The sequence below is a fragment of the Helicoverpa zea genome, chromosome 8 (genome assembly GCF_022581195.2).
Source record: "Helicoverpa zea isolate HzStark_Cry1AcR chromosome 8, ilHelZeax1.1, whole genome shotgun sequence".
In the NCBI taxonomy this organism is placed as follows: Eukaryota; Metazoa; Arthropoda; class Insecta; order Lepidoptera; family Noctuidae; genus Helicoverpa; species Helicoverpa zea.
In genome coordinates, this window is record NC_061459.1 from 11169590 (window position 1) to 11457176 (window position 287587).

At 35.8% G+C, this 287587-nt stretch overlaps 26 protein-coding genes, 2 long non-coding RNA genes and 1 pseudogene across 42 annotated transcripts; 17 read left to right on the forward strand and 12 right to left on the reverse strand.

The window, feature by feature from the left end:
* The first annotated feature begins 577 nt into the window (after window positions 1–577).
* LOC124632304 (calnexin) lies at window positions 578–15835 on the forward strand. 3 transcript variants are annotated; one of them, XR_006984608.1, is made up of 15 exons: window positions 578–715; window positions 2667–2743; window positions 3014–3127; window positions 3696–3863; window positions 4641–4790; window positions 6195–6403; window positions 7209–7416; window positions 8447–8567; window positions 8916–9058; window positions 9496–9612; window positions 10019–10159; window positions 11346–11468; window positions 11925–12092; window positions 12484–13747; window positions 14728–15835. XR_006984608.1 is itself a non-coding variant. In XM_047167087.1 (13 exons), exons 2-13 carry the CDS (start codon window positions 3014–3016, stop codon window positions 12550–12552), a joined length of 1731 nt encoding a protein of 576 aa, XP_047023043.1. In that variant the 5' UTR covers window positions 578–714; the 3' UTR covers window positions 12553–13085. The 3 variants fall into 3 exon arrangements, 2 of the variants coding, with proteins under 2 accessions (XP_047023043.1, XP_047023042.1); XM_047167087.1 differs by lacking the exons at window positions 2667–2743; window positions 14728–15835 and having other exon boundaries at window positions 578–714; window positions 12484–13085; XM_047167086.1 differs by lacking the exons at window positions 578–715; window positions 2667–2743; window positions 14728–15835 and adding an exon at window positions 2789–2915 and having other exon boundaries at window positions 12484–13085.
* Window positions 15836–16084: 249 nt separating this feature from the next.
* LOC124632723 (arylsulfatase I-like) lies at window positions 16085–21421 on the forward strand. The gene is made up of 12 exons (XM_047167676.1): window positions 16085–16769; window positions 17681–17840; window positions 18197–18356; window positions 18864–18958; window positions 19124–19191; window positions 19279–19432; window positions 19724–19878; window positions 20104–20252; window positions 20337–20479; window positions 20594–20744; window positions 20839–20958; window positions 21233–21421. The coding sequence occupies exons 1-12, from the start codon at window positions 16680–16682 to the stop codon at window positions 21402–21404; spliced, it is 1617 nt and encodes a 538-aa protein (XP_047023632.1). The 5' UTR covers window positions 16085–16679; the 3' UTR covers window positions 21405–21421.
* Window positions 21422–21456: 35 nt separating this feature from the next.
* LOC124632721 lies at window positions 21457–26876 on the reverse strand. Of its 2 annotated transcripts, XM_047167673.1 has the most exons (9): window positions 25345–25436; window positions 24766–25026; window positions 24175–24451; window positions 23766–23938; window positions 23473–23527; window positions 23101–23203; window positions 22649–22805; window positions 22163–22323; window positions 21457–22067 (listed from the first exon to the last, which is right to left on the reverse strand). In XM_047167673.1, exons 1-9 carry the CDS (start codon window positions 25372–25374, stop codon window positions 21653–21655), a joined length of 1632 nt encoding a protein of 543 aa, XP_047023629.1. In that variant the 5' UTR covers window positions 25375–25436; the 3' UTR covers window positions 21457–21652. The 2 variants fall into 2 exon arrangements, with proteins under 2 accessions (XP_047023629.1, XP_047023630.1); XM_047167674.1 differs by lacking the exons at window positions 24766–25026; window positions 25345–25436 and adding an exon at window positions 26740–26876.
* LOC124632722 lies at window positions 25638–26480 on the forward strand. The gene is made up of 2 exons (XM_047167675.1): window positions 25638–26026; window positions 26211–26480. The coding sequence occupies exons 1-2, from the start codon at window positions 25826–25828 to the stop codon at window positions 26439–26441; spliced, it is 432 nt and encodes a 143-aa protein (XP_047023631.1). The 5' UTR covers window positions 25638–25825; the 3' UTR covers window positions 26442–26480.
* Window positions 26877–27173: 297 nt separating the features above from the next.
* LOC124632279 (tyrosine-protein phosphatase non-receptor type 11) lies at window positions 27174–54048 on the forward strand. 2 transcript variants are annotated; one of them, XM_047167053.1, is made up of 4 exons: window positions 27174–27455; window positions 29672–31407; window positions 41862–41867; window positions 53924–54048. In XM_047167053.1, exons 2-4 carry the CDS (start codon window positions 29770–29772, stop codon window positions 53933–53935), a joined length of 1656 nt encoding a protein of 551 aa, XP_047023009.1. In that variant the 5' UTR covers window positions 27174–27455; window positions 29672–29769; the 3' UTR covers window positions 53936–54048. The 2 variants fall into 2 exon arrangements, with proteins under 2 accessions (XP_047023009.1, XP_047023008.1); XM_047167052.1 differs by lacking the exons at window positions 41862–41867; window positions 53924–54048 and having other exon boundaries at window positions 29672–36131.
* LOC124632294 (protein yippee-like 5) lies at window positions 37283–38353 on the reverse strand. Its single transcript, XM_047167079.1, has 3 exons — window positions 38161–38353; window positions 37695–37854; window positions 37283–37575 (listed from the first exon to the last, which is right to left on the reverse strand). Exons 1-3 carry the CDS (start codon window positions 38276–38278, stop codon window positions 37488–37490), a joined length of 366 nt encoding a protein of 121 aa, XP_047023035.1. The 5' UTR covers window positions 38279–38353; the 3' UTR covers window positions 37283–37487.
* Window positions 38842–43758, forward strand: LOC124632297 (TBC1 domain family member 19). Its single transcript, XM_047167081.1, has 11 exons — window positions 38842–38976; window positions 39335–39469; window positions 39834–40008; window positions 40133–40220; window positions 40294–40354; window positions 40550–40783; window positions 40966–41103; window positions 41895–42057; window positions 42379–42488; window positions 42567–42658; window positions 42733–43758. The coding sequence occupies exons 1-11, from the start codon at window positions 38875–38877 to the stop codon at window positions 42986–42988; spliced, it is 1554 nt and encodes a 517-aa protein (XP_047023037.1). The 5' UTR covers window positions 38842–38874; the 3' UTR covers window positions 42989–43758.
* LOC124632280 (alkylated DNA repair protein alkB homolog 8) lies at window positions 43737–47698 on the reverse strand. Its single transcript, XM_047167055.1, has 8 exons — window positions 47227–47698; window positions 46924–47158; window positions 46529–46843; window positions 46097–46256; window positions 45469–45727; window positions 45023–45178; window positions 44528–44692; window positions 43737–44167 (listed from the first exon to the last, which is right to left on the reverse strand). Exons 1-8 carry the CDS (start codon window positions 47332–47334, stop codon window positions 43760–43762), a joined length of 1806 nt encoding a protein of 601 aa, XP_047023011.1. The 5' UTR covers window positions 47335–47698; the 3' UTR covers window positions 43737–43759.
* On the forward strand, window positions 47775–50227 carry LOC124632281 (phosphatidylinositol N-acetylglucosaminyltransferase subunit A). Its single transcript, XM_047167056.1, has 2 exons — window positions 47775–47927; window positions 48023–50227. Exons 1-2 carry the CDS (start codon window positions 47910–47912, stop codon window positions 49319–49321), a joined length of 1317 nt encoding a protein of 438 aa, XP_047023012.1. The 5' UTR covers window positions 47775–47909; the 3' UTR covers window positions 49322–50227.
* Window positions 49771–52886, reverse strand: LOC124632292 (clathrin light chain). 2 transcript variants are annotated; one of them, XM_047167076.1, is made up of 6 exons: window positions 52629–52886; window positions 52212–52355; window positions 51688–51799; window positions 50905–50916; window positions 50306–50494; window positions 49771–50067 (listed from the first exon to the last, which is right to left on the reverse strand). In XM_047167076.1, exons 1-6 carry the CDS (start codon window positions 52789–52791, stop codon window positions 50061–50063), a joined length of 627 nt encoding a protein of 208 aa, XP_047023032.1. In that variant the 5' UTR covers window positions 52792–52886; the 3' UTR covers window positions 49771–50060. The 2 variants fall into 2 exon arrangements, with proteins under 2 accessions (XP_047023032.1, XP_047023033.1); XM_047167077.1 differs by lacking the exon at window positions 50905–50916 and having other exon boundaries at window positions 52629–52884.
* LOC124632300 lies at window positions 51160–51801 on the forward strand. Its single transcript, XR_006984607.1, has 2 exons — window positions 51160–51290; window positions 51656–51801. It is a non-coding gene; the product is annotated as an uncharacterized LOC124632300 (long non-coding RNA).
* On the forward strand, window positions 53908–55301 carry LOC124632291 (growth arrest and DNA damage-inducible proteins-interacting protein 1). Its single transcript, XM_047167075.1, has 3 exons — window positions 53908–54332; window positions 54517–54752; window positions 55034–55301. Exons 1-3 carry the CDS (start codon window positions 54029–54031, stop codon window positions 55238–55240), a joined length of 747 nt encoding a protein of 248 aa, XP_047023031.1. The 5' UTR covers window positions 53908–54028; the 3' UTR covers window positions 55241–55301.
* Window positions 55302–56238: 937 nt separating this feature from the next.
* Window positions 56239–89708, reverse strand: LOC124632295. Its single transcript, XM_047167080.1, has 20 exons — window positions 89289–89708; window positions 87524–87756; window positions 86644–86832; window positions 82929–83192; window positions 82331–82506; window positions 77575–77757; window positions 71436–71574; window positions 69195–69324; window positions 68172–68310; window positions 60459–60648; window positions 60085–60261; window positions 59586–59760; window positions 58883–59061; window positions 58671–58732; window positions 58505–58594; window positions 57975–58123; window positions 57485–57641; window positions 57001–57226; window positions 56695–56802; window positions 56239–56466 (listed from the first exon to the last, which is right to left on the reverse strand). Exons 1-20 carry the CDS (start codon window positions 89446–89448, stop codon window positions 56314–56316), a joined length of 3279 nt encoding a protein of 1092 aa, XP_047023036.1. The 5' UTR covers window positions 89449–89708; the 3' UTR covers window positions 56239–56313.
* LOC124632282 (protein ALP1-like) lies at window positions 62061–65976 on the reverse strand. Its single transcript, XM_047167057.1, has 2 exons — window positions 65406–65976; window positions 62061–64388 (listed from the first exon to the last, which is right to left on the reverse strand). The coding sequence occupies exons 1-2, from the start codon at window positions 65735–65737 to the stop codon at window positions 63473–63475; spliced, it is 1248 nt and encodes a 415-aa protein (XP_047023013.1). The 5' UTR covers window positions 65738–65976; the 3' UTR covers window positions 62061–63472.
* Window positions 62072–67366, forward strand: LOC124632299. Its single transcript, XR_006984606.1, has 2 exons — window positions 62072–62698; window positions 65892–67366. It is a non-coding gene; the product is annotated as an uncharacterized LOC124632299 (long non-coding RNA).
* Window positions 62997–65506, forward strand: LOC124632298 (transcription factor Adf-1-like). The gene is made up of 2 exons (XM_047167082.1): window positions 62997–63129; window positions 64427–65506. Exons 1-2 carry the CDS (start codon window positions 62997–62999, stop codon window positions 65356–65358), a joined length of 1065 nt encoding a protein of 354 aa, XP_047023038.1. The 3' UTR covers window positions 65359–65506.
* Window positions 89709–89821: 113 nt separating the features above from the next.
* On the forward strand, window positions 89822–91504 carry LOC124632290 (nitric oxide synthase-interacting protein homolog). The gene is made up of 2 exons (XM_047167074.1): window positions 89822–90756; window positions 90917–91504. Exons 1-2 carry the CDS (start codon window positions 90071–90073, stop codon window positions 91101–91103), a joined length of 873 nt encoding a protein of 290 aa, XP_047023030.1. The 5' UTR covers window positions 89822–90070; the 3' UTR covers window positions 91104–91504.
* Window positions 91258–96643, reverse strand: LOC124632278. The gene is made up of 8 exons (XM_047167051.1): window positions 96432–96643; window positions 95929–96353; window positions 95651–95719; window positions 95162–95287; window positions 94736–94913; window positions 93679–93798; window positions 93341–93594; window positions 91258–93267 (listed from the first exon to the last, which is right to left on the reverse strand). The coding sequence occupies exons 1-8, from the start codon at window positions 96513–96515 to the stop codon at window positions 91593–91595; spliced, it is 2931 nt and encodes a 976-aa protein (XP_047023007.1). The 5' UTR covers window positions 96516–96643; the 3' UTR covers window positions 91258–91592.
* A 946-nt stretch (window positions 96644–97589) lies between these two features.
* LOC124632296 lies at window positions 97590–100003 on the forward strand (annotated as a pseudogene).
* Window positions 100004–100652: 649 nt separating this feature from the next.
* Window positions 100653–101808, forward strand: LOC124632293 (60S ribosomal protein L21). Its single transcript, XM_047167078.1, has 3 exons — window positions 100653–100806; window positions 101001–101137; window positions 101433–101808. Exons 2-3 carry the CDS (start codon window positions 101009–101011, stop codon window positions 101781–101783), a joined length of 480 nt encoding a protein of 159 aa, XP_047023034.1. The 5' UTR covers window positions 100653–100806; window positions 101001–101008; the 3' UTR covers window positions 101784–101808.
* Window positions 101809–102709: 901 nt separating this feature from the next.
* LOC124632283 (ubiquitin carboxyl-terminal hydrolase 46) lies at window positions 102710–108654 on the reverse strand. 2 transcript variants are annotated; one of them, XM_047167058.1, is made up of 8 exons: window positions 108432–108654; window positions 108149–108229; window positions 107455–107671; window positions 107267–107347; window positions 106828–107021; window positions 105531–105788; window positions 103348–103506; window positions 102710–103039 (listed from the first exon to the last, which is right to left on the reverse strand). In XM_047167058.1, exons 1-8 carry the CDS (start codon window positions 108474–108476, stop codon window positions 102929–102931), a joined length of 1146 nt encoding a protein of 381 aa, XP_047023014.1. In that variant the 5' UTR covers window positions 108477–108654; the 3' UTR covers window positions 102710–102928. The 2 variants fall into 2 exon arrangements, with proteins under 2 accessions (XP_047023014.1, XP_047023015.1); XM_047167059.1 differs by having other exon boundaries at window positions 103348–103491; window positions 108432–108653.
* A 3208-nt stretch (window positions 108655–111862) lies between these two features.
* On the forward strand, window positions 111863–134822 carry LOC124632286 (calumenin-B). Its single transcript, XM_047167062.1, has 8 exons — window positions 111863–111881; window positions 127963–128053; window positions 128202–128425; window positions 130303–130462; window positions 131053–131179; window positions 131910–132031; window positions 133391–133506; window positions 134583–134822. The coding sequence occupies exons 3-8, from the start codon at window positions 128208–128210 to the stop codon at window positions 134806–134808; spliced, it is 969 nt and encodes a 322-aa protein (XP_047023018.1). The 5' UTR covers window positions 111863–111881; window positions 127963–128053; window positions 128202–128207; the 3' UTR covers window positions 134809–134822.
* Window positions 112175–114642, forward strand: LOC124632289. Of its 5 annotated transcripts, XM_047167069.1 has the most exons (6): window positions 112202–112275; window positions 112366–112573; window positions 112808–112987; window positions 113115–113478; window positions 113631–113699; window positions 114219–114642. In XM_047167069.1, the coding sequence occupies exons 2-6, from the start codon at window positions 112373–112375 to the stop codon at window positions 114368–114370; spliced, it is 966 nt and encodes a 321-aa protein (XP_047023025.1). In that variant the 5' UTR covers window positions 112202–112275; window positions 112366–112372; the 3' UTR covers window positions 114371–114642. The 5 variants fall into 5 exon arrangements, with proteins under 5 accessions (XP_047023029.1, XP_047023025.1, XP_047023026.1 ...); XM_047167073.1 differs by lacking the exon at window positions 112808–112987 and having other exon boundaries at window positions 112175–112275; XM_047167070.1 differs by lacking the exon at window positions 112202–112275 and having other exon boundaries at window positions 112305–112573.
* Window positions 112202–124266, forward strand: LOC124632288. 4 transcript variants are annotated; one of them, XM_047167064.1, is made up of 6 exons: window positions 112202–112311; window positions 121936–122197; window positions 122432–122611; window positions 122739–123102; window positions 123255–123323; window positions 123843–124266. In XM_047167064.1, exons 2-6 carry the CDS (start codon window positions 121997–121999, stop codon window positions 123992–123994), a joined length of 966 nt encoding a protein of 321 aa, XP_047023020.1. In that variant the 5' UTR covers window positions 112202–112311; window positions 121936–121996; the 3' UTR covers window positions 123995–124266. The 4 variants fall into 4 exon arrangements, with proteins under 4 accessions (XP_047023020.1, XP_047023021.1, XP_047023019.1 ...); XM_047167065.1 differs by having other exon boundaries at window positions 122432–122548; XM_047167063.1 differs by lacking the exon at window positions 112202–112311 and adding an exon at window positions 118320–118732 and having other exon boundaries at window positions 121990–122197.
* On the reverse strand, window positions 114772–117983 carry LOC124632284 (putative nuclease HARBI1). The gene is made up of 6 exons (XM_047167060.1): window positions 117647–117983; window positions 117177–117367; window positions 116959–117091; window positions 116036–116177; window positions 115516–115958; window positions 114772–115360 (listed from the first exon to the last, which is right to left on the reverse strand). Exons 1-5 carry the CDS (start codon window positions 117872–117874, stop codon window positions 115561–115563), a joined length of 1092 nt encoding a protein of 363 aa, XP_047023016.1. The 5' UTR covers window positions 117875–117983; the 3' UTR covers window positions 114772–115360; window positions 115516–115560.
* On the reverse strand, window positions 124395–127519 carry LOC124632285 (putative nuclease HARBI1). Its single transcript, XM_047167061.1, has 6 exons — window positions 127270–127519; window positions 126800–126990; window positions 126582–126714; window positions 125659–125800; window positions 125139–125581; window positions 124395–124983 (listed from the first exon to the last, which is right to left on the reverse strand). The coding sequence occupies exons 1-5, from the start codon at window positions 127375–127377 to the stop codon at window positions 125184–125186; spliced, it is 972 nt and encodes a 323-aa protein (XP_047023017.1). The 5' UTR covers window positions 127378–127519; the 3' UTR covers window positions 124395–124983; window positions 125139–125183.
* Window positions 134823–153062: 18240 nt separating the features above from the next.
* On the reverse strand, window positions 153063–154024 carry LOC124632634. The gene has a single exon (XM_047167532.1). It carries the CDS (start codon window positions 153821–153823, stop codon window positions 153137–153139), a length of 687 nt encoding a protein of 228 aa, XP_047023488.1. The 5' UTR covers window positions 153824–154024; the 3' UTR covers window positions 153063–153136.
* Window positions 154025–187676: 33652 nt separating this feature from the next.
* On the reverse strand, window positions 187677–201239 carry LOC124632757 (synaptic vesicle glycoprotein 2C-like). 2 transcript variants are annotated; one of them, XM_047167717.1, is made up of 12 exons: window positions 201191–201239; window positions 200807–200919; window positions 192139–192229; window positions 191648–191809; window positions 191074–191236; window positions 190804–190925; window positions 190277–190521; window positions 189823–189986; window positions 189389–189524; window positions 188772–189055; window positions 188335–188462; window positions 187677–188208 (listed from the first exon to the last, which is right to left on the reverse strand). In XM_047167717.1, the coding sequence occupies exons 3-12, from the start codon at window positions 192218–192220 to the stop codon at window positions 188132–188134; spliced, it is 1563 nt and encodes a 520-aa protein (XP_047023673.1). In that variant the 5' UTR covers window positions 192221–192229; window positions 200807–200919; window positions 201191–201239; the 3' UTR covers window positions 187677–188131. The 2 variants fall into 2 exon arrangements, with proteins under 2 accessions (XP_047023673.1, XP_047023672.1); XM_047167716.1 differs by having other exon boundaries at window positions 200807–201233.
* Window positions 201240–245437: 44198 nt separating this feature from the next.
* LOC124632839 (U-scoloptoxin(01)-Cw1a-like) lies at window positions 245438–259577 on the forward strand. Its single transcript, XM_047167825.1, has 4 exons — window positions 245438–245570; window positions 251051–251257; window positions 256607–256749; window positions 258707–259577. The coding sequence occupies exons 1-4, from the start codon at window positions 245484–245486 to the stop codon at window positions 258798–258800; spliced, it is 531 nt and encodes a 176-aa protein (XP_047023781.1). The 5' UTR covers window positions 245438–245483; the 3' UTR covers window positions 258801–259577.
* Window positions 259578–287587: the final 28010 nt, after the last annotated feature.

A 287587-nucleotide genomic window follows, 5' to 3' on the forward strand; every position in this document is an offset into this window, starting at 1 on the left:
TACAACGTATTTTCTACCACTGATTTTCTAGCATTTTTTTCAAAATAAATTAAGTCATTTGACTTTTCCTAATTTATTTTCAGATTATGGTAACTATACAAAAGTGCAATTTAGTAATATTATAATATCAAATAATATAAAATTATTAAATCGATTCTTTATTTTAACGATTCGGATCATTCGATGCAAAACTTCTATCACCGTCGCCATCTTGTCTATGCGTCTTCAAATTTAAAAAAACAACTAATGTAAACAAACATGGCGAGTTCGATCAGAATTCCCGGTAATTACGATTGGATTTTAAAAAGGTATATTTCTAACGGGATGCTAAATATGAAAGGTTTGAATGCGTAAAAATAATTTAAATTTATTTAGTTATTTTATTTAGTACTCACAAATGTGGTTTGATTGGAAAGAAAATAAATATGAGCGTAAATAATTAGGAAAGTGTATGACTGATTCGCAGACCCCAATTGGGGTCTAAACCGAGCTTACGGTGACATTGATGTTCAGACCCCGATTGGGGTCCGCTACGGATTTGACGGTTAAATGGCATAGTTACAGTTGTTGCTATTTTGAATAACATTTCGTGAAAACTTTCAAGCACATTATAATTAATTTTGAACGCTTCGGAAAATTCTCGATCGCTACCTTGACAACTGTTTGTTTTTGATTGGCTGAAAATTTTCAGGAAAATCAAATTCCTCTGTCTGAGTAATAGCCCGGTCAAAATAGACATAAAAGTAGTGGTCAAATAACAAAAACTCCCACAGAGCTGATTTTTGGTGGAGAGCTAGATTTGATCATTACAAATAAAATACTAAAAGTCCCCATCGATCCCATGTGTGCGTCAAAAGTTATTCGAGGTCAAATGTCAAAATTTTAGGTTTTTTGATTTTTTTTCGAAAACGGTAAGTTTTATCAAAAAAAGACATCAGACCAAATCGTAGATCTTTAAATTTTCTACAAAAAAAGCATTAACAGTTTTCTCCTAAATCTTACCATTCCTGAGATATAGCGATTCAAAGAGTCACACTATACATGATATGCACATATAAGCCACGTACATACGAGGGCTACCTTTAAGTTGTATCGTTTGAAATAAGTACAGACAATCTAATAAGTTAATACCATTTATTGTTTTTCAAAGAATTCTCTGCGATATTTAATGTACTTTTGCACGCATTAAACCCAGTTCTTGAAACATTTATTCCATTCTAAAGTGGGGTAGTCAAATTGGCCGATTTGTATGAGTCAATAGCTTTTTCAGGTGTGCTGAAACGTTTACCACGAAGACTTTACTTAATTTTGTGGAATGTAAAACAATCGTTATGCCCACGGATCTATGTCACGGTATGTTACATGTTGGTCTGCGACAATTAACTGCCGCATAGCCTCGATATTATCTTGGGTCATATCGGGTTTTGAACTACCTTCAAGTGGCTTGTCTCTAAGGCTAGATTGCCCACTTTTAAATCCTAAATATCAGCGTACTGCAGTCCTAAGGCATGGTTCTGCATCACTAAACACAGAACATTTTTTTTTTAAGCGCTGAAGTCGCGACAATCCGCTTTTAAAGTTGTAGAAAATTATCGCACGCTTATTTTCCTTCGACATTTCCATTTTTATCCAGAAGACTGGGGTTGGAAATTGATACATAATATCTGGAACCTATTAAAACTTTACTCCCACCTGCTCCAGGAAAACTCCTGACATAATTTTTTGCAATTGCAAAAAATATTGTAGTATCAAATCATCCTCCGAGCCCTTTTCCCAACTATGTTGGAGTCGGCTTCTAGTTTAACCGGATGTAGCTGATGTAGTACCAGTCCTTTACAAGGAGCGACTGCCCCATCTGCCCCCTCAACCCAGTTACCCGGGCAACCCAATACCGCTTGGTTAGACTGGTGTCAGACTTACTGGCTTCTAACTACCCATTACGACTGCCAAGGATGTTCAATGACATCCAGAACCTACAGTTTAACGTGCCATCAGAAACAGTCGTTGGTGTCCAAAATATGCTTAGAAAGTACATACAAACTTAGAAAAGTTGCATTGGTACTTGTCTGACGTGGAATCGAACCCACTCATACTTGAGAGGTTGGTTCTTTACCCACTAGGCCACCACGAGTTTTTGTATGAATCTGATAAATCTAAAACAATCACAATAATAGTTAACCCAATAGTTAATATCAATAATGACATCATATTAGAACTTGACGGCAATTATTCCCTTAAACTATCCTAAAATTGTCATGACAGTTAGTGGAGTAGGCCTACAGGAGAAACTACGGTAAAAAAAACGCACCGAGTACACTACCTCACAGGTGGCGTGGACATGTGTGCATGTCATGTATGGAATATACTTTGATGCGCAATATCTCAGGAATGGTAAGATTTAGGAGAAAACTGTTAATGCCATTTTTGTAGAAAATTTAAAGATCTACGATTTTGGTCTGATGTCTTTTTTTGATAAAACTTACCGTTTTCGAAAAAAAATCAAAAAACCTAAAATTTTGACATTTGACCTCGAATAACTTTTGACGCACACATGGGATCGATGGGGACTTTTAGTATTTTATTTATAATAATCAAATCTAGCTCTCCACCAAAAATCAGCTCTGTGGGAATTTTTGTTATTTCAAATGTCTATTTTGACCGGGCTATAAGGAATTATTCGATTTCTGTGCATTCGTTTAAATTCTAACATACAAAGCAATAAGTGTATAAAATATATTTAAAGGTAAACCGTGAACCGAAGTATTTTATTGTAATTTTGACAATAATGGTATTTGGTCGCCCTTTATTGAGGATTTCCGTTATCCGGCTGCTGCACCGACCACTTCTGTGTCCGAACGCTACACAAATTCATACTCATAGTTTTTAATTAAATTAAGTCGAGTTCTCGTGGCAGAGTATGTATATACTGGCCAAAGTTTTTCGTTCTCGTGTATTGCCGACGCTTTTTTAGTTAGCCGACGTGTTCCGTCATCGATATCTTGTAATTTTTCAGATGGCTTTATTTAGCCGTAGAGTATACCTTTTTGGTGCCTTACTGGTGTTAGTAAGTGCAACGGGTGTGGTGCATGCCGACAGTGAAGATGCTGACGACGAAGCTACCGTGGAGGTTAGTCTTGGAGGTTACATGACCTGAATAAATTACAATGCTTGTTCACAAGTCATTACAGCAGATAAACTCGCTGATAGAAGTGGTTTAAGGACCCACTTTTACTATCTTAAGACATTGTAAAAATTGTCTAGAGTCAATTTCAAGTCATCATTATTGTAACAAAAGATTTTTTCAACATGAATTTTATGGTGCACCTTACCTATGAATGGAGGTTACCATTTACCCTACTGTATACTTGTAGTGTATTTGAAACAAAATGTGCATTAAATAATATGATACTGTAAGGCAAGTTCATCTGTAGATAATGATTCAAATCTGCACTTTCATTGTCTATCACATCGGAGTTAACTCATGAAGATAGATTATGAAGGCTTGGTCCAATGGCACTATGAAACTAGTTTTTGAATAGTCACCAAAGGGCTTTGATAAGATCCTATAAGTTAAGTTTTCATATTTGAACTAAGCTATCAACCAATGTTTAGTTAGGAATATACTAAACCGATCCAATCAAATATAAATTCCTAAAACCATACCATAAGTTAACACAATTATACTTTTACCATAGACTGTGGAAGAAGAGAACCAGTATGTTAGTCCTAAAATAAGTCCAGAAAAAGTGTACCTAGCTGAACACTTTGATGATGAGGCCTCCTTTAAGAAGAAATGGGTGAAGTCTGAAGCCAAGAAACAGGGTGTCGATGAGAACATCGCCAAGTATGATGGAAAATGGGAGGTAAGTGTAACTAAGGAAAAAAAAAATGTTATGTTGGTCAGAAGTTAATTAGGAAATACCTTATGAATAATGTAGGAGAGCTTATAATAAATATATAGGTATTCTTTTGCTATCTTGATGACAAACATTAGTATATAACCAGATTCCCATAAAGTGTGATTGATTAAGAAATAGTAAAAAAATAAATATGACTACAACTAGCACCATGAATCATAATTGTATGAGAGGTAAATTAAAAAGTAGAAGAAATTGAACTTTTCTCATGTTATCTTTACAATTTACTTTTATAGAAGATAAAATAATATAACATTAAATTATTAACTGATAGCAATCTCAAATAGGTTGTAGATATGGAACAGTTGTCAGAATATTTGCACTAGGTGTCATGGTTTGATAATCTCAGTCCTTCTTATCTTGATTGCCGTGTCATATAACATCTGGCTTATTTTATTGAATCAGGCTGATAACAATTCTAATCGTACTTTTTTTCTATGGATGACAGATTTTTCTAAATGTTTTAGTTTATTTTATACTGAATGTTTCTCATGGTTTTACCCGTATCACAAAGATACATTCCATCTGTGGATAAAATATAGCTTACTAGCTGTTTCCAGTGGTTTCTCCTGCATCTTGACAGAACTCTTATCCATACCTTTAGACAATATAGCCCATGTTACTCTGGTATAGTCTAGCTTCTGAACAGTGAAAGAATTTTTTATCAGCAGTTTAGTTTTGAAGCTTTTAGGGTAACAAATGCTCATTATAGCACTATTTCAGATTCAACAACCCAGCAGGAAGATCTTTAAAGAGGACCTTGGTCTAGTGTTGACCACTGAAGCCAAACATGCCGCCATATCTACCCTGCTTGACAAACCATTTGAGTTTAAAGATAAACCATTCATTGTTCAATATGAAGTCACTATGCAGGTAAGATTTTAAAGCTTTATTTTTATTTTTTTATTGTGCTTAGCCAACATGCTTTGACTACTATCTCACCTGATAGTAAGTGAGTGGGACTGACAATAGAAATGACTATTGGAAGATTAGAAGAAAGAGAATTTGTTTTTTTTGGTCATCTTGCAATGAGTCAATGGACATAAAAGCTGCTTTGACTGAGTCAGTCATACATATCCAATGTATTTTGGCTTCATTCAAGAATAAAAAGGTGATTGTTGTTTATTTTTGTCGCACTGCACTTATTTTGTCTGTATGAAAATAAAGTTTGATATTTTTCTCAATAAATATGTAGCAGAATTCGGCTTAAAACATAATTAGATACCAATTGGTGCCCAAGCTTTATTCTTTAACATAACAATAAGAATATTTAAACCCAGAATAAGTAACATTGAAAACCCATGTACATATTACTCATAGTTATGCAGTAAAACTTATTGTACTGACTCACTAATTGGCTTATAGGCTAAGCATTGAGCCTTTCATATTTCCACGTCAGTGTAGACTTTAACTGAAACTCAGACGTATGTTGCATCATACGAATGTATGTCTAATATGAATCTAAATATAAGCTAATTAACGTGAAGTAGTGACCTGATTTAATTATTGTATTGATTTGATTTAGGTGTTAGCTTTTTTAAACATAGGTTTATTTTTGAAGAGGCAGTTTTCACATAGCTATAGTTACGTGATTTTCGTCATCTATGTTGAATTTAGGCATGAGGTGCTTCCGCATTAATGAGTCACCACCCTGAATTCCATCCTAATTAAAAACTTAATTGCAATTAGTTGTTAACATTAATTAATAAAGGCAATGATAAATGTTGATACGTTAAATGATGATGCGCTTTGATACAAGAACGTGGGAATTTCTCTGTTTTGTACACCATGTTATTACAAACGTATCCTGGACGCTCTCCAAAATTGTTTTCGGAAATGCGTTATCACATTACGTTATAAATAACTTGAATCGCGTCAATATTTTTTGTTTGTTTACGTTGGAGGCTATAAATCACATCCTACTTGGGTTATTTACGCGTAAACACGAATTATATCTGTGGGAATTGACTTAGAAAATGAGGATTGTACTTATTAGTTATCCAAAATTCGAATGCGTTTGTAATATAGCATTTAGATAGTTATTGCCTATGGCTAGGTCGGGAGTAGGTAAGCTACTTTTATTCTGGTCGAAATCTAGTAATAAAATATTCTAAGAAGATTCCAGTTGTATGGTTAGTTGCCTCTTTTTATCTCAAAATAAAGCCGTCCTAAATTTATGCGTCTTAAACATATATTTGTGTCATTAAGTCATTATATACATACTAATCTGCTATTTCTAGACATTTACGGTAATATAACATTTGCTATGAATTACAGGAAGGTCAAAACTGCGGCGGTGCCTACATTAAGCTTCTCTCCCGTGGTACAAACACTAAGGCTGATCTTCGCAAATTTTACGACCAGACGCCCTACACCATCATGTTTGGCCCCGACAAGTGTGGCAATGATAACAAACTGCACTTCATCTTCAGACATAAGAACCCAAAGAACGGAACCATTGAGGAGAAACATAGCAAGAAACCTTCGTGAGTATATTCATCTATAATATCTATATCTATAATAATGTTGTAAAGCTGAGTTTATTTCTTTGAACATGCTCATGTCAGGAACTACTGATCTAATGTTAGATAGCCATTTTATTGTGGCAAGGCTAATAATTAGTTATAATTTGTACGACATGTAATATTTCATGCTGTTGGTATATTGCTATAAATAATACATCATATTTTTGCATAAAAATATCACAGCTTATTATAGAAGTGCATTTACAAATAAGTTTATTCACACATATTTTTTGATTTAAAAACATTCATCATCGTCTCTTGTATTCTTCCCAAAAAGGAGAATGTCAATTCCTTTCTTTTATACCTTTTCAAGTAGAACAAACATTCCCACCTAAACATCATATCATTAATTTAAGAGCCCAGCTCTTGTCGGTGCAGCTCCTTCCATATACACCTATCTAGCGCCGACTCCTGAACCTCCTTGTACGTCACAACCTTCACCTTTAATTTGCTTGCAAAATATAGAGAATAGGAGAGGAAAAATGATGGGTTACCTTATACGTCACGACGATTCTATCAAAAACATCGTGGATGGGAAGGTCGAAGGAAATATTAATTACTAGCTTCTGCCCGCGGTTTCACCCGCGCCCCGGATGGTGACGAAAACTATCCTATGTCCTTCTCTTGGCTCTAAACTACCTCCCTGCCAATTTTCAGCTAAATCGGTTCAGCCGTTCTTGAGTTATAATTATAAGTGGAGTAACTAACACGACTTTCTTTTATATATATAGAATACTAATTATTTTATATTTTTTCCAAATTCCAGTACCCGTCTAGACGACATCTACAAAGACAAAGAACCTCATCTATACACACTGATTGTCCGTCCGGATAACACGTTCAGCATACAGATAGACAATAAGGAGGTGAACTCTGGCTCTCTACTGGATGACTTCACTCCCCCTGTAAACCCACCAGAAGAGATTGATGACCCCAATGATAAGAAGCCTGAGGATTGGGATGAGAGGGAAAAGGTTGGTACAAAGTCTTGTGTTTTTGGTTTTCTGGAGTTTGAATGACCAGCTGTGAGATTGTTGGGTAAACAAGCATTTTGTCAGGCAAGCAAGGATTTGGCAGTCAAGCAGCGATTCTGTCTGGCAAACAGGTACATTTTTTCAAACAAGGATTTTCGGTTTGATTGCATTCAAGACATGCTAGATTTCTTGTATTTGATGTTATTGTGTCTACAATAGTATATGACACTTTGGTGTATTATAGAGATATTGTTTATTGCCAACATAGGTAAAAAGAAGTTGATTTAGTTTATCTTTTGTATCATAAAACAAAGCGAACATCACAGTGTATTACATTCGAGTGCATATCTCTATTTGTGTACATTTTCAAGTGTAAACTGCTTGCGTTGAAAGTTTGAAACACACTTGGCACTGTGCCAGTAATGAGGTGATTGTTCTCACTAAATCCTGGAAATGTACGTCATTTTATTTTGTAGACGCATATTATTGTATTTAATTTAATTAACACATTTACTTTATTTGTACAAAAGTAAAAGTACTTATTTGTTTGTTATTCGTCATATGGACTTGGGCTAAAAAATCTGCTCAATTATTTACCTTTTGTAGTAACGAAATGCTCAAGCCACGCATTTTGCTTTGTTTGTCGAGTTTGTAAACTTTTCCGTGCGACTGGCATATTATATCAATGAGGACAGATTTAGGGGCATAAGCATTGTACACGAAAATGTTTTTTGTGGGATACATAATTTAAGACATTATTTATGATTACATATTATCTCCCGAGCCCTTTCCCAACTATGTTGGGCTCGGCTTCCAGTCTAACCAGATTCAGCTGAGTACCAGTGTTTTACAAGAAGCGACTGCCTATCTGACCTCAACCCAGTTTTTCCGGGCAACCCGATACCCTTTGGTTAGACTGGTGTCAGACTTACTAGCTTCTGACTACCCGTAACGACTGCCAAGGATGTTCAATGACAGCAGTATTTATAATTACACATACATAATCTAAATGGTTTTGTTGTTGGCATAGATTGTGGACCCATCAGCAACTAAGCCGGAGGACTGGGACGAGGATGCGCCCGCGCAGATCATCGACCCAAACGCTGTCAAACCTGACGGCTGGCTCGACGATGAACCTGAAATGATTCCTGGTAAGATATTACTTATTATTCATTTTATTTATTGTTTATGAGTATTTTGCAGAATAATTTAGCAATAATTCATTGTAAATTTTTATCTAATTATACTATGCAAGTATCTTACATTAGCTGTTCCCCGTGTTTTTGCCCATGTCTCGAGGGAATTCCTGCCCGTACCTGGGAAGTATAGCTGTGTAACTCAGGGCTACAACATTGAAATATTTTTTTTTTCAGTAGTTTCGGCTTTCTACGTTAAATATTCTTCACTACGCTCCTGCCTCTACCAAACCAATATTTGGGGTTGGCAGCATAAAATATAACTACTAAGTTTAAAATATTTTATAAAAAATCTCTTTTTAGATCCTGAAGCCAAGAAACCTGAAGACTGGGACGAGGAAATGGACGGAGAATGGGAAGCGCCTCTTATTGACAACCCCAAGTGTGCTGCAGCGGCCGGCTGCGGTGAATGGAAACCACCCACCATACCCAATCCTAACTATAAGGTAATATCTTATTTAAAGGCTGTTAAGTTATATACAATGTGAAACGTTAAATGCGTAATAACTCAGGCACCCCAAACGACTTTTATTTCAACTGAGCAAATTCTGAGAGAATTATTCATAAAAATATCAAAGCTTTTATGAGCTGCTCAGATCATAAAAACCATTTATTTTTTCTTATTCTTTCTTTGACAATTTCGATAATTTCTTGCGTCTGTGAAGACGCGGCGTCATGATGTGTTTCACCGAGTTTGCGCTACGTTATGGCTTAACCTATTAATAAATAGCCATTTTTAAGTGTAACATATATATATTAAAAAGTGGTTAACTTGATTTCGAACAAAGTAATTTCATGTTTTGCGCATACACGTTGTATATCTTCCCAATTAATATCCCTATGAATCCTTAAGTACCAAATACACAATATACGTGTGTTACAGGGCATCTGGCGGGCGCCGCTGGTCACGAACCCCAACTACCGCGGCAAGTGGACGCCGCGCCGCATCCCCAACCCGCACTACTTCAAGGACGATCACCCATTCCGGATGACGCCTATTGTAAGTATTATGATTTTATTTGACCATAGAATATTATAAAGTGTGTAAATGTAGAACACTGTTTGTAATGTAGGTACCTAACCTATGTGTGCAAATAAAAAACTGACAAATATTTAGATCAAATAAATAAACTGTTTCTGGTTTTGTGCTGTGACAAAATGTTAGTAACTGTTGAAGAAGAGATGAACAGAGAATGAAAATTAACATATTGAATCATCTCAACATCCTAACGCTGGATTATTTTCACAGATTCAGTAGTTTAATACCATGGAAAAAACATTAAACATATTTTGTGCCTCTGTTTTGTGCAAATACATGATTTATAAATCCTCTTTCAAAGAAAAACTTAGTTGTGGCTATAGAAAAATATAAAGTCATCTAATAACTGCTATTTTCATGTACCCAGCACGCGGTAGGCTTCGAGCTGTGGTCGATGTCGCCGATGCTGCTGTTCGACAACCTCATCATCACGGACGACGTCGCCGTCGCCGACCAGTGGGCACGGGACACATTCGTGCTCAAGAAGGCTAAGATCTCTAGGGATTCTGTAAGTATATTGTAGTTATTAGATATAGATAAATTATTTTAGGAATAATAATAATATTTATATAGTGGTATACAGGGATAATCGTCGGTTTTGTGTTACCATTTCATTAAAGTTGTCTCAAAAGGGCTTCAGCCCCACGTTCGCCTTCCAAAAATCTGGGACTTATGGGTCATGTGGTCTGATCGAGACATACAAAAGAATGAGTACTGAGTTTGTCTTATTCATTTTCAAATCTCCACCAGATTTAAAAGGTGTTGACGAGGGAAACAATGCGCAAGGGCATTATCTACCTTTTTTGAAGCGATTCGTCATTTTTTTTAACCTTCCTATGTTGGGTTATTCAAATTTAACTTCTTGTAACCTTAGCTTAGGAATTTTAAGTAATGTATATTTAATATTATGAATTTTAATTAATGTAGCTCAAAATTAATTTTAATAAACCTTCACTTACAAGTATACAAAGGCGGACATCTTCAAAATTACCAATAAGTCAAATGTTTTTATTTCAAAAAGGCCTTTGCAGGCTCTTAGGACGTCACACTTGTTGCAATAAATACCCTTTATATTGTAAAATCATCGGCATATAACATGTCGCGTGTTAGCAAACCCTATGGGGCCGCATGTTACGCGCGATGAACTACGCGCCGGGCTACTGGGCGCTGTACGCGCTGTACGTCGCCGTGCCCGTCGTCGCCTACGTCGCCTGCCTCATACGTCGCGCTAACGAGGTGCTACTGACAAATAAAAATAGCTAGCCATATCGCAAAGTTGCTTTTGAATTATTAGGCTAGACGATGTGTAAATTAGTCGAATCTATTGAACTAGACGAACTATAAATTGAGAATTTAATTTGCCCACCTATTAAGCTAGCCAAATTGTTAATTACACTGATTTGCCCTCCTGTTAAGCTAGATAAAACTGTAAAAAAAAATAGGTGAATCGTGTGTCTGGTTTTTCTAATAGTTTTATGTCTAGCCAGATAATTATACTACTGATTCCATGCTCTCTGCACAGGTGTGGTCCTAGGCACCGAGAAATAAATTAAAATATTCTGAATTCGTATGTGGCACATGTTTTCTTTTCAGCATACCGACTTATCAAAACTATTTCAATGATTTTATACTGTATATTATTTGCGTAGTTGCTATGTAGTTGGCTAGTGTGTACCAAAGCTAAATATCCCCAGGACTCTGTAGTGGACCGCGCTCTGAAGTACGCGGGCGACAACCCGTGGGTGTACGCAGTGGTTATCATCGGCTCCTTCCTATTGGTCGGACTTATTGCGTACGCGTGCTTTGGATCTAAATCGGTAAGTTTTTGTACTGAGTTTTATTTGGGTATGGTTGGTGTTGCCATGTGTGTAGGGTATTTACCATATTGGTAGAAAATTTTGTATATGTTAATGGTATAATTTTTATATGCACAATGGTTTTTCCTAATAAGTCAACAAAGAAACAAATATTTTTTAGGTCAATTAAATATTGTGCTTGCTGTATTAATTAGTTCGAAATAAAAAGCTTTTATGGAATATTTTATCATTAGATCTGAAAAATGACTCTAAAGAAAAAAGTCGCCAACCCACTCTGAGTGCACGTGGTGCCGCTCACTCCTTCTGCGTGTGCAAAGAGGCCTGAATCCAGCAGTAGATCCATAAAATGGCTGATTCAGAAATTATTTATTTTACCATCAAAAACTCTTGAAGCTTACAATATTTCACAACTCTTCAAATGACCCTTAGTAAATAAAGTGTAACAAATCACCACAGGACGTGGAAGCTGACATAAAGAAGACAGACGCAGTGGCTGAAGACGACCCTCACCAGTCTGATGCTGAGGAGGAGTCTCGCGAGGAGTTAGAGCGTCCCAGCAAGGCGGACCTCGAGGGACCCACCGCTGACGTGGAACCAGAAAACCTCGTTACCTCTACTGAAGACGTGAGTATACTAGCAGCCTTTCACAAACTGTATTTTCAAAGTCAAAAACGTTCATTGAAACTAGTTTTTAGCACTTTTTCATGTTAAAAGGACTCTCACGCTCAGGGTCTTACACCACTTTCTGGTGTTATGGCTGGGAAAAAGAATCTGTGAAGAACAAACTTCCCAGCAAAATTGTTGACATGAAGAAGACGTATTCAGTGGAAGACGTATTTCTGACTAGCTATTTTGATTGGCAAACATGTCCACCCACTAATTTATCGTACCTTCCGAAATACCAAAGAACTCGTCATGTCAAGAAGGCCACTCGTCCACCATAGCCGCAATCTCTTGGCATATGATGTAATGTTATAAATTAAAATTGATTAAAAATATTCGTTTTCTCTTACAGACTACTCCACTAGTGGACACAGACGGCGCCGGCGACGGTCAGAGGAAACGCAAGCCTCGTAAGGAGTAATACGTGAGCGTTGTATAGTTCAAATGTAACGTGTGTGTGTGTGTGTGTGTGTGTGTGTGTGTGTGTGTGTGTGTGGCTGTAGCGATGTGTGCGGGGACGTGACGTCATCACGCGTCTGCGGCGGTAGGTTACTTGTGTGTTGAGCTCGGAATTCAAATTTGGAATTATTTTATATTTTTATTAAGAAGTATTACACGAAAAGGTTGTTATGCTATTGCGGAACTCATTAGTAAAGGACCAAAGAGTGTGTGAAGGAAGACCAAAGTTAGTTTGATAAAATAACATGCTGCTATAATTCTAAACACATATTTTTTTCTTAACATCTGTAATTTATGGAGTACATTTATTTGTTTCTGTATGTATGTTAATATATTTAACTTAAAGTACCTATTTAGCCTGTGAAAAAGTCATAATAGAAAATTATACGGTGTTTTGAGCTGACTCAACATACAAGTGTGTATCTGCCTCCTCTGGACTCTTTCTTTTATGTAGTTAAGCTATATTATTAGACTAATATATTATAGAAAATTATATTCTCGTCTGTCTTTCTTGCCCGTAAAACTTATTATTTCGCGGTTTCCTTCTATTTAAGGACTTAATAATAACTTCTTGGTATTTATAGAAATATGGTATATCATAATAATATTCTACTATTTTTACATACAATAGGAATGTCGAAGGTATTATATTTAATAGTGTTTAGTAGATAGAGTAGAGCAATAATTTATTCGAGCAAATAAGGTATATTGTGGGACGAATTTACATCAAGTATGTCATATTTTCTCCATGTTGTTTAGTATTACGAACATAATATTCTGATTGAACTTACTGGCTTAATGTGCGCGTTGTAATGTATAGGATATTTTAAAACAAGCTGTTATTATTTCGTCTTCACAGTACAAAATAAATTCATGTGTATTTTTCCTATTGTGTACTGCCAAAGAACTTCAGCGTCTCTTTATTTTAACATGTGACCAATAATGTAGTGAACAAATGTTGAAAGAACTTACGTTGCATTTTTATATTATACACTGTATGATATTGATAAAGTATTTATTTCATATCGGTACAGTCGTCTACGGAAGCGGTTTGTCACTTAACTTCCACCTTTGTCACAATTTCACTTTTCACATGTTCTGTTTTCGACTGTACTCTGAAAACATGTCCGCATTGCGTGTTCATTCATTTTTGTTATGAATTTCGCATAGACATAATATAGTAAACAGGACTGCGCACTTTTACCCAAAAAACGAGCCGAGTGAAACAGTTAGTACGGAGGCCGTCTGTCCCTTTCTAATAGGGTGACTATGAGATTAAGCTATGTGAGACAAATCCGAATTTGCTAAGATTATTAAACACAGATTGGTATTGAAATTTAAACTTACGCAGTTTGTGACCTTAAAATACTAATGTAGGCTTTTAATAATTAGCGGGAATTAGCAGTATAAAAGCAGGAAGATTCGAAGTGAAGACTGTTTTATTTTGTATTTTTGCTTCACACATAGACTCCTGAGCCGTTTATGCCGCCTTTCTTCATTTTTTATATAGAAGCTATAACAATAGTACAACAGTTTTAAAATCCATCACCCTTATTTTGACTCATTACAAGAATTCATGGGCACCCTAGTTGTTTGATTTACGAAAATGTTATTATTAGCTAACCTGTGGAACGATATATTGCATTCACCATAGGATTCACTTTTACAAGTATAAACGCAACACTTTTTCACCATTTTAATAGTTTAAATTGATTTAATACAAAAAATATAAACAACATTTTAAATGCTGATTACGCGCCAAGAATGTTCAGGGTTACCGCTAGAAAATAAAAAAAAGCAAAATAAAATTGTATGTTGTTTATGTTTTAAGAATAAATACGAATAAATTAATGCGATTGCTATTAATTTGTAGACTTACAATTGTTAAAATAAGATAAAAATATAAGTCATTCAATTGTTTTTTTGGGAAGATAAAACTGTTGATCACAACATTTTTTTATGCTGGCAAGGTGTTAGAAAGGGACAAACGGCCTCCGTTCTAACTATCCCTCTCGGCTCGGATTTGCCTCTGTGTATTATGCAACCAATTTAGTACCTTATTGCGTTGAAATAGAGTTCATTTTCGTAAATATATATTTTGAGCGTGCGCAATCTTGTTTAGTATATTACATCTATGGAATTTCGTTCATAAATGTTATACATGATACTTTTATGTGGAATATAATATAATAAAATATGTGGAATAAGTAGTTTAATTTTTGTATTTTTTTCGTTGGCACGTTGTGGGTCCCGTATGAGAGGTTTATCTGTATATAATTTGTCGGCTTATTATATTATTAGTGAATTCTGAAGATTTTTGTGCGACAATTTCTTTTACATTTTACTTATGACTATGTACATTTAGATAGAAACACATTGCTTATTATCGAGTATTAACTTCGTCGTATTGTGTAATATACTTGAATTTTCACTCGTATATATTTGTCTTAGGATCGTGCTCATGCTGTGCTCGATTTATGAGTTAACAATAAAGTACAACACTTATTATATTTTTTGTAATTCTTATTTACCCGTAGCAGGATAACACTGCTAAATAGGTTCCTTCTAATAATAACATTAAATCGGCGATACAGTCAAATTCTCCATTTATGACGAGGTTTCTTATTTTGATATACCAAGACCTCGTAAATTTCGATACTTGAACAAAATATTATTGAACAATATTTTTTATTGCTTCACATATTATACACTAATTTAAAAGAAATGAGCACGATCCGAAAGTGCTTTGGACTCACAGCCATCCTAAATGTTTCAAGTAACTTTCGTTTAGCAGGTTTACCTAAATTTATATCAATAAGGCCCTTAACTCGTATTAAATAAAAAGATTCATAATTATTGTGGTCATACATAGTTAAAATATTAAAGGGCAATGTCTTAGCGTAATTTATTTACAAGGTCGATTGTCAAAACTATCACCAGTGTCGCGTGTTTACAAATTAAAAAAAAGTAGTTAAATAAAAATATGCAGGTATTTTTTAATATTTATTTTTCACATTCCAATCTTTATTTTTATGGCAGTAAGATGCATTTTTGAAAGGTTTTTTTGTATGAGTTTCTAAGCTGTGAGTCCAAATGTTTTTCAAACACGACGGTTATTTAGGGCAGCTGTATAATTATAAATAACGCTTTAGTCTCGATGCTTTTATTTTCCTAAGTACGACTCTGTGTGATACGTGAAGTTAATGGACTGTAATTTATATGGATAATAAACTGAATTATTTGTACGGGCTTTGTTTTATTTACTACCATAGTATCTGATAGTGTAGTGTACGTACCTACATGTACGTGTATTTGTCATTTTAACATTTATTGATTTACCTTTATGAGGCAACAATAATCGATACATATACTTTTGTAACTCGTTATAAATTAAGATATTTTATCCGGGTACTGCGAGAAGTTCCCAACGCAGAAAGCCTTCAAAGCTAGAAAGTCTTTACTTACGAAGCCAGAAAGAGTGCATGCTGCGGCTGTGAAGCCAAACAACAAGGGGATGACACCTCGGGCTGGCCCCAAGTTCAGAAGAGAGGTCAGGCGCAGGACCTACATCTACGTGCTCTCCAATGCACGGGTGTATCAATCACAAACATCCAGACTCCAGGCTGCTTTATGAAGAGCGATTTCAGCTCGACCCGGGACCCCGTGCACTCGCTCTATGTGACTACTAGACCAGGGCTTTAACTACTGTAAAGAAATAATGACCATACAAATAGGATAAAAAATATTTTGTTACAAATATAAAAAAATATTTTATGCCATGATATGAAACGTTATTCAAATGCTATTCAAACGAAAAAGTACATAGAAAAGTCTAATAAGGTTAAATACCACGTGTGGTATGGACAACCTAAAACCTAAGGAGTGCCTTCTTCATTTTTCCCAAGTATTTCATAAAACCGCAAGCATTTAATTGGGAAGGTATCCCCCACAAAAATGACCATAGGTACCTAAGACTAAAGTTTAATGAGATTGAAAATCTTTTCCTCATGATAAGTTCAGGTAGATTCCGTATATTTAAGGACCTTAGTTATCGAAGTTCGGCATTTGTAACCGGGAGAGCGAGGCAGCATGTTGTTATTTGTAAGCGTCTGTTTAGTGTTGTGCTGGGCTGCGGCCGAAGCGAGGCCGAATATTATCATCATCCTAGCTGATGACTTGGTAAGTACATATACATACAATAATTTGCTAGATCTGCTTTGTCCCTCTCTGTCAAACATCATATCAATTTATCAGACAGCGACAAAAGCCTTGTTGTCATACAATAAGTTTCACGAAAGACGGTAGTTATGGCAATCTTACGTTGACTGTAACTTGCACTATTTAACTGTAAGGATAATCAAACCACTTTCATTTGTCACATCGCCAATTTGACCAATAGGCGGCGAGTACACGTCTGATTATTTTTGGTTTGGTTATCGTTATAGTTAAATGGTTCAGCTTACCCTTGTTTGTAAATCATTAGGTAGGTACGTTCTAAATACATTTTTTTCTCACAATCCGGTCCCCATACAAAAGAATCTACTAATATTTTACGGATTTGTTATTTTTTTTTGTCTTTCCTTATGCTTTAAATCTGTTTTATCTCTGATTCATCTACTAAGATGTTTTGGAGTTGAAAATTACAGCTAGATCTATTTTTCGTAATTTCGGGGAATATACATTTTTAAGTTAATACATATTTCTAGACCTAGGCAATAGGTATACTGATGCTACTGAATACCTTCAAATTAGTAATCTCGCCCGCTATTAACTGGGGCTTATCCAGACGATAAAGCTTAGCTTATTAAGATGGATACCAAAACCCTGCACTAAACTTTTATCCTTGTTATATCTTCAAGGAAAAATGTCTGTTAAATGTTGTTTTTATTCTTGTTTGCACTTTGTGGCTAATCCGATACGTAAATACCTACACATAGTTTGATAAGACGTTAAGTATGCTTCCCCGTTAGTCAGAGTAGTCTAGGTAATTTAGCGGTAGATACGAGAGGTCAGAGGAGCAAATAGGTAAGTCGAAAAATATTTAGAGGGAACTATTTGCTAATTCCTATATAATTTATGTCCTATTCAAGGGTTGGAACGATGTAGGTTTCCACGGCATGAACCAGATCCCGACGCCGAACATAGATGCCCTGGCGTATTCTGGCATTATTCTACAGAACTATTATGTTAACTCAATGTGCACCCCATCAAGGGCTGCACTAATGACCGGGAAATACCCCATACATACTGGTAAGTATAGGTAAAATGTACGTTTACTACAGCCTGGCCAACCTGTTAGTGACACTATGAGTGTCCATGGTCAGTCTTGTCAGCTGGCAATGTCCCGCGCGTTCCTGTAATCACCCCCGTTGCCTACGTCCTGCTCCCCGCGTGGACCTGCTCAGTGTCACTAACGAGCTGACCAGGCTATAGTACAACAGCACTGCGTCAAAGGAAACCATTAGACGGTATTTTAATGAGCTTTAAATTTTTTGTAATACAAAATCATGGTAAGTTGTCTTCAGTCTGATGAAACACGTACCTATAGGTATCTTGTCGCCGATATTTTGTTCAATAAAAATAAAGTTTATATCTTAATGTATTAGGTATGCAGCACAGTGCAATACGCGCAAGCGAACCCTGGGGTCTACCTCTGTCAGAAAAGCTGCTTCCGCAGTTCCTGAAAGAATTAGGGTACAAAACTCATCTAGTCGGAAAATGGCATTTGGGGCATTACAAGAAGGCATATCTTCCTATGAACCGAGGGTGAGTGATTTTGTTGATATTAACGCTGAAGACTAACGTCCAAGTTACACCTTAGTGACAGATTGTCAAAGAAATCCTTCACTAAGGAATGGCTTAAGTAACCATTGAATGTCTCCGAGTGTGTCCATAAGACTTGAACTCTCTAATTTAATCTCCTATGTACTCCCCTTATATACTAATCTTATGTACTCCACTAATGTACTCCCCTTATGTACTCTCTTATATACTCCACTTATATACTCCCTTTATGTACTCCCCTCATGTAATACTCCTATGTACTCCACTTATGAACTCTCTTATGTACTCCCCCTATGTACTCCTCTTATGTTCTCCTCTTATGTACTCTCTGATGAACTCTCTTGTATACTCCACTTATATTCTCCCTTACGAACTCTCTTATGTTCTCCCCTTAAGTACTCTCTTATGAACTCTTTTATATAGAGTTCTTTTATATATTTTATCTTTTATATAGAGCTTAGTAATTCTTTCTCTTCTATATTATTTTAGATTCGACACACATCTCGGCACTTATGGACCAAAGATTGATTTGTATGACCACACTAACATGGATTTGGGAACATGGGGTTTCGACTTCTGGAGAGGTGAACCAATTATTTACTTGGCTTTGACCGTTATACATAGTTAATCAAACTATTAGAACAGATAAAGCAGATTTAATGCTTGACCCGTCTATATAAAAATAACATCAAATTATTTTATTTTTTTGAATGGAAACCTAATTAAAAAAAAACTGTTCTTTCGGTCAGGCTTCGAACATGCAGATGATTTGTTTGGACAGTACGCTACAGACATTTATACCGAAGAAGCGATTAAGGTGAGATTTATATTTTTATTTTTTCTAATTACTTAGTTCGTATGTTTTCATCTCAAAATGCTTTGTTTCATTGATCAAACTTTTCAGGTAGTAAAGGCTCACAACAAGAGTGAACCATTATTCTTGATGGTATCTCATTCTGCGATGCACAGCGGGAATCCGTCAGAATATCTCAGAGCGCCAGATGAGGTCATTGATAGATTCCAATACATTAATGACACGCAGAGGCGGAAATATGCAGGTACGTAGTTTTATTGTTTGGAGCTGTTTAATGCTAATTCGGAGTCTAAATTAGATGCCAAAACGCATTCCCGAAGTAAACCGCAAATAATAGGCACTTTTTATAATAATATACACCGACCAGCTTCCACGAAAGACGTCATGAGGCTAAATATACCTAATAACACGCTGATTTTTTATGGCATTACAGATACACCATGCCTTTAACCTTCAGGCTTAATCCTTAGTATCCGTATTTTAGATTAATATTTAAAATATGAAAAAAATCCTAAGAAATTCTGATCATCGTCAGGTATGCTTGCAAAATTGGACGAGTCGGTTGGTATGGTAGTAAAGTCGTTACAGGAGTACGGCTTACTCGAGAACTCCATCATTCTGTTCAGTACCGACAACGGCGGAGCTGCACGCTGCGATCACAATGTTGCATCAAACCATCCTTTGAAAGGGGTAAATTTGGGCAGCGCCCTATCCATATTTACACAATTTTATTCACTATCCCTGCATGCGTAGTGAAAACCTCTCACGATATCTTATTGATGGGTAAGTTTCGAACACCAGAATTGAAATCATTTCGCATTAAGTATTTGATAAGTGAGATGATATTTTCGACCATTGTTATGAAGAAAATTTTTAAAAATTGTGCTTTCGTAAAGTAATAGAATTTCGGTTCAGGTAAAAAATACACTTTGGGAGGGCGGGGTCAGAGGTGCTGCTTTATTATGGAGCCCTGTAATTAAGTACCCGTCGCGAGTCGCGAACCAAACTTTCCACTTAGTGGATTGGCTTCCTACCTTATACAGCGCTGCTGGAGGAAATATCAGGTACTTAAACAGTCTTTTGACCCATAATATACCTACATCCTTTAATTGGAGATTGAAAATCGTCTACATTGTGTTCATTTTCAGTGTATTTGAAAATATCGACGGCTTCAACTCGTGGGAGGCCCTAATAAATGATCTGCCGTCTCAGAGGACCAAAATTGTTCACAACATAGATGACGTTTATGGATCAGCTGCCATCACTGTCGACAATTGGAAACTTCTTAAAGGTAGGTACCTAACCTTAAATGCTCTAGCATTCATGAATATTCAAATAGGTAGCTTTGTAAAAGCATATATGTCTTGAGAAAATTTAGTTCAATATTGAACTGAATTCATTGCAGGAACTAATTTCCAAGGGCGTCGGGACGACTGGTTTGGGCCTACCGCACGAGATGGCGCATATAACATCGATACAATTTACAATAGCAGCTCCGCCGAGGCTATCGGCAAGATTGCTAAAATGCCTACCAAAGACAACATAACAAGGCTCAAGTAATACTCACAAAAGCTTAGAAGTAACTCGGCAATTACCTATTTAGATATATAGCAAATAAAGTATTGCTACGTCATACTATCATTGTTTCAGAGAAGAGTCGACAATAAAGTGCAATGACAGCATTCCAATAACACCGTGCGATCTTCTAAAAGCACCATGTCTGTATGACATAATGGTGGACCCTTGCGAGAAACAGAACTTAGCTTCAGGGTAAGTCATGATAAAATAACCAAAAATTGCCACCCATTAAAACGCGTAAGGCCTTACTCACTAGATTAAGAGCCCTTTGTGAAGTTGACGCATCAAGCTACAAGTTATATAATAGAGCGCAGTAATTTCAATATGCCTATGCACTTCCTGTAGGCAGAATGAAAATCCTCTTAACTCTGTCTGTCTTGCGAATTTTACAAAAATCCACTTAATTTACTTCATTTACTAATCTTATTTACTTCATCCACTTAATTTACTAATTTTATTTTCCCAGAAAACCAGAAGTTCTCCAGGCTCTGCTTTTGGAACTTGACAAGGTGAATAAGACAGCAGTACCACCGTTGAAAATAAAGCCGGTCCCTGAAGCCGACCCTAAGCATTGGGGACGACTGGTAACCACATTTGGAGAAGCAAACACATCATTATCTATAGTTAAATTGAAATGAAAAAATTATTACAAAAACTTACTTGTTTTTATTATAGGTACCTTCCTAATCACAACTGCTCATTTGACATTTACCTTCCTAATCTTGATCCATAGATCTCGTCAAGCAAGCTTAGTTTTACTGTTGTAATGAAGAATAACACTTTTTTTAAGAAAAAGATTTATTCAAAGCCACCACTTGATGAAAATTATAAATATAAAAATGAGATGAACAAATCGAAGTTTAAGTAGGTAACAAATGACAAATTATTAATCGTTGGAAGCTCTAGCCCTCTTTGTTTTAACTCCGGTCCTTTTAGCCGTGTTCGGTCTCTTCCTGGTCCTTTTGCCCAAATCTTCAACATTGACAGGGTTGTGACTGCCGCTTAAAGGTAAACCTTGTTCTGGCTCCACATCACACATAATGGCATCTCTATATTCTTTCAACGTTTCATCTTCAAAAACTTGCATTGGTTCCGGTTCTATAATCTTGCCAAGTGTTGACGCATTTTGCAAATTGACCTTTTCCATTGGGCTTAAGACTTCTCCTACAGGGTCAGGTTGGCTACCTTGAGAAAGCGTTTCGGCGATCAGTTGGTCAACTAAGCCTTCTTCTTCGTTTTGGAAGAATTTGCTGATCACTGATTTTAGCTGGTCGGGGATTATTTTGCATGGTGAAACGAGGCTGTGAACAAAGTAAACGGGTCGCATGAGCACCTAGAGTAGTTAGATGATCATATTCTTTCCAATTATAGCTGGAAAGGCAACAAATAGACTTACTCAGAATCCGATCCTTGATCAATGATGCCATGTGAATGCAAGAGTTTCATCAATTTGGAAGCGTTTACAGGTGATAAAGCGAATTTATCCACAAGGTCCTGTGCCCCGATCACGGACACATAAGAACACCACTCTATGGTTCGACGGAAAATGCAAAGGCACTGAAAGAAATGCACAATACACAAACATATATTAGAAACTTATGAGGGATCAATGTCTACTCTGGCTTCTTAATATTTCCATTATCGAGACAAGCCTATATTGGAATTGACTACAAATGATGTATTATAACCATATCACCTGCAGCCAATTCCAACAGTTGAACTTTCACTTTGTACCACAATCTCCCAAAAATATATTAGCGAAAAAGACTGATAGGGTACCTACCTACTGTAAGTTACATACTGAAGGTAGGTACTCTCCGTCTCTATTTCCTCTGCCTACTTTTAGCCTTCCCAAAAAAAAAGTTTATAATGAGGAACTTACTTCTCTCTTCTTAACGCTTAGGGAAGCCAGTCGCTGGTCAGTGGGGTCTCTGCTGGGATCCATATCGGAGCACTCGGTGCAACAATGGCGCTGCACTTTAGCTGCCTTCTCGCGCAGTATGCCGTAGCACGCGGCATGTTGTAAAGTGTTGCAGTACCTTTAAAATCAGGAATTTTACATTACTTAAATGGTAATCATTTTATCCTAAACAATTTCTTCTTTTAAGTATTGATTTTCATAAGGTCTCTAACAAAATGCTGGATGGATTTGGGAAGAGCAACATGTCAATTTTTTAAATCAGTTACTACTTAATTGCTAAGACAAACCTAGTGTTAGTGATCTGTTTTGAACAGTAAGGGATTTAGGCAGACTACTTCCCTACCGGAAAAATAAGTTAAAGCTGTTTTTTTTTTAAACTACTAAAATGCATAATATTAACAGTATGTACTAACTGGCAAGTCAGAATAGCATGTATGAGATCATCAGCATCATGCTTGTTGCACGGACATAGTACCCGCATCTCACTAGAGGCCGATGCACTTCTCATTGCTGAACCTAAAGAATTACATCGGAAAATTAGTATCTAAAAATTAACAACGTTTAATTGATGAAGCTTGGGTAATTTGCGTGTGGTGAGGTAAATATAGCTGAAGAATTTGTTTGATTTCTTGAACGCATTACTCTCAGGAACCGTTGGACCAGGAAAAATGAAAAAAAAGTTTGTTCATTCATAGGACACGAGTAATGGTTAATCTTCGACGGCGAAAGCTAGTTACATATTTACATACATAGACAAAAACGGAAAATACAAAAATCACACTTACTGCTCTGGAAATCGTCCCGATCATTTTGGGTCAGCTTTGGTGGGTTTTGAGATGGCTGAAAACGAAAGAAATTTGGAAGAAAGGTATGAAGATATATTAAAAGGTTTGACCAAAATCATCTATTTCATAGACGAATTTAGAGTTCAGCTATTTTCTGATTTAAATCATATTCATAGACTTTTGGTGCTGGCAGTACCATAGCCAATAAAGGATATTAAGCTCCCTTGGACCGTGGATGAAAACACGGGTATTTACCTGCTAATGACAAAATAATTACTTCTGTAGGTACTTACATTAGCATCATGGCTAGATCCCAAGGTTTCCCGAATATAAGTCCTTGTAGTCATCCTGTGAAAAGGCGTCTCCACATATCCCAACTTCACAGACTCCGGTAGCGTTGACTCTATGTGATCATGTTCCTCTATGGCGCTTAAAAACCCTGGCGCTTGATAGCCTTCTGGTGCATCTAAGATATTAAATATATAATATTAGAAGTTGCCTTCTTATATGCAGTCAAAAAATCTTAAAAGGAAGATATGTGACGATAGAGTATCGATCTTCATTTTAACTTGTTAAAGTAAGACGTATTTATTAAGTAAAGTCTGAGAGACAACTGCATTACTCATTTAGCCACATCGAGGTACCTACATATGTTTTAAGAACCTACTTAGGACCTAGGATACTTAGGACAAAAGTCCTTACCTTCATTATAATACAGACGCAAGCTGACATCATACGACTCAGGCATTTCCATCTGACAACCTTGCATGATGACCACACAAGCCCTGATCAAGTGGATAGTCCTTTCCCGAACATTTTCGAATGCATATCTAGTTGAAGTTTTGGCGTTATCCTTAGTTTTAGAGTGGACATTCATGGCCACCCCATCGGCATTGTACAAGTATTCAAATACGTGGTATTCTGCTAAATTCTCCATTTTGCAGTCGCCATCGTAAAAACATATTACTAGTTGGTGTAGCTGGAAATTAAAAAAAAAAAACCTTTACACTCTTATTTGCATATATTCAGGTAACTAACGGGACGTAGGATGAGCTCTATAAACTCTATAGTCGACGAGACTGCGGTCGCATCTGCTTTTTGTTTTTACCTATCGGCCTTGAAAACGCACGAATTAGCCATTGATCCGACTATCATTGCTGCTGTGCTAAGGCTACCAATCTTCGGAAGTAAGAAAGCAAATTGATTTCTTCTATAGAAAAGACCAACTTGATGCTAATTCTAACTTACAGACATCAAGTTACTAACGGAAATGAATTTGTATAGGTAACTTACGTATTTCTTATCCAAAGCCTCAAAAGCTTGGGTTAGTGCCGTGCTCACAAACTCGGCTAGCTCGTCCCTACATCTTTTCTTCAGAATCCGTAACTTAATACCTCCGAAAGTCTCCATAGTGTAACTTTCTTCAGGAAAAACGTTCTTCAAATATGTGATGGTACTGATCGCGACTACCGTCAACTGTTTCATAAAAGTTGCCGAACTTGTGAACGTTTCGGTGGCTTGAACTGGAAATAGCCTCGACCATTCTGCCACAGCCTAATTAGAAGTAATTGCTTACTTTGTTTATTTATTTTTATTTACCTCCATTGACTGGTGTATAAAGTAAATGAACTGATTTACATAACTGATTTACTGATGTAGGTAATGTATATCTAACTATTTTCCAATTAAACTGAACCTTTTGCATATGCCCGCTCTACATATTAAAGCAAGCGCCTCGCAACGTAACAATAGCAAATTAACTTTAGGCAAAAGTTGCGCTAAAGCTTGGTTATTATATATAGTACCTAATGATAATAAAATTATACGAATTTCAACTAAATCAATACTGTATGAATACATATATATAAATACCTGCGATGTAAAAGTAGATACTACAGACATTTTTAACAACAATATTGAAGTTCAAGTTTTGTTCAATATAAAACCAACTAAAAATAATCCACTGAAAAATCTATTATATAAAACATTTTTATTTCCCGCCGTTACACTGCGCATGCGTGTAACTATGTTATTTTGCCATAGATAAATAATACAGTGTACCCAAGTTTTATGGAAATTTTAATGATTTTCAACGGTTTTTAAATATAAAATATGGTTTTACGTTTTAAAAACAAAATCAAAAGCATCATACTTACCTCACTCAATGGGACTTAAGAATAGCTCCATTTATTAGAAAGCTATACAAACTATTTTTTGACTATTAAATATTTCTTTTTTCAAACTTTATTGTCATATTTGGAAACAAATGACGATGTGACATGACGCTAATAAATCAAAAATAATTTTGAATACTTTATAGTGAAAACTGCAAAGGATTTTTGATAATATAAATATGCTGTGCCCTGAAGCTTATCTAGTGCAAAATGAGACAGTTCCTAAAGAAGAAGAAGAAACATGCCGAAAGAAATGTAAAAAGATACCTGGTGAAGGTACTGGCAGCTTAGAATTAAACTCCTACAAAAATCCCAAAACTTGGAAGAAGTCTATATCTAATTTCTTTCGCAATCAGCTTCGTCCAACTAAATCGAACGATGTAAGTGACTTTTATAAAATAGAAACCTTACATAAGGGGCAATCTGAAAGATCAATTAAATTATGCAATATTACAAATTGATTCTAGTTTTGTTGCGCAAATTAATTGGTCTTCTACAAGATGGCCCCTTAGTCTACATTTCTTTGGCATTAAGAACACTTTCTTAAACATATTTGATTTTCAGGGAGATCGGCCATCAGGAAGCAAAGAACAATTCGAAGATAAAGAAATAAGTCCAGAGCAAAAATGGCAATCTTTAGGGAAAATATTCAGGCGCCAAAGTTTTGACCACTACAACAAGTCATCAAATCAGCAAGGAGAATGTTCATCTCCAAACAAACGTCTTGCTGTGAAAAAAGTGTTGTCAAGCTATTTCGGAAAAATCAAATCTTCGTCTGCTACAAATGATAAATAGATTAAATTTTGAGTAAAGATTAAAGTTTTTTAAACATTTTTTAAATTATTATTATTTCATAACAATATTCGGGTATATGGGGCAGTGGTCCGAAGTCAAATAGAAATTCGTTTTGTAATTAATAATTGTCCTGTCGCTGCCGGTGACGATTCTACGCTAAGCAAAGAGCTTTCAAAAAAACTGCAATGCTCGCTTGTTTAGTAGGTATGTCTTGTGCACATAGGTCTGTGCCACAAAACTGACCGTGGAAATGAAATCGTGTGGTGCTCAACTTTATAGACTAATTAAAAATACTCACGCCTTCTGCTGATCGCCAACGCATTTTAGTTTCTTTCTAGTTGGTTCTGCTAGTCAGCGGTCGGAGCTCAGAATTTTGTCAGAGGTAAGGTTGGACTAATGCTACCTCCGTTGTTCTAAATGTGGTGAATTAATGAGTCCTCTGCTCCTCTCCACTCGTATGTAGTATGAACTTTGTAGAGTTAAATCTCACCCTACACAGTCGATCAATGTAAACACATACAGAGATGAAAATGGGCATACATGATTGGCGGCTAAAATATTGCCATCAAATAATTTTGAAGCGTCATCCTGTTAACCCTAATCGGGTTTAAAGGCTTGAAATAGCGGGATTTGAATTTTCTATTATAAAATGGAGCGACTAGTTCTTATTTAAGTTGTGACATTTTGTAACAAACTCGTGAGGGCAACACTTCTTATTAAAAAGTTAACTGACGTTTCTGCAGGCAACTCGAGCACGGAGTTCATTTTCTGCTTCTTTTTGTGTGAAATATTTTTTTCGACTATTGGTTTCGTTTACCAATACAATATTTCGGTAATTTTTAAGTTTAGAATATATTTAGTTTGTAGTTTCAATGAATAAGTTAATGTGCCCATACGCCCTTGAAAACAGTGTATTAAAAAAAATTGTGTCAGCATAGCAACAGCACTTCGGTACATATAATTCCTATTTTGAGGGATATCGTTCAGTGTAAGAAGACAGGGTGCCTTTGTGAGGTGAGTGTTTTGCCTTAATGCTCAAATATTGTACATCGTTGGCATTAGACTTGTGATAATGTTCTTCAGGGTATACCTTTGTGCATTCGTTCCGTACGTATAACAATACATACTTTATTATAGTGAATGTCCACAATATAAGTAGCAATCGCACGCATTGTTTCCCGCAATATTAGTATGGCTCCCGGTAAAATTATTAATTTTAACACAACATTTCTGAACAATAGCCTCATGAACATGTAGTCTTTGGCATTAAGTGCATTATTTGCTTATTGAATTCACATCTCAATGATAGGATGATGTCATATTTTACATGTAAACTACACAATTTGTGTCATAATTTTACAAAGTTATGTATTGTTACGGACTGAGTTATATGAGGCATTGAAATTGCACCTTGAATGTAACAAATGCACTCACTGTTCATTACCCATGGACAAGCATACTTCCTGTAACAACTACTTAGAATATGAATGGCTCGGTATCAAAGAACATGTCAAAATATTTTCTTTTACTTTATATTGGTCCCAGGAATTTATTACTGATATATGAAGATCAGAATATACATTTACAGTCAACTTCAAAAAATATTTCTGTTATATTTGGAGAGAGTAAAAAATATAATATAATTCTTAAAACTTAGACTTCAAGTAAAATAAAACAAAAATATATGTTTTAATAATTAAAGTTTAGGTTAGTTTAGCTTAACTAACCTCTTTAAAAACAATAATATTGCCCATTTCAGTAATTATTAGCTTAATATCATGTACTGTATGATTTATAAACATTAATCATGAAAGTTTCTTTTTCACTCTAAAATTACAAATTAATATATAACTAGCTGCTTTCCCGAGATTTGAAACTATGCTTGTAGAAACTATTGCTCATACTATGATACTCGAGAAAAAGTGTAGCTTTCCAACAGGGAAATAATTTTTAATATCGGTTTTATAATTTTTGGGTTTATCCATTACAAACATCATCATCATGTCCCGAGCCTTTTCCCATACAAATGTTTTTTTTTCCACCTTTGTACTATTAATATAGGTAGACAGCATACAGATATATTTCTTATCACACGAGTAAAACTGTATGGAATAACTAGTGCACAATAACAGTAACTATCACTGTTAAATTTATCTTACAAGAGTACTATAAAATCTAAGTGTCTCCTGAAAATATGTTCTAGAACCATCAATATACCATGTTTATTGCTCTATTGTTATTCAATTGCGCAAACATTGTGTTTGCTAAACAGTGGATTTCTATAACTAATCTATCATTTTATAAATTATTTCAAATTTCAATCTTTAATTCCAAAATAATGGATAGTTTGGTAATGAGTAAAACAACACAATTAATCATATTCTCGTTTGTATTTGATGTTTTCCCACCATGTTTTCCTAGAATTGGTGGTTTCAAAGATTAATGGTATTAATTATATGTAATGATGTCCAAAGAGTTGTTTTGTCCTGCAACGCTTAGCTTTAGAAACTAGCCAGTTTCTAAAGCTAAGCTTAATCTACACGCCACGCTTTATACAGTTAATAAATACCTTTCTACCTAGTCTTTTTTTTTGCTTCTGATCAATTGAATAATAAGCAAACTTAGACCTAGGTAGATCTATTTTGGTCTATACCAAAAATGGTAATAAAAATGCTTGTAAACATTTCTAACAACAACATTATTAATGTATGGCAGAGCTCTATTAGCTATCTGCCAATTTTCTTACTAGAATTTGGTATTTGACATTAATATTAGGGGCATTAAGTCAAAATTCTATCTCTAGTAGGCAGTTTAGTAGATAGATATGTTATAGAAATCCGTAGGTAGAAGCACATGGTTTTATAATGTTTATTGACTTTATTTACATTTGTACAAAGCATGGCACTTCAAACCAATTATGAACATAACACAATGAGTATTATGGGACTTTTGCCCCTAATTTTCCTGTTACGTTTTCAAGAATTGTTATACAATGTGATGGGAAAAAGTACTTATTTTATTGTTTACATACAATTGAACAAAATAAATGAATTAATTGATTATTAAATTGGTATTTGTCTTTTTTTAACTTTATCAGTTCCGTTTTAATTAGGAAAGGGCTGAATATTTTAATGGGTGAACATTAGAAACATAATATGTTGAAACAAATAAATAATAATAAAAAGTAACCAGCACTTTAACTAAATAAATATTTATTTCTTTACTTTCAGATGAGAAATGAGGATGCATGGAGGAATACTAGGATTCAAATCAAGAACACACTAATTTAGTATTTTGTAAGTTTAAACTGGTGCTTTTATCTTATAAGATGATTACACGAAGATGGTTTCATCCCACACTAACAGGGGTGGAGGCAGAAAAGATACTCTTGGAATGTGGCCACGATGGCTACTTCTTAGCTAGACCCAGCATGAGCAACAAGGGCGACTTCACACTATCTGTACGGCGAGGTAACGAAGTGACACACATTAAGATACAAAATAATGGCGAGTTCCTTGACCTTTACGGAGGTGAGAAGTTTGCCACACTTTCAGAACTCGTTCAATACTACATGGACAACCAGTGTCAACTGCGTGAGAAAAATGGGAACGTCATTAGGTTAAAAACACCTCTTAATTGCGCTGATCCTACAACTGAGCGCTGGTACCATGGACAACTCACAGCTAAGGAAGCTGAACGGGTTATGCTGGAGAATGGTAAAAATGGTTCGTTTCTGGTTCGGGAGTCTCAACGACAACCTGGCGACTTTGTTCTATCAGTGAGGACGCGAGATCGAGTCACACACGTCATCATCCGCCGGCAAGATAACAAGTACGATGTCGGTGGTGGCCAACAATTTCCTGATCTTGTCAGTCTAATAGAACATTACAGAAACTTTCCGATGGTCGAAACGACAGGTGAAGTGTTGCGACTGATCCAGCCTTTTAACGCTACTCGTATCCAAGTGCGACATTTCCATACACGAGTGAAACAACTTCAAAAAGAAAACGAAGGTCCAATAGAGAGTATGGCATACAAACAAGGCTTCTGGGAGGAATTTGAGACTCTGCAAATGATGGAGAACCTTCAACTTTTCGACAGGATGGAGGGATCAAAGCCAGAAAATATACGAAAAAATCGGTATAAGAATATAATTCCTTTCGATCGTACCCGAGTGGTGCTAAAAGACATTCCTCCGGATGCACCTCCCGGCTCGGACTACATAAACGCCAATTATATTCGATGTGAAATGATAGACATGGGCTCCGACTTTCACGACTCTTGTAGTAACGGCTCTTATGAAAATAGCCCCTATATGAGTCGAGAATCAAACAATTCGCCTTCAAAGAGTAAAGACAAGTTGTCACCAGTTCACACAAGTGTTATTGTATGTGAAGAAAAGTTAGGTAACGTCAAAATTCAAGGTAACGGCACAAAATCAATCCCACCTTTTGAGCCGTCTGTCCTTCGAACAAATCCGAATTATGTTAATACCACAATACCGAAGTCAACAGAGGAAACTGAAAATGGTGTTGTCGATCACGTCTACAATAAGATATACATCGCCACTCAAGGTTGTTTATCGACCACCATAGCTCCATTCTGGTCGATGATATGGCAGGAGGACGTTCGCATAATTATAATGACAACAAAAGAGATCGAACGTGGTAAAGTAAAATGCGAACGATACTGGCCAGAATTGAACAAAACAGAAGTTTTCAAAAAGTTTACTGTACAAAATGAATTTGAATCGTCTACGCCAGATTACACGTTGCGGCGTTTTGTAGTTACGAAAAAAGAGGAAAGCAGCGTTAAAAGAACAATTTATCATTTTCACTTTACTGCGTGGCCGGACCACGGCGTTCCATCGGAGCCGGGCCGAGTTCTGAATATACTGTTAGATGTAAATTATAGGCTGCAACAGATTATGACCGGGCCGGATCCACCCGCACAAGCAGTCGTGTGCGTCCATTGCTCGGCGGGCATTGGCAGAACAGGGACCTTTATAGTCATCGATATGATTCTAGATCAAATAAGGAAAGAGGGATTCGACTGTGAAATCGATATCCATCGTACTGTTCAAATGGTGCGAGACCAGCGCTCTGGTATGGTGCAAAACGAGGCACAGTATAAGTTTATTTATATGGCCGTTTTAGAGTTTATTGAAACTGAGAAACAGAGAATTGGTCTTGGACCGGAATCGAGCCAAGACTCTCCTCGTGTGTGGTCGCATTCCGTACCTTTTTTATGAATCGAGCTAAAAGCGCGAAGAAGTTTCTAACGAAAGCTTTATCGCGTAAAAAAATGTAGAGGATCACATTCGTTGTGACCTTTCCAATTTTCTCTAACACATGCTTAAAATTTCGATTTGTTATATAACATATTAAATATTTTATTATTTTTTCCGTCGTATTCAAGATTCTACTTAGTAGCGCATGACAAGAATTAACGTGGTTTTAAGATTTAACACTGCCAACAAGCAAAATATAAGTCTTAAAAAGAGGAAGACTTTATAAAAATATGGTCATTAGCTGCTAGATGCGGGGCCCGTAACTCTTGATATATAGTTAAACGGGCACTATAAATTAATAACATTTTGAGTAAACAAGTCCTTCGTTCAGAGTTGTGATGATTATGGCCTACATACATTTCTTGTAACAAATGGCAAAGGCTCGTTTCTGGAGCACGTAGTAACTTGAACACAATAATGATGTTTTTTTATTTATCTCAAAACAAGGATCTGTCGTAGAGTTTTACTCATACAGATGTCTATTTTTAATTAGTAAACGTAGTGATTTAATTATCAACAATGCAGTGTACCTTTTTAAATTTTACCATATCAATGAATCAATTAATTTCAATGAATAAATAATTGTATTATGCATTTAGAACGTAAAGTAAAAATATATTATTATTATAGCAGAACAATCTTATATGGGTGGGATAACGTGATCGATGATAAAAAATATTATATTCGAGTATTGAACATTAAATGATTTTAAAACTAAGTCAAGCTGATCGCTTTTGTACAAAACACCCTAAGTGATTATATTACAGTAACAAAATGAAATTAAGGAATTTTAATATCAATGCAGATGAAATTTTTGGAATGAAGAAGTCACACAATAAAATATTTAATTAGCACTTTATATAATATTTTGTATATTTCGTTAAAGATTTTATTTTAATTAACGGCCTGATTTTATTATAACGTGTTCTAAACCTCTTCGCGCTTAGCCGTAGGTTGTTCCAGCGATGAAATAGTATTAAGTATTCGTAACAACAGAATATAGTACCTAAGTGCTTACTCTTCCAAATTAAATTAAAGATGCAAGGAAAATGCAGAGATATTTTGTTTTACTGGTAGGGAATACTTATTAGATGTTATATATTTTTTTCTATGCCACAATTCTTTGGTTTTAAAATACGTAGTTCATTTTGTAACTCAGTTTTCACTGATATCACCTTCCTACCCTTTGGGTAATTTATCCGAGCGATTTAGTTTTAAAAAATCGCCCAAGTACGAGCCGGTCCAGAAGTGTTCCGTACCATTATAAATCGGCCAAAAAAGTCACTTGAATGGCATTATGTTTTCAGTATTTGTTGTTATAGCGGAAACACATCATTTCTTTGGGTACGGAACCCTGAAAAGAAAATGTGTCTGAGTGGCGTAAAATTGGTGATAAGTGATAATATAAAATAAGCATTTTTCCTAATGTGAACTTACCTCATATGGAACACAAAAAAAACGTGCATAGTGTAACATAGGATAATCTCCAGTGGCATGTGATCATGATAAAGTATCTTAGCGTCCACGATAAGATGAAAGAAATTAATTATATGTAAGTCAATGTGTTTGTTCGAAGTTTAAATACGATGCGACATAGCACGGTAAACACCTATCATGTTTGAGATCCTAAAATACGTAGATGTATGCTTTTCCTTATTAAGTAATTAAAAGTAGATACATCTACTTACTATTCTGTGCTGTGTCGCACGTGCTCTGTGTGAAGCTTAAGAGGAAAATAATAATAAATGAATGTTGTTAATTAAAAACTATTACGTTAGTTTTATACGGCGACCTGAATAATTTATCACACTGTTGCTTTAATATGCACTATATGAAAGTCAGGAGGTTGACTTCAACGTGATCTCGAATTGGAGTTTGATTTGAAAATATTGATTTTATTCATATACTTATCTACTGAATATATATTTCTACAATCGATGGTTATTTACGAACTTTCTAGAATGAATACAATGAAATATGTCGTCAGTTCACACAGCGCTTACCAGTTTTCGAAATAAATTAACGCATCTTTTGATGCTCAGATTTCCACCCCTTAAAGAATCGGATATTATAATACTGCTATTAAAATTCGAACTCCACTGCTATTTATAAATTTGGCCTATATTTTCTAAAATTAATTTATGGTAAGCGTTGCGGTATAAAAATTTGCAGCTAAAATTAAAACCTTCATACCGATACAGACTGCAGACATACACTATTAAAAAAGCTTAAGGCGGCCAACTTTCCGAAAACTGAATGCGGGACTTAACCTTTCGTGAAAAGGGGGGGGGGGGGTGCATTGAAAAATGATCGGACGGAACTGATAAAATAAAAACCGTAAGCAAAAAGCTATAATTTAACCTATCAATATCATGTCACAGCGTGCACTAATGTCTTATTTTCAAAATCATTAGGCCTCACGAGTTCAGTAGAAATAAAGAGAACGAGATTATATTATAGGTAATCTGTGTTCCTGCACTGTTGAGCGTGCGCGCAGGTGGGTGTTGTGTAGAAGCGTGGTAGAAAAATAGGGTTGCGGGACATGCGGGACGCATACAACGTTTTGCGGGACTATTTTACTAATAATTTCAAAACGGGATTTCGTCAAGCATTGCGGGACGGTCCCGCAGAATGCGGGACGGTTGGCCGCCTTAAAAAAGCTCTAGTATGTATTTTGAATTTAATGAAATATTAAACATTGTACCTACCATTTCCATAAAATGTAATACAAAATAAAATACCTTCTATACAATAATTATTAAGTAAAGAAAAATCCGTAGTTACGCGTATTTCTAAAATACTTGTTTAACGAACTATGGCATACTGGAGCTATTAATTAGCGTTAGGTACTTGTAGCAGTTATACAGACGTTGTATTAAGTAACATAGATTATTCTAAAAATAATTAATTAGTTAGAAGTCCGAATCGACTTACAAATTGAAGATTTGTACCTAGGCGTGTCTCATATGCCCCCACTCGAAATCTTTGCATCTTTTTTATATGATTTAAAAATTATATTTTTTATTATTGTAAATTATTTCAGCAGTCGATATTTAGACAGTAGGTGTTTGTTTTTCCATAAGATGGTAACTGTAACAGAATATTGTGTTGGTAGTGTAAGTACTGTTTGTATAAATTGGTTGCTATTATGACTTTCATCTGTACTATTATGTTATGTCTTCTCCTTTTCATCCCTGCGTTGCTTCAATCTTGTGTAAGTTTTATGTATCCCTTTTAATGCTTGTATAATATTTTACCACATAGTCGAACAAAAAACTCAGTAATATGTAACACAATTTATACCAAACAGTCCTAAGATAGTAATTAAAAATTATTGTATTTTAATTTTAAACTTATATTCTTGTCAAAACTTGTAATCGGAGGTGCTTTTTTATGTGAAGTATTTGATGGTAATGACATGGTGCGTTATTTTTATGTTTTTTTTGTTTGTACGCGTAGATTACGCAGTACGTATGTATAGGTAGGCAAATTCAGGCAGTGATAATTTCATTTAATTTTACATAATTATAAATATTCGGTGTAATTTAATGTAGGGTTTAGTGTGTGTATCTAGTATAAAACCTAAGCTGTAAGCACTTTATTTATACAACGATTATAAAGCTAACGCACATTTTCAATAATGTACCTATTTGTATATAATTTTGCTAGTTTTTGGTGCCGTGTATGGCATAAATCAGTGCTATCTCGTTTTTTAAGTTTTCGCCGAAATATTTAATCGGAATCCGAAGTTATTCCGAGTGCTTTTATTGCAAAGCTATTGGACAATATTGTTCAAGGAATTGTACATTTTGAAAAGAGAAGTCAGTTGACGAACTGAAGAAGCTTAGTCCGGAATGTATACGGAACGTGCACTATGTAGGTATAAATGATAGATAAGCTAACTGTCGTACAGCCTAATCTAACTTTTTTTTAAGTACAAGCTCATAATTAATCAGAATTGGAGCAGGTGCCTAGGCCCTTAAGTTTTGCTTTATGAACTCAATGAATAAAGTACCTACCTAGGTACCAGACATTGTAAATTAACTGCAGCACAAAACTAAAAAAATATTATTATCTATTATAAAATTAAACGATGAAATGAAATGTTAAAAATTAAATAAGTCTTATATCGATGTTTTAGTGTACCTAGTACGCGAATTACAAATATTTTATTCACTCCCTAACAGGGCTTAATAACTATGTAATTAGCAAATTATCACTGCTTGTATTAATCAGAGCTATTATATGTTGTTGGCATTTTATTTAAACTATTATTCCAATTTGTAAAACAGAGCTAAAGTAATCGCATGAAGGTAGAGGAAAAGGTTTTATCGTCCGATAAAAAATATATGTTGTGTTTTATTGTATATTATCAATAAAATGTGATACCGACTGTGTAATCGTTTTTATCTTTGCCAATTCAAAATTCAAGTTTGCTGAGTTCAACGTTAGACCCGAAAAACCACTCTCTAAATGACTACATTTTTTTTAAAGGGCGTGTGTTATTAACAATGCAACTACTAGGAAGACTCAATTCCTGATAATTAAGTATTTGTAGCTTGCGATAAAGTTGGTAAACCAGTAGGAAAACTTGGACCGAGTTAAAATTAACGATCGCAGCTCAATAAAGGGCGGTTCATTTCCTGTTGTTCATTGTTCCAAATATGTACCACTAGCGTACCTATTATGTCTGGTATACATTTTAGGTACTTTTTTAGAGCTTACAGGCAGCTCTTAAAGTCTTGAGTTTTCTAAAATCCATCTGCTGAACTTGGCCTTTGAAAATTAATACATTAGTGAAGACGCGACAGTAAGATCGCCATGTAGTCGGGCTACTTTAGGGTGTAATAAAAAAAAACAACTTGAATTCGAGCCTGAGACCGGAAACAATCGTATCCTTATTGCAACCAGTGCATCAACCTCCTTCGTTGATACAGCGTTAGAATGAGATGAAACTATTCAAACTATACATAAGTATAGAAACGGTAGTGGAATACTATATAATTCTATGATATATAATGTATAGTACCATGCTCTTGTGGTAACGAAACATTGAATGATGGTAACTGTCTTGAACACATCTACATCTCTCAAGATACTCCACAATATTCATATATTCAGTAATATTTTATGCATGCGCGCATTGAGTGGAGACAATGACGTCTAAAGAACTGCGCCGTTCAGATGTAAACGTTTGACCCTTGAAACGGAAAAGTTTGGACACACAAATAAACCCTTTTATTCTATGTTTTTTTTTCTAATGACCAGTTTTACTCAAAAAGCTTAATAATTCTGACTTTTTCCCTATAGTTGCTATAATACTACTAGATACTATTACCATAATGTACCTATAGAATGGCATTCTCACTACGAGGATATATTTTTAAAAAATGTGTTGTGTTCCTCAAACAATATTTTCCTTCTTTTAGGATAATGTTGTGTGTGAAAAGTAATTTACTGCATTTTGTAATAATCTGTTTTACCAAACTTTCCTAAAAGGGTAGGTATTGTGATTTTTCTTAGATACTTAGGCCAGGTAATTAAAAATCAATTTATTTTGGTTAGCTTTTATTATATAGTCTTAATTAAAACAAGAGAAGAAAGCGTGAGAGATTAAAAAAATATGATTTAAGATTTACTTTCTTTCTCGAGTAATAATTTATAAATAAAAATACAGTTTCCTTGCAAACACTTCTACAATAAACTGTTAGATTTGGTATTTAAAGTCATAAATTAAATTAAGGAGTAAAGTTGAGCTAGTCATCATTGTTAACTTGGATTTCTTCAATGCCATCACTCTCCGTCACAAGAGCCCTTTCAAGAATTACACGCCCCTCCTTATATCTGGAAAATAAAACAGCCATGAAAAAAGTAAGAAAGAGTCAACTATAACAGTACAGTTCAACTGCCAAATAAATATCAACCTTATCAACATTCAAATAAGGTTTAAAATTGGTTCATACCTCTGGTTCTCCTCAGTAGCAAATTCATACACCCAGCCAAGTTTAGTGCCACAGTTCTTGCAAGATACGTCGCGCACCATGTGACGCCCTGTCAACATGACACGGTCCTGCACCTCGGAGTACACTAGGTTCACTACTTTATGGAATAAAAATGCTCGACCTGAAATAAGTGGGTATAATATTTCATTATTTACACTTTAAAATAGTAATTATACCTATGTATAACTGAAAATTGCGTATGTTGGGTATACAATGTTATTGAAGTACGTGGAATGTAACTGCTTTCACATAAATCTTACTCTTAGTAGGTCTTGTCTGTGCAGACCACAATTGCACATTCACCGATATAAAAAATAACAAACACAATCCGTATTTGTAAATATCATCGCACAAATAAGAATGATTGCGTAAATAAACAACACAAAGACGAACTTTTGAAAGTCACAGATTGAAGACCAGAACCTACCTGTGGCTCCAGTAAACCGTGTGCTAATCAACTCCGAACGATTCGTCAAATTCACGTCGCAAGATGCACATGAGAATAAACGAGTACCACCAATGTGGTCAAGAAATATTTTCCCCATTTTTCCAATAATACAATCACGCACGCAAGAAGTTCTTTGTTGTCAAAACAATCAATAAACGTCACGTCAGCCAGCGAGACAGCTGACTGTTGACATATGTTTTGATAGCTGAGAACTCGTTCGGAAACTATGCAAAACAGAATTTTCATTATTACCCAGAACGACATTACATCCAGGCATTTCACGTACTTTTCATATTATTCTGAATCTAAAATATATTATGGAGTATGTACAGATAAGTTGAATAATAAATTCAACTGTCTTTTTCAATAATTTTTCTACTTTTAAACGTATTTACTATCCTGTCGTATAAAGTCCAGTTGCCACCGACGCGGGAAAGTTTAATTTGGGAAAATCCATAAATGATTATTTGATATTAAAAAAATACAGAAATGCTGCTTTGGAATATTGACGAAAAATAGTTTTTCCTATTCCCCACAGCTTCTGACACATTACTATTATTTGCCAGTTGCCACGGTAACAGTGTCTTTACATTTTAATATGAACTATGAATTTTATAAAAAAAAGTAAACACAGTTACGTCTGTTATTTTATTTTTACAAATTTAAAATAGATATAATTCATGAATAGTAATTATGGAAGGTATAAAAGAAGAAGCCATACACCACACAGCATTAAAACTAGCCGAAGAAATAAAAAATCTCTCAATATACAAATCATTTTATAGTGATGTACAGGTATTTAATAGAACAGCCTTATCTAAGTATTTATCTCGAAATCGTACTTTATAATTTATTCAGCTTAATAGGCCTTCCGACCGCTGAAAATATTTTCGTCTCCATATAAATGTTACGTTAATCATGCCCCTGCTTAGGTTACCGATTCCTAATTAGCAATCAACAAACAATTCCTCGGATTGAATGTCCATTATCATACTTTTAAAGTACGTAGGTACTTAAGTACGAAGCCCCTAATGTGTAAGATTCACGAGCACTCGTTACGATTACTGACGCACGATATAAAAATAATTTCTGTCCATCACGCAACTTTCATAGGGTGTAACGATGCATAATTTTTTATTGTTATTTTTTTCAGAAATTAGTATCGTCACCAAATGTTAAAAAAGAAGATTTTAAACAAACATTGCAGCAAGCTATGAAAGAGAAGGGTTTGGACACTAAACTTAGGAATACAGTTTTTCATTGGGTCAGAACACAAAGTAAACAAAATGTAAGTTTAGAAAAAAAAAATATCACGATCAAATCACGATAACACTTCGCATCATATAGCAGGGGCAAATCCTTAGGCCTCAGAAAAGTTGTGGGCACATTAAATTTAGGTACATGAGGGCAGCACATAAAGAAGTAAAAAGGTACCTAAGGGGTTCGATAAGGGTGCTTACATAAAGAAACAGCTTGCCGGCTTTGATAAGGGAGTACATGGTGGTGGTTAATAAGGGAGTACTTACGGGTACCTATCACACTACACATGAGTACCTACATAAAAAGAAAAGATAAGTGTGACGTCACAGGTAATTTTTTGTTGTGGGCATGCAAGTCCAATGCCATTGATACCTATTAATTTTTTTTTTCAGAAATTGGACCCACTTACATCACTATTAAAAGCAAGTGCTCAATGGGAGAAGAGAATACACAAATCTTTAAATTCAATGTGCACAGATCTGGAGACGTCACTAGCTAAAATTAGACCTCAAAGTGAACAAGAGGAGTTATCTGAAAAGTGGAATGAACTTAGTACTTATACTTTAGGTAATTTATCCATTTACTTATCGATACATCATACTTTCCACTTTTGCATCACTTTCTTCTGTCTTAGCTTAAGTGGACTAATAAAAAGGGAAATGATGATATGACTTATGATAATACTTTACAGATCTTTCGAAATACCGACCAGTTTATGCGCCAAAAGACTTCTTGGAAGTACTAATAACTTTATCCGGTTATGTTCCTTACACGAGAGAGTGAGTGTTTTGAGATTCAATTAGAAAAATCTAGTGTCTTAATAGTAAAATTCATACTGATGTTTTCTTACAGAGATGAACCTAAATGGGAGTTTGCTCATTTACCCATTCAAGTGAAAACACTAGACCAATTAGTAAGTATAGTTAAATAATCACGATTTAATATATAACTCCGGGAATATTTTTACACGTCTCCTTAGCCAAAATTCTAATGCAAGTTGCAGAGTTCCACAGGGTCACATACTTGGGCCGCTGCCAAATTCGATTGAAGTGTAAACATTGAGATTGAATGAGTCTTAGTAGATTTTCAACATAACTTTTCTTTGCAGCGAAAAGTATTCCCCGAATGGTCAAACGGAGAGCCTCTTCTAGGCGTCAACCCTAGCATGCCAAGTACAGTACCAGGGTTTGCAACACTAGAAGCTGAACGCATAAGTTTGGGGGAAAGAGTAGCGGCCCTCGGTTACGCGCCTGTGGTACAAGAATATTTAAAAAAAGGCAGTCCTCAATGTCTGAGGGCGAAGTTGTGGTCCCAAGTTTTGGGCTCCGATGTTAAGATTCCGGTAATCGATATGTCTTAATTTGTGCTATTATTCTTTCGTAAAGTAGATTGATGTGTGTTGTTCTATCAAGCAAAAAGCTCTGGGTGAACTTTAGCCGACTTCTAAAATAGCAAGTCGCCTCTTTTTCCTAATTTATCTATTTTTCGAAGAAAGTACAATATAGGCTATATTATGATTTACAGCAAATGACATACTTCGCCCAGCTAAAGAAGAATGTCCTGGAAGTAGATTTGATGATAGACAAGCTTATTTTCAAAGATGTGCAGTTGACAGCATCTAATGATGATCAGTATTTTGTATTTGAAGATTTGCTCTATCAGGTGAGACTATTTCATAATATGAATATTATTTCGATAGATTAAATTATTTTAGCTAAAAGGAAATCTGTAATTCATAAGATTATACCGTTTTCCACCAGCTATAGGTATTTTTCATCTTTTCGGCCTCATACGCCGCTAGAACTTCCCTAAGCGTTTCGACGGATTCAGATACCTAATAAATAATTAAAAAAAAATAACTTCAAGAATTTGTGATTTACACAGTGTGTTTTAAGCTGCGTCTACGCTAGGAGAGCCGAGCACGAGCGGAGCACGAGCCGAACACAATTCGTCTAGTGTGGACCAACTTACAAGCCTCTAAGGCCTCGGCCTCGAATTTTGCGGGCAGCGGGGCGGCAGTGGCGGCGGCGCGGGAGCGGCAGGATCTTACGCGTATAATCAAATGGACCGGCCCTCGAATACAGCGGCGCGGGCGCGGGCAACGAGCGGTGCGCTCCGGTCAAGCGGTGACCGCCCGCGCCGCCGCCGCTGCCGCCCCGCTGCCCGCAAAATTCGAGGCCGAGGCCTAATGAGCGTGCTGCGAAGATTTCGTTCGTGCTCGGCTGCGTTCCGCCTGTTGTCGGTTTTTGACGAACACAAAGGGATTTGCTGACAGTGATCGTTGTAGGTTCCTTGTACGTCCACACTTGACGCCGCGAACGACAAGCTGAGGACGGCTCCGCTTGTGCTTCGCTCGTACTCGGTTCGTCTAGCGTAGACCCACCTTTAGAGTGATCTTTTCCCTACAAAAAAAAATGGAGTCTTCCGTAGGTACATATTTTCGTCCGTTTCAGGTCATGTTATGTTTCTCCCGTGATATCGAAGTGATGCAGCACTTGAAGGGCAGTATCGGCAACCCGCCCACCGTCACTATCAAAGGCAAACAGACTTCGCTCGAAAGCATCACTGTTTTTCCGCCGAGCGGGATTATTCCCTTCCATGGGTTCACTATGTATGGTAAGCTTACCTTCTTCTGTCAGTTTTTTCACCCGCATCTGATGTCTAGCACTGTAAAGAGTTTTCAAAACAATCCAGAATCTCTGAAATTAACGCGTCGAAACAAACAAACTCATTAGATGGCTTTGGTAACAAGACTTCATAATAAGTCAGGCAGGCAGCTACTCTTTTTATCAAAACCTGACAATCGGAGGTTTAAAAGTTGGAGGACCTATTTGTTTTTGTACGTTATTTTTTCAACCAAATAATCAAAATTATATGTACCATGTTTTTGGCATATGGTTATGATATCTAGATTAATTCAGACATTGTATTTTCCAGCAACACCATTCTGCTATCTGTACGACGATCCAGTTCAGTTGTACTACACGTTTCGTGCATTCTACATACGATATTGGCATCGGCTCCACTATATTTCGACTCATCCACAGGTTAATTATAATTTCAGTTTTGTCTTTAAGCATAAAAAAATAAGTGTTCTTTGTACAAAATTCTTTTTCACATTACAGGGTATAGTATCATTGTGCCTTTTATACGAGAGGCTTTTAGAAGCGAACGAACCATTATTATGGATACATTTTAGAAATATTAATATTAATCCGTAAGTATTAAGTTTCCTTTAATCTTAGGTAACAGTTAGATTTTCGTTACTTAATTTTTTTATTTCTTTTTTAGAATCAGAGTGGTGTTCAAATGGTTGATGCGAGCATTCAGCGGTCATCTACCACCGGATCAATTACTTCTACTCTGGGATGCCATACTCGGCTACGATTGTTTAGAAATCCTACCATTATTGGCGCTGGCAATACTTAGTTTTAGAAAAGAGAATATATTCCAAGTGAATACTTTGCAGAACGTTGATGCCGTGTTGGCGGATTTGTCTACCATATCTGTTATACCGTTGTTGCAATTAGCGTTAATGAAGGCCTGATGCGATGTTCTGCGCATATGTGATAGAGAAATCTCGGGCTAGGTTTAGAAAGCATCTATTTGCGAGGCAAAAGCTGAGTAAATTAGTACTTATGTATTTAATAATGAGGTATTTTTTTATTCGAGTCATTTACGTGATTCTATGGTTAAAACTTGATGTTAGTGATATCGTTGAAAGAATACTAAAAGTTCTTGAACTCTGATTGAGTAGGAACTTGTCACAACTGCAGAAGCTTGGGAGAATCATATTAAGCCATTATAATATCTATTCGAATTGTCTAGTTAAAAAAAATGATAATTTTGTAAAGATTTTGTGTATTTTAAAAAAGGGAATTCCAAATTATGTTGTGTATTATTAACAAAAACTACTGTTGTCATTTAGTTTTATATAAAACAAAAAAGAGACGGAAATAGATCAGAGTTGTCAAGTAAGGTTACTTATCTACAAACTGAAGTTTAGCTTCCATTAATTTTTCGGTCTATTTGCTGGAAAAAGACTGCAATATTAATAAAGAAGTTTGAATTGAGAACAAAATAATCTGGGTATGTGCAAATGAAAGTATATATTTTTTGTAATTATTTTCAGACCAGTAAATAAATGGCGTTTATAAATTTTGCGTTGACTTCAGTTTTTCATATGCGCAGGACACACATTGTTGTTAAACTTTGTTTTATATAGTGTTTTTATATTAGTCGTTTTTTTTTTGTAATTTTGTAGACGGATAATTTTTTAAATTAAAAAAAGAAAGTACAAAGTGTTACCTCAGTAAATTTATTTTTTCTTACATACAACACACCAGTTACCCTCTTCATAGAAACTTTTTTCGATTGTGAAATCTGCCTCTTTGCATAGTTCATCTAGTTCATTTTCTTCGAAGACATGGTAATATCTTAGTAAGGTGTTCGCTGGTGTATTTGCTAGTTTATTTTGTGTGACTTTTCTTAGCTTCCAAGGCACGAGTAAGTCTTGATGTTTGAATTGTGTTCTGTTTTCATGTACTGGGAGGTTGACTCCTCCTACCGTTACTTGCATTTCGGCCATATTGTTATCATGTTGTTCTTGTTTGCTTTTGCAGAGGTAGTTAGACTTAGTTTGGTCTTTAGCCCAAACAGTGATTAGGGCGCGGCCATCTTTGCGCAGAAGACGATGTATTGTTGATATGGCTTGAAGTCTTCTAGCCTGGGGAAATATTAGTATTTTTTTTTTACTCTGACAATTTTAAGCCAGTGTTGTGATATCGAAGGTTATAGTTCGGCCATTCAGAGAATGCGTTCCTGACACGTCGCGATTGAACTGACGACGTAACTACATTCATTGATTATTGATATAATAATGTTGTTTTAATGCTCCTCAATTGTTAAAACGGTAAACAACCAGCAAAAATATTTTTATCGTAACTGCAACGCCATTGCAAAGTTACGTCGTCAGTTCAATCGCGACGTGTCAGGAACGCATTCTCTGAATGGCCGAACTATAATAAGACAATTTTGATGTGCCAAAATAGCTGAAATTAATGAGTGGTCAATTGGGGTATCTCACCTTGCTGCTAAAATGATGAATAACAGCAATACAAATAACTATATCAGCAGTGCCATCCCTCAGCATAGGGTTCAATAGATCCAGTCGTACACAATCTGCTTTATGGATATCACGTAAATGCTCCTTGCATTCTGATAGCAAGCCTGAACTGCGTTCGCCAGCAATCTGCAACATAGAACATTTTATTAAGTAAAAAATATAATAATATAATAGATATTAAACAGGCATGACTTAGTTACATTCAGGTAATTTGATTGGACAGGTGGCAGTATGTAAACATACAATTTAATTCAGCTGCAATAAAAAAGCTTGCAAATTTCTTCAGTAATCGTCTTGCCACATAGACAGCCTGAATAAAGAGTATGGTTCTCGCCAAACTGTTGGCATCGTGGAACATTGCATGAGTTGTGATTGATGCGAGTGATTTTTTTTTTCCTCCTAGAGCCCATATCTTAAACTTGTAATCATTCTGGTTAATATGTAGTTCTAACAAACCTGCATAATATCATCTCGCCGCAGTATATTCTTGCCGTTACCACATCCTAGATCCATGACCACACTGCCCGTAGGAACGTCTTCCATGAACTGAACTACTTTCGGCCATGGCTTGTGCCGTGTCGTACTGAAGTGACCCGCTATTTGATCGTAGACCTGAAAATAAAATCTGCTTTATCAACACTTTTCCACTAACTAATCTATAAGAATATAATAAAGAGGAAACATTTTTTGTTTGTTTGTATCCAAGAGGCTGTTGGGTAGCTATAATATTCCCGAGTAACATAGGCTATATTTCATCCCAACGCAGGCCGTAGTTTCCACGGGACACGGGTGAAACCTCGAGAAAACAATTAGTCACAAATATGGGAGAAGATAACTAGAATTTAAATTATTTATAGAAGTCATTATTTAAAATGCAGCCATAAATAAGCCATTATACAAACCTGATGCACATGTAAGTCTTCCAAATTAGAAGCCAGGTCATCTTTCAAGTTATCTGGAGACACCTTCTCTGCACTGTCACAGAGAGTCTTGTACCTACACTCACATGGACCAATCCTAGTCCAACGGAAGGTAAGAGAAATTCTCGTATTCCTTTGTACAGTGTCACTAGTAATAACTTTGATGTTCTGTCCGTTTTCTAACCGATTTTCGATGATGGGATCCCATGTTCGAGGTTGGATACCATGCTGCCAGTCATATCTGATGATTAAGATACATATGATTGGGTGTTTTTGTTTTTCATCAAATTAGGGCAATAAATAATGGAAGATTGGAATGTCCATCAAAAAGGGAACCCACAAATAAAATGTTCATAAACCTGTTTAGTGTTCTTGTATGAGCATTAAATGTTTGAATCAATAAAATAAATTGAAACAAGATGGAAGACGGGTAACAGAGAAATTGTTCAAATAAATAGTTGTAGATGGAAATGATACTAGCTTTAAAAAAAAATTACATGGTGAATATGTTTGTTGGGAAATTGATATTAAAAATGAGAAAGCTGTTATAATTGCTATCCAAATAATATGAAACTGAAAAAGTGGCCATGGCTTTAAATCATCTATTCACCTGGCCTCATCTTGCATAACAAGTAGAGATCTTGCCTGAACTTGAGTTGGCACATATTTCCCACTGTGATGCTTCCAATCCATCACCACATCTGAACCAAGAGAGAGAGACAGGATTGTGTCTCCAAAAGGACTGTGTTTATCCACGTGTGATGGTATTCCTGGGAATGGGAAATTGGGAGAAGTTAATTTCAGTGGTACATCTACATATCCACAACCCTAATTTACTTGTGATGTTACAGTTATTTATTCTTTTAATGTCCTTCCGCTATTTCCGCCCTTTTTCACCACCCCATTGTACATTCCTATGCACTCTGCCACTACACCTATGTGTTCCCTTATTACTCCCCCCATGTGCTCTTCCTGTATATTTCCATAATTTTTAAAGCAATATATTGAGACAGCAATAGAATTAAAATAAATAATACTGTACCTTGTCCAGGACTGTATTTATTAACAGTCAGCTGATCCGGTACACCTAAGTCAAATCCTTGTTCCTTCAATCTCTCCCACAATACATCACATTCTTCAGGTATTTTCTCTATCAAAGGATTATTTAAATCCACATCATTACTTCCATATCTAAACTCATAGCCATAATGTCTTACTTGACGGTTTTTCAAATTGGACTCTGAGTTCCAATCAAATAATTTTATAAATAGGTTTTCTTCATCTTCACTGATAAAATTTTTCAGTAAATACAATCCTTTAGGATTTTCATGTGGACATATTATTTCTGTATTGGGAACTGGAAAAATAAATAATATTAAAGTTTAAAAAGATTGTCTTCCAGAAAAAATCTGGTCATCAAACACTGGTCATGTTTACCTTTTTCTACATAGTTTATATAGAGTGGGGTTCCATTTTCGTCAGCTTTAGCTTTACCATTATATTTGTCATAAAACAATTGAGCATCAACAGTTGTTGCAAAAATCAGGAAGGAATAAGTTTCCCCTTTTTCAGCGATAAACTTGTGTTTACTCAGACCACACTCTTTAACTAATAGATTTACAGCTTCTTTCTCCAAACCAGTTGCTTGACCAGCATTGCAAATAACTATATTCTGAAATGAGAAGGTTTGTATGATAAAGATGTTAACAATTCATCGTCATAATAGCAATCACGACTTACCGGTCCAGGCACATCGGTACAGGTTATTCCTTTAGAACTTTTCAACCGAGCGGCAAATCTTTTCGTTTTCCGATCAGTTTTTTTGTTCTCGTCCATTTTTTCATTCATACGTCTCTTTCTCTTATGAGATTTGCTTTTTTATTAAAAATGCGAAATAAACAAAACACACAACGATACACGCACATATAGGTTTGACTTTGACACATTGACAACTGATAAACCATAGATAGAATAAAATAGCAGCTGATGACACAACTTACTAAACTTTTTACTAATGAAAGAAATCTTCAGGAACAGTCTTCAGTACACACCATGGGCCTTTTTACAACGCGCTACGTCAATCACAGTGCACGGGAAAAAGCATTCCGCAATTTTCACGTGGGTCTTTGATTTCCTCCGAGATTTAAATTTTCTGTACTGCGAGAAGCCGAAAATAGATCTCAGTGGCGTGCACTTGGAGAGGCCTATGTCCAGACTGCGATAGGCTGATGATGATGATGATGATGATGTACTGTCGTCAAATGTCATAACTTCTTGTGTCATTTCCATGACAATGTTACTGTCAACTCTGATTATTAATTATTGTTGTGAAAGGATTTGCCTGATGAGGAGGAGCGATTTTTGAATTAAAAGTAATAAATTGAGTGTCACTATCTTATATTATACATCAGTATCTTTTTACGATGGCGCTGCAAAGAAAGGTACTTTAGTTTTATTGCACTTATGCCGTAAATGTGAATATACGTCTATTCATCATCATGAAATATCATATTTTTACGATAACCTATTTTTACAGGAAATCCGTAAAAGGAACAAGAAGCATATTATCTGCATGGCTTCAGACTTCTTCTATCCTAATACGGGCGGAGTGGAAGAGCATATTTATAATTTATCTCAATGTTTAATAAAGCGAGGGCACAAGGTAGTTATAATAACACATTCGTACGGTCAGCGAGTTGGAATTCGTTATTTAACGTGTGGACTCAAAGTATATTACTTGCCTGTCAGGGTATTTTACGCACAGTGTGTCCTACCAACTATGATAAGCAATATAGCACTAATAAGATACATATTGATAAGAGAGAGAATAGAAATTGTTCATGGGCATTCTGCATTCAGTGTCCTATGCCATGAAGTGTCAATTATAGGTAAATTAATGGGACTCAAGACAGTTTTTACTGATCACAGCCTATTTGGTTTTGCTGACACATCTGCTGTCCTCACTAACAAGTATCTGCAGATGTGTCTGTGTGAGTGTGATCATTGTATATGTGTATCACACACTGGAAAAGAAAATACAGTGCTCAGAGCAAAAGTGAAGGCATATAAAGTTTCTGTGATTCCGAATGCTGTTGATGCTTACAGTTTTACTCCAGACCCAAGCAAAAGAGAGCCAAATGTGATAACTATAGTGATTGTATCCCGGCTGGTCTACAGGAAAGGTGTTGATCTGATGGCTGCAGTAATAGCTGACATGTGCCCCAAATATCCAAACATAAGATTTATAGTTGGTGGAGATGGTCCCAAAATGTGGCTCTTGCAAGAAGTAAGGGAACAAAAGGGCTTCCAGCATTGTGTTACCCTCTTAGGAAGTCTCAAACATTCAGAAGTCAGGAATGTTTTAGTGAAAGGGGATATATTTTTAAATACTTCTTTAACAGAAGCTTATTGCATGGCAATCGTTGAAGCTGCTTCTTGTGGGTTAAAAGTGGTTTCCACTAGAGTTGGTGGCATCCCTGAAGTATTACCTGAAAGTATGATTTACCTAACAGAACCAAATGTTAGCAGTCTAGTTGAAGGAATTGAAAAGGCAATGGACGACATAGACAAAGGGAATATATTATGTCCATTTGAATGCAATAAGAGAATAAGGAAAATGTACAATTGGATGGACATAACAAAGAGGACAGAAATAGTTTACAATAAAATATCATTGAATAAAGAACAGCCTTTAGGATTACAATTACGAAACTACCTCACATGTGGTGTATGGCCATTTCTTTTAGTCATAAGTTTAATGTATTTGTTATTAAAATTGACTGAAAAAATATATAAAAAGAAACACATTGATATTGCAAAGGATTATAAGTTATAGCCATGGTTATTGTGTTCAAATTATTTATTTGGGATTGTGATTACATCTCTTTGTTTCCTCTTATTTTACTTGTTTAGTCACAAATATTGTTATACATTGTCCAGCCATTTACATTGCTTTTTGTATATTGTAAAAGCAATTATTTTTGATAATACTCTTAAATATGTTTACTGACTGTTTACTTATGTATAGGGGTAACAGTTTTAACTTAACTAGCAAGGTTTATTTTGTGTTCAAAATGCAGTTTATCTGTTTGTTAGAGAAAGTTAAGAGTCTGCTTCTCACTCGACTAACTTATTTCAATGATCAATCTGCTAAAAGTAAAATAATGGTTGGATGATATAGGTATTTATAACTTTAATATGCAAACTTTTATGTACAAAAATCGTGACTTATTTTAGATGAATTGGGATAGGATAATGATACCAAAGAAATTGAAACAATTATAATTTTATTTTGGAATGATATTTATTAACATTATGACAAAAACGTGGCTTAACTAGTCCTAATAATAGTTCGCCTTTATGATTTATACATCATTTAATACAATATAAAATGAAATAAATAACACTATTATGGTTGTTATTACATTCCAGTATTATTAAACAGCAGTGGAACAACTTTTATATTAGTAAATTTCTCCTAAATTATTATAATTATAAGTGTGATTTTTATATACCGAGACTGATGATTAGGTACAATTTTTGCAATAATGTATCTTTTACATTTTGCTGACACTTCAGGCTCTGTGAACAAAAACATTTTATTATAATTGTGTATTATTTTATGGTATTATAAATAGAATATATTTTTTAGACAGTTACCTTTAATTCTTAGATAGTTACAAATTATTCAGGTATTTTTCCCTATTTTCATTAAAAAAATATATACTCATAAACCAGTAAATCGTCTTATTATTCTGTAAAAAATTTTGTTTGGGATTGCATAAATGCAACAAATGTTGGTCATTGTAAAGAAACTTACACTTTAGTAGTGCGCGGTGGGTGCTTAGGTCTGACTCCAGACTGTTTCAACTGGAGCACGATGGACCTAAGCCGAGCAACGTCACGGCCACGCCTCGGCCCAAAGTCACACAGCTCAGCGACGCGTTCCCACTCATTACCATCCTCCACAGTACCTTCCGATCCACGTGCCAAGGCCTTTTCGGCATTCCTATTTCAAAAATACAAAATTCAATTTAAGAATACTTTTTTTTTAAGTAGTAAATTCCCACCTGTGAAGTTTATTTATGGCATGTAAAGTTGTATGTTAGACGTTTTTTTTATTATAATGAAATGTATTTAAATGGTATGTTTACAAAAATGTTTTATTGGTCATCTTTGTTGATGTGCACAAAGACAATGAAGTGCTCATTTTATTTTTACACAAATATACTAATGAAACTGAAATAACATTTTATTACAACATCATCCCTGTATTAGTACCAGCACCTATCACTGATCACACATTTATGACATGTCCAAAGTATTTGGACATTATAAACAAGAATTTTATCACCTGGAACCATCACCCAGGAATACCATATTAGTTCCTCTTTTAGTTTATATCTCAGTTATACTTACTTAGCCGACTCCCTGGTTGCATTGAAAAGAAAAGGGTCCCATTAGTTAATGCTTTATCTATCATGCAGAGGAACAAAATTGTTTAATCAATATGCAGTCAAATATTAAAACAGGTCCATACTAACAAAAGACATGTCTGTTATTAAGTAGGTAAGCCCCAATATTTAAATTGAGAATAACCCAATAAAATATGCAATAAATCAAAGCTGGCCAAATATACAGCCGTTTATAGATAGCCGATATAACAAGAATATAGCTGTAGTAAAGTACATAAAATTATGAAAAGCTCTTAAAGATACCAACTGTGATCCTAACTTGTTTTTTAATGTCTCCAAATTCACATTTATTTTATAAATCCATTGACTCTTGCAATGCTAAGTCATTAAGTATATATAAGTCCGTGTCGAACCGCAGCCCGCGCTACGGCTCCCATACCGCGCGTGTTGAATACGATCAACAAACTCGTTGAAGCCAACCCGGACTGCGATATATTCGAAGACGATTTTGTTCATATAATGGGCGTATGCCTAAAATTTTGTGAAAACAATTCCTAATTTTATTACTTGTTTATTTTTATATGTGTTTTTTTTATATTATTATTTTATACTTTTGTTGTATTTAACAGTATTTTTAAGCTTGTATTTTAAATTTAATTTTAAGTTTACGATTTATGTAATTGGCTGTTAAAGCCATGTAAGTCGAATAAATAAATAAATAAATAAATAAATAAATAAATAAATAAATAAATTAGTAAGATAACGATTAGTAATGGACAATATTTACCTGTTAGCTGCCTTAGTTTTAGCGATCTGCTCCTCATGAGTTTTGTACCAATCCTCCAACTCCTTTTTGGCTATTTTAAGCATCTCCTCTTTCTTGTTTTCTTCCTCAGCATCTGTATTTAAATTAAAGTTATCAATGTAGGTGTACACTTTAACACATAATATGAGACTAGGAAACGAGTACATAATATTACTTTGCTTTTGTACTCCACCCCCTATAAAACAAATATTTGTGTGCCAAGTGATCAATAACCACTAAGAGAGGGTAGTTATATAACGTATGAAGATTCACATTATTCATTTGAGGGGTGGTACAACAATTAATTAATGTTTTTCATACCACATAAAATATTGGTACATATTACTGTTTTTATAGTGTTTATAATTTGACAAGATGTTTCATATTAATATTAGTCAAACTTGGTCAGTGTAAGACAATTAATGGATAGCACAATAAATATAATGCTTGTGACTAGATTAGATTACAAGATAACAAATGAGTAATATACGAAGGAGTTTCCTTACCTTTCTCCTCCAATCTTTGTTTCTGTTCCTCGCGCCAGGCTTTGATCTTCTCAGGCTCTTCTCTCTCCTGTTTGAACACGGATGTCTGGATGGGCTCGTCATCTAGAAGCCCGTTCGAGTCGAATGCTGACGCACTTGGCACTTCTGTTGGAAAACAGAATCACTGGTGAATACAAGAACTTTTTAGCCATAGTTAATTTAAATTTTCTCCAGTCTTACTAGTTACAGTACAAAGGTTCTGGCTAGTCCAATGACTAGTCATGTACTGCATAAGGTTTCTGAAATTTGATTCTGATGTGATCAGAAACCAAACAGTTGTTTGGTAACATTATTGATTTTTATCATAACTTTTCCTTATGTAAGCATTTTCAGTGCTGAACTATCAGATATCTAACTGGGAAATAACATGTTTCTTACCCACGAAATCGTCCACCAGGCCGTTTGAGGAGGAAATAATGGGGGGCGGAGCACTGGTCTCCAACTCATCTTCTAGCCCTGCCAACTGGTTCTGTTCGCGAGCTAAGAACTCCGCCGCGGGGTCTACTTCGGGTTGAACAAAATTATCACCGAAATCATCCATTATTTTAAGATTTACAGGACACTAAATAAAATAACAAACCAAGAAATGAGAGCTTCAATTAAATTATCAGGCACAGATAGGGACACGAAAAAAGTATCGATGCTTTGTGGTATCGAGTACATTCCAGTTCGATACCGATACTTTTGTACTCGATACTTTGCATTCGATACTTTTACTCAATAAGTACTTTTTCCCAGGTATCGTATCGAATGAAGAATTTAATTTAACAGCGCTTTCTAGCTCACTACTACTTATAAGCTACTACTTATCGGCACAGGTTTCGCCACTTTCAGAAGATCCCTTAAAACAATGGGAAGATATGAAAGTAGTATTCCCAAAATTATATAAATTGGCACGAGAATATATATCAATCCCTGCGACGTCAGTACCTTCAGAACAATTATTTTCTAAAGCAGGAAGTACCATCACAAAAATTCGAAACCGCTTATCTCCAAAAAGGCTCAACAAACTTCTATTTTTAAGTGACTGTACGGAAGAGGAATGGGATCTTTAATCTACTACGCGGGTGAAACTGTGGGACACTGCTAGTTTTTAGTATACCTCAAATAACTTAATATTGTTTCCTTTTGCTACATTTTCGATTTGTTTCATTCATTCCATTTTCCATTTTTCTATTATTCTATTAAAGTGTACCAATACCATTTGTTTTTTATGTCCTGCTGAACTGAAGTATAACTGACATTATTTACTGACTGATATTGACCAAGCAAATTTTGATCTAAAAAAGTACTCGATACCTTGAAGTATCGATACTTTTGTTTCGATACTTTAATGAGTACGATACTTTGTTATCGATTCTACTCATGAGTACGATATCGATACTTTTGCTTCGATACCGTGTCCCTAGGCACAGACAAGACAAAGCAAAGAGAGCGAGATAGTCGAGATAGTAGGGAAATACTATTTCATTCTTCATTCATTGACACGATGACAATTCTGAAAATTTTAATGTAATTTAGATATTTACCACTCTGAGTTAAAGTCTAAAATGCAATGCTTACAAGATTCCAACTGGTGACTCATTCACATTATAATGGCAACCCTGTTTTAATTCTTTTGTCAATGATCAACCAGTGACAATATAGAGGTGAATCCAGGTAAATCCGTGAAGAATCTGTGGTGAAGAATGCAAATGTCAAAAATCAAAAACATAACCTAACTTTTGAGACAGTAAAGGAAATTAACCAAAACTTGAAAAACAAGAACATAATTTAAAATGAGTCTGTGTATACGATCTAAGTTGTTGCGGCCGAACTTTATCGGCTCTCTGTTTCGTTACTCCACTTCGCCAGTGGAAGCTCTAGAACAGAGTGAGGCAGTAGTAGACGTCGATGAAGATGCATTGGCGAGGGAAGCCGAAATAGAACGCAAGAGGAATATTTCTAGACTGAACCCACCTCATCAAAACCTCATAAATGGAACTAGGCCTTATGAGGAACCGAAATCTTTGGCACATCTGACTGTTAAATATAATAGGAAGATGTATGGAAAATACGGCAGTGCCAGTGGTGTTAATCCCAGTAAGTTCCTTAGTTATGCACTTATTTGGTTTCACTATATTTTGTCGCAGTTTAAGGACCAAAGCTTGCTGAAGCAATTTGTATTAAGCTCTAACAATCACATAAAAGATCGATTCTTAACTAATTAATTATATGTAATTTCAATTGATAACTTTGTAATTCATATCACCTTCACCATTTACAGGCATATGCTTTCCATCAAAACAAGACATAGCGGAGAAAATTGAATATGAATCGGTGGCATATCCATATACCATAAAGCAGATGATGGAGACAGCTGCGCGGAACAGGAAGGAGCAACAAGAGAAAATAGAGCAAAGAGACAGAGAGGTGGCAGCTAGGTTTGCTAAGTTAGGTCAATGGATGAAAGAACTTAATGATAAGATTGCTAAGAAAACTGCTGAGACTAATGCTGCCAAGGTAAACAATTATTAGTTTTGTTCTTTATCATTTGAAAGAAAGTCTGTGTACTCTAAGTTAGAGGGATGTTATTTTGAATAGTTTAACTCCTTGTATCCAGTGCGCAGATATACGCGAGACACAATGGATTTGCTATTATTCTCTAATTAGCGGCAAACAAGAGGTTAATCTCTGAGACCAGGCAAAGGAATAAATTATTTTGGGTAGATTTCACCATAATTTTCCAAGCAACTCTGTTATAAAAAATATTTACTAATACATAAATATTTATTATTTTACAGCAAAAGAAGGAGAGGCTAGTGGAAGAAGTAAGAAGACACTTCGGCTTCAAGTTAGATCCTCGTGATGAGAGGTTCCAAGAGATGCTGGCTAAACGAGAAAAGGAACAGAAGAAATTAGAGAAGCAAGCCAGAAAGGAAGCTAAGGAGAAAGTCATGATCGCTAAACTTCAGCAGCAGAATGCAAAAATAAGTGACGCTAAGAAGTGAATAGGTTAGATATTGTAGTTATTTTATAATTAGAGTAATAAATCGTTATTGTAAATTGAAACGTTGTTTCTATCAGACATTTTAAAAATGCATGAAGTATTTTAGTTTATGTAAAGTAGTAGTTAATGCATGCTTAAAGGATGTCTTTCTTGAAGGATATCAATTTATTTCTGTGTCAAGATGTCAAGTCCATCAGTGTTCCATTAGGATCTTAAGAAACTGCAGCTCTCATGATCCTCCTCTAAAAACTAACTTTGCTGTGCCCGACAGGGTCCATAATTGTTTCTTTTAATTTTACCCACCAGCATGTACACATTATGGAATGCAATAAAGTTATTGAGTATTGATATGATATAGCCCTTATCCAAATACGTATTTACAACTACTGGTTCAAAAGATAAAGGCCTATTCAGACCTAAGCGGTATTCGCTTCCGTCTGCGGCAGAGAAAACCCTGTGGGTATGCGGTAATATTACTGTTCAGACCTAAGCGGCATTCCCTACCATCTGCGGCAGAGAAAACCCAGTGGGTATGCGATAATATTACTGTTCACACCAAAACGGATTTCGCTATCCTTGTGGGTAGAATAACGCGCGGTAGTCAAGTTAGAGAGGTAAGAAATTTTCGCGGAGTGAGGGCCGGGATGCATGCTGCTGCTCCCGCGCGGTTTGTACTTCTACCCACAGCGGCAGTGAATATCGCTCAGGTCGCTCGAGCCGCGGTACTTGATACTAAATACCTGAGCGAAACCAGCGCGGTATGTACTTCTACCCACAGCGGCAGCGTACACAATATCGCTCAGGTTTGAATAGGCCTTAACACCCGAAACAGTTCGCGGTTTTTTTGCTACGCTGAAGACGTCGCAAAGCTGAGCGCATACGCGCGACAAACCAATCAATCATTTTCCAATCAAACCTTATGACACCTCGCCGGCTTGCCCGTGGTTATAGAAAAGGACGACAAGCAAAACTTATCATGGGTATAAATGAAATCAAACATAAACCAACCAATTTTTTAATCGTAGGTACATAAAACATGATATTCATAAATTGATAAATATATAAAAAACGTCGTCACGAGCTGTCCTCGTCCGAGGACGAATAGAGTGCCTCCCGTGGGTTGATGACGATCGCCGGTTGTATGGAACGTTGCGTCATCTGCGGCGAACAGATCAGCGTGTCCGAGTCGCTCACTACACTACTGCAGGGGCTACTCTGCCCGAAGTTCTGAACATACAAAAATATATTTAAATACATGCATATAGAGTTTAGTAAGATTTATGGACTGAATTTGAACATTAGACAGAGCTGCGTAGGTTTCTTTACCATAAAATCTACGGCGTATCCAAAAAACTAACTTCAGTCTCTCTCAAAAAATTGTACTTTATATTGATTTTGTGTGCTTTCACAGCCCGCCAATAGACAAACCAGCACAAAATAACTCAACAGACTTACTTTTTTGTTAGGCTTCGCTTGCACCGATATCATATCCTCCAATATATTTGTTTCCTCGCAGTGCGCATTTCTCGAGTCACCCATTTGTCTTTCAATCATCTCTGGCTTCTGTAAAGAAACGAACATAAAAAGACATTACTATCTCCCCTAACTCATTGCCTTTGATATGCTAAAAAGGGTTCCTTCAATAAAAAAGGAACTATAATATATTCTTCTCAATTCTGTCGCTGAATTGTCTCCGCAAGATTGCCATTTTTACAAGCTTGTATTTTTTTCATAAATACCACTAGTGAAACCACTTCTTACCATTTCGACGCCTTCTCTTCTCTGCGAGTCTCCCAAAAGATGCGCGGATTTAGTGGTCTTGTTGACCTTCATTTTATCTTTGATCTTTTGGTGTGAGCTCTGCGCCCTCTTCGGCACCATGTTGACGCGTAACTCTCCATTGTATTGAGATTCTTCTACTTCTGCCACTTCTTCAATCGGCTGTGGTTCTGGTGGAGTTTCTTTCGATACCTCGTGAACACATTGGCTGCGGATTCATTTGAAATGATTAATTAGTAAATGGATGCTTTCGAGGATCATGAAGGACGAACCAATACCGAATGGATAGTGATCGAATAACAAAATGAGAGTGGAAATATTCAAAATTCGTGGTCTTAACTGAATAAAAAAGCATTCAGAATTTTGAAGCAATAGAAATCACAAATTCACAATGAGTAAATTCTAGTCACTGAACTCTGAGAATCCCCCTTCCATACCAGAAAAAACTAACCAATTTGGCACTTACCCGTAACATTGGTTGTTTTTGATGAAAGCGTATATGTCCTTGAAGGCCTGCTGTATGTAGGAGAGCGTTGTCTGGTCGATGGGCACAGAACTCGACGACCCAGAACTACTGGACAAATCGCCCGATCTCGCACTAGCCTCGAACGAGTGTTCTGAACCTGGATAAAAGAGAATATGATAGATTCTTAGTCTTGAATTCTATGTTTTCTTAGCCCTAGTTGACTTGATCTCAATCATAAATAATCTAGACGAAAAAAAACACGTACAGAGTAAAGTGGAAGCTAATCTCAAGAATGTAAAAATTCTATCTATCTCTGGTTCAACTTCTTCTGTTGTCAAGGGAAAAGGAGAACCAAAAGGAGCCCAGAATGGTAATAGGTACCTATATTACCTACAGAAAGACGGTATTTGCTTGATCTCTGTTGGAAACCGTAGGAAAATTGCCTAATGTTTGACGGATTTACTCCAAACAAATTATCCAGGTAGTTTACCTGAAGAAGCAGTACAATTGGCCCACAGTCGTATCTGCTGCTGTTTCAACTGCTTCATCTGATCGACCAACTGTAGATTCAGCTCTTCAAGTTGCTGTCTGTGCGAGATCTCCTCTTGTAGCTGTTCCTCTAATAATTCTGCGTAGTCTCTGCAAAAATCGTGGTAGCCTAGTAAGTAAAGAACCAACCTCTCAAGTATGAGGGTGTGGGTTCGATTCCAGGACAGGCAAGTACCAATGCAACTTTTCTAAGTTTGTATGTACTTTCTAAGTCTATCTTGGACATCAATGGCTGATAAGAAAGTGAAGGAAAACATCTTAGGAAACCTGGATTATAAAGCCTGAAATCACCAACCCGCATTGAGCAAGCAATCGGGGATAAAAGTGTATCCTGGAATATGAACTCTGGTAAAAGCATATACATACGTCCAAGGCCGATTTCGGCCACGACGAGATCGACAGTCAACGAGGTCATAGAAATAACTTTTAGCAATATGTAGATGTTGCCTTCTGTAGAAACTACGGACTTACTTGTCTTTCTTCACTGCACTAGTTTTGCTAACATATTTCGTGGGCGTGCTTCTTACATTAGATACTGCGCGATCTCTTGTTATTCCATTTCTATGAACACATAAGTTCAATTATTTATATTACAGTTAGGATATCAACAAACTTAAAAATAATCATCCCGACTTACTTGGATGGAATTGATCTCAGTCTCTCACTCGAAGTCCCGCTAACGCTAGCCAGCCATGAAAACTGGAACAAAGAAATGTTAGAATCAGTCATAATTGAGAGATACGTAATCAAACACCCTCAGCAAGCCACGTGCAGTGCCACGTCAGCGACAATCCGCTTTATACGAATCTTCAGAATTGGAAGTATCAGAAATAACATGCAGTAAGCTACCTTTCCTTCCATTCCTCTTTCATTGTCTCTGAGCGCGGACCGCACTTTGGACAGCGACTCGCTGGTTATATCAATGTTGTTCCTTATGTCTAGTATTACGAGAGTCTTGTTCGATAGCATCATCTGATGGATCATCATCGATGTGTCCTCCGTTATACCACAATTCTGGATGTCCAGGGCTGAGAAATTTATGAAAGGAGTTATTAAATAAATATAAAATAATCTGAAGATAACAGATCATTATTGTATTGAACAATAGGTAGCTAATTAGCTATCAATCTGGTTAAACCTCAGATCACCTTTAAAGATAAGAGAGCGTATGTATCAATGATAGTACATATCAAACAGGATCTACACCGTTGAGGGGACTACGTTGTATTTTACCTACATACTTGATAAAGCTGAAGCATCGTCATACTCCTAATATAGGTATCTTTCTTCAGGATGTACAATCTGAATCAGGATATAGGCACGCTAAGCGTTGTCTATCCCTTTTGCTCAACACAGCTACAGTTTTCTTAAAATAACTTGGAGAACTTGAATTATTACTTAGCCTTTCGCTCAACTCAGCTATAGTTTCTATAGTCTTTTGCTGAGCCCCGCTTTCTCCGCTTTTTGCCCAACTCAGTTATAGCTTTTAGCCAGAAGCCAGCCAGCATGTGTTTCTGAGCTTTTCGCACAAACTAACATCCTTTGAACTGACCTTTGATCCACAAATCATCAGAGAGCACATCGAGAAGCTTGGCGACTCCAGCGTCCCCTAACTGTGGGTTGGCACATAGCGTGATGCGGCGCAGTCCGGCCATCGCGTCTAGCTCAGGCAGTCGGTACCGAAGTGTATGTGTCCAGTTCTCGCTGTATCTGTGTATCTTCTGGTACTAAAATACAGATTAATACTTTATGTCAGACTACAGCAAGAGAACTCTCTGCAAGTTGACAAAAGTTTGCCATTTAATGTACTTAATATGATACTGGATGAATGTTTATGTGTGCATCGCAGAGTAAAACTGAAAATACGCTGTTAACATGGAACACAAATATAATGCACTATGGATATACCTACCTTCTACAAAGTCTGTTCCGAAAAAATGCTGAAGATTCCAAAATTTGCAAAATAATGAGCATTCAGCGTTTTAGCACACAAGCAAACACTTTTGTTTAAAATAACGAGGCAAAGAAAAAGTACTTCGAAATACCATTACCTTGACCAATTCAGCGATGTACCCAGCTCCTACCGGCGTCAGCTCGCACCCTGACAGGTCCAGTGTCAGGATATTGGGCAGACATCTGATAGACTTGCAGATGGCCAAGCAACCCGCGTCCCCGATCAGACATCGTGGCAAGTGTAAGTGTTGTAGAGAACTGTTCGCTAATAAAGCCTACAATACAAGGAAATCTAGAAAGAGTTTTGGTAATGTGATTCAGAGGTCTTTAGAGAGCTTTGGAAATTGAGAGACTATAACAGCGCAAAAGGTGCAACTTGCGCATCGTCCAGAGTCCAGGAGCATATGAGTTTAAAAGATCTCGTCAAAAAGGGATGAAAAGAGAAGAGCAAAATGTTCGGACTTTCTCATACCTCGCACAAAGGATTTAAATACGGTATCCTCAAGGGGAGTCCTTCTAACAGTAAGCTCGTCAACAGTGTGGTGTTAGAGAGTAACTGCGCCGTCGCCTCCACTAAGTTGCTCAGCATGAAGTTCGTCAGTATCACACATCGCTTGTTCACCGTTTTGGCCAGCCTCTCGCAGTCTATATGTTCTAACACTGAAGTTAGAAAAATTCAACAATCGTTAGGCAGTTACAGGAACACTCCAAAAGTTGTGTGGATATTTTTTTAATTTCTAGTAGACCACAGGCTCTCGTACTCGTCTCTCGTCTCTCTCGTCAGAGACTTTGAAAAGTATGAAGAAAGCCACATCATCACAGAATAGGAGTTTTCCATTGTCGCTGATAAAAATGCAGTAAATAACATTGACCTTCAGTTCAAGTCATGCGATGCCACGTAATTATAAGGAACCATGTGTATGGTTCCAATATATATCTAAACGTGATTTGATGATCTAATGAACAAAGTCCGGTAGCAGTACAAAGATTATTCTAGACCCTATCAGTGATTAATGTCTATAAATAAGATTAGCTGGGTTATCGACACATTGACCTATGGATAGCTGATACTAAGTTGGTGATCCGAGCTGGTCACTTGAGGATCTGGTTTCGAGCATCAAAATGGTTATGCGGCTACTTTCAACAGTAAAGGGAAATTGAGTTTTTGGAATTTATGCACCTGACTAAACTACCAGTCTCATAATTTTAAAGACAATAATAATGTGTAAATTCACTCTTTCTGTCAATAAAGTCACAAAAGCCGGCTTGTAATCTGAGTTGTATCAACATTACCCGTTTTGACTTGCTGTCGACACTTTATAGAAACTGAATGCAGGCTCAAATCACAGCTGAGTGCATTTAAAATAGGTGGCCAGTCCGCATATTTGATCCTATCCACGCAGAAATCCAACACCTTGCCGTTGCCTGAAGGTATGACATTGGTCAGAGGCGTGAGGTTCTGCAACTTGCAACACTTCAAATAACATTGATGAAATATTCGGCTACTTTTCGACTCGCCCCCTTTGCCGACCATATTCAAAAAACAAGTAAAAAAAACATTCAAATCACAAATAATACCGTGCAAAACAGCGCGGTTGTTTGCTCGTAATATCGTTAAAATTTTTCTGCAAATAAATATGTTTTTTGGTGAATAATTGCTAAAAAATATAGTAAGAGGACAGTTTGAAATTAGAATATGAGTGACATTGACAAGAGTTTATTTTTTTCTATATCATAGTTTGGCTGCGACCGGTACGTTCAAACGTCACGTGTAAAATGTTTATTTACAAGAGCCTCATTCAAATGTTGGAGACTGGTGTGTTTCATATCATTTCCAAGTTGATGCGTGTATTGAGCGTATGCTCCCTGCATGGGGTGGCCAATTATAGGTATACAAATATTTCTAATGTTTAGATCAGGAATATGCTTTACTACAGTATACCTCCAACCCAAACACCCACTCGATTCCGCAGTTATGTCAAATCGCCCCGCCCTGCTTAAAATTTTATCAGATCTATTTATAAAAAAGGCAGTTTTATAAAGTACTAGAAGTCTAGAAATTAAACAAAGAAAATTTAATTTTATAGTTTTATTAAAAATATTTGTGACAGTCGTTTACAAACTTGACTCTGACAACACAATCACCAAGAACCAAATATCTGATTTTAACAATTTTCAAAAATTAATACTATTCAGACAAAATTTTAAGGACCTTCTCACAATTCACCTTAGATGCTCCCAATATTTAGGCGCGAAAGTTATACAAAAAGCCTAAGATCGCCTGTGAGAGTTGATATTCAACCAGATATTTGGTCATTGGTGAGGCCACCTAGAAACGTCTAACCAAACTATTTTCGTTTTTCTTAATGGTCATATAGAAAAAATATAGGTATGTATTGGCACATCACGACATTTAAATAAAAAAAGAACAGATATAGTTACAAAGTTATTTAGATAGTGACTTTTTAAATGTAGTATTAGTTGGAAAGTAAATGAATTTTCCTCGGAATATGTATATTCATTTACTAGGTAAGATTGAATGCTTTTTATATAATATAACGATTAAGAAAAACTGAGTACAAGTATGTATAAAATCTAATTAGGTACTAGGCGATAACATGTATGTATGTATATATAATAACAATCAATACTTATAAAACCTCTTTTCCACATCAGGGTTGAAGTACGGAATTTATTTCAGTTTGATTTAAGGTAGAAACACATTATTGAAACGCCACGCCACCCGACAAAACGTGATGCGTGTTGAGTGGAATCAATTCGTACTATTTTCTATGCCTAGAATCACATTATAAACACCCGACGCAACAACATGCGCGTACACGCCACCCGATCCCTGACTGCCAGATCAACGTGTCGCCGGTGGTGGGGGTAAACACGCCACCCGACGCACCGCTCGCAGTGTGTTTCTAGTGCAGACCCGACGCCACGCGTCATTTGTTCGAGAACTTTCTTTGATTTTGCACGCGGATTTTATTTGCATCTTTTGGAAATGAGGGACGAACAATTAATAGAATTAGTGAAACGATATCCTATTCTATATAATACTAATTTAGCTCAGTACAGGGACCATACTGTACGAAATAATGCTTGGGAAGAAATTGCAGGGGAAATGGATACACCAGGTAAGTTTTATTACGAATATTATTTATTACAAAATAGAATATACTTATTTTTTACTTGAATATATATACCTATTGGATAGGACTGTATATAAAATTGAATAAAAAATGCTTCGTGAAAATTATATAAGAGAGTTGTATTCCGCAAGACTTATTTTTGACAACGAAAAATTAAAAAAAGATAAAACAAAACACAGACACAAAGAGGTTCCTACTTTATAGGTTTTGGTGTTTTACATTAAAAAAGGTTTCACGTTCTGGGTATCCCGAACACCTATGTTAACTAAATATACATATATCTCGTATGAACTTAGTTTTGTGATTTTTTTGAAGAGTAGCCATGTTATTAATGTTGTCTACCTCTCCTCACAATATCAAGCTGCCACGGAACGGCGCCTTCACTGTTAAAATATTCTTTGAATTTGTTTCTCACTGTAAAAGCATATTGTGTGGAATTTCTACGAATTGGATTTAAATTGTCAAAGGCGGTAGATTCTGTCACATTTGTCTCTGGATGATCACAGTTCGAGGGTAAATTATCCGTGCCCAAATAATTGTGTAAGCAACATGTTGCTAAAATTATTTTGTCGACCATGTCAGGTTGTACTGACATAGGACCTGCAAATACACGCCATCTTGATCTTAAGATGCCAAAAGCATTCTCGACTATTCGTCGAGCACGACTGAGTCTGTAATTGAATATTTTATTGGGTTCATTGTTACGAACGTCATTCTTACTGTAGGGTCGCATCAAAAATGGTTTTAAGGGAAAAGCTTCATCTGCCACAATCACATGTGGCAATGGTTCTGAATTTGGAGTTAAAGGGTTAGCGGCTGGCAATTCTAATTTTCCTTTTTCTATTAATTCTCCTAAAATGGATTTTTCAAATATGCCACCATCGCTGTTTTTACCATAGGATCCGACGTCCACAACTAAAAATCTATACTTTGGATCTACTACAGCTAGTAACACGATTGAATTAGTTCCCTTATAATTCCAGTAATTTGAACCACCATTTATAGGACAAATAATATTCACATGTTTTCCATCTATTGCTCCACAGCAATTTGGGAAATTCCAGTAATTTCTAAAACCATTTTCTGATTCTTGCCAAATTGCAGTTGTAGGTTTGGGCATATAAATAGGACCCATTTTCTTCCAAATTGCATTGCAAACGTCTTGCACAATGTTTCGTACGGTACTGAATCCCATTCGATAGTTGAATCCCATCGATCTAAATGAATTGCCCGTGGCTAAAAACCTATAACAAAAAATTTCATTATTTTTCTTTTCTTTCAGTTGAAGATGTAAAAAATAAATGGGCAAAATTAAGAAACTGCTTCACAAATGCATTGAAAAGACGCCGCAAGAAGAGCGGTCAAGCAGCAACTAATTTAGTACCTTGGAAATTTGAGAAGCAGATGGAATTTCTGTTACCACATTTAGAAGGGAGACAGACTGTTACAAACTTAGCTGATATAAATGATGAAGATTCAACACAACACTCTGAATTGCAATTTTCTGAAGAATCTGCACTTTCACCTCCTCCTATAATTCGTTCACCTACTCCAGGGTCCTCTTCTTCCAGGGCATCTGCTGCAAGAGCTTGTACTACTCTAAATTTTACCCCGAGACGCACAAACAAAAATGATAGTGATACTCAAATTTTACGAGAAATGGTTGATGTAATGAAAACGACGCAGGATATGAGACAGAAAAGAGGAGTACCAGACATGGATGAAAATGACTATTTTTTTTTATCAATGAGTAAACAATTGAAGAAGTTACCTAAAACAGACCAAGCTGAAATAAAATTTCAATTACATAAGCTAATACATGATTCGGAAATGAAAATGCTTAATAACCGTGAAAGAATTCTGAACACACCGATAAATATTACTAGTGATAATATAATTCACAATTCTAATAAGCCATTTATTGTAAAACCAAATCAAAGTCCATATACACACACTAGGACAACAGAAAAAGAAAATGTACCGGTTAATATTATCCCTAACCAAACATCGCGTGATTTAGAGAAGACTACATTATACTATAACTTAAATACGAATCAAATAATGTCGAATCCAAATGTGACTCAATATAGATATTACGACCATTCTCTATCAGCACAAAATGATGTGTCAAAAGTAGAAGCTGGACAGTTGCCAAATGAAAATACTAATTTGAAAGAATATTATGATAGTTTTGACCATGAAGAAAAGTTTTAAAAGACAGTCTGATCTTATTTTTTTTTAAATATCTAGTAGTTACTTACCTGAGGCATACAGCAAGTCTTTCTTTTGTACTGATTGCTTCGCGAAATGTTGTCCTTTTCTTTTGTATATCATTTTTAATAAATTCATGTATTTCCTCAAATTGTGTTTTAGTAACCCGAAAATACATATGAAATCTTTCGCTGTCATTAAGTAAATCTTGATAAAGAGCATGATATTCACCACACGTACTTCTCTTTTCATTTATTTCATGCACCCAGTAACGTCTAGTTTGTTTCTTATTCTTGAGTCGTTTTAGTAACATATATGTACCCAAAATTTGCATCAATCCATCTTCAAAATCTTCATCTGACTCGTTATTTAGAAGATCCATAGTACACGACTATACATGTTCACCGCCGCACATAGACTGAATTAAAAAATTGCGAGCGTGTCGTGGCATCACGTGTTGGTAATGTGCACAGTGCTCATGGGGTGGCGACACGTTGTGTGGCGTGGCGTTTCAATAATGTGTTTCTACCTTTAAGCGTTTATCGTTTTTAAGTTTTTTTTTACATTTTCTATAAATGAAACATCGTAAGTACACTCCTGATATGAAAGTACAAAAGAGACAATATTTTAGGGTAACACGTGGTAACATTTTAAGGCACTCTTAGGGTCTTACCATATCTTATCGACGCTACTTCTTTGCATTCGCGTACTATTCTCGGTCAGATGTCAATGTACCAATCCGACCGGTCCAAAGTCGATCTCATATGGCAACGACCCTTATTCTAAACTACACTTATCAACAAAAAAAAGTCTTAACAAAGGTCAATTACCCAAGTACCTATCTTTTAGGATCATTATTTCAACTTTATTAAGTTTTAAGAGAGCGCGAACATTGTGTAGTGAGGACCCTATAACTTATTCCGCAGTTATCGACTAATAACAAGTTATATTTAACATATTAAACTAGTTCTTATAAGAAGATAATAACTTTCAATAATAATGATATCACATTAGAGTTACATACGATGTGATGAATTGAAAATTATAACGATAGTCACACTTGGTACCGAAGCTGATTGACACTGACTAAATATTAATTAAGAAGTTACAAAATCGTATTTACTCGGATTTTATCAAAGAAAAATACTACTGGAGTTTAACGCTTATATTGGTGATCGAAGGCGTTAGCTTAATTTAGGCTGGGCGTAAATATTTTCTCAGTTCACCACATCAAATATTGTATAATAAATTAAACTAAAATAATTGCACTGTCACCGATAATGCGATAATATCCTTTGTAGTCATACAAACTGAATTGTACATGTTACTTACATATTTACATAATGCGAAATAAATCAGAACGCGTTCTAATTGTACTGGGAGAAGAATAAATATGAGTAAACAACAAATGGTTTTATATAGTATACCAAACTTTTATATGGTATACCAACTCAAGTTTCAAAGAAAGAAAATTGAAATTTGTAACTAATTTCGAAAAAAAATTGACTCCTTACGTATAAATGCTACTCTATGAAGACTTGATTTCATATAAGCAAAATAAATATTTGTAAAATGCATTTAAATCGAGAAAAATGTATGACCATTTGAGATAATATCTCTGTAGTATTTCATAGCCTTTTTGACATAATACCTAGAGTATAGTAAATACCTTTTAAATATGTACATATTTTTTGTTTTTTTTTTTAAAAATTTTTTGCATTGTAACGAGATCAATACTGTTTTCAGCATATACGCTAGTATGATTTAAATTTTGATGTGATGCAGCCTCGGATTTAAATATTTTTGACACACGTGTCTGTAATGAATGATACACTAGTAGGGTAGGTTAGAAGATTTTAGAAATATTGTTAGTAGGTAAATCATGTGATCTAAATTATAAGGTTAGTATAAGGTAAGAGTTAGTAAGGATAAAACAGTTAAATTACAAATAATTTGAAGTGAAAAATATAGGCTTGGATTGGGAAAATGGATAGGAGAAGTAGAAAAGTAGTTTTTTTAGTAGATTAAGAAGTTTTAGTTACAGAATTAGTGTGAAGGTATAATGCACGAATGAAAGGAATAAGGATCCCTAAAATCCAAGACACGTGCAAAAATATTAAATCCTAGTTTTTTGGTAACTTATTTTTGATGGTGTTTTTAAATCATCACTGGCATTTGCTACGACAGTACCTATGTAGAAACGTGATCATACACAATTACCACGACGCATTCTAAAGAAAAAAGGACTTTATCTGTTAGAATTTGGACTTTGAATTTATATCCACTTTTGGGATATACCTGTCTGTTTGATTTAGTAAGTGTACGATATAAGTAATTTAAAATGATCAAAATAATAATAAATGAATGACCGAGAACACGAACAATAACCGTGGATCTAATAACTTTTTATCTAACACAGATAAACAGAAAGTTACATGTCCGATTATTTCATTATCGTGTCGTCAAGAGAAAGAAAGACCAAAATTATTTATTTGTTTGTTACAAATCAATACAATTTGCATATTATCTATTTTTAGTCGCGAAGCGGATTATGATCACGTTTCTTTTACAATTGCTTAGTTCTAATGATTTTAATGAATAAACTGTATATTACATCTAACAGTTAGCTAAATATAGAATTAATTGACTAACCTTTTGATCTCCAGACCTGTGTGTAAGTACTTCGCTTTTCAGTACCTATTCGAAACATGAACATATTAAAAAAAAACTACCAAATATTTTTTTTTGTTCTAGCAACACTGATCTGAAAGTCAAAAGGTTACGCAAGTAACTAAGCTAGCTCGATGTAAGGCCCTCTCCGGTCAGACTCGGGTTGGTCGCCGTCGCTGTCGGACGCGGATATCGACCGTCGCATGTTCCATTCGCTTTCCGGGTCAGAAAATATGTTCCTGTCGGCTAGAGCGTCGTCGTCCATTGCTTCCATGTCTAGGTCGTCTGTGGACAAAAAACGTTACTTTCAATTTTTGCTACCTAGGCCTACTTTTCTCGCAAGTTTGAGAATTCAGGAATTTGAAACGTATATCGGCTATCCGTACGCCATCAATTTTTATCGCGCTCTATTTCTTATAACTTTCATATTATATAGAAATAGATAAAATACTTCACTAGACCAGTTTTTTAATGTAATAACTAGATCAAAGGGTCAGCAAAAACAGGCAATAAATTAGTTTTTAAATGAATGGTTTATAAAATTAAAAATCAATTAGCAGTAAATCATACCATTCACACCGATAATGCTGATTATTTTACATATCGGCTAATGATTTTATGATGGCCTAAACAATTTTTTTGTAAAAAATCAGTTTGATTTTCAATAAGTTTTCAAGTTTCAACCAAACACACATGCATAAACTTACTTCTGAGAAGTGATGAAATGGCGAATGCTATGAGGATCTGAGGATGAAAGATGTATGGGTGATAATGAGGTGATCGTTAGACATAATGATGGCGAGCAAGTTGTTGCTCCCGACTGATGTTGGTATATCTTTAATGGTCTTTACTGGTAGCTAAAAGCTACAAAATTCGATATTCTGTCTTGAAAAGTGTTAGTATGTAGTTGCTGCTTTAAATGCAAAACACTGGTCCTCAACAGCAAGCAACCGACCCCACATAGAACAAAAGCTGGTAGCCGTCGCCGATCGGCGCTGGTCTATTCTGGTAACAATTGTTCAAGCAAGTGTCACTAGCTTTGCATTGCTTCAATCTGCTTGCTATGAGGCAGCATCTACCGTCTATCTACCATCGGCACTGATTACCAGCTTTCTTTCTACAGTCTATGTGTAAAAGATGAGTGTTTTTAGTAGGTATAATGTACTAACCGTTGTCAGCAATGAATTCAGCGCTCCAATCGTTGTCGAACTCGAGCTGTTTGTTGACGTCGCGCTCCATGGGCGACTGTACCGCGTCCGTGTCTGCGTCCGTCACGTCGTATATCTCCGTCATTTTCATCTGAAATGATGTTGTTTTTGTAGTAAAATGATTACAACCTCCATTAATGGTTCTAAATTGTATGAGTTCGGGTGAAGCCGTGGATAGACATGTCGAAAGTATCAGGGTTCTTTCTCCTGCGGGATTGTTCGGAAGAGCTACCACATTCTGGGTGGGGCACGAAGGGGCTCCAGAAGGAACATGAGTAGTTAATTTAGTTAGGCAGTAACAATCACCCTTCACTCGAGTAGGAGGACTAAGGTTCTTGAGGTTGAAAGTGAAAACTATAGGGTAAAATAGAGAAAGCAGTCAAAAATTATAAACTTGATTTGTATTTAAATAGTTTACCAAACAGTACATAAACTGAAATCAATCAACAATAGAATGTGAACTAATTGTACTACAATTGAGGCCAATCTAGGACGTACAAACAATTCTTACGTACATTGCGATAAAATGACAATTTATTAGGTACTTATATTATGTTATTATATGTTATGTACCAACTACACTTCGTCCGGCGCGATAATGACACATCTACATCAAATTGCTTGTTCGCATTTATATACTTACATTAAAAAATACCAAGATTGAGTATCTCGGCTAGGGTATCCAACAAAAAGCAAAAGATTTTTGGGAATATTTTATCTATGCTTTGATTGAGGAGGCGGTTAAAGACTTCATTTTTTTTTTTAATAAATAGGTTACGCTTAGGCAGGTATTAAAAAGGACTGGTCAAAATTCGTCGTTCGATAAGATCATCAAGAAAAAATTGGGGTATAATCTATCTATATAAATAAAAATGTTTTGTGGTTTGTTAGTCTGCTTAAAACTCGAGAACGGCTGGGCCGATTGAGCTGATTTTGGTTTTAAAATGTTTGTAGAGGTCCAGGGAAGGTTTGAACGATACGAAGTTCGCGGGATCAGCTAGTTTTATAATAAAAATTACGGACCAACGAAAGTCAAGTCAAATCATTTGTTTCATTTAGGCCTTAAGCACTTATGAACGTCAAAAAACTAAGTTTGATTCTAGTTGCCCATGTCTGAAAGGTCTATTCTGTAAGTAATGCCAAGCTGAGCAAAAAGGTAAATTAAAATTGTCCTAATAAAACCGTACATGTGGTCACTATCACAGCATCGCAAATAAACAAAGAAGCCGCTTGCTATCGTATTTACAGTCGAAGTAAATTATACCAACTTATTACTCATGGATGGGTCGAAGTTCGGAGTGTTTCTGTCAGTAAACATTAGGTACCTATGCTGTGCCTAGTCTAATAACTATTTGTATGTTTATCTAGAAAACTATATTTTCCTATTTTATTTTTTCCGCTTTCTGGGCCTATCCCAGGGGCTCCTGAAAAATTTTTTTTTTTTTTCGGATTATAGTATGATGAGCCTATATGGCTGTCTTATACGTAAGAGTAAAACCTTTTGGAACTTAATAGTGCAAGCAACAAGATTAGAAAATACTTGACCGGGAAGTTACTCGAGCGTACAATCCAATGCACCTAAGTCATAATAACCCAGTGCGAATACATTACTAATATTTTTTCTCGATCGTGATAACGCAAAACAGTGAGAGATAACCCTATGCGTGCGGTCTCCTTATGTCGTACGATGCTCGCGTCATTCAGTCAGGCCGCGCTCGCCATTGGCCGTTGATAGTGGGGGTCAAGTATGCTAATTAGAATCACTCGGGATATTTGCGAGAGGAAATATGGTAGCACGTTTTGCTAGGGGATGGAATACGTAATAAGTTATATGACGATGATGGTAAATAACGGAAGTTTTGGTTGGTTGAATATGCAGATTCGGGTATATTTTTTTGGTAGCCTTCACAGTAGTTTCCTATTCTTTCGTTCAAATAATTTCAGCAACTAAATACTTCTTAAAATCACAGTCCTTCCGTTACAGTCCTTAAACTTTTTGAGTTTATATCATGAAAATCTTCATGATATAAAGTCAAAAAGTTCTTTTATATCATGAAAATTAAGACGTCTCTTCTTGAATCTTGAGATCCGTTGCAATAAAACCTCAGCGGGTGTGTCACGCACATCTGAGGGCACGGCAATGCCCCAGCCATCTTATATTTTCTATTTAGGTATGTTTGACCAAAAAAATCTAATTATTACCTTATTTTCGCCATCGAGGTAGTAATAAGCGAGCAGTGCTTCATTATGTGACGTCACGTTCAGAATGTGCTCGAACGTGTCCACATCATCGTGTGTCGTTCGCATGTCTCCGTATGTGATGCGGAACTCGCTTGCACGCCTGGCAACAAAAAGAAAACACGCGTTTTAGTAATTTAGAAGACCTTTGTTTGCTGCTTAAGTGGATAAGTGATGAAAAAAAACCAAATGAATAAGAGAAATTGGATTATAAATACAGCGTAAGGGTCTTTGTTCTACTATCCTTAAATGAATATTCATCAGCATCATGCATGGCATTTTTCTTCAAGTTACCAAAGGTTACTAGGACTTCATACATTTACTTTCAGTACGTATATTACATTAATTAATACGAGTAGGTTAATAAAATGCATCAAAATTCTTGATAGGGATAAAACGATCAACTGATATTATATCTATGTATAAATCTTTCTGCGCAATATCGACAGCGACGAACAGTTTCAAAAGCCTAACTAAAGGAAATTGCACTGCGATTTTTTCAGGATGATTGCAATTATAACTTTCGAAACCCATCGAGGTCAGTTACCAACCGCGAAATCTTTCAGTGTGGCATGATATCAATATATTGTTTTTCATTTTATCGAAAGAGGTTGATATATTTTTTTAATTGTTGATCTACACCGACTCCAGAGTGGTTATCTTGGGAAATTTTACTGGGTAATTTGTTTTGTTTTTAATCCTAATAAGCGGACAACATAAATGTGTGAATAATATTATGATATTATAGTTTGGGATAAAACAAGCAATAACAAAGTAATGTATCTACAGGGAATTCTTTGCGGGTTTTGATAAGTTTTTCCAGAAGATTTCTATAAATAGAAAGCACAAGTGCAACTTATGTCATGGAACTATAAAATGGTTATCATTAGAATGTTTTCTTATTGTCAGCACGGTTCATCGATAACTAAAGATAACGTTGAAAGTTAATCCAGCAGATTAAACTGAAACACGTCATTAGATTGACCTTCGAGGCCCTAAATGACGTTTTGAAGACGTAAGTAATTACATAAAGAAATGGTTGAACGAATTTTATGTTATAGCCATCTGATAAAACATTTGTTTAAATAAATGTATTGACGAGAATTTAATTCCGCGTTTCATGAACAAAGATACCTACTTTAACTTACAATTGCAGAATAAATTATGAAATGATTGAATAAATGTTCTGCTATTCCGGACTTGTCCGAAATGTTGGTCATCCTATTAACGCTTTTTCTTGAGTTTTGGAAAATTTTAAACACAGCTCAAGATAAATTGTATGGCAAGAAGCGCATTTTTTGTGGACTTGCGTCGGTAGGTACATGTATGAACTGATTATATACAGTTACAAATCGTTTTTTAAAGAAAGATCAAAGTATAATTGACTGAAAAACAGTACAAAGTACAACAGTTATTGTACTTTTGTTCTCAGATATAGATAATAAGCGAAATTATCTGAATAAAATGCTCGTTTTTATAGCAATTACGGTATACTGGTTTAAAGAAATAATTAAGAAAATAAAAAATGAATATTTGCCAAAAGTACAGTTTTCTTAAAACCGTAACCTAAGTTGAAACATAGGAGTGTACATAAATGTACATATTAAAAAAAAACTTGATATTTGTAGACAATAAAAGAAAAGTTTTTTACTGAAAAGAAGAAGCTAACCTAAGTAGATTATTTTTATTTACCGTACATGCAAAAAACATGAAAATGGGAAAAACAACACGTCACGTTTTTTATCCATTTATTTGCTTAATGCAATAGGCTTATTTCCTTTAATCTACTCTAATCAGTTCGCAGATCGCCCCCCAAGGCTGCGTATTATGTTATCAGATCTAATTTGGATTAGTGACACACATTCCAAAAACATAGTCAAATTAATGCAAACTGCGCAAAAACTTATCTAACTTGATAAAAAAATATGCGCAAAACTAGATAGCAGATTATTGCATAATTTCTAAATTGGTCATTTAATTTTTAACCTACCATCACATCTCCCGAGCTTTTTCCCAACTATGTTGGGATCGGCTTCCAGTCTAACCGGATCCGGCTGAGTACCAGTGCTTTACAAGGAGCGACTGCCTATCTGACCACCTCAACCAAGATAACCGGGCAACACCATACCTGAAGGGCTACCTACATATTTTTTATTATTAATTAGTTAATTAATAAATAGTCTGATAAGTTTTAAGATATAACCCATTAACTAATAATGGCAAGACATATCGATATCCAAACATCACTAGACAAATTGAACCGTGGGAAATGAAACCCGCAACTCTACCCACAATCAATTATTTCACATTTTACACAAATATGCAAACAACAATTTTGTGTTACCAACTTATCAGTAGTAGGTACAGTAATGTCCTATGGTACAGTAGACTGCACATCAGTGGTAACTGTCATGCACCTTAACTCAATAATAATAAGTACGATTTTCCTATAAAACTGTTACCACTGACCTGAAGTTGACTGTACATCTGCAAAGTCGAGAAATGGGCCAGTCGGATAACAGTCTTTGTCATTTTATCGACATTGTCAATCAAACAGCTGTGTTCCCTTTGTTAGTAATAATGTTTGATGAATTATTGGCTCGTTAATAATGGTAACATTAGCGTGAACTCGGAGAATTCGCTTTGAACTTTATAGGGGAGGTATTATTATGATTTATCGTTTGGTTATAAATTAATTTTAGAATTTAGATAAAACAATAGTTTAGTATTTTAGAGTATCATAGCGTTGGTATATTGACAGACCATTGTAGTTATAGTAGACCTAAATAACTATTCTACTTAGCCAGTTTTTGAAAATAATTTAGCTGTTCCTCTTTTTCTGCTGGCTCTACATACAAACACTAAGATATAAGATATTCCAACTTAACATGTGCTTGAAAGCTTTCACCCCAGTTCTAAATATACGCCAAGATAGTGTCCGTAAATAACTAAAGGTTATATCAGTACAAGGCGTTAAACTACATAGACCTCATAAGAATTGCTGCGTAGATACCCCACTCAGAATATCAGATAGGCCCATTGCTCCAAAATAGGTGCAACAATCAGTACTTATTCTAATTAGTTTTATATTTAGAGGGCAGACAACAAAGACCCAACATTTAGGGTGACTAATTAATTTATCTTTAGGTAAAGTACCTTCTCAAGTTAGTAAGCGCCATTTCTGAGGGCACTGCAGTGCCCCAGCCAAGACTCGAGCAAAGCGGGCACGGCCGTACCATCTTTTCTCGAAGCGTTTCGCGGCTATTTCAGCCCCCTGTATCTTCCATGTGAACAAAGCTAGGAGTTTAGGTTTTCGATGACCAAGAGTAAGTATTAGAACAAGCTCAGTCTCAAAATTACAAGACATTTGAATAAATAGTTTACGAGTTATGAGCGATCAAAGTTACACCATTTTGTCACTGACTCACTCACTGACCGATCATCAAAAGTCTAAGGTACTTCTAGCAAACTTAGAACCTTCAAATTTGGCACCAAGATAGGTTATTAGCTACATATAAAGGGAAAATTATAAAAACCTTAAAACTTAATAAAAAAATAGGAAACAAATTTATATTTGCGGTTTTTCAAGAACGTTGTGTATGAATTTTGACTGCATTGATAACTTTGTTATTTATTTATGTACAAAATGTTACTATTTGTTTTATTGTTACGTAGTGTGGTATATTGTTATTATGTATTAAATATACAACATATGAATAAAAAAGCTAGGTTTAAATGAAATGAATAATGATAAAATCTTTCATATTAATGCAGTGCGATAAACACTGCATGCTCGCTCGATAGATGGCGTTGTCCTGGTCTAAATCGCGCTATGGTTTCGTTACATAGCTTAGTATAAGTAGTACTTAAAAAAAAATCAAATAATTTCATGTGATAGCGTCATCTACCTCTGAAATAAATCTCTTTTATTCTAAAAGATATTCGATTAAAAAATTCGACAATTTCGAAATTTTTTGGTTAAAAAAAATATTGTTTACGTGCTACTTTAGGTGTACATATTTAGTTTGTTATATATTTAGTTAGTTGCATTGCATGTAAGTTAATTTAATTTTTTATATACTTAGAGAAGAAAGAGACCTACAAAAAATAAGTTAGATCCCACCAAAAACATTAAATGTAAAAAAAAGCCAATCCTCTACGCAATTCCTCCACCGTAAAAAGTTTTGAGATCGCATAGAAGCCAAGTCCTGTTTTACTTTATTTGTAATAATAAATCAATATTTTGTGACTATATCAATAGTTTTGTTCACATTACAATAATACTGTCTTGGCCATGAGCACAAGTTAAAAGTCGCTCCTTGTAATAATGTGTAAATACCATTGAATTGATAAATTCTATATGGACATGATTTTACGATTGGACTGATTATGGACTGATTGGAATTTGAGATCACCATGGACTAAACATGCGCCATAGTACATGTGCAGTTCATTGATGTTGGATGATACTGACTGTCGGTCATTTAGTAACAATTGAATAAACTAAAAGTATTTAATTCTGTGATATTAAACTTCATGTTCGACTTTCACCTCTCCAAGATATGCTGTATTATATTTGTAGTTTATTGTGCTCATGGCCAAGTCAATATTATTGTAAAGTGAACGAAACTATTGATATAGTCACAAAATATTGATTTATTATTACAAATAAAGTAAAACAGGACTTGGCTTCTATGCGATCTCAAAACTTTTTACGGTGGAGGAATTGCGTAGAGGATTGGCTTTTTTTACATTTAATGTTTTTGGTGGGATTTAATTCTTAAGTTAGCCATCCTCATACCCTGATCCACAGATTAGATAACGTTCAAGTTCATTATCAAAAAAATCATGCCATTTTATCAAATGCACTCGATATATTAACTCCAAAAATGTAGACAGATTTGCATCATTAATTGCAATATGAAATCCGGCTTTATAGATACCAAAATGTTTACTATAATTAGAGTATTACACGTGTCCATTACGTATAATGGAGGATAAGACGCTGAACTTATCATCTCCGCAATTAAACATAATTAGCATTCGTCACCTGGACCATATACGACTGAATCATTGCTGAAAATTATAAACAAATATTATGGAACAAAAACATAGATAATGCAGCTGTTTGGCAAGAACAACAAACTCGGATGATATAAATATTTACGTGCAACCTTCTACGCAGTATGTACTAAATGGATCTATTATCTCATGTTACTTTAGTGAACTCATTGCGATATAAATACAGATGTGGTCTTATGTGTCAATACTTTATCTACTTAAAATCGTAATAGTTCGAGTATTTTTCGTTGCAATAGCATGATATTTTCAAAAAGTTGGCTGAAAAACAGCACTTTTCAAACGTCAAAATTACATGAGAAGGCCCCAAGCTTTTCAAGAATTCCTATGTGTTTTGCTGGGAAGAAGAAATGGCGCAGAAATATTACTTTAATTTCACAAGTTGTCCATTATTAATTGTAAGTTTCTTGAAGTATTTTAGTCCATAATGTATGTATTTCGGTCGTTTAATCAAAATTCATGCCATATAGTAGTCAACAAAAGGAATGATGGCACGGACAATAAACCCTGTCTGATTGTCGTAAATACCTGACACAAAGTCAAGTTTAACTAGCTATCGAAGGTCGCAGAGATTAGATTAAAGTTATAAAACTAATACCGTTATGGCATTTGTTTTATTAGCTACCACAAATCTACACGGACAACCTGATAGGAAAACATACTTTTATCATTTTATGACAAATGATTCATGACCACTTAGAATCCTCACAAGCTGCCTGAATAATTAATTATAAACAAAAAGTATCTAAAGTCAAAAGAAGAAGACTATGATGCAATTACCAGGAGCACATGATATCACTCATCATTATTCAAAAGTAGATGTTTGACTTTCTAACAACAAAATAAGCCATACATTAGCTTCCGCAAGCGGCTTCAACCGAACCGTCTCGTGCGAACTATTCTGCGCCCGGATAAAAGCGTTTTTCGTTGGAAAGTCGGTTTAATCGGTCCTGAGTTTTCAGTATTACCTCCATAATAGTACCTTTAGTTGATAGATATAAAATTGATGGAATTATTAACTCACCTCCTATCCAACTGCCTGCCATCAGTAGCATCCATCTTGTTATCCATGGTCAGTTTGTAGTATATCCTGGCGGCTGCTTCTGAACGATCGTGAGCGGTATACATGAACCCGTGTAACTGTTGTAGCATGTTGAGGCTTAGCTTCCAAAGGGACTTGCTCATTTTCGGGGTACATGTTACGAATCTGGGGGAAAGACAGTTTTGAAGAGTTAATAAACGAATTAATGGGCAAACAGGGATAAAAAGGAGCGTCGTTTAGAGCGATGTCAATTGCTGAACATAGGCCACATTCCCCACGATTCGGCATTTTGCTCGATCTTCAGCAACCCGCATCCACTGTTTTCCGGTGACCTTGGCCAGATCACTAGATAAAAAAGAGCATGTTTGTCTACCTCTAATTTGGACAAATGAAAAAATGTGGGTCCTAAAGACGAAAACTTATCATAATTTCCATTGACAAAAAGGCAGAAACTCCCCAACGTAGCTATTCCCTCATAATTATGTACATTGGCTTTATGCCCGGTCCAAACTCTAACTAAGCTATCAACTTTTTGCTACCCACATATTCATGAACAAAACTGCATCAAGTAGGTAATTCAGTAAGCATTGGACCGGATCTAAATTCCCACACGTTGTTCATACATATGTCAATTTCATTTTATCTATGCCATCCGATTAAAGGATTCGATTATAAACAGCAGCGCAAAAACGTGACGTATTTATCAATGTAGGTAATAATTTGCACAAGTTTATGTGTTCCTTACTAATTACGGGTTTACATAACAACATATGTTCGGGGTTTTGACTTTACAATATAAACAGAGGTCGTATATTCGTATCATTGAAAGCAGACAATGAATCGATTATCCATTTGGTGATTTAAATCCCGTATCGCGACTCTGATTAGGTAAAACATATTCTAGAATCTTCCAAATATGTCATTTGGAAGAGAATATTCCAAATGGATAATGACAAGGGTGTTAAGAATAATGAAATAATGAACAGCCATTGATATGTAAGTTAAAACACATAATTGTATATAAAACAGGATGTTATTGTAGGTCAATAGAAGAATCTAGTAGGAATTAGCTTTTACACAACAACAGGAAATAATCACCATTGCGGACGAACAAAGCATTTTATCAGTTCATAGTAATTTTCAGTATAATAAGCTGATAAGCTTGGTCCGAGGACATAATGTACGTTTTCTTTTATTGCTGATTAGAATAAAAAGGCCTTATGTTATCTAATGCCGGACAAATATAACAAATGGGAGAACTTTATCGGTAAAGTTCAAGAATGAAAATTAAGGAAACCAAATTATAAAGCTAAGATCTTTTCGGAATTGTTCAAAAGCATTAATTTAATGTCAGATAATACTGAATACAGAAATACTCATAAATCAAAAATCAGGGATCACTAGCGTCAAATAGCCAAACTCCAGGCTAGCAAAAAAAAAATACCAAATCAAATTAGTCATCATTCAACTAATTGAAAAGCGTAATAAAGTAAAAAAGAAGTTACATCCTCGTACATAGAAGACAATACTATCTCTCAATGTTTATAATTCACAACGTTTCTTATCTAAGCCAAAGAAAGCTAAGCAAATACTTAGCTTACAGAAATAGCGTTATCACAACACAATGGTGGCAACATTGCATGGTCCGATTAGTTATCATTTAGTCTTAATGCAATCTTAAACTGGGCGTGACATAATGTGTTAGGAGATTATGAGATGATTTTATGATATAACAATCCTTCGAGAGGTCAGAAGAAAGAGCTAGATAGCTGACGAAAATATTACAACAGCGAATGAAAGTTCAAGAAAAATTACAATCAGATAACAGAACATTAAGTTATCTTTCTAGCTCAAACAGCCATACCAGCTTCCAGAAACATCATTATAAGGTAGATCAGATCACGAAAATTAGATTTTGAGGGTCGCAAGAGGAATGTAATTTTATACTTGAAATAATATCTGATGATGACACTTTAAAGAAAAAATCCTAATATTGTGTACCAAAACAAGCTGATGACTACGACAAATATGTTTATGTTTAAGAAGAAAATGCTCGAACCCCGGAACAATAAGACAGTTCAATAATGAATGCCTTTGACGTAATAACGAAAACATTGAAGCATACCAACCCGAGTTTAATACTCTCCAAACAATAACAATTTACAAAGTAAGCATATTATTTACATAACACATACTTACATATATTAATGTTTTGTCAACGACGTCGGAATACGTGCTTACATAATTGATACAATACATTTGTTATGATAAAGTTATGCCTATACCTATTAATATCAAAAACCAGAAGCGTAACAGAAAGAAATAAGGCCTTTTGGCATTGACCTAATAAGAATAAAATCGCAAGATAGGGAAAAACTACTGAAGATAATACTAATGTTATTGTTGTAACTTAAAACAGTAGAACTGTTTGTGTAAAAAATATGCTTTGCGTCAGAGATGGGTTAAAGTTAATGTCAAGTTGATTGTTATGACGCTAGTGAGATGCAATGGTCTTATCTCGAAAAGCCTCCTAAAGAGGAAATAAACGTTGACCATGATGATGATGATGTCGATTCGGATCTAACAGAGCAAAATTATGTATAGGAGCGACAATCTCATAAGACAAGAGAATTGCTGTAAGGGAAGACACTTAATAAATCATCCACGTATCTATGGGGTAAATTATAGAAATACAGGGCTGCGGGTTGTTCGAAAGGGATACCGCGGCCCTGGTACATAAAAGGATGGTTTTTGACGTCGTTAAAAAAAATATATATATAGAAATAGAAGAATGCACATGTAACGGAAACTCAGAATTGTGGGACTTCTACGAATCTCATTCATTCATTCATTCATATTCATGAAAATCAGCAATTAAACAAAACCTATATGGGACAACACATACAAATAAAGCTAGCATTTAAACCAGTCCCAACAAGACTCATCCAATTTACTAGCTACATCAGACCCTTCACCACACAACGGACAACGGACAACAAAGTACTAAAGACAGACACAACCCTTCCACCTTCTACAAAAACTTATAAAGACTGACCTAGTCATATAGTTGTTGTGACGGATACACCTCTTTCTACGCACGAGCACATTCCCAGCCACTTTGTACTGAACCGCATGCGTCTCTACCTTATCGCCCACATAGCTAAAAAGCGTTTGATGCGTTAGTGAACAAGCTGAGAAATGATTGATAGTGCATAGCAGATTTTGATCATAGGTTCGTAGATGAAAATTGTTAGTCAATGTGTGGATTTCAAACAACTATTTGAAATTTTCTCCACAACCAAAATCTGCGCTATTGACATAAAGTACCTATGTAACATTTACAGTGTCTTCTGTATTATTTACAGTATCTTCTGGATTTTGTACATTGAAGACAGTAGTCAGCTTACTTTTTTACACTGTCTTTAATGTATCGTTCATGTAATGAAACTCTATTTGAAGCCCAGATACTAATCTAGCTACATCATTTCCTAATATAGTTACGTTCACGATTACAAGAGCTTTATGAATTAAGTATCAGTTGAGTTTAATTATATCAGAATTATCTAATTTCATATATAACATATTATGTCCCTGACACGGATGTGTTAACAGTGACATATTAAAATAGTATAATATGCAAAACTGTTATTGTATGAAAACTTTGGCCAGAACGATCTAATATTATTTTTCTCAGTTACATAGCGTGACTCACAATTCAAACTTTTTTCTTGTAGAAATAATTTTAATATAACGCGAGTGATTAAAATGAATTTAATTATATGACATGGTCTGTTGCAATTGTGGTAGGTAATCTACGCAATTGCGCATGAATTTACTAAACATTTTTATCAAACTAATACAAATTATTGCGCCATTGACCCACGCAAACAACAATTTGACTACATTCGGAAATACATAAATACACATAACTACTGTTTACTTCATGTTTAATTACACCACTTCATACAGTTAGATAATAATTTAAATAATAATTTAAGCGCCATTTGCGTGCTGCATTCTTTTCAAAATTACACAGAAATTTTCTGTTATGGACCAATACCTTAAGTTACGTAGGAAGAAGCTATAAAACTTGCTCAAGTACCTTATAACGTTCTTAAAAGGGCAGTCAACTAAAGCGTGGATGTCGCGAACGGAAAGCAACTCTCTCTTTTACCAGACGGGATGATTAATGTTATAAATCATTACGCGCGAGATTATGATTACCATAAAATATCGCTTGATAGGGGAAAGTATAATACAACATGTTTCTCGCCGTCATCATATCTCCGTAACTTATAAGCTAGGTACTGCACACAAAAATATGAATCGAAGAACGTTTTGCACTCAACGACCGAAATTAAAAAATCTTCTCACCAAAAAAGTTTACTTCTAAACAGACTACAATAACATCCGTATTACAGAACTGATCTCTTTCCGGTCGTGTCGGATTGCCGTCCCATCGGGCTATGAGAGTGAAGGAATAGGGAGTGCACCTGTGTCTGCGCAAATGCTTGTGCACTATAATATGTCCTGCGCAGTTGGCTAATCTCCTTACATGAGAACAGCCGCCGTAGCCGATAATCGGCTAGGAGGACATCATCATCATCATTACAGAACAAGGTCATGGCCAAAGAACTGAAGTTATTTTATTCTTCTAAATTCATTTTCTGTAGTTTTAAAACAGGATCAAGGTAGGAAAGAGGTCCTAAACATAAAGGAGCATAAAGATTATACTTACTTGGTAAATGAAGCATACATGATGTCGATAGGCACTCTGTAGGGTAGCGTGAGGAGTGTAAGATACCTCATCGCTCGTTGCCTCATCACCCAGTTGACAATGCCGCTGTTCGCCGAGTCTATTGCGTTCTGGAATATCGTCATCACGGTGTCCGGTAGGTCGTCTACTAACGCGTCCTAAAAATGAGCGTAATTTTAATTTATAGCCAGAATTTCAAGACTTGATAATATCAATTTATATTTCTAATTATGAAAAATATCAAAAAATCGAATAGGTAGTCTTAAGACAGTTTAATTGATCTATCCGCTCTAAAAATCCTGCAAGCAATCCTAGAGGAAATTTTTGATCGTGTGCTTGTGGAGTATTGTGCTTATTACTTAAATCGTGTCCTGTAAAGTCATTTTTGTTAAAAATATCCTTAAAACCACTTTTGGCGCCACTTCCACGAATGAAGTCATCAATATGAAAACTTTGATAAATGGATTATCCAACTTGATAACACAAACTTATCTCAATATCTATCTGATAGACGAGTGCAATAAAAGGATACCTAATCCTGTTTTATTTTGCCTACTGCTTGCCTACTCGTTTTCCTTACCTGTCTGTGAGTCTTGCATTCTTCACAATCTGGATCATATTCATACGTGGTATCATCTAACACATCTTGCAATTGGAAGGTCGACTGAACTGCGAGACACCTTGTACAAGATATCATGTTGTTTCTATGCAAGAATCGGAGAGCGTCGTCAAAGCCTTGTTTGCACATATTGCTTAGAACCTCTGGTTTTGGCGGGAAGAGGATGCGCGCGAATCTGTTCATGTTCTGTTTTGATAATTCTATGCTTGTGTTTGCCAGATTTACCTGTTGAAAGTAAATTTGATTTGAGACCGTGAAGGGCGTTTTCTCTGCGAAAATAGCCACTAGTGCGAATTACCCCTTGTATTTCCGAAAAGAGATTTTTGGAGTCCTTGTCTATCTTTGTTTTATAAAGCAGAGTAGATATAGATACTCTCTGTTTATATAGAGTTACAGTTTAGGAAATGAATACGGGTTTTTTTAACATTTCATATTGATACCACACATTCACACCGCAGGCTTGAAATTGTTGCATTTGCGTTAGTCAAGTGGCTAGTGATAACCCACGTATAGGAATTTCTACTGTCTAACGTTACTAACCAACTGGACCTAAATTAATTAAGGTTTCTGTAAATATAATCTATTGACATGTTCCATTATTTGTTAACTTCGTTTATCCATAATAATTAATTTATTTAAAAGATATACTTTTAATTGTGAATGACCTTAAAGTAAATAGTATTGAATATATATATTTTGTCGACAACTATTGTCTCATTGTTACCGCCCGTTCAACTCACGTACCAAATACATTGGTCAATTGCTTAAAAGCATGCATAATTTACACTCTACGATCTTATTTCCAGTAACATACTGGAAAAATCTAAAACTGTCATCAAAAACATGTTTGTTGGTGAAATTCCGGAGCAAGGACAAATCGCACCTGATTATTGGTCCTTGATAGGTCAAATATAATTACACTAATGTTATGTGCTCAAGGGCATCGATATAAAAAAAAACAATACGCCGCACAGTATACGATTTGACTAATCTAGGGAGACAATAGGTATTTAAATGAAATGTTTAAAACTACATTTTTTTTAATCTTGTTACGCTGTCGAATACATCTTTTAGCTGATAACACAAGGCAAATAATCTCTTGTCACGCAAAACTGGTTTTAACAATGGGCGAAGTTACTTGACCCTATTCAGGTAGTCGCTCGACCGCTCAGTGTGACCGTTAACGCTAACGTGTATACATGTTCTTTGGTGTATTGAGTGCTTGTAAGTGTTTTTTTGTGATGGAGTCATCAAATAGAGGTAATTATCCATATATTAAAGTCCTTAAATAAAACCAAATTGTATGCTTTCGAACTGTAACACTCACTGAAAAAACACATCAATAAAAATGTATTTCTATTTTAAATTAATTTTTGTTTGGAGATCTACCATGTAGTCAAATGTAGTCAAGCTGTAAGTGTAGTCTTAAAAAAATCTCTGTGTTATATACTTTGAAGCTATAATAATTGTATTTTGCGATTTTTTGCGATTATATTTTTTTTTCGTTTTTTCTTTATAGATGCCAGAATGCAGCGAAAATCAATATTTGATTTTTGGCGTTCTATTCCGCCCAAAGGTCGATTAAATAAAGTAATCGACTTTGTGAAAGTGAGCTTTGGTAATTTGGTTGTTACCGAACACCAAGACGAACAGTTAAAAGCATTTTTGAAAAAAGAATGCGAAAAAATACGTGTGAAATGGGATCGCAAGCAAAGACGATTAGACTTGTTTTTAAAAGACTATGAACAGTGGCTCAGCGAAGATTTAACTTTCGCCATGCTTGTGGTATCAGAAAATGTTTCAATACCAAGTACTAGTGGTGGCAGGCCGCAGAAAAGTTTTGTGGAAAGTTCAAAAAAAACGAAGAAGAGGAAAGTTCAGCACTTATTAAATGACTACAGTAAAGATGAATTGATTTTCGCCGCGCAATTAAGTGTTAGAGCTAGTGGCAAACGTGATGCTGCTACATTGATTGAAGAATTATCTACAGCCTCGCCAAAACGAGCCACCACATATAAGAAAGCTCGAAGAATTATTAATACTGGAAAAGAACAAAGGCCTTATACTCCTGACGAAGCTTTGGCGTTGTTCATATCAAATAATTTCACTGTCCAGACATACAAAAATGTTCAACAAGAAGCCAAAGAAAGGGGATTCAATATATACCCTTGCTATGATCACGTGGCACAGGTTAAAAAGCAGTGCTATCCTCCAGTTGAAAATATAACAGTAACCGATATATCGGCTGAAGTAAGACTGGATTCTCTTTTGAACCATACTGCATTGAGAATATGTAAAAATATTCTTGGAGAAATATTAGATACAAGTGTGTTAAATTACACTTTGATATACAAATGGGGATGCGATGGGTCTTCGGGTCATAGCTTATACAAGCAACCATTTGAAGATACCGGTAGCACAGACGAATATATGTTTATCATGTCTTTAGTTCCAATAAGACTTGTAAACAATGCACAGAAGGTCATATGGGAAAATCCTCGGCCATCCTCACCAAGATTCTGCAGAGTTATCAAATTCATATATAAGAAAGAGTGCGAAGCATTGATCAAAGAAGAATGCCAAGGTATGGAAAATCAAATACGGGCGTTAATGCCAACTCTATTGGAAATCAGAGGCGTAACCATCTCAATCACGCACAAGATGATTCTTTCAATGATTGATGGTAAAGTTTGTAACGTTTTAGCTGAAAATAAATCGACTCAAAGATGTTTTATCTGCAAGGCAACATCAAAGGAAATGAATTCGGCATCAATGGTTAGAGAGCCTGATGAGAATATGTACCAATTTGGAATCTCTAGTTTACATGCGTACATTCGTACAATGGAATGTCTCTTAAATATTAGTTATCGCATGAACATTTGTGAGTGGCAAATCAGAGGAGACAAAAATAAAGAGACATTCAAAAAAACTAAAGAAGAAATAAAGGCAAAGTTTAAAGAAATTGGTCTAATAATCGACAAAGTTAAACCAGGATTCGGTACAAGCAATGACGGAAATACCGCACGAGCATTTTTTTATAATTATGCCACAACAGCGCGGATTACTGGTCTCAATGAAAACCTCATTCATCGTTTTGGGACAATTCTTGCAGCCATAGCTTCAGGCTATGAAATCGACACAGAAAAATTTAATGACTACTGTGTGGCGACCAGGGAGATGTATTTAAGTTTATACCCATGGTATAATATGCCGGCAACAGTGCATAAAATTTTGGTACATGGAGCAAATATAATAAAAAATTCGGTGATACCGATAGGACAAATGTCCGAAGAGGCTTCCGAGGCCAAAAATAAAGAAATTAGAAAAGCCAGATTGGGGCATACATTGAAAACATCAAGACACAGAAGTAATTATGATTTAATTAAACATTTGTTAACATCTTCAGATCCCTATATAACATTATTAAGAAAACTTCATCAAAAAAAAATATCTAAGCGTGATATAGATATAAGAATCTTATTAAAAGATTAAAAAAAATGTTATACGTTCAGTTTTGCCTTTTATTTACTACAACATTCACAACAAATGTAATAATAATATAATAGTTAGGTTCCCGAGTTTTGTCCCCCTAGATTAGTCAAATCGTATACTGTGCGCCGTTACATCATCGAATGACCGCTATTCTATTTATACAGACTCATAAATAAATACTTACATGGAACAACTGTGAGCTCAAATCCCTGGGACAAATGTCGCTTTCGCCACAAAATGGACTAACAGTGATGGTGTTCTCATCTAATACAGGTAGGTTGTCGCTGAAGCCACCGTCCATGTACCTTATGCCATGGAACCTTGGGGGCAGCAACCCGGAGAATACTGGCACGAAACATGACGCTAGCAGCGCCTAGAACAAAATTGGGTAGGTAGTTCAAAAATGGAACGTTAAGGATGGGAGTAATGAAGGAAGGAGAATAAGGATGAAGCTGAAAATTGCAATCCCGTTTGGCGAAGTTTACGAGTAGGTATTATAAGAAGAGGGGAACTCATGCAAAGGATTTTTTAAGTTCTTGGGATTTTTTTGGGTAATTTTGAAAAAAGCGAGTCAATCTGAATGGATTATATCATTGCGCTCCAAAATAAAATACCTACTCGTCGAAAGACGGAAAGCAAGTTACAGTATACTCCGAAGTTATTTAAGTGGTTGCGAAAATTATGCAAGTCGTGTATCCAAGAGTATCTTGACACACATTGAGCTAAACGCAGATTACCATAGTATGTAGAAATTGCGCGTCATATAATAATGCTATTATAATAACGAGCGGTTGTTCCCAATTTGATGTGATGACATCACAGCTCAGATACTGCAGGATGCGAAAACAAATCTAACGTAACGCGCGAATTAGTTTGACGGAAATATATCTATGGGACTGGAGAGCTATTTAAATGTATCTAATCTTGAGTAATCAATAAAGGTACATATTGCTAGATAACAAGCAGTTCTAACAAGGAGTGGACAAACGATTTTCTGTAGACAAAAATAAAAGGACACAGGGGAGAAAATCAATCTGTCCGCCGAAACAAGTAACGTTGCTCACCTGTAATAAATCCTCCCTCGTGGGGAACTCAGAGACAATAACGTTCTTCCCGTCGTAGACTCTCGTCAGAGAGATGTGGAGCTTGCCACTGACGATCTTGTGAACATCATGGGGCAGATACTTCTGCATGCCCTCGAGGAGGACATTTTGTATGTTGAAGGACGGGCTGAAGGGCCCGAGGGAGCCTGCCCTCGCCTCGCTTACTACCCTCAAGACATCTGTTGTGATTTCACCTAGCAAAAAGATTATCTTATCAGCAACATGAATTATTTAAGAGGTTTTGTGATTCTATTGACCTAAAAAACTAAGTAACTGATATTGTTATTACATTTTATAAAGGGATCTGACGAAATTATCAGTTAATGTCAATAATGTATGAATATAGGGCATCAGCTGTTGAGATTATTGTTTGAGAATAATAAGAGCATTTAAGATGTGTGTAATTTGCATGCAAGACTAAATTGGCGCTTGAAATGTGTGTCTTCTAACCACTGGATATATATGTATATGCTTGAATGAATAAAGCAAAAAAAGAAATAAATTAGTACTATCAGAAAATAAGGCATTAACATTTTGACACCGATTTTTGTTTTTGAGAAATTAAGATCTTTATTCGTAGCTATCATTTCCACTACATATTTTATGTAGATATGTTTGCATTTATTTCATTGACGTAAGTAATTAAAAAAAAAAAAAAAACAGAAAATGGGAAATAATTATTTTTGCTAAGTTAAAAAAAATGTTTGGCTTAACATTGACTAACAAAATTATATAATACTCTGGCACAATTCCAGTGGGAAAATGTTGTTTTAACTTTTATGTAAAGAATATCTGACTTCCTGGAACTATTTTTAATATTACACTGACGGAATTATAGTGTATTGAAAACCAATTCCATACAATGAAGAGTTCCCAATATGCCATAGTTGCATTACTCATTAAATGATAGCAAAAATATTTCATACTAATTGCCCAACAGTAAACATTAATACTGCTTTATAAAATCTAACATTCCCAACCCAACTATGTCATGCAACAAGGCATATATTTGTAAACATTAATTCAATTTAAAAAAATAGAGCATTGAATAATGAACTTAATTCCGAAAGCTTACAGTTCAATTTCCTTCTTCAGGAAAATAATAACATATACAAATGAATTATACAAGTTTTTCGAAAATGAACTCAGTTGACATTTGAATAAAGTTCGTACTTCCGTGCAGGAGTTTATTGTCTATTGTCCAGTAGCATTAGGTGCATAATAATAAACAAGTTCTGATTACAAGCTAACATTGTGGCCTTGTCAAATCATCTTCATTTACAATAATATTATAGGTATTATGGTGACTAATCATTGCAGTTTAGTTAGTTTTGGTCACTAGCATGAATAGAATATTTGTTTAAATTTGGAAATTATTTTTTGTGACTTTTGTTTAATTTATTAACAATATAATTTATTTTGAGATATGTTATTTATTTGGAAAGCTTAATTTTCATGTCCATATTGATTTTATAATTAATTGGAAGGATAAGAAATTTATTTAATACCACATCTTTCTTTATTGAAAAAACATTACAAAATATTTGTTTAATTTACAGTTGGAACTTTATATTAATTATTCGTTTATTTTATTTTTCTCTTTTAAATCATTCATTTTCATTTAAAAAAAAATGCTTTTAATTTTTTATTCATTAAAAATAATGGGTCGTCTCAGCGGAATTAGGTATTTTAAAAAGCAATCCTATGAATATAATGACATAATTACCTATGGGCAGGTCACACAGCAGGCAGCAAGCTGATAGTGCGCCAAAAGAGGCGCCAGATATTTTGCCTAACAACAAATGGGGCGCATACTTTTTAAAACACACTGCAACACCAACATGGTAAATACCAAGGAAACCACAACCAGCGAACGATAAGTTCATTATTCACTAAATATAATCGCCACGAAACTAAAAACACAACTATTTTACAACACACCAAACGATGTATCCTATAACTTAACACGAATTAGGTCGACACACTCACAAGCTTTATCACTGCAAGTGAATTATAATTAAATCTAAAAGATTAAATTACTGTAATCACTGATAAGTGTAATCGTACGATTCTTGAGATATCGAACTGCCCTCAAAAAGACACCTATCACGAAAGAGAAACTCGTGAAACTACGGAAATAAAATGTAAACAAGATAGTGACGTTTACTGCGGTGACGTTTGTTTTTATCTGTTTTATTTTCCTTTTTACGCAGTTTCGTTAGTTTGAAGACTTTGTATTAGTTAGGGATCGTAGAATTACAAAATGCAAAATCCAAAGTACTAACTAAAACATTGTTATAAAAATATGTTTTACTCATGTACTTGTTTCCTTCTCAGGCAGATATGTTTTGTGATTTTTTTGCAAAAAAATACTTCAGTTTTGTTTGACGGAATGTGTTTGGACAAAATGACAACTGATTGACAAAATGATTGTCAATGTTTTGCATGGTGTTTCAAAGAGTTTATTTTGTTGATAATTTTCATTGAAATATACATAGTGAATAAGCTATGACTCGTCACGCAAGAAATTGTACAGCTGGTGCTGTGTACACCTACCATGAGAAGAAGAAAGACGCTGCAGCCTCTGGATACGGCACTCAAAGTGAAAGACTTGGGAAGGATTCTGTAAAGAACTTCGATTGTTGTAGTCTCACATTACAGCCTTGTAGGAACCCAGTGATCACAAAAGAAGGCTACTTGTTCGATAAAGAAGCTATACTCGAATATATCATCACCAAAAAAAACGAATACACGCGTCAGTTGAAAAAATATGAGAAACAGTTGAAGAAAGAGGAGTCTGAAAAAGCAGAGTTAGCAGCAGCTGAGAAGGAAGCTAACCTCATCAAATTTATGAATAGAGAGAAGAATATCTCTAGCAACAAGCAGCAGGGTGATGGGCCTTCTACATCATCTTCAGTATCGAATCTTGCCAATGGTAAAGCAAAAGAATTGCCAAGCTTTTGGGTGCCTTCTCAGCTGCCTGATGCAAAAATTTCAAAAATGGAAAAACCCGATCCTACTGTCTGCTGCCCAATCAGTGGCAAACCCTTGAAAATGAAGGATTTAATAGAAGTAAAATGGACATTAGTCAATGATCCGGATGATAAGAAGTCCTTGATAGCTAAAGAGAACAGATACATGTGTCCAGTGACACATGATATATTGAGCAATGCTGTACCTTGCGCTGTAATCAGGTCACATAAGTTTAATTATTCCAAATAATCTTTAATATTCATCATTATGTATTGATTAATGTTGTGCCAATATTGTTGCATTTTTAGTCACTCAGCCAGTCTATTATTTTTTATCATACACTTCCACTGTTGATTTAATCAAATACCCCATCTCTTACAGGACAACTGGCCATGTAGTCACCATGGAATGTGTTGAAAAGATCATCAAAAAAGACTGGATGCATCCCCTCACTGGTGACAAGTTGAAGGAGAAAGATATCATTATGGTGCAAAGAGGTGGAACAGGGTATGCTTCCACCAACCAGAACTTAGAAGGGAAAAATGAGAGACCGGTCCTTCAAGCTTAGGTTAATATGTGGGTAATAGATCATAAGTTTAGTTATAATGTTCAGTTAAATTCTATGAATGAAAGCTGTGTTGTGTACCCATTCTTCAAGATAATCTGGGGATCACTCTGGAATTATTTTATAAAAGGTTAACACGCTTGGAACTAAAAATACATTTTTCTTTCATAATCAATTTATTTATACAAAAAAAAAGCTAATTGTACCAGTATGACTTCATTTTTTATGTGAAAAGTTTACAGTTTCAAGTGAAGTACAAATGTATAGATTTATTTAATAGTTGGTTTGCGAGAACAAGTTTGATGATGTAACACCAAATTACTGATATCCATTTAGCATAATTGCATTTTCATCTAATCTCATGTTAATGTATAAATAAGATAAATAAAAGAATATGACTGTAAGTACAAATCTATTATTTTTCTAAAAATATACTTAAAATATTTTTTCTAATAAGTCCTTAATACTAATATTGTTCTTATAACTAATATACTATGAATGATTGAATGTGAACAGGTCCAATTGGAAGTCCACACCATTATTTCTAATCTCAGTCTCTGGGTATAAGTCATTGCCTAATGTATCTAAGAAGTTTAATACTGATTCACCTTGACTTGATAGAAGGCGATTGTCAGATGAGTCCAATGACGGCATATCATCGCAAGGGTTAACATTTTTATGTGAATCTAATGATTTATCCTCACTGTCTCTGACATGCAACAATGCTGGCTCAATCAGACCACTAGACTTTGAAAAACCATCCTCTGATTTCTCACTTGTACTTATAATCCAATCTTTAAGAACAGGGTCTATCACATCTGTATCTTTACATGATAAATCAACATCGTCTTTAAAGAGATCATGTAAACTATCTGTGTTTGATATATTCACATCACAACTGTCATTGGAAGTTGGTATGGTCAAGCGTAAATTCTCATCTGAACTTGGTAATGTCAAATGTAAACCATTAGAACTAGGCATTGGTACATGTAAACCATTTTCGCTATTTGGCATACTGACATGTAAACTGGTATGAGCATCAGGCAAACTCATATGTAAACCGTTAGAATTTGAAGTTGTAACGTGTACTCTGTTGCTAGCCATATCATCGTGCAAATCGTTCATTGAATTAGCTTTTGTACCATGTAAATCGTTATTCGAATTTAACATGTTGACATGAAGTCTTGTATCAGGATTAGGCATCGAAACAACTAGACGATTATTTGATTTTGTGAGAGATTTATGTAACAGTAAGCCATTAGTTGAGCATGGTATAGTAACATGCTGTCCACTATCTGTATGTGTTAAGGTATCTAGTAAACTGCTCGCCATTGTAACATGTAAATCATTGTTCGAATTCGGAATAACAGATCGATTATCTGTCTCCTGAAGATGTAAATTGCTTTCAGAGTTTTGCAAAGAAACATTGAGATCTCTATCAGGGCTTGCCAAAGTAACGCTTTTGTTACCCTTGTTAACCATCTCCAAAGAACGAATAACTTGTGAATCATAATTGGCCATTTTGCTGGGATTGATCTGAAATTTGCGAAAAACTGTGGATGTTGGTTTTATTGGCGATGACCGTATATCGAAGTGCGCACTGTGGAATTGTACGTAGTTTGTTTTCGGTTTATTCAGTTCGCCAATGATTATATTATCAGTTTGCGGCTCAGTTACAGGTTGACAGTTTATATCGCCGTCTTGTGTGTCTTCCAGTAATTTTGCAACATCATTTTCAACAATCATATTGGCTGTGTTCGCGTTATTTTCGGGAATAACACTTACAACACTTGGTACCTGTATAACATTGTTCTCGGCTTCTTTAGGAAATATAAAGTCTTCTGTTCCCAGTTCAATGAGGGTGTCTCCCTCAGATTTCAGTCTCATTTTTTTTGCACTTTGTTCATGTGTTTTTTGTTTGAGCTTCCAAATCCTTTTGCTAACAGTTGGCCATTTAGCAACAGAATTGATTCTGGCACAGTTTTCTGTTTCATTATCAATGATTTGTGAATCTGCATGTTTCAGTAAATATTGGATGGGCTTACTTTGATCTTTGTTAAATGCATTGATTTTTGGGGGATTGTGGATACAGAACCCATCTTTGTCTTTGACACAGTTTAAAGCTTCCACATCAATGTTGTATTTTCCGGGATTCATGCCAAATAATCTGGAAATTAAAGTAAAATGTTAGGAATCCGCGAAAAGATACCTCTAGGGAAAGATAGGGAAGACTTATTTACCTGCCAATGTCTTCATTAATGGTACATGGTTTCCCATCTGTCCCATCTACCTTCTTCAGTAAACAAGGTAGCAATGATTTCAGTTTTACAATTAATTGCTCCAACTGCTGAATGAAAATATTGGTTTTGTCGCCTTCTGACCCGCTCTTGATAATCGCCAGTAGACAGTGGAATAAATTGGAATGAATTTTTGCAGGTATGTGAGTTGGATGATTTTCATAATGTTTTTGGAGACGGTATAAACTGCCGAAATCCTGAAAAAAGTTGTTATGATTAATATTAAAATAAAATATAACTGCTAATTATTTATACCAAAGGATATTAAATAGTATTCTTACAGCGGAACACTGGAAACAAGAGACAATAGTTCCACTTTTCTTCTTAGTTTTTTGTGGTGATCCTTCAGGTAATATCTGTTTGGGTAATTTAACTTTCCGACCACTCCTTGTGACCTTTGCCTGAAATTAATGACATTTATATTTGTATGATTGTTGTTTTTACTTTTATTGAGTAACTCATCAAAATCGTCATCATCATCATCATCTCAGCCATAGGACATCCACTGCTGATAATCCCCCTTAGATCTCCACAGATACCTGTTGGAGGCGACCTGCATCCAGCGTCTTCCGGCGACCTTTATAAGATCGCCATCAAAATAGCAGACTATAATTACAGAAAACTAAGTCTTATTTAAATGTGTTTAGAATGCTTTTATGTAAATCTAAAGGCCCCAATACGCAATGGCCTGTGATGGCCACAATCACTTGGTGTTCACACATTGGCGCATGGCTCATCTCATTGCTGCCTGGCAAACCACTTGCGATGGACGTCGAAGTAATTAAGGCTGCGGCTATTTATTTATATACTACACTGTTACTGTTGTTACTGTTACAGCCTTTTTATCGTCCCACTGCTGGGCACAGGCCTCCTCTCTCACGGAGAAGGATTTAGCGTTAATCACCACGCTTGCTCACTGCGGGTTGGTGATTTTAGTCCAGGTTTCCTGAAGATGTTTTCCTTCACCTTTTTATCAGTCACTGGTGTCCAAGATATACTCAGAAAGTACATACAAACTTAGAAGTTGCATTGGTACTTGCCTGACCTGGAATCAAACCCACACCCTCTTACTCGAGAGGTTGGTTCTTTACCCACTAGGCCACCACAACTACACTACTATATTTATATTGTACTAAACTACGTACACGTTGGTGATGGCGTGTGGTGGCCACACATGGGCCAATGAGTACTGGTGGCTTTACAGTTAACATTAAAAAAAACCTACCTATTGTGAAAGTTTTTCTCTCAGAGCAATTTGCTTTAAAATAGAGTTGTTATTAAGTATTCGGCTATATGAGTAATTCTGATCATCATGTAAGATATAAATGTATTATTTACCTCAGCGGGTGGTTCAACCTCTTCTTCAATAATTTCTTTTTTAAGAGGAACTTCTTTATGGATCACTGGCTTCACGATTTTTTCTTCTATTTTCTTAGGGATTTTAGTGTGATTCTTCTTATCTTTTAATATGATTTTCTTTTTAGCAACAACTGTTAAATCTTTTGGCGATACAACCCTGAAATATAAATTGCATCATGAAATAATGGTTCTTCAAATCAAATACCCAGACGTTTGTTGTTGCTGCAGAGTTTGTTGCGTCACTTTTTCTTCCCAGCTCTCATAACACATAGGAGCTGGGCATTTTGGGGGCAGTCATAGTGTATTTTTGTTTTACTTTCAAAAAGTGTTGTTTATTTTTTGTGTTTTTAGTATTTGAAATACAATATTAAATAGTAGGATTTTAAGTTCAGAAAGAGAACTTACTTGTAAATATATTTAGTGTTGGTTACAGGATCATAAGTAGGTTCTGGTACTGATTTATCAGGATCATTGAACATTTTCAATGCCTGGTTCACCATCTTTATCTGTTCATCGCTCAAGTGGTTTAAGCTGAAATATTCAATGACAGGGCATTAATACAGTACCTATCTTATCTTATACAGTTGTAAGATGGGATGACACAGCAGTTTCATGTAAATGGTCAATTATGTTTTTGTTGGTATAGTTTATGTAGGATGTTAGTAAATGTATTAAAATTGTGAGTAAACCATACATTACAAAACTCCTCCGACCTTTTATGGTAGAAGCAAAGTGAAGATATAAGTATATTTAATATAGTCAGTTATACATACTCATACTCACCTGTTTCGACACATACTACAAAAGACATGCCACACCGCAATGAATTCTGCAGTTCACATTTAATGTGTGAGAGATGATAAAAAATGAACAATAACTATTATATTTATTTACCTATGATAAGTTTCTCCTAATTTTATTAATTGCACTGATGTGTGTTTGGATTGTGTGGGGCTGGGTGTACTGAAAAATAAAACATAGCATACATTAATTAAATAGGTATGACTTTACTTGGAAAGGATGTTTTTCTCATCCTGCAGATAACACTGAACACATATTTTAGTGCTAGCCAAAATATTAAAAAATATGTAGGGTAGATCACATATTCTTCTAATGTAAAGTACAATAAGGTAGTTATAAATAAACAAATATTTTATTAACAATTCACTTACTTATCTTTTGGTTTAATCTTTGGCAAAACTTTCTCAGGCCGATGTCTATTGATGATCGGGACCTCTTTGAGTTTTACTATCTTTCTATCAATATCTATTTTTGGTACTGTGTTCACTGGATGATGGTTTACTGGTACTGGGTTGCTTGGGGTAGTGGTAGTGGTGATGGTAGGTTTCAAAACAATGTTATCTACTACATATTTATTTACATTATTTTCAGTTTTCGGCAACAAAAAACTAGCCAGTTTTAAATTGTTCCTGATCAATACGCTCTCTTTCTTTTTGATCGCATTGGGCCTTACGCCGGTCTCTGTGTTTATTATTCCATTCTCGATATTTCCACTGTTTTCGTAGAATGTTTTCAGGTTATTACTAACAGGTTTGGGTGGTTCTACATTACTTGAAGTTAGGACATAAGTATTCCCCTGTGAACATAAACATATATATTATTTAGCATTCAACCATATAACTGTAAATTTAATAACAATGATAAAAGTTATTACCTGAGTGGCGCCAGGATCTTGTATCAAGTAAATCGGGGCGTATTGACAATTGTTTACGATAATTCCTTCTACAGAGGTATTCATATTTTAAGGTAAAACACTTATATAAAAGGAAACATTACATTTAACATATATTTTGTTTTAATTTCTATACAATCCCGTAAATAATAAAATACCACCGCGACGTTGACAATGTTGAAATGTTGACATAAATCTTATTTGGGGGATGTCACATCTAAAAATGCGGTTTGAGACCTTCTTTAATTCAAACTAGTCTATGGCCTTACCGATGTTGGAAACTTATAAGGTGCCACCTAGACGTTTGTTATTTACCCATACGCCTCCATCCCTAAGCACTTCCGTGAAAGGGTTTTCACGATCAAGTTTGGTTTCATTAGTTATTACAGAGCTCCCAAAAGAGCAAACAAAAAAACTGGGTCGCTATCGCCAAACACGGTGAAGAGGACTGTATACGTTATTCACCCATTGTAAAACCTACTGACCAATCCTCTCAAGTCTGCTCACCTTTCTGCATCTAAGAACCAGAACAGCTTAACGGTGTCTAGCGAAGCGTCTAATGATGTCGAATCCAGCGGCATTGTTCGTCCTAGCGTTGATTTCTATTGATCGATAATTTAGTTATTTCCGCCAATTCTTAGTAAAAGCGCTGTATAATGAATGACTTACGTATATTTGACGTAACTTTCACATATACATAATTAGAAAATGAGCAACCTGCCAAATTGACATTTACTTACTGTAATCATCACAAAAAATTTAGAAATAAATGATTATTCTTTCTCGTTATATCGGGCAACAGCCTAGTTGACCTCGTCAAACCTCGTTCTCCGGGATCCTAGAGACAGGAAACCTGACTTTATGGCTGTGAGACTACCTTGGGGGACTACCCTATCAAACAAAAAGTAATTTAATTCTTTAAACTGGTCAGTAAATACTCATAAACGAATTTTGATGGCAGCACCTATGAATATATGCCATATTTTTTTAACATTTTTATCTTTTTTTTTGAGATTTTTATCTTTTTTATACGGTGAACGTGGGACAATTTTGTATGGATTTTGATCAGTCTTCTTTAACATATCTTCCGAAATCCGGAGGAACTCGCCATGACAAGATGGTAACCCCAGCCATGGACCGGCCGCGCCAAGCGTTGCCGGCTTTACCTCTTGGTACTTATTTGTTACTTTTTGTTTTGCAGAGTGATAAACATTGTATCTGGTGATGGAGTTCGAGTATGGGTGGAGCAGGGATGGTTGGAAGGTGAACTATTGGACCTAGTTAGTTAGTTACTGGAGACGGAACATTTAATAGCTTTAACGGCATTCCATATGCTCAAGCTCCTATTGGAACTCTCAGATTTAAGGTACCTTTCATATGTAACGCAAAGTAGGTTTCTGGCTTTCTTATTTTAAATCTTCTTTGATTATTTTTAGGCACCGCAACCACCTCTTCCGTGGACCGGAGTTCTAAATGCAACGCAACATGGTTCAATGTGTCCTCAAAGGGATCCATTAACAAATGTATTAATTCCTGGCAACGAAAACTGTTTATTCATAAATGTATACTCGACAGACTTAAAGCCTCTCGATCTTATGCCAGTCGTAGTATTTGTTCATGGAGGAGGCTTCAAAAGTGGATCTGGCAATGTCGACCATTACAGCCCTGATTTTCTTCTCAGAAAAAATATGGTGGTAGTCACATTTAATTATAGATTAGACGCACTCGGTTTCTTGAGTCTCGGTACAGAAGAGGTTCCTGGGAATGCGGGAATGAAGGATCAAGTTGCAGCTTTGAAATGGGTATTAAAGAACATAAAATATTTTGGAGGAAATGAGAACAAAGTAACCCTTATGGGTCAAAGCGCCGGCAGTGCTTCAGTAGCGTTACACATAATTTCTCCTATGTCAAAAGGACTTTTCCGTAGGGCCATCGCATTGAGTGGTTCGCCATATAATGATTGGGCCTTATCTTTTCACCCTGAAATACGAGCTTTTGTTCTGGGTAAGGATCTTGGTTTTGAGACTGAGGATCCACAGCAGCTTCTCAAATTTCTTCAATCTGTCTCTGAAGACAAATTAGTAGACACTAGTCCCAATATTCTGTCCTTCGAAAATTATACTTCAAATAGGTTAAAAATGAGTCCATTTGTCCCTGTTATCGAAACTTGCTATGGAAATAATAGTTTTCTGGCAAATAACATTTTTAAAGAATTTACTCATATAAACAAAACCGACATTTTGTTTGGCCACACAGACCAAGAGGCAGTTACCCTAATTGAAACTATTACTTCGACACTTATAGAACGCTATAACAAATACCCTGAATTTTTTGTTCCTCAAAGTTTTAAATGAGTTTCTGCCAACACCGATTTTGAAACTATCGGATAGAACATTATTTTGGAAAGAAGAGGATTGATTTAAACTCTACAAAGGAATTCATAAATTACGCTACTTAGGGCCAGGCCACAACAGTGCGTTGCGGCGTCGCATCGCAAAAACAACATTGCACAGCTATGCGATTAATATGATATGCGTCGTTGATTTTTGCGATGCGACGCCGCAACGCACTGTTGTGGCCTGGCCCTTACTGTTCATTTACGTATGACGCCGTAAATTTTTTCTTGAGATTGCCTATTGTTGGAAATACTGTAAGATATATGTATAAGTTTTCCATGGTATCAAGTAGGTAGAAATGTATATGGTGAAAAAGGAATACCATATGGGATCAATGGCGCTGCCCATTTGGATGATTTGGCATATTTATTTGATCCAAAAACTTTCAATTTGACTTTAGATGCTGTAGAATTCAGTCTTATAGACCAAGTTACTACAATTTTTGCCGACTTTGCAAAAACAGGGTTAGATAAACTTTAGATGGTCAATATTTTTATTAAAATAGCAGGAATTAATCTATTCATAATGACGGCATTTTTCAGAAATCCAATGAATAGTTCAGGGGCCCGATTCTCCTAAGTTAATAATGTCAAAATCGAATAGAAATCGAATCGCAATATGATCGCAATAGCAGTTTTAGCCATATCTGGCATTCTGCTACTAATAAAAGACCAATCGTATTCGATTGACATTTGATTGGTGTGCGATTGGTCTGCAATTTTGGTGATTTTGTCTTTACGGTAGTTTGCTGTACAATCATTTTGCAATCGTAAATCATTTGCAGACAAAATGATTCATTATTGAATGACAGAAAAGGATAAAAACGTTTATTTCAAAGAAAAAATAGCGGAATGCCACATACGCTTCAATCGTAATCGAGTCGGGATTGGATCTCAGTCGAATCGAGTCGAACATGAATCGTATGTCGCTTAAGTAAAATTAGGAGAATCGGGCCCCAGCTTTCGACGTCACATGGCCGTTGTTTAACAATAGAACCAAGCAATACATGAACTTAGGAAACAATGGATCACAAGTCATAACTACTCTCTCAAGTGTTAATGAAAATGAAGAATTAAACTTTTGGGAAGAGTTCTATGCTTCCATTGGATACTATCCATAATTGCTATTATTGGCCAAAATAAAAGAATTAAACGATAACCCGTATTTTATTGTCACTAAAATATTCTTATGCATATTCGATCAAATCGTTAATAACGAACATAAGCATGAACTCACGCACTCTGTACCAGCTTATGAGTATGCGCGGCACTCTAATGCCTTCCTATTAATTAAATTGTGTAAAACATATTACAAATTGCCCAAAATTGACAGTATTTAGAGTTAGAGAGCGAAATTAGTTTCACACAAGACGTAGTAGCGCTGTACAAGTAATCTTATATTTCTAGTAAACACTATAGATAGGTGACAAATCCGCCGAGGCAGCTGCGATCTATTAAATTGCGCAGTATCAAATATTCTGCAAACTTATTGACTATATAGATAGAGTTAATATAGTATTGTCTCGGTAGAGCATATGATTAGTGCTTTCAAGCAAAGTTTTATAATATTCGTATAAATTCAGAATCACGACGAAAACTGTAGCGGCTCTGTAGTATTCTAATCAGCTGTAATTTTATACTCAAGGGCGCGGACATCACTTTTTGTATACTCTCTGCATGCCATGCAGACCACTTGATAGCGTAGTGCGTGTGCCTTTATGTCTCACCGACATTGGTTACAGAAATTGAAAATAATTTTAACAAATACCTCGATATTTCCTTAATTATATTAATAAGGTGATTTTATTGTATGGATTTTTCATTTTCAACGCCAAGAATCTTCGCATCTTTCTTTGACTCTGATTGTCTGAGGTAGATTTTATACCATAGAGTCCATCCATAGACATACTACCATAGACTAACATAACCTCTTTCTTTATCCGTCAAGCTTTGAAACACAAGGTGAATATCTAGGAAATTATTTCTAAATATTACAAAATTAGATTAATAGTTAACTTTTTGTGCTCGAATGCATTTTAAAAAAATTATTTAGTGATACATTTAAAAGTTTTTATCAATACTTGTTTATAAAAGTATTTTTCGGTAATCCACGTGTTGTGCGCTACGGGCGGTTATAGAAGTGTGATTGGTTTCAGGCCCAAAAATGACGAACTCCAAGGGTTATCGTCGCGGAACCAGGGATTTGTTCGCCCGCAGATTCCGCACTCATGGAACCATCCCGCTGTCCACGTACATGAAAGTGTACAAAGTCGGCGACATCGTTGACATCAGGGTAAGTTTCTCATCCAATCTTTGCTTGAAGAACGAAGAACTTCAGTCCTAATTGACACATTGTTTGAATAGTGCAAAAGACATCTACAACTAACATAAATATTAGTTAATTGTTTATGAAGATGTAACTGAATACAAAATAAGCTGTTGAATATTTGTTATTATTGGATTACAAATTGTATGATCTTGGTATTTGACGGGTGTTTACATAGTACATATTCCCTAAACTTAGCTTGCCTGGTCAACATAGAATGTTTTAATTACATGTTTCTGACCGTTAATTCATATTGTTTTAGGGTAATGGTGCAGTCCAGAAGGGTATGCCCCACAAAGTTTACCACGGAAAGACTGGCCGTGTATACAATGTCACACAGCACGCTCTTGGAGTGATTGTGAACAAGCGTGTCCGCGGAAGGATCCTACCCAAGCGCATCAACGTCCGCATTGAACACATCAAGCACTCCAAGTGCAGACAGGATTTCCTCAAGAGGGTGAAGGAGAACGAGAGGCTCCTGGCTGAGGCCAAGGCCGCTGGCAAGATCGCTAACCTCAAGAGACAACCTGCCGGACCTAAGCCCGCTCACATTGTCAGTGGTACTGAGAAACCAGTGCTATTGGCTCCCATCCCCTATGAGTTTGTAGCTTAAAGGAAATAAAAAATATTTTTAAGGACCTTTGTTTTTTTTTATTATTTCAAAACTTCTAATCCCTATATCAAATTGTCTATCCATAAGACCAAATGAAGGCCTGTACCTATTAATAGACTTGAAAATCTGGACTGATTTAGTCTTTACCAGTTTCATGAAAATATCAGTCTCTGCTTGGTGCAACTCCAACGCAGCTGTCTATAAGAACATGATTTGAGAAGAGCACCAGTTGCAAAGGGGACCTTTTGAGCTCTGGTGTACAAGTTGAGAAGTGCACCAAATGCGTCAAACCCCTGGAATCGAACCCTACTCATACTAAGTATTGTCAGGTTGATTCTTTACCCACAGGGTTACTGTGGCAACTGCCAGTCGCTACCTTCTAATTTTCGTGCATCGTCAACTTCGCTGAGAGTTGAATCGGTCTTTCAGCTTGTGTCTGGACCAGATTCATATTGTTGGGAGGTAATCTTAGACCCAGTTCACCATAAGGGCCGATGTGATAGCGAAATGAGACTACACTGTTTAGCTTATCCAACTTGGTTGTAGAAAAACACGACCTAAGTAGGAGGTACCCTTATTCTATGGTCTAGTGCTAGTACCTATTCTAATCTAAAATTTTAAATAAAAAGGAGTGGGCGGAGACGAGATGTTTGAACAACGTACCTAGTTCTTCTACCTGCCCTGTTAAAAATTTTATTTGACGCGGGCGCAGTTTACCTTCCGCTTCCATTCCTACTTGACATTATGTAGGTACTGACATTCACTCCCTTCCTATTTGTCTCCTCTGGAAAAACCATCTATCTTTTCTTTGGTCTTCCACCATCTCCACAACCATGTACGTTCATACGTTACTTTTTGGTAAATGGAATATAAAAAGTAACTTATCAGATTATACTACATACAGGTAATAATAAAAAGAAAAACAATTCACGCGGAGAAGATCACAACGTTTTATTTTGAAATGAAATATATTTACAACTGTATGACCATTAAAAAGATGAATAATATATATAATCAATGATTGGAATTAAACGACTTTTCAATAATTATATGCCTTTTCAACTTTAACAAATGTGGCATGATAACATGATTTATTATAATCACTATCTTAAATAATTTAAATTACTAAAATTAATTGAATAAACTTAACAACTAGCATCTCTAGATTGATAAAATAATATATATCCTGTCTCTGAAGATTTCTGTATATCAGAAGTTAGGCCGTAGAAGTCTTCTATAGCAGAGGCATCAATTTTCTGAAAAAGATAAATTAAAAATTGGCATTCTTCCATACAAGTTTGCACAACAATTAAACACTACTTCTTGAGGAGTTCCAGTAGCCCTGGCTGAGTTTGATCATACAGTCATGATAAGTTCTTCTGTGTTTCGGAAGGCACGATAAACTGGTGCGTTGGTGTGGAGGTCAGATAGGCAATCGCTTCTTGTAAAACACCAGTACTCAGCTGCGTGCAGTTAAACTGGAAGCCAATCCCAACATAGTTCGGAAATGGCTAGGCAGATTTAGAATATAAAAGATGAAATTATGATAAGCATTCATACTCACATCTACCATATCGTCGTCGAAGAGAAGCCAGAACCCGTGGCTCTTCACAATACTGATGTAGTGTCCCCGATTGGGGCCGGAGCCACAGTGTACTACCACGGCCACCAAGTCGTATAACCTGTCTGGATTTACCGCGTCGTCCGACTGTAAGGGAAAATGCTATAATATATGTATTCAGTTGTACTCAATTGCTCTGTTCACAAAATAAATTACTTTTTATATTATTTGGCATATATTTTATGTATAAGTAGGTCCGATGCATGGATTATGTGAAAGTCAAGATTACGGCAGATATATTATACAACAGATGTGAGATATTCATCATCAGCCTATAGCAGTCCACTGCTGGACATAGGCCTCTCCAAGTGCACGCCACTGAGATCGATTTTCGGCTGCTCGCATCCAGCTCCTGCCAGCCGTCTTGCGCAAGACATCACTCCACCGTGCCTGAGGACGTCCTACACTACGTTTGCCGAGGCGTGGTCTCCACTCTAGAACTCGTTTACCCCAACGGTTATCGGTTCTTCGGCTAATATGGCCAACCCACTGCCACTTCAGCTTGCTGATTCGGTGGGCTATGTCGATGACTTTGGTTCTCTGACGGATTACCTCATTTCTGATGCGATCCCTCAGAGAAATACCAAGCATAGCTCTTTCCATAGCCCGCTGAGCGACTTTAAACTTGTGGACCAGCCGTACCGACAGTGTCCACGTTTCGGCTCCGTAAGTCATGACAGGTAGGACGCACTGATTGAAGACTTTTGTCTTTAGGCACTGTGGGATCGACGATGTTAGGACTCGACGTAGCTTCCCAAATGCAGCCCAACCCAACTGAATTCTCCTATTCACCTCGTCCTCAAAGTTGTTTCTACCTAACTGCAATGTCTGCCCGAGGTATACATATTTCCGAACAACTTCGAGAACGGCGCCGTGTATCGCAATCGGTTCCGGTAGAACATGTTAATTGAACATGACCTTGGTTTTGTCCAAGTTCATCCGTAGGCCGATGCGTAGAGAAGATTCAGCCAGGTCGTTCAGCATCTGTTGTAGGTCCTGCAGCGTTTCCGCCATGATGACGATGTCGTCAGCAAATCGCAAGTGAGAGATGTGTTCGCCATTGATGTTGATGCCGCGTCCTTTCCAGTTCAGCGTCTTGAGCATATTCTCCATTGCATTAGTGAACAGTTTCGGGGAAATAACATCCCCTTGTCTCACTCCTCGATGCAACGGTATGGGCCTTGTTTGCTGATTCTGTACTTGGACGGACATTGTAGCGGCTTCGTAGAGACATCTCATCACTTGGATGTATCGCCAATCTACTTGACAACGCTGCAGGGACTCCAGAACAGACCAGATTTCAACCGAGTCAAAGGCCTTGTCATAGTCCACAAATGCTAGACACAGGGGCTGATTATACTCTTCGGTCTTCTGTATAATCTGCCGCACTGTGTGGATGTGGTCTATGGTGCCGTATCCGCTCCGAAACCCAGCCTGCTCCGGTGGTTGGAATTCGTCGAGTCTTCGCGCAAGTCGGTTCGTGATCACTCTTGAGAACAGCTTATAGACGTGGCTTAGGAGGGAAATGGGTCGATAGTTCTTCAGCTGGGTTTTGTCTCCCTTTTTGAAGAACAGGACGACAACACTCCTACTCCACGCCTCTGGAGTTCTCCCTTCGAAAAGGACGGCATTAAAAAGCTTCTGGAGCTCCCCCAGTACGGGCTTACCTCCCGCTTTTAATAGCTCTGTTGTAATGCCATCCTCGCCAGGGGCTTTTCCATTTTTGAGCTGTCTCAGAGCGATCTCGATTTCGCCACTGCTGACTTCTGGCAGGTCTTCGGTGAAATGGCGTGTTAATGTGAGATATGGAGAAAACGTACTGCGCCGACCTCAATTAAAATTGGGATAACGGCGAGAGGATGATGATGATGAAGTACAGTAATTGGACAGAATTAATACAAACGCAATTAATTTAAAAATTACGGTTCTTGTTTGAAACTCCCCTTAAATACATATTTATTTTATTCTATTCTTAGCTATTTCTTGTTTGGCCTTCGAAAGAAATACACTTTCTATGAAAATGTTAAGTGTCATAAGAGCTTGGTTCATGAGATAAAACTTGGACAGTGATACTTTGACCTTATACTAAAATATGGGGACAATATAAAAAATTCAATTAAACTTACCGTATTAAACAACCTGAGCTCCAAAGGGAATACGACTCGATGGGACACCTTGATATGCCTATTATACTGTTCCATATACTTAAATCTTTTAAGGTGTAACGCTAATATGAGTGGGAGTTTCTTCACTCGCATACGCTTCTGGGCTTCTTGGTAGCTGCTACAGTTGTCACATTTGAATTTGTTGTCGTTACATAGCGTTTCTGTGTCGCTAAAGCATTTTAGACAGTGGGTTATGCTCGTGTTTTGACCGACGTCCACCTGTAAAGAGGTAAAAGAGTATAATGTAGCTACTTGTAGAAGAAACTCTATGACGTATGTTTGTAGGGTGGGTTTTGTAACCAATGACGTGTATCTACGCGAAAGAAGCGATAAGGAAATTTAGGATTGCAGTAGTCGCGAAAAATGATCTTAGAGGTGGATCCAGACTTTGTGAGGCGTGCACCATGAACGACGCCCAACTAATTCCCGTATCAGCCGTACATGTTGAAAAAATATTGCTCGGGTCGAGCCATCCTTCGCAGTGCATGCTTCGCAAAGCCTGGATACAGGCCGCATTGCGCGCATTGGCTGTTACTAAATCGAGCGAAGAATCCGCTAGTTTGAAAGCGCTCTTACATTAACTCTGTCACTAACACAAAGAATATTTGCAACATACAATATTGCTTTTCCTCGTCTCTATTGAGGAATAGCCAGCGAGCGGATTATTAGTACAGAAGATCCAGGGAAATAATTTAGCGTTATCATTGTAACACTAGGGAAAATATTTTTATGACTAAGTGCAGCAATTGGCTAAATTATGGCCAATTATATTTATTTTTACCGCGAGTTCTAATCTAACACGCTACATTATTTTTATCACGCAATGTGATACAGCAATTATGGATTTGTGCATTATTATGATTACGATCGAATTAAGGAGCATGCTATTAGAAAGGCTTATTTTAGACCACATTGCCACAGTTCGAGATAATACGAAATTCTAATTTTTACTTAGATTATAAACAAAGAAAAAAAGAGATCCTAAGGCATTGCAAATATTTTAGATTCTACAAGAATTTTACTAGAAATGGGTGTTTGTCTGGCTATTTGAGATGGCTTTCATTGACACAATTTTTCTTCTCAACTCTTGCACTCTTAAACTCTTTTGCACAATTCTGCAGTTAATGTAAATAGGTTCATCTTGGGTTTTGAAAATTTGAAATACCAGACTCTTTTAGTAAAGAATAACCAGTAGCTAGATTAAACATCAAACAAGTATCATGCTGTTATGCTGAAATAAGAAGCTATTTAAACAAACCTGTAAATCAAAGAAATGCTCGTCCTTGCTGCTAACAGTTTCACAGTTGAGGCACCGAGTCTCACTGGTGAGTGTTCCCTGGAATATCTCATGCACCCACGTGGGTTCAGCACTTTGTGGCGCGGTCCCGTTACACGTGACGCTCTCGCCAGACACATTCTTTTGTACTTTCAGGGTGCTTTGATTGCGTTCAGCTGAAATTAAGGTATATTCTAGTGGTATTGTATGATGTTGGAATTAGCATCTTTATGAATGATTGTGTTTCTTAGATAGTCAGAAGAATACATGCAGGTCTTTAGTGGATCAAAGAACCAAATCTAGAGTCAAAAAAGATTGGCATAGTACCCATGAAAAATACAGCATACTATATATTATGGTCTTAGGGTGGGTTGAAAACATTATTTGTTGCTCAGAAAATTATTACTTGAGTATGACTTACCTAAAATAATTTCATTTATATGATTGATCAGAAAGTTGAGAAATTCATGGGCATCCTGTTGCATATAATTATCAAATTCCTCTGTAAGAAAACATAACATTCATATCAAAACACAATAAATATGCTTAAAATAACTTTAACTAATATAAGTGACTTTTTCTAAAGACTAAAAATAATAAGTCTCTTACCTTTTTCTTTCCTCAATCTAGCAATAAACTTTTTAGGCGCTATGGAACCTACTTTCTTCTTTTGAGTGGCAATACTATAAAATAAGTCTGCGAGGCATGTTAAAAGGGTCTCTTTTGTTCTCTTATTCTTGGCCTTATACTCTAATACCTTCTCTCTGAATGGTCGACAGAAATACAATGCTTGCAACACTGAGTTACTATAACATGTATTGCCAAACTGAAAAAAAAAGTATAATAAGGCTTGTAAATGAGTCACATTCAAAATTTCTCATTTGTTTTCCTTATCTAACTTAAGAGAGTTGTCATGTAGTTTATTTCACATTTTCCATACTGGATAAGTTCAGTAATTTGGCAGGCCTGTCAGTTTATATGTTCAAAATATAAGAGGAAAAACCTTCCTTTTATCAGATAGCTACTAGTCATCTGCTTCTGAAATTTAATCAGGAAAGTGATAATGATGATAAGAATAGTTCTTATCTCAGTCAAATTCATCACAGTTCTTGTTACTGGTCGAGGACACATTAAAATATGTCTACAGGAAATGTAAAAGTATTAAACTGAATCCCATTGAAGGCTATCTGATGATAACTGCTAATACTGCTACTATATGTTCTTAAATAATTAGAAATTTGACATGGTCCTTAGGCATTTCTTGTCTTATAGGAATATAAACTTAAATATTTAAACAACTTACATTAACTAAACCAAAATAATGTTCATTCGGTGGGAACTGCTCTGACCCAATATCTCTTTCTAGTTGTGATATATTTGCGCCCTGAAATGAAAACGAAACGAATTAATATCGCCAATCCATTAAAAATGCCGACATTTATCAGATGCTGAAAACCAATGTATACTTTCATCGTAGTACATATTTCAAGATCATGCCTTCAAAACCAATACCTTAACCCATTCCTTAAACTGCGATCGCAATTAAGTGATTAATTAACATATAATTGAACATGCATTTCTCTCACCATTCTATGTTGGAAATTAAGGCCGAGATCCTGACATATTGACATTTGCAATTCTGTTTTAGCAACTTATACACTGAATATACGGTTGTCTCGGCCAATTATATACAATTCACAAATGCTCTGCACTTAATTCTGGAAACATAATTGGAATTTCTTTTGGAAATGGGCAAAATAAGCACAACAGTTACGATTATGACATAACCACAGACAAGCGAAAACGTAGAGTTCATCTCTTTTTCGAGCAGAGACAATGGTAGACCTGTAGCCTTATTCGCTAACTCCACTGACAGCTCGCAGATATCATCAATTGGTAAAGTGTACATCAGTAAATTGTCAAACAGCTATTTTCTTATTCGCTAACGCCAGTTACCAAATGAGATGACGTCATCAGCATCGACACAGGCTGATATCCACCATGACTCATTTTGACAGCGGTTTCTGTATCGATAAACGTTATATTGCGATTCCGTAAGCCCAGTGGACATCAAATTGATAGCCAATGTCATTTTTTGAAATACACTACAAATAGCAGTGTTTTATGCCTCATCACTGGGATGTCTATACTATATTGTTGCATCAGACATATTAGATTTCTCTAATTTTGCGATTCCAATAGAAATACAAACCCTGAGTCGTTTCCTTTATTTTTTGATAGTGTTATTTTTATTTGTATTATTTTAATTTGTTTTATCTTTCTTTGTGTGGAATAAAAATTTCGCGTGTATTTTTGCTGGCATTTGTGGAATAAGAGACAAAACGAAGTTTATCCAGAATCCAGAAACGTCGTATGCGAGATTGCAATAATTCTCTGGATTTACGGGAGAAGGAATTAATGGCAAATTTCCGTATCAACAAATCAAGGTTTCAGCGAGTTTCGGCAGAGTTATGTCCGTTTCTGTAACGTGCTCAACAAAACACTGCTGTTGCAATTGAGCTAAAAGTAAGAATTTATAACGTAAAAAGTTAAATAAATACCAATATTACATAATTTGCAGCATGTCTTAACCTTCATTTAGTTAGTGAGGTAACCGATGCTCTCAATGTATGGGACGACCTACTCAAGTACGTAAAGTTACCTTCCTGTAGTGTACCAATTTTTGTTTTGCATGCAAAACATAGGAATCTACGTATCAAAATATTGTTTACGTTGTAAAATTTATAATAACTACAATACTCACAATATTCTCAGTTAAAATATTGTTCAACCACACGGAATTTTAGACACCAAGTTCACACACAATAGAAAGCAAATACTGAATTTTACCGCCACAGATTGTTTTTAAACATATAACACGCTGAAAATAAAGCGTTCTCTCAAACGTAGTAATGTAATGCTAATAGGGTATTTCCTACTTAGCAGTATAATAGTCGATAAAAAAATAGAGTTGTCAAGTTGTCATCGTAGTTTTGGCGTCAGCAACCGTGTAACGATATCCACCGATATCCACTTCATGCGATACAGAATACCAATGTTTTGAACTTATAGGTTGACATCAAAGTTCCGATGACAACTGAGGTCAGTTGACATCTGAGAATTCGAAAGTTAGCGAATAAGCCAGCTGAAAAGTACGAACAATGTAAGAAAAATAAAAAATCGAAAATCGTTTTAGTACTGTCCATTTTTAAAATTATGTAAATCTTGGATTTATTTAACCCATTACAATAATACGAAAATATGGATATTTAAGCTTTCAATACGTTCATTTATTTTGGAAACCATGAACTTTGGTTTAAATAAAGAAGATGGATCAAAATTGCCCCACGTCCTATAACAATGTGACGTATCTCAAAAAAAAGATAAAAATGTTTAAAAAAATATGACATACTCTCTAATTCATTTTTTTTACACCTTCATACGAAAAAAATGCTTTAAAAATTGTTCAGGCGCTGTTATGAAAACGTCGTTCATAGAACTATTAATGGACTATTTTATTAAATTGTTTTTTTGTTTGATAGAGTATACCTCACAGGTGGTCCCATAATCATCAGGTCAGGATCTGATGATGGAAACCCTGAGAAATTCAGGGCAACTTTTGAAAGTTGTAGGCATGCGCAGAATAAAAACTTGACTATAAGGTGTATGTCTTATAACAATATGCAACAGTGAAGATTTGGAGCTGACCTGATGATGGAAACGAAAGAAGGTCGAGGGAACTCGACAACCGAATATGTAAACTACCTCGTGTTTGGGCTTGTATTATTTGTATTGAATAGACCTTTACAACAGTGAAGGTTTGGAGCTGATCTGATGATGGAGACCAGAGAAGGGCGAGGGAACTCGACAACTGAATATGTGAACTACCTCGTGTTTGGGCTTATATTATTCGTATTGATGAGAACTTTCCACTTATGCGGATAGTGACAACTGTGCTTGACACTGAAAAGCCAAAAAAAAAAAACTTTTTACAATAAAATAAAACAGACTCCCAAAAAAACTATTCTTAGGAGCATCGGCCTAGAAGTCGGTGGGGATATAAACTTAGGTACATCCATTAGACACCGACTTCTGAGGTAGTTTACATATTTTGTTGTCGAGTCCCCCCGACCTTCTCTGGTCTTCATCATTGGATCAGCTCCAAACCTTCACTGTTGCAAAGGTCTATTCAATACAAATAATACAAACCCAAACACGAGGTAGTTTACATATTCACTTGTCGAGTTCCCTCGACCTTCTTTCGTCTCCATCATCAGGTTAGCTCCGAATCTTCACTGTTGCATAGTGTTATAAGACATACATCTTATAGTCAAGTTTTTATCCTGCGCATGCCTACAACTTTCAAAAGTTTCCCTGAATTTCTCCGGGTTTCCATCATCAGATCCTGACCTGATGATTATGGGACCACCTGTGAGGTATACCCTATCAAACAAAATAATAATTTAATATAATAGTCCATTCATAGTTCTATGAACGATGTTTTCATAACAGCGCCTGAACAATTTTTAAAGCATTTTTTTCGTATGAAGGTGTAAAAAAAATGAATTAGAGAGTATGCCATATTTTTTTAAACACTTTTATCTTTTTTTTGAGATACGTCACTTTGTTATAGGACGTGGGGCAATTTTGTATGGATTGTGATCCGTCTTCTTTTGGGCCAGTTGGAATAGTTTGGGTAGAATATAGTCGTGTTTTCTCTGACTGGCAATACTCTTAGCTAAATTTGACAGATCCGTTCTGAAACTTTGTACAAACGCGAATTATTTAATTTTGGTTTAAAATTATTGTTATTTATTTTTGGTGTAATTGTGGAATTCAATAAAGCATAGATTAAAATATATATGAAATATATGGTGATTGTTCTTTCACTGTTTATTTCAATATGAGAAAGTATTCTAACAATTATTTACTTAACAACTATTTTAGCACTGCAGAGGTTTTCGAACGCTCACAGCATCCTTGCATTTTGTGATTTCGTGCCCTCCTCCCGCCCGGCCGGCCTCTGTCCCACGATTCAGTACCCTTATTCGCTAACTTTCGGATTTTCAGCTGTCAACTGGCCTCAGTTGTCAACCGAACTTTGATGTCAACTGACAATTCCAAAACATCGGTATTTAGTATCGCATGAAGTGGACATCAGTGGATATCTTTTCACGGTGCTTAACGTAAAAACTATGGTGACTAGCAGGGGTACTCTTGACAACTCTAGTTTTTATCGACTATTATACTGCTAAGGTGGAAATACCTTATTAGCATTACATTACTACGTTTGAGAGAACGCTTTATTTTCAACGTGTTATACATTTAAAAACAATCTGTCTCGGTAAAATTCAGTATTTGCTTTCTATTGTGTGTGAACTTGGTGTCTAAAGTTCCGTGTGGTTGAACAATATTTTAACTGAGAACATTGTGAGTATTGTAGTTATTGTGAATTAAACAACTTAAATTCCTGTTTTGCATGCAAAGCAATAATTGATACACCATTTTATTATTATTTAGGTTTAAAATGCCAGGACGCAGGAAAGTGTCACTGAGGCAAATGGAGCTGCTTCTAGAGTTTGCGCATTCCCATCGCGACATAGCGTTGGGCCGCTTTCCGCCAGGTCCTCAGGGAGTGCGGGACACTCGAGAAGCATGGCGGTCGATTTCGGTGGCACTTAACTGTGTCGGCAGCGGAGCCACTAAAACGCCGGACCAATGGCGCCGAGTACGTTTACTTCTTTATTTAAAAAACAGCACTTTAGCATGTTTGTATGGTGGCACGACTATATCTCATAATATTCACTTGCTTTTAATTTTGGATACTTACTTTGCATCTGTAAAACTTAATAGTAACTCATTGATAACTTTTTTTTATTTTGCTTTTTCTAAGTTTTTGTCACTGAATGAATGTAACATTGTTTGCATGTGTAACTAACCAGTAACTGTTTTTTTTGTCAAGTATTGGATAGAGTTCAAAGCAAAAACAAAAGGAAAAGCTGCAGACATGCGGAGGAGCACATCTGCGACTGGTGGAGGCCCTAACAGGCTGGTCCCTCTTAACTATATAGAGGAAAAGGTGCTGGCTTTGTTAGGCCCTGTTGTGGTTGAGGGATTGCCTGGTGTGCGCTTGCCCATTGATGTTAGTTTAATTTCATATAAATATAATTTAAGTTTTATTGTCATCCGCTTCATTGAAACTACTACTTTATTTGTCAGGATGTTATGTGGTTTCTTTACGCATATTGAAAAGAAAATTATTTCTTCAGATATTGTCACTTGGTGACCCACCAACTTCCCAGCCATCGATGTCTGGAGCTGTGGCTGTACACACCTCACAGCCTCCGGTGCCTCCTAAGCCCTCAACCTCTACTTATGATGAGCAGATAATGGAGGTTGAATGGCTTGACGACAGCCTTCTAGAGGGGACACAGCCTGTGGAGCAGATGCCTGCTGCAGAGGCTGTGGAGCAGATGCCTGCTGCAGAGGCTGTGGAGCAGACGCCTGCTGCAGAGGCTGTGGAGCAGACGCCTGCTGCAGAGGCTGCGGAGCAGACGCCTGCTGCAGAGGCTGTGGAGCAGATGCCTGCTGCAGGGGCTGTGGAGCCCACACTATCCAGTGAGGCTGCTATTAGTAAGTACTTCTTAATTAATAAATAAAAAACAGCTTTTTATTTTATTTTTACTAGGCCTAGCGATAAGCAAGTAGTAATTAGGTAGTAGTAATTGTATTGTAAGGTGTATTATCCTGTAGTTAAATCATTGTAATTATATATATTTTTCTAGGGAATTCTGAGAGAGATGGTCCACAATGTTCAACCCCGAGCCAGCGTCAACGACCACGACGAGCGAATGGTTAATAATTTTATTTCAATAACAAAAATTTTGATAATTTTACTACTACTATACTACTATTATATCGGGTGTGTCGTTCACAATCACATTAAATCATATCGCATATACTTTATGATATTCTATGGCGAATTGTAAAAAAAATAACCTAATCCATTCAGTGGTTTAACCACAGGAGTCATTTTTCGTTTTTATAATTTACAACATCATGTGTAAAGCAGAGATAAATTTAGGAGTATCGTATGTTTTGATCAGTTGACAGCTGTCAGGTTTCAAGGGAGAATTTCAATTGTTTGTAATGATTGTTTTATATGGTGTTCTAAGTTTTGCACATTTTTATTCCATTTACTTTGTTTGAAAAAATCATTTTTTTAGTTTTACGTATTTTTCTTTTTTCTTTGTGTTAATCGACATATATTAACCAGTATATTAACGCATTTCATTTAATGTGATTATGAACGACACACCCGATATATGCATGTAAGCCAAAAAGAAAAATAGTCACAAATATTATTTTTTCAGTTCGCAGAGAGGAGTCAATACCTCGTTGGGCCTATGACCTGGAATTGAGGAGAATAGAGGTGGAGACCCGACTCACAGAAGCAGTGGAGGGGATGCTTGGGGTTTTAAGAGACATTCGGGACGACTACCGCCGGCAAACAAACCGGGAATGATTACCTACTGCGTTGGTCTAGTTGTCGTTCCGAATGTTGCAAACAATGTATCCTCCGCGGCCCCCCCCTCTATCTTTTGGGTCCAATGTTTAAAAACGTCAGCGGTTTTACCCATGCCCATAGGACCCCTTGTAAGTGGATGTCTACACCCTACGTTGTGATTGTTAATTAGTTTTTATATTAAAAAAGATTTTAATTAGAATAATTATTATTAAGTGAAATTTTAAATAATGTTGTACCTTTTATTCTAAGAATAAATAGCGTTTATAAGACTTAACTAGTTTTATTTTAGGTACTTACCCTATTCATTTTACTAGGAGCTACTGCCTATCTTACCCTGATCAACTCAGTTAAAACAAAACTCCTTGGTAAGACTGGTTATTGGTAATTCAAACTCAAACTAAAATTATATTTTATTTATTTAAAATAGGCGCATAAAAGTTCACAAGTAGAAAAGCTCTTGCGAAATGTCAAGCTAGTTGCACGGTTCCAAGGAGTGGGTCTCATGGAGAAGAACCGGCAAGAAACTCCATAGACACTCTTTTAAAAAAAATCAATTTTTTACAATAATTTTCATATAGTGCTAGTTATCCCTGAGAAAGTTATACAATGCAAGTGAAGCTAATGTATTGAATGAATAAATTATATAAAACTATTTTAATGCAACTATGTTAAGAGGAAATTAAATTATATAATTCAAATAATGTTACTTGGTAAGCCAAGTTTTGAAATAGGTACCGCATCCTGCGGCTCGTTCAGCTCGCCTTGGTGGGGAAGTGCTGGGAATCTTGCACCTCGCATGCCCGTGGTCGCCGGGGAAGCCACATGTGAAGAAAGAAAAAAAAATGAGTTATTTTAACGACAGTCATCCCAATCAAATAAAATGGTTTTAAGTAAATATTTAAACTTTAGTTCTTACACATAGTGTTGCCGAATGTCCCGATTTTCAGGGTTTTGGGTCTGGGTCTGGGGGCGCCTCGCGATTTGTACCTGAAAAAAATAAAAATATATATAAATTTAGGTAATCGATATAAAACTATACTTGCACTAATAGCGTAGAAAGCATTGATTAAACATTTAAAATTACACTATTTATCTTATATAGTTTTGAAAAATTTAATAAATAATTTTAAAGTATTACTCACTAAATAGATAAATATTCTTAAACCATTAATAATGCCAGGAAGAGTTTATAAATTAGTCCTGGTATTCCATAATCTTTGGACTAGAATATCTCTGGTCCTTGAATTATCTAGATTTGCTGCAGCTCTAATCTGTTGGGAGATTTGGCTCTGTTCCAAATAGTCAGACTCTTCACTCTCAGGCTCCGGCAGAGGAACATTGTGTATGTTTGCTATATTGTGTAGTACAACACATGCATTCACAATTTTAGCCACAGTCACTGGGTCATAGTGAAGAACCCTATGTGCTAATAAACAGCGCCAACGATTCTTTAATACACCTATGCAACGCTCAACGGTATTGCGAACTTTGCAATGCAGTGTGGTGTAATGTTCCTCTGGTGAACCGACAGCAGCCTCTAATATAGGTGTCATCATCCAAGGGCGTTGTGCATATCCAGAATCACCTGAAATTTCAGTAATATAAGTAAAATACCTGTTTTATTTGAAAATACTTGACAAATACAATCCAATATTTATATACCTAATAGCCAACAATGCTCCCCAGATCTTTCCAATCCTTCTAGGTGAGATTTAATGCAGCATTGGTTCCACACAAATGAATCATGTGATGCACCTCCATAGGATGCATCAACATGCAGTATTTGCAAATTCGCATCACAAATCTGCAATAGATAGGTATAACATACTGTACAGTCAGCCATCAGCGCAAGTGCCAAAACCAAACAACTTGACATGGATCTTTTATCATTGATCTTTTTTTGTAAATAATTGTCGTACAAATTCTGGTCTACGCTGCCCTATGCGTCGAATGGTAGATACCTACAATAAAGCATTTATTGATATTGACATTTTTGTATGCTCTAAGTCCAAATTTAAGAATGATGTAATGAAACTGTTATTGGAAGTTGAATTAAATTGAATTTATTTATTTTATACCTACATATTACTCTTTGATTATAATATTATTATCATTATATTGAATTGAATATGTACGATTATGATCTTGATGTTTAATATGACTTGATTTTGTGCTGTATTGTTTTAATGTTAAATTGGATTTTGTATAATTTTATTGTTTATTATTGTGATTATGATGGTGATTTGATTTTGTTTCGTTTTGCAGTACCTATTTTAATTAATTATTTATTTGTAATGTTTTAATACCATTGCTATGTATAGTATTTATTGAATTAATAATGCTCATTTGGTGGCACTCATTACCTAATATTTTTGTTAAAATGAGGATAATGCAGTGGGCCACAATATTGTTATCACTCACCCTTATTGTTAATTTATTAGTATGTATTGTATATTGTGGTTGTTAATTGTCCCTAAATAAATAAAATAAAAATCTTTTATACATATATGTTAAAAAGTATTGATTGATTATACAGTAAGAAAAAAAATTGTGATAGAACATTAAAAAATGTGTTTAATACTCACCAGCAAAACATTTAATGAATGATAATGTTTTCTATTAAAAAAAGCTTCTTCATGGTCAGTGGGCCTTATTATAGCAACATGGGTTCCATCAATGCACCCAATAACTCCTGGGAATCCAAATTTTTCCATAAACCTGAAAAATACATTATTTCATGTTTATTACATATAAGGTAGAAAACAATTACATATATGATTAAAATAATATATAGCTAACATACACTCTCATGGTGGATTCCCGTTCTTGTTGAGTGGAAGGAAACTTTATGTACTTGAGTAGCACGTCCCGTACATTGAGAGCATCGGTTACCTCATGTAGGCACCTACTAAATGTAGGTTGAGACATGTTGCAAATGAATGAGGAGCTTCGTTGGTATGATCCATTTGCATAAAAGTTTAGGACTGCCAATATCTACACATAACAAAATTTGATGTTAGGTACAAAGTTTATCATCATAATTATTAATATTACTCCATCATCATTTCAGTGTTTAAGAATAACATTATTAATTTACGTAATACTAGCTTCCACTCGCGGCTTTCTACATACTTACCAAATTTCAACCAAATCTGTCCAACCGTTTTTGCGTGATTGAGTAACAAACATACATCCATACTTACATTCTCACAAACTTTCATATTTATAAGTAGGATTGGTATTTATTCAACTTTTTAGGTTATAAATTCATACTTTTAGCTCAATTGCAACAGCAGTGTTTCGTTGAGCACGTTGCAGAAATGGACGTAACTCTGCCAAAACTTGCTGAAACCCTGATTTGTTGACACGGAAATTTGCCATGAATTCCTTCTCCGGTAAATCCAGAGAATTGTTGCAATCCCGCAGTCGACGTTTCTGGATTCTGGACAAACTTCGTTTTCTCTCTTCGTCCGCAAATGCCAGCAAAAATGCACGCGACATTCTGTAACACAAAAAAGATAAAACAAATTAAAATAATACAATTAAAAATAACACTATTAAAAAAGGAACGACTCAGGGTTTATATTTCTATCGTATTCGCAAAATTAGAGAAATCTTATATGTCTGATGCAACAATAGAGTATAGACATCCCAGTGATGATTACCAAAATCGGGCATAAAACACTGCTATTTGTAGTGTATTTAAAAAAATGTCAGTGGCTGTCAATTTGATGTCCACTCATTGCCCGCTGGGCTTACGAAATCGCAATTTAACGTTCATCGATACAGAAACAGCTGTCAAAATGATCTACGGTGGACATCAGACGCTGTCGGTGCTCATGACGTCATCGCAGTTGGTAACTGGCGTTAGCAAATAAGAAAATAGCGGTTTGACAGTTTACCGATGTATACTTTACCAAATGATGATAACTGCGAGCTGTCAGTGGAGTTAGCGAATAAGGCCCCAGTACCCTTATTCGCTAACTTTCGGATTTTCAGCTGTCAACTGGCCTCAGTTGTCAACCGAACTTTGATGTCAACTGACAATTCCAAAACATCGGTATTTAGTATCGCATGAAGTGGACATCAGTGGATATCTTTTCACGGTGCTTAACGTAAAAACTATGGTGACTAGCAGGGGTACTCTTGACAACTCTAGTTTTTATCGACTATTATACTGCTAAGGTGGAAATACCTTATTAGCATTACATTACTACGTTTGAGAGAACGCTTTATTTTCAACGTGTTATACATTTAAAAACAATCTGTCTCGGTAAAATTCAGTATTTGCTTTCTATTGTGTGTGAACTTGGTGTCTAAAGTTCCGTGTGGTTGAACAATATTTTAACTGAGAACATTGTGAGTATTGTAGTTATTGTGAATTAACCGTCAAATCCGTAGCGGACCCCTGTTGGATATGGGTGCAGGTGAGACAAAGAAAACACATGTATCCTGAACGACTGTTATATTTCGAATGTAAGAACGTACGATTAAAGTGAACATTGAATGATTGAATGTTTGACGAATGATTGAAGTAGGTATGCTTTATATAATCTTGGATATTTGTAAAGGAGGTATTATACGTACATCGTGCGTATATTCCAACAGCCCCCCTCAAATGTACAAGCATTTTATACAATCATAAGTCAAAAATCGTTTACCCAAACTTGGCTGCAAAACATATGGGTGCAGGTGAGACAAAGAAAACACATGTATCCTGAACGACTGTTATATTTCGAATGTAAGAACGTACGATTAAAGTGAACATTGAATGATTGAATGTTTGACGAATGATTGAAGTAGGTATGCTTTATATAATCTTGGATATTTGTAAAGGAGGTATTATACGTACATCGTGCGTATATTCCAACAACCCCAATCGGGGTCTGAACATCAATGTCACCGTAAGCTCGGTTTAGACCCCAATCGGGGTCTGCGAATCAGTCATACATTTTCCTAATTGTTTACGCTCATATTTATTTTCTTTCCAATCAAACCGCATTTGTGAGTACTAAATAAAATAATTAAATAAATTTAAATTATTTTTACGCATTCAAACCTTTCATATTTAGCATCCCGTTAGAAATATACCTTTTTAAAATCCAATCGTAATTACCGCGAATTCTGATCGAACTCGCCATGTTTGTTTACATTAGTTGTTTTTTTAAATTTGAAGACGCATAGACAAGATGGCGACGGTGATAGAAGTTTTGCATCGAATGATCCGATTCGTTAAAATAAAGAATCGATTTAATAATTTTATATTATTTGATATTATAATATTACTAAATTGCACTTTTGTATACTTATCATAATCTGAAAATAAATTAGGAAAAGTAAAATGACTTAATTTATTTTGAAAAAAAAAGCTAGAAAATCAGTGGTAGAAAATACGTTGTAGCCGGAATAAAAAAAATCTTCGGTTTTTAGGGTTTCTGAAGACGGCAAATGAAGACTTATTTATTTCTTCGGGTGTTTTATGTGCAGAATTCCTGTAGACCTGCCAAACTTAATGGCGATTCGTTACTTCAAACTTTTTAACTGAGCGGCAAAGCTATTTGACGAGAGCTGTAGTTAGGTGTAGTTATCGCAAAATTTTATGACGATTTTATTGTTTGAAAGGGAAAATAGGTAGTCGGAAGTGCTACTCGCTGTTCATCGAAAGTTGGTCCAAGATGGAAAGATGGCCGCCGCCGACTTATTTTTAACCGACTTCCCAAAAAGCGGAGGTTCTCAATTCGACCGTTTTTTTTTTGTATGTTTGTTACGCGATTACTCAGCCATTTATTTATCGATTTTGATGATTCTTTTTTTGTTTGATAGCGTATACTTCCGAGGTGGTCCCATTATCATCAGGTCAGGATCTGACGATGGAAACCTTGAGAAATCGAGGGCGACTTTCGAAAGTTGCAGAAATACATAGGGTGAAATCTTATCACTCAGGTGTTTGCCTGGTATAGTTCGGCCATTCAGAGAATGCGTTCCTGACACGTCGCGATTGAACTGACGACGTAACTTTGCAATGGCGTTGCAGTTACGATAAAAATATTTTTGCTGGTTGTTTACCGTTTTAACAATTGAGGAGCATTAAAACAACATTATTATATCAATAATCAATGAATGTTATTACGTCGTCAGTTCAATCGCGACGTGTCAGGAACGCATTCTCTGAATGGCCGAACTATAGCACTATTCAACAGTGAAGGTTTTGAGCTGACCCGATGATGGAGACCAGTGAAGGTCGAGGGAACTCGACAACTGAATATAAACTTTCTCGTGTTTGGGCTTATATTATTCGTATTTACGAGGCCTCTGCAACAGTGAAGGTTTGGAGCTGACCTGATGATGGAGACCAGAGAAGGTCGAGGGAACTCGACAACCGAACTTCTCTCGTCTCCATCATCAGGTCAGCTCTAAACCTTTACTGTTTCATAGTGTTATCAGACATACATCTGAGTGTCAAGTTATAACCTTATCTATGCTTACAATTTTCGAGAGTTGCCCTCGATTTCTCAAGGTTTCCATCATCAGATCCTGGACCTAATAACAAATATGGGGACCCCTTTCGACCAAAAACAAGCATCCAAATTGAGAACCACCTCCTTTTTAGGGATTCGGTTAAAAATATTTGGTGACTTTAAAATCAATCAATTATTATTATTGTTTCTCATCATCAAATAAGTACATGACTTTGGTAGTTACAAATTGCATTATATTTCAGAACGCCAGGCTTACCCTCCGCCGAAACAAAAATCTTAGAATTGTTGAGAAATAATATAAGAATAAATTAAAATTCCGTAATAGGTAATAAAAATTCAATTAAAGTTAAAAATTATTACGAATGACGCAACACCAAAATAAATAATACATATAAAAATTTAATGCTAAAAACTTTCATAACACTTAAATATCATTTTTCTTAACAACAAAAACAAATTGAACCTATAATTTAAAATTAATTAATAAAATTGAAATAAGTTGCTATTAAAAAAATATATATAAAATTGGTATTCGATTATTTATAATAAATATCCGATTTAGGTATCGAATGCACACCGCTGATTGAAAAAAAAAAAATACTCTATTCCAAATCTACTTCTTGTCTGTGACTTTGATCTTGTAAATTGTTCATTTTTATTGTATATTTTATGTGCTGATTTTTTAGTTATTGAACATAAATAAGTGCACGAAATGTGTTGCAATGGATTGAAAATGTTATAAATATGACGTTTGTGTTGTGTTTGAGAAAGTGATGCGATTATTTATTGGTAAGTTTTCACCAAATTTGAAAGGCCTAACTTTTCGATAGACTTAAAAACACCGTAATTTTTATCTTTTTCTGAATTAACTGACCCCATTTGACCTTCGCACGTTGTTGTCAAATAAGTGAGCTCTAAAGTTATAGTTAAAATACTTCTGATCAGGCATTACGGACTTAGAATTCATGTGTTGAAAGTTAGTACAAATTTTTGACTTCCATGTCGCGATTCAAAATATCCCGCCGAATCAACGGTAAAGTCATATGTCAAAACCTTGTCGAGCAGAGGGGTTAAACAACTTAAATTCCTGTTTTGCATGCAAAGCAATAATTGATACACCATTTTATTATTATTTAGGTTTAAAATGCCAGGACGCAGGAAAGTGTCACTGAGGCAAATGGAGCTGCTTCTAGAGTTTGCGCATTCCCATCGCGACATAGCGTTGGGCCGCTTTCCGCCAGGTCCTCAGGGAGTGCGGGACACTCGAGAAGCATGGCGGTCGATTTCGGTGGCACTTAACTGTGTCGGCAGCGGAGCCACTAAAACGCCGGACCAATGGCGCCGAGTACGTTTACTTCTTTATTTAAAAAACAGCACTTTAGCATGTTTGTATGGTGGCACGACTATATCTCATAATATTCACTTGCTTTTAATTTTGGATACTTACTTTGCATCTGTAAAACTTAATAGTAACTCATTGATAACTTTTTTTTATTTTGCTTTTTCTAAGTTTTTGTCACTGAATGAATGTAACATTGTTTGCATGTGTAACTAACCAGTAACTGTTTTTTTTGTCAAGTATTGGATAGAGTTCAAAGCAAAAACAAAAGGAAAAGCTGCAGACATGCGGAGGAGCACATCTGCGACTGGTGGAGGCCCTAACAGGCTGGTCCCTCTTAACTATATAGAGGAAAAGGTGCTGGCTTTGTTAGGCCCTGTTGTGGTTGAGGGATTGCCTGGTGTGCGCTTGCCCATTGATGTTAGTTTAATTTCATATAAATATAATTTAAGTTTTATTGTCATCCGCTTCATTGAAACTACTACTTTATTTGTCAGGATGTTATGTGGTTTCTTTACGCATATTGAAAAGAAAATTATTTCTTCAGATATTGTCACTTGGTGACCCACCAACTTCCCAGCCATCGATGTCTGGAGCTGTGGCTGTACACACCTCACAGCCTCCGGTGCCTCCTAAGCCCTCAACCTCTACTTATGATGAGCAGATAATGGAGGTTGAATGGCTTGACGACAGCCTTCTAGAGGGGACACAGCCTGTGGAGCAGATGCCTGCTGCAGAGGCTGTGGAGCAGATGCCTGCTGCAGAGGCTGTGGAGCAGACGCCTGCTGCAGAGGCTGTGGAGCAGACGCCTGCTGCAGAGGCTGCGGAGCAGACGCCTGCTGCAGAGGCTGTGGAGCAGATGCCTGCTGCAGGGGCTGTGGAGCCCACACTATCCAGTGAGGCTGCTATTAGTAAGTACTTCTTAATTAATAAATAAAAAACAGCTTTTTATTTTATTTTTACTAGGCCTAGCGATAAGCAAGTAGTAATTAGGTAGTAGTAATTGTATTGTAAGGTGTATTATCCTGTAGTTAAATCATTGTAATTATATATATTTTTCTAGGGAATTCTGAGAGAGATGGTCCACAATGTTCAACCCCGAGCCAGCGTCAACGACCACGACGAGCGAATGGTTAATAATTTTATTTCAATAACAAAAATTTTGATAATTTTACTACTACTATACTACTATTATATCGGGTGTGTCGTTCACAATCACATTAAATCATATCGCATATACTTTATGATATTCTATGGCGAATTGTAAAAAAAATAACCTAATCCATTCAGTGGTTTAACCACAGGAGTCATTTTTCGTTTTTATAATTTACAACATCATGTGTAAAGCAGAGATAAATTTAGGAGTATCGTATGTTTTGATCAGTTGACAGCTGTCAGGTTTCAAGGGAGAATTTCAATTGTTTGTAATGATTGTTTTATATGGTGTTCTAAGTTTTGCACATTTTTATTCCATTTACTTTGTTTGAAAAAATCATTTTTTTAGTTTTACGTATTTTTCTTTTTTCTTTGTGTTAATCGACATATATTAACCAGTATATTAACGCATTTCATTTAATGTGATTATGAACGACACACCCGATATATGCATGTAAGCCAAAAAGAAAAATAGTCACAAATATTATTTTTTCAGTTCGCAGAGAGGAGTCAATACCTCGTTGGGCCTATGACCTGGAATTGAGGAGAATAGAGGTGGAGACCCGACTCACAGAAGCAGTGGAGGGGATGCTTGGGGTTTTAAGAGACATTCGGGACGACTACCGCCGGCAAACAAACCGGGAATGATTACCTACTGCGTTGGTCTAGTTGTCGTTCCGAATGTTGCAAACAATGTATCCTCCGCGGCCCCCCCCTCTATCTTTTGGGTCCAATGTTTAAAAACGTCAGCGGTTTTACCCATGCCCATAGGACCCCTTGTAAGTGGATGTCTACACCCTACGTTGTGATTGTTAATTAGTTTTTATATTAAAAAAGATTTTAATTAGAATAATTATTATTAAGTGAAATTTTAAATAATGTTGTACCTTTTATTCTAAGAATAAATAGCGTTTATAAGACTTAACTAGTTTTATTTTAGGTACTTACCCTATTCATTTTACTAGGAGCTACTGCCTATCTTACCTGATCAACTCAGTTAAAACAAAACTCCTTGGTAAGACTGGTTATTGGTAATTCAAACTCAAACTAAAATTATATTTTATTTATTTAAAATAGGCGCATAAAAGTTCACAAGTAGAAAAGCTCTTGCGAAATGTCAAGCTAGTTGCACGGTTCCAAGGAGTGGGTCTCATGGAGAAGAACCGGCAAGAAACTCCATAGACACTCTTTTAAAAAAAATCAATTTTTTACAATAATTTTCATATAGTGCTAGTTATCCCTGAGAAAGTTATACAATGCAAGTGAAGCTAATGTATTGAATGAATAAATTATATAAAACTATTTTAATGCAACTATGTTAAGAGGAAATTAAATTATATAATTCAAATAATGTTACTTGGTAAGCCAAGTTTTGAAATAGGTACCGCATCCTGCGGCTCGTTCAGCTCGCCTTGGTGGGGAAGTGCTGGGAATCTTGCACCTCGCATGCCCGTGGTCGCCGGGGAAGCCACATGTGAAGAAAGAAAAAAAAATGAGTTATTTTAACGACAGTCATCCCAATCAAATAAAATGGTTTTAAGTAAATATTTAAACTTTAGTTCTTACACATAGTGTTGCCGAATGTCCCGATTTTCAGGGTTTTGGGTCTGGGTCTGGGGGCGCCTCGCGATTTGTACCTGAAAAAAATAAAAATATATATAAATTTAGGTAATCGATATAAAACTATACTTGCACTAATAGCGTAGAAAGCATTGATTAAACATTTAAAATTACACTATTTATCTTATATAGTTTTGAAAAATTTAATAAATAATTTTAAAGTATTACTCACTAAATAGATAAATATTCTTAAACCATTAATAATGCCAGGAAGAGTTTATAAATTAGTCCTGGTATTCCATAATCTTTGGACTAGAATATCTCTGGTCCTTGAATTATCTAGATTTGCTGCAGCTCTAATCTGTTGGGAGATTTGGCTCTGTTCCAAATAGTCAGACTCTTCACTCTCAGGCTCCGGCAGAGGAACATTGTGTATGTTTGCTATATTGTGTAGTACAACACATGCATTCACAATTTTAGCCACAGTCACTGGGTCATAGTGAAGAACCCTATGTGCTAATAAACAGCGCCAACGATTCTTTAATACACCTATGCAACGCTCAACGGTATTGCGAACTTTGCAATGCAGTGTGGTGTAATGTTCCTCTGGTGAACCGACAGCAGCCTCTAATATAGGTGTCATCATCCAAGGGCGTTGTGCATATCCAGAATCACCTGAAATTTCAGTAATATAAGTAAAATACCTGTTTTATTTGAAAATACTTGACAAATACAATCCAATATTTATATACCTAATAGCCAACAATGCTCCCCAGATCTTTCCAATCCTTCTAGGTGAGATTTAATGCAGCATTGGTTCCACACAAATGAATCATGTGATGCACCTCCATAGGATGCATCAACATGCAGTATTTGCAAATTCGCATCACAAATCTGCAATAGATAGGTATAACATACTGTACAGTCAGCCATCAGCGCAAGTGCCAAAACCAAACAACTTGACATGGATCTTTTATCATTGATCTTTTTTTGTAAATAATTGTCGTACAAATTCTGGTCTACGCTGCCCTATGCGTCGAATGGTAGATACCTACAATAAAGCATTTATTGATATTGACATTTTTGTATGCTCTAAGTCCAAATTTAAGAATGATGTAATGAAACTGTTATTGGAAGTTGAATTAAATTGAATTTATTTATTTTATACCTACATATTACTCTTTGATTATAATATTATTATCATTATATTGAATTGAATATGTACGATTATGATCTTGATGTTTAATATGACTTGATTTTGTGCTGTATTGTTTTAATGTTAAATTGGATTTTGTATAATTTTATTGTTTATTATTGTGATTATGATGGTGATTTGATTTTGTTTCGTTTTGCAGTACCTATTTTAATTAATTATTTATTTGTAATGTTTTAATACCATTGCTATGTATAGTATTTATTGAATTAATAATGCTCATTTGGTGGCACTCATTACCTAATATTTTTGTTAAAATGAGGATAATGCAGTGGGCCACAATATTGTTATCACTCACCCTTATTGTTAATTTATTAGTATGTATTGTATATTGTGGTTGTTAATTGTCCCTAAATAAATAAAATAAAAATCTTTTATACATATATGTTAAAAAGTATTGATTGATTATACAGTAAGAAAAAAAATTGTGATAGAACATTAAAAAATGTGTTTAATACTCACCAGCAAAACATTTAATGAATGATAATGTTTTCTATTAAAAAAAGCTTCTTCATGGTCAGTGGGCCTTATTATAGCAACATGGGTTCCATCAATGCACCCAATAACTCCTGGGAATCCAAATTTTTCCATAAACCTGAAAAATACATTATTTCATGTTTATTACATATAAGGTAGAAAACAATTACATATATGATTAAAATAATATATAGCTAACATACACTCTCATGGTGGATTCCCGTTCTTGTTGAGTGGAAGGAAACTTTATGTACTTGAGTAGCACGTCCCGTACATTGAGAGCATCGGTTACCTCATGTAGGCACCTACTAAATGTAGGTTGAGACATGTTGCAAATGAATGAGGAGCTTCGTTGGTATGATCCATTTGCATAAAAGTTTAGGACTGCCAATATCTACACATAACAAAATTTGATGTTAGGTACAAAGTTTATCATCATAATTATTAATATTACTCCATCATCATTTCAGTGTTTAAGAATAACATTATTAATTTACGTAATACTAGCTTCCACTCGCGGCTTTCTACATACTTACCAAATTTCAACCAAATCTGTCCAACCGTTTTTGCGTGATTGAGTAACAAACATACATCCATACTTACATTCTCACAAACTTTCATATTTATAAGTAGGATTGGTATTTATTCAACTTTTTAGGTTATAAATTCATACTTTTAGCTCAATTGCAACAGCAGTGTTTCGTTGAGCACGTTGCAGAAATGGACGTAACTCTGCCAAAACTTGCTGAAACCCTGATTTGTTGACACGGAAATTTGCCATGAATTCCTTCTCCGGTAAATCCAGAGAATTGTTGCAATCCCGCAGTCGACGTTTCTGGATTCCTGGACAAACTTCGTTTTCTCTCTTCGTCCGCAAATGCCAGCAAAAATGCACGCGACATTCTGTAACACAAAAAAGATAAAACAAATTAAAATAATACAATTAAAAATAACACTATTAAAAAAGGAACGACTCAGGGTTTATATTTCTATCGTATTCGCAAAATTAGAGAAATCTTATATGTCTGATGCAACAATAGAGTATAGACATCCCAGTGATGATTACCAAAATCGGGCATAAAACACTGCTATTTGTAGTGTATTTAAAAAAATGTCAGTGGCTGTCAATTTGATGTCCACTCATTGCCCGCTGGGCTTACGAAATCGCAATTTAACGTTCATCGATACAGAAACAGCTGTCAAAATGATCTACGGTGGACATCAGACGCTGTCGGTGCTCATGACGTCATCGCAGTTGGTAACTGGCGTTAGCAAATAAGAAAATAGCGGTTTGACAGTTTACCGATGTATACTTTACCAAATGATGATAACTGCGAGCTGTCAGTGGAGTTAGCGAATAAGGCCCCAGTTCCGATTCGATATTTCATCCCGATTGTGTTATCTTCCCGGGAACGAGGAAGTTTACGTGGTCGTGTTGACGTGGCGGTATCCAACGGGTACGTATTTTCATGCCGCATTGAGTAGGATTTATAGATTTAATTACTCAATTCTTTTTTATAGACATACTTAGATTTCTATGTTTGTCCAAGAGCGTTTTATTGCGTGGACGTGAGTTTTATGTTAATAGTTGTATTGTTTTAACAGATTAGGATGCTGAGGTCATTGTTCGTGGCTTTGGCCGTTTCGGCCGTTTTTGCCGGGGTGCCGACTCCTGAAGAAACGAAGAGGATAATGGATCGACTGTCGGAGGCGGAACATTTTAAGAATGAACACCATAACAAGCAGTTTGATCACGATGCCTTTTTAGGTGAAGATCAGGCGAAGACATTCGATCAGCTCCCTCCTGAGGAAAGCAAAAGGAGACTAGGGTGAGTTAATTGTTTGTAGATTAAAATTTTGCTATTTATTTGTTCTCTAATATTATTTTTCTTTAAAGTACACTAACTAGTGTTCTAGTCATAAGGTTGAAAAGTTTATTATTAGAATTTATTTTCTTTTGCAGTTGAAACAACAAACTGAACTTCAGTTTGTTTTCTTTCCATTATTTTTCTGTCCTTCTTATTAAGAATCCTTATAATCAAGAAGTAGCACTTCTAACTAGTAGGACTTAATTGTATGATTTTATATGTTTGTCTGAATTTCTACTGAGATTGATTCTTTATTTATTATAATTGAATGATGAATAATAATTAAATTATTTAATGAAATCAGTCATCAGTTCTTGCTTTCACAAAATATATATAAATCCAGACAGTATTCTAGCAAGTTCCAGACAAAAATAATTACAAACTTCCTGCATCTTGAGATTATCTCAGTGTGTCAATGATCTCACCCACACACACGATGTGGGTTAGTTTAACTAAGAGATAACAATTCAGCACATCTGTGTTAACTGTCCGTTATTTTTAACCTACGTTTGTTCATGTATTCTTACTCAAAATTACTGTCTACTGACTGAGGTCATCTAAGGTATTCCAATTCCAAAAAACAATGTACCTCTATTATACTAATAAAACAGCATAACCAACAGTAGGCTATATATCAGTGTAGAATTTCGTTTAATCAGCCTTGTAAAAGTTTAATAATAACTTATTGTTTGCTATAATAGCTTTCTTTATGTAAATTATACTTTGTTAGTTGAAGTTATAGATATTTATACATATTATTAACAGACAAACTGTATGATATTAAATATCTGTTGTATCAGGTTTCATTGCAAACTATGACATCATAATAATGTCTTGATCAGCGTCATGTTACACTTATTATAAACCTATGCTCAATTCTTTATCAGCTTTCCATAATATTCAGGTAATCCATTTTATAAGATAGGAATAATATAGTCGAAGGTACATATGACTTTGTGCATATATTATAGGTACAGATAAAGAAGTTAACATTAACCATAGCTTTTATTTAATATTATTTCTATCAAGTATAAATTAGTTCATCTAACAATACATACATATAAAAATATATTCAATTCATTTTAATTGGAAAATCTCAAGAACGTTTAAAAGAACAGTTAATCAAACAGTCTTGATTAGTTTGTAATGTGTGTATAATCGCACCATGTAATTCAATTAGAATTCATAATTGTAAAGATTCTGTTATCAGGTGATTTCAATTTGCGATTTTATAATAACTAAAATTGCAATTATTAGAAACAATAACCCCAAGTTTTTAACAGAAAAGAAAAAAATGCTATTGTTTATACATTAAAATTAAATACTTTCAACTATGAAATGTATTTATAATATTGTTTAACTAATTAAATTACAAATTAACATAATTATTACAACTTTATCCTTATGTTGTATAGAGCTAATAATAAATTATATTGTCATATTGCATTCAATTCAATGAGATCAGATAGACAGAATTCTAATCAAAGAGTCTGCATTGCATGTCTTCTATTGGCTAATTAAATATTTATGGCATAGTACAAATTCTAGTCAGCCAGTTACTCAATAAAGTAATGTAATGCTTCCTCTTTAGAAGAAACTACACTACAAAAAGTAGCAATACAGATATTGTAAAAAAACTGCAACAATTCTTAAGAATTGAATAGATTTAAATTGAGTAAACATCTCAAGAATGTGATTAATTATTTCCTAAATGATAAAACTTTAACCTACTAAGAATATCTGCCGTTGCCATATAGAACATAAAAAGTTCATCAATCATAGTTCAGTGACCCCATTATCAGGCGCGTATGTGAATAATTTGATTATGTTTGTTCTAGAATCATCGTTGACAAGATTGACGGTGACAAAGACGGGTTTGTGACGCTAGTGGAACTGAAGGATTGGATCAGGTACACTCAGAAACGGTATATCAATGAGGATGTTGACAGGCACTGGAAGCAGCACAACCCTACCAATGATGATGTCATTCCTTGGGAGGTGAGATGTTATACAAATAGGTTGATTAGATTTGAAATATTTTGGTACCTGGTGGTTACCTACACATGTTATCTACATGTGTAGGTAACTGTAGTTTATGCTCATATTAGATGCCCTGTCTCTGAAGACTCAATCAATGCATCATTGCATGTTTGTGGATTTTATATTACAGGAGATTTTATAGACAGTTTTTTTATAGCTAATACTGTTAGACTGGGCAAAATATCTACTATGTCACCCCCACGATGATGACGGTTTCTGTGATAACAGGAGCATTATCACTCGTAGCTTTTATCACGTCGCATTTTTTGACCATGCGTTCAGCTTATCTGACCACAAACTGGCCATTGAGTCATTATCACTCAGTTTCGCAGATTATAACGATTTTAAAATTGAATATGGAACAATCAATCATATTTTTTTAAAGCTGTTTGTCGTTTGTTTACATTCTCAAACCATTGAATTGAATGGACGCATTGTTATCAATGAAACAATTGCTGAATCGCATGAGAAAGTTCTAGAACACAATTTGTACAAAATCGCGACATGGTATTGTCATTAATACTTTTTTTCTAATAATATCTATACAGGCATACAGGAAAAATGTCTATGGCTTCATGGATGAGATGGACCCTAAAGAACTCAAGCTGCCCAACAGTGAAGGATTTACTTACACCAACCTGTTGAAGAGAGACCGTAGGAGATGGACTTACGCTGGTAAGTAATATTTGCGACAAAAATACCAGAAAGATTTTATGAAAGCTTTCGCCAGCAGTTTCACCCGCGTCCTGTGGAAATTACTTCGAGCACCCACGGAAAACAGCTTATAGCCTTCCTCGATAAATGGTTATCTAACAATGAAATAATTTTTCATATCAGCCTAAAACTTCCTGAGATTTACAAACAAGCCATCAAACAAACTTTTCAGTTGTATAAAAAGTCGCTAAAGGCCAGCCGGTACTTATTTGCTAGGTTATTGAACGGTAGAACCTACATAACACTGTTTACTGTTAGGTACCTACCTTGTTACGTAAAGAGGTGAGCATAGCTATTATATGACCTACTTATTGTTCTATTGGAAGTTGTAAGTCAATTGAAGGAAATGGGTCATTGTTGTGCTTGTGGCGGGGAAATGAGAATCGTAGATTGTGTGAACGTACTATAAAAGTGGTCTGCAGATTGTTTCAAGTGTAACTAGTTTGGATATAGGAAAGTATGACTTGAAATAAAATACCGTCTCTTTACCAGTTCAGAGAATTGAGCTTTTAACCATACAAAATTAAAAAAAGCGAATATATCTCGCAGCCAACCATTTCTATAGGGGCTAACTACAAAACTTATCCTATATCTTTTTTTTTTTTTAATCTATATGAAGTACACCAAGTACCATGAAGTTACTTTCGCGTTAATACCATCAATAACATCAATACTTTTTATAAAATTCCAGACGCAGATGAGAACGACGCGCTGAACCGCACGGAGTTCGCGGCGTTCCTTCATCCGGAGGATCACTCGGAAATGAGGGACGTCGTCGTACTCGAAACTATGGAAGACATCGACAAAGATCATGTAAGTATAACCTAGTTCTCGCCAACCTTATTGTCGTCACTGGAAATTGCGCGAGTCGCAGTGTGGAAACCATTTTTATGTATCAGCGTATAGCGATATATAAGGTGCTTTAATATTACCTGCCAGGACTTGAATGGGGGGTAGTATTGCGTTTATAGATAACAATAGTAAAGATAAAGGTCTCTGCACACAGCGGGCGCGGCGCGGCGGGACGGGACGGCGACGCGACACTGAGCAGTTGTAATGTACTAGATATTACGGAGGCCGCCACACAGAGCCGTCCCGCTCGGCGCGACGTGACGCGACGATCTAGTACATTGTGTCGCGTCGCCGTCCCGTCCCGCCGCGCCGCGCCCGCTGTGTGCAGAGACCATTAATAATTGATTATTTGTCATATTTTTTTTCATACAAAAAAAATACGTATAAATTTGACTTAATTTTTTAGTTTAAAACCATCCAGTAGAGTTGCGCGTTGCCCCTCTCGCAGAACAGATAGAAAGAGATAGCAGTTGTTTTCATTGACAAAGCGACACTACGCGCGTAATTTGTGAACAACGTTATGCATAGTAGAGCTAATGTTAATTTAACTTGTTTAATGTCTCAAATTGAATTTACTGTTCCGGGGAACGAAATTTCTTCATTACTGTAATCTATAAACGCAATACTACCCCCCATTCAAGTCCTGGCAGGTAATATTAAAGCACCTTATATGCTACATGCGCGTAATTTCCCAAAATTTCAGTGCAGGTATCACTAATAACTAACTAAAACTAACACTAACTAAAATCATAAGTGGACCACTCAAAAGATACATTTTACTTCTTAATTCAATGTTGGTGCTACATAAGCGGGCTGCAACGAATTTTAGAATATACTGTAGCCGGGTATATCGTTGCAAAGTAAATATTCAAGCGAAGACGATGTACTATCCGGGCACGGTCGGTAAAGTGGCGCGTTTAAAAGGATTCGTCACAATTCGCTAAGGTGGCTACAAATACGTCTCGGCCGTACAAAAGCGAACAACCCGATTATGTTGGTACATACACGATATTATGTTGGTAACGCGACAGGAAACTTTGCCTGCTAACATAGCCCTGGCACAGCCACCAAAATACATTTAACTAAATATTCCCCGCAGTTTCACCCACGTCCCGGGGGATCTTCTTCCCGTCCTTGTGTAAAATATAGCTTATGTTAACTGGGTTTAGTTTAGCCTCACAACAGTGATATTTTTTCAAATCCGTTTAGTATTTCTGGCGCCTTCACAAAAACATGTTCCTTCTTTATTATATTAGTACAGATTGGGCAGGGGAATAATAGTGATGGTCAGTGTAATAATAGTATCGTTTAACATTACAGGACGGCAAGGTGTCCTTAGACGAGTACATCGGCGACATGTACAAGCCTGAAGACGGCGAGGATGAAGAGGAACCAGACTGGGTCAAGCAGGAGAGGGAACAGTTCCATGGATACAGGTCAGTTGTGAACAAGCATTTTTTGAATATCGAACGCTAGAATAATACGGAGATTTTTAAACGAGTTCACAAAAAGGAGGTTGTCAATTTGGATGTTTGTGTTTTTGTATGTCTCGGTTTTATTTATTTATTACTATCACACAGATACTTTGCTATTACAGACATTAACATTTTAGTACATAGAAGGGTCAGTTGTGTTATATTGATAATCAGAATCAATCTGAGAATCAAATCTGGTATTCAAATTGGCTTCTTCATTCTTAATTAAATAGTACGATTGTGTCGAACACAAACACGTTTGTAGGAGCTCTAAGTCACGGTGCACACATCTAGGCACATTAAATAAATTCCATAAATAATGGCAAGGTTTTATAAAATCTTGTGCCATTATGCACATTAAATTCGTTTATTCTATTGCCTGAAATCCATATATCAACGTAATATGAATGACATCACGCAAATTCGAGACATTCCTACATTCAGTTCATTGTACTTTCGCAACAATTCAGTCACTTTGATTCACAAATCATTTCAATTACTAGGCGAGAGATACCACAATAATACCAATTTAACTCCATTGAATGTATTGACACGAAACGATTGGACCGGTTAGGCAATGTCTATTTAAAAGTACTTTGTAAAGATCTATGGTTTGAGCTCATAAATTGAGTATTGACATTTAAACGCGAATTTTTGGGGCATCAATCTTTGCATTTATGTTGCGGCTAAAGCCCGAAGTTTACAGCTAGGTGTAGCCAACCATATGCGATTAAACTTATTTCTATTCTCTTATCTTCGGTGAGAACTTATGTGTAGCCGCACACCCGTGGTTACAGTTATGAGAAACCAATTTGTTTTTCGGTTTTTCAATTAAGCATTTTGGCTTTGCTTTAAAATTCTTACCTTGTAAGGACACACGAGAGAGATAAGCAAGTATATAAAGTTCTTAAGGGAGTACATAAGGAGGTAAAGAGTGCTTGTAGCCACTATGATGAAGGCTACACTTAGTAAATCGATAAGAGATAAGAGGAACAACTATTATTTACTTTTTCACCAAAACTTCCCATTAATTACAGAGACACAGACAAAGATGGTTTCATGGATGAACACGAAGTCAAGGACTGGATCGCCCCTCCCGAATTCGACCACGCCGAAGCCGAAGCAAGGCATTTAGTCTTCGAAGCAGACACGGACGCTGACGAAAAACTCACCAAGACAGAGATCTTAGACAAATACGATCTCTTTGTTGGTTCCCAGGCCACAGACTTCGGCGAAGCACTGGCACGTCATGATGAATTTTAAATTTAGAAGCAAATTAAAAAAAAAATGTTTTAAATTAAGAAGATTCTATCGAAACAATCTCAAGCTAGTTTTAGGATACGTCTTCCATTCATGTTGTCCGTCATTCATTTCATACATTGCGATCTTAATTTTTATGAGAATAAAGCTTATGGCACATTATAGCGGCACCGCAACAGCACGGCAGCAGCACGGCTGCAGCACGGCGTCGTCTCGAATTAAGACTACGGCGCGCCGCTGGCGCGCCGGCCGCGAGGTGTAAGCTTGCTGTCACCGCAAACTCAATATTATTTTAAGACAGTTATGATTGAACACGACGTAATGACGTTGTTTCGCTGTCGGCGCGCTGTACGCATGAGGTCAGCACGCGGGCGGCGAGTCGAGTTGTGTGGAAGCGGCAAGCACGCTGACTGCTCGCCGTTGGCTTTTTCATATTGACATTACGAAATATATTATAATATACACGATTTAATGCTCTAAATTGAATGACAACTTAAATGCTGGTGTGGAGCCGTGCTATTGCGGTGCTGCTATACTGTGCCATGACCCTAAATATTTTGTAAATTGGCAAAATAGCAATAAGCAGCTAAAAATGGCCAGTAAATGTTTCTGAGTAAATTAAAACGTGATAAAAATATTTTGAGGCTGGTAACACAGATTAAAATTGAAGGAGAATTGTATCTAAATGATATGTTGCATATGCAAGCCAAACGCCTACTCTGTAACTTAAATGAACACTCAGCCATATAATTCTAGAATCTCTGTGTGGCATTAAGATTTATGTAATAACTTAGATTTTAAGTATTAGTTTCTAACAACAAAGCCAAAGTTATGTTCCAGTGATGATTGATACAATATTTTCGAAATTGAAATAATAATGTCTTTCTCCTTATTTACGTATATGTGCATTTATTAAACGTCGAGTTTTATTATAAGTATTTATGGGAGAAATGTAGTATGTTTTGAAGGCTGCTTTGATTTTCATATTATTGAATAATATTTAAATTATCTAACATTCCTTTTTAACATTTTCCGTATACTACATTTCTTCTAACTTTATTATAAGTGATTGGTACTTACTAAACTTTAAAAAGTGTTTAGCTAGGCATAAAAGCAATAAATTCTATATTATGTATTTTAATAACGTTGTGTTCATATTTTGTAAAAATGGATCTGCCAAGTACAATAATGTATTAACTATGTAACGACAGCTTACCCCTATATTCATATGAAATAAATATTTTTTTCGACTACATTTTATTTTTATTTTAAACCACAAACGCTAACTAATGTACTTTTGTTAAGTTTTAACTGAAACTTGGCGCTGTAAAAACTGACTAAAGCACTTAGCTGGCGATAGTACCTTCAACTTTGAGTATTTTTACGGATTTTTTAAAAGTCAGTACATAAACATACGTACGGGATCCCGGATACCTTAGCTAAAGGTCTCAGATATGCGTAAAATCGTAGGGCACAATAAAGTAAAATCAATTTTGCTGCTTAACAAAAAGAAAAACAATTTATGATGACAGTCTTTTATCGTGAGCGTAGCCCTGCCTAAGAAGTGCTTTTAAGCCGAAGGGAAAACTATAACCTAGGTTATTGTAAAAGCAAAAATAAATTAAACTTTAATAATCATCATTTTTAATACATTTTTGATGGTACCTGTAACAATTAATTTTTCATCCCACCATCTCGGAAAGACTAGTTTTACACTTCGATATCTGAGCGCAAAAGCCGTTTTTATCCTCTAGAGCGGCAAAGTGATTTGAATTTAGAACATCGTGTGCAATACTCCATTTGTGACAATCTTGGTAAGACTTTTCAAACAAATACATATTAAACAAATAAAATACTGCTTAAAATAATTATATTAATATTCAATTAATTAAGTAATTTTTATTATTGTTTTTACATCGATTTTTAACCTCGTTTCATTTTTAAACTGAGTTTTCAAATAAATGAACTTCAATAGGTACCTACTTCTTTTTAATTCGATACTCATATGTGCGCGCCATTTTGTTTTTTTTTGCATTTAGTAATTTCCTCGATGAGGTGGGATGAAAAGTTACGTGTTGCACTCGAGTGCAAAGATTTTTCACCTTGTGCTCTTTTGATTCCCTCGCTATCGCTCAGGATTCTAATTATTGAAACACTCGTTACGCTCGTGTTTCAATTTTAGAATCCTTCGCTTGCTCGGTCATCAAAATTGAGCCCTCGGTTAAAAAGCAACTTTGCACTCTTGTATAACAAATAACTATTATAGTACACAATGAAAAAATTCATACATTACCAAGGTACTAAAACACGCAGTCTCCGTAGGTACTTGCGTATATTCGGTACTTACCTGAATTCAGTTTAAAGTCGTTGAGTATTTCATCAAGCGTGCGTGGTGCCGTGAGCTAATTAATTGATCAGGAATTCATCATGGCGGAAGCTCCCATGCGCATAGTAGATGTTATTTTAAATTTAGTGCGAAACTCACGTGCTCGCGGTCCTGATTACGTTAGAAGGGGATTGAGTAGTTTTTCGAGTATGGAAACCACAAATTTCGAACTAGCATTACAGTTATTGCATTAAATATTATTGGGAGAATATTTGCATAAGTTAATGGACACCATGGGCCTAAGACTTCAAAATTACTTTTTTCTCTTAGGCTTATTTTGAGCCCGATAACATAAACGTCATCAGTTTTTTAGCCTACTCTAGTGAATTTTCCAAAGTTTTTCCGCGGTTCGAATGTGAAAAGATGACACACGTCCTCGTAGAACAGGTAGATGACACAGGATTATGGTTAGGTACCCAAAATCTGTCTTTGGTATCTAGATACCTACTGGCAAGTAGGTACATTGATAACCAAGTCCTAAAGTCTACATAAATCATCAAATCTCGTTGCTCACATATTTCTAAATAATGACTAGAAGATTTATCACCTTACGAATACTCACCTACTTCTTCGAAAGACTCCGTTACTACAGCTGTTTAATTTACCATTTTGCTTCATAACAAACCTTGTCACTTGTAACGTTTGCCGTGCTCAGCGGGCCGGCAGCTATCGATGTTTTCTGCTCATTTCCCTCACTCCTCGTGAAGTCGACTGCGCCACCTCACTCGACCTCATCGCTTATTCGATGCACAGTTGCATACTCCTGCAAACTTTGCCTATTAGAATAAGGATAAGGGTACTTTAGCTTCATTAACTTTTAGGTTCTATTTATATTTTGTTGAAGAGCATTTTTTAAAGAGTTTTTTGAGTATGTACGAAATTACTGCCATTTTGCCGATAGAGTTGTTCTATACGCAGTTTAACTTGTTGAGATTTTTTCATCTCGTTTACCTACTAGGTACATAAATAACACTAGGTACCTACACAGTTCCTTTATGTTTCTGACTAGGTATATATCTTAATAACTTATTACTAGTAGGTATATAGGTATCTATATATCTTGTTACAGCCTACAAAATCTACAACGAGAAAAGAAATCAGTATTTATATTATCAACGCTTTGCCTGCTTAAGGAGACAGTATTCAAATCCCTTCGAACAAACTCGACGCCTGTAAAGACACAAAAAACGTAATGCCCAATTTCCATACATCAGTGCTCGCTTCGCGACAAACGTCACAAAGCCCAAGAGACATCGGAGTCGCAACAACGACGCTCCACAATTATTTATTTTACAGATGCAAATTACAAGTGCTGAAAATTTACGCGCACGAATACGTAGCCAATATTCAGTCGCGTATTTTCGCCGCACCGTAAAAGCAACCGCGTTCTCCTTACATATTTTTGCATACTTATATTGTGACAGTAATACCTCGGTTCATATAAGATGGCGAATTTGTATGATAATTTTCATTTTGCATTCACTCCGGTTATTCTTCTTCGCGGTATGTTGTGGATAGCGCTCCTGGGAAATTCAGCGGTTTTGTCGTGTCCCACAGATATATGGCTGCTGGAAAGGTCTGCTATTAATGTCGTTTACTTTATTTAATAGCCGATGCGGTTAGCTAAACTGCTATTTTCGCACGCAAATTAGTGTTTGGTTCAAACCTCTAAATAACTTTTCGCACCCAAAACCGTTTCGCGCCAACGCGGGTGATTTAGACTCGACCGACTTTTAATCTACCATCTAGTTTAGTGTGTTAGTTTAACAGAACCTACAAAATACAGTATTATCGGTTTTACGTACTAGGTAAATACTTAAAGGAACTTTATATACGACCATATATTTACTTACTAGGAAAATATTTAAATAGGTAAACCTACGTACTCATTACGTTCAGATATCTATACATATAATAAATCTGTAAAAAAACTTTGTCTGTACATTGAATATAATAAAAAAATTATAATTGAGTGGAGTTCAGAAACAGTAATCGAGCACAAATCCAAAAAAAAAAATCTGTCTGTTTGTCTGTATGTCTGTATGTCTGTTTGTTTGTACACGCTAATCTTCGGAACTACTGGACGGATTTCAATGATTTTTTCTTTGTTGTATCGGTATAATGTCTGGGCAACATATAGGCTATAATTTATCTTCAAAACTTGAAGACCTGGTGCAGAACTGCAACAGATCAACAAAACTATAAGAGATACAAAAATGGTGCCATGGCAAAAATTGTTCCACGTGATGAGCATTCTCGGTTGAGAGAATAAATTTGAAGATCTGGAACACCTGATGTGGAACCCCAAGAGCCCAGCTACTCTGTAGCATATACGGGTATGACGTTTTAGCAAAAGTTGTTCTATCTGATAAGCACTCTCTATTGACTTATAAAAATTGAAGATCTGGAACACCTGATGTGGAACTTCAAGAGCCCAGTTACACAATAGCATACATAGGAATACCGTTTTAGCAAAAGTTGTTCAATCTGATGAGCACTCTCTGTTGACTTACAAAAATCGAAGATCTAAAACATCTCAAGTTGAACTCCAAGTGCCCTACTACACTTGAAATGACGTTTTAGCAAAAGTTGTTCGATCTGATGTATATTTTCTGTTGACTTATGAGAATCGAAGATCAGAAACAACTGATGTGGAAATGAAAGCTATCTCTAATTTCACTGTATAGTGATATAATAAGCTGGAAGTACCTCCAAGCAGTGAAGGCGGTAATAGTTTAGGACAGACTTTCAATGGTGATGGTATATCATCGTCAATTTTACTCTTTTACTACAAAACTTTATAGAATGAATGTTCGAGTTTTAATGCTATTTGAGTGTTGTATTCTTTTTCATTTATCTTCGTGACAGGGTAGCCTACTCAGTACCGCGGGGGGCGAGGGGGCAGTCAGCTAGATTTTAATTGATCAGGTATCTTCTTCACAATAAAACTATTACCATGGGTCGAATCTTTTCCAATGTTCTTAGGGAGAGAATCATAAGATCCCAAAGATATACCGAAGAGCGTTTGGAAGGACTTGATGCTGTTCGAGAACATCAGTCTGCTACTTGCTCCGAGGAAATCTCATCGGATCGCGAAGCGCGCTTCCGTCATTGGCATATTTACGCATCTACATCCATATGTCTAGAGAACTTCTCAAGTAAAGAATATGCTACTCATTGTCTCGCGAGTCGGACACGTTTACTGATACAAATTATACAAAATAAGCATGGTGAATCAAAGAAAGTAATAGTCCGTCTTTTAGATAACCCTAAAATAATGGACAAGTATTGTTTTTTTTTCTTTCACAAACAAAGAACAAGGAAGATACAAAACGCTTGAATTTTGTATTAAGTCACTTCTTAGCACAAATTTTACATAGACGTGACATCACGAGCTTTCCGACTTTGTTGCGTTAAATCTCATTGTTATTATTGTTATTACTTCAAGAGCCTTTTCCCCAACTATGTTAAGGTCGGCTTCGATGCAACTGAGTACACAACAAGAAACGACAAGAAACGACTGCCTATCGGACCTCCACAACCCGGTTACCCGCTCAACCCAATACCTCTTGGTAAAACTGGTCACACTTACTGGCTTCTGACTGCCCATAACGACTGCCAAGGATGTTCATTGACAGCCGGGACACACTAGAAATGACAGCTCCTCCAAAAACCGGTCATTGGTGTCCAAAATATTCTAAGAAAGTACATACGAACTAAGAAAAGTTGCATTAGCAAGTACTTGCCAGACCTGTAATCGCAGTCACACACTCATACTTGAGAGATTGGTTCTCTAAACACTAGGTCACCACTACTTTGTTATTTAAGGGTCCGTTCAGAAAAACCACTTAAATGCGGACTAATCAGAATCACTACTTTTATCCCTATGGTCACGCCTATTGCGCTTTAGTTCTTAGCGTTTTGTTTAGTCTGCTGTGCTTTTGCCGTTGACGTACAAAAGTTAAATATATAGAACGTTTCGAATGATTTTGCGTATTCCGTTGTTTTCCCGTCAACGGGCCCTTTAAATTCAACATCAGACGATTCAGATCTTTGATTTTGCTAACCCCGTAGTCGCTGGTATAAGGGACAGGATCCGCGTACGAAGTCGCGGGCAGAAGCTAGTATATCATAAATTGAAAAACACAGGTCGGTGAGATAGAAAAAAGCTTATCCTAAAGTAGATACTTACCTACCTATTTAAAGTTAAAGCATTCAGTTTATTAAGTAACCTTATACTATTATCATTGTTTATTGGTCACATCCAGTAAGATTCGACAGTTCTATCCAGCGAAGTAATTGTCGTCTTGGCGGGTAGTTCCCAGTATCAATATCAGTAAATATGCGAGGCTTAACTAGACAAGCCTGTCGAAGATGCGCTGTGGGGTACGGGCGGATACGTTCCCGTAAAGTATTATTTGTACTGGGATCTACGGCATTTCGGGACAATATCTCGTCGCCGTACGAAACAACGCTATTCGTATATTGTTTGCTCAGTTCAGTAACATCATTCGTTTCGTTCACCTTCCCCTCGTGAACGCTGATCGCATCGTAAAAAGCGAACGAGCCAAATAAGGGTTTATCTAGACGTTTTATGGCTCTACTGCTTTATTAAGAACCTCAGAACTTCAAGTTGGGTGCGGTTTTTCATTAAAATTGATTGATTAACGGAGTTCAACAACTTCATTAGGAAGTTAGTTTGTATTTTCCCAAGTTTACTACTTAATAATCATATACGGAGCCCCGTTTACACTTATTAGAAAGGATAATTTGCCGCAAATTCGCATGTTTCATCTACATGATAACTAGCGGCTATATAATTTGTACAACCAGCCACATTTAAGCTTTGCCGCCGAATTTTCAGCCACAATACTGCTCTTTAATTAGTACCAGCTTAATGAAATTTCCCAGTAACGTTAAATATTTTCCTCGCTTGAAGGATTTTAAAACATTCTGTTGTAATTTTGTTAATCTGAATTCTGATTTATATTAAAACAAAGCTTGTTGCTCGATGTATTTTGCCTTGCTGTTTAATTAAGTAAACATCGACTTCGCAGTTGTCATCTGCAGAGCATGTTTCAATATTTATTTGCGGCAGCGGCAGTGCTATTAATTTTGTCAGTTTAAACGCATTTTCAAAGATATTGTCAAAACAAAATACTGAGCATAGCCAGCGCATTTTCAGTTCAGTGAGTTAGTCGTAGACAAGCTACTGTACCTATATATAGCATATAGCATATTTACGAAAATATTTTGGAACGTAACAATTTTTGATTACAGAATAAACAAAATATATCTGTAATAGGATCGAACAAATTACCAAATAGTAGTTAAAACTTTATGGGAAACAAAGCACAGTGGCTCTATCTATAAATTAAAAAAAAATCTTCGTTGCGTGAGTTAACGAAATCACTCCAGTAAAACAACTTTCTTCTAAGTTTTAATTCCGCCGAGCATACTTAAGTAAACAGCTGTAGGAAGTACGTAAAACTTGTCGGGGGCAGGCAAGGCCGGCCAGATATTATGTATGTCAAACAACATCCGCCATGGGACCGGAGGACGCTCAAGTTTTTCACAATTTTGGGCTTAATCTTACAAAGAGGGAAAGTTGGGAACTCATTAGAGCGAGAGGAGGCGGAACACCTCGCGCGACAAATTAAATTTAATTTAGCCGTAATCAAGACGTTTTTCCATGATCCCCTAACCCTGATTTAGATTCTGCAAGCGCTTCAGTTGTTTGTCTTGATGGTCAAGAGCTGCCAATTAGATTCCGTGTTCGTTAACAACTTCGTCAAAATTAATGATTCAATTACTTTCACTCGATTTTAAAGTTTTGCTATACCTACTTATTTGTATTTATTTGAATGCCTGCATGCTCATCATTCCTACTCGCTTGAAAACATTGCAGTTCGACATTTCCATTCATATTATATTCGCGTTTCGAATGTGTTGTAATTTTCCAAATTATGATGAGGAAATATGAAATGACTTTGCACATTTATTGAACACTGATATTAAAATTATGAATAATTAAACTGTGAATGTTCATTAAGGATCCTTTTTGACACGATACCCGTTTGTAATTTACTGGTGTATGTACTTATTTTTCACAGAGTTTTTACAATCAAAAGTTTGTGGTATTGACGGCCACTACCTACTATAATTATTGGTGTCGATCACATTTGGTGTCGATTTCATAATGAAGGATGAAAAATCCTTAGATTCCGCTTCTATGTTGATGGTTATCTTCATTAGTTTTTTTCATCAAACAAAACCAATCAATGCATGATTGTTGAAGTTTCCCAATCAGATATCTATCAGGGCAGGGCAAGCGTTGTATTGTGTTGAAAAACAAATGGTGGCTGGTGGCCATGTTATACGCTCGTTACTATATTGTGCCGGCGCATGTACAATTCAGTGAATGCATGCAGTTACACGGTGCGTGCTTTTGACTGCTGTCAAATGGAAACGTTTATACAGAAGTACAAGTGTATTTTTTAAGAGATGGTTCTGTGTTTGCTATGGAGGGATTTTCAACGTCCGTGGTAGGAACTGGGAAAGAAAAGCTAGGTAATCGGTAATTTGTTAAGAATTATGACTAACATCTTAAAATATGTAGGTATGTATTTCAGTATTGTTCATGAATACAGTTTTTCTTACTTAATTGTTAAAGGAGCTTTCGTCAATGTAATGACAAAAGATGCCCTGTTAAATCTTTGACAAATTTAGCTAATGTAATTCCAATAAATACTTAGTAGCTGAATTGCCTAAAGATATTCTCTGCTATACTGGCCTTCGACCTACATACATACCCTTGGTTAATTCGGAGTCCATCTTGTGATGATCAGAACTATCGGAGCGGATTACCTGAGACGGCCGGGGTGAGCCAGCAGTTACGTAGGTACCTAATTGGTCATTCATTTAATTAGTAGACGGCTCAGCTGGCCGCGTTAATTGAACGATCTCTACGTTTGGAAACTCTAGTTCATGATTCTGTTTCTCGTTTCTGGGTGTGGAAAATCAACTGGGTTTCATTCTAAATGTTAATATGCAAGTTTAGAGAAAGATTTGTGCTTTCATTGTGTTCAAGTCTTTTCAAAAAATTATATTTCTGTGATTGAATATTTAACACTATCTGAAAAGCTGAAAGTGACAACATCGATTTACAATTTCTTAGTAATTTACCCAGAAAAGCCTCTTCAGTTAATCAAGTATCAACGATACGATCCAAAAGTTTCTTATTCTATGAGTTCGCAGCAATATAGTATCTAAGAAAAGGTCTTCAGTAAATAAAGAAAGAACGATGTCGTAGGTATATTATGATGAATTTTGGAATCACAAAACGAACTGAACCTACTGACCACTACTTCCACAATGGCTCATTCGCGGATGCAATATTTTTTCGCTTGTGAGTTTTGAAAACGCACGCGTAAGTTAATTATTCAATCTATTGGAGCGTGTTTGTGCCTCGCTGTGCAGTGCGCAGTCACCTGAGGGCGTTTGGCACAAACACATGCCGCGGCTTGCGGAACAATCACCGTCTTTTGACCACTTTTGGTTCAATGAAACAATTGGTAGTTGGGTTTTTTGTTGTTTTTTTTTATGGTAGGGTTGGTAGTATTGATTAAGGATTAATTAGTCTTAGTCTTTATATAAGGTATCTACGTTACGTTACAGCCTTTTTTATCGTCCCGCTGTTGGGCACAGGCCTCCTCTCACACGGAGAAGAATTGAGCGTTAATCACCACGCTTGCTAAATGCGTAAGGCATCTATGATGTTGAAATATTTTATCAAAATTAAAATACCTAATAGCTCTTATTTTTAGTTTATTATTCAATCTATTGGAGCGTGTTTGTGCCTGGCTGTGCAGTGCGCAGTCACCTGAGAGCGTTTGGCACAAACACATGCCGCGGCTTGCGGAACAATCACCGTCTTTTGACCACTTTTGGTTTAATGAAACAATTGGTAGATGGCTTTTTGGAAAAGGTTTTTTTTTGTGGTGGGGTTGATAGTTTTGCTTGAATTAAGACTTAATCGGTTTTGATTTCAAAATAAGGTACCCATAAAGTTGAAATACTTGATGAAAATTAACTGGAAAAAATTGTTACCTCATTTTTTCAACCGTATTACTTACTGTGCTATTTTGGCCAGTTCTGAGAAGCCAGTCCAGATACTTAAACAATTGAAGATTCTCTAATGTATTTCTTAGAAATTTATGATTTTAAGCCACAAGGAAACTCAACTTTGCCAAATCTGTTCAATATCCTCAAGATTCATTGAAGTAACCATACACATAGACTGTTTATTTTGAAAGAATAAAAAAATCGCATAGTAACAATAAGTAGGTAACTCTCCTTCAACTCAGCTCAGCATAACATCTATGAAACGTGTTCATTGAAGTGCGCAAACATTTCCTAGAAGCTGTGCTTTTCATCCACTTAAGCAGATTCCTCTGCTCGAGTTTAACACAGGAGTTACAAAACTAAACAGGTTGTTCCAAACGACACCCTAAGTAGGTTGTGGTACTTGCCAGGTACTTACTTAGACGAACAAATTAAGGTGTTTTACTTGCTTTCCTAAGTTAAACTGTCAATTGATGAAGTGTTCAGAATAAATTCTGTTTTAAATGCTTAGTATTTTTTGTGGCCAGTTCATCATTGCGAAACTTCATCAAAATAAAATCTTGTAAGCTTTCGAGCTCATTTTTTTTTCAAATTACTTATTCATTAAGTTTCATATAAGTCTTATTCTATGGTCATAAGTATATAACTAAGTGTCTACTTAGTATTTATAGTATACTATGTCTATAGCGTTAGGTAACAGGGTTGTATACCGCAACCCTTAAATAGTTTCTCGGAAAACCATCCCTTAATCCTTTCTAAGATTTTATTAGTTCGTCTTAAAAGGAGTATCGTAATCCGGCCTTTGCCCAATTTCTTTAAAGTGTTCCCGGTTATTCGTGTGGAATAAATTCTTCTCCACCATAATGTAGGCAATAGGAGGCCATGAGGGTGGGCAATTTCTTCCCACAGTACAAAGGGCGGGCTCGATGGAATTTAGATTAAAAATGATCCTAACACAAGTGCAATGTTTCGTGAAATGTTACGTGGATCGATTTAATTTATTCGCACAGCTTGTGAAATTTTAATGGATTTTTGGATGTGTGGTGTGATCGTTTCATTATGTATTTTCTAATGAACCAGCATAATGCATAGTAAAACATTCAGAGGTCTTCCAGAGCGTCCCTTCAATATATAGAAGTCAAAAGATCAAAGTCAGAAAGATATACAATTGCAGCTGTTTATAAGGTTCTAAAAAAAAGCTTAACCAATTAAACTAATAAACTCCGAAAACATTCTCATTAAAACTCTTAAAAGAATTCACCTTCAAAAAAGTATTTATCTCAAATCTCCAAACTCCTTTCGCATCAAAGCGCTTTTCCCGGAATTTTCTCAAAAAAAGAACGTTCCACCAAAACTGATACGTTGAAAGCTACCGGGTGCGGTGTTGTAATTTGTTAATCATTTATATTAATTAGTGGGGATATCGTTAAGTGGTCGAAGCAATCGTGTAATGGAGTTTCGGTGTAGCTGCGTCTGGGTGTCGGAGATAAATACATGGCCAGACTCACCGGCGAGTGTGACGTCGACGCATTGTTCCCGCCAAATATATTACTGGCTGAATAGATCTATACTAATATTATAAAGAGGAAAACTTTGTTTGTTTGTTTGTTTGGTTGTAATGAATAGGCTCAAAAACTACGGGACAGTTTTTAAAAATTCTTTCACCATTCGAAAGCTACATTATCCACGAGTAATATAGGCTATATTTTATCCCGGTACGTGCAGTAGTTACCACGGGACGCGGGTAAAACCGCGGGAAAACGGCTAGTTTTAGATAATTTAGATGGGAAATTCATTGTAGCATTTTTGAATGCTGAATTTGAAGCTGAACTTAGAATTGAAGTAAGTACTATTTTATGTAAAAATCATCGGTATGATGATAGTGTAGTTTATAATATCCATTGCGTTTTTGCAGTTTTCATTTAGATCATTCTGGGTCTAGGGGAATTAATGTTCAATGTATAGAATCTGTAAATAATTAATTAAAGACGTAACACCCAATCTGACATCTTACCTGATCGTAGAAGTCACTCTGGAAATTTTAAACTTGTAGATATTTGGTAATAACTATATATTACCAAATATCTACAAGTTTAAAATTTCAAGTCAAGATCCAAACCAAGACCTCACAGTATAGCAACACCTTCACTTTACTTTCATAAGTTGAGAGAAAAATAGCGGTTCACACCTGCCGCGTGGCTGCAAATATTTTCGGCGGTGTAGAGCGACCTCTAAAAATATTTTCTCACTTTATTTACAGTTGATATAGACTGCCTTGAGGGTACGGCCTTTTTCTATTATTTCGAGATATGCAAAAAGGTGTGTTAAATTCTGGTGTGGATGTGGGAAGTCGGATAACCTTTGGTAGTGATAGTCGCGATTGTTTCTGTTTGAGAGATATCTCAAGGTAAATAATGTTTTCAGAGCATGAACACCAACAAAAAAAGGTGTGAACCTCTTTTGATAGAAAATTAGCGCACTTTTAAATTGTAAATCAAGCAGCAATTATATTAAACCTTCCCTATATTTGGTAGCTGAAATTCCTATAAATACACATGACAAGTTACGTTAGTTACGAACATCACCACTACTAAACAACTAGGTTAGTATATTACTAAACAAAATAACAATAATCACAGATCTTATCGCCTGCAAACATTAGGTAAACCTACTTAATCGTAATATTCGCAATCAACAAAACATTTACGAACATCACCAAGTCCTCATTCGGGAGATATGACAACGAACACACAACATTATGCTGTAATGGCCGAAAACTATCGTCCGTAATATGCCTTAAGTATGTCCTCAATACGTATTAATAGGGCCTATGATTATTATGAAGCTATTTCGTACTGAAAGTTAGCAATCCAATCTACTCAATGATCTTTGTACTTGGTCAGATTTATTGGGCTGCGGGACTGTTCGAAAGAGTTACCGCGGCTCTGGTACATGAAGGGCTTAAGAAGGAACATGATGGGTTTTAGTCAGTAAGAGTCTGACACTCCCTCACGCTGCACTCAAAATCCCGAAAAATGACCCCTCTGGTAATTTTTCGGGATTTTCCATCAAAAAAATGCTCAGAGTTATTAGTAGGTACTCTTGGTATGTTCTAAATAATATGCCTCACAGTACTTACCTAATCCACGAATGCATCTTTCGTTTCTTTCAACAGCTGTGGGCTTAAAAAGTTATTCAACTGTTTCTAAAACATTTTTAAGGTCTAGCTTTGATATGTAAAATTATATTGAGCAATATCAATATTTATAGAAGGTTTTTATTTATTTATTTATTTATTTATTTAATGCTTCTGCACATTTCGTACAAGGCGGACTTAACGCCATAGGCGTTTTCTGCCAGTCTACCTTTGGGTGGTGGAGAAAAAGCTGTGGTAGGTGCAAAGTTTTTGTTAAAAATATTGTCAACAAAGAACACAAAAATATATATACAGGGTTACTGGTAAGTAGACCGCATCCTTTCAGGAGGTGATAGTATAGGTCAATACGGACAAATTTGACCCTGGGATACACTGGGCAAAAGTTAACCCATTTCAAGATAATCGAATTTTAAGATCTTTTCTTTACAAGTCGTCTAGGTACATGTATACATTTTTATTACTAGTTAAAAGTCTTGTTTTTGCAGATTTTTGTGTGTTTTGTGGCTGTTTGGATAGCTAGATAAATGTAGATGTTTTTTAAGTATTCTGCACAAAAAAATGAAGAGTAATATTTTTGAGAAAATATCTACTAAAAAAGTAATTGCTGTTCGCTATAATTTCCTCTGTGATTTGTGCAGTTTTATGGTTTGTTATTATGTAATGATTCATCTTCTATCCAAAAACACACAAAAATCCACAAAAACGAGACTTTTGACTAATAATGAAAATTTATACGTGTACCTAGACGACTGATCTTGAAACTTGATTATCTTGAAACGGGTTAACTTTTGCCCAGTGTATCCCAGGGTCAAATTTGTCCGTATTGACCTATACTATCACCTCCTGAAAGGATGCGGTCTACTTACCAGTAACCCTGTATATATTTACAATATATGAATAATAATAAATATACAGTATACATACATACTTAAATACATACATACTACAATACATACATACTACAATACATACAATATTACATTTGCCAAGAGAGGCCAAGAAACAAATTAACAACAATAAAATAAAGTAAAAAAAAATAAGAAAAAAACACCAAAAAAAAACTGTCTACAGTTGCGACTCTGCCAATTTCGTATGGATGTGGTCGCGTAATTTCTTTTTGAAGGAATAACGACTGTTGACCATCCTGATCTCCAGCGGTAGCTCATTCCAGAGAAGAATAGACTTAACAAAGAAGGAAGAATGAATAATATCTGAACGGTGAGCAGGGCAGTGAAGAAGACGATTATTAGAGGAGCGGAGATTTTTATTGTGCTGTGAACACACAAACTGAAAGTGGGAGGTTAAGTATGAAGGTGAAGATGGGGTAAATAGTATAGAAAAAAGAGTAGTTAAAGCCCTCATCACACGTCGTTGTCTTATCGGTAGCCATTTAAGTTGCGCTCGATACGCTGACACATGATCGTACTTGCGGAGATTAAAAACGAATCGAATGCAATTGTTGAGAAGCCGGTCAAGTTTATTGAGCAGATCTGCATTCAGGTCATAGTAGCAAACATCACCATAGTCAATTATGGGAAAGATTAAGGTTTGCATAAGCGTCGCCTTAACATTGAAAGGGAGAAAATTTTTCAAGCGATAGAGGAACCGTAGCGTGCTAGTAACTTTCTGACTGACAGCTGCAACCTGTGATTGCCAGTTTAGCGTGGAGTCAATGTGTAGGCCAAGATTTTTCACAGTGCAACTGTACAGAATGTTGATGCCGTTAAAAGCTAAAGGTGGCAAGCCAACACTATCAACTTTGCTCATAGTTCTCGAGCTCCCAATAATAATGGCTTGACATTTGGTAGGGTTAACCTCCACCCCAAACCTGTCAGACCAATTTTTCACTACTTCTAGATCAGAATTAATTAGATCAAGCGTATTAATCAAGTCCGTAGCTTTGGTGTGTCGATAAAGCTGCAAGTCATCAGCATAAAGATGATACGAACACTGAAGCTCGAGAGTGAGTAGATTTATAAATATCGAGAATAGAAGAGGTGAGAGTATGCCGCCTTGTGGAACGCCAGCATTCAAAGTACACCAAGTTGATGAGCCTTCATCCACCCGAACAGACTGCTGACGATCCCGAAGATAAGAGGAAAACCAGTCTATTGATTCAGAAGAGACCATAAAATGGGATAGGATAGATAACAGGATGTCATGACTGACGGTATTGAATGCATTCGAAAAGTCGACTAGAACCAGCACTGTTAGGTTAGCGTCTTCCGTAGCACGTCTAATATCGCCAGTCACTTTAAGGAGGGCAGAGGAAGTGCTGTGGCCCGGCCTAAACCCAGATTGTAGTGGGCTCATGAGTTTGTTTACATGAATAAAACGCGCAAATTGCTTATGAGCACAAGCCTCAAGCACTTTGGACAAAAAGGGAAGAATAGAGATAGGACGGAAATGACTGGGGAGAGTGGGACTAGAAATTTTGGGAAGAGGACGTACGTACGCTTTTCTCCAAAGCAAGGGGAAAGTTCTAGAGAAGAAGGAGTAGTTGACAATGTGGGTGATAACAGGCAGGATCGGGACAAGGATGGTAACAATCATTTGCCGACTGATGTTATCACATCCCATCGCTTTTGATTTAATGGAGAGGATAATTTTTCTGATCTCTCCCTCATCGACTGGCTGAAAATGAAAAGGATTTATATTAGGACGCGTTAGACGTGATATGAAATTTAGAGTATCCTGTTTGGTTAAATAATCCAAATCAGAAGATGTGCTGAAAAGACTGTTTAAAGCATCTAAAGATATAGAACTAGGTAGGTCTAAATGACGCGATTTGCCAATACCCAGAGTCCCTAGAAACTTCCAGATATCGGCAGAGGTCGATGATGAGACATTGTTTAGTATATGGCGGCGTTTAGCGTTGCGTATCATCAAATTACACCGATTCCTAGCAGCCTTATATAAAGCCCAGTTTTCATCCGTACGTTCCCTTTTAAACTTGCGAAACGCCCGGTTCCTCCTGCGCATGGCAATCTTGATAAGACTGGTCATCCAAGGTGCTGGTGGCCGTTTTACCCTTACCTTTTTAACTGGTGCATGGACATCGTACAGCTTGTTCACAAAGTTGTTAAATATTGTGACCTTGTCATTAACGGAATCAGCTGTCATCAAAGGTGTCCAATCAATTTTAAATGCGTCCTCAAGCAACCGATCTACATCCATGCGTGCGAAGCACCGCCTATGCAGAACCTTAGTCTTGGGCTTGGGAGGTTTCAGGATATAGGAAAGGAAAATGAGGTCGTGATGAGAGAAGCCAGGAGCAAGATATTGACCGTGAGAGGAAACAAGGGATTGATTGGAAATGATCATTACATCCAGCCAGGAATCATTACCGACCGTGGATCGATGAGTAGCCTGGAGAGGAAGTACAATTAAGCTGGACGATTGTACAAGGTGCAGGAGTTTACGGGTACGAGGAGAATTAGGAGCAAGGAGGTTTGTGTTCAAATCACCCATGATAATGTAATGTGCATACTCTGAACCCAGCGATTCTAAAACCGATTCAAAATCAGTGAAGTAATCGACAGAAGGGGGGCAGTAGACAACACCAACGACAGCTTTGGCACCCTTCACTGAAACCTCTAGAAAGAGATATTCAGCACTTGGTAGAGGACCAGAAGAGCGAGCCAAAATCCTATAAGGAAAATCTGATCGAAGGTAAATTGCCACGCCACCCCCTCTTCTCGCAAGCCGATCATTCCGAATAAGAACGAAGCCAGGAAGAGAGTACGAGGTGGACAAGAGATCTGGTTTAAGCCAGCTCTCAGAAATCAGGATGGCGTGAACATTAATATTACTAAAAGTCACAACGAGTTCACTGTAGTGACTCGGGATACTCTGAGCATTGATGTGACATACATTGAAAGAATTATTTATTTGTTGGAATTGTGCTCTCAAAGTATCACCGAGGGTATCAGGTAATGAGCAGAAACTATCATCGTTATCACCAACATCCAAGGATTCATTAGCAGAATGGAAACTATCACTATCAGAATTCATAAATGGCAAATGATATATAAAACAAATATTTATTAGTACCTATATAAAACTAAAACTAAATAAGAAATAAATTTACTTTTTTAACTATTCCAACACCACCCGCCAGCGAACACCAATAAACAATGAATAAAACAACAAAAAAACGTTAACAGCAAAACAGTAAATAAAATAAAAACTGACACGAAAATAGCAAAAAAAAAAAAAAAAACACACACATAAAACACAAAAAAAAAAAATGATACACTAATGGGTTACATTATTAGTATATGAAAAGCATATGAAAAGCAAACAGATAAAACTATTTATGTGCGTCTTGTCATTCCATTAAAGTGTGACTATGCATGTTTGACACATGACATATCTGACATTACTTAGTTTGACATTCTAAAAGGATTTGAGATTTAACAAAATAGGAACGAATAATATTTATTTTCTAGAGGGTAAACTAAGATTAGAATAAAATAAGTGAACTTAAACAACAAGAGATACACGAAGTAACATTACACTAACTAAAATAACAAAATAATCCAAAGGAAAGTAGATCTAAACATCCACTGTGAAGAAAATTGTGGAAAACGTGAGTATAAATATGATAATTACATATTGAGAAATGCCAGTCGTCACATACCTAATGCACAAGTGTTTTCAGATCAATCAGTCGAGGATGCATTAGACTTCACCGGGTACTTCTCCAGAAGCGGTATCAGTTCTTCCAATGAAGAAATCCTATGCCGGGTCCCATCTGAAGTCCTGACGACAATCACACCGTCCTGCGACCAACATGATCGCATACCGAAGTGCTGCCTGGCCTTGGTGAAGATGGACTGCCTGGTCTTAGTCAAGAACTCCTTCACTGAGATTTTGGTCCCCTTCAAGCCAGTCTTCGCCTTCCATACTGCTGTCTTGACATCTAATCCAGAAAACCTCACAAGGATTGGCCTTGGATGATCCTTACCGGGACTGCCGAGCCGATGTGCCAATTTTATACTTGGAACTGCAATGTCTTTGAGACCCAATTTACCATTGAGTATGCTCAATATTGTGGCAGTACAGTCCTCAGTGTCTGCTTCAGGAACTCCTTGGAAAATTAGAGCCTTCCTTCGGTGCCTCATCTCCAGGCCATCAATATGCAGAAGACACTCGGCAATTTGTTTCCTGAGCAATCCAAGGACACTGTAGATGAGCTCTCTAAATGCCCGGAACTCCTCTGCAATCTTAGCCACAGTATCTTTAGCGGGTCCTGCAGCCTGAATTTGTGCACCAAGTTCATCCATCTTCCGGGTGAAGTTCTCCTCAAGACTCCTTTGAACAGATAATATCTCCGAAAGCTGTGACATTCTTGAACACTTCAATTACTGTGCTTTGTGATTGTGAAATAATTTAGTGCTCTTGATTAATTGTTGTTTGGTGATGTGGCAGGTGGTGAATAAATGTGTGCTCAATTATTACATTTACTACTGTGAGTATTAGCAAACTGAGACAGTAATAATTTCTAAAAAAAACTTATAAATACTATTAAATATTAATTTAAAAGGCTCAGAGAATCTGAGAAACGTTTTGACTTTTTGGACACCTACCCCCATAATTTTTCAGTAATGAAATATAAAATAAGCAATTTTTTTAGTAATAATTTCCAAATGATTGCTTTTATATAATAATAAAAGTTCGTAAAAATAAAAAGAGGGCTTCATCTTTGAGACGCAAGATCACGTATTTTTGAACTGAAGGTCAAATAAGCTCAGTCAAAGGGATGCTGAATGTATCTATATTAAATGTGAAATCACCTGGCAAAGTTACTCGTCTGTCTAGGTATAAAACGAGTATTTTTATAAATAGCTAGCCCGATGAATCAATTTTCTCATCTAAAATAAATAACCTACAAACCTAGTTAAAGTCATAAAAACCGCTTTCAATGTTATAAAAATAGACAGAAGTAAATAAAAATTCTAATCAGCTTTAAAAAACCTTTTGACTTTATTACCTACGCAAAAAGCTTCACACACTTATTTTCTCAGTTGATCTCGATTGATAACGAACATTTCTTTACATAAATAAATTATATTTTTTATTTTTTATACGTTACTTACGTCACCAAAATCTACGTCAGTTACGTCACCAAAATCACAAAGCTTATATACGGAACCATTTTATAATGTAGGTCGTGGGTGCACATTCACATAAATTCCTAAAACTGCTGTTTCGTCATCTGTGACTGACATAACATGGAGAATACGTATATTTTTGTCCAAAATATTCAATTTATGTACTGTCACATGTTTTTTACGACTTTTTGTATGTAAAGTTGTAAAATAATGTTCTGCGTACTGAAATCCTAATATCTATGCTAAATATCTATCTCTGCGGGCACAAAAACAAATAATATCACAGAAATTTTAATGGAAATACTTTGAATTTCACTTTTACATTGGCTATACGAATTCGTGACCTTACGTTGGGAAGCAATCAAATACTAATTTCGCTCAAACAATGACGGAAAATTAGAAATGTATTCGTGCGTTAAATGTCAACCATTTTGAATGAGTTTCGGGAACGATCGATGGTAATAAAACTAAATGGTTTGATAATCGCTTGCGGGGCCAAGGGGAAAGATTTTTCGCGACGTTTTATCTCTTCGATTTGGCTTTTGATATAAAATCGACATTGCTGAGTTTCAGGAAAGCTATTTCGACTTGTGATTGGGTATTGCCGCGATTGGGTTTTGCCGTAACAAGAAACGAGTATCGAGCCGAAAAATGTGTAAATCAAATTACGTATTGAGGTTTTGGTCAATCTATTTATGGGCATTTTTTTCAGTTCAGTGTTACTACACATTTTTTCAGTTCTCACGCCATTTTATTGCTGAATTCAATCCTCATTAAAGGACTGTTAAGATGTCTCAAAGCGACGACTTTTAAGGGTAGTTAAATTGCACTTAAACAATGCATAAATGCGGGACAGCTAGTGTTGTTTCTAGCGATAAAACATTTTGTTCAGTAAATCATTATAATTTTAAAGTATTTATAGGCACATTGAATTGTAGCTTGTAAAATAACAGGACTGAAGATGTATCTGTTTATCATGTAAGGAAAACAACGTTATTCTAATATAACGTTTACCTACATCGCCAGTAAGGTTTGAGTATACGACGCTCAGGACATTCATTGGATGTCTGATGATGTTTGTCATGCCTATCGACCGAGCTGGGCTTTTGTTGAGCAGCTAGGCAACGTCCTCTGTCTTTGTGAATGGCTAATATGTCAGGTGTAGTTTGCGTTCCTACTGCCTACACTTCGCTATTCTTTTTGGTATTAGTTTTGTGGAGAATCCTAGTGTTATTGGTATCAGTAGATCGTGAAGCGTGGTGACAGTTGTAAGGTAAGCGATATTTGGCAATTTTTCCACATTAGAAATGGTTATGCGGAAGGAAAACATTTAAGGGAATGACCTTTACTGAAATATGAGTTTCCTTCTACTAAAGCATGTCTCACGCCTCTTGGTCGACTATTTATACTCATCATTAGTTAGTCACTTTGAAGGCGCAACGTGATATTGTTACGAACCAAAATATACGTTCACATCACAACTACGTATTGAATAATTTCTGCCTACAGCTATGTTTCCCTAATAAGTTCCTGTGTAATATAATGAACCCAACACATAGACTCTCTGCCAGCTAAATTTAGAATATTAGCGCCCATAATAGCATTTCCAGGGAATTATGCAGGCTCGTTATGCCAAAGGAACATAAATGTATTTACCGTCACTGACAATGAAGGTGTAAGGTTGAACGTAAGTTACATTTGCTTGTCGAGCCTGATTAAACTTTATTGAGCAACGTTCTACCGGTGACAACCCTTTGTTCTAATTCCGGATATCAGCACCAACTTTACATTTACAATCACAACCGCCTTTATTTCTAGGACATAGTGGTCTAAATCCTTTGTCGGAGGTGTGCCTATTCGTGGGTAACGAGCGTACGTTCGCTTCAAACAATTACGGGGCACGCTCTAATTTTACTATCTGTCGCCCCTGCCGAGTCCAATCTAAAAAATTTGCTCTTGGAAAAAACTGTAATTCGATTTGGAGAAATGACCCTTTTCGAATTTGGCTTTGTAACTTATGTCACTCGGTGTCAGCATGTGACGCGGATTTTGAAACGTATACTAGTTTGATACTGCAGTTTTGGCTTTTACGTCCTTGTTTGTATTCGTGTTGTTCGCTTTGAATGAAGTAAATTGCTGTAAACGCCGTAACAATGAACGCTAACGAAATAATTATGCATACGTTTGCTGAAACGGTGAAAATGTGCTTCCTATTTTTGTGCGGTATGTGATTGTGGAACTCGTTTATTACTTAACTATTCCTACTTTGTAGATTTTTCCCCTTCTATCTTCATCGGATAAGACTGGCAGATAAGCCTTGTATAGTTCATAAAAAAATCATGAGACCCTATGATTACATTGTAAGGTTTTCTAGTTTCAAGCGCCATTAAAACATACAAGTACATATAAAGGAAACAATACAAAAAACAAGTAAGTAGGTAAGCTTTTATCTTATATTTTATGTTAGCTGAAACAAGTGTAGTGCCGTGCCACTGTAACTACTTATGCACCATTTCTTTTTAGTCCAAAAGTTTAGTTGTTCCAACTTTTAAGCGGCACTTTACATCTTAGCTTACAAACCCATTTCGAAAATGTCTTTTCTATTTTAAACAAGTTGTGAATTTTTAGAACGCGTTATGTTGGTGTAATATTAAAGATGTTATCTTTATCTTAAATGTAAATAAGTACGCGTGGAAAGTAGTTCGCACATAACTGTAGGGAGTAATTTGGTCGTTGTTTAGTTAGGCCCTTAAAGTAAAAGGGTGAGAAGGTTAACTTTACAAATGTGTACCAAATACCGATTATGGTTTTCATGTAGTTAGTACTTAAATAAGTTAATTATGATAGATCGCAGGTTTCCGATCTTCAGATTAGAATTAAAACCCAGAGCGAACAATGTACTCGGACTGAGCTTATGCTGTTTTCCTATTCTCGTTACAAAATACCTACCATGTTTCAGTTCATCTTGTGTAGTCCGACGTAAGGAATCTGAACTGCAACTATTTTTGTGACTCACATTTACTTGGAGTCAATAAAAGATTCAATTACGCGTTCCCATAATAAACCTTCTGTCTTTAACTTTCTGGGTAACGATCCCGGTTTCCCCAGATGGCGAGTTTCATCTTATCCCGTCACATAAGTATGGCGTAATAGGCTGTATCTTAACTCCCTAGATAAAAACGTTCTCTCCAAAGTCTTTGTGTAATCTGTTCTTATTATATGCGAACTTTGTGTGTGCCCCTTTATTTTGCTTGCGAGTGTAATAAGGAAGTGTACGTGATTGTTATTAGGTTACCAAATGCAGTACTTTAATTATGATTAAATAAGAACGTGTGTTTTGGAACATTTAACGAAAGCAGGTAACTACTTTAGGAACATGTAGTGTTTCAGAAATATAAGTAAATATTAATAATATTTTTCCAAGATTAAGTATTTATTAAAAATTAAGTGACATCTCAACTAATTGAAATTCATTTTTATTTGACAAGGTTATTAAATTTAAAATGTCAGAGTTATTCAAAAACGCTGTGGCGTGGTACATTTTTATTTTCGCTCATTATGTTGAATTTGTAAAATATCAGATATCTGTAGAAGTAAGAACTTTATAAGTCGTGTAAGGTTTCTGTCTGAAGAGTTTATTAATTTGAGGAATATTGCCCTCTGGCGGGTTTTATTTCGTAGTAATTTTCATGAAGAAAAATAAATATAAAGTGGTTTAGTCTGTTGAACTTTGACCGTTGGATGTAGGTCGATTGTAGGGTTAATTTTCACCTACGTCTGTTACTGTTAAAAATGGGTGTAGTATTCGTTATCATAAAAAAGTATTGAAATTCTGCAGCACTTTCAGGTATTATAAAAGGCAATTTCAGTTACTTATGTCCTCCTAGCAAAACTTTAACATTTTCATAAGTTTGGAGTTGTATTTTACTGAATAACTTGACATGCACAAAGTAAATAGAACACAAAACCTTATCTTACTTCAGTGGTTGGAACATTGGCGTCAAAGAAAAACAACAAACAGCCAATAAATTTCCAATAGCAATTACAGCACTACAATTGCGAAAAAGACACTTTGATAGTCCAAAGCTCATAATACGAAGTTTTCCCATACTTTAATAACAGCTTCACAATGGCATTTGTTCAATTAGTTCCACGGGACGATAGGACATTCCGGATAAAGTTCTCACGATTCCCCATTATAAAGTCCTTTAGAATCGGGACGCGATAAAATTAAATTTCAATATCTTATCTGACATTATAGAGATTTACTTGGATCGCGATGTGAGATCTCTGATGCAAATCGTGGATTAATACGAGCCATCAATCTCTTTTTGGTAGGTATGTTTTGAGTAGGCGGGAAAGAATTTTGAGAGTAAGTATTTGCTTGCATTATATTTTGTCGTATTTTTTTGCAATGTAAAAATGCGTGATACTCATAGCTTTTGAAGTTTTTATATCATTTTGTAAACTTTAAACTAATACATCATTTAACATCTTTTTCAACATTGTAAGTACTGGTTTCCAGAAGCAGTAGGAAGCATCCATCAATCATACCCCATTAAAAACTTAGCAAAAAACATCAACAAGAAACTGAAAAGAATAAACAAGCTGCGATGCAAGACGCCAGGGATTGAAATTATCAAGTAATTTAATAAAACTGGGCGATAAGTCGAGGCGGGCCCACGTCGGCCACTCGCAGATAAAAGGGAGTAAGTTTAAACGAGAAAAGTTGGTAAGATAGCGTTGTGGACAGCCGGGCCCTTGGCGCCCAGGCCGCCCGCCATTGCAATATCATTCTGACAATTGCCGCGGTTTTTACTGACGGCCCGATCATTGTTCTGTTTGTAAGTTTGGTCCTTTTGCTTGATGGTATTGTGAAATTGGGTGCGTTTGTTTGGCTAATGAAGGTAAGAAGGTAGCGAGCAGCGTAATATAATTTTAGGACAAAATAGGTAGGTTTCGAAATTAAGAATTTTAAGGATATCTCTTGGGTAGCTAGAAGCTAAATTAAGAAAAAAATCTATAAAATAAACAGTAGAGTTTTCAATTATTAAAAAAAAAGCTTGATCGAGAAAAATAAACTTTTGAAAATTTTTAACAATATGAATTTGGAATTCAGCATTTAAAATTTTAAATAATTTGCCACAAAAACCTCGGAAAAGTGCGAATTGAAACGAAAAAAGTTTTCATTCGGGTTTAGATACGAAAATTGTATAAATATTTCTGAATCTACATCTTGAAATAGCTTTAATTTTATTCTAGACTCAATTGCCTACACTCCCTTCGTAAAATTAAGAATTTAGTTGAAAGTTAGCTATGCGTCTGCACTGGAATATTACTATTTGCAATATTTTGCAGATTAAGTTTTGTGATCATTTAGATATTCCATTTTTAGATTGATTTTGCATTAAATTAATATTTGTAACAATGTGTTTATGACAAGTCTACTATTTTTCAGCTTCCAGAGTTTCTGTAGATGAATTTATTATCATTGTGTGTAAACGAAGGCTTCCATAAGTTATCATCATCATCTTCCTGCCCTGTTCCCAAGTCATTTGGGGTCGGCGCAACATGTCTTTTTCTTCCATTCCTCTCTGTCAGACGTCATACTTACATCCACTCCCTTCTGCTTCATGTCCTCTTTCAAGGCTTCCATAACTTATATTAAGTTTAATTAAGTATGTTCATTTCAGCCATTACTGTTTGGCTCTCTATGTAGCGTAACCCAAAGGTAATAGTTTAGTCATTTTACTCTTACAATCTTAAAATTATTTTAGCTCACGAATATAAAATTATCGAGAAAATCTCATCGAAAACTAACACATGCCAAACAACTACAGCAAACTCGATCAAGAATTTAGCACTTTTAACCCTTAAGCTCGATACTTCCAATAAGTTAAAACATCAACGAAAATTATAAACTTACACCACTTAATAAGTACAGTACGCCAGTAATTAAGTGTGTCTAAGTTGGCAAGCGATCGACGGAACGCCTTCAGACGGCTGGCTCTAGGGAGCTAAGTTGAATACTTGCTAACTTAACGCGAACTTGTTGATAAGTGACGTGAGGGTGAAGCCGATGGGAGCGAAGAAAAATCGTGTTGAAACAGGGGTAATTAAGTGGGAAATTAATACTAATTGGCTGACGATTCTTGGTAGTTTTTGCTGTTGCGTGTGGTTTGCTTGTATCGTGGACGAGAATAGGTGAAGACGACGACTGTTTAATGATATAGGTATTTATTCTTTTAAAAAAATTGACTAAGAGCCATTAGGTTATTCTTAAGTTATGATCTTTCATGCATTACTAACTATACATATATGGACCGAAAACAAGTGTGAAGGACTAGGCTCAAGGAAATTCTCTTTATCTAAAACCAGAGTATTCAACTGTTAATAAGAATATTTGGAAACATCATAAGCCGTCCAATCTTTCGCAGCAATATCGTATCACAATCTGAAATCGATACATACATAGTGATGCAATCTCGATTATTCGATTTTTGCCAGCAATCCAATTCACGATGTTGCGGACGATAGATTGGAAGGCGTTTAGTGGGATTTGGCAGCTTTTATCTTACCTACCACTGATTTAGGTACTAGCTGATAGACGTAACTGATGACTATTTGTACCTAAAGCTGTCTTTATTTGTGTGAAAGGAAAGGATTTTAAAGTGTAGATAGAACTACTAGAACGAGTATAGGAAATAAGTTTATGTATAAGGTTAAAGGAAAATAACCTATTTAACTAGTGAGGCAAACAAACAAACATCCCGTCCCGTTTCACGCCACATTGTACAATTTGAATGCACAAAAACAATCCTCTTTATTTATCTCAAGTTGATTCGTTCCCACCTCGTCTGTTTGTTCAGTTCCCGAGTTTTCTTTGACAAATCTCATGCGATGGCTCAGTAAATACGCTCGAAAGGGTTCCTCGCGCACTTTGGAAGTTTGTTCAATGAACGACTTGGACCTTTCTAGCTTAGTGCGTGTCGAAACTGACTCAACATCGCGAGCGCCTAATGGAACAAAGCAGTTCTTTATTATTTAGCTTTCGAAATTATGTTTGCTTATTCAACTTTGTAACCGTTTTGCGCAATTTTGGGCTTTGTTGTGTGCTAGGAAGGCTGGTTTTGCAACGCTAAGGGATTTTGTTTTTCTTTGGGTGCTATTTGTTAGTTAGTTGAACGATGGAAAGCAACTCATTTTAAAGCAAGGTTGAGTGAGCATTTATTTTTCAAAATTCCAGACACATTTACGCATACCTATAATTACCTATATACAAAAGCTTAGATCTAAGTGCAATACTACATCACAGTCTCAAAATACCTCAGTAAATTCAAGTTCACGTACAATTAGCAAAAGCGTACACACATATGCAATTAACTAAACAAGGCTAATAAAATCTCTTCGGCTACATACACAAAACAATAATAGCTTCGTAATTAGAGAGTCGCGTACCAATGCGATTATCGTTATTACATGCGAGCTGTTTGCCAAACATATTCACGTAATTTCTATTTAATTTTGGTAGCTGTTTAAGAGATATTCGAGCTTATTACAATATTCTCCTGAAATTAAATGATTTTAAAATCTTATCTGATAATATTTTCTTTTTTCAGGACATCACGAATAATTTTTGATCTCTCGAGTAATTATTTTACATAATGTGACAAATAGTGCATTCTTTACATGAGACAGGTTGTGTCTTTTGGCGGTCTTTACTTGTATGTATGTGGACGCGTTACGCGTACATATTACCTAGTGTGAGTGTCCTGGGTTTGCCTTTGATGTGTTACAGCTGAGTGATTCATAGAATAGAAACTCTGTAATATTAAACGTTCTACTACAAGTAGGACAAATTCTCAAACGAGTTACGATCGATTTCCAAACCAATAACTTTGTTACTCAGAAATCAGATCCAAGATAGTTCTAGCATCGGTTTTCGATCTACATAATACATAAGCGTACCCAAGAGGGAATTAGAAATAATTTGTCCATGTTACTATGCCGTAACGGGAACAAAGGGCGAAACAAATGAGAATTTAGGTCGATAAATTTTAATCAAAGCACGTCGGGCCGACTCCGGCAAATGAAGTTATGGTCTACTGTTTACATGCCATGCCTTGATAGATAAATGAAACCATACCCGGGTTTATCCATATTCCATACTGTTGTTATTTATACCCTTGTGGTTATGGTTTGTGCTTCGAGAATATGGTGGCTGTAAAGAAAGCCTTTGGTATCGTCGAATTGTTTTTGTGAAAATAAATATTGCTTGTGGTCATTTACGGAATACTATTATTGTATTCTAACTGTCATCTTAGGTGATATTTATGGATTACTTTACAAAGAACCTGTTAGGCTAAGCAAAGTAGGTTAGTTTGAAGAGAAGAAGCACTTATCGGCTACGATACTAACATTACGATACTTAATATATCTTATTAAAAGATATCCAAAACTCTTTTCTATTAATTTAAAATAATAAAAATAATCACATTCAGATTTCTAGAGTAACTTGAACTATACCTTTAGTAGGTCGGTAAACTTAAAGCAACTTCTAATAATACGTACTAGCTAGTTAGTACTAGCGCGTTCCCGCAGCTTCACTTACGTTAAAAGGCTTATAATGTGCAATACATTACCCGCTGTTGTATTACAGTTATTGAATTTTCTAACATACTGCTGCAATTATGAAGGCAGGATTCTGTGGTATTACTCTATATATTCAACATTAAGTGTCAAATTACTATTTTTATATAGGTAAGTATTAGGTATATTGTAGTCACTGTGTTCACTAGATTCAGTTATGATCATTAGAGATGTTACTTTTTATGTAAACGAGAAACATCGTCAAAGATATGTAACATAATAGAGCATTTCATAAAGGAACCCATCCTTAAAACAGTTCATCTAATTTTGCTTAGTCGTATAATCCGCGAAGTCCTGAGTGCAGCGAATTTACTCGCGAATATAAAACACGTCTGCAGAGAGTAATTCTCGTCTTAGAATGTTCGAGAGGCTAGTAACTTGCTTCACAATTTATACACCTACTGAAGGAAATCCGGCTGTAAGGATGACTAAACGGTAAAACTTTATGGCTCAAGTTTCGCAGCTCGAGCAATAAATGAAAAGCTAAGCAAGCAAGAAACAACTAGTGCTCAGAATAATGGGGATATTCGTCTAATATCTTGACTGTTTTAGTGACTGCTTGATTTATATGCTTTTTCGGCTTTAAATCATTATTAGTACGGACAGGATTTTAAGGGTTAGACGTCGAAGTAATTATGGGCTCATGAGATATTTCAAGCTTTGTGACTGATGACAAACGGTGGCATCCTTTATTTTTAAGTAGATGGACGATGGAAAAGTAGATCTTTGGCTTAATCTAAGACTTTACACGGTAGGGTGCGTGTTTTTAAATTATGTGACTCAATATCACGTTCTATAATAGGAATAATCACGTGGCGTATGAAAGAAATCTTTAGCTTTGTATACGAGAGTTTATAGTATTTGTACATAAGCCTCCCACACAATAGTGGTGCACAAAGCTCTCATCACATCACTATTCGATAAACAGCGCGTGTCGCAGGTCTGTTCGCTCGACGAGTGGAATCGAATCGGCACAGTACATTTGGCAAACATTGAATTAGCATATTGTATCCACGGCCGGCGTGCGTTCCATCCGATTATATTATCCGAACCTCGATTATAACCTGTTCGCAGACAGATTGAATGTTCTATTACTGTTTGACAGACCCGTGTTTGCTTTATCGATTTTATGAAACTATCAAATCGGTTCGCGGTTTGTTAGCATAGTGATGTGGATTTTAAAACCGAATGTGTGTTTTAAAAACACGTTTGATATTTGTTTTAATTTATGTAGTTATCAGGGATACGTTTTGGATAAATGTTGTAGGTTTAAACTGAGCTGTGTTTTTATAGCCGGGGTTTCTGTGTATTTTGATAAAATATGCTTCAATTTTTAAATTTTACTAAATAAGATGCATTTTCATACAATGTGTTGGCATTTATCAAATAAAAAAAGTGTTGAGTAAGAAACTTGTCAGTTTTTTGTTTAGGAATAAAAATGAAATATCTTCCTATGCGTCTGTTCCGCAGACAAGCAGATTGTTCATTAGAAAAACATCCCACATAGAAAGGTCGTTTACATAAAACTGAAAACCTTTAAACTTTTACACTGCATTTGACATGTTATTACTCGTTTTTCCTGTCAATTGAGCACACTTTGATTTTTAGAATTTTCTAGAGAATAATTTCAGTGTTCTAGATACAAGCAAACGAGCAAAAAGCACAGGGCCAAAAGCAAAATTCGCACTTTCAATCTATCGTCAAAAAGAATTTGCAGAATGTGAAAGAGTCGAAATACTTTTCGGAAACGTCGCTTTTTATTCAGTGACTTTCCAGTCCGAAGCGTAAGAGCATGTTTTTTTCGTTTTGACCTGAATATCCTTACATTGCCAAACACATTTTTCATATTTGAAATTGTGAACGGTTATTTGATGCTTAATAGGTGATCACAAGGTTGATTAAAACGTCCGGGTTGTTGTCCTCTTGTCTGAAAACTATCAATAGTCAATCACTGTCATAGATGGCTCAGCGGCACTTGCAATATATTTTTTGTGTTTATGTACCTTTGTTACAACACTTATTTCTCAACTGCCTCGTTGGTCTAGTGGTCGCAAGCGCGGCTGCTGTGCCCGTGGCAAAATCGGTTGTGGACGCTATTTTATTTCGCAAGATTTCACATCCAACAAAATATTTATGCCATTCCCCCTAATAAAACGCTACTACTTCACATTAGAATAAACATCACAATTTCAAAACACTTAATTCAAAAGTTCTCCTAAACTCGCCCGTATGAATGCGATGCACATAATGTTTGGTGAATTAACTCAAAAATGCCAAGCGCACAGCCCTCCCGTAAATTCTCTCGCACGACTTTATGTAACTGCAAGTGGGACGAGTAAGCCCCTACAAATAACCACTCATAATGACTTCAGACTTAACTTATACGAGTGTATTTTATGGAAACTCTTTAATATTATTTTATTTCTGAAAAGAAAAGCGGAATTTCTCTTTAAGACAGATGAGGAGTTAATTTTGGGATATGTTTTGGTAAATTAAAATTCGTGAAACGCGAGTTTCGAAGGGTTGATTTTGTTTGTAAGTGGGAAGGTCAAGAGTTGTGTCTTATGTATCCAATTCCTTTACGAAACCAGTACGGTGTTTACTTGATACTCGGTCTTTGAATTAGCTAAGAATAGATTATTCTGAATACATGTCAGTGAATACGCGTTAATGATTATATATTGATAGCTAACATTTTCAAGATTTTCTTGGATAGGGAATCTGGACCATCAGGAAACATTTTTTTCTAAAAATAATAAACCTATCATTATAATTCAATTTTTCCATAAAAAAAAAGAAAATTCACAATTAATTTGTCACAAATTAAGGCCACATTTTTTCAACTTACACATATTTTTCGTTTGTTGTGTTTGACACGCGCCCGCCATAAATTCCCGTGCAGCGACGGTGGCGCCCCGCTGTGGCGCGGTAATTGCGCGTAGCACCGCCCCGGCTCCATCGACAAACCTCATTTGCAGGAGTGCTGCTAAACATTTGTACTTGAGGTTCTCGATTTTTTGGGTTTGAGGGACTCTGAAAAAAAAAGGCAATATGTACTAAAAATCAAATGCATCTAATATAAAATCTAAACTAGGAAGTTGGGGCTTTAAAAAAATCTAAAACTCGGCCTTGCCGTCTTGGTCGGGTGCAGCGGATATTTTCACCATAATTATGTGTTATGGTTAATATTTAGAGGTTAGAATCTAAGCAATGAATGAAGATAGGCTCCCTGACATTGTATCTCAGTTGTAGTTGCTTAAGCGTTTACTTTAAAAAATAACAAAAAAAAAACATAGGGATCTTAAATCGAGAGCCCTTAGTAACACCACAAGCCCTTCCCACTGCCGGTAACACACTCAGCCAATTTATATAGCGAGAGGGCAATTACCAGCGTTTTCCGACGTTTTCGGCGCCTAAACGTCATTTACCGAAATTATTTCGTCGGAGGCCGAAACGCCTTGGGCAAGTGATAAACACTAGTGATGGGAATGTAATACGAGCGACGATTTGATTCGGCACAATTGGTAGGGGACCTTTCGGATACACTTTTGCTTGTGTAGTGCGTGAATTTTGGTCGCGAAGTGGACTATTCGATTTAGGCGAGCAATTCTAAATGACAGTGGATTAGTGGTGAATGAAGATGTGGTAATTGAATAATGAGTTGAATGATTTCATTTATACTTTTTTGAATATTGTGCCTCTTGGGTGTGTTTTTTCTTGTTAGATTAGAAAGGGAGGCTTATCTTAAAGGGGTTTAATTTAAAAGAGTTTTCCTTAAGTATTTTTTGAAATATTCATTGTATAGTGCTGTAAATAAAATAATAGCTTTTGGTTAAATATGTGGTATTTTGTGTACAAAGTTTATGTTTTAAAAGTTTGTGCATTTAATATAAATTCTCAGAAGCTTTGCACACTGAAACCACAATATGTAAACACTTATTTATAACTTTTATAATCATCAATATTTTACAAAATGTTTTGAACTACTAACAGTGTTTGTAACAAGTAAATTAAGTTGTTACAAGTTTCACTTTACTTAACACTTTGCAGACGTTAAAGTCTTAGTTAAGTTTAAGTAAAGATCTGGCGTAAAATCTCTGCAGTACATCTTTAAGTTAAAATTTTATTCAAACGAATTTTAAATTAAAATTCTTGGCGGAGAATTATAATTGGTTTGCACTTATTAAATTGGCAGATACCTATTTTTATTTAAAAATTGAGATTTTAAAGGAATAGCATTGCCAGCTGTGTAATGTTGTCTGCGTCAGGATCGCTGTCACAACTCACCGATTCTCTCGAAATACATATAGAGAGTTGGGCTTTTAAAATTAATATGTACAGATGACAGCGTATCACAGATTTATTTATTTTTATGCAAAGCTGGAATCTCAAACAAAATATAAAAACAATACATTCACAACAATATACCTATGTACTACATATATTGGTATTCAATGTAGGTATATTCAATATTGTATAACTAAGTAATAAATCTCTAAACTCTAATGGATATCAACTACACAGCTGTTTGTAATTCATAAAGGCAGTTGCACACCTGCGATCCACAAATTAGCTGATCAATTAGTCGCGGCGCGTCGTACGGTGTGCACACTCTATTTGCTTGAGGTAACGAGCAGTTAGTTAATACTATTTAGTATAGTAATGTAATGTATTCTTGAAGTCTTCATGTGAGATTTCTGTGGATAGCTCCAGATTTTAGCATTCAAACCAATTTAGGAGAACATTGGTAGCAATATTGATATTGAAGCTATTCAGGAATAATACATATTAATAGAGAAAATTATTTAAAATAGTCATTGAATGATCATGTAAAATGGTGTCATTAAATCTATTTATACGATGGGCTTATTGCATTTAATAGGCAATTACTTCTGTAACCTAAACCTATTTGTTATCCTGCCGGGGCTGCGGGTTGTTCGAAAGAGATACCGCGGCCCTGGTACATAAAAGGCCCATGACGGAACACGACGGTTTTTAGTCAGTAAGAGTCTGACACTCCCTCTCCGCTGCTAACCCACAGCGGAAGGGGTCATTTGATGATTTTTGACGTCGCTAAAAAAAAGCCTATTTGTTATGTGCTATATATGTTTATTTTACAATATTTAGATATGAATATGACGAATAGGGTTCTTGTGCATCAATGTGTAAATAACATGTTTTCTTGTTTCAGCTCTGATTACTTTTTATATCAGTTTTCTTTCACTTCCCAGGAATTTTCATTTCAACTCATATAACACTATATTCTGTAAAATCTTGTAAAATGAGGTTTTTAAAAAGCGAACATGTATATTTGCACTGAGTTCAGGTTTTTCTAATATGTATATAAATAAAGCGACCTCTGTGGCGCAAAGGTCACCAAGCCGGACTGCCGAATCTGAGGTCCCGGGTTCGATTCCCGGTTCGGTCGACATTTGTGTGATGAGCATGTTTGTTGGCCGTGGTCTGGGTGTTACAATATGTATTTATAAATATGTATATATGTAGCTATATGTAGTTTATCAGTTGTGTTAGCACCCATAACACAAGTTAATTAATAACTTACCATGGGGCTAACCAACCGTGTGTGAAAAGGTGTCCCGACATTATTATTATTATATGTATGTCTCTTTTTGACCTCGGGACTACAGAGTCCCGGATTTTTGGGAGGCGAACGTGGGGCCGAAGCCAACACGCTGAAGCCCTTTTGAGACAACTTTAATGAAATGGTGACACAAAACCGACGATTATCCCTGTATACACTATAGAAATGTACCCAAGGACAATCCCCGGTTCTGAGCTAAACTATTGCTAACTATGGATGAAAACTACTTGGGCTATTGTGATGGGATGCTAATGGACTAGGGATGGGGAAACTACGGGAACTATGGCACCTGCCGATAACAATGTTTGCACACGTAAAAATGGCAGGTGGAGACTCGCCAACTCACTTACTGGGCCCCCGGGAATCAGTCACTGAAAAGTAACAAGAGGGCAACAGGGACATGAGCGGCTGAGAAGGGTGAGGATACCTCGGCGGACTTTTAACGCAGATCACGCGCTCCCTGTGGGTCCAGCATCACCGGCCCACTCGCCACTTACCACGAGGCACCTACCCTCTGAGCAGGACTAACCTTGCTCTAGCGACTCCACTCTGACCGGCCGATGAAGGCAAGCCAAGAGGCGGGAGACCTATCCCCCGTCATGCTTCACTCCGGCAAGCCGGAGATGGGGGACAGTATACTCTCCCTGGAGCACTCGGATATATAGCCCCGCGGGGTCGCTACTCCCCGTCATCCGCCTCAGATGCCCTGCGGGGCTTATTATTATTATTATTAAAGCCTGTTACTAACTTAAACAATACAAAACAAAATTCTATAAATAAATAACAATTCAATTATCAAAGTGAAGCAAAAGCGCAGTTTCAATTAAAATGTATACTATACGTGACACATTCTAGTCATAAAACAACAATGTTGCTTTAGTTAAAACTGTTTTGAATCGCGCCTGATCTCCAGTTTCAATGCACTAGTTGTTTGTTAACAATGTGTATGGAAATACTAGTTTATTAACTGTTCGTATTTTTTATTACTCACTAGCTTCCATCCACGGTTTCACCCGCGTCAGTTGGGAAAATATAGCTTAGCTATGTTACTCGAGAAAACTGTAGCTTTCCAACAGTGAAAGAATTTTTCACATCAGTTCCGAAGTTTTGGGTATAAATAAACAAAAAAAAAAATTGTTCTATAAGGAATAGAAATGGGTGAAAAGCTGTTGAAGTTTAAAAAGCAAATTCTGCAGTGGATGATAATAAAGATTATTAATTTATTATTATTTCAATCGACATCATAATAGTGATGGTATTAATGGTATTTGACCGATATTTTCAATTTATTTTTGGTGTCTGCGAGACAAGATGCGCTTATCAAATAATCTAAAATCTTAAACTTCGAATCTCGAAGTTAAGTCAAAAATAATTGAAAAACTGTCCATTTAAATAACCTTGTTTATATTAACGGCATATTAATTAGTAGTTGTAACAAAGCACTTAAAGTTTGAGGTCAGTATATCGTCCGTTTGTCCTCAAGAACGACCTCAAAACCAACATTGTAAACTTAACTTGTAAACAATCTACTTAATTACAATTTATTGTTAGCTCAACAAAAACATTTACAGCGTAAAGTGTGACGCTGTGTCTAGCAAACTAAGTGCAAGTGAACTAGTTTTTATTGTCGCAATAAAATTGTGTTCGATCATTAATTATAGCTTTGAAGTTTTTTCTTAGGTACTAGTTAACCAATCTGTTGCTCAATAAAGTATGGATAATACTTGTCTACATTCATGAGTTTATTTTTGTTATTATTGACTTAACTGTTCTGTTGATGTTATGAAGACTGCCTTTGTGAACAAACAACTTTGACTTTGTTAAGTTCGTGAAATAATGGAAATTAAAGGTCAATTCATCCACTGTCAAATGTACCTTTATGTATAGCAAAACAAAACATTTTCGAGTTACACAATAAAACATGACACGTTTTTTCCACAACAGTACAACTTCAAGCGTCACCCTTCTAAGCAAAATGCAATGTTCTTACAAAATAAAGTACAACATTTATCTAATTCCTGACACAAAAACATACCGTAGCGAAGACCAGACGCTTGTACAGTCGCACTCAGCTGCCACTGGCGACACTAATTACTTTAAAACGTTTTCTCTCTGCCTTAATTCTGTCACTTTGTCTCAAGAAGTGCATCTACGGCATCTGTCTTCAACTGATGAAGCTCGCACCAGAAAGTTAAGAGTGCATATCACTTAGTGAACGTGTTGCGAGAATTCGGAACTAAGTTTCAAGTTGAGTACGAGTTTATTTATACTTGAAAGTTTTGATGCCTTTGTTTGTTTTGTTTTAGCTTTTCGATGTGTTGGCTTTAATATTTTATGGGCGTTCTAAGAGGGCGTTGTGTCTTTTGTCTGATGGAAGATGTCACTCAATTTCTTTTATTAAATCAAATTGTTTGTGGAAAATAAAGCTCATGTAAAGAATTTAAAACGAAGATGGTATAATATAAGATACATACATTCAATGTTCCTCATTTGCATTTAATAATACAAAGGTTAGGTATAATGTTGTTTAGTACTAACATAAATTCTAGGCACAAAGCAGTATATCCAGAGATTGCTCATTACCGTTTCACTAAGATACAATCTTAGCAAAATCGACCCAATTTATTACCAAGACACCTAACATTATTTCTTTATTAATCTCAGTCGCGCCTGAAATTGTTGACATTGGCTTTATTATAAGACATTAGTCATATCTAGATTCGTGGATGGTCATTCATTTGGGCGAAGGGCCGGGGCCAATAACAGTTTATCATGGTGTTGGTAGCGCCCTCTTGCGGTCACTAGCGCAGTTGTATCTTAGGGAGGTGGCGTATATCAACCGTACCGTACCGTAGGCCGTTCGGTGAATCATTGTTGATGACTGTACATTTATTGTTGGGTGTTGCTATGAATGTTGTTTTAACGGTTGATAGTTGGGTTGGTGAGCTGGTTTTGGGTTGTTTTATAGTGTAAAGTTGTAGGGTAAGAAGAAAAGTGGCTCTGAAGTTGGTTTTGGTGATTTGGCCAAAGCACTTTTCTTGTCAAGGAGGTACTATCTCATGAAGATAAGAAATCTACTGAAATAATCAATTTTAGGAATGATGCCAGGTTATTGAAGTCGGCCCTATATTCTACTTTCCAATAAGTAACAAAATAATACCAATCTATAATAAAGAAAACCACAGTCACCCATCCAATTTCAGGCCGCATATGAAGTTTTCCTCCGAAATTGTATCGATCGCGCGGTTCCTATTAAACAACGAACAGCATAATTAACCAGTAGCCGTTGAAACATTGCATATTTATTTACTTTAATCAAACTCATGTAGGTTAATTGGCAGCGTTCCAATTATTTCATTACTTTTAAAAGCTAGTAATTATGAATATCTGATAAGGACAAAATCAACGTTGATAAGCGTACCGTAGTTAAACACACGAAACCATTGTGCTAGTGTTTTTGTTTTTAACTAAAAGCTCAGAATTTTAAGTACTAAGGGTTTTTATTTATGACTAGAAAATTACAGTCTTTATGAAAAATTTAAATATCACCTTTCTTCAGTTTTGACTAACTCTTTTGTTCCATATTCATTGTTCAATGTTATGTTTTTTTTTATATCAATGATGTCACATTCACCCTAACATTTCTATGAAAGGGTGACATAACCAAGCCTCTATTTGTAACCCACAGCATAAGATATTTGTCTATCCGTACCCTATCCGACTTAAGAGGCCTCCTCAATACCGGACGGGACCTACACCACTTCAATACGTGTAACCTTTGAGCTACGCCGTAGCAGGCTACTACGCCGTAGTCAAGCACTACGGAGAGGCGTAGACAACATGCAGCTATTGGATAGCTTGTTGAAATCTATCTGAAATTGTAATTACTGAAACGTATTTGATGTACGTTTCTATTGATAACCGTTGTATTAAAGACGGAATTTCTTGTATTCTGGATTGTGTTTAGAACTAAGGAAAGTTAAGTACATTGATGCATAATGAAACAAAACTTTGGGGCATGCAAGTATAAACTAATTTTATCAACGCAAAATGCACATTGGATTGTATTTTAACATTTAAAACAAATTCTAAACTCTTTCATTGAAAAGATATTACATTTGCAGTTATATTTACGGAAAAATCTGGCGCTTTAAAATACGAGATACATGATCGCGAAACAGTAGTAAGGCCAGCAACACACGCTGAGTCATCACTTTAAATATGTGCTGGCACTGTGTAAAAATAACTTCAACGCGTGAAGTGTGCCCCGGCCTTTATTACTAGGAATCATGCGACGCCGTTTAATGTTGAGTTTTGAAAATGCTGTATTTAATATATAGGGTAAATAAATTGCATATTTGAGATAGGGTTGTATACCTGGTACCTATAGGTAAAGTGGGCAATGGAAATTTTTCGCCCATGTTTACTTTGAAAAATGCATTTGTTTTTATTTTTAAGGAAACCTGGGGAAATTAGCTTCTTTAGACCATATTTTTTTATTATGTCGCGAGGCTAACACCAGGTAGGCGCGATTCAAATTACAACAAACTGGTCTATACCGACAGAGCGTTTAGAAAAAACGTGGTGTCCATAGACCGTGGTGTTAATTTCAATAGGATAAGTCAACAGAAGGCTTTGATGTATAAAATTATGAAATACATTGCCTAGTTATCTTATGTAGAGATTACTACAAGCTCAAGGATCCAAAATAACACAACCTAGTGAATATTTTAACACATAATACATAGTAAATAATATTTACTTTCATTACGTGTAACCTAAAGAGATAAAAATTAATTAATCTCTCACCTGCCTGTAGTTCACCGAAAACATTGTAACATGATATGCGTATATACATGCGTATATATATGTGTTTTACGTAAAATTTTAATTGAACACGAAGACCGTTTGGGGGCGCGTTTAATTTTTCCTGTGATGCAAAATATTCTGGGCTCGTGCCCATGACGTGCTGACGATACGCGTTGTATGCCCGCCATTTTGTGCGTTATGACATTTTTGCCTAAATGACATTTTTGTCTTTTGTTTTTTTTGGGGGATTAATGAAATTTTCTTTAGATTACGTACATGGTGTTAATGTAGATAGAGCTCAGGGTATTCGTACCTGCTGCTTTTAAGAATAAGAATTTTGTCCAATAACCAAGTTGTACAAGTTTTGGTCCTTTTATCCAGTTTTACAAAGATAGGTCGAGATTAGGTTCTGATAAAAATCATGCTTGTATCATTGACAATTAATTATCATGTAACAATTCATAAACTTTATACTTCTTTACCAGTTTGTTACACTAGAATTTTATACCAAAAACAGTGTTGAGTTTGTCATATATTCACGTGTACGTATGCAGTAAAACAATTTGTAAAGCGAACGAGGACCCGGGGACTAATACAGAGTGAAAAGTTTCCACTAATAAAGATTACAGCGTATGACTCGCTCGCTAGAGATGTAATTTCTAGTGATTTATGAATGTTCTGCAGTTTGTCTGTTGATGTTACTGTTGGTAGTAAATAATTGTGAAATATTCGATGTGTTTATTAGTTTTGTTGGCTTTGAGTTATGTTCTAATTTTAGTTTATTACTTTTTTCTCATTTCCAGATGAGCACTACAGTTCTAAATTGACGCAGCACCGTTAATACCATTTTTTATGCGTTCGTCAATAATTCAGTATCGCTCATTGATATAAAAAAATATCACACCCTTTCTAAAACTCTTGGTGTCTACTAGGAATGAAGGCAATTCTGTTCAGAAAGATGAGATGAGAGGAATGCAAAAAATGCATCAAATGTATCATCATAGCTTTTCACACATTCCAGTCTGACATGAAACAAACAACACTTGTAAAAATTCACAAATTTATGAATTCGGCCATTAAAACAGTACATTTAAACAGCTTCCCATACACATCATATCATTGTCACTCGTAGTTAATAAACGCAGTGACGTCAGGAAACTCGGACAACAGTTTTGGACATTGTTCCTGGCTGTGAAGTGACGGCATGCATATTTCATTGCAACGACGATATAATGGAAACTTTTCAATCATTTTATGCATGCTTTAATTTTGGATGTAAGTTGTTTGTTTGGGGATTTTGTTATTAAGTACTTATTTTTGGAATCCCTGGTTGAGGCCTTTGTTCAGCAGAGGACGTCTTTCGGCTGACACGCTACCAGTACGTCGATTCTATAAAATTCAGACAACAACTCGCATTTCACTTCGCATTTCATTTCGCTATTCACCCTCACTTCACATTCGGTTCAAAACGTTTTAAAAGTCATCTCATACTTTATCTGTCAAAATATCGAGTTTAATTTAGTTCAACTCGCAAACACACTCGCAAGAGTAGCGCTAGTGTAGTAACTCACGGCGGATTCAGATGCGAAGTTTAGAGTGAAGTCTTATAGAATCACACTGCAGGACTTATTTTTGGAAGGCATGTTAAATTTGGTGCTGGTTGTTATTTGGACGTCTTTGGTGGTCGTTACTAGTGTTCTTAAGCAGGAGGTCTGACAACCAGCTTTAGAAAGGGTTATCGGATTGCCTGGAAATTATTTTTTTTAAGAAATGTTGTGCGTTAATGATTTATGTTATTGGAAATTCCCGGAAGTAAATAGTTCGTGTTAAAACTATAGATAAATAATTGTGATTAGTTGGCACGTTGTTGTACTGAGCGTAGATACCAGATAAATTACATAAAACCTAGACTAAACTTCCTTGGCAAACATTTTAGTTTTTCCTGAATCGAATCTACATGAAGATATAAATCTTTTATTTGTAACACAACTTTAGTACTGGAATCAAAGCCAAAATTCAAATATAGAATGCTAATTCAGCCATTGCGCATTGCTAACTGTACACAACTTACATAAACACTAGATTTGAGCAAAATATAAATAAATGATAAGACCGACCAGCTAGTATTTATTTTATAAGACATAGCAATACTTAAGTGACATGTAAAATGCGAATTTATATCCAGCTGAGTTAAATCTATATTTGCCTTTTTTGTTTTGATGAGAAGCGTTACTGACTCCACCCCAAAATGTTACTTCTTAAACCAAATTAGCTCTTTCGAACAATCCCACCAGTACATAGTTAGCTAATACCATATTCTGTGTGTGCTTCAATTCAATCATCACCTTTGAAACTGATCTCTGTTTCACTTAATAAAATCATTATTTACAATTCAGTATTAAATGTGGTCTAATTACGAATAAATCGTTCTCTTCAAATAGTGCATTTAATCTGTATGAAGACAGCAAATAAATCCTTCTTTCATCTTAATTCTAATAAGTTTTAATAGTCACCGCACTCGCGTGAGCCATAATTCGAAGTAATTAATTGTTATAAAGTTTAAACAGAATACACGCCGTAGTTGGTGAAGAGCAGTAAGATAACTTTATGCAAGTTGCTATCTATTTATTGCAAAATGTATAAAGTTACAGAAATGCATCCTTATCCTAGGTACACATTACCCTGTTAGGGCGCAGCAAATTAACTTAAAACTATCACAACACAACATATATACTGTCTACCTATCCTACCTATCTATCTATCCTACCTATTTACGTTATGGTGAAATAACTTTTTTATTTTGAATATAATCTCGTCTTTGACCACTATCTCATGAGCTGATAGGAAACGACGATGAGGTCAAATATTGAGCACGCTTGCCTACAAGTAATCTTGAATAGATTACTTGTCTTGAATTCTCTTGACTCTTATTCTACTCTTGTTCTTCTCTTGTTCTTGTTCTTCTAGTTCTCTTAACTTGAAGAGATAGACCTTTTTGTCAAGTTGTAATGTAGGAAGTGTCAGATTTTGAGTCCTTTGTGTAGATGGCTGCGGTAAATATCTCTTTCGAACAATCCTACAGCACTGGTAAAGTAGGTAAGAAAAATATGATAACAATTTACCAAATAATTCATCCATTATGCAACAAAATCGAAGACAAAATAGTTCTAAGTTGTCCCTTCCACTCACATCGCAACTTCATTTCAAATGGCATTCAATGCGATTGCGTTTGCGTTCTCTGTTTCAATTGTAATCCTTTCAGTGATTTTATGGATCCCTTTGTCTGTTTTGTTAGAACATTGCAACATGCAATGTTGTACGAATGTCAAGTATTTTGTTTCTTTGTTCGCTTTTGTGTGTATCTTTTAATAAATACCGAAATAACTGTTTCTTCTCTGAATGTTACATTTAGAGAAAAAAAGTTTTATTTTGTAACTAGCTTCCGCCAGCGGCTTCGCCCGCGTGGTGTGTTGATAAAAAGTAGCCTATGTGTTAATCCAGGGTATCACCTATCTACATACCAAATTTCAATCAAATCGGTCCAGCCGTTTTTGCGTGATTGAATAACAAACATACATCCATACATTCTCACAAACATTCACGTTTATAATATATGTAGGATGTAGGATGTAGGATATGTCAGCCAAAAGTGTTTGATCATCCATGTGATAGGTATTATTGTTATTAATATAGTATTTGTGATAGTGATTTTATTAGTTTATCACAAAGATAAAGCAAATTGATTTATTTGCAGAATTGTATTGAGTAACATACAATTGTATTTTCACTAAAAGTCGCTGCTTGTAAATAGGAATCTAAAGAATCGCTATAATTCATACTATTTTATTATTCTACTTTTACAGATTACCGACACTTATAGGTACTTCTGTAATTTGCCCGCACTGTGGCTAGTCCCCCTAAGTGCAACGAGTAATATCACATTACTGCAGATACAAGTTAGTTACATAAATTAATTAATAGAACGTGCGGTTGCATAATTAAACCTAACTGTATTTATTTTGCATCGTATATTGTATTTATCTTGCGAGAACTTTACGATTAGTGTTATTGCTCTGTTTCTCACATTAGTGCCTCCTACGTTCATTTAAATCATAACTTTAGTTAGTGAGTATAATTTTATATTCATAAATCTAGTACAGAATAATGCAACGTCGTAACGTCGATCGTACAAGCAGAGTGACGTCATTTACGTCATGTCATTTGCCGTCACGTCGGCGTCAGCGAGTAAGCAGTGTATGCAAAAGTTCAATACATGTTTTCCATCAAGCTTTGAACTGAAACCTTTGAACAAAACTTTAATAAAATATAATTGGTATAAAACCATATAATAACTTCAATATTAAATATGCATTGCAAATATTTTTTAATAAAAACATAGCATAAATGCATGTTTACCAAAATTTGAACAAACATTAACATACGTTAATATTAAAACGCACTATTGTTTAATGAAACCAAATAATTGGAAACTAAAACAAAACAGACTTAGTGAAGCAGAAAAACAGTCGTTCAAACAAAACGTACTGACAATATTTTACTAAAATTCACATAATTAATCGAGCATGTTCCAGTGCTACTAACAAAACTTTGAACATGATACAGTATTCGACATTTACTTTATTTAGTACACATTTAGCTTCACGGAACTTTGTTGCCATTTGTTTTATACGAATGCAAAGTGAATTGGCTAAAAACACTGCAGTAGTTGTGTTCAGTTTAAAATTTTGTTCCGCACCGTCCCGTTGGGTCTTGTTCCTTGTTATTTACAAAAATTAGCGTACAGTACAGCTATATGAACATGTCCTGTGTTTGCGTTTTATTTGTCTTTATTGGCTATGTATTGCTGCAGTTTTTGTTATGTTTTTTACGTAATATTGCGCCTTTTCTCTTTGAATGGCTCGGCAGATAAACTTTAATGCTATTAAAGTTTCCTACATTATTTTGAGTCACATTGATAAGTACCTATTTGTATGTATTTTGCAACTGAATATACATCTTCTAAGGCCTTTATTCTAAGGAGGATTAGGATTGAGCGTTTCTGCTCCTGAGAAATATCTAATGGATGTCCATTCCTAGAATGGACCGAGGATCTCGTGTTCCGCGTTTTGTGAACCACTTACAAATACGGCAGGTATACCTACGAAAATGTTACTTACATCCAACAAGTTAACAAATCATCATCATCCTCCGAGCCTTTTCCCAAACTATGTTGGGGTTAGCTTCCAGTCCAACCGGATTCAGCTGAGTACCAGTGCTTTACAAGAAGCGACTGCCTATCTGACCTCCTCAACCCAGTTACCCGGGCAACCCAATACCCCTTGGTTAGACTGGTGTCAGACTTAATGGCTTCTGACTACCCGTAATGACTGCCAAGGATGTTCAATGACAGCCGGGACCTACTGTTTAACGTGCCATCCGAAACACAGTCATTGACAAGTCATCAACAAATTAACAAATAAATGTATCAGAACGACATTTGTCTTCCCAAAATTAATCAAGTAAGTTATAGTCCTAATAAAATGAACAATAGAATTGTTCCTAGTGCTTTATAGGCTACTGGGGTCTTTGTATTTTCGTAGTGTGGTGATTGTGACAATATTTACTTAGGTTAGTTCATTGGAGCAGTCAATAAGCCAATAAAGGTCACCGTTGTTCAACATTGGAGTCCTTACTTAATGGGAATTGAGGAGTTAATAATGATAGATTGTATTTGGATACTAGGCACGCGTGGTAAAGCCTTTGTACCGCAGATAATAATAGTATTTTTACACGTAGCTGAAGTAGGACTACGGGTCACAAAACTTGACTGACGGATTATTTCTATCAATTTCATTAAGTTATCAATACAGAATGACTTTGTTATTTTGGAGTATAGACGCGGAACCAATCTCACTTGAAGCTTGGTTCAATGATGAAAACAGTTCATATTTATTCTACAAATAGAGCATAATTTCCTCCTTCCACTGACGAGCAGCTGACACAATATGTCGTTCCACGCTTCTCGTTTCACACACTAACAATAATCTCACCACGTCGAAGCATATATTAATACACACGATCGCATTATGTACACCATTGAGCCGCACGAGCATAACCCTGCGACTGCCATGTCCGTACGTCAGAGTAATCTGTATTTAGTATCGCGCCACTAATCCACTCGTATCGAATTATCTCTTATCTCTGTCCGTAGTAAGCCTGCCATGAGAACATAGACGTAAGCATGGAGAACAAAATGACTGGTGGATATATTATATCGCAAAATCTCCTAAGAAAGTAGCGCGCTAAAATGTGGGTGTTCGGGGGACGAGGAACGTTACTAGATCCGCCCTAACATACCTTCTTTGGAACCCGCAGAGTGTCAAGAACAATCTTTAATAGATTGGTTTGGTTTGACAAGGAACCCAAACGCTTCATTATTTCTAGTAACTGATTATACCTACCGTACGTTACTTGACCTACAAGAAGACGCCTGACCTACCTTCCTTATGTCACCTTCGCTCATTTCTCCTTCCTCCGTGGACATAAGCTTTCGAGGGTTAATGTCAAGCGCAGTATCTTAGGTGCATATGTGTGGGTGAAAGAATTGTGGCTGAAGCTCTATCAATGGGTAACGAGATAATAGATGCTCCTGCTCACTTCTGTGATTTCTTTTGCGTGAGGGATTGTTGAGCGGTTGTTTATGGGGTTAGTGGATAAATAAGTGGAATGAAGTCTATCATTGGCTGCTGCATATTTTTATACTTAAGGTTCAAGAAGGAGACCTTGTTGGCGAACCTTGAATAATATGGTATTGGAGTGAATAACTGAATTAGTCGTTAACATGACCCGAAAATTTTTTAAGAACATCTTATTCTTCTTTGATCATTATTCTTTGAAGTCTTCTCTGATTATCAGAATCCTGTACAGCTGCTAGGCAACTTGTGACATGAAATTGTGACGTCCAGAACAGCAATATGTAACTCGTGATAACAACCAAGAAAACGGCAACCGAAAAAATAGACATACACACATACTTAGGTTACACTTCAACATAACCAAAGCCGAAATCCTCAATGCCATAATTTATATGACAGCCGAGATATCCAGCTTGACATGTCTCGGAAGGGTCGATATGTTATTTTAATTTGGACGAATTCGAGGGTCCTGGCAGCGTCGGGGCGCAATAAAAGTAAATATGCCGAGTACCGTGGGATACTGTAACAGTGATCGTAAAAGTGAACAGTGTACCGCGTGCTGGTATTCCGAATGCGTAAATATAAACGTAGACTTTTATTGCAGTGACGTAACGTAAGGATGTTGAAAAATATGAGATTTGGATTTGTGCGTGAAGGATTCTTGGGTTAGAACTTGCGAATTCAAATGATTTAACAAAAATTACTGAAGGACGTCTGGAAATTACTTCGTTAGGTAACACCTACTAAAACAACCGTTATGTGTGATAATAAATATGTACTATTCGAATTAATGGATTAAACACCAAAACCTTAAAGTTCGATAGAAAGAACAATAGTTGAAACTTAAATATGTTATGTACAATGATATCGTTGACAAAAAACACGCACATAAACAACATGTTTTTATTATTCCAACACGATTTTATTTCAATAAACATCACATGTGCGAAGTTTCATCATTCCATTTCAAGTTACGTTGGGTAATATGCTCCAGTTGAAGTAATCTCAACAGTAAATTCGGAGCGCGCTCACAACTCTTCGAGTCACGAGGATTGCGTGGTTTAATAAAGTTATAGACGCAAACATGCTCTACTTGATAATTTTGCGTGAGACTCACTCGTACTTTGAGTATATTGATATATCCTTACCTGTTATTCGTATATTGAAGGCAAAATGTCAGAAATGTTCCAGATAGTTTGTGTCAGAACATGGATAGCATATTTCATCATCATCATCCCAATTTTATTTTGGGGTGACCCTGCATGCTTTTTTTCTCTTTTTCTTTCATGGATAACATGGTTGTGATATTTATTTTTTGGTTGAAGGATATCGAAAGAAGGAAAGGCTCGGTAATAGACGAATCAGTGTAGGTGGATTTGTAGGCAGAACTGGTAGCGTAATAAATGTTTAAAGAGAGAATAACCCCCATATTTAAGTCTTTATCCTTGAAGCCAAAATATCAGCCATAAAATTTGAAATTCCACTCTAATCAATATCAAAAACGATCGTCAAACGTCGCCAAATAATCCCGCACTCCATCGTTAGCGATACTCATGTAATGCGAAGTAATTCCCTTAAAACCTAACATTTGGTACCAGTCGGTGCTCGGCTCAAGGCGTCAACGGTTTATAGCGTCTGTTTATGCTAATAGACCAGTAGAATTCCCTTGAAATATATACGACATATTAATCGTTGCGTGAGCTGGTTTAAGGTCTTTTTTAAACATGTTGTTCGGTGTAATAAAATCTGAGTTTAATAAGTGCGGTTTGTTTTATATTAGATACAAGCTTCCGCCGCAGTTTCACCCGCGTCCCGAGATAACTGCTTCCCTAAGCTGGATGGTGTCAAAAATCTTATGTCCTTCTTCCGGGTCGCGGCAAGAATTGGCTGAACCAATTCTTGCGTTATAAATAATGTTAAGCAACACGCCTTTTTTATATTTTACTGTTTGAGGCACTAAAAGAAATGTTTTTAGGGTTCCGTACCTCGAAAGAAAAAAACGGAACCCTTATAGGATCACTTTGTTGTCCGTCTGTCTGTCTGTCTGTCTGTCTGTCTGTCTGTCAAGACCCTTTATCTTAAGAACGCGTGGACGTATCAAGCTGAAATTCACATGAAATACTTGGGTCCATTGTCCCTTTAGGCTGTGAAAATATCAAGCTTCTAAGCCAAGCCAATCAAAAGATACAACCGATTATGTCGATATTTTCAACAAATTCTCGACACTCGCAAAGGAATCAAAACCACAGGGTACTTCCCGTAAACTCAGAATCTTGAAATTTGGCATGAAGCATTGTTATACAATGCAAATATAGGAAAAATTGCGAAAATCTCATTTTTTTTGTTATATAATATAATAAAAATATTTTAATAAAATGAAACTTACTACCTTATTTCTCACGAACGATTAAAGGTACCAAATTGAAATTTATACCAAATACCTAGTTCTATTGTCCCTTTAAGCAATGAAAAAATCAAACTTCTAAGTTAACGCGATCAAAAGATACAGCAGTTTTACCGACACCTTAGACGAATTTCCGTCACACGCTAGGGAATCAAAACCTACAAGGTACTTCCCGTGAACTCAGAATCTTAAAATTCGGCACGAAGCAACGTTATATAGTACAGATAAAGGAAAAATTGCGAAAATGATAAATTTGAAGTTACATAAAATATTAAAATATTATTTTTGCTTACATGACATAAAATATTTTTTTAATAATTATAAACTTACTACCTACCCTTTTTCACATGATCGCGTAGAGGTATAGGTTATGACTCGATGCGTGCCTACAATATTCAAGAGTTGCCCTCGATTTCTCAGGGTTTCCAGATCCTCATCAGATCCTGGTCATCCGGATTGGCACCTTCCTTCTTTATGCAATGTCTTTAACAAAAAAAACTAGCATTGCAACCTGTACAATCCTCTGAAACTGCTTGTCTTTTATATTTTTCAAACGATCCTGGACATTCGTCTCCATGGAATTTTATTAAAATATTTATATTCAAAGAAACGTCATACCATTCTCCACGATTTAAAACTACTTTGATTCATGTCCGCCACTTTGTACAAAGCGGGTCAGATATGCCCCATGACCTTTAAGACATAATTAGTTATTTTCAATTAGATTTCTGAATGATGACTATAAAATGTTGTATATAAATAACTTCAATAAAATAACTTTTACAAGGTACTGGCCTACTATTTTAGTTATATTGTAAAATAAAAAATATTAACTATTTTGTGACTATCACGAAATTACCATAACTATGATTGTTCTAAACTGAACGGTTGGCGCGAAACTCACTTTTTATCTATACAGCATTTGTACGGAACCTTCGGTGCGCGAGTCCGACTCGCACTTGGCCGGTTTATTTTTATTTGTTTTCGAAGCACGAATAGTTATATTAATATAACACTTGTTAGCAATAAAACAGTCACCGAATAAACCGAGCACATGAATATTTTTGTTCAAACCTCAGTCAGCGACAGCAAAATAATAATATTATTTATGACTTTCCGAATTTTCCATTATTACCAGAATTTATGGGAAATGTATCGTGAACTGTCAAATTTGAAAATTTACCTTTGCGTTTTCTTACTTTCGTGGCAAGGGAATTTGAACCTTATGGCATTGTGATAAGGTGGTTAGATATTTTGTGATGTGAAAATTGTTCGATGAAATGAAATCGGTTGTGGAGTAAACTTGAAACAATAGCATCAAGTTTGGGAGCAACAGATGTTAAGAGACTAATGAAACAACGAAAGATCTTTCTGACCTTATTGTTACGAACTAGCTTTTGAATACAATAATGAAGGGAATTTTCAGTTGAAATTCGTGTAAGAAAATTTTGAAGGCACGAGTTTGTGAGTGTTATGCGTATATGTACTGCGTAAAATTTTGTCTGTAGATACAAAATTAAATTGATACAAATTTTAAAGAACAGAATTGGAATGTGTGAAGGGTTAAAATATCGCAAAAAAAGTGTTAACAATTTGTACCTACTTGTTTGTAACGAGTTTTCATCACACAGATTGGTTAGAAGGGGCTTGATAAAGAAAAGAGTAAATTAGATTTCATTACGGCTTTCAAGCAGCCAGCCTTTAAAAATATTTCAACAACAAAGATTTTTAGGTAATCATTTTCGGCCCCAGCCTAGAAAGCTACCCATCTCCAACTAAAAGAGCGTAGTATAAAACCATATTTTGTATAAACCAAACAAAAAGATTGTATCTTCGAAAAGCCCAACTTGTTCTGTTGTACCCGCTTGTAAATTCGGGTCGTCTAAAGCTAAAACCTATCTACCTAAGTCACAAAACATTGAAAACTGACCTCTATTATGTATTGCATAAGGTGGTTGTGATATGCATATGAAACGTTGCAGTTATCTAAGCAAACATTCAGTGTAGCCCCAAATTGTTGCGGTTTCCGACGCTCTGTTCGTATGTTTGTTTGTATAGAGTAAACATAACACACAATTGTCGCTGATTTGTTTGTTCCTCGATAGTTGTGGTAATTGTTTTGACCCTACAATTGACTGCCAATATTATATGATAGAATAACATAGTGTTTCATTGGAGCATTTAATAATAGTCGTGAAATATCGCTACAGAGTCCATATGTCTGTCGAATTATTCCTCGTTGTGAATCAAAACCTCTTTAAAGTTCTGTAGTACAAAAATACTTCTATCTGATCATGTGTCTATGGCCCCATCGTTTTAAATACTCGGTCGTTTTCGTTAGATTACCTCTACAGCCTTGTTAATCCCGACCCACAAATAGGAGGTCCATTCGATGTACACCTAACATGTCAAGTGGTGAGGGAGGTCCGATTAGTATTGAGAATGCTTCTATGACATCTATCAGGCCTTTGATAGTGTAGCCTATTAGTGACACTAGTTTCAAATAGACTATCTTGGATAATTTTGCTAATTAGGTAAGTATTTAATAATTTGGATTAATCAGATGTGACCAAATTAGAGTTATCTTTAGGAGAATTATAAAATATGTGTTTAGTAGATGCGATTAGTAGATCGTTGTTTGGTCAGTAAATATTTTCGCAATTTAGCCTAAGTTCGGTTAAGTCTGCCTTGACTTTTTCTTCTCATTCAATCTCTTTAAAGCAGAATTGGCCAGTTAAGACCATTTTTATCTGCTCAGCACACACTGCAAACTTTTAAATCGGTTTACCCTTCATGAATTTTAAATGCACAAATTGGGACATAATTGACGCGGTTTACCGTTCCGCCATATTAGTAATGGTTAACGCTACCGAGACCACAACATTGTTGTGTGTTTGAAATCGCTTCAATTCCATGTTTAAATATTTTGCCGGCAGTCACTTGTTTTTGTTTATTTCTGTGGCCGCGTTTAAGTGGCTAAAAAGGTGCGAATGATTTTAAGGTAAAACAATGTAAATACGATTAGAGGTTTTAGAGTGGTTTAATTGGTCATTGATTGGCTATATTTTTGACTTTTTGAAACAATAAACGAGCGAATTATGTATTCAGAAGATCGTTAACTCAGATCAGAGAAAGTATCCTCTGTCGGTAGAGTCAGTTTATTTAATAAACTTTTGATATAAAATATTATTTATTCCCATTCAAATTCAAAATCAAATTAAACCTCCATGTCATATAAACTAATCAAATATACTTCCTAACTGTACGCGTCTCGATTAAAAGGTGTGATATACCCAGGTACAGACAGGCACTAAAGGTGAGTTTATTCAATATAAGCAGCCCGTCCCATTGGTCGGATCCTTAGTACCTACTCGACGGTAATTAAACGCTTTTCCTGTGCCCGAGGCTACCGACAAATCAATTTTCAGACACCCTATAAACGCCATGTTGAAATAGACACAGTGTAAGAAAATGTTCATGTTTTTTTTGCAAGGTACCACAGTCTTTCAATCTTTTTTGATCGTATTTTTTTAGTCTATATTATCGTAGGTAGGGTGACCAAACTAGATAAGGCGCAGCCCAGGGTGTAACATCCATAAAATTACATATAGGAGGGGTTGGACGCGACGGGCCAGTTATCGAATCACTTCGGAATGCATAGCATATTTTGCGCTTGTATAACGCTGTGATGGCTTAATCAATTTCATGGTAACTGCCTCGGGACATTCGGAATGAATACAAGTTACACTTCAAAAACATAACGAAGATTTAATTAAAGTTTTTGTACGCATAACTAAACGGTTACCAGCGGAATTTAAACGACTGAAACAAAAACTCGGCAACTCTTTCGCGTCCATCCGTCACACCTTTTTATTTCAGACATCGTCTGACGTAGATTTACCATAGCTTTTTATCCTCATCAACAACCATTGTTTTGCTGGCACGTACAAAAAAGCAAGCAAGACAACAGTTCACTAGTATAAACAAAATAAAGAAGAAAATACTCGTTAAGCATAATGCTTTTAAACCCCTTCGAGTCGTCCATTTGCACGGAGAACTGAGTTTACAAATAAATAGAAATCAAAATGAATAGTTTATGCAAATCCTATGAGCAGTTCTTGAGTGAACAACAATAAAGACAAATGTGTTTTTGTTGAGAAAACCAATATACTTCTAGAAACTGCAGTGGCTTAACCGACAGGATTGCAACGGGAAGATTGTACTAAATGAACATTGGTGTTCCTTTAAGTAATTATTTCTGCTTATCGATTACAAACACTGTTCTACATTAACGCATAGGTATTTTAGATTCCAGGAAGGGGGTAGGGAAGGATATTGGGTTTTCTGTGTACTTAGAATTCCTAGGTAGCTTCTCAAAGTCTGGATTTGTGTTCTGTTGAAGGTTATTGTATTACTTGAGACCAGTAACATAAGTCCTGCTAACTTCACGAAGGGTAAAATTAAGTAAAAGAAACAAAAGTAAGAGGTTCTGTCTTCTTTGCGTGAGAAGAGGCTGCTCAGCTCTTTGATAAAGTACATAGTATCCTGCCAGTAAATCTATGTGTCTGCTTTTAATTCATCATTTCTTCTTATTTTGAAATTGATAACGCCTCACAAAAAATAATAATACCTATGATTCTCGCCAGAATGTACTTAAGACCATCCAGGTCCAACTAGGACCCTTGAATTTAGGAAGTAAAATTCATGCATTCAATATTTCCAATGGCGTGCGATCCAATCTATTTCAATGGCTATATTGTTGCACGAGAGTAAGCCTGTGATAAAATTAATTTGTTTTTATTCAACGACACTGGTAAATAACATTTTATGTTTAACACTTTTCTAGATGTAATTTAAAGATAAAAATGTCTTTTTGAACATCTTGTGACTGAAGAATCGAGGACGATGTGAAACAAGTAATAAAATAAATATCCAAGTAAGTATGTGTTTTATTTCACATTACAAAGCAAAAACACATTGTATTTCTTATTACGTCTTCTTACACAGTAAAAACATTTCAAGCATTTTCACAACATGGCTTAATATTATTTCTTACGGTAAATAAATCTCATTGCAACATATTTCACAAATATATCTTGCAGTTGTGAGAGTATCAAAATGCAATAAAATTCCAACATGACATAGGTAGGGAGGGGGGAACTACCTAAAAAATTACGTCATCATCAAAATTTTTTGAATCCATAAGCCGTTTGCGTGAAAACTTTATTTACGTCATCCACTCCATCATTAGAATCTGTAAGCCATTTGTGTGAAAATCCGTAGTCTTCAATAAGCGGTCTCGACATTTCTCCATAGTCATCTGGTGCATCCGTTCAATGACCCCCTCTATCATTTTCTTTGTCTCAAAATCTTGTTTACTAAGACTAAGGTTCTTGTGTTTCACCCGGTTTGGGAGCCTCTTTCTTCCTATTTGGTAACGTCAGGCATATCAAGCCGTCGACTGTAATAGAAAATAATGATTTAAAGAAATTGAAAATATACTTATGTTATTCGTGTAATAATCATCATCATCATTGGCCCCAAAATTTGCACCTGAGGAGTAAAAAAATATTTTTGTGAAACTTACCAACAAGAAGACTTCCAAATAGATAAAAGCCAGCGCCGCAATTGATGTCCAAGAACAAGCCAATCAGGTTGGAGCCAACCATTGAGCCAGTACGTCCCAACATCATTGACAGGCAAACCGCCATGGCCCTGTGTGCAAAAATAAGAATATAATCTAAGCAGGACTTCAATTGGTTATACTCATGTAATAATTGAAGTCTCTGCCATGCACGTGGAACTACAGAGTCCCGGACTTTTGAAAGACCAGCGTGGAGTCGAAATCAACACGCTGAAGCACTACTTTAACCGAACTTTGGTTAAAATAACCGAAAATTATCCGTACATATTTACCTATATTATCTCCCACAGCTCTTTCACACTAGCGGATTTTCTTCCCGTTTTACTATGAAAGTAATTTTAAACAAAAAATAAAGAAAAAAATCAGAAAGGCCAACATACCTATACTTAGTAGGAAAAATCTCCACAGCAACGGCATTCATGAGACCAATACAAGCGCCAGACATTTGGAAGATAGCAAACAGCACCACGGCTATATGCTGATTATACGCCAAATTAGCACCGACACCACACAACCCTGTGATGGTTAAGGTCACTACTAAGATGGGCTTCTTGCCTACGTAGTCTACTAGGACTCCTACGATGATGTACATGGAACAGAAGACTAGGCCAACGTAGATGGATCGCTCGAAGGTAGACGTGTAGATTGTATCGTCACATATTATCTGGGAAAGAATTGTGTGTGGTTATTAAATGGCAAGAAATATAATATGTACAAAAAGTTCCGTTCTTTTGGGGATCATTTAACAAGTAACATATTTTATCATCAGGCTTATCATTCAATCTGCAACTGATTTTCTTAGTGAGCTATTCAGTCACATTTATCATCAGGTTATCATTAAGTAATTTATAGTGGTTTATTGACACAGACAGACTTAAATTGGTTATCCTTTTAGTCACACATTCACGCTCGTTTTGTAAGACAATCAAACATTGTTTGTTCAACAAATATGTAAGTTTTATAATAGCTCAGAGTTGAAATTAAAAATGAAGTTTACCGAAGTGCTATTCAAAGCATCAGTAGCGGCTTTGCTGCGCGTCATATCAATGACATCACAGATCTTCATGTGTATGCTATCCTGGCTAGCCAAGGAGTTCAGAATCGTTGGGAACCAGATATAGAAGCCATTTGTCCTGAAACGGAGTCATAAATAAATAATTATTGTATTTAAATAAATCAAACATAGTTTACATACGACAATGGCGGTGCTGCTTGCATTTTACATTGAATAAAAAAAATACAAACATCCGAATTGAGAACCTCCCCTTTTTGGTTTAAAATAAAACTGAGCCTACGGGGTGAGTGACGAACGTATGACGATGAGCCAGTTTTGATTTGCTCAACACAACAATTAATCAATTGAAAAGTAAATTGAAGATGACTAACATAACGTAGTTCTAAATATTGAAACAGGTTTTATATAATACATACGCATCAAATATCCCGAATTGTACAAAGCAGGTCAGACAGATCCACGGTAACAGCGGTAGCCTGAAGATTGGTAAAGTTTGTTCCTTCATAGAAGCCAGGATAGCGGTTATGCCTCTCCCGTTGTTCAACTTTGTAACTTGACTTTCTACTATCAGCGATTTCACCTGCAATTGGAAAGGTATTTTTGATTGTTTTGCTAGAATTCAGTGGTTTAGGATAGAAACATTATTTAATACGAATTATAACTCTTCATAGCAACATATTGAGATTTCAACTCAAGATATTCCAGTCTTTATTTATAAGGCTATTTTGATCTCTCCCCAGGTTTCTATTTATACAAAATTCTCCCAAAGTCAATTTACCATCTAATTTCGTAATATAATTCCTCTTCTAGACCAACAGATTTAAAGATCTATTTACCCATTTAAAGTATAAATAGTTCTAAAATACTCACTGAAAAGGTATCCTTAGACATTTTACTATTCCAAGCATAGATTAATTTCACAACATCCAAAGCCTCATCCTGTCTTCCATTAGCATACAAAAATTTGGGACTTTCTGGTGCAAAAAACAGAAGCACCGTGGCTATGGTAAATGGTATGGTACAAGCCACTATGAGTAAACGCCAAGGTCGGTAGGAGATGTCCAAAAAGGAGATATCGTAGGAAAATTCTTGAGGAAGAATTAGCCAGGCGAGACCTGAAAGACAAATTTAAACAAGAATTTAGTGTGAAATTAATAATGTACCATAGCATCTATACTGATGCATATGTATAAAGCTTTGCTTGTATGTTGGTTGGTTTGAACGCACGTATCTCAGGAACTACGGGTTTCATTTGAAAGAATATTTCTGTGTAAGATAGCCCATTTATTGAGGACGGGTACCGGTAACGTTTTATCCTTTATCCGGGTGCGCGGAGTAGCACCAAAGGGGCAGTTTAAAATACTGAAGGACGCTAGTGCATACATATTTTTACTCACATGGTAGGACAACTGTGCCAATCCCAATGAAAGACGATCCAAATGTAACCATCTTATCTCTGTGACGTAAGTTGTTGAATTCTCCAAGATATGTGTAAACTACGGCAGAGGGTCCCGTCATGCTATAAAGAAAATAAATCGAAAAAGTGTAAATAAACGTGTGTTAAAAATTGGTATAGACAGTACCGTCAGATAAGTTAACTTTTTAAGTTTTAAGACTTTAAGAAGAACCAAAACAAAAAAAATATGATGAAAAATTTATGAACTTACAAAATAGCAGAAATGAATTGCAAAACGGCCAAAGTTATAAGATTTGGCGAAAAACTGGAAAAGACTGATATAATAGTAGACGTGAGCATAGCAACCAGCATGGTTGGTCTTCTGCCTTTGGTGTCAGCCAGCCATCCCCAGAAATATGACGTTATTATTATAGCTGAAACAAAAGATGTAAATAAACTAAATAGTAAAAAAAATACTGATAAAAATCACTTAAAAAGGAAATTAAAAGAGTATGACTTCGTACATCAGCATAAAATGTTCTATTTATTTTAAGAATATTTGATGATTTTTTCGAATCCATCTTCAAAATAAATATGTTGCGAATTCATTTGAATAAAATTGTTTTAGGTGCATATTGGTTACACTGCGATAATTTTCTGTCTCACTAAATCATATTAAGCTGCACTGTACTTTAGATAATTATTTAAACCTAGTTCATATTTAAATCGGAATAACTATTTACTATAAAGTTTTAAGTTAACATTTCAAAATAGTGGTCGCACGACTCGCACGTAATACGGACCTTTATTTTTGGTATTAAAAGTAAAAAAAAAGCAATAATAACCTGTAAAAGGCAAAGCAGAAAGCCATCCCTTCTGTTTCGTGGTAAGTTCCAAGTCACATTGTGCGGCTGGTATGACGTAGCCTAGTACGAGGCACTGCATGATCATACCCATTAGCATCAGACCAGACATCAGCATGTGTAATATGTTGTACACACCGAAACCTAAATGAAAGCAAAAAAATAATCATTAAAAACGACAAAATTACTTTAAAAAAAAAACTACTGACTACTATACAAATAAAAATAAAACCTGTTCGAAACTTATTCGAATTTAAAAATTGTGTGGTAAAGATGGAAGATTCTATTTTCAAAATTCTCACAACGATCTTGGGAGTTGGCGCTAAAAAGAGTTTCATCTCACACAACATTTATTAAATCAGCTTATGAGAATAATAAAATAATTCAAAGAAATAAAGAATAAGCTCCAAATTAAATAGGGATTCGTTCTAGTTCATTCATTATTAAGGATTATTTGAATTTGCATTAATTACCTGATAAAAGCATGGCTTCGTCCAGTGTTGCTATCACGTTATCCCTTTTGCCGCCATTTCTATCCATTGTGGTAGCGGCCATGTTTTGTTACTGAAAATGTCAAATTGATTAAAAATACTATTGTTATGAAATCATAAAATATGAAATTATTTTTTTTTGCAAATATTTAAAATAAAATATTGGAATATAACTTTCTATTAACATTTTGATTACTAGGAAATAGTTCTATTCTATTCTATTTTTGTATATGGCAATCCGTGTCGATGTCAACTTCGACGATTCTGCCAATGACAAGTGAAATGAGAAGCAAGAAGTGCTTACAATTAAAAAAATAAATAAAAAAATATATATATATATTGATTTAAGATGGTGCTGTGGCCGATCTTGTGTAACTTAATGTGTTAGTAGGACGACACTGAAACAAACAGAAATACACTTACATATATAAAAACAACAACAAAATGTTAGTAACACATAACATAAAATATATACCACAACCATACAAACTGTGGCCTAAATATAGGCCACAGTTTATAATTTACTATTGTTTTGATTAATAAACATCAACAGCATCTGGAGCAGTTCTGGACAGGAGTGGGATAGGAGGGAACGGAAATTAGTCGGGAGAGGGATTTTAAGTTTTTGGAGACGACCATATAAATCAAAGGATGAGTTGATAGGACAGTCAAAAAATATATGGTCCAGGGTACCTTCATCCAGACCACACTCGCAGAGGGATGAATCCTGCACCCGAATTTTGCGCAGAAAGACCGGTGTACAGCAGTGACCTAACCGTATTCTGCACAGGACTGAGATTACCCGTTTAGGGTATTTTTTGAAGTTGGAAAACCACGGTTTTGGTTTTACAACCGGTTGAATGGCGAAATAAGAGCTACCCTTCTTTTTGCCTGAGATGTTCCACCATTCCTGCCACGAGGTCTCAAGACTCAATTTGGGGAGGTTTAGCAGGTCATGCCCTTGAAGGGAGAAGTGTGCAAGGTCAGCGGACTCAGATGAACACGCATCTTTGGCCAATGCATCGGCACATTCATTGCCCGCTATACCGCAGTGGCTAGGGATCCAGACTAAGTGTACTTCTTTCTCTTGCCTAGTGCAGGAGAAAAGGGACTTTATAATATCCAGGACAATAGGACAGTGGAGTTTAGTTCTAAAGGGATTCTGGGATAGGGCTTGGAGACAGCTAAGGGAGTCAGTAAATATAACTCCATAGCTAATCTCATGGGACTCTATAAAACGACAAGCTTCCAATAGTGCCACACACTCGCCTGTAAATACTGAAGACTCCTTCGGACATCTGAATTTCAAAATTATTTTAGAGTTCTGATAGTAAACCGCGGCTCCAGTACAGCCACCATTTGATTTGGAAGCATCCGTGAAGAACTTTTGAAACCCAATCCATCGTTCACCCAAAACCGCATTAAAGGCCGAATTTGCAGACGGGGAGTTTTTGGATATGCCAATGTTATAAAATATTTTAGGGGTGAAGCAAAGTACTTCATAAGGGTAATTAAATAGAGGAAGTCTGGGATGTGGAGCAATGGGGGATTCTAAATTTTGAAAAAACCGATATGCTTTTAGGAATAGGGGAATTTCTTTGTGCTCCCAATATTTGGAGCTGTGACAAAGAGTGTCAAGCTCTCTGAGTTTTGGGATGAGGGGGTGAGATGACTTGGGTATAACCCTGGATAGGAAACGGGAAGCGAGGTACTGACGTCTTAGGGCTAGGGGGGGTTCAGCGCATTCGACCTGCAAGGCGTTAATAGGCGACGACTTCATGCAACCTGAGATGATTCGAAGGCATTGAGATTGAATCTTATCTAAACCGGCCAAGGCACCTTCGTTGCTTGGAATCACCAAGTGTGACCCATAGTCCAGGATACTGCGGACTAAGGCATTGTAGACCAGTTTCATAGTGAAGGGATGGGCCCCCCACCAGACACCAGCGAGAGCTTTTAAGATGGAGATTGCTCTTTCGCATCTTTGGATCAAATAGTTAAAGTGGTGAATCCCGGATAATTTTGAATCTAAGAAAACGCCTAAAAATTTTGTTTTATTATTTATGGGAATATCTTGTCCTTGAATGTTAACTGAGACCTGAGGGATCAGTAGTTTTCGGGAAAAAATCACTACCGAGCTTTTTGGGGCGGATAACGTGAGACCATGGTTCAAAAGCCATGTGTGCAGAGAGTCCAGGGAGAGACAGAGAGATGAGGCAGCGTCCGCAATAGATGAATTTACTACATACAACACTAGGTCGTCCGCGTATTGTAGAAGGTGGCAGTCACAATTAAGGCAGGAGCCAATGTCTGCTGTATACAGGTTGTATAGTAGTGGGCTCAGAACTGAGCCTTGGGGAAGGCCCTTCCACGTCTGTCTCACCTCAAATACCTCCCCCTGCACTCTGAGCATCAAAGAGCGAGACATGAGGAGTGCGCATATACATTGTACCATCTTACCCGGAATCCTCAGCTGTTGCAATTTTTGCCTGAGAACTGGAAGAAGGACGCTGTCGTATGCGGAAGAGATGTCAAGGAAAGTGGCTACAGCAGATTCATTTTTGGAAAAGGCTGTACGGATATCAGTAACCAAAATTGCCACACTGTCCATGGTGCTAAGCCCCTTTCTAAAGCCAAACTGACTACTCGGCAGTAGATCCCTAGACTCCACCAACCACTCAAGTCTGTTTTTAATTAAATGTTCCAATATCTTGGCCAACACTGAGGACAAAGCAATTGGTCTAAGGCCATTCGGATCATCAGCAGTCTTGCCGGGCTTCAAAAGGGGAATTACTATCTGAGCTTTCCACTGTTCAGGAACCCAACCAAATTGATAGCAATAATTTATTATTCCTAAAAAATATTTTTTTGCTTCAAAACCAAAATGAACTGCAAATGAGTACGGTATGCCGTCTATGCCAGGGGCGGAATCCCAAACATGACGTAATACCGCATCAAGTTCCTCCAACGAAAATGGTTCATTCATAGGATCATCCACAATATTTACAGACGGGAGCAGAAGTTCTGAGGAAGAAGGAACATAGGCTGGAGCAATTTTGTCGAAAAAGGATTCAGCAGTTTCTCTCGAGATAGGGGAAGAGATAGATGGGGAGCAGCCTCGCCTGAAACGATTAATGCTCTTCCAAACTGCTGAAATGGGAGTGGAAGGGGATAGAGAAGTGCAAAACTTAACCCAACCGCGACGTTTCTTCTTGCGAAGAAGCCGCCGAGATTGAGCTAACACTCGTCTGTACCGTATAAGATTGTCGCTATTCATCGCATCATTGTACTGTTTTTCGGTCTCTTTTCTTTCTTTAATAACCGATGTGCATTCTTGATCCCACCACGGGGGTGACGGGATTTTATTTTTGGCACAGTTACGCAACGGAAATGTAGAGTCTGCGCTTGAGGTAATGGCCGAGATAAAGCCATCGTAACAGCTCTTAGCATGGCAGTGACCAGAAGAATCTTGGAAACTTGAAGTTAAATTTGGAAGCACACTAATTTTCTCCTCCAGTAAAGATGCAAACCTCGACCAATCAGGTTTGGACAAGTTGTACTTCAATAGTGGAGGAGACGTTTTCTCTAAATAAGTTTTATTAATTAAAGTTACAACAATGGGGTAATGGTCGCTACCATGCGTCAGAGTAGTACATTCCCAATGAATTGATGCCGCCAACTCTACTGAACAGAATGTGAGGTCTACACAACTCTTTTGCTGTCCTGGAAGGGATCTACGAGTAGGACTACCATCATTTAAGATGCAAAGGTCTAAATCATCCAAGATTTCTACTAAACCTTCCCCAAACGAATCACAACGATTGGAGCCCCATCTAAAGTGGTGACAGTTGAAATCACCCATGACGAGCACAGGTCCCACTATGTTATTCAAAATGTCCCTAATGGTGGTTAAAAACCTACGCTGAGGATGGGAAATATACACTGATAAAACAGTGATACCCTCAATTTTACACGCAACTATATTCATATCACCATCCAGAACCGGAAGAGTCAAGGTGGAAAGGGGAACACGATTATTAACAAGGAGAGCCGACCCTCCATAGCCATCAGATCTGTCACATCTGAGAATATTAAATAGTGGCATATTAAAACTGAGACTCGGGGTGAGCCAAGTCTCAGCTACAGAGCAAGCCAGAGGCTTGAATTTGTTGAGGAGGAATATGAGGTCGTGCTTTTTATGCCACACGCTCCTCACATTCCATTGAAGGAATACTTGGCGAGGCGCCATTTCTAATATTTAATAAAAGGTTAGTTAGTTGGTAGGCAACGTTGGACGGTAATTGGGTATTATTGGTGGATAGAATTGTAGATAGAAGTTTAATAAGAATATCTATTATTGAGGAAACATTATTATCAATGAATGGGTTATTCAGAGCGCAGCCATCAGGCTGTGAAGGTGCAGGGGAGTTAATAATCTGCTGATGGGCAGCTTTATCATAAGAGGGAGATAGAGGGGCATGGGTCTTTGGCTTAAGGAAAACAGTTTTGCGGTATGACTGAGTGGGGGCGGGAATAGCTTTTGCAGCATTAGCATAATTGCGAGAAGGAAGTGGGACAGATTTGCTAGCTTCAGCATATGAAAGGGACTTCTCAGCCATAACCGTCTTAATGGCCTTCTGTCTACCCAACTCCGGGCATGATTTGCTATTTGCAAAATGATTCCCTGAGCAGAGCACACAGAATGCCTCCGCCTCAGAAGTGCTGCAACCATCACCAGGGTGATCATGGCCGCACTTACTGCAGCGAGGCTTGGACCGACACACTAGTTCCACATGACCAAACCTGCAGCACTTACGGCACTGGATGGTGGGATAAACATATTGCTGAACTGGAAGGGAGGTGTAACAGCAAAATACTCTTTGAGGTAATACTTGGCCATCAAATGTAAGTACACATGTCTCTGTTGCCTTGAATTCAGTCACCCCATCAATAACTACTTTCCTGTTTATGCGACGAACTTTCAGGATTTCACCACAACCTGAAGGGACCTGTAAGTACTTTTGGACTTCCTCTTCATTTAAATCAGTGGGAACACCAGTCACAACTCCCATCCGAGTTATATTAAAAGTGGGGATAGAGGCAACATAGCGGTTCTTGTGTAAAATGCTGTTGATAATGAATGAGTTTGCATCCTGAGGGGATTTGAACTCTACAGATACACGGTTCCTACCAACTTTTTTAACACCATCTCGGACAACGTTAGTAATGCTATGTTTTTGTAGGAATATTCCGAATGTAACAGGATGAAGAGAGGTACCGGCGTTAGGCTGGGGCTCCAATCGAGAGACATGAACGATAAAAGGTGCCTTATCAGTAGCAGAGTACCTGCTGCGGCCAACTAGGTTTCTTTGTTGTTTAGATGGCGGGGTTGACACGCCAATGTTGGCCTCATCTCCGGAGCGTTTTCTGGTATTCGAGGTTGATGGGGTCTGGGAGTCCGCGATGCTGCAAGCAACATCAGCGAGTTGGGATAGCGGATAGTTCGGGGAAAGTGGAGCATATGCAGAGATGTCGGGAGGATCGGGATCGGGGGGTTTATTTTGATCCATTATGCTTGTAAAAAAGTTGTTAGTTACCGAAATAACAGTACACCACTGGAGACAAACACAAGGACAACACACAAACACAAAACTAAGTCACAAAAGTTCACCAAAACACTTAAAACAGCTGAAAATTCTAGGCACACGTGCTAACCAAAGACACTCTGTGGCGAGAATCTAGGAAATAGTTGAATGATTAATACCTATATTGAACATTTGTTGGAATTGTCATTTTAAAAACCCTATCAATTGAGCAGCAAAATTTCAATTCTGTATAAAATTAAATATTCAATCTAGTTTACCTACGGTACATAATAATCTGAAGTGGAAAAAAAAATCACGTATTTATGTATAAGTTCTATTAGAAGGAACAAATTACCAATACTCGAAAGTTGTGCATATCAAATGTCTCATGAAAGTGTCATAGCTATATTTAAGCCGAATATGTGACGTAGTTCCCGCGAGACGCGAGAAGTGGCTACTTGTGAATATAAAATTTAAGTAGAAGCGTAGCTATTAAAAGTAGCTGCTAACTGTGGTGTCTATTACACCTATATAGGCTGTATCTGTATTTACCGTCACAAGGAAATGTACTGAATACAAGGCATTTTCGGAAACTTTTCCAAAAACAAGAAAAAAATTGTTACGTACGGGAATCGAACCCACAACACGTCACGCAGCCTTTAAAGCCATCGATCAATAACTCATAACTATAAGTTTATAATATGCACATATTATATTATTTTCATCATTATTTTTTTTTCAATTTAACTCGTCCCCTTTTTGCAAATTGATAGCCTAAATCTAACTCTCATTGAACGCTATTCAACGGGCTTATTTTCAACTAGATAATTGCAGCGGTTGCACCCGTCCCATTTTCAGTACCAATGAAACTCTCAAATACGCTCTTTCTGATGTCAAAAAACGTTTCTAAATCGGCTCAGATCCAGAGAGTACCTAGTCACAAATTACAAACTTCATCTCATTTATTTAGATATTTTTTTAGTTAAATACCCATGGCCTTACTACAAAAACTTTAACCACTGTTTTACACTTGTCTAAAAAAAATGTGGCTCCAAAATGAACCATATGTCAACGTCATAATTTGACATTTTTTTAGACAAGTCTTAAACTGACGTTAAAAAGTTTTTGTGGTAAGACGGTCAAGGTTCAAGGAATGGTTAATATCTAAAAGATAAATTGATTACACTGTAATTGTGTAATTGTTGTTACTTTTTTCTTGAAAGTTACTTGGTTAGCTTGAAGTTGTTATATTAATTTAAGACTAGCCTTTTCCCGCGGTTTCACCCGCATTAACTTATAGCCGTAACGAGATAAAGCCTATGATAATCTGGAACAGTGTAGTTTTCCAACTTCAGGGTAAAAATAAACATAAACATATTTAGTATAGCGTCATAAGTCATAATCGCTTTGGTGTACACCATAATGCTATTATATGCCTTTATTGTTTTTAAATCCAAACTAATATTATAAATGCGAAAGTAACTCTGTCTGTCTGTCTGTCTGTCTGTCTGTCTTTTCTTCACGCCTAAACTACTGAACCGATTTGTGTGAAATTTGGTACAGACATAGTTTGAAACTTGAGAAAGGACATAGGATAGTTTTTATTACAAAAAAAAAAATATTCCGGACATATAGCGCCATCTATTGGTCAAATCAAAAATCTGCTGGTAGTCACTATTCCACGCGAACGAAGTTGCGGGCAAAAGCTAGTAATTGAATAAAAATGTTTCCTCTTTATTGTATTAGCATAGATAAAGATAATACTCTTTTGTCAGATATCTGGTAAGTAGTTAGTAGTAGTTATTAGAAGACAAATAAATGGGTACTTCACATTACACTGAATTGCAAACAGTAGATATGATAAAAGAATATGTGTAACATAATCCTAAAAACTATTATATTTGTAGCAGTTTTTTGATAGTGGACCTCAAGGTCAATCAATCTCGGTGCCAACATGATAAAATGTGTGATGATAGTTAAATATATTTATTTTACGAAGTAATTTTAATAATATGGTAAAGTATGTATGTATACCTTTTAGCAAGCTGTAAAACATTACAAGGGAAAAAGAACACATAGGCAAATATATTTTTGTACTTTTTTAATAAATTTCAAAATAATAAAACTTAAAATAGAAATATTATGTAATTTTTCTTTTATATATAAAAAATATGTTATAAATATTTTTTTTATTAGGCGCGCATAAAAACCAAAGTAGCGAATCGGTAAAATACTTCTAATGGTCAAAAACTTTATTTCTTAATTAAAATGATGTCCTGCAAGAATATTTAAAAAATCTGGAACCTATAATTAAGTTTCAGTTGCAGAATGCAGGCACAAGTAACACCAACAATAATGAACCACTAGAAATGACCAATTGATTATTGTATTGTAATACCTAATTAAAATAAAGGGTATGAGGGCGCGGGTTCGATTCCAGGTCAGGCAAGTACCAATGCAACTTTTCTAAGTTTGTATGTACTTTCTAAGTATATCTTAGACACCAATGACTGTGTTTCGGATGGCACGTTAAACTGTAGGTCCCGGCTGTCATTGAACATCCTTGGCAGTCGTTACGGGTAGTCAGAAGCCAGTAAGTCTGACACCAGTCTAACCAAGGCGTATCGGGTTGCCCGGGTAACTGGGTTGAGGAGGTCAGATAGGCAGTCGCTTCTTGTAAAGCACTGGTACTCAGCTGAATCCGGTTAGACTGGAAGCCGACCCCAACATAGTTTGGGAAAAAGGCTCGGAGGATGATGATGACCTAATTAAAATAAACTAACAAGGTCAAACATACACACTTAATTATTCCCGTCTCGAGTATAAGTCGTCGATACCTATTTGTCTAATTTTATTTTTCTACTCTAAGTAGCTAACGTGCCTTGCATACGCAATGTAACTAAGTTATTTCCTTCTCATACATATATTCTATAAATACCTAAAACTATGAATATAATTAACCAGTCCTAATTTTTTGTACCCCAATTTAGCACAAACCTGCAAAGGTTATTAACTCAAGTTTTTATGCGCGCTCCTAAAAATACATTCTATAAATAGACAATCACCTCATTGACGCTTGCTTGGGCTCAAATATACGCCATGTTGGAGCTGGTTCTGATCCCGCACAAGCTCTACGAGTGTGACTCGTAGATATCATCATTATCTGAGGAAAATAACACTAAAAGTATGTTAATATTGATAGAAATAGAAGTGGGTTTACTACGAGCCATAATGTTGCATAATTACATAAAAATTAATTAAACAACAACGCGTGTAAAGAAACGTTATAATTACGCAGAAAAATTAAAAAAGAAAAGATTGTAGAAATTTAAATTTTGAATGTCGAAACAAAAAAATGTTACGTAATATCATAGACAATATTGCTCGCAGTGTCAAAAATAAATTCGATATATAAAAAAAGTGAAAAGATAAAATTATTTTGGACTCACGTGTTACCAGGGAGCGTCTTTTCAAAACGAACTGATTTTTGCGACTGAGGCGGGAATTGGCTGTTTTCTCTCTTTTATCGAGTCGATGACGTCATTAGTACATTACAATTTACAAAGAGGTTATCATTCACGAAGGAATTAAGTGATTTAATATTTGTTTACTATTCCATCAGCTAGTGGTTTATATTTTCAATGTTAGACAGATTAGCGTGGTAGATTAAACTCTTCTAATTAAAACAATGCCGTTTTGTGACAATCTCAGAAAATTCTTCGAGTTTATGTAAAAAGGCCAATTATAGACTGATTGGATAATAAGTTATTGTTTTTGAAAACTAATTGTTCTGCATTTAATACTGATCATAATTTTCCTTAGTGACGAAACGCTTAGAATTATTAAGTTCAGGAACACCTGTAATGAGGTGAAATTACTCTAACTCATTTACATTATTCTCATCTAGAAGACAGTCATAGTGAAAATGACTCAAGATGTATATAGACACTTTTTTTACGACTGAGTTGTATGTATTTGTACCTACGATTGTCTTACATTTGGCAGAATCTACATATTTGATGTGGTTTTCTGCATAGTATTTGTCAGACTTAGAATAAAGTTTTAGGTAGGTATATTACTGATTTTTATAAATTCATAATTATTATCAAACTAGGTAAGATGTGGTGCTGAAATGCGGTCTTGTAAAGATAAGCAGTCTTATTTTTTGATTGACTAGATAATGTGTAAGTACTTGTATTGAAACAAAAGAAGTATTGCTCAAAGCGATTCTACTCGTAGATAGCACTATCTTTTCATTTCTCCATCTGTCAATATAGTCTATTTATCTAGCGATAGGGAAAAACAAATGAAATGCGTAAATAGGTACTTGAGAATGGTTACCACAGCTACTATGGCATTATCATGGGGAACAAAATATATATGCGGAGGTGTCATAACAAAAAAAAACCCAAGAAAATAGCGCGATAAAATGCTTGTGTGCGGGGAACGAGGAACTTTACTGTTTTCGCCCATATAGGTACGTCTTCTTTGGACTCGATGATTTTTATGATACCAAAAATCGTTGACAGATTTCTTAAAGAACTCGAACGTTAGTTCACTCGTAACTGATTGTTTTGGTCATGCCCAACGTACATATTTAACCTAAAAGAAGGGGCCTAATCTGCCTGCATTATGTCATCTCCGCTCATCTTCCCTTACTCCGTGGGCATTACACACAATATATTAGTAGTGGAAAATAATCAAGAGTTAGTTGTGTTTGGGGATCATCGATCAATCACTCTGACGACGGATTTCAATTACTTACCGATACTAATTAGTTAAAAAGCGTGTTTTCAGGGGTTTCCACTGTGTAATCGAAAACAGATTGATACGGTTTTCGTTAGTAAAATTAATGTTTCCACTTTAACATTACAGAAAATCGTAGGTGTTGTTTCAGAAGGATTTTAGTATTAGAAAGATTTGATCCTTTATTTAGTAATGGTATTTTAGAATTTATTCGACTCTCTATATCAGTTTTCAATATACTTAACTATCATGTTTTGTTTAGCTCGGGTTCACAGTTATGCTCGCATTGTATTCAAAAGAAAAATACAATAGATGCACTGCTTCACAACCTTTAAACACAATATCCGGAAGAATTTGCATTTTGCTCAAAGAAAAAACAGACAATTACATTTCAAAACAGCCATTGTTTATGCAGTAACTCTTCATCTATCACAGAGAATGTTCGAGAAATATCTTATCAAACGTATTCCATTTCAAATCTATTATTGTATTCTGACAAAAGTAGTTCAGTCGTCATATTGCGCAGCATTTTCCAATACACCTAGTATTGAAATTGTTCCTAACTCATACGGAAGGATAACGTGTTCTTGACAGACGAGATAAAGGCTGGAACACGTGACTGGAACGAAACAAAGCACTAGAGTTACCCTATGTTTGATATTCCGCTAGTGCACACTGGCCGTACATGTGTTGTATCGAAGCGAGAAGTTTGTAATCGGGAATAATCGATTTATGGATTTGACGATGTTCTATGTATAATCGTAACTGTCGGTCACTTTTCACTTTTCATTTGAAGTTTCCCTACACACTTGTTGTAACAGTGTTTTACATAGAGTGATCACCTAATTGATCATAAACACATCTTATTACTTGACACATCTTACTTATTTAGTACGTGCTATTTTTAACTGTCCCTACTTGGTCAAGGAACTTATGAAGGTCATAAGCGCTCACTACATGCATCAGTAGTTGTATAATATTTTATGTTAGATTGAAAATATTATAGCTTCCATCTGTTCATGAATCCAAGAATGTTCATACATAAATTCTAAGTAAAATTCTTTTACCAAACGAATTTATTCCAAAACGAATACTGTAATAGAATCGGAGTGGGGATGAGGAATATAAACACGGGAGTGTGGCTAATACGTGCGCTATCGCTTCTTCACAATAATCAAACCTAATTCGGAATTCACGGGCACATCCTAGTGTTGTATGTATTGCTCGGTATATATTGCTCGGCTGTATGTATTGCTCAGCTGCTCGATATTTCGCGTCACGCCCGCAATATGTGTCGCGGGACTTAGGTCCCGTGCCCACTGGCTGTTCACTCGGCTGAACTGAATTGGAAGTTATTCCGTGGGAACATTTCCAAAATGTTTTTCCGCAGTTTTCTCAATTTCACGCCCAGTGTGTAAACGTTGTTAAAATAGTATTTTTTGATGTTATGCAATATGGAGTTTTATTTTTGGGAGTTCTTCGACTACAAGTCTGATTGGATTAGATTTTTGTTTGCAACCCGAGTGTACCCTCCTTTCAGCAATAAAATAAATATTTTTTTTTTACGGAGCCAATGTGTTCCGTACTTCAGTGCGTGCGTTACTCAAAACAACCTTCATCTGAGATCGTAGGCGACACACGGAACATTGAATATCCGCCACGCGTTTGGGCACCTATTACGTGAAACGCCTACGTAGATAGTCTACCATCTCTAGATATACGAACTACGGAAAATAGTCGTAAATTGTACGTATCTATATGAAAAAAAAACTGTATACATCTCGCGGCTTCGCTATTGAAAGCTTGAGGTTTCGAAGATAGGTGCCTCGGGAAATAGGGTGTCGTTTGTTAGGAATATATGACGCGGTTTTTAAAGGGAAGATACGAAAATTGTTTTTAGGTACTCGTTTTGCGTTTGGCGCCCCAGTTCACTTGGGTTTATTGTGGATTCTGATGAAAATTTGAAAGAGGCTTTTTCCGGATAGGTATTTTTATACCTCGACAGCGGTTTGCTTTTCTAGGAAATACTGATTGAGTTTTTGAAAGCTCGGAACGGTGGCATGCATTAAGAATAGCCGGGACTATAATTACTATGAAACCCTTTGGGAACGGTAAAAAAGTACCTATACCTATATTTAAACTATTTTTTGAGCAAAACATTTTCTCGACGACTATCATTGAATTTTAGAAACATTTTATGACGCATCTCAAGTCGTGTCTAACACCATAATTCAATAACTTACCAACCTAAAAATAGAACAAAACCTTCAACACAAAAACAGGGGCAAAGTTCTAACAAATTAAGCTAGCAAACAAACTACAATACCCGTCTTCTTCGGGTATCAGCCACAAGCTGGCAATAAGTCAATTGGTGCAACATTCACCTCACGTACCTAATATTGTTTAGGGGATAATACTTTTACCTGCCGACGGTATTATGTTGTGTCCCCCTTCGAATTAACGGCCGTCCGACTGTTCCAGCCTTGGACCCTAATTGGGATAACTTTGGAGTTTCCACGTAGTGTCAGCGTATTGATGTTATGGGCGAAGATGGTAGCTCCTCGTGAAGTATGCTTGCCTGGTACCTTCGTAAAATAATATGTAGTAATTTACTTTGATGTGGAAATAATAAATTGGATTAAATTGTCAGCAGGGATTGTAGGAGTTGTAATGAATGAACTTTTAAAAGCAACAAATGTTTACGAGTAGTTAATTTATCTCGAAAAACCCACATCACATGACGTCAATCGCGTAGGAGGACACGACCGCTACTAAAAAGTTCAAACAAACACCCACTCAAAATAACTACTAAAACAATATCGAAAATAATTGTTTGGTACACAAACTAGGGATTCCTATCAGATTGGCAGATTCAAAATCAAATTTCCCAAAACTGGGTATACACCAATCATAGCAAACACAAGATGTACTGATTTAATTAAACAGCACCTTTAGATGGATCTCCCCGTTATTTGCCTAACCCGGGAACGAACTACCCTTAGAATTAGTATTCCGTGAGCTCTCCTGTTACGCCGGTAAACAATACGCGAGCCGACTGTTTGTCCTCAATAATGTTTAATTTATTGGCACTGTTTTGGATTTTAAATTGGATGGTTATGATCTGTCCGGGCATACGGAGTTGGTGAGAAGCCTGGTTAAGTTAAGGATTGAAGGTTATTTGGGAGATAAACAATGGTCTTGTTAATTTGTTCGCCTTTGAGGGTGTTTTGTTTGTAAATTAAGATCAGTTTCGTCGAAAATATCTAGACACACGGCAGTGTGTCCGCCAAGTTCGAGCAAAAAAAGCGACACACCGGCCGTGGGTTATATTACACGAACCATTTCGGGCCAAATTCGACCCCCCTGTAACTCAAAATCTATTTATTTACGCATATCAAATTTCTAGTATCTGTTGAGACCCCCTCACTTATCTAAAATACAAAATTTCATTAATATACCTATTGTAGGTCTTGAGATATTGACGTCAGAAAATCGCTATTTTTACTATACACTCACTGACTGACTGACTCACTCATCAAAAACCTAGACCACTTCCAATGGTCGTATTGACTTGAAATTTGGCATGGAGGTAGGTCTTTATGTCAAGGTAAAGGGAAAAATCTGAAAATGGCCAAGTGTGAGTCGGTTTCAAAATAATGAAGGTGTTTTATACCCGGTGTAAATTTATACCCCTAAGGAACTAAAACGAACTAAATTTATCTATATTTATATAATATATCTTCGAATGGTCGTACCGATCTGAAATTCGTTACAAAGGTTTGTATTTAGTCAAAGTAAAGTAAAAAATTGAAAACGGCCAAGTGTGAATCACTTTCGAAAATAACGAATGTGTAACTTTGATCCACGAACATAATACATATATGATAACATGTCATGTCAGTCAGTTGGTAAATCTAGTTCATTTCTTTGTAATAAACATAGTGCATATTAAAAAATCTGAAAGATAGTATAAATGAGACATTTCTTTAACTAACTTCATCATAAGAAAAAAATAAAATAAACAACCTTACAAAAATAAATGAAATCCCACCCAAAACAAAAATGTGAAAGACTGCCAAGTTCGATAATATGGGAATGCTTCGCCTATAAAAGAAGTGAGATCTGAATAAGTACCAAGTTCCATTCACATACCTCAGTTAAAAATAGTTACTTTTTAATAATGTTACTTGGCAAGTTTTAATAGAAAATTAAATACTTGATTCATTGCGTTTAGTAGGGTTATAACAAAGTGTGTGAAAACTTGCCAAGTAACATCATTAAAAAGTAACTATTTTTAACTGAGGTATGTGAATGGAACTTGGTACTTATTCAGATCTCACTTCTTTTATAGGCGAAGCATTCCCATATTATCGAACTTGGCAGTCTTTCACATTTTTGTTTTGGGTGGGATAAGGAGAATACTTAATATGATACGAGATAGTGTCTACAAATAAATTCTTCAATATTTTTAGAACCCAATAAATCTATTTCCCCGCTATTATTTCTGCACTAATTCTTGTTTTTTTTCAAATAAAACGTGTGCAAACGCAGGGTGTAGTGTCATGACAGAGTGCCGTTTTAATAAACAAAGGGGAAAGCACGTTTTCGATTTGAGTGGTATCCACACAAATATTAGTCGAGAATTTCGGTAGGTTGGTACTTAAGGTTGCTGCAACGTAAAGTGCTATTAAGACTATGTAAACGTGTTATAAGTGTTTTGTAGATAGATCATTTACGCAGATGGTAGTTATGATATGTTTTTTTTTTTAATTATAGAGGTCCTTAGATCTAAGATTGGTAACGTCTAAGATTGGTTTAGACGTTAATATAGCTCTATATTTGAATCGTGCTTAACTAGAACTATATGTATAAAGCAGTAAAAAAAATCATATAAAAAAAAAGATTAAAAATACGTTTTTAATAGGTCTCCGCTCCCGAAATAGGTCAAAGATAATGACATAATGTTGAGCTATAACTTTACAAATATTAACAATCAAACTAATCCTTTACTAAACATTATTCCTTCCACCATACGCAGACCTTCATGTAAAAGCATACGCTACATCACACATGTGTATCACGTATTCAATATTTAGCTGAGATGTATCCCAAAGATCAAAGGGTCACGCACGAGCCTACACTCGGCGAAATGAACGCGTTTTCATATCAATTCTTATTCATACGCAAGAAGTTTATATTGAAGTTAATGTAGGTGCCGAAGTAATGTTGCAATGTATGCGATTGGATTATAATCCTTTGAAATGTGTTAGAGTTGCTTATTGGTGATAGGAGTTTTATTTGTATGTTTTTTAGAGTCTGAAGATAAGAGATGGTTTTAGTTTTTCCTAAGTTTTCACACAAGTGGATTTTACGCACCATTTTTATACGCGACACATTCCGAAAAAAATAAACCTGTCACGCTATGTCATCGTCTGAACCGGTAGTTGTCAATTGTTTTGCTATCGCGAAATGCGATAACGAATCTGCTAGTGTGAAGGCATAGTTAACGTTGCACGTTCTTGCAAGTCACATGAAAGTGTTGTCAGATTTACAATGTCACCGAAAAGTTGCATAATTAAATCGTTTATCAGTATCACTTAGACATACTGTGATATACATTCCTTCACATTAAAGGTTATGGCACATTATAGCGGCACCGCAACAGCACGGCTCCACACCAGCATTTAAGTTGTCATTCAATTTAGAGCATTAAATCGTGTATATTATAATATATTTCGTAATGTCAATATGAAGAAGCCAACGGCGAGCAGTCAGCGCGCTTGCCGCTTCCACACAACTCGACTCGCCGCTCGCGTGCTGCAAGCGAGCGGACCTCATGCGTACAGCGCGCCGACGGCGTGCTAATTGCGCGCCGACTCCGAGCCGGCAGCGAAACAACGTCATTACGTCGTGTTCAATCATAACATCAATCATAATCGTCTTAAAATAATATTGAGTTTGCGGTGACAGCAAGCTTACATCTCGCGGCCGGCGCGCGGCCGGCGCGCCGACGGCGAGCGGACGGCGCGCCGAGACGGCGAGCGGACAGTGCGTGGTTGGCGCGCTGGCAACTAGCCGTAGTCTAAATTCGAGGCGACGCCGTGCTGCAGCCGTGCTGCAGCCGTGCTGTTGCGGTGCTGCTATAATGTGCCACAAGCTTAATGCTTTACATTTATCAAATAGGTTTGTATGTAAGTAGGTAATCTCTGAGAAACTAGAGTTCATAGAACTTAATTCTCAAAGATAGAGACTACTTAGATCGTTTCCCTAGAATTTCTATAAGCCAAGACATAAATGCATAGATTATACACAACTAAGAGCATATTCAGACTATCATAACATTAAACTAACTAATAATTCGATTCACAATAGGCTGCGCAAACTTACCTCGTTCTAGAACCGTTTCCCAAACATAGTTGCAACGGAACGGTACATAAGTAGGTACATAGTCGAATGTACTCAGAAATTAATTCGCGTGAACTCTCAACCTCCTGAAATCCGTTTATTTGATATGATGTATTAGTTGCCTTAGTTTGTGCTTTATTTATATATGTGTGTGTTTAAGTTTATGTATGTGTGTGTGTATTTAGTACGCTCGGGATGCCAAGATTGTGCTCGGCAATTGGAACTAATTTCGGTCTAGATTTGGTGGTTTGAGGTTGTTATTTGTCTGTGTTTTAGGTACGTTTGATATTTGTGCTGAGGGTATCAAACAGGTATTGAATTAATTCGGTTAAAATTAGGACTTTACCTTTTTTGCGAATATTTTTGGAGACCTAGGGACAGAATGTATAAAAAGTTGTCTAAGAGGCATAGTGATCTGCAGGACCTCTTATGAACATCTGTCTCAAATTAATAGTTGTTATTTAAGAAAAGGTTTATTCGGTTTATGTTAATAGGTTTTTTTACGGTTGCTCGAATAAAGAAACCATTTTAACCTATTTACAAGAAATTTTAAATATTAGCGTCCATTAAATTTAAGTTAGCTTCTTAAGACGATTACTTAATTTCACTTTAGAGCCACGTAAATTGTCGGCTTAGCTGAAAATTAAACAGATAGTTTAGGGCAAAACATTGTTCAGTTAAGAAAATTTTTAGTAACAAAACATTTTCAACCTTTAGAATTTAAGCTATCATTATCATAATCTCTGGAGGGCTTTTTCTCATACAGAGAAGAATTGGCAATTTCGAACCCATAGACTCTAACTTGAGAGATTTTAACGACTAGGCCACCACAACTTTAAACCACTTTAAACTTCTAGAAACAAACACAAACACAGACAACAGTTGTGAAAAACAATTTCTTCTAGAAATATACAAAGAGGTCCATTACCCGAACGTCAATGTCCACGATGATATACCCATCTCGTGGGAAATTCGTTCTGTCTACGCCATACTTAAGTTTTATACTCTAAGAGCATGTAACCAACAGGATCCGTCAAGAGCACCAATCTCTGTAAGAAAGTCTACCGATTGACGCGCGGGGGACGAGGCAATTCAATCAATTGTGATAGATAGCTCATTCGTGCATTTTCGATCACATCGTTATGCGCGTATACTACAAAATTGACAAACACAAGCATAAACTTGAAGCACACATGTATGAAGTTACTATCAATCAATGAATGACCCACTTTGGTAACAAATTTTTTGAAACTTCAAAAACAATAAAGACATCCATCTTTACAGTGCATGCCGAATTTTAGCTTATTCAATTTGATTCTTTCTACGATTTACCTAAAGAGAAATACCTATGTGTCATACGAGTATCTGTAGCGTGAAGGCACGTCAACGGCGCGTCTTCAGTTGTGTAAATTATCTAAGTTTTCTACTTTTCACTTCTACAGTTTCAATTGTTTCGGGATCAAGTGTCTCGTATGAATTTCAATTTGTTATTGGTTTATTGTAGCATGTCAAGTAATGTACCAAGTTTTGAGACGTCTCGTTAGAAGTTTGTAATCTTCGTAAGTTTATGTCGAACTTATATTGTCATTATATTAGATTGTGGACAGATTTGGAATATATCAGGTTAGGCTTAGGCTAGATAAGATATAAATTATAATTTAAGGCGGGATTTAGTTTGACCTCAATTCTGTCTTTGGGATTATTAATATTATTCTAGACCATTTTAGTATTTTGGGCTAAAACAAAATAGGTATTTCTGTCAATTTTACTAACTCTCATATTTACATTTAAACACAAATAATCTGACCACGTAAACTGTTACATATCCCGAAAAAAAGTATAAAACCAACGTCCTTAAACCCACATTAATATTTACACAAATATCAAAATTATACACAGAAAAAAAGGTTTCGTAATACGGCACATGTATGTACATACAAAGGTGTACATATTCTTTTGTCTGTTTATTCGTTTAGCATTTCTTTTCGTTTGACGGAGGCTCAGATAATGGGTCTATAAAAGACCAAAAAGCGGATTAGGCATTACCGCTCCCGGGTTCGTTCCGTGCTTATAGGCAAGTGGACCGGTTTGTTGGTCCGTGTGTTTAGTTCTTACTTTTCAAACTACAGGCATTTTAGTTAGTAAAGTAGAGAGATTTTAAGCCGTTTTTTTATATAATGCAACTATGTGAATATTAGCCCAAAATTTTCCGTAGATGAATTACATCGTTCTATAAACATCTTTTTGATAGTCATCATGATGTTGTACCTACAGCTAAACTAGTAAAGCCTGAAAGGACAATGGGCACTTTGTATGAGATTTGGTACCCGCTCCAACAGTAACGTATGATATATCATTAGAAAGGTGTTTGCGTGAAGAATAATGAAAACTATGGGGCTTGCCTCAATTAGCTGTCCGATCCGAGTAACGATAAAAATTGAATCGACATAGAAACAAGTATGTCATCCATATATGCAAATTCATTAAGAGGCATATGTCGTCAGTGTAATAATTTTAAACTCAGTTAATAGACATCTTACATTGTTTGAGATACACTCTATTATAATCTTAAGTTTGCAATATTATATGGAGTCATACTACGGAAACACAATCGTCATCTGATTTGACAAAAGTTCAAAACATTTCTATTCATCTTTTTTTAAGAAGAAATTCATCATTATCTCAGCACCTCTTGAGGAGCAAGATTAAGTCGTAATATGTACTATGTTAACATCGTCTCCTAACTTTTCAACCTTAATTGATTGTAAATACTGAAAGACTTTCATCAAATACATAACCTAGTTCTGCGTGAACTGCAAAGGTCTGCAGTCTTTTTTTAAAGCAGTGGGCAGGCAAACATTCTAAGAAGGCCTAATTCCTGTTTTTTGTTACTTTACCAGTTTTTATTAAATACAGTTCGATTTAAGAACTACATCTACGTTGATGATTTATGAACATTACACATTCTTTTAGTCGATGTCACGCGAAATAGACAAGGATTTGGGACTAGTCGTCATAGTAAAAATTTTTTGCCTTGCCAAGACCTACGCAATGGTACTAGAATCAACACTGTTGGACAGGGTACCAAAACGCCCATCGTCCTTTCCAAAACAGATTTTCAAAAATCCACAATTTAAAAAGATTTTACTATTAATTTGTTAAAACTAAATATGATATCTCATACCAAAAATCACAGACAGAACCGACGCAAAATCTCATACTCTGACATTATGTTTTATGGCTTTTATTTGATATTATCCTTCAGAGGCGGAGGTCGGCTCGCTAATGCTGCTTTTCATGTTGCTAACGAACCCCTCAGACTTTATAGACGTCCATGTACGTAATAAAAGGAAACTATCCTCGGACAGCCTTGTTTGAGGATTTCAATCTTTTTGTTCGAAACTAATTTTCATGGGACTTTGTAAGTTTGATGTTGAATTTAAAACTGGCTTTGTTGGTCCGTTGAATAGGCCGCGTGTACTACTTCGGAGTTGTGTAGTCGTGAGTCCGTGGTCTGTTCTGGCGAGCCTTAGAATTTTTGTTGTTGAAGTGTTGTGGAAAACTGTGTTTTACCTGAAAAGTGACTTTATTTTTCTGATGTGATTGAAATTGTGTGCTGTTGTGTATTCAATGAAAATGTATTAGTATAGTTAAATGTAATTGATAAATAATGAAAAGATTTCTTTAAAAAACTCATCAATCAGTTAATGTTGCCGACTGAAGCCTTAAAACATTACGTTTCATTGATGATTTATTAGAAACAACTTATCCTATACTTCTTTTAATTGAAGCCGTTTCTGTGCGTTAAATCCAATATCTAATTCTGTGATATAATCCCAGCTTAACGCGAAGCCTTAGAAAATAAATCAGAAAATAGTGTTTATATTGCTTAGTTAAAAAGTACGTAGAAATCTCTTGTGTAGCATAATATTAGAATTATTATTCATACCAAAATAGCTAGTCCATCTTTAGTCTGCGTCTTATACATATGTAGGTAATCTCAACTTAGGCGGATCCCATGCTGACTATTATAAAATTATATTTTTTACACATTGATAACACGACACGGTATAGCATTTTCCCAGAGGAGTCTCCTATTTTGGGCCTATATTTTCATGTATAAAATAACACATCTAATGGTTAGTCAGCTAGCATTTATTGATTAAATCTCCGTTTTCAAATTGTACTAAACAATAGTGTAGGGATGTGATGCAAGCGTATGATGATCGGAAATTCTCATGGAATCTAATTATAGATCGCACACAAATATTTTCCACCGTTATCCGTGCTAGTTAGAGTTACTCTAATGTGCTTTTGAAATAATGATCTTTGAAATACATGGTTGAAAAACAAAATAAAATAACAAACAATGAAGAATTGTAATATTTAAAAATATCAGCATCATATTTCTACTTAACTTGCTACCAAAGAAAGGGTGTTGGAATATTCCCAAGACCGCTTACTTAGACAAAAAGCGAGATTTTCTCACTTTTTCGCTGAAAATCGTAATAAGTTTTCGTATGCATAAATGGACCTCATTCGGGAGTGTTGTAACAATGGGAATTTCTCTTCCGACCGGGGATCCTTTATTTTTCTCGTCTCCCGGCTTTCATTTCACTTGCAAATGTTTCATTCTTTATGAATTTACCGCGACTCTTAGGAAGAAAAAGGTTTTCCGGAATCAAACTTGTACAAATATTTGAAGTTAAAAGTTTTTGTAACCGATTTTTATTCTTGCTATCTCAATTTCGTATTGGGTAGTTATACCTAATAACGTTTTGTGGGATCGTTTTGAATTTTGTGGTTTATAATACGAGATTCATGTCCAGAATCCACTTATTCGGTTCAATTTCACGTCCCCGTAATTTCGTGTCACCGTCAGCATTCGGGTTGAACGAGCACAATGTGAAACAGTTAACATATTTCATCATGATAAATCTGATTAGTATTTATATGGAGCGAATGAATTCTGCGTGTAAAGTGAAATACGAATAAATTGTTTAATGGCGTAATAAAATTGTGGATGACACTTTTTGATCAGATAATAACAACACAGTGGAATGTATCGTAGCGTGAATCATGCTTCGAAATTGGATGAGAGACATAATACGTGATAATTAATGGAGGTTTTATTGTGATATCAAATTGAGCAAGAATCATTGAAAGTCATAAATAAATACGCTGAAATGTTTATTACTTTTCTACCAAGTGAGTAAGTATTGACTCACTTTACATATGGTGTTACTAATGCAATCGATTCTTTGCCATCAAATCATTCTTAATAGAAAAATTTCTTAAAAGATGTAAACGTTGTTCGGCTTCTGCTGTTAATACATAAATTACATCAAACGAATCCAATTGCTTAAAATCCATGCTCGAGTTACGTTCCGAAAGTGGTACTTAGATCCAGCTAAAGACCAACTGACGATCGAAAATCCACTATAAACTATATCGGAATAAGACTAACTAAATCCGAGAGCACAATTTCATAAAATCCATTGGAAGGATACTTTAAAGCGCCTTGTTCAGTGAGGTCGATCGGCATGATAGTGTAGACAACGCTTTAGGAAATTAGATTCGCGTGGCAGTCGGGGCACGTGGCCACCGATCTCGCTGGACGACTGGTTATAGTGTAACTGGTGTGAGTTAAGACTTGGGAAACTTTAAAGTTCAGAAGCAGTTTCGAAGAAAATAAGATATTTATACAAATTAAACGAAAATTAGAACACAATGTAGTTCGGGATTAAATTGCTTGGTCGTCTTGAAGCGCGAATTCAATTGAATCCAAACCTGATCCAATTTATTTTAAAAATCTTTCAATTTGTAGGTATATTCAGTGTTTACGTGAAGTAGAAGGTACGTAAAAATAACGTGTATTTGGACTTGGTTAACAGATTAATATTATCATATCATATAGATTATAGAAATATAATTTCAATCGACATCTTTATATAATAATAAAATCAATATAAAATACTATAAGACTAATATTTATGTAAAAAATTATAAAATCCAGACTTGTAATAAAAAAATCAACAGTTAAATCATCAAAAACTCGCCCAAGTCCGCACTTTAACAGCAGCTAATACGTTACAAGTTGGCTATTTGCTCCAGCGAGGCGACCTGGAAACTTAAACAAGCTCTTTGTCCCGTCTTTGTCCAGCTACAGCTGCTAACAGCTCACTTTACTAACAAATCACACGTACAATATGTGAACAAAAGAGCATTGCTATAACACTGTTTGTTCCCAATCAGTTGAAACTGTTCCGACATTATACGTTCCTGATTTATTGCTGCGAACTAACGTTCTGTTTCTAGTGCCTAGGGAATGAGGTAACGAGTGAGGCAGGTTACATTTTATTGGGGAGTTTTGTCGGGAAAAAATGGTCCTTATGGACGCCTAGAGGTGAGCTATCGTATGTAAGGACCAAATTTTTAGTTGGCTGGTGCACTTCAAATTGATGTGTAACCTGATTTAAATATAAATCTATAAATGTGACTTTTTAAAATGAGGTGATAATATACATAATTTGTTTTGTTTGTGAGAACTTGTCAATCTTTCTAGGACTAATGAAGATAAGCTTCTTTGCGTACTCATCATTGGAGCTAAGAATAGATCAAACCTTTCAATTTGCTTTACAATTTGAATTTGATGCGGTCACCTTCACAACTGTCAATTTAATATCGAATTTTCTTTAGAAAATACTTAAATACTTTAGGCAATTGTTTGGAAAGATAAAATATGATCTATAAAGTTCGTGATTTTATGACATTGTGGGTCATAGGATTACAATTATGCTGATATTAAATGCACTTCAAGTAACTGAACATAAATTGTACTTTTGTCACAGATGCAAACTAAAATTGCGTTAGACTAGACCAAATCTAAAAGAAATTTTACCACAATTTATGAGTAAACATTTAATAATTACGCATTCCAAACACGAAATGGCAATATAAAACTAATAAATGTACCCTTTATCTTGAAACTCACTAAATCTTTTCAAATAACTTCTGTCGCACCAAACAAGCAAACACTTGGCTCAATAAATCCAGAGGATAACATTTTCATATTCATAAGGCGTAACGAAATCTTTTATGACTAAAGTTTAAAAATCTCACTCCGGGTAAGTTCGCTTCAGCTTCTTAACTTTACACGGAGCCTAGACAGTTTTGCACACTATTAGTTTTATACTTCCAATCTTAATACATAATCCTTGTGTATTTTATGGGAGTAATGATGAGAACTGGTGTGCAATTTGGATGTTAACTGCAGTGTTTTTATGACCAAGAGTCATTTCTGAAAAATTCGACTGAAAGTTTTTGGATTGGTTGTGAGTTTTCTCTAGTTCGAGTTTAGGAATAATAACAGCAAGAAATAACGATAAAAATATTTTTCAAAAGATCCACTCGACTTAACGATTTTATTTGACGCCATTATTAGACATAATTTATAAAAATAATTGTGCGTACACATTACATAGAACCTATGTAAATTGTATCTGTAAATTAAAGGTTAAAACATTGGTGATTTGTGAACTTCCTAAAGAGCTCAAACTCACGTCGATATTGGCTATTCCCAAGTAAACATTTGCCCAACTATTCGAGGTTTGCAGGTACTGGGGTACTGCAGGTACTGTATTAGGCATAGATATTATTAAAGCAATAATATGGCTTCGAGCCAAAGCAATTCACATCGCATTGGTACCATTTAGAGCTCCATTTATTCCGTAAGTAAGGCAATTGTTAGCAATACACAAAATATGGGTACGTATTGCCAAGTGCTCCTAGCTTAGAATAGGCCACTTCCAGTCTTTTGTGAATGCTGTTAGCGTATGTGATATTTAGTAGGGCGTTCCGTGACAATTCATTTTATTGGAAAATGATTGTGAATTCAATAAATTGTTAATCCGATTACATGCCATATTAATGAATCAGTTCTTGAGGGTGTTAAGACTTTGATAATAATTCTAGATGCAATGTGTCTAAATTACTAAACATCTAAATGATATGTGTTTTAACTTAATCTGAGTAAAATTGACAATTAAATTAATCAGAAATCATAGCATAAAACATGGTCTGTTTAAACGCTATCATTGTTCATTAACTCATATTACACATTTGCAAAACAAACAACGTACATCAAATATTTCGATGAAAAACAGTATTTCTGCTATATAAACGAAATCAGAAACAAAAAACTTCATAGGCTTAAAATAACAAACGAATTCCTATGCGACGGTATGAACGAAAATTGTCAATGGATTTTATGCTCATGATTGCACTACACTGGGAGCTCTGTGCGATAATCCATCATTGAGATAGCGAACAAAAAGTGATTTATTACTCACCGTCGTTGGCCGTTTTAAATTTTAAACAGGCTAGCTCAGTTCTATGCTACTGGTTTGCTTGTCTTCACAAAGTTTTTGATAAGCTGCCATTTTCGTTATAAAGGTAAGGTGATTTACATACGGCACCGCGCTCCGTAGCGGTGAGGAGGATTTCTTGTTGTTCTAACTTCTGTGAAATTCAGTAAAAAAATGTTTCACCGATGTCCGACCGCGCGGGAAACCGCCATGGTATCCACCGCGGTACGCTTGCCTCTAAGAGTTGATATTTTTGGTTAGGTTATAGGCAGTATAATATTGATTCTTATCACGTTGATATGATAGATGTCAATTGACGATGTTTTGAGCTGTTAGCTATTTCTAATCGTAGCTAATCAAAAGCATTGCCTACTTATTATACCCTTAACATCAGACCTTCGTCACTAATTAAGGCTATTGAAGCTCTCCATTACAGTTTGTTTTACACATTAACTACCTATTTACATTCTGTTAATTTAGCTAAATTATACATAGCAAATATAACTAATTAATAAATGTAATATTTTTCTAACATTATGTTTGAAATGAACACAGAATATAAATTCAAATTGTGTGCGAGTATTATTTATTACAATTCAATTTGACTTTGAAGGATTATTGACTATAGTTCGGCCATTCAGAGAATGCGTTCCTGACACGTCGCGATTGAACTGACGACGTAACTTTGCAATGGCGTTGCAGTTACGATAAAAATATTTTTGCTGGTTGTTTACCGTTTTAACAATTGAGGAGCATTAAAACAACATTATTATATCAATAATCAATGAATGTTATAATTTTGTGCCAAACTGAGTGTCAAATAACTTGGTAAACAATATTTTTCTAAATCTATACTGCGCTATTACAAGGTTATGTCAGCGGTTTATATTTTGTAGTGCTGTGCTAAAAATAACAGGCAAGTATCGTAATCTGTTCTTATACAGTTATAATATAAAATAATACGTTTTGATTTTCTTTTTAAGAATTGGAAAATAATGGACTATAAGACTTAATTATAACGTTTATGAAATATAAAAATAAAACTATGACCAAACCGCATTTTTATACTTAGATTAAAAATGGTAACCCCAAATGGCGTTATGGGCCGCCATTTTGTGACGCTAAAACAGTCGTCCGTTGTCGTTTCGTGCGCATAGACCACGTTTTTCAAGTGTTTTCGATCTGTTTTTATTTGATTACCCGGCTTTTGTTAGACCGAGATATCAGGATTGATTCTGTTATTGATAATAATATAATTATACATGTAGGCGAAGATGATGATGAAGACACCACCTCCTCAAGCAAATCGGAGTCTGATTAATATTCTGTTCGCACATTCAATTCAATGTACTTGTAACAAAGAATAAATAAAACAATTTTATTATATGAATATTACCTTTTTTTGGTTTCCACTTAAATAACTAAAATATAAAACAAATGATTCCGCCAATTTAAAACGAAAATAATCTTAAAATAATGCGGCGGTTCATTTTGAAGGAACGGTAACGAACTCAGTGTTATGTTGTGCCCATCACTAGTCGTGACTAACTGATAGGTGTCAGGAACGCATTCTCTGAACGGCCGAAGTATAGTTAAAATATGCAACGCTAATGTATTTCGCGTTGTAAAACAATACGTTTGCTCTTTGAATTACACGCAGTGAGGTTAATAACTTTGTTGTTAATTGATGTGTTTATTTAATTAGTTATTTGTGAATGACATAAAAATCATTTGAGTCGTTATAAAATAACTATTTTGTAATACTTAGGTACCTGTTTAATTTTAACGGAGGAGGCCTGTGCCCAGCAGTGGCACAATAAAAAGGCTGTGACTACAGGTACTTTAGTTAATTTTTTCATACAGCAACAAACATCAGATTCATAATATTTATTTCTTTATTTATTAAAGGCTTACCAACATATTATGTGACATTTTCGCACAAAAGTCTCATAAAGCACGTCTTTTTCTTAGCCATTTGTGACTTACTGAAAATAAACAATTTCAGTATTATAAAAGCCAGCGATGAACTGTTTATCTTTAAAAAATAATATTAACGAATTGTTCAAGTAGATATATCATACATATTTTCAGGGATTGCTGTGAATCATTGTACCCGTAACTTGTTATAATTTATTGGCCGAATTCAGCAGGTGTGTTTCACTTGTGTCCAAAGTTAATTATATTTCTATAACTTTTTAATTTATTTTAGCAGTCAATAATTGAATTATGTGTTTTATGTGTCTTTTGTGAAATATGTGAATGCTGTAATTAAATACTTTTTAGGCAGTTCAATTTATGTATCATCTTAAGTAGACATAAATAATTATCCCGGTATCTAAATTACACACTATATAGTAATCGAAACTTACACGATTTCTAGGAATACATAATCACAAACTCACAGGTATGAAATAAACCTTTGTAATATCTGAACAAGATCATAATGTATACCAAGGAAAATGGAAAACCAGTTTATAGAGGTATTAATTTTCGTCTTAGAAATTGTACCAAAGTCCTGAATTAAACCTTGTATTTCAAATAAAGGGATCTTGCCCCGATCAAATTATGATACTTCAATAAATATCGTGTCGAACTTAGTTTCTGAATTGAAATGGATTTCTCAATATTTAGGGCCAAACATAACAGCAGGGATTTTTTACGCGTCACTTGTTTTCATCTTAAAATTTTCGACCAAACAAATAAGACATGACCAAACCAACGACAATTTAAAAAACCTAATACTCAACTTTCAGAAAACACTGCACGCAATAACCATTAACCACTCGGTTCGAACCCATCCATTTATATCTTTCAATGTTTCAAACAAATAGTGCTAGAAGGAACGCACCAACGCCACAGCTATATGCAATAATTCAGTGTAAATTGCTCGTCGGTAGTACATTACTGCGCGACATACATTGACGCCGTTGTTCGCTCGCTTTTGTTTGACTTCGCACGCTTCGAATGACCGACGAATTGCACATTTCTGGATACCCCTTTGTGACATCGGTGATATTAAAAATAATTTTCTGTTGGGCTGCTTTTGGGTGGGAATGCATTTATTGGAAGTATACCTTGGTATTATAGAAGGGCTAAGGTTTTATACGCCTTTGCTTCTTTTAAATGACGTTTAAAGACAGTTCATGATGCTAGATTTTTACTCCTCAAAATTGTTAGTGGCAGAGATTTGAGAGACTTATCAACTGACTAAAATAAGATATACTTAATTGCACTCAATTTCCATTAATAAAACACTTACGTTCTCCCAGCAGCTAAGACCAAGCTCACAAGATCTACCTGTGTGGTAATAACATTATAACACACGTAATCCGTTTGTGAGCGTTCGCGTTTGTGTCTTAGAGCTGCGTACAGGGGCGCAAGTAGTGGAGTACCTAGCTACCTACTCGGTGAGCAGATCCTATTAGATTTTCACGCTGGCCTGAGACTTGATGAGAAACGTTAAATGTATTAAGTCGTTAGAGGTACAAGCTTTGCGTCTAATATGTTGAGGAAATTAGTTGTTTGATTGTTTTGTGTTGCTCTAAGCTTATATAAATAATTATCATAATCTGAATTATGAGGTAGATAATTTGTATAGTCCTTTATCATTAGGTACCTTAATTAACGCACAGGGGAGAATTTGCTTGCACTGATGGCATGATAGCTACAGGGACCAAGATTTTATTTGGGAAAGACAAAATTAATTTTAGAATCCTGAAACATCTCTTTTTACCAAAGCCACATCTATCCCTATTCCCTACTCGTCATTGCAGACCAAGAAACAAAAGTGAATCGCTCCGCATAAACAGACTCGGCTACAGAAAACGATTGCTTCTTTTATTGCGGTCGAGCATTGTATTGAGACGTGAACCTGTCCTTTGCTCCACAATGAAAGGATTTATCCTCGTAAAGCAGTTTGTCAGTACACTCAAATTCTTCACCTGATTTACCTAAACCGTTTACGATGTGTCCGTGAGAGCACCCCGGAACGGCGCATAAAAGACTGTAATAAATTCAATTGAACGAGTGTCGCCCGCAGACATAACTTGCCGTCCGGCCCCGCCCGTTTTCACCCGATTCCCTTGCAACAGATTTCTTTAAAGAAGATTGCTAAAGGAACTTTAAAACGGCGGTAGTCGTTTGTATAAAACTTTACTTTAGCGTTATTTCTCGTTTCCTTGCGGGCGGTAAATCTAGCTGCGATGTGTCGGTGACAGGCTATCTGTGCCTTAGGATTTATTTTTAATAACTGGCTGGTTAGTTGTTTTTGTTTTCTTTTTGTTACGATGGTATCCTCGTCCAGAGCCAGCTGTCTGCTTTCAATGAGCTCCATAGCCTTCACAAATCCTTAATTTCTTATATCTCAAGGTTTCTTGTATTTCATAGCAAAAAATAATTATCATTAAATATAAAATGAATATTTTGCATTTTGCACCAAGAGCCCAGTTACTTCACTGTCTTGACCAGGTCAAATAGAGCCTCAAGTCTACAAAACCATTAGGAGTCCACTTCATTTATTGTAGCAATCAACTGGCGCGAGAAAATTGTAACATCTCCATATAAACGCTACAATTGTTCCTTACAACTATTTAAGATCTCTAAAATCCCTAAGAGACTTGCTCCGTCTAGTAAAATTTACATTTTCTGATGTGTAGTTTCGCTTCCGCGTCCTCTACATATTTACTTTTTGCTACTTGATTCCTCTAGGGCGTTGCTTCGAATTAGTGTTACGTAAATATTGTATGGTTGTTTAAATTAGGGAGAATATGAGTGCTTTTATTTAAGTTTCTATATTTTTAATGATACAACAACTTTGTATTTTTCGGTAAAACAACTTCATGTTTAATTTTTACATTGCGTAACATGTTCTCAATGGAAAGTTGTAAAATGAAAGCTTTGTACACTGTAGTGCACAGCAAATTAGGCAGGTAAGAGTTTTTAGGAAGAGCGGATTAAGAGAGAGAGAGAGGGTATTAACAAAGATACTAACAAAAATTACAGAAGAAACCGCTTGTTTTGTAAAACCTCTACCTCTACTGAGGTTATTTCAGGCCAAAACCAAAGCACCAGATTTTTCCCAAAAACCAAGGTATCCAACCAAATACCTTCTGGATGAATGCCAGCGGGAAGTCCATAAAATAACTAATTAGGGCGACTAATTACCGGTTATAGCCGGTCCGGCGCACGTGACGGCTATCGATCATTGGCAAATGTTGACGCTGCCTTCGTACCACCGTGTAGGTAACTAATGAGCTAACGCTAATGTTGTTTATGATCACCTGGTTATTTTTTTTATGGAGGGAGAAAAGCTGGGAAGGTGAGCTTGGGTGTGAAGGGTGTAGCTAGTTATGTACATGTTGATGCTAGTTAGCAAAGAGGTCGATGAAGTTCTACTAAAGCTGTGAGTAGCCTGGTCATAGATACTTCATTTTTTAACCATGGACCAGGTAATTAAATCTGAGATATTTTTAATAAGTATTTGGTACTAACACTCATTACAGGGACTATTGTTTTTGATGGTGGTGTTCTTCGCATACAGTTTAAAATGTCCGCTGTACCAATGCTTCATGGTTAATTTATCTACGTTTAAATTAATATTCGTATTTACCTTAAATGATTCTGACATTTCACCTAAAACTACCCTCAGGCGAAGCTTCTACACCAACAATGTAACCAAACAGACAGGCCATATCAAGGGCAAGCTAATACCAAGTCAAACAAAAACATGTTCTTACATATAATAATAAACATAAGCGAAAGATAAACCTAACACTAAACGATATACTAAGTTTGGTTCTGAGCAAGTTTGTTTGATTCAGGATAAAGGTCTTCCGGGCGCCTACGGGTAATTTGAGCAAGTACCTTAACTCAAGCTGTTGTTTGTGATGGCAGACTTCATCCAATTGGGATGTTGGTTGAGTAACGCAATGTTTGCTCAAATGTTGGTGTTGGTATTGATATTTACGTAGACTACATCATGTCAGGTGTATTGCTATTTAAAATAGAATGTAATCTATATATATAAAAATGAAACCCGCTTTCCGTTGTCACGACATAACATGAAAATGGCTTGACCGATTTGTCTGAAAATTAGAGGGGAGGTAACTTAGACCCGGTAGAAGGTTTTAGGATAGTTTTTGTCACCATCCGGCTACGGGCCGGGACGCGGGTGAAATCTAGTCCTCTTATAAATTCAAATGTCGAATCATGCACCGTAAGAGCAAAATAGACACGCCTACATTTTTTATAATAGCAATTACTTTGAGCAGCAACTGAAAATCAATTCGCTACCAGGCCTTTAACTTATTAATTGATCAACATTATTTATTCATGAAAGTTGAATAATTTAACGAGGATTATTAGCTGATACGTGAATTAAGGGCCAATAATTCTGTAAGCTATTACTGTAATTGGAAATCAAATGGCATGAATATGTGCCATAATAATATGTTTCAAGAACGTCTGACAGTATATCTGTTGATATTATTCAGAGCGATTCAATATAGAAATTTACATTAGCTCTGTAAGTAATTAGAATTTGGGAATTTATGAGTTTCTGTCATACATAAGAAACACATCAATGACTTATAAAGGTTACATTTTAGCGTACATTTCTTATTGATATTGGTTAAGCAGCACGATAAAACTATATAAAATAGAGGCAACTAACTTATAAATTTGCTATTTTACAAGTTCCGAACATGAGAGTTTAAGTACTCCTTTTCTAAAGAAAACATCAGTATGAAGCAAATGGTCACCAGTGCACCATCTGTGAATATCTACATCGACTTTACCCTAATAATTGCGTACCCATTATGATGACATTCAAAAACCATACATCAGTTGATTTTGACATATAAATGACCACTTACAATATTCAACAGTACACGAATTTGAAACATTGCGGCGTTTCATCAGGCACTAGCATATTCAGTGTACAATGTGCTGGAACCGTTTCAGTAATTAAGTGGCTGTCAGTCATTTGTCCCGGTACCAAAGTCATTTGTAATTGATAATGCACTATTAATTCTATGCAATATTAATGCGCTATGAGCAGCTTGGAGCAATAGATCAGAAGCTTGTGTGTTGGAATCAAAATGGCTTCATAGATTAGAGTGGAGAAAATATGTAGGTATCTATTGGTTGATTTTTATTGGCTATTTCTTTAGATAATTGAAATAAAGGGACAGTTTTAGGATGTCTAGCAGAACATCAAATGTCCGTTGCGGGGAGCATGACGACTAAAGACTATAACATACTTTATGATGATGGAAACTGACATGTCGTTTATGGTCGCGTGTAAAATTGGTCATACTGCAAAGATAACCCAGTAGCCGATTAATGTTTGTAGGATTCTTTGCCAGATTAAGAAAACAGCAAAAATCTGTTCACATCAAATAAACCTCCCAAAACGCATGAAAAGATCCACATCCCAAAAATCACATAACTCCTCTCAGCACCCCGAATGAAGATACAACTGGGATTATGCGGGAATTCTCCGCACGCCAGGGATCGCGCAGTTCCGCGGGATTAATATTCCCGGAGCGCTCAACTATCATAATTCCGAAACAGGAATATCAAGAGGCCGCACTACAAATCTTGAGGTTGCGGCTTGCATTTACATACTTGCTCCGTTGCACTGCGATTGTTCTGTGTGATGCGAGCTTAATTAATTAACCATCAGATAACTGAATAACTGTTTTGTTATCCGACGCTGTTTAGGAGACTTGGAATGACTGTTTGCTCTTAGTGTTTATGATTGTGTTTGCTGTTTTAGTTGTGTTTTGTGGTGAGTAGTGTAGCATTATGTTGGGGAGATCAGTCATGAAGTTGTGTGTTTATGAGGTGGATTATTCTGTTGCTTTGAGTGTTTAGAATGTATCTATAGTTTATCAGCTTTGATGTTTCTGGAACCTGCTAGTTTCGTGGAAATTTTCCAAAAATAGAATTTTGACTTACGTCCCAAATTCGCACATCAGGTTTGGCTCCCACATTGTGTATGCAAAAGTGAGATGGTTCATCCTCCTCATAAGCTTGATGACAATAAATCCACCTCATACCCGATTACCATAAATTGGGTAAAACAAAGGGATTTATGATCCCCTGCTCATACATGCATCTTGTTAATTTTAATCCAAAATTATCATACTGTGTGATTAGAGAACGACAAAAAAGGTCCGAGGGTCATGATTCGGGTTTAATCAGAGGACGGCGGTGTCCCCGTGGGCCCTATTGACCCCTGGCCTTAATGAAGGATCGCTTCCGTAGCCTCTAGCGTCTTTGTCACTGTGTTGTGGGCTTTGAAGGGGTCAGATGCAAGTTAGGGATGGTGGCGGGTTTGTTATTTCCCTTTTTTTGAGAAACAATTTTTTGTCGAGAACGCTTAAGGTCTTTAAATTTGTTTTCGATTGGTGTATGATTGTGATTTGCCCTATTCATAAAATTTTACTCGTCAGTTGCTTCCAATATGGTGTCCACTTGGCTTCCACACAGCTTATTATATGAATATATCTTACTAATACTAAATACTGTAATATGAACAAAAACTCGCTGTAATTCCAACACTTGCGTTCCTGCCATTAAATCCGTTTGTGCAGTAATTGCGGCTTATTGCGGCTACGCGTGTGACTTGCGAGGACGATCCCAATGCTCTGATTGCACGAAACTGTCGCGAATTCATCAATGCTAAACAATTGATTGAATGACGGCGTGTCCATTCAATTCGTGGACGCAATTCCGAAACGATCAGTTGGTCAGTAAAGGATAATAAAGTCAGCAAAGGACAATAGCGGGAGGAAAACTGGCGCCTTAAAATAAGTGGTATTGTTAATATGCATAGCTTATGTTATTTGAGTATTAGAAGTTCACTTTAGGACAACAGAAAAGGTCGATACTGATGATTCTAGGTATGCAATGATTGATGAACGATGTATGTATGCTTTGGTTAGGTACGTAAGAATGCAAAAATCAATTTGTTTGGAACCTGTTTCTTTGAACATGGATTGGCAAGATTATCTGGCTTCTAATATCTTCTCATATACGCGCAGTTGTAAGCTCTTATTTACCTTTTGCTTTCATGAGTATGGGTGCTTACACAAAGAAACAGGTTTCCGGTACAGACAAACCTGTACCGATCAGCGCAGGTATAATATTTCAATACAATCCTATTCACTCACTTATAAAGAAACAGGTTATAACTTGTCGGTGCCGACTACCTGGACCGTGCCATACGGGTTTAATTTTGATTGTATTTAAGGACAGATTCACCTGTTTCTTTATACGAGTCAACACTGTACTGTAGGTACTGATAGGATCTGTACTGATTTGTCTGTACCAGAAACCTGTTTCTTTATGTAAGCACCCTAACTCAAGTGCTTTAAAGCAATATGTTATATCTGGCTATATTTATTTATTTATTTATTAAAAAGGGTTTACCAACAGCTTCAGTGTAGACTAAGCTTAGAGTACAATTTCTGATATTACTACTATATGCCATACTATTTACGTTAAACCTGTTATTTCTATAATTACTCATTAGTCGAACTGTTTAGTAAACGACGCAAATCGACTGTGACAAATAGACTAAGGCCATTCACGGGCTATCAACAGACATGATGACGTTTCTTCATGCAAACCATTGGAGCATGCAGTGTGTCACTAACGGCCAGTTTCTTCATCAAAAGTTAAAGTTAAAGTTATGGCTAAAGTAATGTCTAAAGTAAAAGTAACGGTTAAATTCAATTTTTCTATTTGTTTTGCTGTCACTTTAACCTTGAAAAAACGAATTTGACCGTTACTTTTACTTTAGACATTACTTTAACTTTAACTTTTGATGAAGAAACTGGCCGTAAGACTTCATAGTGAAACCTTATGTCACTAAATGTGTGTTGTTAAATGTGCATCTTGATATATAAAAAAACATAATTATTATGTACTGGATGTAATTATACTGCATTTGATTTGCGGTTTTGTAGAAATACATATTCTTAAAGACAAGGGTCTTTAAGAATATGTATTTCTGGATGGATGCTTGGATGTTTTGTAAGAGGACACAATTAAAATAAGTTATAATGAACTACAATATTTGATAGTGACTTTGACTTTATTGAAATCTCAACTCTTTCAGGCATGCATAAATATGTATCTCATTTCTATATTTAAAAGCGGTTCATTGCAGTATTTTAAATAAAATGCCAGCATTTCATAATACTGCGTTACTGGAAGAAATTCATCTTTCAAACAATAAGTTTTCATTAAACAAGTTTTCCAAAGCGATCATTGTGCGCTTGAAGTTTCATAATTAGATTTCTATTATGAAATTTTTATTTCGAATTTAATCATAAGTACTTTCGACTGAGTAGAAACTAAGAGGAATACCTTTCTAGTTTTCCTTAAGATATAATATTGTAAGACGACTATTAACTTAGTTTAACCAACATATAATATTTTTAATGAAGCACGGGGTATAAATATCTATTTAGGTCACTTCTTATTAGAAACGCAAAATATTTGCGGACACAGTCGCGAACAAAGCACAAGTAATCTATAAAATAAACTTCCCAGTGACACAATGACTCCTGCGACTTTTCAATTAAAATGAAGCTGTCATACAAATCATGTTTACATCGCGCCGTGCATAACAAAACGCTATATTTAAGCAAAGTTGTTCGCTACCAGAAGTTCGTTTAATTAAATCTTTAGCGATTTCAAAACATCTGGTCCTGGGAGGGGCGTGCGAATTCTCCCTTCGCGGTTTTCGACCGCCATTTTTGCTTAGGACCAAAATTAGGGTTAATTTGCGAAATCTTAATGACAACTTCGTTTGCAGTATTGACTTTGCGAGTGATACAATTCAATTGAGTTTGGATTTTCTAAACTGAGGCTTGTAATCAACTGTGGTTGGGAAAGCCGGTAATTGGCCCAATTAAGAGTTTTGCTGACAATTTTGGAGGCCGGAAAATTGTTGTTAGACGGATTTATTGGTACTGTTATCAAGCTTGGGAATTTGAAGTAGTAGTTTTGTAATTTAATTAATTAGAGGATAATTAACTAATCAGGAACAATTCGCTAATTCCTATTAAACGTCGATCAATATCGAAGACCATTTTTATTATCTTGTACTTGCTGTCTAAATGGCAAAATGTTTTAACTAAACTGTATCCACCCAATTTGAAGTTTGCATGTCCAATGCAAAAGTATTGAAAAATAGGCCTAATTACTTAATCGAAACTCTCATTACGGGTACAGAAATATTAACATGTACGTTATCTAAAATCAGGAACATGTAGCGTGTTTAGAAATGATGTTATCAATTCACAAAATGTCAAAGTACTCCATACTGAGATTATGCACAAGCATATGAGATAGTATTAGCATGCAAAAGGGAGCCTTATGAATATTGAAATAAAGACTATTAGGAATGCAAATGGAAGTTAGTTTTAGATTCAAGTTTGCGAGCAAATATCGTGAGGCGTTACGGTCCCTTCCGAGTGTAATGGTTAGAAAGCCAAAGACCGTTCTAGATTTCAGATGTGTAATGAAGAGTGAACTGTGTTGTGCCTTCAATGGACTTGCCTCGTGGAAGATTTATGTAGAATGTATTTTTAGCCACTGGAAAAAATACGATAATAGAAAAGTGTGCGCTGGTTTTTCCCCTTCATGCAATTATTTACACGGTGAAATAACATAGTAAACTTATTCACATTTCCACACCCATAATGCAGGTAATGAACGGTGATATTACCTACACGTAAATGAAATAGTTTAATACATTTACTTATAGGTACATAGGAACTATAAATGCAATACAAGTGACTATTCTACCACTACTTAATCTACACTAATGACTGAGTCAAAGAATTGCAGTGTTTGTGAACGTACGCTCGTTGCACAAACATTTCGCTTATTGCGACTGTTAGTTGGCAGTCAGCTTCACTTTGATAGCTTATGTCGCTTATGTAGCGATCAAACGTTTTGTGAACTGCTATGAGCATCATTGTTTTGGAAATAAGGGGTATAGAACTAAGGAGTCTATAGTGCAACTTACGAAAGTCTTGCATTACAGGGCAAATTATACTGTGATTTTTTCTACCAGACCTTTTTGGCTGCTGGGCAAAGGTACTAAGATGGTTGGAAAATAGTCACATTGCTTATATGTAGATATATTCCTTAATCGATAACTTTTAAAATCAATATCCTACTTTTCCTACTTATATTATAAATGTGAAAGTTTGTGAGAATGTATGGATGTATGTTTGTTATTCAATCACGCGAAAACGGCTGGACCGATTTGATTGAAATTTGGTATGTAGATAGGTGATACCCTGGATTAACACATAGGCTACTTTTTATCAACACACCACGCGGGCGAAGCCGCTGGCGGAAGCTAGTCTTCTATACAACTCTTGAGGTTTATTACGCCTTTATTCTTAGACTCAAAAAAAGTATGTTATACCAATAATATTATGAAGACTGTATCAGAATAATAAAAAATAAAAGTAATGGTACTTCAAAGTAGCGTGAGCTTCGTACGTGTCCAGTAGTCGAGATAAGAACTTTAAATACACCAGAGTTTAAACTTTTAAATGCAAATCATTAAATAATTTTAGGGATTGTTCACACCAAACGTATCGTCCGCCGCTGACTGTGAGTATACTCACTGTCTGCCCCAGTGTGAACGTCGACTCAATCTGCAGTACCCGTACTCACCAAGCCGACAATAAGCTATAGCGTACGATGCGCTACATGTGTGAACAAAAGAATAGGCTCGTGTAGGTTCACACTAGATGCGTACGCTGAGCGGCTGACTATTCTACACATAAAAGAGCTCAGTATTTGAACCCCCCAATCTTCATACATAACAGATGCTATGTCTTCCCAAGCGCATCTTCGTAAGTTTCTATCACTAAATTCTTCTGAATTCGCATTCCATATACATTCTCTAGAATGTACTTCTGCAATAAACTTTTCGGCGTCGAACATCGCGTGTCACGTCTGTCCTCATTGAAGTTTGTTTCTCGAGTGTATTGCGGCCGAGGCGCGCGGCGGAGCGGCGCTATTCGGCAACTGCGTCCGCGTAGCCAATCCGCGTCCGCCGTGCATAGTCGCGTAGTAAAATAATCGGCCACTGAGAGTCAGCGACAACAGACGACGTAATAGCGTATAGTCGGTTCGGTGTGAACGACAATTTCAATATATATGGAAAAGCAATAAACTGCGTAACGCGCGCTCACAGTCAGCGGCCGACAATACGTTTGGTCTGAACGATGCCTTAAGGTAAAAATCGCTATAAGCGTCTCCGCTCCGAGGACGATTTCATTTCAATTTTAATAAAACCTGTCATTAGCGGGATTGTTTGCCATATTATAATGGGTTTTCAGTTAACTATTAACAGTACAGCCATCCTATTTTGAGCTCTATTCCTTGCTACTTAAACATGATTTTCCATCTTACGTTATTAATTGTAAATTTTCACAATGAGAATTAAATTCGTAACAGCAGATTGCAAAATGGAAATTTTTGACGTTCACTCTTGTTGATGTGTCGGTGTGAATCTGTGACAATATTAATTAACGTATTTAATCTGTTTCAACACACGGATACTGATTTGAAAATAATGTGGTGACATTGGTAACCAAATATTAGTGTTCGCTGATGCGAGCTTGCTGATATTAATTAATTGATATCATAATTTAATTGTATTCTAAACCATACGGAGTATTATCGGATAGTTAAATCATTTGACAGAATTTATAAAAACAAAACAACATAAATTTTCAAATGCATTTGTGTACGCAAAAGCAGCCGCGAAAAAGACATCGATAAAACCCACATTGATATTCACCTGGGATGAAACCCAGCGGTACTATCGCATACCATTCATGATTCAAGAAGGGTGAATACGTTCTCACTCATACCTACATTATAAACAACGCAACACTCCTGGCCATACGCACTTACCGCTTTTCTGACTCACCAATCGAGAATAAAAAAACTAAACTACCAGTTTATCAACACCTCCCAAATCCGATACATCACCCCTTTTCACCTTAAAGTTCAAGAAACACGTAACGTTAGGGGAGGTCAGGTTAAAATGGCCAAGAGTGTATAAGACGTGGAATTCGAAAAATTCAATTTCCTAACTGTGAATTTAGTAGAGAATGTAAGAAATAACCGGCTGTGTGTCGGAACGGTCCCGGGAGACACGGGGGGAATGTAAAACATAGAGAAACGAGAGAAATTACACGTGCTCCTAACGGTATGTGCCTATCTTTATCTTCTCAAAGATACTTACATGACACGATCTCTATCGATACCCTTATAGAATTTGCTCAAAATACTTGCCATGTAGCTGGTTACAAGCCAAACTTCACAATTGTCGTGTTATAAAAATAAATTGTTTTTTTTGTTTTCGAAGTTTGCCAATCCAAAAACTCTCAAATATTTTCAAGGAGTGGAGCATTTAACATCGCAGTGGGTCGTTAAAAAGGCTGTCGATGATTTAAAATCTTCATCATCATCATCATCATCATCAGCCTATCGCAGTCCACTGCTGGACATAGGCCTCTCCAAGTGCTCGCCACTGAGATCGATTTTCGGCTTTAAAATTTTAAATTTTAGTGTTACATTATTAGCTCTCTCCATAACTCTCAAAATCGTATCGTAGTCGTGTCATGTCGTGAGATCTAAGCGAACCCTCTAGGCTCCGAAGCAGGTTGTCGCGTTCAATACAAGGAAACCGATCAGATGCTCAAAAGATAAAAAGGGGAGAAACGTTAAACCATTGTCAAAGCCCTAAAAGTAAAATGATATTTCGATATTCAATATTTTTATTTAAATTAATTTTTTTTATGGAAGAATATCTATTGGTAACAGAACCGTCTGGTTAAGAAATTATTTCGAATATATCTCAATTCAATTGCAAATGTACCTGGGATCAGTAAAGAGCTTATAATATATGTAGGTATGTAGAAGTAGTACTTATTTTCTTGATGAAAATGCAACAGTATGACATGCAGTCATCTTTTTATACAGAAAAGACCCAAGTAGAGTGTAGATTACTTCAATTTATCAAGCTGCATTGGAACTTTTGATCTCAATTTTTTCAACTCGAAATCTGACATAACTAGTTGGTACTAAGTTCTATCTTGTAAACACAACACATCAATTCTAGCTAAAATGTATATGTATATGCTACATATATACATATTTATAAATACATATTGTAACACCCAGACCACGGCCAACAAGCATGCTCATCACACAATTGTCGACCCAACCGGGAATCGAACCATGGCATGGCGACCATTGCGCCATCGAGGTCGTCAAAATGATCGTTAAACTTCAAAACACTTGACAATTTTTTTTATCTAGAAAACTAATACCCTTTTTGTTAGACACAACATTTTTGGGCTTTCATTTTCCACGCGTGTTACAAAAGAGTTTATATACAAAACCTTGATGTGTGAGACAAGTCTAATTGAAAACGTGAAGGGCGTTCAAATAAGCTTAGTACTATAAAGTACTTTTGTTCCTGTGGAATTGCTTACGCCTGAAAGATCAATGGTTTCAAATGTATGTCAAAGTACGTAATTGTTAAAGTCTAGCGGTTATTAGGTCTAGTGGACATGGATTTTGTAATATTGTTTAGGTCGACAAGCCGAAAGGCCTAAAGTAGATAACGTATGGAAAGCCCCTATTAATTTTACCATGATAATGTTCAAGCTTGATGTTTCGTAATTAAAACGAATGTGTGAAAAGAAACAAAGTAGGATGGTGTTCATATCTGACTACATTATGGTATACCACTATAACCCAGCCGTAAGAAAACAGTTGTAAGAACTTAGAATACTTTTAGCTACTAGTTTTACACTAGTTTTACGCGTTACCCAATAAAATTGCAAGTGTAATGAAAACTATTAACTGTAATAATACGATACACGTAATTAAACACAAGTGCTAACAAAGTATTTATACGCTTATAATAGAGTGGTTGAAAAGATTGACGTTGTATAAGACATTATAGACGCAGACGTAACGTTTGTTTTCCGCATCTAACCACAAACTGTTAACGTATTATCGTTTATAATATTACCGTAATGCACTTAACTATTTATGTGAAAATTATAGAATTATACAAGACACCAAGTAAATAAAAGCAAATTATGTTTAACTAGTTTTCGAATATTTTTGCAATGTCTTTCTAATTTTTAAAGTCTGCAAGTACAAACATAAAAAATTATAGGTAACCAAAGCGCAAACTTCACCAATTAAATACATATACCAAATTATATTATATACAGCATATACATAATCCCTAAGGCTCCCAATTCCCTGGGTAGTGTTTGAATTAAACATAAAATATAATAGCCCATTAAGACATGGCGCGGGCACTATCGCACGACGTTACTGTTATGTCCACATTAGCCGAGCTCACTCTTAGGACGAGGTTACACTGTGAGCGGGGAGGTTTGGATTAAATGAGCAAGTATTTGTCAGTTTAGTATTAAGCATGTAACACAAATTAGGATCAATACAAGGAATCGAGGAATCCTTTGATTATGAAAGAAAATTTATCCAACTTTTGCTTATTTTTTTAAATTTTCGGCATCTAGGTACTCAGTTCTTTCAGGCGTATTTGTTACTGCATATTAGGTAGGTACTTGCGTTTTGGTCCGAGTATATGTAGATTCTGGTAATGAAAAGAGATGGGATTTAATTGTCAGAGAAAAAGCACGTTGAAGAACCTTTCCTAAATCAAGATCTGTAGAAATGTAACAATTTTTTTTTGAAATGTAAAAAAACAAAATTCAAGAATTTCGTAGCAAATCTATTTTTAGACATCGCCGCTTACTCTATTACTTCGTCCCTACATTAGGATGAGAGTTCAGAACTGCTTTATGCACTTAACAGGTATTATGGTCGAAAATAAAAACACCTATGGATATTTTATCAGATACATTATATTTATGGTGTCGTGGTGCGAAAATAGCTTATTTAAACTCAGTTAAAATTCTATTAAGGTTTAAAATGTTACGATATTAAAGGAAAATTTCATTTTCATTTATTTTAGGGTTCTATCACTTCGTATATGTATTGTTAATTAAAGTTACTAGTCAAGTCCATACGTTTTTACATAGCATTCAAAAAGCAATTTCTCTGGCTGCGGTTTGTACCCAGATGGTTGAATTATCTACCATTCCCATGTTGACAGCAAAACTCATTTCACTTCGCCCAAGACGTGGGCTATTCGTGTCAAGGAAAGAGCTGCTGAATTCCCTTTCCAACCTAAACACACGTTCCAAAGAACATTCGCAATGAATCTTTACGAAAGGGTTTAAAAATGGCCGCTTATTAGCATATATCACACACCCTTTGCAAGTCCCACCCGAGCACCCTGTTTGGATACAAATTCGCTACACTCTTATCTCATAATACCAATGCATTTGTTGTTGCCCTGTTGAATTTTAAGCCCTGTATAAATTATAATATGCAAACTAGGTGCCCGCGGCTTCGCTTCATTTTATGGTTTGATGGTTGATTGAAGGTTATTCAATTGGCCCTTGTGATGATTACCTATTTAATACGTGATTTACGCCGTACTTATTGGCATTAGGGGAAGTTGGGTCGTAATAGGAATTATGGGTTCATAAATAAGTGGTGCCCTGCGGTGTCACTCGGGTTATAGAGGAAACTACTTCACGCATTTACATAAGAACATTATCACGTCTTTGCATCAATTTCAGTCTATGCTAGAAATAAATGCTATCAAAATCAGTTCAGCAGTTCAACCACAAAAGCGTACCTCACAGAGTGAATTTCACATGTTAAATATTAGTCCGGATGAATAAAATACATATTTCAAACTGGGGTTCGGTTTGAAATATGGAGCAACTTTTGAAACAGCTGTGTGGTGACCTAGTTGCGAACAGACCACTATATTCTACTTTTAATTACCTGATGGTAATTAAAGCCTGTTTCCCAGAACGATATTGAAACAAGTCTAGATGTAAGCATAGATTTCAAGCTGAGTATAATTATCAAGGATTGCGGAAAGAGAAGAATGATTTGAGTTGAGATCGTTATTCATTTTTTATAAAGGCTTTCCAAAAGAGAAATGCTATTATGACTGAGAGTTGTTCTAAGAAGTTAAGACCTAAATTTTACAAACACTTTTAAGGCAAAAATGTTGATTTGATTTGATGATCAATACTAATGTGGAAAGAAGGTTTTGCTACATCTACTCCAATTTCCATACCTTTAATTCTTAATAATTAATTACTATTTACCTAACTTAGTAATGACTTGACACACTTTTCTCAGTTCATTCTAGCTATACCTTCTGACCAGTCTACAGAAATCCTTTCCCTTTACCAAGGCCGTGCTCACATGACATGTATGATTAAGTTCACGTGCACATAAAAACCAGTATCGGACATTTATTAGATACGATTAGTATTAGCTCGAAGAAGGGAGTGTCTGAATGCACTATGGTGACTAGGATGCTTAAGAATTAAATTGATATTGCTTGTTGGATTATTTTTAGACTTATTTTTCTTTGAATTAAAATTCAATAGGTTACTTTTGGGGTTACAATTATTCTATATTATAAATTTCGCCTTTCGCTCTTCTGCCAATCATAATATATAAAGTTACTGTGAAGTTATTTTAATAATTATTGTCGCATTTCCGGTCGTAAATACTAAATAATATTTGTGGTAGAATTCAGGCATTAGTAGTTAAATACGAGCCTAATCTGGAGGATCAGAGCAAACATTCGGAGTACCATAAAATAAAATCGATGGAACCTTGAAATTTTTCCTTAAAATTCACCCTTGAAACTCAAATTAATACCAACGCGACGTACACAGAGTGACGATCAATCACCGGCAGGTTCGTTTAAAAAAATTCCTCATACAAAAACAAAATTGTTTTTTGCAATAATCCCGAACAATGACGTCATACGACCAATAGTGTAATACGTTGTAGTGACGAACACCGAACGCGTGTATTCATTACGTATTCCCCTAAGTAAACATGGCTTGTTCAATATTAGGCTGAGAACATATGGTTCGTTGTAAGACGTGTTTTATTAAACGGGGGTACAAGTAAGCTTGGTTCACGCATTTTAAGCATTGCCACATACGGCCGAAACTCTTCAAGCGTTTGCCTCGTTCATTTTATATTGTGTGCGTATAAATTGAAGATGTTTACGGGTTTCCGCGGATTTTCGTTCGGTGAAATGTTTTCTTCATGGGTTAAGGTTTTGTTTTACAGTTGATTTTTTATGGTGAATATTTACTTTGCAAATTTTTATTTTGCAGCTGCTGGTGTTTTTCTATAGAAATATATTGTTTTTTTTTTTAAATAATTATGAAACACCAAAAAAGAGCTGAATGTGAATTTCAAAACATTCGGTAAGACAAGGTGATATTTCTGGATAGTTTAAGGAGAGAAAAGAATGTTTATTTTACGAAAATAAATAATCATGTTACCTATTCAGTATGCTAAAGGTTAGCTGTTATGTAAATTATGACAAACTAGGGTTAACCACAAGATTTACTGACTTGACTTTGATTGACTTAAGATCGTGTTTGACGGCTGCTTTGCCAATAGTTTGAAAGTTGGAAACTTAACGTATACCTAGATCCTGTAACCGCCTGAATTACTAGTAAATATCAAGTTTGATATTAGACTTTGGATAGAAGTATTTAGAAAATATAAAGCATCATAGCAATGTAAATCTTCAAATAATTTAAAAAATCTTCAATATTCCAGTTACAATGGAAGACGACCCCAATATATGCAGTTGGGAAAGAGCTAGACAGATAATTTAGAGTACACAGTTTACAAACTTCTTTATAAGCGTAAAAAATGAACATACAGATAATTTTTTTAAGGATCCTTTTTTATTTTTGTTAAGCTTAAAGCTAGCGTAATTTTTGAAAATCTTAAATTACAGTTAAAGTTAGTAGTGTCAAATGGAGTATATTTACATAGATATTTACAATACATATGATACTTTTTAAGGATGTCATGTAACATAATTATTCATCATAATTTTAGATGACATTAACAAAAAAAAAACGACGATCAGTTCGTGTAACTATCAGCAATTCTAGTATTGTTGGCATACAAACAGGACGATCCATTTGGAAACAAAAAATGTGGTGACACTAGTGCTAACCATAAAAGTGTCAAACGTTTTTAGAAACCAGATTAATGTTATGTGCCATACTGGTCTTGGTACTTTGTCGGTGCAGTTAACCTTATAATCTGTTTCTTATTGTAGGTATTGGACTGTGCTGTAATTAATTGTCTACTCAGTTGCTGACATTTTGTAAGGTTCTCGGAATTCTGAATTCAATCTCTCAAACGGACCTCTGAATTCAATAGAAAGCATCAGCGCTCTTCAGTATTGTAGTGGTTTTAAACGTAAACATTACATACGTATGTATGCAAAAACCGATTTATGAGTTAGAATTCACTCATCGACGATACAATTGCGTAGTCACATAAGTAAGATAAAATCATAAGATCAAGAACATTTTAAAACTCAAAGTTGTCTTAAGAATGTGATTTATAAGTGATGGAAAATAATTGCCGCTGTAATTGCTCCTCAATATTAATTAATATTAATTTTGGAAACTTCCTTATACTCTTCCTCACTAAGACCACAACTACTTACAAAAAAACTTGACATTGACACAACTATCATCATCATAAACCAACAATTACCGTCCCCAGTTAACGTTTTTACAAAATAGCGCGAAAGCATTCCGCCATGTTAGTTTAATTGAAAGTGAATCGTAATTACTGCCGTGTGCCGATACAGGCCTGTTATGTGGATTATGTAAGCGTTGCTTTGTATGGAAATGTGTGAAAGTGATCAGTGTTATAATATTGTTCATTATTGTTTGTGTGGATGGGTTAGTTAATAGATTTGTCTTCCGCATTTATATTATTTAATGAGCCGGTAATGGTAATTCACATTCATTGATTTTTCTGAAATCGATATTAAGTACATGTAGAAATTAAAAAGAACATACGGATGAATTGGGAACCTTAATTTTTTTCTTACTGTATGACGTGGTCGTAGGTCCGTATTCTTAGCGGCAATCGTACTCGATAATTGTGATAACTAACACTAATATGCATGTTTACGTAAAACAAAGTACCTAATTTTTATCAATCTTCCAATGATTTCTAAACCTATTAAAATTCATCAAAATCCACTTGACCGACACAAGATACATATATGTAGATGTAGATACAGCTCTTCCAAACCTTCCCAATTTGATTTGTCTCTCGGAAAACATTTTACCAAGGATATAGCATCAGGACTTGACTCCTGACCGGTGGTCGATATTGTTAGCAACTATTAAACTGAGAGAAATAGCCTTCACTAACTTACTCTATCTAGTACCCTTCTGCCGAGTTCCTGTATACTACAAAGATGTTTCACAACTAGATCGGTTATGCTATCAAAAAATTTGCAAGATGATATTAAACAAGGTATTATTAACATTTTTGTACATTAGGTTCATGTGTCAGGAATTGCCATTTGTAGGGCCTATCTACATAAAGCCCATTTACTTAGCTTTACTTTATTGTGCTAACTAGATATTTATACTCATGTAAGAACAAGAAGACAGCAAAGGCGAATGTTAAATCAATGCAATTATTTCTTTGGCATAATGGCTCGATCGATATCCGCTACAATATTTCTCAGAGAGCAGCTTCTATCAACGAAATGTTGAGGGGTATTGAAGAATGTTCCTTTTTTATCCATTCCCTATCAGAATACTTTAGATATTTATCCAATTGTCATGTCCTGCATATCTCTAATTCCGTGTAGCTATCGTTTACGCGAAGCTGCGTTGTTCCAGTAGTTAGATGGTGCTCGGTCTTTACTGCGCGAGTTTGCGGACCTACTCGTGTGATCCGTACGACGTAACGCGTTCTATTAACTTACACCTTCGTGAGTTCTCCTCGTAGTTTGACCTGTAGGTACTTTGAAATAATCGATCTTCTACTAATTTATTGATCTATTTCTTTGAATTCAGACACACAACGTAGAAATTCTAAATTGTAAATCTGACACCGGTCTAACCAAGGGGTATCGGGTTGCCCGGGTAAATGGGTTGAGGAGGTCAGATAGGCAGTCGCTTCTTGTAAAGCACTGGTACTCGGCTGAATCCGGTTAGACTGGATGCCGACCCCAACATGGTTGGGAAAAAGGTGCGGAGGATGATTTTGTAGTCAACAAATAAAATATATCAGGCCACAGGCATAGTTCAATATAAACTATGTGTACATAGGTTGGAGCAAAATTGCTTTTTACTTGTTAAGCCTTTCATTCGAATGTCTGGTTAACTCAGAACTCCACTGCTGTCAAGAAATGGTGCAACTTAATTGAATTTATTAGTAATAGATTCGTAACTGGTCTTGCTTACTTTGCCTATGCGTTTAGGAAGTGCAGTCAAAGCAGGTGAAACGTGCTTACTAACGCAATCAGAGCAAAATTTGCAATATCTTCCGCGTCCATAACCTGAATTTCATACATTCGTTTATAAAGCAACCAAATGGACAACTAAACGAGTTTATGCAATACCCTCTACACAAGGTGGTCCACATTAAGAGCATACGGTTCAAAATAATTAATGTGCTTTCTGTTTTAAGCGACAAAACTAGGTCTGGGAACAATTTCTCCACACAGATTTTCGGTATTTGAAATTGTTTTGGTCCAAAACCTTGCCTAATAAGAAAAATATTATGGATCAAAGAAAGATTATAATAATTATTAATTATGTTAAAGACTTCACGGCTAGACAGAATATCAATACCTATGAGTACCTATGAGATGTCGGATAGAAGAAAATGGATGTAGAAGACCAGCGTACCGCAAATAAAGTAAGGATAAAGGACGACGATGATGATGGTGAACTCCCGTCAGAAAATACTTTCCAATCGAATCAAAATCTTAAAACAAACAAGTACAAACACCATAAGCTACACTTAAAATTAAATCCCAAACTTAACTAATAAATTGTAAACATGTTAGTGTGATCATTGTTTCACCACGTGCTGTAGTTAGGAACAAGTTTCCGAAGGCCCGAGTTGCAAGTTATCTACTTTCGCAACTGACCAGTAATGCTGGCCCACGGGACCTATTCCGAACTATTCCGAACTACTAACTATCGCGAACGAGGAACAAGGACAAAGCTATACGTTAGTCATAAGTCTATCCCGTTCTTGGAAGGGAATTGTGATAGTTTCAGAATTACAAAGTTGGCTCAGGTCTTTGACTCTTATTATAGGGATTTATTAGGAAATCGCGTTGATTACTTGCGTGCTCTCAAATCGCTGACAAGTGAAGGATTGTTTGGTTTCGTTAATCTAGGCGAGATTAATTCTATTGAATTTCCTGTAGGCACATTTATTAAAATACTTTAGTAGAATGAGCACTAATTAGGTTTAATGTATTTGCTGTTAATTAAATTAAAACATGTTATGTTATCATAATAAAAGACCGAAACAAATTATTTGTTTGATTACTTTCCACAACACACACTTGTAATACACCTACTTAAGATCCGATAAAACTGAAATTAAAGTCTTTACAACATTTTAATGTGTGGTCGTAATGCAAAGTCCTCTGGCTCACGTGTTTGCTCTCAGCTCACATGAAGCTAAATTGATATTAACTTTATAGGATCCCTTCATAACTTTAGTACTTAAGTAAACTAAATTATTCCTAAGTGATTTTGTTAACAAGTTTGTGTTCAACATCAAATTAATGTTAAAAACTTGTATCCCTTGCGGTTTTGAAATAATAAAGGTTCAGAGACTTTGAATAAAACTGCATAATGTGTCTATTTTGGGATGAAGATTTTAATTTTTCGTCTACTTGGTTTGTTGTTGTAGTTTTGTAAACATTGTATTTTAAATATGTAAATCGTCATTTAATCTCAATCCTGCATGCTCAAGTCAACTAATCATATCTAAAATTATAAACCATTGCCAACTGCTTTATTTTCCGTCAATTTTATCAAATTGCTTTCATCCAACAAAAAAAAAACACAGACCAATTAAATATGTATTTAAAATATCACATGATATTACCCAATGTGTTCTCAAGGGAACTATGTATTCAAGCGAGATAAAAGTAATGTATGTTTTCAGAATATCTGCTAACTTTCAGCGATTTTTTTTATCATCCGTCCTTTGAGAGTAATAAACATTCGCGTTTAATTTTGTCGAAATTATTTTGGATGTGTTACTTACTCACGTATGTAGTTGTAGAATGCGTATTGCGTTAATGAGAAATGCTACCAATGTTTTTTCTTGGGTATTTTGTTGCATTATTTTGACAAACTTTTTTTCTAGTTTCTGTTCTGGGAAATCTATGCCTATTTATTTAATACAGCTGAAGAATTTTATTTCTTAGTTTACCTGATCGCATTCAATTGAAAGAATACTTTAATGATGTGTTAGATAGCCAATTTTAGAGGAATGCTATAGGTACTATTATCCGATGTGTGCGATGTTTAAAAAGTGATGATGATGATGAATGATGTTTGAAACATTCATTATGTTTCTTTAATATCATTATAAGAATGATTTACGATAATGAAACGTATTAAACAAAAAAAATGCAATTTTAATACATTCGGAACAAATTACGGGAACAATTATGTCGGAACGTCGGGAAACCCGTGACCGGCGCTCGCGCAACCGCCCGTGAAAACTGAAAGCGTTTGTTATCAAACCATTTTCTAATGTGCTAATGTAATGTAATAATATGTTATGAATGTTATGTTTTTGCTGGCACTTTAATTATTTCAATTAGCATTGTAACTTGTTAGATAAACATTGTTGTGTTAGGTTGTTTAGTTAAAGTTTATTAGCCTGTTTCATATAAATATTTTACTAAAGGCGAAGCAGATGATGGTGAGTTGCACCATCATCTGCTTCGCCTTTTCCCAACCACGTTGGGGTCGGATGCAGCTGAGTACCAGTGTTTTATAAGGAGCGACTGCCTATCTGACCTTGTCAACTCAGTAACCAGAGCAATCATTTAACTGTAACGATAACTGAACCATTTTCAGTTGTCAAATCACCGATCTAACTAATGAGCGGCGAGTATACAGCTGTTTATGATTTGGTTATCGTTATGATTAAATGGTTCAACTTTGTTCAAATATTGTGATGGTAATTTATTGGAATTTGGCAGACATTATAAATATGATATTCTGTATAAAAAAAGCAAGAAAAATACGCAAAGTTGAATTTCCTTGCAAACTTATATTTTAAACTTTTAAATACACCGAAAGTTATTTAGCAAAATATGAAATATTATTTCTGTTTTATCTTAGAAAATAATAGTATTATTAGCAAGAAACCTTATGCAGCAATAGTCGAATACTGATGTACTTGAAAAACATACTTTCTGGTAAACAATAAATTAAATGTTTGTCAGGATATTGTGCAATTCATCGAGAATTATGTATGTTCGATCGACGCTTGCGCGAAGGTTATTGATAGCCTTCTGATAAGAACCTATTTTCTAATTATCATCATCCTCCGAGCCTTTTACCAATCATGTTGGGGTCGGCTTCCAGTCTAACCGGATTCAGCTGAGTACCAGTGCTTTACAAGAAGCGACTGCCTATCTGACCTCCTCAACCCAGTTACCCGGGCAACCCGATACCCCTTGGTTAGACTGGTGTCAGACTTACTGGCTTCTGACTACCCGTAACGACTGCCAAGGATGTTCAATGACAGCCGGGACCTACAGTTTAACGTGCCATCCGAAACACAGCCAATGGTGTCTAAGATATACTTAGATAGTACATACAGACTTAGAAAAGTTGCATTGGTACTTGCCTGACCTGGGATCGAACCCGCGCCCTCATACTTGAGACATTGGTCCTTTACCCACTAGGCCACCACGACTTTTTTATTAATGACAACTGATTAAGTAACATCAGTATACAAGCTGTTGATTTGCATCCATGCCATATTCATGCCATAGTCATCTAGCCGTATTAAAACCTGGCGCGTATGTTACTGGCGTTAAAACCGTGCTGCGCCCTCACACAAACGCAAACACAAAGCATACGCAACATCGACCTATTTTCTAATTATATTGTACTTAAATATGCATCGACCGGCAGTGTTCTATGATAATGTTTGTCAAGGTAATGTTTAAACTATCTACATAATTTTAATTTACCGGAATCATATCTATTCTAATCTGTATAAGAAATATAATTGTATTCATAACTATGATAAATAATAAAAATTATTCTGCAAAAGTTATTCCATTTCAATGCAAATCTGCATCGGAGATGTCAAATCAACTTAGCAAATAAAAGCATCCAAATATACCGCTGCAATTTACGTCACAATAAATCATGGAAATTCTTTATAACATGTTTAACAAATAAACAATTATATGAACTAGGTATATTAATATACAAGGTGTTGATTTGCATTTGTGCCATATTTCAGGAAGAGGACATAAAATACGTAAATAATTGTAATTACAGTAGACGGGGAATAGTATGCACTGCTTTTTTTGTCATTGTAATGTCGTAGTATTTCAGAAGAAATTCAATTTAATGAATGAAATGTTTGAATAATCGTTGCGTATGCTTTGTGTTTGCGTTTGTGTGAGGGCGCAGCACGGTTTTAACGCCAGTAACATACGCGCCAAGTTTTAATACGGCTAGATGACTATGGCATGAATATGGCATGGATGCAAATCAACAGCTTGTATACTGATGTTACTTAATCAGTTGTCATTTGTCTTTTAAGTAATTTACAAAAAAAATACCTGCCTAGCAACCCTTTATACATACTTTTTATTAAATTACCGAAAAAATATTTGACCCTTTATACATATTAAGATAAACTGCAGCAAAACGACCTACTAAAAATTGAAGCCAACCAATCCGTTTTTCACACATGGTTCCGAATTAGATTTGCCAAACACCACCGCTCCATTCATATTGATGGCTTTCACAGATAGAATAAACAATTTTGTCTTAATCCAATGAAAGTTTTTGTGTACAAAAAAGTCAATCACAAAGTGGCGGTATGGTCATACCAGGTCTTAGAGCAGTTGACCAACCGGAACTGTAATGATGTAAAAAAAAAGTCTGTCAAGCAAATAGCAAGTAATCGATCACTCAAGCATTATCAATCACATCGTTACGGCGTGTAAAAGAATTATCAAGCACCAACATTAACGTGACGCACACAATGTACATAAGCGTGATCAACACTCTCGCAACTTTGTCAGAAGTGAAGTTTACACTGACGTGTTCAGTTGATTCAATGCTCTAAGTACCAACTAGGTTTAACGACACGAGTTTTTAGCGAACGTCAGAGAAAAAAAACTGCTTTTATCGACAACGTAATTCCGTTGATGTGTTTCGAATATCGGCTGAAGTACTACCGATATTATTTCGCGCACGTTATTTTATGAAAAAGGGTCATTGATAGTCCTTTTGTTGGTTAATTAATGACTGGCCAGTAATAATTTTGGAACCAGTATATTGGGGATTTTGTTTTAATAGCACAGTTTTAAAATAAAATGTATGAATGGTTCGGAATGGTCAATAGGTATTTTGCAAGTAACACGTTGAAAAATCAAAACACGATTTTCAAATATTGAAACACATTTCTATTTCCATGTTTTTATGAACTGGTTTCAAAATACTATTATTTGAAATAGAGATATACTTTTTACTCTTGAAATAACAGCACAGAGTACAAAATAATACTACAGGATGGAAATAAAATTTTAATGTGGTAGAAGTAAGTACAAAATGTATTTTTATATTATAGGTGGCAAAAGATAATATTCTTCATTTGGTATGTTTAATTACGTTTATGTAACTCCATTCAGAGGCTGTTTCCAAAACGTACAAAACAACCTACGTCATGAATGAGAAGCATTCTCAGACTACATAAGTCACAGGAAGGTGACACGTGGCTCCTTCAACCAAACAGCATACAGAAGCCAACATAATGTAAACATAGCGAACATTTGCAATACAACAAGTTAATTCGACAGGTCTTTGGCCGTTCAACTGTTTCACAAACTTCCACCCTACCACGGACTGCTGGTTTTTAGTGGGGCGACCACCTATGCTCCTCACTTCATTTAGTCATAGCTACACTTGCGAGCAGTTCGTTCATTTTAAAGTTTGTCAAAATGTGTGGGGAAATGGGTAAAGCGGTGTTGAGAGCGCTCACCGGCGCGCTCTTGTGCGGTCTCGTGTCTGATGCCGCGTACTTGCAAGTAAGTGTAACTTGAGACCTTTCATTGTATTGTGAGGATAATGAACGTGGGAAAGTTCTCTTTTTTATTGTGAACGACCTTGTTTATGGACGGTTTAGATGCGGTTTTGTTGCTTCTAGGGGTAGTAGGTATACCTTCTTATTTTAAACTTTAACGGACTTTGTTGTAGGTGCTCAAGCAAGCGACTCAAGTTTTGAGTAATATGTGGAAAATGGGGGCGTTTGGATTTTTCACTATCCAGAACATACTTTGAAGTTTGAACAGTAAAACTTCTAGAATTAGAATTTGTGATAGTTTACTGGCTATTTTATACATTTAGTCAAGTACAACATTGATTTTAGTTAAGGAAAATACTCGGCGCCACTCGGTGTTGTAATAGGCGATACTTAGATAAAAAGGTAGGTCCAAAAGGTCTTATGTCTAGGTATAACGATAAAATCGTTGACCTTTACTTAGAAACACACGTACGAACATAAATGTGCTTTAAGCATCTTACATTAAATTGCTTAAAAGCTACAAAATATGCCTATGTTTCAATGCACGTATTTGTATAACTACTAAAGAGAGACTTGTTATTTATATACATTTTTTTAAATAACGTAAAAAATTAAAAACTTTCGATGACAGTAATGTCCGTAATGACCATGATGGCAGAAGGATGGTGATGAAAAAATTAAGAACTAAATAGCAAAAAATATGGGCCAGCAACAAAAACATTTCTTCTCAAAAAAATAACAGAAAAATGACTAAAAATACGAGATGGACGAAAACAAATAGAATGGTAACAGTAGGGCCTTAGCAAACAGAATTATTGACTCGGACAGACGAACAGATGTTTGCTAACAATATTTGTTTGTAGGCCACGCGACGTAATCGCTATGGCCACTGTGTTTTGTTTTAGGAGTATACGAGTCTGTTTGAATGATTTTGTCCAAGTCTTAGGGACCAAACAACCAAAGAACTAGCTAGAACTCACTATCAGAGCTATTTTTCGTTCTTGATAGGTGTTTGTTCTAAACACACCCCTACATAGAGAAAAGATGTTTTTTTTATCTAGTTGATTGTGATTACAGAAAGAGATGCATGCCTTTCACCCTGAAATCGGGGTGGAAACCAAGTACAAAACAAAATTTTCTTTAAAATATCTTTGCACTTATTTTGTGTATATTTTATGTATTGTGTGTATATTTGCACCTATTTTAATACAGGCTCCTCTATTCTTAGAATAAACCTCTAGCAAAACTACCCATGTTAAATTATTCGTTCATTAAACACTATTAACGCTCACTGAATCCCTTAGCATTTTGCTAAGAGAATATCATTTACGATTTTACGATATTATGGCGTCAAAAGCCAAGTCGGCAGACGACAGGAGCTTAACAAATTAAATTTGAACAGCATCAACAATATTTCATATTAACATGCAAATGGGAAGGTAATATCGTTTCAAACTTCCAAATAGCTGCATAGTTCAAAGGCGAACTTCGTTACAAATGTTTAAAGTACAGATATTACAATAAAAGGGTGGACCACTAGCGACCTTACAATATCTAGTTGCTATAACTCGACCCCTCATAAGGGAACGCTAACTTTTGCAATTTTCCTTTCAACTGAGTTCCCACGAGGCCTTCAAAGGAGAATTACTGTTGGTTAAATTTACTCTCATTTTCGTCGGCAAGTCTAAGGAAGGCCTGTTTTTTAGTTTTATTTGTTTGATCAAGCCTCTCAAAGTGGAAATTGTTTGTAACTTACTTCAGCCTAAGAATTGGTATTCACCGGCAATTTTGCAAATTCGCACCTTCTAGTGCTGTTGAAGTAATTCTTTATTTATGTTTAAGAGGTTTGTTAAGTTTTAACTAAGTAATTAAGGATATTATTCCGTTTAAAATGTTATCAAAGAGACGGCCAACGGGCGGCGTCCTACTAAATTGAATAAGGTAAAACAGAATAGCGCTCTGTGTAGGTGTCGAAACTAAATTAGTTTTCTGACTTTAATTAAAGTAATTTTGAATAAAAATCGGGAATTTTGTTTACCTAAAACTTTGAAGCAATATTTGGTAGGAAATTAATCATGCTTTAGGTAGAAAACGCCGGGTATTTAAGATAAAAGACTAAAAGGGTTCCGTAAATCTATACTAATATTATAAAGCTGAAAAGTTTGTTTGTTTGAACGCGCTAATCTCAGGAACTACTGGTCCGATTTGAAAATTTCTTTCAGTGCTTTTTATCCGGGTTCGTGCAGAGGTTTCCACGGGATGCGGGTGAAACCGCTGGCACAAGCTAATAAATTATATTTATCGAATAAAATTCTAATTAAATGTAATCAGTTAGTTAATATAGCGTTAAAGGTTAAGACGTCAAGGATATTTTATATCTCATTACTAAAATCTCGCATGCTTGTGAAAATTTGCAGAAACATCAAAAATAGTCACTGCCAAAAACTATAAAAAACTTTACGGTACCCTAAAACACGGATTGGAGTCTGATATTAGAATTTATAGTAATAAAATCTTTAAGATGAAAGTTCTTAGTCTCACAAGTTTGAAATTAAACGTTGGATGGAGAGCACGTTTTAAAATATCTGAATAAGTCATAAAAAATAGCAAAAGTACTCGAGTAACTCTTAGGGGACCCGGGGCCCGTCAGAGAATGAAATCACTTTTATAATTGTTAGATTTTTTTTTTACTCATTTCATTTCTTTGATTATACTTTTTAATACAGCTTTGCTGAACCTATATTTCGTTTTAAATGTGACTTTGTTATAGGGTCAAGGAATGTATCTTTCTCATTCTGTTACAGTCTTTTTTATCGTCCCATTGCTGGGCACAGGCCTCCTCTCACATGGAGAAGGATTGAGCGTTAATCACCACGCTTGCTCAATGCGGGTTGGTGATTTCGGACTATAGTCCAGGTTTCCTCAAGATGTTTTCCTTCAACTTTTTATCAGCCATTGGTGTCCAAGTAATACTTAGAAAGTACATACAAACATAGAAAATTTGCATTGGTACTTGCCTGACTTGGAATCGAACCCACGCCCTCATACTCGAGAGGTTGGTTCTTTACCCACTAGGTGAAGTAGTTTCTGGCTTAAACCTGAATTTGTTGCCTAGGAAGCGTTGGGTTTGTGCTATGTTGAAATGTTTTGGTAATAGGCTTGTTTGTCGCTTACTATTATTATGTAAACTTTCTTCTTGAAGAACTGATGCAAAAGCAGCATTATTAACAAGCAAAGAGGTTAGGCAGAAGTTAACCGAAGTGCAGGAAATCGTACACCTTTATTTAATTAATTGATAAAGTGATATCCCTACAATTCTAGACACTTGTTAGATATTCCTCAAATCTATGTATGTATGTACATGCATGGTATTCAAATAACAAACAATGACCTCTAAAATAAATATACTTATTAGTATGTTAGTAGTTAGGTCTGTGGGAAAAATTGTTACGATAGCTTTTCAATGAATTGGAAACCTTCACATACCCCGTATATTGTAGGTATGTAACTTTTGTATGTAAAGATCGGATCATTGTTTAAAATATGAAAAATGCACATTTTAAATTTATTATTATTATCCACAAAGCATATTGTATGCTGAAAAAAATTGCGTGATTCGGAAGTGCTATTTTGGTCCCACGAAAAACATATAAATATGCAAAACAAATTGCATGTACATTTAAATGATTCAAAATTTACTTAAATAAGAATATGTACAGTATATTTACAAACTTAAACTGCTTTACTAAATAAAAAGAACACTTACGTTGCATATGAAAACTTATTTTTCTCTTGCCTATAATTTGATAAACTTTAATTTTTAACTTAAAAATGACCTGCAAAATCAACTTATAGTAAAACCAATTCACCTAGCTACCTAGATCATTCGAGCAAGTTGGTTGCACTTTCGGTGCTACTGCGCAACTCCGGGCGGCCGTGACAAGGCGCATGCGTGCGATCCCCTCTCACCGAGCGCGGAAATATGGCGAAATTGTCGCGTGCAGTATTTAGATTATTTATTTATTTTGTTACTGTAGTTGGTAATTATGGTAATTTATGGATTTTAATTTAATAGATATATAAATCATGTTTGTATTTAGTGTGTCTTATTTAGTTGATAATTTTTACTTTAATGAATGATTGACAGTCTAACCAAGGGGTATCGGGTTGCCCGGGTAACTGGGTTGAGGAGGTCAGATAGGCAGTCGCTTCTTGTAAAGCACTGGTACTCAGCTGAATCCGGTTAGACTGGAAGCCGACCCCAACAGGATTGGGAAAAGGCTCGGAGGATGAATGATTGACAGTGAAACTTATAAGTGAGATTAATTAAATGAAACGACAACTATAATAGATGGTGTTATAAGTTGTGATTTTAGAAATAGTAGAGAAGGTTTGTTATAGTTATCGGCACGAATCTTGAGCTCTGACCTTCACCTGCGCAGAAGTAATTTATTGGGTTCCTTTTGTGGTATGAATTGAGGCTTGGGGGCGGGCTAGAGCGGTGATTGGCCCGCAGTGCATCGCGTCATAGCCGTCACTCGGGATTGGTTCTTTGCTAATAAATCACTTCTGCGCAGATGTAGGTCAGAGCTCAAGATTCGTGCCAATAACTATAGCAGATATGTGAAGTATTTTTATTGTAGTCGAATCATTAGTGTAGATCCTCAATGAAATAGTCCTATTACAATATAGGCCGACCTGTTTGGCCAGCCTCTTTGAATTCGAAATTAGTATTATTTAAAAAAATATATATTTTCAACCTGTACATATATACGTACAAAATTCAAAAGACACCCATTCACAAAAACAAGTTACCATTATCGGCCTCAATTACACCAAATAATGTAGAACTGAGCGCTTTATAATTGCCGTTGTTTCTTATGTAAGATACCCCGATACACTTACATACGAGGTGAATGTCGTAACGTGCGTGTAAAAAATCGTAACGGTGTCACGGTCGGTCATTGATGTGGCTCTTGACTCTTATGTAATGTGACTTACGGGCTTATCAATTAATCTCGCTGGCTTTTAGAAAGTTGTATAGCTAGAGGCATTGTGGTTTGGCAGTGATTAATTTTAATAATGGTTGCGTTGTTAGTCTAGATTTTGATTGTTGCTAATTCTGAGGGATTGAGACACTATAGTATTGTGAGTTCTACGTATAGGTACAGCAGCAGCAGTTGAATTAAAAAATAAAGACCTCATAAGGATTGTTACTGCTTGTTTTGTGTAGATAATCTTTGTATATTACAGGATTAAATATTTGATGCTTATTTACTTCCGCGTAGAAACTACTTACCTCACCAAGATAAAAAATACCTATTATATTTTTATCACAAGGTCTAGACATCTTTGTCCTAATTTAAATCGATATATTCAGACAGACAGAGTTACATTTGTGTATCACTAAAGATTGTGTAACTTCACCTTTACTTATTATATACCTAACAACAAAAATCTCAAAACCAACCATTTCTCTTCTAGCAATACGACCCATATGAGCACTACGAGCAGGCAGTCATACGTCCGAAACCCCTCAGAGAGCATGAGAAGCCACAAGACTTAAGGAACGTCCCCGGCACGCCAGGAGTTGACTTCCCGATATACCACAGCGTGCCTGACACTAGCTTCTCGTGTGACCATGTGCCTGTGAGGCCGGGGATGTATGCTAATGTGGAGACGGGGTGCCAGGTAATTGGTTTTTTGTTTTAATGGTTGAGAGGTATTGGAGAACCACGGAATATGTTAGAGGTCTATTCATTATATTCACCCTGTCTATGAGGTATGAATAATATAGAATAACCAAGTTCATACAAAAGGTACTGCTTAGTTCTTTCTAAATCTTTCAGCAGGGTTACTACTGTAAAGCACTATTGTTTAAGTAGGATTTTTTTTAGTTCAAATGTTCATTGATCGTAAGATACCTTTGCCAAAATCTATGCAAATAAATGATTGACGCTCTGTTAAGATTTTTAATAGTTGTTCCGGTATCCGTCATGTACCTGCACTGTCAAAGATATATTCATCCACATCTTCATTTTAATACCTTTTGAAAAGTGGGTTTCATTCAAGCGAGTTAAGTGCTTTAAAGAAAGAAACATAAATTAAACAACTTATAGACTAGGTATCTACTTGCACATTTTGTTTTGTAAGCCAATGTTTCGGAGATTAGTTGGCAACTCCCAGATTTCAACAACACGAAGTTTTATTACCGTTACAAATCTCTAGCATTAAATTTTTCAACGAATCCTGAAGACAATAGCCATTGAAAACCTTTTATTCACAAAACACAAAACAAAGAGGAAATACTATTAATTAAGACTGAAATTACGAGTACCTAAAATCATAATATTGTCGAATAATACACTCAGATCAGTCAATAAAGCTTAATTGCCGCCTGCAGCCAATGTATCGGAACAATTGATGATAGTTTGATTATGATCCCGAGCCATAATCGCATTATTTCGACACAGGCACAAAGGGATAAAACACAGTAATTTACTATTTTCATTTAGTACTTTGTCACAGTAAAAAGTTTTCTCCTTTTCATATTTTATGGTAAAACGCTTACGGAGCAGAGAATTAAAATGCGCTTCACATTTGCGACCCTATATTTCTTTAGTAAATTCATTAAAACGATGTTGCACTCTGTGAGTGGCGATCACAAAACGCATTAAAGAATTTATTTGTAGCGGCATGCTGGGAATATTGAATTCAGCGGCATGTCCGACGGGTTTCAGGAAATAAAAATAACTCGTGTACATATGAGTGGGTGAATAAGTTTATTAGATTAGATATATATTAGATAGATTTTGCGAGATTTGAACAGGTTTGTTTTATCACTTGCTGCTATCAACATTTGTAACTAGGAAGATGACCATTATTTATGTGTCTCTATCAGAACATCAAACGTATTAAATACAGTATCATGAGTATAATGTAGTAGTAGTATAATTTGTATGAATATAGTATTAATTATATAATTTACTAGCTCTTCTTCGTGTTTCTACCCGCGTCCTGAAGAATCTCGCACTTCGATAAAAGTAGTCTTTGTCTTTACTCGGGCTTTTGAGTATCTCTATAAGTACTAATTGTTCAGTTACTTTCGATTTTGTATAATATCAGTAATACCATTAAACTATTCAACTTGAACAAATTCATTTTATTCTTTAGCTATTTAAGCAATTGCAGAATAAAGCCTTAGAAACACACACAAATTCATCTCACTACAGTCTATCGGAATGCATATGGAATACACCAGCGCCATCGATGACGTTAAGTCTAATGATAGATGGGATAGCCAAGATTGAAACTCCGAATCCTACGGATAATACTGACAGATTTATGGCATAACCCGATAATAATGTTGTGCATTCTATGTTGATCTAACTATTGGTTTAGGCTGCAAAGATTTGTAACTACATTTCAGATACCTATACCTTTTAAAATTGGTATAGTTATCGTCACGAATCTTGAGCTCTGACCTTTACCTGCGCAGAAGTAATTTATTGGGTCCCTTTTGTGGTATGAAGTGAGGCGCGGGGGCGGGCTAAAGCGGTGATTGGCCCGCAGTACATCGCGTCATAGCCGTCATTCGGGATTGGTTCTTTGCTAATAAATCACTTCTGCGCAGATGTAGGTCAGAGCTCTAGATTCGTGCCGATAACTATAATGATTGTAGTTTATTTATTTATAGCCAAAAGCAATATAATGAACAAAGAACCAGTGTTAGAAATAAGTAGAAAAAAAAATAGCAGCAATAGGTATGCAAAATAAGTCTAAGTATTTTTTTATTTCAAATAGGCCTGTGAGACCTCTTTCGAATCGTCAAATCAGGTGCGAGGTTCCAAAGATTGGGTCTCATAGAAAAGGAACGGCATGACACTTCAGAGACAAAAAAAATAATATGTTAAATACTTTATCTCCTTTGTAAGGTGTTCTAGATTAGTTGATAATATATTGCAACATACATATTCTAGTATAGATACTCATATTAAGTGTCTCAGCATCAGTTTATCCACAAAGGATAGCGGAACCTCTGCTAATCGGGTGTCAATCTAATACTTGACACCACAAAGCTATTTATCACCTGTGTCGCTTCTATCGCTTCAAGCGCTCTAACCGCTTTAATGCATTTAGTTACAATGTGTTTCAAAAACTGTATATTCAAACTGAAAATATAGGTATAACTGGCTTTTATTGTGAGTTTATAGTGATCATCACAATGAATTGTAGCCCGACTGCTCCAAAAGGAGGGTAATGATTTCAATATTCGTTTAAGGATTTTGCTTGTACCCCGTAGGTAATAGGTAACCGGTTTCAGGTTTTTGTCTGAATAACTGATTTGAAACATTCATATAAAAATATTCTTCCAATAAATTACAAAGTGTGCTTTCTATTTTTAGAAAATAAAAAACACAACCTGCTCCAATATTTAAAAGAAAATATTTGAACGTACAAGTCAAACATACTCATTAATTAATAGGAATACCATTGAAAAACAAAAACGGGTCACGAAAGGGCTCCGACATGGGCTTAAGGGTAAAGCTGTTTACTCTTACATCTTTTGTTATGAGAATATAAGTGAGCGTAAATATTATGGAGAAGGCAATTACCTATCAAGAAAAATATTAAGGAAATTATAGAGACGTTACTTCGACTGACATAGAATTTGCTAAATATTATTTTTGCAGATCTGATGAATCTACACTTTTGAATGAGACTAGACTTTTATAATGATTTAGGTACCTCAGAGTAGATTAAGTAACCATATCTTGATTTATAATAATCCAAAATTCGTCTATTGTATCATCACTTATGTCATAAAAATTATAATGCCAGATCCATTTTGCCTCCTCACTCCTGGTGAGCTACCTTTACTTAAAGGTCCTCCATGTGTGTAAATGTCAACTCATTGTTTCCTGTGGGCTATTCTTATGAGAATTTCAGCAGTCACAGGAAGTTCTTATTCAAAATTTTGTTTTAAAACGACGAGTGTTTAAGAGTCAAATATTTGCTTTGCTTTGGCTTTGTAAACTAGCACCGTTTGTGTGCGTACTAAAGTTGAGTGCGAAGGTGTTTTAGTGGTCGTAAAGATTACTGTTTAGGGTTATGCAGTAATTTGAAATCTGCGTAAGTAGTTTAAAGTCTGGGTTCATTGGTAGTTCTGCTCAGCGTTCTACAATAATATCACACAGAGCTTTAAAACTATTTTGATAAAATAGAGCATTACTAGGTTTGTGTTTCGGATGGCACGTTAAACTGTAGGTCCCGGCTGTCATAAAACATCCTTGGCAGTCGTTACGGGTAGTCAGAAGCCAGTAAGTCTGACACCAGTCTAACCAAGGGGTATCGGGTTGCCCGGGTAACTGGGTTGAGGAGGTCAGATAGGCAGTCGCTTCTTGTAAAGCACTGGTACTCAGCTGAATCCGGTTAGACTGGAAGCCGACCCCAACATAGTTTGGGAAAAAGGCTCGGACGATATATATATATAGAGCATTACTAGGTTTATATTCTAAACTCACACCCAATACGAGACATAAACTTCACCAACAAAACCATACCCATAACTCGTATAAAACTATTCCAATAAACAAAACAGAAACAGGGTCAAAGCACAAAACTAAAGCAGAATTAAGCAATACAGACCAGACACTCGATCAAGAATGTATGTTCACTTTATCCCATCTGAACTTTTCTCATCGAGTCCATGTGCTGTCGTTCGATTTATGATGCAAGATACAGCAGCAATCGATGCTGCAATCTGTGTGCAACTCCGTATCGCTTGGAGTTCCAATAGCATTCCATATCGTTCTAACTTGTAGTAGATTATTTTCATCTCGGTGATTGAGGAGCTTCTCAATCTGTTGGTGTATTTGTTAGATCAATTCAAGAGTGATGTGGTTGTGATTATGTTTTTGAAATTAGATATGTAGTTCTGTTTTTATTTTTAAGGTTATTTACTCTAATCTTTTGATTCCCTTGATTTCAAGTAACGTTACCTTCATACCAAACAGCAATAGATTTCCAACCGAAACCCCTCATTTTTACTCGATTAACGAAACTCCAAATTCCTGATTATATAGTTACTTCAGTCCGTTCTAATCGTAATGGTCGACCAATTTCACCAAATTGAATAAGTTTCAAGATATTGTCCCCCGACTAACCTCAAAGGCTTCAAGGGCCGGTAATTCTAACTTATTATTTGAATCACGTTATAATTCTCTTGAAATTAATATAACTTTCCAAGCCACGCTTTGCCGTGAAAAAATGTCGTCGGTTTCAACAATGTTTGGCTGAATAATTGCCCCCAAATCTCGGCCAGTTCCGAAGAGCAATTTAAGTATTGTTTTATGTAACTTTATGAAAATGAATAAGTTATTCACGAGAGGGCAGAGGAAATTTTGAAGAATAATTTTAACTTATACACGAATTTAATGTTAGTCTGTATAAAGTACTTCTTAGTAGAACTTAGGAAAGCTAAGGATAATGTTATCTTTAGTTCAATTAATTAGTCATAGCTTTCAGCTGTTCTCAGTTCTTGGAGCTAAAATAACAACTTAGGTAGGTGGAATAGTAAATTATCTAGTTATTTGCACTTTGCTGAAATCACGCCTACATCCCTCCCAGAGGTAGACTAACTCGTGTACCACTCTTTGATTTGGTAAGAAATGTAAATGAGATCGTCTCGAGTAATTAATAAAGGGCGAGTCCAACGGTGTTAATTGCTTAGGGAGAATTACATTCTGAAATAGCTATTTTCCTTTCCTTCTAGACCACAGTAGTATAAATGCATATTTATCAACTTATCCGTAAACCATAAGCGAGTGTCATAACTTTGCTTTGGGAACAAAACAACGTCAAAAGCTTGCTATGTTTTAAAATATTTTTTTTTGTACATTCATATTAAAATTTGTGATAAAGAACTGTGCCATGTTTTAAACTATTTTTTTTGCATGACTTCCCGCAGTTCAGCCTAGGAGGCCGTCTACCGTTTAACCGGACTTTATGAACTGTTCCTTAATACTATTCCACTTTCAGGCTTACCACGTATGCCATGACGGTCGCGAAGGGCAGCAAGGAGCTTCGTTCCTCTGCACCAATGGAACACTCTTCGACCAGGCTAAGTTTGCCTGTGATTGGTGGTACAACGTCGACTGTTCTAAGGCCATCACGCTTTATAAGTACGTTGATTTGCTTTTGTTTTTCTGTGATGAATTATCGCAATATTGGAGGACTGCCTCATTGGTTTAGCTGTCGCAAGGGTGGCTGCTGTGCACGAGGTCACGGGTTCGATTCCCGAGTCTGGCCGAACTTTCACAAAGAAGATCATAGCCTGGAAGTTGGTTATTTTATTTATTTTATTTTATTTATTTAATCTTTTACAATCAGGCAACAATGGCCCATAGATACATACCTTAAAACGAACATACATACATTATATACAAAACTCGTTAGTAAATAAAACTTAAATCTATGTTAGTAGCACTTCACTTATTATACACCCGTGATACACCCGTGCGTTGGAGGCTCTATTCGGTCGTGTCGGATTAACGTCCCATCAGGCTACGAGAGTGGATGAATAAAGAGTGCACCTGTGTAGAATATAATACATGTCCTATTTAATATTTTCTTAAGAATAATTAAAGTACCTACCTGTAATAATATTCTAATCTAAATTGCGTCCAAAATTTAGCTCAAAAATTCCTGTTGGTATATGTTGGTAATATTCCATTCAGATTTAATGTATTTAAGATTGCCCATGAATGGTATAATTTTAGATCAAAGAAGTAATTTATTTATGTACGAAAGTTCAAACTAAAGAGCAGTTAGTTAATTTACTTGGAAATGCCATCCCGCCTACGTTCATTCGAAATACTCCTATGGGTGCTTACATAAAGAAACAGGTTACCGGTACAGACAAACCTGTACGGGTAGGTACCGATCAGTGCAGGTATAATATTTCAATACAATCCTATTGAAACAGAAACAGGTTTACCTGTTTCTTTATAAGTGAGTGAATACGATTATAGAACCGTGCAACTAGTGTGACGTTTCATAAGAGCCTGCAAAGGCAAAGCCTGTTTTAAATTAACACATCTGACTTTGATATTGATTGACTTTCATATAGAGATATATGAAAAGTGTCGTCATCATCCTCCGAGCCTTTTCCCAATCATGTTGGGGTCGGCTACCAGTCTAACCGGATTCAGCTGAGTACCAGTGCTTTACAAGAAGCGACTGCCTATCTGACCTCCTCAACCCAGTTACCCGGGCAACCCGATACCCCTTGGTAAGACTGGTGTCAGACTTACTGGTTTCTGACTACCCGTAACGACTGCCAAGGATGTTCAATGACAGCCGGGACCTACAGTTTAACGTGCCATCCGAAACACAGTCAATGGTGTCTAAGATATACTTAGAAAGTACATACAAACTTAGAAAAGTTGCATTGGTACTTGCCTGACCTGGGATCGAACCCGCGCCCTCGTACTTGAGAGGTTGGTCCTTTACCCACTAGGCCACCACGACTATATGAATAGTGTCGTATAGCTAAAAAAGCTTTTCATATAGGTAAAAAAGTTGATGATAATGTAACGAATTCAAAGATATAATAGAGAACCTTTAACTACGTTTCCACCTAATATTCACTAATCATTAGATCTAAATCCCGAAGGATCGTTCATTTGGCTTTTCGCCCTGTATATATGTCAACTGTTAGCGAAAAACGTTCTAAATCAATTATGTACTTATTTGGCCGAGCTTCAGGCTATAGTTAGACTGAAAACCGGCATGGTGTCAATCGGATCAGTTTGCTAACGTATATATTGGATACCGAGCTGTATATTTTTTTTTAGTCCAAATTCAGTTATCTCTGGCCAGATTTTTATGTAAATATTGATGTGTTTTTTTTTTCAAAACAAGTTGATGGTTTTTAGGCATAGGTAGTTTATGGTTAAATTGTGAAGTATTTAAAATTCAATTTGTATACTGATGTGGAAGATAGTTTCGATAAACTATGGAATGTTCTGACGAAAAATGAAGCCTATGCCTCTCTTCAAGAGCTCTTAAAGACACGTAGGTAAGGCTGGGAAATATATATTTCAAAGAAAATAAATAACATTTCAATTTCATTTTCAGGTTAAACGCAGATCCTTACCACAACCCGTACATACCAAAACCAAAACCTGAAGAAGTGGCACCGGCTCACGGAATCTTCTACAGAAAAATATAGATATAAACAGAAAACTAAAACTCGCCATTATTGTAGAAAATATCATATAAGTAATTTGGTCAAATAGGAAACCCAACGAAAAATCATAGGAATCACTCATAATTTTTCAGCGCTCAAATTTTTGAAAGTCACATCTCATTCAAGTTTCAACTCTATTTCTTTAGCCATAGAGTTCACTTTCGCTAACATCTCTCACTATATCACATGCTCTCACCAACATTCGGTACTAGAAGTAATTTATTTTATTTAAATAATAAAATACTTTTTCATGGACATCATTTATTTTCACAATTTTTGGACTGAAATATATAATTTTATCACGCTATGCTGAGTTCGTTGATATTTCGTAGTGTGCACGTGCGTGCGATGAAGTAGTAGGGTCGCCATGCTTTTAAGAAAATTGGAGCTTAAAATTGAAAGCAAATTTCGAAAAACTTTTACTTTTATGAACAAATACCTACTGTATTGTGAATAAAGGAAAATACGGTTTGACTTTGGAAGCTTAAACATTTTAGTCTTATAATGTATGCCAAGAAAAGTGGTACATGCATGTAGTATGTAGTTGTAATGATATGGCAACCCTACTTCATCTTATTTTGTAGATTTGTTAGTGTTAACGGAGAAATTAAAAGTTAACGGATTTAAGATTTCATATTCATCCTCTAACATTGTATTTCCATCTTATTTTCATTAGCAAGTAGGTCATTGAACTTTCGTTAGCTAAGAACAATTTTGTAACATATTTTTCTAGAATAAATTATCTTTTTCTTATTTAAATTTTGCGTTTTCTTTTTGTGCCATTTACGAGTTTTTGATTAAAGTTGTAACCTTTATATAACCTTGTAACATTTGTTCTGTTTTTTGAGACATTTAACTTAACAGTGGCTGAAATATGGTCAAATAATGTAGCCGTTTGTTATTAATTATAACGATTGTAGTATTAATCATGTACGTATGAATGTGCAATGACACGCCCGACATGAAATACAGACCTAATTTAGACACGTCAAGTAAACAAATTGCATCGGACGTGGTTACCTGACGCTTGGATGGATATTATTATGCAAGATTGTATTTACGAACTAAATACATACATATCGTATTTAGATTAGAAAAGATTTTGAAGCCATATTTTGAGGGTTCATAAAGTTAGTTTTAAGTAAGAGTAGAAATATTCAGAAAACTCATTGAGTGAATCTCTGCGTAAAAGGAGGCCTATGTCCAACAGTGGGACTATAAAAAGGCTGATGATGTTTAGTAGCACTGACAAGAACATCAAGTCCAACATTTTATACATGAAAGGGTCAAAAACTACAGGGCTGTTTTGAAAAAAGAAAACATTGGTAGGAAGCTACACTGTCCCCGGGTGACATAGGCTATATTTGTCCGATTACAAGAAGTAATTTCCATGGGAGACGGGTAGAGAACAGGACACGGCTAGTTCTATTTATATGGGAAAAACCATAGCAACAACAGAACATAAAACAATTATGAAACCTTGATGGTAACTTACTGTTTAATTTTTTCACATTTATTAACTTACCTCCTCTTTCACGCCAAGTTTTTCAGAATCCTCAAATTATATGCTATCAACTCCATAATTTTCAATTTTCTCAGGCCGTTTGAAGTATAAATTATTCGTAATTTAACAACTTCCTTTTAAAGAAAAGTCGAGGCTCCCAAGTAAAATAATATTAGAGGTTTTTGGAAACGCAAGAACACTTGGATGGAAGCATAAAAGCGCCGTAAGATCGGTTAGTGTGGGTAAATAAGGGTTTTTAGGAAAAGAAGGGGGAAATGGAAGCGTTAAAACGTATCCCCATTACATTAGGGTAATCTGTGTAGGATGCAATTTAAAGTGGGGCACTTACGTATAAAGACTTATTTTTTTTCGGTGTAATTATTTTGTGGGTGGTAGAGTGGGTTGAAAGCAGCGCCCCCGTAATATAAAATGTCTGTCTCGATGTAACATAAAAGTGAGTGTTCCAAAGTAAGACTGATTTTCAGAATACGATTTTGTCGTCACTTAATTATCGAGCACGTGATTTCCATATTTCCTCCAGGAAAAAGTGTATTTTCATTAAAAGAAACGTGTACTCATTAGTACAGATTTACCTTGACATTTGCGACTTTCATTATCAACGTTTTAAAATAGAAACAATTCAAATATTGCTTCCTTTAAAATTTTCCCACACCTGAAAATGGAAGCTCATTCTATGATAAAAGCACACAAACCAAAGTAGCAATTTAAACCGTTAATTTAAATTAACCAAGCCTGACATAGTCACAATTCCCACATTGTCATAATATTGCAAACAGAAATAAAAACATTGTTTTAAACAAAGGCCTCATTAGCAGTGTTCATGTCTCCCGGAGGCAAAACGTCGTAACTGCTTTTGGAGTTTTAATAATTTTAATGTAATTTATTATCATTTTGAGTGCTCTTGTTTATTGCATATTAAGGTAACAAGTGAATTTTAATGAAATGCCCACGGCGTGTTGTTTTGTAGCGTTCAACTGTTGGAAGTTGACTGCTGTTAGTTGTGAAATAATGAAAAATACCAAGACTCTGTTTTTGCTTGTTCAGATCTAGCTTGAGAGGTAGTCTGCAGGTGAAGTTTGTAACGTTATACAAATAATGGGTTTAATTTTGATCTGTAGTTTTTGTATGTGCAAGAAATAGCACGAGGAAATAATCTGAATATTGTTACCTGTGAATACTTTAACTGTCCATAGTTTTCTTTGTTGTGAGGTTCTATTACTTGGCTCAATTTAGATGAAGAATGACTCTAAAACCCCCTTCTAAAGTACCTCTTCACACCGTACACTTCCTTCTCAAACTTTCCACAGAAAACAACAAGCACGCCGTACCACTAGATCTCTTATAAAACCAGTATAAGATTATGTCAAAGTGTCAGTTTTCAAAGCAAAACTTCACTTTGTATTCAGTCAATCCGTATCGCTTATGAAGACGTGGTACGTGCGACGTGACGGCGACGCGTGACGGTGCAGCCAATATACGGTGATACGGCGATTTTTAAATATAGAATAACGGTCGTTTTTCGATATTTTATCTATCTGTTGTTTTGGTTATCTAAAGATAGTAGTTTAACATTACTAGTATGGGGTGATAAAAGTCTATCTCTATAAGCAAATCAGTCAGATTGATCAGTAAGAGTTTGTGAGGAGATAATACCAATCATAACAGAATGTCTGAATCTACTGAAAGGATTAAAAAAATACTTATTTATAGAACTTGGTTGAAGCCGGGTGAAATAGATAATAAGAGGATAAATTATATGGAAGGAATACTCCTAGAAAATACGAGTAAACTGTTGTACAATAAATAAATGTTATTATGTAGGTGTGTTGTACTAGTTGAGCATGATCCATGCTCAAGCATGATACTATGTATCTAGTTACTGACCGTGGGTTGACTAGTTACTGGGTTTTAGCCTACCACAGGTAAAAAGGTCAACATTTGGGATGGATAACAGGTACCAGGAAAACTAAAATGAATAAGTCTGACATACGAATTTGTAAATTCTTGATAATTTTACCTAACGCAATTTGACGTAACCTAATCAAAAGTCCTTAAAGTAATCCGAGAGCCAGTTTAAGTTGGTTCATAGTACACGGTGCTAATGTCCGCGTCAAAACTATCGAAGGAGCGAAGTTCTAAATAAACTGGTAGCTCGAGCACACGTCAGACACATGTCGCGTGCGCTCCGTACCGAAGCTTTATTGCAAAACTATAAGCACCGATGCTTGGCATAGACAGGCCTTGTTTGCAGTCCACGGACGGGAGAAAATAAATCATATAAGTTGCTGTAATATGTAGAAATATGTGGTATTTTTAGAGGTGTATCTTGCACATTATCCGTTATCCATTATAAAAAAAAAATACTTCATAATATTGGTGCAATCATACCGTCAGAAAAACAGCAGGTATCATGACTTCCAGTTTTCCAATTAAAAACATTAATTACCTGGTATTAACAAATTCTTAATAAATAAAAATACGAAGGCTAAAAAGTTAACGGAATCAAATTAATATTGAAAAAATATCCCCGTATTCTACCCTTCCGTGGTGGAGTACTCTACAGGGAAGCTTTTCAATTAATTAAATTAAATTTTTGCCACGCGTCGGTAGACATCTTTTCAATTGTAAATTTCGATAGAGATTCGTTAAAGCTTTCATTTAATTATTGGATCGTGATAGTTATCCGAGCGTTTTTGATTAAAACCACTCCAAAGTTTAGAGTTTCATAAAATATTTTATACGCCCGAAAATACGCTGTTCCTATTTAGAATTCTCTTTTATTTACGTAACTTTTACATATTTATTACATCTTTATTGTTTGTTTATTTATACAATTTGTTATTTGGCCGTTCTGACAGAAAATAAAACAAAACCCCAAACCGTAAACTCGTTTAACAGCCATACTTCAATACAATTTTTAGTGCATCAATACTTAATGTCGTCAGCAAATTAGACATAAATGAAACGTTGTATTACCCCTAGTCTCAGCCGAACGACTCTACAGGGTGTTGTAAAACAGCAGTTATGGGCCCTCAACAAATCCCGCAACGGATTCATAATGCTCTTGTAAATTAAATATGAAACCAGGTATTAGGTTGTACGGCGAAACATCTGCCCTTTATAAACAGATGGATTTAGAATTTTTTTGCTCGGAAGTATTAGGTGTGACTTTAGGGGTAAATGGGGAAAATAAACAAGGATTTTGAGGCTCAGATTTATTATTTTAAGGCTTGGATTATAAAGTATCTGTAATGGACGCCGGGTTAGTTGATTAAGGTAATAAAGATGTTCAAGATAGGATATTTTCAATTTTACGAACTGATATGGAATGTTAAGGAAAGTTATAGCTGTTTCAATAGAATTGTGTAAGCAATAGAATTTTAACAGAAGTGGACCTCCATATAGTGGGAAGCTGAAGTGCAAAACACCGGGAGCATGAAGAATATACGAATAGTTACGAAATAAACAACAGTAAGCCATCGCAAGAGTAAACGAATGAGAGTTTTTATGTCCCGTGACGCCCAACGCGTCCCTAAAACAAGTAATAGACAACCAAAATAGAAACATACGTTAACCAATATCTTTTGGCCAATTGATTATTTCCTATTCTCCCAAATCCCGCGGGCCATCGACCATTGTCGGGAAACTACGGTACCACACAGTTTATCTTACGAAGGCCCATAAAAATAGGGGATGAACCAAACAACTCCATAACGTCTTACCAAATGAATAGTCTGTGGAGACTCATAAATAAGGCCGGAGGTACACTAGCACCAGATAAACGGGGATCTATTGAGCTTATATAGCACTTAGTGCGCGTTGAGGTATAGTCCTGCCCTTATAGTCGGGATTTATGATACACCTGTGGGTACCTTGCTTAGTTTGCCGTTTGATCGTGTTTAGTTCAAGGAGTTAAAGCTAGGAGCATAGTTGCTTTCTTTGCTTTCTTCCAGCTTGTATTGCTTGGGTGCCCTGAACAGCACTTGAGACGGTGTGAGAACAAGTCAAGTATTTTGTTTGGAAATCTAGGTATTATCCTGTCTCATAGCGGCATAAAATTGTCTACAAAGACAAAACCACAAAAATAAACAAAACAGGATCACAATTTATTATCAAATCGGTTCGACAAAATATGTAAAGGCTACCAAAATTGAATACATTTAAAAATAAGATGTTACAAAACATTTACATAACCAGCCAGCTGTCTGGCGTTTACATGAACTAGGTATATCCATTACGTGGCATTAAGCGATTATTTCAAATGAAGCACAATATACGGTGGTGAATTGAAGAGGTTTCATTCCGTACAATACGTATATTAATAGAGGCGCTTAATCCTGCCGCATAAGCTGTGCTCCAAGTTATGAGGTGCAAGCGTTTTTAATCCCAGATGCAAAAAGAGTGATGTTATAAGTTTGATCGCTATGTTTGTCGTACCGAAGCTGCTAAAGGGATGAACCGGTTTTGATGCGGTTTTTAGATAAAAGTTTGTGTTTCGGCATGTTTCATCGATATTGGCACTTAACAAAAACAAATATTTAAGTACATATTGAGTCTACAAATCAGCAACAAAAAAATTAGTTGGTAGTAGCCCTTTATCGGAAACATTGCTCTGACCATCGACCAAAAAGAAGGTATTTACAGTTTCATAAATCTATAAAGTACACAAATATGATGTCTTTCATTGCAACCAACAATTCAACTACACACTTGCTCGTTACATTAAATCGCTACCTCTTATGCTTTACACTGCAAAGTTACAGGAGTAAAGCGTATTAATTTAGCAGAATGCCGCTAAGAGGATGATCTGCGGTAATTAGGGCTGCACATTGAGAACAGACTGGGTGTCAGGAACTGTTGCCGTAAGATGTGCTTACTTACAACATATACTGCTCTTTATTATGTTCATTGTTAGTTATTTAAAATTTTGTATTTGTTGGTATAAGGTCTAAAAAGTTTAAGGTTTTATACAATCAATATATGTATATCTATTATAGTCATATTATAGTATATATATGTTACCGTAAGATTACAAACATCGTTAGATTACAATCTATCTCGAGAGATTGCAAACTGTCGAATTATTGTGAACCGTAACATCTGATTGCAATTTAACGCATTATTTTTCGCTATATTATAATCTATCGATGAGAAATTGTCAAATTGTCAACTGTCCGAAAGCTCTCTCTGATTGGTCAGTCTTTTTGTAAGATCGACCAATCACGACCAGCCGTTCTGTTCCCATGGAGTTCCCGTAGAGTTAGGAATGAAATAGAGGTGTCAGTTAAATAAAATAAATGCTCTTCAAAAATTCTTCAAGTATTAAATTTATATAAAAATAACTCTTATAAAAATACAGTTAGGTATTTTGTCTTCAAATACAAACTAATATTTAAAAATAAAATAAAAGGGGTGCTAATTAAACAGGCTTCTTTTTAATATAATTATTCGCCCCCAAAAATGTATGTTGCCTTCTAAATTACTAAGTCAGCCACAATTAATAAAGCGTCGAGCATCTAAATAATACTATCTTAGCCACGAGTTATCTTCCACTCTAAATACAACTCAGCATGGTGGTTATTTTTTTGCATCTAAATTTGTAGCATGCATTCTAACAGTAAACTTCTTAAATACTATTAAATGACATCATAAAAATATTTATTTACCTTCTAATTTTTTTACTCGTACCTACTGAGTTTTTTGTTTAAAATATAACACATCCCATATTAATTGACCCAGCATGGAAGTAAGCATGCAACATGCAGCAAGCATAACTTCTGTCACGGCTCCGGCGCTGCGGGGCTCCGGCGGTCCCATGCGAGCTTATCGTCGCAGATGGTTTTCACGCTCACCACCGCAGCTTCGGCTTGCTGGCCGGCTCCGCCGGCCAGCCTCAGCCGCGGCGGTGAGCGCTGAAACTACCTGCGCCTCAGCTCGCAGGCCGCCTCGCCCCTCCGCGCCTACGCGGTTTTGAATTGCACTCTAGGGGTAGGGCAGACAAGACTACGTGGAGTCGGTTTTGCAGCGATTCGTTTTCGTCACTAACTTCAATTTTTAATACAATTTTTAATTGTGTGTAATTTGAGTCTTAAAAATTAAGTACAATTTTTGATTTTATAAAAAATTATACCGTCACTTATTTTTGCACGTCAAAGAGCTGTGACACCGGGAGTAGCAAAGAACATTGTCTTTTTTGACGTTCTACCAATCAGCGCGCAAGATGCATTCCGTTCTACGCCAGTTAACAATTTGACCGCTCTACATCGCTCTCGATCTTACAAAAAGACTGACCAATCAGGGAGAGCTTTCGGACAGTTGACAATTTGACAATTTCTCATCGATAGATTATAATATAGCGAAAAATAATGCGTTAAATTGCAATCAGATGTTACGGTTTACAATAATTCGACAGTTTACAATCTCTCGAGATAGATTGTAATCTAACGATGTTTGTAATCTTACGGTGACATATATATTATAGTATATAGTCTTAAGATAGGTATGATTACTTTACCAAAGCATACTATTAGGTTGTCTTTCAAATACATCTAAAACAATATACTCGAGAGCAAATTATTACGCCAAAGCACATTTGATAAGATTCTTTGAATCTTTGCTTAGACTTTACTGTGACACAATAATCAAACAATTGTTGTGAAGTAAGTTAGTTATTGAATAAGTCATTGTTATTTAATTTGGATTAAGATTTTCAAAACCAATGAAACATATAACATAATGTAATATTATATACTGGAGATTGATTAAACGAGCAACTTATTACGCCAACGCACAACCTACACTCGTTGTACAAATAGATCGAAATTCTAAGATACTTTAATAAAACTCTAAATTAAATTATCAGGTACAATTAGTTGCAAAAATATTGTTTAATAATTTGGCTACTAAAATCATGTTTTAATTTCATCGTTATTTTATTTTGATGTAATTATATTTTCAATGTAATCTAAAACCTAAGCTGGCTAACATACTAATGAGGTCATTAATCATTTTTGCATCGTCCAGCCTTTTGTGTACCAAAAAATGTGTTAACATAATTATTTAGAAAATCCTTTGCTCTATAATTGCATCTTTGGTCACAAAGCGTCTTGGTCAGATAATTGTGGCAAGCACTGCCCCACAATCTATAAATTAACAAAAGACGAATTTCTTCATAAAATGGAATTTCAAAAAAAAAAACAGACGTAAGATAACATAATTGTTAGAAAAAGGTTCCATGATTACAAATGACACAGAAATCACGATTTTGTAGCGATTACTTCATTATTCCATCAGGTTCGTTTCGACGCTTCAATTTATTCAATTATACCAATTTTAATTAAGAAAATTAAGGCGTAGATCGTAATAAAATTGTATTTTAATTACTTGAATCGCAAATGCGAATCTCTATAATGACTGCTCCCATTCAAGTGTATGAATTATCAAGTATTTTCTCTTAATTGAATTGTAATATTGTAATTTGGAATATTTCAAGTCGTCGTTACTATGGGGTCATGGAAAACCAGATTTTTACTTTTAATTATCTGCTGGCATGATGGATAATGTGAGTTATTAATTAAAACGCAAAATCTTAATTAAATTGTAGCGTACTGATATGTGCTCATGAGCAGACCATTTAATGACGTAAGTAATTTTATTTAATAAAAAAATGAAGTTGACATTTTGGGCGACAACAGCAACAATTTTCAAGGGAAATAATGACATTATGTTATTCCTCCAAGTGAATAGAAAATATTCTAAAACTAGTACAGAAAACCGTATTTAAAAATTAATTTCAACTGTAAGTTTAGCAGTCTGGCTGCGACTCTGAATGACTCAAAACGGTGGACAGAAATTAAACTCGCAATAATGGGGATCCCATTGCTATGGGAAACACTACAAAACAGAAGGTTTACGAGTTTCTTTCACAGTGTAGTTATATTAACATGTTCAATTTTGGATCCTTTATGATATATCTTGTGTCTTCCGGGACTCTGATTGAGCTTGTACCGTGTATGAATAGACACAGGCACATTTTAACTCAATAGTGGTATCTAAGTGTTAGTAAATGATACCGTTATTTTAGCACCGAGAAGCCTGTTTATTTTATTACCAGATTAAATGTAAATAACCCTTCTTGAGTTATATATACGTTTTAAGTTCAATATCAAAGTAAAAAGAAATAAAGAATAAATTTTAGCCTATGCATCCCGAAAAGAGCATTTTAGACCCATCTAATCAGCGTATCTTTGCATTATACCCCCAAAAAATCATATCAAACGAAAGTAGGCAAAGGGGCTCAGACCAGGCTCAGTTCCAAAGTAGGTGAATTACGCTCATACGGCTTGCAAGTTCTGTATGAGTCTTCTGTACCTTTTTTGCTCGGCTATGGTGAACTGAGAGTTAATTTCGGCCTTTTAGAATTTTTCTCTGGCTATTTTTTTTTGGACTGATGGACGGAGCGTCTATGAAAGTTTAAATTGGCTGCCAATCTGTTCATTGTACGTTACGGTTGGTATGGTTTCAAAGCGTTTTTGTAGGGTTAGTTCACGTTTTAGGGTTAAGGGAATAATGTCGCTGTAGGCTGAAGTGTGTTCCTCATAAATCGTCCAAATGATAAAATTATTGGCTTGTATGATATCATTTTGAAGGAATTATTGAAAAGTAATGGTTATCTGTGGTTATCTACTACCTAAAATAGTGCGGTTATCTACCATCAGATATTTTGTCGACAAGTTGGTGGTCAATATGCCTTTGTTGCTTTTAAAAGCAGTTGTAAATAAACTAGCAAAAACAAAAAAAAGCTCAAAAAACAAACAAACTAAAATGATCCAATCAACGGTACACATTTCAAGCGACTCGCAATCAGACACTTACTTGGCGTTCCACGGGAAATGGAACTTTTGAAAGAAATCAACCAGTCTGCCAACTTCCCACTTTAGCGCTAACAAGAAAACTATTAGCAATTATCAGTTGCCGGGCGTTTCAATCAATTTACAAGTCGAAAACAAGGCGCTTCAGTAAATACCATCACAACACTAGCTTTGCGGAACTTAAGACCTTTATCACACACGCATAAGGTCGGATTTCCTATGTTTAAGCTCCGTTGATAAAGTTTGCAACAACAACGATATGGTTAAAGACGTGACAGGCGAGCAATTTCATCCTTTTGTGTGTTCCGTTTGATTCTAAAATTGGAATTATGAGGTTGGTAGTACATGCTTTAGAATCACTCTTCCATGTTACTTTTATTTTTTATTGTGTTTGTTTAACACCTGGAATTGAATTAAATTTAGTATTTTTATCGTTGAAGCCAGATCAAAATATTCAGGGCTACCTAATATTCCTTGAATACGTAGGTACACAGTTTCAACATTTTATACATATATTATGTATTCATGATTGTGTTTTTGAAGCGGCTAAAAATTTTGGATACACACATACATACATTTATGAAGTGGCTATGTCAATTTAAGAAGTACCTAATTGCCCTTTGCCACTAAATACAGACAGATTGATAAAGTGCGCTAATAACATTCCGATGCCACTTTTCCACTCCCCTCCCTAAACCTGATAATCTGAGTTATAATCTCTGCAACATCGATGTACATTATATATAGTGTAGCTATGCCACATCAAATTGAGGTTCCTTCAACCAAGTTAATACCGATATTGGCTGCAGACACTCCCCTAGTATTCACTTCTCTAACATCACTAGCTGGTGGTACCCTTGTATTAGATTAGGAGGCATGACGCGAACCCTCGTGTTTTTCCTGTCGGTTAGGCTTCTGATTGGGCTGTCATGAACGATCGATTCTGGCGTGACTCCGTGACGAATGAGTGACGGAATGCTATGGGTTGTAACAGACGTGCGATTGGTAGGCCGTATTCAATTTTTTGAAGAAAGTTTTTTTGAAAAGCTACCAAAATTGGGCGACACAGTCCAGCAGATATTTTGGCGTAACTCTATCACTAATTAAACGTTAAACTGATCAATCAAGATGATTAATTACTGTCCTTATCTGACCACATATTATAATTGTAATCAAAGGAAATACATGCCTTAATCTGCTTACGTAAGACGCAATCACTGCATTTAGGTCACTTGGTACTTGCACCTAATGACCGTTGACATCCGACCTGAGATTAATCAAGCTAGAACAAACGATGTTTGTCCGGATTACAATGAAAACGAATTTCTGCTTGATGAAATTGAATTTGCTTTTGTAGGTCGAATATGTTCAGCTGGACGGTAATTTACTTTGAATCCTACTTGGGGATTAAAATTTTATATTTTTAAGCGAATTAAAACAAAGCTTATTAAAGCTTTAATTCGTATTTTCCGCGGAAAATAAATTATGTAAACTGTGATCGTGGTTGACCAATGTGTGAACATAAAAGAGCTAGGTTTGTCCTCCGTGGGTAGGTATTATGTGTTATGACAAAAAAAAAACAAACAAATAAAATTATGTACACTTTTATCTAATGTTTGGTAACAGACCAATAAAATATACCAAGCAATAGTAACATTACAATAGTTTCGCAATAAACGTCCTGTAACATATAAAAATTGATGAAGCAATAGCAACTATCGTTATGTATAATGTCGGGAAATACAAACAAAATACCGTTCAATAATGCATACGATTGCTGGCAATGGCCCTTGTAAGTCAGTAGCCTGGAACCAGTTGGTAGCAGTTTACTTGAGTTTACTACGTTTCATTGGCAGCAATAAAAATATGATCACTTTTAAAAAGAAGTTGGTCTGCGTATAGAGTAGGTATGTCTCAAAGTATACGAACCAATGCAATGAATAAGCATCACGATGGCAGTATTGTGACCAATAAATGTCTTTTTAGGTATTTAACATGCAAGATTTGGTAAAAAGCACTCTGAAAAATGATTTTTTTTTAATTACATAAATTCTGCGTACTTTTTACGATTACTGTCTTATTTAGTTCAGTATTAGTTTTAAAACGGCAAAGTTAAGTGTGATGCTCAGTACAATCTACCTTTTCGTTAGAGAAGTATTTATATGTATTGGTTCACCACTTCTCCTTGCTCTGTTCGGACTCGATCGGTTTTTTAAAAGTATCGTCACAGAAATATTGCCACAACTTTTTCAACTTTCCATTTATTCTTATCACCCCTATATTTTGTTGTGTACACGCAAAAAACCCGTCTGCCCAGTTCAGTTGTGCGTCACATTCGACAGGGGATTCGATTCATTCCCGGATATTGAGGAGTGACAGAATTTTGAAGGAATGGAAATCAAATTTCGGAGTTTAAGTTAGTTGATACATGTAATAAGTGATCAGACAGTGGGAAATGACTGGAGATGTGTTTGGGGTGTCTTAATGTTTGTTTGTGGTAACATTTTTAAATTCTGCATTTCTGCACTTTTTTTCATCTGCCAGATTATTTTGAATTTTTAGCGAAAAATATATTTATTATTGTCAATCAATTTATATACATTGTACACTACATCTGTATCTACACTAAAAAGGAAACTCAAAAGTAATAAAGAGCGTCGAAAGAAAAATTGACGCCTTTTTTTTTCGTCGTTTCTTCTCTTACACGTAATAATTTCGCGCAAGTTACAAAATAGTTTTTATAAATTACGATATAAGTATTTAAAATGAATTTTGCCCGTTTTATTTCTCTCCAGAATTTTTCCTCTGAAACAAAGTCCAAGATTACAAGCTGGCGTTCTGAATTGACCCCGAATCAAATTTTCTTAATTAGCTCGTCCTAATCAACTGGATCAAGGATGGGAGAAATTGGCAAGTCATCTAACCTAGAGAGGTGACCGTGCAGTTTGTGCGAAATAATTCCTTCTTTGTCGATAGCAGAAGAGTTAAGTAACGGATCGATTCATTTAAGACTTGAGGTCAGTTTAATATTATGACTATACTTTTCGTAACGTCTTCGAAAGCACGTTGTCTAGTTGGCAAAAGACTTGAAACATGCCGATAGTGAGAACCTCATTTGATTTAAAATAAGAACACGTTAAAAGCAGACCAACACGAAATCTACATTAGTATTCGTTCCTGCCGTTTGGTAACAGCCAGCAACTTAGTACAAACGGTAGCCACGATTGTATCGTCCCCTACATGCATATTAATTTGAGCTACATATCAATATTTACAAGTGAAGGCGAACAGTTGAATGGGTGCGCGCACGGTCGCGGTAGGGTCTTGACTTTATAATGTAGCTCAAGTTAGGAGCTTTGTAGAAGGCGACATGTGACAGGGTGCGGTTCAAAGATTTTTGAAGACAGGATTGTGAGAAAAAAGCTGATATTTTTCGATCACTACAAAGAGTCTCTACTTATAGATACCACGTGTAATGTAATCTAAATCTCGTGAATGGTGATAAACTGAGCATTCTTTAACTCATTAATTACATGCACAGATCATGACGTTATTTTAACTTGAATATCGTGACGGCAACCTGCATAACAGTGGCTTAAAGCTAAGCGTCCACTTGTCGGTATCGTACGCAACGGACGTATCGCACGCAACGGATAGTAGTATTATTTATATAGAAACTCAAACAAGTGCGTCCACCTGTCCGCATCGTACGCATCGCACATCTTGTTTGAGTTTCTATATAAATAATACTACGATCCGTTGCGTGCGTTGCGTCCGTTGCGTACGATACCGACAAGTGGACGCTTAGCTTATATCATCTTCTTCTTAAGTCCACCACTTTACTGTTTTCTGTTTAAAGATTGTACGTCTACTTTCTAACTACCCTAGAAGGTTCTACAGTAACTTTGTCTATTCTAGGTAATGCCAAAAAATAATACGATGTAGAGAGTAGTAAAAGCTTGCCTTAAAAATCGCGTCCTCTCATCATTTAAGGTAGTCCAACTTCGACAGGTACTTAGAGGCGCGGGCGCGGGCGCAGGGCGTGTATTTAGTTTAAACAGACAGGCGACGTATGTTGGCTTACTTCGCCGTTACTTCGCACTTACACTTACATCTTGAGTTTTGCTTGCAACATGAAATTAATATGTTTGTTGTTTGTAAGCTGAAGGAGGGTTATAAAGAGTGTCGTTCTGATGAGGGTAATTATCCGAACGCATACAATACGGAGGGTTTGGAGTAAGGAGGAAGGAAAGATGAGCGGAGATGCCGTAACGCAGGTAGATAAGGCGCCTTCATGTAGGTCAAGTAACATAAGGTAGGCAGGCCAAAACAATCGATTACTTTTTAACTAACGAGGCGTTTGGGTTCCTTGAGAAATCTGTCAAATATTGCTCTTAATTGATTGGTGATTTGGTTTAAAAAAAAAATGGGTGGCTTCCACCTCCCACCACCACCAATATTGTAACACCTTTATAACATATGTTTTTTAACAAATAAATTTATCTTTATCACCCGCATTTTGTTTTTTCTTAAGAGATTTTGTACTATGCCATCTCCGCTAGTCATTTTGTTCTCCATGGTTTGAAGGGTTATGCGTTTGTGTTATGTTTGGTATCTCTACGTTATGGATTTGGTTTGTTTGTTTACAGTGTTTTGTTCTGATACTGATTTTCAGTAGCAGGCTATGAATTTTGGAAAGCATTAATCTGGTGGATTAATATTTTATTCATAATTTCACAATACCTATTGTATTTTAATCATGGAAAAAACATTGTTGGCATTTAACATTTTTTTTTGTATGGGTTCGTAAAAAAAGTTTTTATTACGTTAGTATTTTTCAAACAACTAGCTCCTACCCTGTACTGCTCTAAACACACATCCATATAGACACGAGTCCTAAGTAATTGTGTTCTTTGCGTCCCCCGAGTACTGAACTCCAAAAAACGAAAAAAAAAAAATATCATCCTTCCATGTAATCCATTTCCAGCTAAACTCGCGTGACATTTTTTTTTGATTCGCTGATAAATCGGGAAATCGACTGGTGAGCTCAAGAACTTCATACCGTTGAAAATTTTCTATAATCTAAGCGGAAATGGGAATGTTCGTGCGAAATGACTTTATGTTCAAACGGATTGAGAACACAAACTAAGATTGTCTTGTGAAGTTTTCGGAGTATAAAAAGGGCTATAAGTTTGAATTTTGGAGTTAGTTACTGTATCATGTTACTTATTTGAGTATTGTTTTCCAATTTCATAAATACTGACATTTTATTTTCTATCAATAATTACAATTATTTCTAAAATACAGGTTTACAATAACTTTTTTCTAACGTCGGATAATTTTCTGGTCCAAATTACCCAATTCTCATCTGACCACATAGACATACCCTTCACATACCTACTGTAAATGTTTCAAATATAGGACATAGATGGTCAAAGATGCACTAAGATTTACCTAATCTCTTTCTTGATAACCTAAACTAGTTCCTAAGATTCTAGGAAGATAATCACGAACCCAAATTAAAGGAAACTATCCTGTTAGAAGCTGCACTATAATTGGATAGCAGTTGATGACAGCTCAATGATCAAACGTTGTGTAATTACAATTATATGCATGTGTTGTGATGGATGGCTGTCCTAACTCTATGGGATTATATGGAGGAACTATCGTAGTGGAATAACGTAAAAGCGAAGTTGTGTTTGCTTGCCTTCACTAAACAAAGTAACAGATGTCTTGAAACTTAAGAAATATTATAAGTTAGGCCATATCGCTTCCGAGTCAATCCTATACCAAAGTCAAAGTCAAAGTCAAATCATTTATTTCACTTAGGCTTTCACAAGCACTTATGAACGTCAAAAAATATAAATAAAGTTGATTCTAGTTGATTCTAGTTGCCCATTCCAAAAGTAGCTTCCTATGGAGAAGAACGGGCAAGAAACTCCATGGTTACTCTTTTTAAAAATAATAGGTATTACAGTTTGTATGTATTGATACATACTATAATAACATGCGAAGATCATGTAGAATCACAATAGACAAAGAATATGAGAATAAATAATAATAAAAAAAGGTTAAAATGCTACATGGTGTTCACATTTACAAATCAGTTTATATTTTTGTACAAAGTTACAAACAAACAATCAAAAGAATAACACAATCTTACTAGCGGGTGTAATTTTAAATTCGCAATAATTTGATACTGTCAGTGCGTCCTATGGAGCAGGACCAGCATGTTTCCAAGCATTTTTATCTTGAATATAATCTTCTAATTTATAATAAGCGTTTTTACAAAGTGTGGCTTTTATATGAGTTTTAAACCGCATGTCATTTAGTTCCAGAATGTTGTCTGGTATTTTATTATAACATTTGACACAATATCCCATGAAAGATGTATGTACTTTAGATAGTCTAAACTGCGGGATGGCTATTTTATTTTTATTTCGAGTGTTATAATTATGTCTATCACATATTTTATCAAACAAATGTAGGTTTTTCCTAACATACATGATATTTTCATATATAAATTGGCAAGGCACGGTCATAATATTAATGTTTTTAAACAGTTCCCTAAGAGATTCACGACCACGTAAGTTGTACATAGCTCTGACAGCTCGCTTTTGTAAGATAAATATGCATTCAATGTCAGCAGCTCGTCCCCACAGCAGAATGCCGTACGACATGATGCTGTGGAAGTAACTAAAATATACCAGTCTAGCTGTTTCTACGTCCGCTAGCTGCCTCATCTTTCTAATAGCATAGGCGGCCGAGCTAAGACGACCCGCAAGAGATGTTATGTGGGGTCCCCATTGTAGTTTTTTGTCAAGAGTGATTCCCAGGAAAACTGTCTGATTTATAAATTCTAGTTTTTGACTATTGAGTATTATGTCACATTCACTACTTTTTACATTTGGCAATGAAAATCGAATGCATTTTGTTTTTTTTTCATTAAGGGCCAAGTTATTTGCGTTGAACCAATTTTGAACCTGGATAATGGAATTGTTTACGTCGTCTAGGTTACGTCTACGCCGATCAATGTTAAAAATAAGAGAGGTATCATCGGCAAACAACACCATCCTAGGTTGATTATCAAATAGATAGGGCAAATCATTAATATAAACTAAAAAGAGGAACGGACCTAATATGGAACCTTGTGGTACGCCCATTGCCATCATTGAGCCCAGTGAATTTACGCCGTTTACTTGAACTTTAAGTTGCCGATCGTTTAGATACGATTTTAATAACTGGAGGGATGTATCTTTGATTCCGTAATGCTCTAGCTTCTGCAAAAGCGTTTCGTGATTTACACAGTCAAACGCTTTTGAGAGATCGCAGAAAATTCCAATGGAGTCTTCAGCTTCCTCCCAAGCCCTAAAGATGTGCTTGATCAAAGTTACACCAGCATCGGTTGTACAGCGACCTTTGGTGAAACCGTATTGTTCGTTATGAAAAATGAAGTTTTTATTGAAATGGCGCAACATTTGTGCAAGCATCAACTTTTCGAATACCTTGCTGAGAACCGGTAAAACAGAAACGGGTCTATAGTTGTTTGATTCTTTGCTATTTCCCGATTTAAATAAAGGTACTACTTTACTGTGTTTCATTAGATCAGGAAACACGCCTTGGTCTACGCTAACATTAAAGATGTAAGCTAAATAGGGTGCAATAGTTTCAATAATTGACCTACACACCTTGACAGACATACCCCAAAGATCTTCTGTTGATTTTATTTTAAGATCTTTAAAGGCCTTAACAACAGCCTCGGGGCTGGTATGTTGAAATTTAAATACTGAACTGCATGGCTTTACATTTGTTTTGAGTAAATCGATAGCTACGGCGGTTGAAGAATTTAATGATTTTGTAGTTTCGAAAGGTATTTTGGTGAAGAATGCTTCAAACTCTTGAGCTACTTCAAGGTTACCGTTGATGAGGCCTTTATGAGTTTCTAGGCTAAAATCAGTTTTGCGAACTTTTCGCCTACCTGTTTCGTTATTAATTACTGTCCAAGTTGTTTTTATTTTATCCTTAGAATTTTTTATTTTATTTCTAATATGAATAGATTTAGCCTGTTTACAAACGTTTTTAAATATTTTCGAATATTTTGAGACATGATCACGGAAACTTGGATCGGTGCTATAAGGCTTTAAACCATAAAGTTCAAACAGCTTTTGTCTACTTTTACGAATGCCAGGAGTTGCCCAGTCACTAAATAAGAACTTGGACTTAATAATTTTAGTTTTAACTGGAAAAGCTAATTTGAATTGTTTGTTTAATATAGAGAAAAAATCGGCGTAAATATCACTTGAATTTTTAAGATTTAAGCTATGTGCACACAGTTTATCACCTAAAGTTTGATTGAATTTATCGATTTTTTTAAAAGTATATTCCCTAAATTTTATTTGTGTTTTCTCTGGTGGAGAGTTAGTGCGAAAAGTGACAACTTGTCCGCTGTGATCAGAGGGCAAGTAATTCACTATTTCCTTATGTAGGTACTCACAGCTGCAAAAAACATTATCTATACAAGTAGCAGTAGTTGGTGTTATCCTAGTAGGTTCTTCGAAAACGTTACGCATATTAAATGATTTTAAAAGATTTAAGAAACTCGAACTTACAATATTACTTTCTAAAATATTAATATTGAAATCGCCACATATAATGACTGACTTACTACTGCTACTGACTTTTTTCAAGACATCTTCCATGACAGAATCAAATACACAAAGATTCTGGTGTTGCGGTGGTCTGTAGACACACACTAACACATGCTTATCTAGCTCAACACAGGACAATTCAATATTATGTTCCACTGACATATCAACTATATCTTTTCTTACTTTATATTTAATAGGATTTTTTACTAATATTAAGGAGCCACCATGTATCATGGATTTCCGGCTAAAGTAACTAGCTACAGAATAATTCTCAAAATTAATAGATTCTACTTGATAATCTTTCAGCCAATGTTCTGTAATACAAATTACATCAAACTTGGTTTGTTCTAAAACTAATTCTATTTCAAGGAGTTTAGAAGAGCAACTCTGAATATTTTGGTTGAAAAGTTTTAAAATATGTTGCTCACTCTTATGTTTTTTACAACTAACTAAGTCGCCAGAAGATAACTTGCTACTATCTTTAAAATTATTAAATACTGGAATATCTTCTGTTGTCTTAATAATTAGTTTAAATTATTTATATCAGGAGTGTTCTCCACAAATGATAAAACTTGCATAGAAGAATCTATGTTACCGGTGTGTTCAATATGATTAGAATGTTCTAACATATTGTTGGTGGTGGTAGTGGTGGTAGATAGTATTTGTGGACCCCCCTTCGTACATGACGTCATCATACAACAATCTATCAGTGTGCTGTTAGTGTAACTATACAGCATACCCTCGTCCCTTACCCTATAGTTTATTATATTAGATATAATATTGTCAATATTATATGCTATCAACATAGCAATAGTGTGTCTGCAACTATATACCAGGAACAGATACTGCTCCCTTGATCAATGTGAAATCACTAATAAACTTATTAGTGTCAAAATATAAAAGTTTGTCACTATGACAACATGTCAACATGTGTAATGTGCAGTTTAAATTACCTCTTTGGTAAGCCTGGTTCTTAGACTTTCTGGCTTCTGTCTACCTGCAACGATTGCCAAAGATGTTTTGTCTCCTAAAAACTATAGGAAATCCATTTATTTCCAAGCATAAAAAGTGGGAACATAGAAATAAGTATTTGGATGGATGCGGGGCAGTCGGGATGGTTGGTGCTTATTGGTCCACGTTAAAGAGTGGGCTATAATAGGCTGAAATAATTATGAGAAGAATAGTTTTATGTTAAAATGTGAAGACAGAATTATTTCATCACAATGGATCCAGGGGCATTAATAGTAGATCCCAATTAATAGTCAAGAAATTCAGTAGTTTATTTTTCCACTACTATTCGAAATAAAAAGTCAAAACAAGTGACTCTCACAACACACTGTCACACGAGAACTTGCGAAGTAACATATGGATGCTAATGACAGATTTGCATGTATGTACGCCCGCGGTGAAACAGTCACAATGCAGGCTTTAAAGGGAATAACCTAGTTGTGTGTTCTTCATTTGTTTATTAATACAGTTTCTGTAGTAGAATTTACCTGCAAATGACCTGCTAGGTTAGCCGAGATGTCCTTTAGTTTTAAACGTTACATACATTACATATGTACTGAGCATGAACGTACATAAATTAGTTGTTATGGCTAGAAAGAATGTTACTAATGAGATGATAGCAAATAGATCTGTGGAGGGGACAAAAAATGCTGTTCCGACCTCAAATAGATGAATTGGTAGGATTATGATGATGACTCAAATATGGAAATTACGCTATACCGACGTGATTATACGACTGTTGAATTTGAAAGAACCTGTTTAGGTTGACTAAAGGCGTATCAGAACCACTAACTACTGGTATGTGGGTGTAAGGTAATTTCAGGCCTTTTGGGAAAAGCGTGTTGTGACTACGTATGTTAATTATAATTTATTTACAACATTTCAACTAGAATTAGGAAAGTTTTAATTGAAATCTGAATATAGGAACAGTAATATACCTACTAATGGGATTAAAGATGATAATTTGATATTAAAAGTTATAAAAGTGGGGACCTGTAATTGGCTGCATGTTACATAAATATATTGTTTTATAATTAATAAATGTTACTGCTGTTGGTCCTCCAAATAATAAATAAATAAATAATTGTTGCTAATGCTTATGTGTTATATCCAAATTAAGGTACTTACAAAGTATATAACATTTCGAAAATAATTTTATTTGTATATCTTGAAACTGTTCATACTCAAATCTTAGGATATTTAATTTAATAATACAATTTTTGTTAACTAAAAAAATAAGAATTATAATGAAAAAAATAAAATAAAATGAATTTAAAAAAGTTTAGATAATGGCACGTTCTTAATTTTAAAATTAAATCATGAACAAGAGAACAAAGACGTAACTGTCAAATTAAGAAAAAAGTTAATGGGTTCCACAGGAATTTTAAATGCAGATTCTTTGAAAACGTAAAGCGCAAATAGTTCTCGAGGGATGTTAGACAAATCCGAGTTTCATGCTCAGCTAGATGTAATTCCATGGACATACATTTCAATCTTTTAGAACTGCTTTATTCATTTCCCCTTAGGCGCTGCGCAAACGTAGCCACTTTTGAGTTGGATAAAAGATGTGATGAAATAATTTTCCTTAAGACGCTATTAATTTTGTCTTAGTGCGTGTTTTATTTTGATCAAATTGAAACGTTGAATTTAGGTATTTTATATAATAGCCTGTTACAGAATTAAAAGCATGTATCAAAACGTAAATGCATTGTTTTTAATTCTTAAACGTATTCATATCGGGAAGAGCTGATAAGGCACTCTATACATAGTTATTATTTTGAGGGTTCCGTATCTCAAAAGGAAAAAACGGGACCCTTATAGGATCACTTTGTTATCCGTCTGTCTGTCTGTCAAGACCCTTTATCTCAAGAACGCGTGGACGTATCAATCTGAAATTTACATGAAATACTCAGGTCTATTGTCCCTTTAAGCAGTGAAAAAATCAAACTTCTAAGTTAACGCGATAAAAAGATACAGCAGTTATACCGACACCTCAGACGAATTCTTGCTTTTGTTTTCTTGTTGCTTTTTTATATGTTTGAAGTTGGATTTGTTTGTAAAATGCTACAAAATAAAATAAAGCCGACTTTATAAAACAAAGAAAGGGACAGAATTACACTTTTGTCAAGGCTCTAGAAACGTAAAGCCAGCAGCCCCGAATCCTACTCTCTAGCAGTCGTTGTTACAATTCGACAGTTACAAGTCGTCAGGCAGTTTCGAAAAAAACCTGAAATTGGGGCTCATTAGATGATTAATCCCTCAAATATAAAAGATCCCATTACACATTACATACAAGCTCCAACACAAGGTTACGTTATAAATTGTAAAGGAGTTCCCATAACTATAGTTATCTTTCTATCTTTTCTGATCTTTGCTATCGATCCCGCAATGGCAGTCAAACCTATCTACGTGGAAAGTCTTCGCCAATACGAATAAAATAAGCCCAAACACGTGGTAGTTGCAACATACCGTTCAAGAGTTCCCTCGCCTCTCTGTAGTCTCCATAATCAAATCAGCTCCAAACCTTCACTGTTTACCCTCAAAAATACACTCACATGTCTGGTTTTGACTCGATGCGTGCCTACAATATTCAAGAGTTGCCCTCGATTTCTCAGGGTTTCCAGATCCTCATCAGATCCTGGTCATCCGAATTGGCATCTTCCTTCTTTATGAAAAGTCTTTAACAATAAAAATTTGCATTGCAACCTGTACAATCCTCTGAAACTGCTTGTCTTTTATATTTTTCAAACGATCCTTTACATTTGTCTCCATGGAATTTTAATAAAATATTTATATTTAAAGAAATGTCATACCATTCTCCACGATTTAAAACTACTTTGATTCATGTCCGCCACTTTTTACAAAGCGGGTCAGATATGCCCAATGACCTTTAAGACATAATTAGTTATTTTCAATCAGATTTCTGAATGATGACTATAAAATGTTGTATATAAATAACTTTAATAAAATAACTTTTACAAGGTACTGGCCTACTATTTTAGTTATGTTATAAAATAAAAAATATTAACTATTTTGACTCTCACGAAATTACCATAACTATGATTGTTCTAAACCAGTGGTTCTTAACTGGTGGTCCGCGGACCACTGGTGGTCCCTGGAGGCATTCCAAGTGGTCCGCAAAACATTGCTATAAGTTATTTAACTTTATTTTTATCGACTTATATTTGTGAGCAGGGGCTTTCGCATGGACGTATACATATAAGTTAAGTTTCGGGGTCCGGACCCCCCCATTCATATCCATCTTACTTGTCCAACAGAAAAAAGTGTATGTTTGGGCTACATTTTACGTAATTTTAACTTTTAGTCTTAAAAAAAAAATCGCGGTCGCTTCGCTCGCGTATTCAGAAACTATGTGCCCTTATTCTTGTATTTGTCAACAAACAAAAAGGTAAGTATGTACGTTTGGGCTATATTTTACGAAATGTTTATTTGAGTCTGAAAAAAAAAATTCGCGCTCGCTTCGCTCGCGTATTTAGATACTACATAGGCATATGTTTGTTTTTCTTTGCATTCGCTTCCCTACAAAAGAATAGAGAGGAATTCAGAAGTTAGTAATGAGAATGCAGTCACAAAAATCTCATTAAATTAAAATCTGTAACTTTTCGTTTTTTGCTAAATAATAAAGAAATGAGTGCTAATTATAAATTGTGCTTGTATTCTTTATCAAAGAACCCTCAATTAGGTAAACCAATGGGGTGGTCCCCGGCAAGACAAACTTTTGGTAAAGTGGTCCCTCATGACGAAAAGGTTAAGAACCACTGTTCTAAACTGAACGGTTGGCGCGAGACTCACTTTTTATCTATACAGGATTTGTACGGAACCCTCGGTGCGCGAGTCCGACTCGCACTTGGCCGGTTTTTTATCGTCGTAACCTAAAAATCTGTCACATTATCCGATAGTCAAAACTCAAAACCAAACACGGCAACTAAAATTATGTGTCGTTTCGACAAAAAAAAGTGTCTACATTTGCGCAGAACCTTACAGAATTCAGCATAACGGGAACAAAACCATTGCAAGTGGCAGTCTTTCAGACTATCCTCTCGTTTTGTTCGTAGTTAAATGACAATTACGGAATACAAGCCGTCTCATAGTGAGGCAATGCTGAATGCTGTCGGATTTAAAAAGATAGCGCGGTAATTAGAAGAAATAATTTATTAAGTTTTTTTGTTTATATTCGTGACTTTTTTTTCGTATAAAAGATATTACAATTTGAAGACTCAGTACCTATCTGGAGAGATAGTACCTACACTGATTTAAAAAGTAAAGTAAGACCTAATAAATAGTTATATTATTGTTCAAATCGATTGGCAAATAACAGAGTCAAAACAATAAAAAGAACAACATCCGAATTTAGATGCTCCTTCATTTTGGGAGGTTGAATTTATTTTTTATATAAAAACACAAAAATCTGACATACCTACAACCAATACACCAATGTCCGTTATCGCATACTAAACACGAGTATATTATGCGGATAAATAACGTATCTCACTTAATATTCCAGGCTGGGTTAATTCATGAGAGATAGTTGCTCAAGATGAATCGCGTCCGTGATGGATGGACCGTTTTGTTACTGGGTTATTGAGCTTCTTGGTTTTACCTTATGTGGGATAGATACGATAGGATGTTTAGACAGAATTAGACGATAGTCTAGGACGTCTAGGGACCCTAGATCGGTCTAGTAGAACAATATACCTACGCTTACTCCAAATTTTTCAGTAATTTTGCTAAGTGTTTTGGGATCTACCACAGGTAGTGACGACGAGAAACGTTATGTTTAAATTTATTTTAAGTTGAAAGTGTACGAAACATGCATACACAGTAAAACTTGTGTTGTACCAATTTCCCTAGTTCTTTAATTTTGAACTATCTTTTGTATTAAAGGTCATAACCTCAGAGAATCCATCAAAACCCCAACATTTCTAAAATAAGCTGGTCATAACAAACGCCCACAATAACACTTGACATGTCAAGCTCATACATAATACACTAAACGACATAAAATCAATGCCAGTAAGTACAAAACTTCTAAAGGTATCTGGACAAATCACTTACCCGAATTTTTCTCTATCCTCCAAACTCCATTTTTCCTTAGGTAAGGATCCTAGGAGCCGATAAGAGGGATCGACTGACGGTAATACTTCTAATACAACGGAAAATACTTCTTTCAATATTTCCTCGACCATAAGGTACGATATCTGATTGGGTCTCTATTCTGACTCGTACAGGTTTGGGATTAAGTTTGAGGGCGTATTTAGGGTCTGTTTTTTGTATATCGTTTGGCGTTTAAATCGGGTAATATGTTTGTTAGGTTTGAGGTGAATCGTACTTGTCTTGTTTGTAGTTTTCTGTACCTAAAATCTCTGATATAGGTACGGGAAATAAATTATATACCTACTTAATTAATTCGTTTCATTATGTTGGCTTCCATTATGCACAACATTTATTTTGAATTTACGCTTCCAAAATTAAAATGTCCTGCAAAATATTCAACTCGCTGGCAGCCATCTTTGCCATAACCATTTAATGCGTAATGAAAATTAAATTTAACTGAGCCACCCAAAACCGAAGGGCTATTTCCGAAACAGTATCAGTCGTCAATTGTGCGAACAAAGTTCCCCAATTAACCGCTTTCCACAATAACCATGGATATTGGCAAAAAATTCTGTTGCGGCATGATTAAATTCGCGGCCGAAACACGAAACGTCCATTATCGCCGAAGGTATAATATACCCGCATTATAACGACTGTCTAACCGTTAAATAATTTTATTTTTAACTCGGGACTGGGAGATAAAAAGACAGGCAACTTTAAATGGGAAAACTTCGTTTTGGTCGGCATTGAAAAGGCGTCATTACTGCTTCATGGGTTAATACAAAGGGTACAGGTGAGACACGTATCGTACATTGGTGTTTCGAATCTCATGCAAATCTGAGGGCACGGCAGTGCCCCAGTCAAGACTCGAGCAAAGCGGGCACGGCCGTACCATCTTTTCTCGAAGCGTTTCGCGGCTATTTCAGCCCCCTGTATCTTCCATGTGAACAAAGTAAAGAGTTTAGGTTTTCGATGACCAAGAGTAAGTATTAGAACAAGCTCAGTCTCAAAATTACAAGACATTTGAATAAACAGTTTACGAGTTATGAGCGATCAAAGTTACACCATTTTGTCACTGACTCACTGACCGATCATCAAAAGTCTAAGGTACTTCTAGCAAACTTAGAACCTTCAAATTTGGCACCAAGATAGGTTATTAGCTACATATAAAGGGAAAATTATAAAAACCTTAAAACTTAATACAAAAATAGGAAACAAATTTATATTTGCGTTTTTTCAAGAACATTGTGTATGAATTTTGACTGCATTGATAACTTTGTTATTTATTTATGTACAAAATGTTACTATTTGTTTTATTGTTACGTAGTGTGGTGTATTGTTATTATGTATTAAATATACATACATATGAATAAAAAAGCTAGGTTAAAATGAAATGAAGAATGATAAAATCTTTCATATTAATGCAGTGCGATAAATACTGCATGCTCGCTTGATAGATGGCGTTGTCCTGGTCTAAATCGCAGTATGGTTTCGTTACATAGCTATAAGTAGTACTTAAAAAAAAAAACAAATAATTTCATGTGATAGCGCCACCTACCTCTAAAATCAATCTCTTTTATTCTAAAAGATATTCGATTCAAAAATTCGACATTTTCGAAAAGTTATTAGTTTATTAAAAAAAAAAATGTTGTTTACGTGCTACTTTATGTTCAAATTACAATAATATTGTCTTGGCCATGAGCACAAGTTAAAAGTCGCTCCATGAAATAATCTGTAAATACCATTGAATTGATAAATTCTATATGGACATGATTTTACGATTGGACTGATTATGGACTGATTGGAATTTGAGATCACCATGGACTCAACATGCGCCATAGTAAGATTGACTTTCACCTCTCCAAGATATGCTGTATTATATTTGTTGTTTATTGTGCTCATGGCCAAGTCAATATTATTGTAATGTGAACAAAACTATTGACATAGTCACAAAATATTGATTTATACAAATAAAGTTGAACAGGACTTGGCTTCTATGCGATCTCAAAACTTTTTACGGTGTAGGAATTGCGTGGAGGATTGGCTTTTTTTTTACATTTAATGTTTTTGGTGGGATTAAATATACAATAAATGGATTTTAATTGAATGTTGAACATCTCCTTTATTTGTAGGTATTTAAGCTCCCTTCGTTGACACTGTATTTAGCGCTATCACTGATCCCATCCAATATATTCGCTGTGAGAAGACCTACTATACGATACGCTCCTTTGTTAAGCCTTTGTACAGAAAAAACTCTGCGTAAAAACCTAGATTAAAAAGTCTGTACTAAAAACATTAACTTCAAGTAAAACATAATACCTAAAAATGTTTATTGTTACTTAAAAAGTCGATGAAGCGATAAACCTTCCAAATTGCGTTTATAACGTCGAAACTGAACCTAAGCCAGATTTTTTGGCGAAATTTTAACAAAGCTTATCTATTTTGTTCTGAACTTTCTGATTTAATATATTAACCGTTTTATGTTCAATCTTACTTTGGAAATAATCCGATGTTACTCAAGTTAGCGTAAGTAGAGTGAGCATACAATTACAGCACAATGTGTGACCGAGTTTTCTGTTACAAAAGTGAATGTACTTCGATGAAAGAGTGTAAGCCATAAGAGGATTATTGCGCTTTCTTTTCAAGAGAAAAAAAGTGTTTTCATCCCACCATCTCGGAAAGAGTAGTTTTACCCTTTGATATCTGAGCGCAAAAGCCATTTTTATCCTCTAGAGCGGCAAAGTGATTTGAATTTAGAACATCGTGTGCAATACTCCATTAGTGACAATATTGATAAGACTTTTCAAACAAATACATATTAAACAAATAAAATACTGCTTAAAATAATTATTCAATTAATTAAGTAATTTTTATTATTGTTTTTACATAGATTTTTAACCTCGTTTCATTTTTAAACTGAATTATCAAATAAATGAACTTTAATAGGGACTTCTTTTTAATTTGATACTCATATGTGCGCGTTTTTTGTTTTTTTTGCATTTAGTAATTTCCATGAGGTGGGATGAAAAGTTACGTGTTGCATTCGAGTGCAAAGATTTTTCACCTTGTGCTCTTATGATTCCCTCGCTATCACTCAGGATTCTAACTATTGAAACACTCGCTACGCTCGTATTTCAATTTTAGAATCCTTCGCTTGCTCGGTCATCAAAATTGAGCACGCGGTAAAAAGCAACTTTGCACTCTTGTATAACAAATAACTATTGTGCATTTTTTATGTTCTTTTTTCTTTTCAAAAATTCTGTAGTCTCCTTTGTATGCATTACAAACGAGCAAGGGTATTTTAGAACCTGAGTAGTTTTCTTGCCTGTAAGTAGTCATTTGTATGACCTATTTCGTCAACTTGAAAAGTCTCAATGCTACGAGGGGAGGTCAATAAGTTCGCGGAATGGAGGGGTTGGCGGGGATAAATTTGCCCGTCCAGATAGGCACTAGTTAAGCACCTCATTAAGAGTATATATACCAAGTTTGAACCTAATCGGGTCATTAACTTTTGAGTTATCGACCTGCAAACAACTAAATCGGGAAGAAGTCAGCCAGTATGGAGAAAATTGAACACCGTGTGCCGTTATTAAGTTCCTTACC

What these genes read in the sequence shown, in the direction of transcription:
- LOC124632304 (XM_047167087.1), top strand. Translation starts at nt 3,014, where the DNA reads ATGGCTTTATTTAGCCGTAGAGTATACCTTTTTGGTGCCTTACTGGTG. An exon ending in ACGACGAAGCTACCGTGGAG is followed by an intron (nt 3,128 to 3,695) that starts GTTAGTCTTGGA and finishes CTTTTACCATAG; the next exon opens with ACTGTGGAAGAAGAGAACCA. An exon ending in AAACATAGCAAGAAACCTTC is followed by an intron (nt 6,404 to 7,208) that starts GTGAGTATATTC and finishes TCCAAATTCCAG; the next exon opens with TACCCGTCTAGACGACATCT.
- LOC124632723 (XM_047167676.1), top strand. Translation starts at nt 16,680, where the DNA reads ATGTTGTTATTTGTAAGCGTCTGTTTAGTGTTGTGCTGGGCTGCGGCC. An exon ending in CAAACCATCCTTTGAAAGGG is followed by an intron (nt 19,879 to 20,103) that starts GTAAATTTGGGC and finishes ATTTCGGTTCAG; the next exon opens with GTAAAAAATACACTTTGGGA. An exon ending in GCTGCTGGAGGAAATATCAG is followed by an intron (nt 20,253 to 20,336) that starts GTACTTAAACAG and finishes GTTCATTTTCAG; the next exon opens with TGTATTTGAAAATATCGACG.
- LOC124632721 (XM_047167673.1), bottom strand. Translation starts at nt 25,374, where the DNA reads ATGTCTGTAGTATCTACTTTTACATCGCAG. An exon ending in TATCTACTTTTACATCGCAG is followed by an intron (nt 25,027 to 25,344) that starts GTATTTATATAT and finishes ACTTCTAATTAG; the next exon opens with GCTGTGGCAGAATGGTCGAG. An exon ending in GATCTAGCCATGATGCTAAT is followed by an intron (nt 23,528 to 23,765) that starts GTAAGTACCTAC and finishes TTTCGTTTTCAG; the next exon opens with CCATCTCAAAACCCACCAAA.
- LOC124632722 (XM_047167675.1), top strand. Translation starts at nt 25,826, where the DNA reads ATGCTGTGCCCTGAAGCTTATCTAGTGCAAAATGAGACAGTTCCTAAA. An exon ending in GTCCAACTAAATCGAACGAT is followed by an intron (nt 26,027 to 26,210) that starts GTAAGTGACTTT and finishes TTTGATTTTCAG; the next exon opens with GGAGATCGGCCATCAGGAAG.
- LOC124632279 (XM_047167052.1), top strand. Translation starts at nt 29,770, where the DNA reads ATGATTACACGAAGATGGTTTCATCCCACACTAACAGGGGTGGAGGCA.
- LOC124632294 (XM_047167079.1), bottom strand. Translation starts at nt 38,278, where the DNA reads ATGGGGAAAATATTTCTTGACCACATTGGTGGTACTCGTTTATTCTCA. An exon ending in ACGGTTTACTGGAGCCACAG is followed by an intron (nt 37,855 to 38,160) that starts GTAGGTTCTGGT and finishes CACTTATTTCAG; the next exon opens with GTCGAGCATTTTTATTCCAT. An exon ending in GCTACTGAGGAGAACCAGAG is followed by an intron (nt 37,576 to 37,694) that starts GTATGAACCAAT and finishes TTTATTTTCCAG; the next exon opens with ATATAAGGAGGGGCGTGTAA.
- LOC124632297 (XM_047167081.1), top strand. Translation starts at nt 38,875, where the DNA reads ATGGAAGGTATAAAAGAAGAAGCCATACACCACACAGCATTAAAACTA. An exon ending in TATGTTCCTTACACGAGAGA is followed by an intron (nt 40,221 to 40,293) that starts GTGAGTGTTTTG and finishes GTTTTCTTACAG; the next exon opens with AGATGAACCTAAATGGGAGT. An exon ending in TTGAAGATTTGCTCTATCAG is followed by an intron (nt 41,104 to 41,894) that starts GTGAGACTATTT and finishes CGTCCGTTTCAG; the next exon opens with GTCATGTTATGTTTCTCCCG.
- LOC124632280 (XM_047167055.1), bottom strand. Translation starts at nt 47,334, where the DNA reads ATGAATGAAAAAATGGACGAGAACAAAAAAACTGATCGGAAAACGAAA. An exon ending in TATAAACTATGTAGAAAAAG is followed by an intron (nt 46,844 to 46,923) that starts GTAAACATGACC and finishes TTATTTTTCCAG; the next exon opens with TTCCCAATACAGAAATAATA. An exon ending in TTCATCATTTTAGCAGCAAG is followed by an intron (nt 44,168 to 44,527) that starts GTGAGATACCCC and finishes ATATTTCCCCAG; the next exon opens with GCTAGAAGACTTCAAGCCAT.
- LOC124632292 (XM_047167076.1), bottom strand. Translation starts at nt 52,791, where the DNA reads ATGGATGATTTCGGTGATAATTTTGTTCAACCCGAAGTAGACCCCGCG. An exon ending in CCTGGTGGACGATTTCGTGG is followed by an intron (nt 52,356 to 52,628) that starts GTAAGAAACATG and finishes GTTTTCCAACAG; the next exon opens with AAGTGCCAAGTGCGTCAGCA. An exon ending in ACAAAGATTGGAGGAGAAAG is followed by an intron (nt 51,800 to 52,211) that starts GTAAGGAAACTC and finishes ATTTAAATACAG; the next exon opens with ATGCTGAGGAAGAAAACAAG.
- LOC124632291 (XM_047167075.1), top strand. Translation starts at nt 54,029, where the DNA reads ATGAGTCTGTGTATACGATCTAAGTTGTTGCGGCCGAACTTTATCGGC. An exon ending in TGCCAGTGGTGTTAATCCCA is followed by an intron (nt 54,333 to 54,516) that starts GTAAGTTCCTTA and finishes CACCATTTACAG; the next exon opens with GCATATGCTTTCCATCAAAA. An exon ending in CTGAGACTAATGCTGCCAAG is followed by an intron (nt 54,753 to 55,033) that starts GTAAACAATTAT and finishes ATTATTTTACAG; the next exon opens with CAAAAGAAGGAGAGGCTAGT.
- LOC124632298 (XM_047167082.1), top strand. Translation starts at nt 62,997, where the DNA reads ATGAGGGACGAACAATTAATAGAATTAGTGAAACGATATCCTATTCTA. An exon ending in AGGGGAAATGGATACACCAG is followed by an intron (nt 63,130 to 64,426) that starts GTAAGTTTTATT and finishes CTTTTCTTTCAG; the next exon opens with TTGAAGATGTAAAAAATAAA.
- LOC124632282 (XM_047167057.1), bottom strand. Translation starts at nt 65,737, where the DNA reads ATGGATCTTCTAAATAACGAGTCAGATGAAGATTTTGAAGATGGATTG. An exon ending in AGACTTGCTGTATGCCTCAG is followed by an intron (nt 64,389 to 65,405) that starts GTAAGTAACTAC and finishes TTTTTGTTATAG; the next exon opens with GTTTTTAGCCACGGGCAATT.
- LOC124632295 (XM_047167080.1), bottom strand. Translation starts at nt 89,448, where the DNA reads ATGAACTTATCGTTCGCTGGTTGTGGTTTCCTTGGTATTTACCATGTT. An exon ending in AAAGAGGAATGGAAGGAAAG is followed by an intron (nt 58,733 to 58,882) that starts GTAGCTTACTGC and finishes TCTTTGTTCCAG; the next exon opens with TTTTCATGGCTGGCTAGCGT. An exon ending in AAAAACAACCAATGTTACGG is followed by an intron (nt 57,227 to 57,484) that starts GTAAGTGCCAAA and finishes ATGAATCCGCAG; the next exon opens with CCAATGTGTTCACGAGGTAT.
- LOC124632290 (XM_047167074.1), top strand. Translation starts at nt 90,071, where the DNA reads ATGACTCGTCACGCAAGAAATTGTACAGCTGGTGCTGTGTACACCTAC. An exon ending in GTACCTTGCGCTGTAATCAG is followed by an intron (nt 90,757 to 90,916) that starts GTCACATAAGTT and finishes CATCTCTTACAG; the next exon opens with GACAACTGGCCATGTAGTCA.
- LOC124632278 (XM_047167051.1), bottom strand. Translation starts at nt 96,515, where the DNA reads ATGAATACCTCTGTAGAAGGAATTATCGTAAACAATTGTCAATACGCC. An exon ending in AAGATCCTGGCGCCACTCAG is followed by an intron (nt 96,354 to 96,431) that starts GTAATAACTTTT and finishes TTATGTTCACAG; the next exon opens with GGGAATACTTATGTCCTAAC. An exon ending in CTTGTTTCCAGTGTTCCGCT is followed by an intron (nt 93,595 to 93,678) that starts GTAAGAATACTA and finishes AACTTTTTTCAG; the next exon opens with GATTTCGGCAGTTTATACCG.
- LOC124632293 (XM_047167078.1), top strand. Translation starts at nt 101,009, where the DNA reads ATGACGAACTCCAAGGGTTATCGTCGCGGAACCAGGGATTTGTTCGCC. An exon ending in GCGACATCGTTGACATCAGG is followed by an intron (nt 101,138 to 101,432) that starts GTAAGTTTCTCA and finishes ATATTGTTTTAG; the next exon opens with GGTAATGGTGCAGTCCAGAA.
- LOC124632283 (XM_047167058.1), bottom strand. Translation starts at nt 108,476, where the DNA reads ATGTCAATATGTCAGGATCTCGGCCTTAATTTCCAACATAGAATG. An exon ending in TATAAATGAAATTATTTTAG is followed by an intron (nt 107,022 to 107,266) that starts GTAAGTCATACT and finishes CCTTAATTTCAG; the next exon opens with CTGAACGCAATCAAAGCACC. An exon ending in AGCATTTCTTTGATTTACAG is followed by an intron (nt 105,789 to 106,827) that starts GTTTGTTTAAAT and finishes ACCTCTTTACAG; the next exon opens with GTGGACGTCGGTCAAAACAC.
- LOC124632289 (XM_047167069.1), top strand. Translation starts at nt 112,373, where the DNA reads ATGCCAGGACGCAGGAAAGTGTCACTGAGGCAAATGGAGCTGCTTCTA. An exon ending in ATCCAGTGAGGCTGCTATTA is followed by an intron (nt 113,479 to 113,630) that starts GTAAGTACTTCT and finishes ATATTTTTCTAG; the next exon opens with GGAATTCTGAGAGAGATGGT. An exon ending in ACGACCACGACGAGCGAATG is followed by an intron (nt 113,700 to 114,218) that starts GTTAATAATTTT and finishes TTATTTTTTCAG; the next exon opens with TTCGCAGAGAGGAGTCAATA.
- LOC124632284 (XM_047167060.1), bottom strand. Translation starts at nt 117,874, where the DNA reads ATGTCGCGTGCATTTTTGCTGGCATTTGCGGACGAAGAGAGAAAACGA. An exon ending in CTGTTGCAATTGAGCTAAAA is followed by an intron (nt 117,368 to 117,646) that starts GTATGAATTTAT and finishes TGTTATGTGTAG; the next exon opens with ATATTGGCAGTCCTAAACTT. An exon ending in ATTCATTAAATGTTTTGCTG is followed by an intron (nt 116,178 to 116,958) that starts GTGAGTATTAAA and finishes TATCTATTGCAG; the next exon opens with ATTTGTGATGCGAATTTGCA.
- LOC124632288 (XM_047167064.1), top strand. Translation starts at nt 121,997, where the DNA reads ATGCCAGGACGCAGGAAAGTGTCACTGAGGCAAATGGAGCTGCTTCTA. An exon ending in CGCCGGACCAATGGCGCCGA is followed by an intron (nt 122,198 to 122,431) that starts GTACGTTTACTT and finishes TTTTTTGTCAAG; the next exon opens with TATTGGATAGAGTTCAAAGC. An exon ending in ATCCAGTGAGGCTGCTATTA is followed by an intron (nt 123,103 to 123,254) that starts GTAAGTACTTCT and finishes ATATTTTTCTAG; the next exon opens with GGAATTCTGAGAGAGATGGT.
- LOC124632285 (XM_047167061.1), bottom strand. Translation starts at nt 127,377, where the DNA reads ATGGCAAATTTCCGTGTCAACAAATCAGGGTTTCAGCAAGTTTTGGCA. An exon ending in ATTCATTAAATGTTTTGCTG is followed by an intron (nt 125,801 to 126,581) that starts GTGAGTATTAAA and finishes TATCTATTGCAG; the next exon opens with ATTTGTGATGCGAATTTGCA. An exon ending in GGAGCATTGTTGGCTATTAG is followed by an intron (nt 125,582 to 125,658) that starts GTATATAAATAT and finishes CTGAAATTTCAG; the next exon opens with GTGATTCTGGATATGCACAA.
- LOC124632286 (XM_047167062.1), top strand. Translation starts at nt 128,208, where the DNA reads ATGCTGAGGTCATTGTTCGTGGCTTTGGCCGTTTCGGCCGTTTTTGCC. An exon ending in ATGATGTCATTCCTTGGGAG is followed by an intron (nt 130,463 to 131,052) that starts GTGAGATGTTAT and finishes ATATCTATACAG; the next exon opens with GCATACAGGAAAAATGTCTA. An exon ending in AAGACATCGACAAAGATCAT is followed by an intron (nt 132,032 to 133,390) that starts GTAAGTATAACC and finishes TTAACATTACAG; the next exon opens with GACGGCAAGGTGTCCTTAGA.
- LOC124632634 (XM_047167532.1), bottom strand. Translation starts at nt 153,823, where the DNA reads ATGTCACAGCTTTCGGAGATATTATCTGTTCAAAGGAGTCTTGAGGAG.
- LOC124632757 (XM_047167717.1), bottom strand. Translation starts at nt 192,220, where the DNA reads ATGGCCGCTACCACAATGGATAGAAATGGCGGCAAAAGGGATAACGTG. An exon ending in TGTCTAAGGATACCTTTTCA is followed by an intron (nt 189,987 to 190,276) that starts GTGAGTATTTTA and finishes TTCCAATTGCAG; the next exon opens with GTGAAATCGCTGATAGTAGA. An exon ending in CAATTCGGGATATTTGATGC is followed by an intron (nt 189,525 to 189,822) that starts GTATGTATTATA and finishes ACTCCGTTTCAG; the next exon opens with GACAAATGGCTTCTATATCT.
- LOC124632839 (XM_047167825.1), top strand. Translation starts at nt 245,484, where the DNA reads ATGTGTGGGGAAATGGGTAAAGCGGTGTTGAGAGCGCTCACCGGCGCG. An exon ending in CTGATGCCGCGTACTTGCAA is followed by an intron (nt 245,571 to 251,050) that starts GTAAGTGTAACT and finishes TTTCTCTTCTAG; the next exon opens with CAATACGACCCATATGAGCA. An exon ending in ATGTGGAGACGGGGTGCCAG is followed by an intron (nt 251,258 to 256,606) that starts GTAATTGGTTTT and finishes TTCCACTTTCAG; the next exon opens with GCTTACCACGTATGCCATGA.